Source organism: Schistocerca nitens, chromosome 11, assembly GCF_023898315.1.
Source record: "Schistocerca nitens isolate TAMUIC-IGC-003100 chromosome 11, iqSchNite1.1, whole genome shotgun sequence".
Classification (NCBI taxonomy): domain Eukaryota; kingdom Metazoa; phylum Arthropoda; class Insecta; order Orthoptera; family Acrididae; genus Schistocerca; species Schistocerca nitens.
The window spans coordinates 134,320,424-134,608,781 of record NC_064624.1 but is presented as its reverse complement, the minus strand read 5'-3'; the positions used below and the strand labels follow the sequence as shown (position 1 = coordinate 134,608,781).

The following is a 288,358-nucleotide window of genomic DNA, read 5'->3' as shown; positions in this document are numbered from 1 at the left end:
AACATAATTCACAAGCTAAATATTGCGGTAACTGTGTGATTTGACTGGCTGTTTGTCGGCATAGTATATGCTGCTTCTGAACCTTTTTTACCCTTAGGGTTGGGGTGGATTTTGTAAACAGTAACAATTTGTATTGTCTGAAAAAAGTGCACTACTGAATTAGTTTCTTTGTGTACTGTATCACATACAAAGTGCTCATCTCTGTTTGGAATGTATTCTCATATGCCAATACTGAATGGAAATTGCCAAAGTAGTTGGCTTCTTTGCAAAGTAGCTGGGTAGCCCAGACAAGTATGTCAGTTACACAGCCAAAAACGTGTTTCATTTCTTTGCATACAGATACTGATATTGGAAACTTGGATAAATTCTAGTGTCCGATACCACCCGTCGGCTTTGATCAATGACATCATATGTAAGACAAAGATGATGCAATGGACAATCTATGAATGGAACAGATCATACTCTTAAACAAACGAATGTAGCATGCCATAAAATAATGCATTTAACGTGACTATCATTTACACGCGAATTTCATTTAAACGAGTTGAAGATGACTGAAATAAATAAGAACACAAGAGCAATTACGAGTGCATAAATGATTATTTAGTGGAAGGCAGCAAGATGAAGAAGCCCACGAGATAAGTCGTGTAACAAATTTCATAACACCTCACCAAAACGTTCAATCTAAAATAAACAACAATTATGATCTTAAAATTTGCTATCTGAATGTTCAAGGACTAATAGATAAAGAATTTATTGTAAACAGTTTAGGACTAGATAACAAATTTGATATTTTCTGTCTGAGTGAATATTGGGTTACTGAGAGTGTACTTCCAGTTGTCAAACTTGATAACTATAATGTAGCAAATAGTTAGTGTAGAAAATTGCATATAAGAGGTGGTGTGGCAATATATATTAATCAGTCATTCAGCTGCTCCATTGTTAAGTTAGACCTAGATTATTTATGTGAGGAACAGAACTTTGAAGCCACTGGTATAGTTATGGACAGTTTTAAGTTAGTAATAGTATCCCTTTACAGGTCACCTAAGGGTATCATCAATGTATTTCTAGAAAAATTGGACATGCTGTTAGATGTACTAAGAGGGACCAGATGGTTGCATTATGACATAGTAATCGGTGGAGATCTGAATGCAGATTTTGGCATAACAACACACAAACGTACTGTGACTGAGTTGAAAATCCTTCTAAGACAGTGCAATTTGTACTCAATCAATAACAGGCCCAAAAGAGATAAAGCATGTCTATTTTTGTCAATTTTACAACTACAGAAGAATCGTGATGTTACAGTGTTTCCATTTTCAGACCATGACTCTGTGTCTTTAAACTATACAAGTAGGTTCTGTATTGATAATAGTAATATTCCTAAGCCTGTCCCAAAAGTTATAATCACCAGACCTGTCACAGATGACAAAATTGTTCAGCTCTGTAAGTCCCTTGCTGAGAGAGACTGGTTCAACCAATGTCATGGTGACACAAGTTATAGTCTTAGTGCTGATTTGTCAGGGAAACTATTATTAGAGATATTTTTTAAAACATTTCTGACACTATTTAATGACAACATCCCCATAAAGAAATGCAAATTAACTGACAAAGGCTTTACAAACAGGGCTACAAACAGACAAAATTCATGGTTTACTAAACAATTATCAAATATGAAAAACCTAGTTATGGTGTTGCACAATATATGTAGCAATCGGAAAACAGAACATGCCAGATTAGACTATATAAAATGCAGGAATTAGTATAAAAAAGCCATCATGGAAGCCAAAAAAGCACATAATTTCAATACCATTAATAATTCCACAAATAAGTGCAAAGCTGCATGGAAATTAATAAATGGTGTTGCTAGAGATGTAAGAAGCAAAAAAATTAATGTAAGTCCCCAAAAATTCAATGATTTCTTTATTAAATCTGTTGAAGATGTAGGAAATACTATAATCAGACCTGATATCAGTTCATCATAGTTACTTTCTAAAAATGTTTGCAGAACACCAACAGACACAGGTACGTTTATGTATTCTGATGTCTCACCTAGTCATGTACTAAGCATTGTAAAACGGTTGAAATCTGCAGACAGTGTAGATATATATATGACATATCCTGTAATTTACTAAGGAAAGTAATAGACTATATTGTGTACCCCCTTAACATTCTGTATAAATAAATGCACATCTGATGGATATTTTCCTGAAGAACTCAAAGTGGCTAGGGTAGTTCCAATATATAAAAAGGGAGATATAGACTCACCTTCTAGTTACAGACCAATCTCCATAGTCCCAGCTTTTTCTAAAATACTGGAATGTGTAATTTACCAACAGCTATCTGTTTATTTAGAAAAATTAGGAATAATTAGTGAATCTCAATATGGTTTTAGGAAAAAGTTGTCTACTGTGGATGCTATAGACTTTGTAGTCAAATACTTACTTCAAGTGTTTGAGGATAAGGGCTATGCTCAACTCACATTTTGTGATCCAAGCAAAGCTTTTGACTGTGTAAAGCGTAAGCCACTCCTAGAAAAACTGGAATTCTATGGCATTAGACATAACAGCCTTAAATTAATAAAATCATATCTTCAGAATCGTAAGCAAGTTGTTTGTGTAGGGAAAGAAATGTCGAGTATCGAACAAGTCAAGGTAGGTGTTCCGCAGGGATCTGTCCTGGGCCTCTTTTTGCTCCTGATAATGATAAATGATCTGCCGTCATTTATCAAGTACACCACTGTGATGTATGCAGATGATACAACATTTTTTCATGCTAGTGATGATTTCAATAGCCTTAAAACTTGTGCAGGAAAGACAATTGACCAAGCATCCTATTGGTTCAAGGCAAATGGATTCCTGCTGAATGAAAACAAAACACAGCAGATGGTTTGTAGTCTTAGAGACAAGTTTCTGTCAGATGATCCAAGTTATGTCAAATTATTGGGGGTATACATAGATGATAAATTATCTTGGGGTCAACATGTACAATATACAGGGTTATTACAAATGATTGAAGCGATTTCACAGCTCTACAATAACTTTATTATTTGAGATATTTTCACAATGCTTTGCACACACATACAAAAACCCAAAAAGTTTTTTTTAGGCATTCACAAATGTTCGATATGTGTCCCTTTAGTGATTTGACAGACATCAAGCCGATAACCAAGTTCCTCCCACACTCGGCGCAGCATGTCCCCATCAATGAGTTCGAAAGCATCGTTGATGCGAGTTCTGGCACGTTTCTTGGTAGAGGAGGTTTAAACACTGAATCTTTCACATAACCCCACAGAAAGAAATCGCATGGGGTTAAGTTGGGAGAGCGTGGAGGCCATGACATGAATTGCTGATCATGATCTCCACCACGACCGATCCATCGGTTTTCCAATCTCTTGTTTAAGAAATGCCGAACATCATGATGGAAGTACGGTGGAGCACCATCCTGTTGAAAGATGAAGTCGGCGCTCTCGGTCTCCAGTTGTGGCATGAGCCAATTTTCCAGCATGTCCAGATACACGTGTCCTGTAACGTTTTTTTTCGCAGAAGAAAAAGGGGCCGTAAACTTTAAACTGTGAGATTGCAAAAAACACATTAACTTTTGGTGAATTGCGAATTTGCTGCACGAATGCGTGAGGATTCTCTACCGTCCAGATTCGCACATTGTGTCTGTTCACTTCACCATTAAGAAAAAATGTTGCTTCATCACTGAAAACAAGTTTCGCACTGAACGCATCCTCTTCCATGAGCTGTTGCAACCGCGCCGAAAATTCAAAGCGTTTGACTTTGTTATCGGGTGTCGGGGCTTGTAGCAATTGTAAACGGTAAGGCTTCTGCTTTAGCCTTTTCCATAAGATTTTCCAAACCGTCGGCTGTGGTACCGTTAGCTCCCTGCTTGCTTTATTCGTCGATTTCCGCGGGCTACGCGTGAAACTTGCCCGCACGCGTTCAACTGTTTCTTCGCTCACTGCAGGCCGACCCATTGATTTCCCCTTACAGAGGCATCCAGAAGCTTTAAACTGCGCATACCATCGCCGAATGGAGTTAGCAGTTGGTGGATCTTCGTTGAACTTCGTCCTGAAGTGTCGTTGCACTGATATGACTGACTGATGTGAGTGCATTTCAAGCACGACATACGCTTTCTCGGCTCCTGTCGCCATTTTGTCTCACTGCGCTCTCGAGCGCTCTGGCGGCAGAAACCGGAAGTGCGGCTTCAGCCGAACAAAACTTTATGAGTTTTTCTACGTATCCGTAGTGTGTCGTGACCATATGTCAATGAATGGAGCTACAGTGAATTTATGAAATCGCTTCAATCATTTGTAATGGCCCTGTATTAGTGGTAAGTTGTCAAGAGTTATTTACCTGTTAAGGCGACTTATGGATTGTGTTTCTGAAAGTATAGTAACATATGGAATTATTTTGTGGGGGAACTCTAGCTGTGTACATGACATATTAATACTGCAAAAAAAAGCTATTAGGATAATTACTGGTTCTGCGTATAAGGCACACTGTAAACCATTGATCTGTGAACAGAAAATCATGACTGTTATAAACTTGTAAATATACTATGTTCTAATTTATACGAAGAAGAAATTACTAGAAACAAAAACCAGAGAAAATGTACATAGCGACAATACAAGAAGGAGTAGGTGCCTCTATATTCCTTACCACAGATTATCAAAGTCACTCAACAGCTATGAAATCATGGGGTACAAATTATTTAATAATCTTCCTCAATCTGTTCAAGAATTACCTGAACAATTATTCAAACAAACAATTCATGACGGGCTAGTCCTCCACCCATTCTATGATCTAAGAGAATTTATCAACTGTAATATAATACTATAATGTTAACAACAAACCTGTTGTTTCTTTCAAACTATTAATTGTATTTTAGTATGTATATGACGTTGTCTATTGCTGTAATGGCCGAATGACAATAAAATTATTATTATTATATTCTCTGCACGTACTGTGAAACACTCTAAATAATGAACCGTCAAACAGTTGGAATTGATAACTAGAAGCAACATATGTAGGATGTCATTTCCAGTTACCGATTCTAATATTGTTGTTTGTTGCACAAAAATCATATCAGAAACGTGCTTAAAAAATGATCTTGTTAGTAAATTTAGACTTTCAAAAAATGAAAATCTTTACGCACATTACTGCACACGCAAAGAAATAAAACGCAAAATGACCAAACCTTGCAACCGATAACTATACGACACGAAAATCACACCGACTACAGTAGCTCCAAATAACACCCAGTAAAATTGATACACCAGTAGTGACAGTAAAAATAAGAGAAGTGTAGCAGAAACATCGAAAAGGAAAACATGAAAGTGGCTACATAATAGGAAACTTACCGCATATGAACTTCCAAAGGAGCCAAAGATTGAGGCTGACAAGAACGAAATAGATTGAGGCTGACAAGAACGTAATTAGGACATAAAAAGAAATAATAATGTTAGAAGGTCAAACTGTAACGAAAGAACCAAAATCCAGAAAAACTAATGAAAAAAAGAAACACAAACTTCCATGCACAAATGAGGTACCACCCAAATCAGTTCTTCCCTACCACCCGCCATCTATCACACGAAAAATTTTAAAATAGTAAAAAGAATGAAACCACGAGTCAATAACATAAACTTCCTTCAAAGACACAGCAATACCCCTCGGCCCACCATTGTAACCAGAAAATATTAAAACGACAGAAAAACCTGCCTCCAGAGAAACCAAAAAAGTAACACTGGCACAATGCAGTAACATAAAAAACGTAATGTAAAACAAGAAAAAAGTATCAGACCCACCAACACCTAACTAACAGAACGAGGATTGTACATTTTGCTGACTACTTTCATAAATGCGAGAAATAAACAATAACCTTTAGGAATACTCTTCCTACAACAGTATTCATGTAAATCGCCTTGCAACACAGAAATCCTTCTCTTTCCACACCTGACAACAGATTTTACAGCTGCTAATACCCCTTTCTAGTATTAGTACATGCCCCGTCCTATAATCTTTAAACTGAATATTTTGATTCACGACCAAGTGATCATAACCCCTTGTACGAAGCAAACGCATCCGATATGACTGCAGAACCGTCTATACCATGTTATTCTGTTAAAGATGTCAAGACTTCCTTTGTCCAATTTGGTACAACTCTAAATACATCAGCACAATCTCCTCCAGAAACTACTACTTCAAAAACCCAAAGCCCAACAACCTCGTGCTCCCTTTCGTACTTTCTCTTTCCAAAATGTGACTCATCTACTTCAATTATAACCCCTGACCCTCCCAATGACCCCCTATACTTTATAAATTCCCCGCAACTTCTCTACAAAACTAGAACCAGTCGACTAGTGCCACACGAAACTCCTGCTTTGTGCATGGCAGATTTGCAAGAATAATCATAGCAAAAATAGTAGGTTAGCATGACAACAATTACTTCTAAATTCAGCCTCATTCTTTCGAACCACGTCCCCCTGTGTGGATCTCCATATGTTATTTTTTCTGCACCTCCACATGAATTCGTCGGAAGTTCGTGATGACGCAACCTTCATCAAAACCATATGATTTCCACAGACACTGCACTTGCAAAATCCAACAATGACGCCCAATGATTGCAAAACTTTTATAGTTGATTTACGGTCACTCAGTTTCTGAAGCAGAATTTTCGCAGTAAAAACAACTGACTTATCCATAACGAACAGCGTCAGATTCGAGACCTTATAAATCACAACTACTTTCACTAACAAAAGATGCCGAAAACAAATTGCGAGATGAAAACAAAACAATATACATCGAATTTTTAATATACTCGCGTAACGAGGAAATCCAGAGAAATCATTTAACGCTCATCGACAGCAATCTGCGGCACAAACAAAATAACATCACACATTACGTCATTGGTCAAAGCCGGCGGGTGGTATCGGACGCTAGAATTGACCCAGAAACTTTTTTAATAGAGTGACAACATTGTTTTAGTACTGATTCTTCTGTGCACCCCCACAGAATTTAGTACGTGTTGTTCACTGCTGTTCTCTCAGCAACAGTTTTAGCCACATTTGTGACTATTTTATGCTAGGACTCCGAGAACCTCATTCTTCGCTGGCATAAAACCAGTCAACTTCGTGGCATGAAGTGAGATATAAAACAAAAGTCACAGAGCTTGGTCTCCTCTACAAATGTAGTAGGATATCAAATGTCCAGTTCAGTCTGGTGTCAATCATTCTCTGTTTTATTTATTGTGACTTAAATTATGTTTGATAACTGTTGGCAAGACAGACTGGCAGGCCCAGTACAGACATTAATGGTAACAGTAAACAGTGGGTGCACAGAATGCTCTATCCTCATCCTTTGGCCATATTTGCTTATTCATGGAGGAGATGAGGGAACCGAACACCAGTATGGACAAAGCTCCTAGCTACACTTTTACAGAACAGCATGGAGGAAGGGATGCAGATCAAGACGGTAATGGCCAGGGTACGAGAGGACAGAGTTTCATGGGGCTGCACTTGTCTGCTCTGTTCCCAAAGGAGTTTTCATTATTTTTCCGACATCAGTTTCCTTTTCAAATACTAACCCTTGATACTACTTGTAGCGAATAATTTTGTCATTTTAGATATTGAAATTAGGTGGTTGTGGAAATACCTCTTGAAATTGTGATGAAAACTCATTTATTCATGTTTAATATTAAAATTGTCAGTACTATATAGACTGTCATAAGCTAGAGTTTATAGTTGCAGATTTTTCACTGTACCTCTAACTGATTCTAAACTGCAAAAACATTGAACAACTAAGGTCTTTCTTAGCCTATTCAGTTAAATAATGTACATTACAAACTGCCCACAAGATTTTCTTTTTTAGTACTAGGGGAAGCAGGTTTGTTTCTTAACCATGCAAGTACTGTATGGATATATGTGCGATTCATAAACTGCCAGCTCTTACCAGTATACCATCGATTTTCATCTGTGTACAGGCCTAAAATTGTTAGTGTCCATGTAGCATCCTGTGGTGTATTATGAGAAGCAAAGAAAATGACTGTGGTCTGCATGCTCCATTGTATTGTTCAAGCACCCAATGAATAGGTTTGTGATGTGCTTTCCAGCAAGAGGATGGCCCAGCTCTAATACAAGCTACATTTTTAAATTATAACAACTTCAATAACAAATACTTTTTTATTTCTTGAACACACTGTCTGCCTCTGGAGGCCACAGCAGAGCCTAGCCTCTAACGCTGTGTGCTTGGCAGTGAAATACTCATCAGTACGTGTGTGCCAGTCAATGTGTTAAAACATAACAAAACTTCAGTCTACAGCCAGTTGCAAATGTGTTACATTTTTTAAAGAAATGTAATATATTTTCAGCTTGTAACATTTTGTACAGTGTAGAGGTAAGTGATTAACTTGGGTTGAATGGGAGCATGTCCCATTGCACACAGTGTGTAGTGGAGGCTCAGGAGTGCTTTCTCCTTGTAATAGTGCTAGAGCAGCATTTCTATCATCTCTCAGACCAAAAACCGACCATAGTACTTCCTAAGGGTGAAATGGAACATCTGCAGTGAGAATTCTGTTAGCATGTTCTTGTTTTAAAGGACTTCCATTTTGGTTCTTTCAGATAATGAGATACAAAGCCAAGGCGGCCCACTTACGTAGATTTTTGTTTACTTGATGTTCTAGCTTCAATAGTGAAGGAAAATATGATTTAAAATAATATGAAGTACCACAATCAAAACATTGCAGACATTTTTTAGAATCCTTACCACACTGGTGCCACCATGTTACACAAGAAAACTTTAGTGGCCAATGATGAAACTGAAGTGCTTGTAGTATCTAAAATTTGAAATGTAATGTATCTCATAACATACAAGACAGATCACATGATTTGTTGTAAAAATTGGCATATTGGATGCAAAAGATTGTGAATTACAAAAGTAAAATAGCTAAATTTTAAAACCATTATTTGATAGAATTGTAGCAGCTTTTGCTGGGCTACCAACATTTCTAATAACATTCAGTAGCCTTAAGTTATTCTCCCCAGAAAACTCCATGCTTGAATTACTGTCTGGTGCCCATATGGTGATACCAAGGAAGAGTGGTAAGGTGAGTAAGAGTCTCCAGAAATGCAAAAGGAAAGGGCAAATGACAATGACGAGGGCAATATTAGGTGTAGAAATTCCCCTGTAGTAGGCTCCTTACTAGGTGTACATGCCATTTTTAAAGTTCTAATCCTCTTGTGAAGTAAACAAATCTAAAAGCTGTAAGTTTGTTAGGAGGGTTACATTACTCAGGCACCACAATCAAACTACCTTACCTTCATACCTGTGGATTCTAGTGGGTAAATGCAAAATATCAAGAAAACAGTTCATAATTATTGGTACTACGTTGTTTTACTATCTATAACAAGAAATGCATTGAGTTTCGTTTTCACTCAAAAAAGATAATTACACAATTAAATTTATTCATATGTCCAAATCATCATCCACATCATCCATGTATGCTTACATAAATGTGAAACATATAAAATACATTAATATGTACAATAGTATTAACATTTTAAAAACACCATAACTACTAGCCATTTTGAACAACAGATTGTGTGTAAGCTTAAAGGAACATTGCGTATATAAGAGTATACACTGACGAAGATGACTTGAAAATTGCTATTCCCTCTAATCTCATATCTGACTCATATGATTCATCACCAAACGAAATGATAATTACATAATTGAATTTCTTCATTCCAATAGGGCATAACAAAAATCAGCATGTGTATTCTGACTACACAAAACATTATAGCAAAGCCTAAATGAGCAATGCACATATGTGTTTTGACTTGATTACTGTTTTCTAAATGAAAAACCTTTTCTCAAATATTGTTTCATCACACACATTAAACAACTTACACCCATGTGTACAGAGCTTATTTGTTGTAAGGAAGTCAGTGAGTGGCCAGGATGCAATACAGAAAGACACACACTTGCTGCAAATAAAACATAACTAAAGTTTATTGGTTAACACTTTCAGGGATTGTGCAGTTTATTGTTGCTGGAAAAACAGACTAGATCAGACGAAAATGTTTTACACAACTGAAGAGCCTGATATGTATGGTCATAAATTGTACTATCTGAGTTAAAGAAAACTGTTATTGACCAAGTTGCATTCAGGAATCAAATTAATAACTGGGAAAAGAAATCGAAGGCTGACAGATTTTTTTCAGACCATTTTCAGGTGACAACGAAAAAGTGCATCCATTGCTCTTTGTTACCAGCACAGGTGGCAAAGGGAACTTTTGAAAAAGTATGGTAGGGTATGTTTGCTTGCTGCAACATACAAGACAACGAAGTATGACATTCCATTATTTTTCTTAGTAGTGAAAGCTAATGTATGCTGTTTAGTAGTTGGCATATTCTTCATTCATGTAGAAAACAGTAGATCAGTTAAAGAGGCTCTAGAAATTTTCAAGGTTAATAAACATAAACATGGTCCATAGTAGGCTGTAATGCAATGTTTAATTGTCTGATCAGCTAATTTCGACTAAGCATCGTCAAGCACATTTGAAACAGTTATGTTGCATATAGAGCAAAGTTCAGAATACAATCTTAAAAGGTGTCACTGCAGTGTGCATACTTTTGTGAAATGATGGAATATGGGTAATTTTTACTTCTAATTAAATGATCTCAAAATGACATGAAATACAGATATTACTAATGTACTGCACAATGACAGTCAAAATTTGTTAATCGCACGATCAAACAAACATTGTATTACAGCCTACTATGGACCATGTTTACATTTATTTAGTATCTGAAAGCTGGGATCCCCATAAATACAAAATTTCCAGTTACAGATCTTTCCAAGCATGAGATACAGACAATTGAAGGAACATTTCCAATGTCAAGAGTAAATCTTTGTTTATTTCATGGAAAGCATACATGCTAATGGTGGCTTAGCAAAAATTCAGTTTGTGCTGAAGAATATCTTTTCATTATGCGATTCACAAATTCCTGTGACTTGTTATGTAAGAAATGAGGAATCTCTCTGTTGTAAGATTTGACAGCTGAATTCTTCAGACAATATTTTTTAAACCGGCTAGGGAGGAAATCATTTATTAAAACTTTAACATTACCTGTCAATGTTTTATCTGTTGAATGTCTAAGAAAAAAATGTTTCACTCTTTTATTTACCGATTCAACACCATAAGTAGTAGTTAGATTGGTGAAGAAATTCTCCTTGTCCTCATAGGTCTTCACCCACCTTTCAGATACTGAAAGCCATTGCTTATTAAAATAATCAAGTGCATAAGAAATTCTAGTTAATAATTCATGAGATTGAAGTTTTTGTTTTGCAGTTAAAAATTGTTATTCAGATGGTGAACAATTTCTTCCCACAGTTTCAGAATTTGCTCACTATCTCCTGGTCCGTCGAAATTGTTCTTTTTGCTAAGCCACTGGTGACAGCTTTGCTTTTGATGAAATAAACAAAGATAAACCCTTGGCATTGGATATATTCCATCAATTGCCTGTATCTCAGGCTCAGAGAAATCTGTAACCCATGAAACTGGATTCCAATCTGGGCTCCATGTCTTGAAAATTTCTAGAGCCTTTTCAATTGGTGCTGTGTTTTCTGCTTGAATGAAGAATATCCCAACTACTAAACAGCATGCATTAGCTTTCACTACAAAGAAAAATAAAGGAATGTCATACTTCATTGCCTTGCATGTTGCATCAAGCAAACATATCCTACAGTACTTTTTCAAAAGTTCCCTTTGCCACTTGTGCTGGTAACAAAAGAGGAATGGGTGCACTTTTTCATTGTCATCTGAAAACAGTCTGAAAAAAAGGCTCTCATCCTTAGATTCCTTGTCCTACTCATCAATTTGATTTTTTAATGCTACTTGGTCAATAACAGTTTTCTTTAAATTAAACAGAGCCCGATACATATGGCTATAAATTGTACTATCTGTTGGGTAAAACATTATGTTCATCTGATCTTGTCTGTTTTCCCCAGTGAAACTGTTGGCCACAATTCTTTCCAGTTCTAACTTAACAATCCAAACTGATTATGTCCCCTTTGCAACCACATCCCTGATCTATTTTGAAAGCGAAGGGTGTATGTGTCCAATTGCTTTCACACATTCAATGCCATGATTATGGCAGCTTGCTTGGGAGGCAGCCACATAATACCACAGATAGCTTTTTGGTGTGTGTGTTGACTCCAAGTCTCGTTTCAATTTCTCAATAACCTTTAACCCAATACAAATTTATCAATAAATTACAAATATTTATATACAAGAGCTAGTCGAATGACATACATGTAACTGATCAGGCTTATATATCCACACACATTGTTCAATTGGATACTCCCTTCTTCTTTTTTTTTAACTGTCTGTTGGAGACTTTATTGCATAATCTGCATACCTGACACACTTAACGTCCAGTGTTGCTGGACAGTCTTTCTTTCTCTGGTGTATCCATGATCACTTTTCTCTTCTTTTTTGGGTTAACATGGTCCACCTTTATGAACAAAATTTAATATGTCCTTTCCTGTAACTACTGCTTTTTGGTTGAAAATATATACAGAGTGTTTATAAATGAATATACATTTATAACATTTATTATATTAAATTTACAGTTATAAATGATATGTCAAACGAAAGAGCAACTCAAACAGTTTTACCAAGAACCTTATAAATGTTCAATGTGAGCACCGTTTGTCACACAGCACACACCACGTCTATAGCCGAGTTCTTCCCAAACATTGACAAGTGTGTCTTCAGTGATTGTAGCAACAGCTGCTTCAATCCGGTTTCTTAATTCGGGGAGGTCTGCTGGTAGCTGACGCATGTACACATGATCCTTGATGTAGCCCCAAAGGAAAAAAATCGCATTGCGTTAGGTCAGGTGAACATGGTGGCCATGAAAAGCGAGCCCTGTCATTGGCCCCCTTGCGGCCTTTCCAGTGCTTGGGTACAGAGATGTTCTACCTACCACGTACTTCGCTATGCCAGTGAACATTTATAAGGTTCTTGATAAAGCTGTTTGAGTTGCTCTTTCATTTGACATCTCATCTATAACTGTAAGTTTAATGTAATAAATATTATAAAGCATTGCCACTCCTATATTCATTTATAAACATCCTGTGTAATTGGTACTTAGAGCTTTATTTTACTTATCAGATGATCTGCAACAGGGATCTCCTTTTTACTGTGATAGAATGGGCCAAGAGTACACACTTTTTTTATGAGGCTTTCTACGCAGGAAACAGAGCAAAAAAACTGTATCTGTACGTTCCCTCTTGTATGGCTATGGAAGAAGCCTGTCTCGTCTGGTAAAAGCATAATTTTAATTAAATCTACAATCATGTGATTGCACATACATGAAACTGGGGTAGGCCACTGATGTACATGGAAACTACTATGTAGCAGGCCTATGTAAAATATGAATGATAGCATCTTGAAAAACCAACAGAATTTAGTGCAAAAACCAATTACCTTGTCACAACAGGTCATCTAGCACAATTAAGATCAGTTTATTCATATATGGATGGATATAGTTTACTATTGGATACAAGTAGTTGTCTTTGACCACTGAAGCAATCAGCATGGAAATGATGTCAGTACTTAGTTGCAGTATTTTCACACACTAATGGGTAGATAGTTTTGTAAATTTAGCTGTTTTAACTGTTCAGGAACTATGTACAAAATGACCAACAGATACACAATACAGAGTCACCTGTAGTCAATGAGGTTTAGGATACACTGTAAAGAAGTTTGCCAGAGTAGAGGCAGGAAGACTGACGTTTCATGCGTGGATGCTGTTGTTACAATACTCAATGAAAAAAAGTGTATCAGTATCTACTCTTGAGCTACATTTTAATCCCTGCATGGCTTAAATGTTTCCAAAATCAAATTCTTTCATTTCTTTCATTTCTGTGGCTCACACGGCTACAGCCTGTGGCGGGGCCACGGTTCGACCAACGCTACCTAGAGAGAAGGTCTAAGCGCTCCCTGCGAACAGCATGACGGGTATACTAGAATAGTCATTACAGAAAGAAGGAACAAGTGTCGTATACAGTTATGCTGAGCATAGGAGTACGTGAATGCAGCAGTGTAACTGTTTTAGAACGTTTTTAACGGTATTTATGTGATGCACAGTTGGAATTTGTGATGGTAAAATGCTGTACAGATATTGTGAAACTGGGTGTAAAGATACCCAACGAGACTGAGGTGCAAGTTTAGTCGATTCCAAAGCAAAAGAAATTATTAGGAAAATGGAAACAGGCTATCCCAAGGGAAAATTTAACAATTAGCAAAACAAGGAAGGTAAGTTAAACTGCTGGCCATTAAAATTCCTACACCATGAAGATGACGTGCTACTGACGCGAAATTTAACCGACAGGAAGAAGATGCTGCGATATGCAAATGATTAGCTTTTCAGAGCATTCACACAAGGTTGGCGCTGGTGGCGACACGACATGAGGAAAGTTTCCAACCGATTTCTCATACACGAACAGCAGTTGACCAGCGTTGCCTGGTGAAACGTTGTTGTGATGCCTCGTGTAAGGAGCAGAAATGCTTACCATCATGTTTCCGACTTTCATAAAGGTCGGATTGTAGCCTATCGCAATTGAGGTTTATCGTATCGCGACATTGCTGCTCGCGTTGGTCGAGATCGAATGACTGTTAGCAGAATATGGAATTGGTGGGTTCAGGAGGGTAATACGGAACGCCGTGCTGGATCCCAACAGTCTCGTATCATTAGTAGTCGAGGTGACAGGCATCTTATCCGCATGGCTGTAACAGATCGTGCAGCCACGTCTCTATCCCTGAGTCAACAGATGGGGACATTTGCAAGACAACAACCATCTACACGAACAGTTCGACGATGTTTACAGCAGCACGGACTATCAGCTCGGAGACCGTGGCTGCGGTTACCCTTGACGCTGCTTCACAGACAGGAGCGCCTGCGATGGTGTACTCAGCGAAAAACCTGGGTGCACGAATGGCAAAACGTCATTTTTTCAGATGAATCCAGGTTCTGTTTACATCATCATGATGGTCACATCCGTGTTTGGCGACTTCACGGTGAACGCACATTGGAAGCGTGTATTCGTCATCACCATACTGGCGTATCACCTGGCGTGATGGTATGGGGTGCCACTGGTTACACGTTTCGGTAACCTCTTGTTCACATTGACATTCACTTCATTAGATCCCTGTGAAACCCTACATTTCAGTCATTTTAGCAGGATAATGCACGACTGCACGTTGCAAGTCCTGTATGGGCCTTTCTGGATACAGAAAATGTTCGACTGCTGCCCTGGCCAGCACATTCTCCAGATCTCTCATCCATTGAAAACGTCTGGTCAATGATGGCCGAGCAACTGGCTCGTCACAATACGCTAGTCACTACTCTTGATGAACTGTGGTATTGTGTTATAGCTGCATGTTCAGCTGTACCTGTACACGCCATCCAAGCTCTGTTTGACTCAAAACCCAGACGTATAAGGGCCATTATTACGGCCAGGGGTGGTTCTTCTGGTTACTGATTTCTCAGGATCTATGCACCCAAATTGTATGAAAATGTGATCACATGTCACTTCTAGTATAATATATTTGTCCAATGAATACCTGTTTATCATGTGCATTTCTTCTTGGTGTAGCAAATTTTAATGGTCAGTAGTGTATTTAGAACATTTACGATTATACCGTAGTTATGAAGTAAACAATGTGAGCCATAACCTTAAATTTATGCATCCCCTGGCACTTACTTGTTAATCTTTTGAGAGTATTGCATTATTAGTAGTATTATTGTTATTACCGCTACTAATATACCTTAAATTCTGTAAGGGGAAATTAAAGTTAAACACCGTTCATAAAGGGTATCCACTGCAATTTCGATTTTCCTATGTTGTTGCTGAATCCACAGAAGTTACAGGACACTAAACGCCAATTTCTGTTGTGTTATGATCGTAACACTAATATTTACTTATGGGTTTTTATTTCCTGTTCCATTTTAGTTGTTTGCTTTCCATGAACGTGAAGCCTGATATGGAACAAGAGCAAATCATTATGTGCTTCTGCGTTTTCCACATAATGTGTTTAAAGAGATAGTTTTTTTAAGTATCTCTGCAATATGGTGAGTAGCAACTTTCATTCTCTCGTATTGTTACACCCCATCCTGGATTTTCCGTTGTATGAAGGCATTGTGTTTAGCAGTTTAGATGTTTGGGCCCGTTAGCTTTTTAGCAAGTTTATCATAGCTTCATCAGTTGAAGTTTATCATAGCTTCATCAATTGAAGTTATACATGTATGCATCTCTGTAATTTTAAATAGGCTATTATAGAGACAACTGATATTGGTCCATAGTTACCTTGTATGTCTCTCTCACCATTTTTGTGTATTGAAAGTGTAAAATAGAGCATTGGCTTTCTAATTTCCATAATTATACATTTTAGAACATAGTTGCTGTGCCCATGGTAGTCCTCTGTGCTGGATCTGTTCAGTTTGTTTTCTGAGTTGGGAAGATCAGTAGCAGTAATTTTACTCCAAGTGATTATTTTATTTGTTTTTCTCTGTAATTGCAAAAGGAAGGCCTCCAGATCAGATGTATCTGCACTTCGTGATATAAGGAAACTTTCAGAGCTCACAAAATAGCCATTTAAGTTAATTGGGATAGTAATTTCTTCCTTTCATATGTTTGATTCCCTTTTTACCACATTCCAGGATGCTTTACATTTATTTTTAGAATTTAAAATGTATTTCTCATTAGGTTTGATTTTTGCTGCTTTAATTTCAAATATGTAGCTATAATTCTCTTAAGCTTAAAGAGCTCTTCTTGTTCTTACAACTGTCAGAAGTTATGTTCTTCAGCATGAGTAAAAGATCCTGATTTTACTGAGTTGTGGTGTGTTCCATTTTTTGGTGTGTGGTTTGTGATTATGGTATTGCCAGTGTTGCATCTTTTAGAAGCAAGAGGTCAGTTACTGGTTCAAATGGCTCTGAGCACAATGAGACTTAACATCTGAGGTCATCAGTCCCCTAGAACTTAGAACTACTTAAACCTAACTAACCTAAGGTCATCACACATATCCATGCCCGAGGCAGGATTCGAACGTGCGACCGTAGTGGTCATGCAGTTCCAGACTCAAGCGCCTATAACCGCTTGGCCACACCAGCTGGCCTCAGTTACTGCCTAGTGTATGTTTCATGATTGAAAGGAATATGAAGAAGCATTTGTTAATATCTATCCCATTGGTCAGTATAATGGACTATACAATTAGTTTGAAGTCACTTCTCATTCTTTCAGTGTTCTCTTCTTTGAGAACTCTGCATGTAGTTAAAATCTAGAAATTATCAGTAGACAGGTTTCCATATTGGACCCATATGCCATCATTGTCATATATTCCTAAATTGATGATATCATATGGTGCTTATTTCTACACATTGCTAATTGTCAAGCCATGCTTCAGTCCTGCTTGGTTTTTAATTTAAGCAACACAAATTCATTGAGCTTACCATATTTAACAAATAACATTTTTTTCTCTTCACTTTTTATTTCTATGTTAATATCTTGAGTGATAAAAATTTTGTAATGCTTATATTTCGCAGTCATTAGAATTTAAATGGAGAACCTTCTTGTGAATCAGTAGCTGGCATTTGGTAAATAGTTGCAGTAAGAAGTCTGTGAGAGTGAAATGCCACAGCAGATGCTTCATAAATATAACTTGTGGTCACTAAGTAAGCAAATGGTACAAAAAAGTTTATTTCTCTACTTTTAATCCAGTGTTCAGTCACACGGAGATTGCTGCACGTAATTTCACTCAGCCAGTATCGCAATTAACTAACTATATTATTTAAGGGTTGCACATTTACATGCAACAAAATTAGATCATTTTCGCTACAGCACGGCGTTGGGCCTAGTTTTTTAATTTAATTTTAGTGTGTCTTTTTTCTATGTTCTGATGTTCTTTGTCATTGCCAAGACCGGTATATCTCTGGGTTGGTCAGGCTTATATATTTCTCTGATAAGGTTCTGATTGTTGAGACATGTGGTACTACTTGCTAGGGCAGGCCAATTTATTATTTCCCATGTTAAATATTTTTTGGGTTAGTTTTAATGAATGATCTTGTCTGAGAAGGAGAATGTGGTACTCACAGTGGCAGCAGGCACATTACAGCTTGGAAGAAGCAAGGTAAACCTCGAAATGTGTCAATAAAAACTAATACATACTGATGGCCTCCTTTAGTGTGAGGTAAGGGCTCCACATAATCAATATAGAGTTTGTCCATGGGGCAAGATTCACACTGAGAACTGAGGAACCTCTGTTGAAGAGTGTTATTCGGTTTGGCCACACGACACAACTGACACCGAGGAACCATTTCTCTAACGTCTCGGTCAATAGACTACCAAGTCAGATGCTACTTAATCTTCTGCAAGGTCTTGTAGGTTCCTAAATGCCCGCCAATCAACAAGTTGTGAAAATAATGGAAAATGGGGCGTACTAGTGTGCCTGGTAGACAGATCTTAATCTCCTTGGTACGTCCCACCTTTTTACACAAAATGCCTTTCCTGATAATGTAATCCAAACGCTCCCCTGCCAAAAACCGTTTCTTAACGAGTCCCCAAGTGGGGTCCTGATCCTGATGGTCGGCAATGTCACTATACAAATGAGGAATACTGCCTATCATGACACAATGAAGATTGCCTCCTGCAGCTTCTTGGGCGCCCTCACTATACAAATGAGGAATACTGCCTAACATGACACAATGAAGATTGAGTTCTGCAGCTTCTTGGGCGCCCTCACTAGATGGTTGTTCGGTAAACATACGGCTGAGGATGACTGCGAGCACAGTCTGTGCCTTTAATGTGCTTAACTTCAAACTGAAATGCCGAAATGCGTACTGCCAACCTCGTGATACGGCCGGTTTTACATCGCCTGGCTAGCACCCAGATGTGTTGGTTTGGACAATAAATTTCTTATTAAAATCGGGCACTCCGAGAACTGGAGGATTGGCTATAGACGCTTTAATGTGCTCAAACGTGGCCTCTTGAGCGGGTCCCCACTCAAAACACACCCCTTTTCAGCACAGTTCATTTAAAGGAGCCGCCAACTGAGCAAAATTTAGGACAAAATGCCTAAAATAATTTGCCATCCCTATGAACTTGGCAGGGCAACGGTCTTGCCGCAGTGGATACACTGGTTCCCGTAAGATCACCGAATTTAAGCGCTGTCGGGTGTGGCCGGCACTTGGATGGGTGACCATCCGGGCCGCCATGCGCTGTTGCCGTTTTTCGGGCTGCACTCAGCCTCATGATGCCAATTGAGGAGCTACTCGACCGAATAGTAGCTTCTCCGGTCATAGAAAACCATCGTAATGACTGGGAGAGCGGTGTGCTGACCACACGCCTCTCCTATCCGCATCCTCAACTGAGGATTGTCCCGATGGGCCACTTGTGGCCTGAAGATGGAGTGCTTATGAACTTGGCAATCCCTTCCTTATCAGTGGGCGGTGGATGGACTCTCAACGTCTTAGTCCACTCCTGATCAATGCGAATACACTTGCCTGATACTAGGTGACCTAAGAAGGATACCTGCTGCCTTACTAATGTCACTCTATTGGGTTTAACAGTCAAACTGGCTCCCTGCAACCTAGCAAAAACTTGCTGGATATGTTCCAAATGCTCCTAAAACGAACGACTATAAATTACAAAACGTCCAGGTAATTATAAACACAGGCTAATTTCAAGTCTCCAAGAATATTATCCAACAAACGAGTAATGATCGCTGTGCCTGTAGCCAAACCGAAGGGGACCCTATTAAATTCAAACAGATTCCAATCAGTACAAAATGCTGTAACGTGATTACATTCTTCGCCTAAGCGAATCTGATAATAGGCTTGATTCAGGTCGAGCACAGAAAACCAATTAGCCCCAGCCTGTGGCTGTAGCAAAACCAAAGGAGACCCTATTAAATTCAAACAGATTCCAATCGATACAAAATGCTGTACCGTGATTACATTCTTCGGCTAAGCGAATCTGATAACAGGCTTGATTCAGGTCGAGTACAGAAAACCAATTAGCCCCAGCAAACCAAGTAAAAGAGTTATGAAGAACAGGTAAAGGTACCGATTCGAGTACAACCTTCTTATTTAGGCGACGGTAGTCAACAACAGGCCGAAAGTCCCGCCCCTGATCCTTGGGGACAAGGAATATAGGGAGGCATAAGCGGATGTAGACGGCAGATCTTTCCCCTTAGTATCTTCATCTTAGGCAGTGAGAGACTGTATGGGGACTGCCTGACAGGAATATAGTCAGACAGACTAATATGTTAGTCAAGAACATTAGTGACCCTTAGTCTGTCACAGTGAAGCTCTGGGAACCTCTCCAGCAAGCCCCCTAGTTCAGAGGCCTGCTGGGAAGAAAGATGGGTGAGATCAAACTCGTTAACCTTACCATCAACAGCCATCATTCCCACATCTCGATGCACCTTACCTTTAGTACACTCACAGAACCCAAATTTCTGACCAGAAGAAAACTTAAAGAAGGTGTACCCCAAATAATCCAAGACAAGGCCAGTTTTACGAATAATATCACATCCCAAAATCAAATCGACTGGCAGCTCCTTAACGAAGGCCAAATACAAGGGCCACGAGAAATCCCCAACCGAGATACTCCCTCGGACCCAACGATGCAGAGGCAGCACCTGCCCCTTGGCAACCTGACATCTCTGCGCCGAAGAAGGGACCAGCCTAAGTCTCACAAGATGACGAAATTCAAGAAACCATTCCAAGCTCAACAATGAAAAGGAGCTACCAGAATCCAAAACGGCACAAATAGGTTCGCCACCAACTCAAGAACAAATATAAGGCAATGGGAGTGATGATCGAGCAGCGACACGGGCACACCAGGGTCTAAAGGCTCGACCCCGGTGTCGCTGCACAACCGGGTGTGTTTTATTGACTCCGGGTGTCCGCGGCTGAACACAAGTATGAACTAAATGCCCTGTTTGACCACACCTAAAACAATGCCGTGATTCCCCTTTAACATACACAGCTGATGTTGGTAATCTGGAGTTCCCCTCAGTGACACCCACACACTGAACTTCAACTTCGCAGTGTCTATCGTCTGAGAGTGGCAATCAGATATAGCTACAATGGTGGCACGAAGGTCTTCCCAAGTGGAGGGACGACCAAGAAAAACAAAATGTGACTTACCCACCACTCGCATTCCCCTCAGGACAATTAAACTAACTCCCGTTCTGGCAAGTCGACAAACAAAGGCAAACAGGCCATCTTAACTCTTTCAATGTACTGATGCAACTCCTCCCTATCTTGCTGCATCCGGCAAATATAGTGACACTTGCACTGTTTACGAACTCCCATGGTCAATCTTTCGCTGATCACTAGCTCCCACAACTACTGCAATGAAAACCTTTCTTCCATGGCCCTGGCTGCCAGAGTTCTCAATTCACCTCTAGTTAAAGGATACAATAGAGACAAAATTACCTGATGCAAAATACCAAACGCATCAGAGAGTTGCTCAAAGCGAACAAACAACCATACCAACCTTTCAGTTTGCTCGAGTTGGTTGTAACAACATAGCTCAAAGGCTTTACTGATTCATTTTGCTTTCTGTTTTGTTCAATATCCCATCACTGACTTTCTGTAATTATTGTATGATTAATTCGATACCATATAAAAGTGTACACTCTTTTCTCTGTTAAAAACTTTGATGCCTTTTAGATTGTATGAAATGTTTTATCTTCATTGGTTAAATTCTTTGCCTGAGTTGGAGGGAAACAAAAATTATTATATATAACTGGAAATTTGTTAATCAACATTTTGATAACTTACTAATACGTGCAAATGATATGTTTTACTTAAAATGGTTGTTTACTACTTTGTATTTGCTAATCCTCACTTAGGATTCTCATTTTTTTATATGTAAAAAAGGTGTTGTGGTTCCCCTCTGGAACGGAAACTTGCAGCATGTGCAAAATGTGGCTGGCATCAATGAAAAGGTGGACCCAGCAGTTAGTCGGAGACTAGCGACCGAACCATTGGCAGCTAATGCTTGAGAAGTGCATCTTACTGGTGCCGAGGGAGGCTTCTTGTGGTTGTCCATACAATGCTGAAGCCTCGGGTGGATTGAGGGATTATTATCCTCTGTTACTCGAAATTACCTTAAAATCTGAGGAATTTCCCTAAGAAAAATATGACAGAGCACATCAGTTACATCTGCAAGTCCAGCTACTATCATATACTCGCCATCAATATTGCACAATCACTGCAACGAAGAGGGAGAATTATAATTTGTAAAGTGATGGATCAGCACTTACAGTGTGGTCAAATATAAGGTAACTCATACCTGAATTTATGTACCTACCTTGATTTTTTCCTTATCACAACACTTTTCAGGTTCCTCCCCATTTTAACTTTGATTACTGAGTGTGCTTGTTACGGAAAAATGGAAGTCTCAAAGCATAACAGCTATTTAATTAATGTTGTTTGATATTAAGTGAGAAAGAGTAGTTAAAAGTACTGTGGATTTAGCAAAACTGAGGGAGGTAGTAAATGTAGTTTTGTGAAAGCCTCCCAGTGTTTGAAACAGTTCAATTTAAAATTTTATGGACTTTCAAAATTATTTATTTAATCACTGATTTCAAAAGAAAAGAACTATGATGGTAACTAATAGGCAACTATCCATTTTGAAGTCAGTTTAAAGTAAATGGTCTTAATGATGGGTTTGAAAAGCAATATCTAGTGAATGTATTGACTGTAAAATCCATTAAAAATGCATACAAGGTAAGTCAATTTATTAAGAGCTGTTTATCAAAGTTGACATTCTTTAGATTGTTCTTGAAAGCGTTTTAGTTTGCTTTACAACAGTGGTCAAGATTAAGGGCCCCCCACAATTGAAAATTGCTCAAATGGACAAAGTTACTTGATTATAGAAAGGTCTCACTACTCTTGATATTTATGTTGAGTTCTGTGCACATTGTGTTCTAAAAAGTGTAACATCAGTTTATGAGCACCCACTTAGTCAAGGTAAAGTTACTATGAACAACGTTTTCCATAAATACAGTTACTTCTTTGACTTTAAAGAATAGTGTGAATATTTATGCAAGTGAGATTTTATTAAAATTTGTACTGTGCAGAAAGTATCTGATGAAGTAAGATTTGGCCCATGCCCAATTTCCAGTTTAACAGTGACTTGCATTTGGAGTGTTGATGAAGTTATTCAGTTTTGACAAAGTATTCAATGTTGATGATTGTAACAGTGTCCTATGTGTTTGTGAGAACGTGAATAACTTTCTGCTACTGCTTTTATGCACTATAACATTTTTGTTTTTACTTGTGACTGGGTTCATTGCACTTCCATACCAGAAAAGTATAGGTTGACTCTTTCCAATGAAGTTGCGTATATCTAATTCTTTCAAATGAGATGTTACATATTTCTGTGCCTAATTATGGTGGCGACCGTTTTCTTTATCATTTGAGCAGTTTGGACAGTTAAAACAGTTTCTAAACAGTATCACGGTCAAAACTACAAAATTACTTACAGAGGGTAACATTGTATTGCTTATATATACCATAATTGGTTAACAAAATAGTTTCAGAACATAAACGAGAGGCAGCACGTGTATTATACGCGACTTTTCCCGTGACGGGACCATTTATTTTCCTTTGACATAGTACGTGGTAAACCAAATTTGGCAATTGATAGCACACGCTACGGAAGCAGTTTAATGTTATACGTGACAGGACGTTTGTTCATTTTATCGCTACAGACTGAAAACATGCGGCAACTTTTTTTTTTCCTTTATTGAGTTTCAATTCCCCTCGAAGGGGGCGGGCTGGCAGCAGCTTAGTACGCTGCTCTACAGCCTACAGACTTTTTAAAAACGTAAGAAGAAAGAAACAAGAAAAACAGGCGATAAAACGGTGACTTAAATTGTAAAATGGCAGAAAATTGTGGAAAGGTAAAACATAAAGCAAAGTGGGTTGGTAATGTTAATAAAATACACAGGAATCAGACAAGTAACATAGTAGACACACAATTAAAAAAACATGGCGACAGTCTGGTTTCTGTTCGCAAGAGACAAAAAAAAATCACACTCATCGACAATATGATGGCCGTTCGCAACACTTTCCAAAAGACACACAACACGGAACACTCACTGTACAACACTGCACGAAAATGTAGGCACAAAAATGACACTCCCTAGCCAAGGGCTGATGGGGGGAGGGGAGGGGGGACCTGGATGAGGGGGATGAGAAGTAGGGAGGACAGACGAAACGAAAGCGTGAGAGACACGGATACAGACTGTAAAAATTAAATACTAAGTGTTTTGCAAAAGTAGTGTGCATAAAACGTCCATCCGCATGAACTTGCAATCAATTTGAAAGAACGAATAGTAAAAAGTTAGCTAAGATTAAAACTGAAAGGTATTTAAACTTAATAGTAACTAAAATGGATAATAAACTAGAAATGAATCCAGACAAGTGATAACGCAGTAAACAAAATGCGGCTGACAGTAGTTCACGTAGCGCACCCACAGAGGCCACTAGGCGCGTACTGAATTCCATAGAATTTCACTCAAACGTTAACGTACAGATTCAAGCTATGAATATCATGCGTACTAAACGAGACAAAACAGACAATGTTATGATTATGCAAATCAGTCAAGGCGAAGTAGAATTTAAACATGAAAAAGCAGCAGAACAAAAAAGCGAAAAGGCTCCAGGTATGTGAGATTTGTTCAGAATGCTATCTCCACAAATTTCAGAACAAGGCCGAAATATTAATAATCAACTTGCGGAGCAAAACCAAGAGATTACAGCACAAAGCCAACAAGTGAACATCTCCGGCGGTACTCCGAAAGGATACCGCCCTTCGATTGTGCCATTCCAGCACTAATCGAAGCGCTAGGTTTTCAGGTGCCAGCCAGCCAGCCAGCCCGAGCAGCAGCGGTCCAGCGGAGCAGCAGCGGTCCAGCCGAGCAGCAGCGGTCCAGCCGTACAGCAGCAGCATCAGCGGTCCCGGCCAGCAGCAGCGGTCCAGCCGGCGGCAGCCAGCCAGCCCTCCAGCAGCAGTCATCCAGCCAGCCAGCCAGCCAGCCCTCCAACAGCGGCAGCAGCAGCGGTCCCGGCCCCGTCCGCGGCAGCAGCAGCAGCTGCGGCATTCCTGCCAGCCGTCGCCACCGTCAGCACCAGCAGTGTGGGATTGTGGTCTTCGTCCGTCTTCGTCTTCATCCGTGTTGGTCTTCATCCGTTTTCGTCTTTGTCTGTCCCCAGTTTATTTTCCTTTCCCTTTCGTCCTGTGCATTTTTGTTTATCCCTGTCGTCATGTCAGCCCCCACCACTACCACCACAGCCATAGTTTATACTTCCTCCTCCGCCGCCACCACCATTACATGGTGTGCCCAGTCACACCCCCCTCTTTCCATCCCTCCTCTTCCCACTCTCCCTTCGCCCTCGCTCTTTGTCGCCCCCTCTCCAGCTTCTTCCTCCTGCTCCTCTGATCCTTTCCCCCCACTCCCCCAGGCTGTCACTGCAGCTCCAGCTAGGGTGGTGGCCCATCAGGCCACTGCCCGTGCCCAACTCTCCCCATCGCCTTCACCATCACCGCCACCACCATCGCCATCGCCGTCGCCTTCACTGTCACCATCTCCGGCGCCGACTGCTGCGTCCGCACCAGGACCTGCCCCTTCCCGCCACCTCCCTATAGCTCCTGTCCCTCATGTCACCACCCACCCTTCTGCCGCTGTTAAACGCCCTAGTGGCACCACCACCTCCTCCGCTCTCAAAAAGACCCCGCCCCGTCCTCCTTCCCCCCCCCAGGATGCCATGGATGTCTCCCCACCTGGCCCTGCTCCCTCCGCCTCCTCCTCCTCCTCCTCCTCCTCCCCCCCTGTTTATACAAATACCTCCTCTCCCGTCCCGATCCTTCCCTTCTCGAGGCCCGGAATCTCTCCCTCCTCCTCCGCCAACTCTTCCCTAGTGCCCCCATCTCTCTCCTCACTCCCCGACGGGATTCTGTTCTCATCTCCTCCCCCAGCCCAACCCTCCATGCTGACATCCTCTCCCGCCTCCTCATCACCTGTTTTGGCCCCAACGCCTCCCTCACCCCTGCTCCTTCTCCATCTCATACCCGCCAACCCCCAACCCATGCATCGCCTGCTGACCCTCACTGCCGTGATCACTCGGCTCAGTCCGTCGATCATGGAGGAGGAGGTGTTGGCGGAGCTCAAGGCGCATCCCACGCTGGAGATGTGGCCGGTCCACTGCATTTTCAACTCGGCCGGCCCCACCCACCTTATGCGGGTTTTCTCCGAGGACACCCCTCCGTTGACCGTCTCCTGAAGGAGGGTGCCCTCTTCAACCAGCGCTATAAGGTCGACCCCTCCCGTTCCCCTCCTCAATCCCTGCACTGCCAGAGGTGTCTTCGCTATAACGCACACCCAACAGCCGAGTACCATGAGGTTCCCACCTGCCTGCATTGTAGGCAAGCGCACTTCCTCCGGCAGTGCCCTAACCTTCAATCCCCTCCCTCCTGCAATACCTGCAATCTCCCCCATCCCACCTACTCCCAAAAGTGTAAAGCCCAACCCCCTCCAACCACTCCTGAACTCACCATACCTGTCCCTCCTCAGGACACCTCCACCCCTCCTGGCAATTCCCTTCATCCTCCCACCCCCCCCACCGCTGAGGACATTATCAGGTTCCTCACCATGGTCCTACAAAACGTCCACCCTTTCCAGCGACCTCACACCCTCCAACAGGTCTCCTTCGCCGCCCGTTCCATTTTCCACTTAAAAATGTATGCCACCTACTCCAGCAACCAGGCCCATTTCACCTTCTCCCGTCGTGACACCCTTGTCTAACTCCCTGTCATGGCGCAACAGCACCGTATCCTTTTCAACAACATCCGCTCCCTTCCCACCAACAAGAACCTCTTCCTGCACACCCTTGCCACCCACCGCGTGGATGCCTTCCTCCTCAATGAAAGTTTCCTCCAACCCCACCACACTGTCCACACGTCGCCCTACCTCCTTCACCACTCCAATAATCTCCTCCCGATTGTGCGTGGCGGAGTTGCCATTGGTCACCACCGCCAGATCCCAGTTCGGCTCCAACCTCTCCTTCCCGACCCCACTGAACACCTGATCCTTAGTCTCTTCTTCCCCGGCCTTACCATCACCTGCACCACCATCTATGTCCGCCCTAACGTCCTTATTCCCTTCGACTTCCTCTCCCACATTGACCGTACCTTCTCCTCCTACGTGATCGCGGCCGACCTCAACATCCACAGTCGTTCCGCCACCCAGTTACGGTGGTGGCATTGGTTCCTCTCCTCCCTTCAAGGCGACCTCATCCTCATCCCCCAGCACACCCGTCCCGAATCCAACTCCACTCCCGACGTTATCCTTTCCTCCCCTAACCTCCTTGGCCACATAACGGTGGATGTCCTGGAGCCTATTGGTAGCGACCATCTCCCTGTCCTCCTCACCGTTTCAGACGGTCGTCGCCCCTCGTAATGACCCTCCCCCAAAGTACGTCCATGACTATTCCTGTGCCAACTGGAATGCCTACCGGGATACCCTCTCCACCCAGGTCGATAGCCACCCCTTCACCTACCACCACCCTGACGATGTAACGCATGCCGCCTCCTTTCTCCAGCAGACCTTGTCTGAGGCTGTGGAGGCCCACGTCTCTACTGTCGCCATCCACCCCCACCATCCTACCTTACCCCCACACGCTGTCCTCCTCCTCCATGAATCCCGCCGTCTCTACTGTGCCTTCCTCCACACGCGTGACCCGGACACACTCCGACGCCACCGGCAACTCCAGCGACACATTCGTAATTTGCTCGTGGCTAAGAAACGCCGGAACTGGCGACAGACATTCATCCGTTTAAATGCTACCCTACCTATAAACTCGTCCAAGTTCTGGTCAGACTTCCGTCGCCTTACCGAAACTAAACCCTCCCCCTACTACCCTCTTCTCCATGATGATCATCCCTTCCCTGACACCCTTAGTAAGGCCAATCACTTTGCCTCTTACCTCTCCGATGTCTTTTCTATCCCTGATGATCCCCATTTCGATTACTCCCTCTTCCCGGATGTCCGCGATCGAACTGACACCTCTGTCCCTCCCCTCTCCTGGTTTCCAATGCTTGGACAACATAGCACACACGGATCTCAATGTCCCTATCACTACACAGGATGTCATTGCTACACTCCGCACAAAAGGCAACACCGCTCCTGGTCACGATTGTGTCACCTACTGTCACCTACTGTCACCTTCGTGAAGCCCCTGTCTCTTTCCTCTCCACCCTGGCCAGGCTCTACAATGTAGTCCTGTCCACTGGTTACTACCCTGACCTGTGGAAAACCTCCCGTATCCTGATGTTCCTTAAACCTGGTAAACCGCCGTCTGCCGTCTCCTCCTACTGTCCCATCAGCCTTACCTCGGTCTTCAGCAAGGTCCTGGAATCCATCCTCACCAGACGCATCCACCAGCATCTCCGCCAGCACCACCTCCTTCCCATTACCCAGTGTGGCTTTCGGCCGTCCTTCGCTTCCGACGACCTTCTCCTTCACTTCACTCATCTCCTATCCGAACAGCTTAATTCCCGTCGCTTGCAATCTTCCTCTCCCTGGACCTCAAACGTGCTTATGACCGCTTATGGCATTCCGGTCTCCTCTTCAAGCTCCAAACCTTCGCCCTTCCTATTAACTACGTCCGTCTGATCGGCTCCTTTCTCTCACACCGTCCTTCCTACGTCACCATCCATAACACGGATTCCTACACCTTCTTTCCCTCCGCCGGTGTGCCCCAAGGCTCTGTCCTCTCTCCCCTTCTGTACCTTTTATATACGGAGGACATGCCGCCGCCGTCACCCCCCGTCCACCTCCTCCAGTTTGCCGATGACACTGCCTTCCTTGCCCTTGCCCCCACCCTGCAGCGCTGCCAACACCTTCTCCAATCCCATCTTGACCGATTCACCGCTTGGTGCAACCAGTGGTTGCTCAAGGTCAATCCCTCCAAAGCCCAGGCGATCATTGTAGGCAAAACCATCCCTTCCTTCCGCCTCCTTAATTTCTATCTCACTGTCTATGGCCGTCCTATCGCCCTCACCCCCACCCTTAAGTACCTTGGCGTCACCCTCGACCATCGACTCTCCTGGACCCCCCATCTTCATACAATCCAAGCCAAGGCACGCTCCCGACTCCGTCTCCTCAAGTTCCTTTCCGGCCGTACGTGGGGTCTGGACACCTCCACCATCCTGCACACCTATAAATCTCTCATCTGCCCTATCCTTTGTGACGCCCATCTGGCCTGGATCTCTGCCCCCCCTACCTTTTATAAATCCCTTCAAATCCTTGAACGCCATGCTCTCCGCCTCGCCTATCGCATCCGTCTCCCCTCCCCCACGCGGATCCTGTATGATCTCATTCTGTTCCCCCACCTCCTCTTTTCCTTGAAAGGATACGGATCCTGTACACCTCCCGCAAACTCGATCCTCCTCACCAGCTTGTCTCGCCCATCCTCTCCCGCCCCCGCCCGCTGCCACACCTGTATTCCCACGTCCCACCCGGTCTCCATCTCTCCACCCTCCTTACCCTCGCCCAAGGTGGCTTCCGCCAGCTCTCCCTCCCTGATGATGCCCTCCTCCCCCCCATCTACCCCTCCTACCAACTTTGATCCACCCTCCCTCTTCCTGTGTTTGCTCCTTTGGGCACCCTCCCACTCTTCTCTCCCTCTTCCCTCCCTCCTCCGTTTCTCCCCACTCCTCCCCCGGGCGTCCTCTCCCCTGTCCCTCTCCTCCTCCCCCCCATCTCCTCAGCCATTGGCATCCTTGTTCTCCCCTCTCCCCCCTCTGCCCCACCTCACCCTTCTTCCCCTCTTGGCAGGTCCCCAGACTCACACCCACTAAGTGGACATTCACGCGCCGGAGATCATCGCCATCAGTGTCTCGTGTGTACCATCATGTTTAGTGTTCAGTGTTCACCGCCGCACTCCATCGTTCACCTGTGCCATCGCCATCTTCAGTGTTTGTGCGTCATGTCAACAGTTTCCAGTGTGGATTATTGTCGAGTGTGAACGGCTCCGTGTTTGTCTTTATGTGTCTACTGTTTTATTGCCCACCATTCTGTAACTTTTGTGTATTCCTCCTGTTTTTTCTCATTGTGTATTCTATGGCTGAAGAGCAGCGTAGAATGCTGCTGACAGCCTGCCTGTTGTACAGGTTTTAAAATAACAATAAAGAAAAAAAAAACAAGTGAACGTTCTAAGTAGCGATATTGAAATGCTATTGATACATCCGAGAGCTAGGCGGACTGAAGCTGAAATCATTTGGGAACTTTGGAAGAAATTATCGGGAGATTCGAAACGATATGTCGGAAGTGACCATAGGAGTTTTTCAGCATTTTTGGAAAAAGGTCGATGGCGAAGACCCTTCGCAAGGATATAGCACGTCTCGTCCTGATAATAACAACCGATCGCGAGAAGATAATGACCAGAAGGAACGGACGGAAAATGACAGATTTCACGTAAAAATTCTACAAAGAGATCATGGAAGAGGAAGAAGCAATTTTACGCCGTGCGGCAGAGGATTCATTTTCAAACTAGAGACGAATTGGAAAACTAAAACCGCGTGTGTTAAGGGCCAGATTCACACGGAGGGCTGTTTTAGGCCCAAAGCAAAGATGTCAAATAAGAAATTCGAGTGGGAGGAATGCAAACTATGGGGCACAAAGATTAAGAATGTGGCGGTGGAAGACGTGCGTGGAGTGATACATAGTGATGTGCATCGATCGGAAGCTGGCAGTAGTTAAAGTGGCTGCCGCTTGCATACAGGGTGATACTGTAGAGGGCGCTTGGTGAAGTGGTTAAATGGCCGGCATGAGAACAAGATGGCTGCCATAGAGAGAGAAAGAAGAGGTGGAATCGGACATTTCCGTTGACCAGTTTCAATAATACATGTATGTGAAACTGAGAATGAAGCTGTCATGTAATAAATGTAATCCGATATTAGGATAGTGCGAAAAGACATTACTGAAGGAAAAAAGGGAACAGGAAATTACGATTATTTACTGCCAGTAATGTATACAAGAAATAAGACGTAAATGTAGAGGAAATAGTGATGAGTAGAAACGAAAGGAAAATAGGATTTGCCACGCAAAATACGTGTGCAAAAATAATACAGGAAAGTGATGTAAGCCAGGATAACAATAAATATGACGTTATGAACAGTGCAAATGAAATAATTCTTGAGGAAAATGTTTTTTGTGAGGCAGATACCGTAAAATCAGATAGGAATTTCACACAGTCCTTTACAAATAACAGTGAGGAGGAAAGTGTAACGAAAAAAAAAATGTGTGTGAAATCTTATGGGACTTAACTGCTAAGGCCATCAGTCCCTAAGCTAACACACTACTTAACCTAAATTATCCTAGGGACAAACACACACACTGATGCCCAAGGGAGAACTCGAACCTCCGCCAGGACCAGCCACACAGTCCATGACTGCAACGCCTCAGACCGCTCGGCTAATCCCGCATGGCCAAAGTGTAATGAAGACTATCGGAGTAAATGGCGATTATATGAAGTATGAAATCAAAGCTGATGTTGCTCAAAGTGATACCACAGAAATGCTCGAGTGTTTAAACTATATTCAGTGTGCAGAAAATAATCGGAAAAACAAAGTGGCGAAAACATCTAATGATGGATTGCCCCACTGTCTAAAAATTGCATTCCTGCTCAAATCTAGTGAAAGTAAGAATACATTTGCAGAAAGAGGCTACGAAAGAATTAATGACGTTTTTTCAGAACAAAACCCAGAATGGGAAACTGAAAAAAAATCCAAAGGAACCTATTAATACTATACTATGGTAAGCTTTATTTAATGTTCTGAAATAATTTGAATTACAGAAAGTAGTAGAACCACACGAGAAAAATATAAAAGAACAGGAACTGCTAAAGGTCTCTAGAGACAGATGTCAAGAAACCTAAAAACCCACCTGATATAAAACAAAAATCAGTAGGTAACATCTGTTGGAAAGATATAATTGTTGAACAGGATCTATTGTGGGAAGAACAGGAGGAGAAAGAACCTAAAGTTGTTAAACAAACTGTCATTCCCATAAATGTTTATAACATTGAGTTAAAAGTACTTTTAGATACAGGATCCTAAATCAATGCTATATCAGAATCATTTTTTGAACATATTTCATGTCAGCCATGGGTAGTAATTATGTCTGTGAGTGGAGTAAAGATTATAGGAGCTACTGGCAAATCCAGTAAACCCATTCGAAAACAAGTACTGAATGAATCTCAGTTGTTTAAGATGGCAGCCATTAAAGTTGTACAATTCGTAAGCTCCACTTTTAACGAAAAAAACGCGTATTTAATTGTTCCCCGTGTGAGAAATATAATGCTGTTTATAATAATCTGTGTGTGTTATGCTAAATTTCAATGAAAAACACTGGAAGTCAAGATGAATTAACAGATAAACCACATGTAAATACAAGGAGCTCATATCAACTTGCAAAACGTGCGCCCTTGCTGCGAAACATTGAAGAAATCCGTTGTGAAATAGCTACAAAAGAAAAAATAATCAACACTCTCTGTGACGACATAATTAAGCTGCAAAAGAACTTGATTTATTTGGAATCTTCAAACTGTGCAAATATTTTGCAAGCTTTACCGGTAACAAACAAGAGTTATTCTGAAGATCATTTTAGGCTTAAAAAGTTCAATCGCCCATTTCAAAGTGAAACAGTGTTTCAAGTTACCGATACACCAATAAACATTCGCAGTGACTTAGAGACTATCAAAGGTGCAGAAGATAAGTGTGCAAATGAAACTAAAAACACAAGTGAGTTAACAGAAGTGACAATAATGACAAGAAAGCAAACTTTTAATGTAAATATTCATTCGGATAGTCACGGACGCGAACTCGCGAAAGTTCTACTTTCGGATTATAGTGTTAACTCTTGTAGCTACGTTAAACCTGGAGCACCTATGTGCGAAGTCACAAATAATACACTACTGGCCATTAAAATTGCTACACCACGAAGATGACGTGCTACAGACGCGAAATTGAACCGACAGGAAGAAGATGCTGTGATATGCAAATGATTAGCTTTTTCAGAACATTCACACAAGGTTGGCAAAGGTGGCGACACCTACAACGTGCTGACATGAGGAAAGTTTCCAACCGATTTCCCATACACAAACAGCAGTTGACCGGCGTTGCCTGGTGAAACGTTGTTGTGATGCCTCGTGTAAGGAGCAGAAATGCGTACCATCACGTTTCCGACTTTGATAAAGGTCGGATTGTAGGCTATCGCAATTGCGGTTTATCATATCGCGCCATTGCTGCTCGCGTTGGTTGAGATCCAATGACTGTAAGCAGAATATGGAATCGGTGGGTTCAGGACCCAATGCGGAACGCCGTGCTGGATCCCAACGGCGAGATGACAGGCATCTTATCCGCATGGCTGTAACGGATCGTGCAGCCACGTCTCCAACCCTCAGTCAACAGATGGGGACGTTTGCAAGACAACAACCATCTGCGTGAACAGTTCGACAACGTTTGCAGCAGCACGGGCTAGCGAGTACTGACTTGACCCGGGGTCTAGCCATCTCCCCTCCACACTGTCTGAGCACTGTAGCTAGTGACCAATAAGGAGCCACCAGACGACTACCAATGAAAAAGTGCTGTGCATCAGGCGCGCGCGTGCGAAATTTTGTGTTAGTCACTACTCACTATTGTGTTTGTATCGAGGCCAACGAGCCCGTTGGCCTCGGTTTGTATGTGTATGCGTTTCCTGCGTCAGCGTGTCCTCCGTACTGTATTTTGGAAATGATTTCGTTCGAAGATAGTGTTGTGTACAAGCGAAAGGCTGAAGTATTTGTAAGTACCATATTTAGTATGAATTTTCTGCACTTAATGTTTTTTTAAGCGTTGAAATTCGTTGCTTTCAATGGAAATGTTGTCGGCGAACGAAAGGCAGAGTGAAATAGTTAATACTATTTCTCAAGTGGGTGTATTCTCTGCTTGCTTTTTGAAGCTATTAATCCAGACTGCTCACTTGACAGTTGTTGTTGGCAACTTGGTAATGTTGGCTACTTAAGATTATAGAATTACGGGGATCAAATAAAACATGAAAGATAAGGGTATTGGTAGGGTAAAAATAAAATAAGCACGATCGGGTAAAAATAGCTATTACTAGAGTACATTATGGAAGGAAATAAGATGAAGGTACAGCCAACTTGTTTACCTGATCAGAAATCCTCATTTAATAATCTTGCTGTGGACTCCAGTAATTTAAATGGTGTGATAGTAAGCAGGAGATTTAATAACTGTATGAAACAGCGCGCGCAAATCATAATATAAAACAGCGGTATACCTATTTTGACAGATTTTCATTTCTCGGTACTGGAAAATTACCATTTAATACATGTTTCTGTACGAATTTGGTTTTTATGTTTCTTGTTACCCACATAGACTTTTAATGATCCTTTAAAAGAAGGCTTTTTTCGTAGGCCATTTTTTCTTTATGTTTCACATATATGTGAAACATGTATATGTGTAAGAAGTTTCATAATCAGCTAAAACTTATTAACATTGTGTACTGGAATTATAAAACACATTTGTATACTAAACTGTGAGTTGTTTTTTTCCATTGTTTGGAAAGGTGGAGGAAAAGTGGAGTAAACAGAAGGCAATCATATCTTGAGCAGCTGACTGCGTACTAAGTTCAGATTAATTACAAATAGTGTTTGCTTTTTTTTTAAATTAGTAACTTTTTTGTTTACTCTCTGTATTTCAATTTGGAAATCATTAGACTGTCAGTAGTGTTGAATGCCTAGAAATTACATTAAACTGCAACCTTTAAGAGAAAGACACAGAGTATGCTGTGGTAGTTTAAAATTAATGCCAGGTGTAAATAAAAGCTGTTACTCAACTGTAATTTAAACATACCACTGGTATCTGAGAGTAATACTAAAAAGTTCTGAATACACAAAGATCTGTTCTCAGTAAAGATGAATATACTTGCTTGGCTACATGGGCCTTCCTGTAAGTTCATTCAAGGTAAAACAGTTTGTTGCTGAGTTTGTTCAGGTACTACAGAAAGCATATTTACCAGTGAAAAGAAGTTTTGCCAGTAAGGATTGGTTTTCAGATTTTACCAAACACCCAGCTCTAATCACCCAGAAACTTCACAAATTTTAAATAATCTATAGGAGCACACCAACATGTCCATTTGTCTTTCCCTTAAGATTTGGAATTGGAACTATCAGACTGAAGTGTCTAGAAAAATTTGTTTAGGCCAAAATTATTAGTTTAAATACTGTTTGTAACATTAATGGACATAGTTAATATTTCCTCTGTATAAAAATCTACCCTTTTCCTCATACTGTTTATAACATTAATGGACATAGTTAATATTTCCTCTGTATAAAAATCTACCCTTTTCCTCAAAGCTTATACTACATTAATTTGTTTGATATATATATGTCTAACAGACCATTATATGAATTCTTTTTATCTTGCCTCATACTTTTATTGTCCTGTCACCTGTGTAGGCACTTTCTTCAATTTAGTCACTAGGTCTTTTTTTGTGCCCCCCCCCCCCCCCCAAGTATTTTTTTCTTTTTTCAGTGAAATGTTTGTGTGAATATGAAACATTTTTAACCATATTCTGACGAGTACAAAAGCTTTTCACCCAAAATTTCGAAAGTTTAAATATTATTATGTTTTTACCCCTCCCTACCCAAGGTAAAATGTGTACTTATTGGTGGTTTTTATGAAATTGTGGTCTGGTCTACCATGTGTCTACATACCTGCTGCACTTCTTATATCAAATGTATGTTACTGTAGGGAGGAAAATTCTGACATAATTTAAATGAAGCCAAGTACAGAAGTGATAGTAATACATGCTCTTCTCTCTTAACAGGAAATTCTCCCGCAGTGGAAAACACGTGTGTTGGAGCTGCACAGAAATGATTGTAATGTGCAAGAAATTAAATCTTTAAACATCCTTGTTGATGTTAAATCAAGGGAGGAGTTTGGACAGTGGTTGGCTCAGTTTGAAAACATAACAAAAACAACTTATACAATAAGGTGCGCTGAACCTGCATCAGGAAAGTATGTTGTTTGCAAACAAAGGCTGGTCTGTCACCACAATACTCGCAGTATAAAAGTTCACGGTTCAGTGCAAAGGGCAACAAAAAACACTGACTGTCCATCAAAAATGACAGTGACAATTCACACTGTGCATGATAGATACAGAGGTAAGTCTGTAGAGAAAGCAATGCTCTACAAGGAAATGCCGTGTGAGGTTAACTTGGTGTTGGGTCATAACCACAGTGTTGAGAGTGCTGCTGCTTTAAGATTTAGACAACCATCAAGTGATGTCAAAGAAAAATTAATATCCCTGTTTGAAAGAGGTCATTCACCAGCCACTGCTCTTGAGTCAATAAAGGTTGAAATTCAGCTGAATTGTTCAGATTACCCTTTAGTCCTTGCAGACAGAAGCAGGTGTCCTGATTACAACTTTTGCCACTATTTGTTCAACAAAGTTTTTAAGAAAAATTATGGGCCAACAGACTTGAACAAAGATGGAAAGCAGCTGTTACAACAGAGGTTAGAGGAATACAACAGCGAAGTTGGAGCTGTGTGTGCCAAGATGATTCGGTAAGATGATGATTATATAGTATGGTAAGAGTATATTTACAAATTTGTAGTCTGATGAAAACTTTATGCATATACATTTAGCTACTATTAATATTTGTATAATTGTTTTTCAGCATTTGCTCACCACTGATGCAAAAAGTCCATACTCGTGTAAAAGCTGCTTCCAAACTTGTATTTATGGATTCCACTGGTTCTCTGGATCATGACAGCAGCAGAGTGTTCGTTTTACTTACTCACAGTGAGTGTGGAGGTTTACCACTAGGAGTTCTGATTATGTCTTCAGAAAGCTGCGGAGTTATAGAAATGGGACTAGAGTTGCTGAAAGAGATAGTGGGGGGAAAATATTACGGGGGAAACATCAATGGCCCAAGTGTGTTTCTGACTGACGACAGCCAGTCAGAACAAAATGCAATTAGAAGGTGCTTCCCAAACACAAAAGCTTTGTCGTGTATATTCCACGTCCTGCAGGCAGTGTGGCGCTGGCTTCTCAAAGCAAAAAATGCTATACCACAGCAAAAACAGTGCGAGTTCTTCCAGAATTTCAAAAAAATAATGTTTGCGCAAACAAAAAATGAAGCAGTGGTAAACTATAATGTAACAAGTGCGAACATTGGTGAAAATAATCAAAATTTATTGAAATACTTGGAAGGGTATTGGGATAGGAGAGGACTGTGGACCCTTTCACATCGGCGAGGTATGCTTATAGAAGGGCACAACATAAATAATATAACTGAGGCCTTCACGAGAATTTTAAAGGACAGGATTTTTGAGAGGGTGCGTGCCTTCAATGTGGTTCAGATGGTGGACTTTTTTCTCACAAAGGTGAATTTGTATTTTCAGAGGAGACTTCTTGATGCTGCTAATGGAGCAAGTCCTAAGTCTTTCTGTAGGCCTACAAAGGCTCCTTCACAGGAGATTCTAGCAAAAATCAGACAAGTCAATGAGGATGTTCTGCTCATTCCCAGTGAAGAAAGGGAGAATCATTATTACATTGTTAATATAGCTGTTCTTGTTTGCACTTGTTGCCAAGGCAATACAGGGAAGTTCTGCAAACATATAGACTGGGGCACTACAGGGAGGTGACGGACAGTGACAGTGTACGTAGACCGTATTATTTTATTGCTACAGATGAGGAGCCTCCTGAAGGGTGGCTAGAGCCTCTGTATTGCTCTCAGAATGCAGGGGCTTCAAGTTCTTCGGAACGTTTGGAGCAAACGGACACAGGTTTGCTCTGTAAAAGCCAAGCAGAGATGCCAGAGACACTTCACACGGAGACAGTTCCAGACAATACAAATAATGATTTAATCGATGAGATAAAAGCTCGTCTCATAGATTTTTCAAATAAATCCCCTGAGGAAATGAGGAAAGGCCTTGAAGATATGTGCGAAAAATTGAGAAAGCTTAAAACGCCATCTGCATGTGCATCTTATTTGGCAAATTTTGGTGAAGGTAAGTAAAACATACTTTTACATAAATGTTATGGCAAGTAATTCAATATTGTATGAATTCTAATTTTTGTTACAGGAAAATCTAGAAAAAATCGCGGTAACTATATTCCCGTTCAGTCCACTGCAATAAGCAGAAGAAAAAACAAGTTGGCAGGTCGCAGATGTCATCCGGGGGGAAGACAAAGACCACACTCTAAGCAAAGCGAGGAATTTGTAAAGACAGTAGAAATTTCTGAAATGGTAAGTATTACATTTCTAAAGTCATGTATGGCATTTTGAAATTTATCTAGCAACTTTCCTTTCCCCAAAGGGCATATTAAGGAATAAAGTAATTATTATTTATTTAACATTTTTAAGTTTGAGGGAGCACTGCTGGACATACAGTGCTATTGGCTAACTTGCATAAATTTAATACTGTGTGCTGATGGTGGCGTAAAGACCGAAACAATCCACAAAAGAAATAAGAAATTGCAACTGAAAACTGTCTCCAGACTGACCTCACATCCAGTATTGATAAAGGCTATGGCATGCAAGTTTCTGGCACCATTTTTAAAATAATTCTTATTTTATCTGAAGGTAGCTCTGTTAGTATAATTAAAGAAAATACTTAATTATGATTTGATGTGACTGTCACGTGGAATAATTTGTAGACATTGCTATTGAAAAAACTGAAGTCACTCCACACCTTGAACTTGGTGTGGATAATTCCATTACACAGCAAGCCAGCTGAATGATACACTGCAAATCAGTCATAAAGTGTTTACACATTCTGTTTCATTCGGAAAAAAAATTGATGTATGTACAGGATGTTCCCTTCTGTGCAAGCAGCATTGCATATTTCCATTGGCTTGTGACTTTCTCATGCAAATGTGAATGTTCAAACATAGTTCACAACACGTCTTGTTCCAAAGCAGTGGCATTAGTACATTATGGAATAATTGCTGATGGGTAAAAGTGCTCATATCTTGTGTTAACACAACTTCCTGATTGGCAGTTGCCTCAAGTTCCCCATTAGCTTAAAATCTCAGTCCTGACTATAACACCATCTAGGCAGAAAAATTACATCTGGTATTATCACCCATATTAATATACTCACGTTCATACTGTTTGCTAATCTTGTTTAGATGTTACGTTATTAACATCATGGCATTTCGTTTCTTTGGTCCAGTATGTCTTGCATGTACAGTAAAATTCTCATTACATGACATCTAAATTGTAACAATTAACTAGGACTATATTTTTTGTTATTAGTTATCTAAGTGTTTTTTTAAGGTGTGGCATATACATATTATGACTTTAAGTAGCTAATTACAATATAAAGATGTAAATACACACAAATGTGGAGCCACTTTGAGTTTCATTCCGTCATTGAATATTTCGGTACAGAAATGGATAAGAAAAGCCATGTTACATAAACATTTTTCCCCAACATTAACCCAGTATTAGTGCAAGAAACTTAGTAATCCATAATTTAGAAATAAAGGTTTTCAGTAATGTTAATGTGGATTTTAATTTCTTTTCAGGCTACCTTTCCACCACCAGCTACGTAGTCATCCCAGTCAGCTCCAGACTTTTGAAGGTGCGCGACTGTTTACTGCAGCATAGTGTGTAGGATTTTCTTAATCTGAGATCCAACGTAATGGAACTATTAAGGGAATGATTGTAGTAAGTTTTTTCTTAAAGCTCAGGCCTAGCCTTACTGCTGAAATATATTAAGTTTTTTTGTTGTACCTCGGGTCTGACCCGATTATTCCCGGCAGGGTCAGGGATTTTCTCTGCCTCGTGATGACTGGGTGTTCTGTGATGTCCTTAGGTTAGTTAGGTTTAAGTAGTTCTGAGTTCTAGGGGACTGATGACCATAGATGTTAAGTCCCGTAGTGCTCAGAGCCATTTTCTAACCCGATTATTGAAATAAGTTTTTTGTTATAGCTCAGACCAAACTTACTATTGAAATATAGAAGTTTTTCTTTAAATTGGGATATCCCAACAATGTGGATACTTATTGTGTATGTTGCACAAGTTTTTGGGAAATGTGAATTATCTTTTCTTAAAATGTAAACTACATTTTATATTCTGCATATGACTCTTTTTTTTATTTACATCTGTTCCTTCAGGTTACATGTAGCTTATTTGATTTGTCATATTATGTCTGCTTTCTGAAGTAGTTCTGTCAGCTGATAATGAAAAATGTTTCCTGCATTTTAATATATATTGGCAATAATATACTGTAATATTGGCAGGAACGAACTGTTATTTTATTAATTGGTATTAAAACTTTATTTTGGAAGATTAAGTGAAGACATTTTGCAGTGTTAATATAAGCATTACATTTAAATAGGAATTATGAACAGATTGCCCCGATTTACACCAAGGTTGGCATAAAGGAATTGCTTATGATGATAGCTTCCTCTGGCATGTAGAGTCTGAACAAAAATTTTCCATCTCAAATTAACTAAAAGGGAAGTAAATTATTTTTTTGCTGGCAGAACACACTTTCAGGCAACCATCCTAAACTAAACAAAAAAATGCATTAATGTTGTAAAAAACTTAATTTTTTCATTAAATGCCCAGCCAACTAGTCAGACTGCATGTCTTCATATCACAGTTTGTGACTTCATTCTGAAAATGAAAGGACAATGAATCTCTTTAAACTTTTATTTGAATAGCAGATAGAAAGCTGAACTAGGTAAGTGTACTCGCCATGAATGTTTACGTCCAGCTTTTGGTGACGCAATGTTCTGCTTCTGGTAAGTGAAGACAAAGGGGAAAAGCAAAGGAGTGTGGAAAAATTGTGAAATATGTGAGTAAGTAATAAGACAGAATCAGGGTCCAAAGAGACCTATGCATGTGTGGTAAACAACCTGCAGATGAGGGTTGGCATGAGTAGGTGGATGAAAGCCAGATTCTTGTAATTTAACTGGGTGTTTCAAATCACTGCCTAGTCTACAGAGAGCTATTAACTGGACAGGAGAGAGTAATGATTTGTTTAATTTTGTATATGTATTAATGTCCAACTGCATGCATCGATGACAAAGACTAAGAATATGGATATAGCACTGGGACACATTTACTAAATTCAAGAAACCAATTTAAGAAAGGTATTCACTATAATGATTACAATTTGTACACAACTGCCACAAAACAACACTGACAGTAAAACACGATTTGGGGTTATTCACATTACAGCATTTTAAAAAAATGATACTGTATTGCTATACAGACTGTTGTGTCATTTAAACTAATTGGGATTTCATGTAGTGTACTGTAGTGTTTCTGTCCTAACCCATACCAAGCTCACTTAGACCTAGATGTCTGGTGCTCTTAAAGCCCCACTCAGTGCTGCCTTCAAATTGCCAGCAAGCTTATACATACATCTCTCACTGCCATTTGACTAGTGGAGTTATGTTCAACTTTAGTGGTATTACCATCAACAAAAATGCAGAGAATGCAATCATATGTCCAAATTAATTTGTGATTTGTTGCACATCACTACAATCTATATTGCAAAGTAATCCCTGGAACATATTACTAACGAACTGACAGGCTATTTAGTTCACAAGATAGTCCTTTAGGACTTCAGCATAGTAAAATCTTGTTTTAATTGCTCTTTTCATAAAGATTGCCTATTAAGGACTAAAAACTGAACCATGTAATGTCTAAGTAACTTTGATGTTCTAACACACACACACACACACACACACACACACACACACACACACAGAGAGAGAGAGAGAGAGAGAGAGAGAGAGAGAGAGAGAGAGAAACACACCACACATTTACGGATTGCATGCTGTTTGTGTGATCCGTATCTGAGGAGGAGATCATGCTCATCCACCACTGCCAGATATCAGCTTTCAGCTAAGTGACGCACTGTATTTCCTTTATGTATATACATATACAATCTTCAGTCATTATCTTGTGACATTAAGGTGCACAGGAAACAACAGTATGTATCACGAAAGAAACTGGAATGAGTTACAACAGGGCAGGTATGCCAGCTTGCCCAGGAAAATGCATTAACCATAACTAATATTATATCAGCTTCACTTTTAAGACTTACGCCTTACACCATTAAGTCTCGGTCATTGTCTTCCTAATGAAACTCCTCCACCACACTTGTCAAACAGGGTGCTTCAAGTTGTTGAGATATCTCACTTCAAAAAAACTTAGTAAAACATTTATCATAACCTAAATAGGTGTGTGTCACTCAGGGGACCATATTATACAAAGTCTTTTTCTTCACGAATGTTTCCCACAAACTATCATGCATGGAGGATAAATTCCATTCACTAACGATGGTACTAAGTAATCCCAAATAAAAATCCGAGCCAGCTGACAGAGAAATCAAATAAATGTCTCAAAGATGGTTAAAATTCATCACATAAAGACAAAGTGGCCCTAAACATAAAGAAAACTAACTGTACGAACTTCCATTCAAATAAAAACCATAGTGAGGTTTGACTAATAGTTAACAAAGATCGATTAAAACGTGTGAGAGTAAATTTGTGGGCATTAATGTGTTGCCAGCTGGAACAAGGAGAACATGTGAAAATTTTAGCAGAGCACATGTTACACTACTCTGAGAATTCTCAAAGTGATCTACTTTGTAAACAAACATTCAAACATCAGTTATGTGATAATATTTTAGGATACCAGAGCTTGGAATGTATAGATTGTCTTCAAGGCATACACAAACAGAAAAAAGCACTATTGCCCACAGAAAAATCTTTAACTGTATGGAGTAATACTAGACAAATTTTTCCAGATAGATGTAATTTTTAAATCTGAGACAATATGTGGAACAAGCAACTGAAAGTATATTTCCACATTTTCTGTTGTTCTTAAAATTATATGTAGTATAATACAGTTAAAACAAATATTAGGGCCCATTTTTAGATTCAAAGTTGAGGTAAAAATAGAAAGTGGAAGACAAAAGATGGACAGATGTAAAACCTCCATATCATTTAACAGCAATGGGGTGTAAAAAAAGCTGACACCCAACACCTTAATCTGTACTGCACACTCAGTCTGGCATATTTATTTTTAAATCTGAAAGTTGTTACCATTTGAAAAGTCTTAGCCTATTTTGTTTTGCTAAGATCCAAGGTAACTGGTGTTATCGTAACATGTTTCTTTACACTTAAACTAATTTAGTAAAATTCTTTAATTTGTATAAAAATAACACAAGTAAGACTTTTGGACCCGTATGAATGTAGTTTTATGAGCTTAGCCTGAACTATTACATGAGCACATCATATTTTCTGATTCGACTAAAAAAAATGTATTGAAGGTAAGTACATTCTACGCTTCTTTATAATGATTCCATCACAACACGCGTATAGTAAGCATATTTTACTGTGCCTTAAAAGCCTTTGAGGTCTGGTACTGGCAATTTACCTAATGTATCATGGCTGACTGTGCTACATTCAACTTCTATTGGGGCAAACAGATATATTAACAAACTGGAAGATTACTTCATTTGTTAATGTGTCCATGTTTCATCCTACGTGCATGAAAATGATGTACAGTCCTAGAAACAATTAAAGAGGAAAGAGTCAGTTAAATAGTAACATTTAATACTGTAAAAAGGTCATGAAAGAGCAATACACTAATTAGATGCTGCCATGGAATCATTTTTAGCAAAATTGGGATAAGATGTATTGTATTATATTCTACTCGTTTTTATCCAGGATAATGCCCCAAAAATCCCCATAGGTACTGTTGCATACTTACATATGTTGACCTCTCATACATATGTTGTGTGTGCTTTGGAAAAAAATTTTTTTTGTGTAGGATGGATAGAAGCAGTAAAGAAAGACACCAACAAAATAGGTGTTACAGAAGAAATAATACGTGACAGGAATAACTTTAGGCCACCTATAGAAAACGCAAGCTATGAAGAAGATGCGCCAAAACCTCGACCCAAGAGAGTGTGGACAGATGAGCAGAGACGAGCAGTTGGCGAGAAAATGATGTAGTACTGGGAAGAACGGAAGAAAAAGAAACACCATAAGTCTTAAGTTGTATGCGGCCCATAACTGGCCAAATTCATAATAATAATAAAAAATGTATGAGTAATACACCAAAATACTGGTCAGCAGCTGTGAAACTCTATGTATGGTTTTATTGAGCCTTGGTCAGTCTTTTCTGAAGAGATTACTTTTGCACAGTAAAAAGTTGAGTCATAAGATCAAAACATCTGCAATACAAACGCAACTTCGAAAAATACTTTTTTAAATGGGCACCTAAAAAAAAGAAAGTAAATTTAAGACAACTTTGACCATATTTCATAAATGTCTGACAATAGAATGATGTTCTTACAGATCCAGATGTCTTAGTTTTCTCATAATAAACCAGCTCATAGCTCTGTGCCATAATGACGTGTCACACCACAACACCCTTATGTTGCGAGTGAAGGCGCACAGGTGGGATCAGACGCTTCCATTGACCTCTAGTTTCTTACAGTTTGCGGTTTCCTGTAATTAGGCTGGCATTCCTGATTATGGCACATGTTGTTACATAGTACTGATGAATATGTGGTTGTCCACAGGTATTTCAAATACTCATTTACAGTGCAGTAGCCCAAATTTTAGTTAATAAATTTGTTGTATACCTTTGACCAAATTTGTGGGAATCATTTACACCAATAATGTTCTGTGGCATCCTTTGCACTCTTATAGACTCAAAACTAGTAATCTATGTGTAATTTAAAAAATAAACACGTACCATTTAATTAATATTTCTCTGCGGACACATAAATTTTAAAAATTAATAAAAATACCGCAATAATTTGATTTTATGCGTTAGACATGGCTTGTGAAAGCCAGCAACGACTGTGGAAACAATGGCTTTGTTTATAAATAACTGCTACCACACGATTTTTACTTTTATTTATATTTTTCACGACGCGTTTCGAGAAATAATTCTCATTTTGAAGTGCATTGTTCTGTATACTATGCCATTTTTTCGTGGTGTTTGTGTGGGGTTCTGGTTCTTCTGTTGTCCTTAAATTCTTCTGTGGTCCAATTTTCTGAGCACAATACAGGCATACGTAAAAAAAAATAACAAACGCACATATATGGTTACAAGCGAAAACACCACGAAAAAATGTCACAAGATGGTGAAGAATGCAATTGATAATGGTTATTATTTAGCACAACGATTCGTGCAAAATATAAAGAACAGAAAAAATTGTGACTGGTAGCTTAGTTATTTATAAACAAACTCTTAGCGCAACAAAATTTGTGATTTGTCACGTTTTCTTAAGCTGACAGTTTTATTGTTCTATAGTAGAATGATTATTATATTTCACTGTGTTAATACAAAATCAAGAGTAAATTACATTCAAGGTTTATAGTAACAACCACACCAAAAGCTTTACGTTCTACGCGATAAATCGACAGTTCTCCGATTTTACGGTGGATAATCATCACTAAGGCACAACATATTCGTACTTGTAATCTTAGCACACTATTCATAAAGAAGCACCTACAATTTCCGCGAAGAAATATAACTTTCACAGGAAAAAAAAAAAAAAACAAGTTTTCACAACTAAATATAAATATCCACGCCTTTGTATGTACTTTCCTACTAGGCTACAACAAACATCAGCTGTTCCCATCTTTTTTTTTTTTTTTTTTTTCCTTTATTGTAATTTTAAACACCTATACAGGCGGGCTGTCAGCAGCATAGTACGCTGCTCTTCAGCCTTAAGTGGAACAATAAACATGACAGAGAGGTGATATATACAATACAAAAAACGGCGGGCAAAAAATGGAGATAAAAAAAAACAATAAACAAGAAGCCGTTCACGTTGGACGAAAAAAAACACTAACACTTGGAGACACGGCGCACAAAACACGGAGAACGGCGACGGCACATGTGAACAGTTGAGTTGTAACTGCACGAAACACAAAATGAAGCACACACACTAAACACTGATGGCGATGATCTCCGGCGCGCAAATGTTCACTGAGCGTGTACGAGTCCGGGGACCTGCCAAGAGAGGTGGTGGAGGAGGAGGAAGGGGAAATGGGAGAGGGGAGAGCAGAGATGCCATGGGCAAAGGAGAGAGGGGGAGGGGTAGCCCGGGGGAGAGGGTAGGAGGGAGGGGGGAAAGGAAAGAGAAGGGAAGGGAAAGGGGGGGAGGGAGGGTGCCTAAAGGAAAGGACACAGGAGGTGGGGGGGGGGAGGATCAAAGTTGATAGGAGGGGTAGATGCAGGGGAGGAGGACATCATCAGGGAGGGGGAGCTGGCGGAAGCCACCTTGGGAGAGGGTAAGGAGGGTTGAGAGATGGAGACCGGGTGGGACGTGGGAATACAGGCGCGGCAGCAGGCGGGGGTGGGTGAGTATCGGGGAGACGAGCGGGTGAGGAGGGTCGAGTTTACGGGAGGTGTACAGGATCCGTATCCTTTCAAGGAAAAGGAGGAGGTGGGGGAAGGGGATGAGATCATACAGGATCCGCATGGGGGAGGGGAGACGGATGCGATAGGCGAGGCGGAGAGCATGGCGTTCAAGGATTTGGAGGGATTTATAAAAGGGAGGGGGGGCGGAGATCCAAGCCGGATGGGCATAACAAAGGATAGGGCGGATGAGGGATTTATAGGTGTGGAGGATGGTGGAGGGGTCCAGACCTCACGTACGGCCGGAGAGGAGCTTGAGGAGACTGAGTCGGGAGCGTGCCTTGGCTTGGATTGTCCGGAGGTGGGGAGTCCAGGAGAGGCGACGGTCGAGGGTGACGCCAAGGTACTTAAGGGTGGGAGTGAGGGCGATAGGACGGCCATAGATGGTGATGTAGAAATCAAGGAGGCGGAAGGAAGGGCTGGTTTTGCCTACAATGATCGCCTGGGTTTTGGCTGTTCCCATCCCGGCAATACAGCTTTTATAAGGCGCTATCTGATTGGATACTCGGTATCGCCCACTTCTGAACACTCATTGGTCGCTAGCTTGGTGCTCAGATGGAATGGTAGACCCCGGGTCAAGTCAGGAGTTGCGATACATTAACTGCTGCAGCGTGTTTAGCAGTGTTTACTGAAGGAGTACACTCAGCTCTCCATTGCACTGCTAAGACTAATCAGTGGCTGCAAAAGGAACATGTCGGATATTTTGCAACAAAAAATCTCAACAAATTAAAGCTAAATGAGTCGAAAAGCATTTGCTGCTGGGAGCACAATAGTTTTTTGCCTGCTATTCTTTATTAGTAGCGAAAGCAGATATCGCAGTTCTTGATGCGGTATCGAGTTTGAACACCTGTTTCGTAATTAGCACTAAATCGGTCCTATCCAACTGTTAGTAAGTCCAATATTAGGTCGCAAGTGCAGGGAAAAAGAAGTCGCTAATTTAAAGCTCTATATCAGCTTACCTCTTGTTCCTGTTACTTCGTAGTACGAAAATTCACCCAATGTCTCTTTTGTTATATGAAATGAAGCATTGCGCGGTACCCTAGTAAATAGAATTGACAAACGTGGCTTTATGATTAGGCATGCTTTATATCTTTGTCAGCCCTATCCCACAACATTTTTTCTGCAAATTCTTCATAGCATTAGGAGAATGATTACGAAAGTACAAGAGAATACAATTTGTTTCAAATGTGTTGAGGTAAAACTAGTCGTATGATCAAAAGTAGGCTGTAGGGAACTGTAACAACTGTACTCTTATTAGTATACTACAAATATTTGGCCAGGTTCCATCAGAAATAATGTTGTTGTTGTTGTGGTCTTCAGTCCTGAGACTGGTTTGATGCAGCTCTCCATGCTACTCTATCCTGTGCAAGCTTCTTCATCTCCCAGTACCTACTGCAACCTACATCCGTCTGAATCTGCTTAGTGTATTCATCTCTTGGTCTCCCTCTACGATTTTTACCCTCCACGCTGCCCTCCGAGGCTAAATTTGTGATCCCTTGATGTCTCAAAACATGTCCTACCAACCGATCCCTTCTTCTAGTCAAGTTGTGCCACAAACTTCTCTTCTCCCCAATCCTATTCAATACCTCATTAGTTATGTGATCTACCCACCTTATCTTCAGCATTCTTCTGCAGCACCACATTTTGAAAGCTTCTATTCTCTTCTTGTCCAAACTATTTATTGTCCATGCTTCACTTCCATACATGGCTACACTCCATACAAATACTTTCAGAAAAGGCTTCCTGACATTTAAATCTATACTCGATGTTAACAAATTTCTCTTCTTCAGAAACGCTTTCGTTGCCATTGCCAGTCTACATTTTATATCCTCTCTATTTCGACCATCATCAGTTATTTTACTCCCTAAATAGCAAAACTCCTTTACTACTTTAAGTGTCTCATTTCCTAATCTAATTCCCTCAGCATCACCCAATTTAATTTGACTACATTCCATTATCCTCATTTTGCTTATGTTGATGTTCATCTTATATCCTCCTTTCAAGACGCTATCCATTCCATTCCATTCAACTGCTCTTCCAAGTCCTTTGCTGTCTCTGACAGAATTACAATGTCATCGGCAAACCTCAAAGTTTTTACTTCTTCTCCATGAATTTTAATACCTACTCCGAATTTTTCTTTTGTTTCCTTTACTGCTTGCTCAATACATACAGATTGAATAACATCGGGCAGAGGTTACAACCCTGTCTCACTCCTTTCCCAACCACTGCTTCCCTTTCATGCCCCGTGACTCTTATAACTGCCATCTGGTTTCTGTACAAATTGTAAATAGCCTTTCGCTCCCTGTATTTTTACCCCTGCCACCTTCAGAATTTGAAAGAGAGTATTCCAGTTAACATTGTCAAAAGCTTTCTCTAAGTCTACAAATGCTAGAAATGTAGGTTTGCCTTTTCTTAATCTTTCTTCTAAGATAAGTCTTAAGGTTAGTATTGCCTCACGTGTCCCAACATTTCTACGGAATCCAAACTGATCTTCCCCGAGGTCCACTTCTACCAGTTTTTCCATTCGTCTGTAAAGAATTCGCGTTAGTATTTTGCAGCTGTGACTTATTAAACTGATAGTTCGGAAATTTTCACGTCTGTCAACACCTGCTTTCTTTGGGATTGGAATTATTATATTCTTCTTGAAGTCTGAGGGTACTTTGCCTGTCTCATACATCTTGCTCACCAGATGGTAGAGTTTTGTCAGGACTGGCTCTCCCAAGGCCGTCAGTAGTTCCAATGGAATGTTGTCTCCTCCGGGGGCCTAGTTTCGACTCAGGTCTTTCAGTGGTCTGTCAAACTCTTCACGCAGTATCTTATCTCCCATTTCATCTTCATCTACATCCTCTTCCATTTCCATAATATTGTCCTCAAGTACATCGCCCTTGTATAAACCCTCTATATACTCCTTCCACCTTTCTGCCTTCCCTTCTTTGCTTAGAACTGGGTTTCCATCGGAGCTCTTGATATTCATAGAAGTGGTTCTCTTCTCTCCAAAGGTCTCTTTAATTTTCCTGTAGGCAGTATCTATCTTACCCCTAGTGAGACAAGCCTCTACATCTTACATTTGTCCTCTAGCCATCCCTGCTTAGGCATTTTGCACTTCCTGTCGAACTCATTTTTGAGACGTTTGTATTCCTTTTTGCCTGCTTCATTTACTGCATTTTTATATTTTCTCCTTTCGTCAATTAAATTGAAATATTTCTTCTGTTACCCATGGATTTCTACTAGCCCTCGTCTTTCTACCTACTTGATCCTCTGCTGCCTTCACTACTTCATCCCTCAGAGCTACCCATTCTTCTTCTACTGTATTTCTTTCCCCCATTCCTGTCAATTGTTCCCTTATGCTCTCCCTGAAACTCTCTACAACCTCTGGTTCTTTCAGTTTATCCAGGTCCCATCTCCTTAAATTCCCACCTTTTTGCAGTTTCTTCAGTTTCAATCTGCAGTTCATAACCCACAGATTGTGGTCCGAATCCGCATCTGCCCCTGGAAATGTCTAACAATTTAAAACCTGGTTCCTAAATCTCTGTCTTACCATTATATAATCTATCTGATACCTTCTAGTATCTCCAGGATTCTTCCATGTATACAACCTTCTTTTATGATTCTTGAACCAAGTGTTAGTAAAATTCTACAAGGCTGCTTCCTCTTTATTTCCTTCCTCCCAATCCATATTCACCTACTATGTTTCCTTCTCTCCCTTTTCTTACTGACGAATTCCAGTCACCCATGACTATTAAATTTTCGTCTCCCTTCACTACTTGAATAATTTCTTTTATCTCGTCATACATTTAATCTATTTCTTCATCATCTGCAGAGCTAGTTGGCATATAAACTTGTACTACTGTAGTAGGCATGGACTTTGTGTCTATCTTGGCCACAATAATGCGTTCACTATGCTGTTTGTAGTAGCTAACCCGCACTCCTATTTTTTTATTCATTATTAAACCTACTCCTGCATTACCCCTATTTGATTTTGTATTTATAACCCTGTAATCACCTGACCAAAAGTCTTGTTCCTCCTGCCACCGAACTTCACTAATTCCCACTATATCTAACTTTAACCTATCCATTTCCATTTTTAAATTTTCTAACCTACCTGCCCGATTAAGGGATCTGACATTCGACGCTCCGATCCGAAGAACGCCATTTTTCTTTCTCCTGATAAAGACGTCCTCTTGGGTAGTCCCCGCCCAGAGATCCGAATGGGGGACTATTTTACCTCCGGAATATTTTACCCAAGAGGACGCCATCATCATTTAATCATACAGTAAAGCTGCATGACCTCGGGAAAAATTACGGCTGTAGTTTCCCCTTGCTTTCAGCCGTTCGCAGTACCAGCACAGCAAGGCCGTTTTGGTTAATGTTACAAGGCCAGATCAGTCAATCATCCAGACTGTTGCCCCTGCAACTACTGAAAAGGCTGCTGCCCCTCTTCAGGAACCACACGTTTGTCTGGCCTCTCAACAGATACCCCTATGTTGTCGTTGCACCTACGGTATGGCCATCTGTATCGCTGAGGCACGCAAGCCTCCCCACCAACGGCAAGGTCAATGGTTCATGGGGGGGATCAGAAATAGTAGTCTGCCAGTAACGTCAATATTCACTGAATATAAGGTTGTAGGTTCGGTACGTGCACCGTGCATAATTTTTTTTTACATTATAATGTGTTGAACAAAAACAATTTATTGTCGTGAGCATCCTAAATATACATTTAAACCATACTCTACAGTCAACCAGGTCAAATTTTTTTACCAGTCATAACTTTGTACAATACCACTCACTATTTTTCGTTGTATCTGCTAACAGAGGCAGTTTTGTCTCTAAGATTTCTATTTTGTAATTAGATTACCTTTAAAACGTCCTATTACCTCTTCTGACTTTTCTTTGCTGTTCAGATGGATTGGAAACTAAGTAACAGAAATGTAAAATAAGACAAAAGACCAGAAATGAATGAAATTAACTGAATGGTTAAATCAAGTTCCTGCAACCTTTCCCATTGGGACCAAGATAAACGCAAAAACAATGAAATGTGTAAGAACTCAAGCTGCAGTGTTCAGACACACAAACTGAAATAATGAGCCTGGAGATGCTGCTGATAGTAGCATGAAATCAGCTGAATTAGGTGTAAACAGCAGCCTCACAGGGAACTTATAAACGTCATGTCTGTCACTACCAATAAGGGAACATGGTTCTAGGCTTGTTGATAGAATTCTTCACTAAATTTACATTTATCTTTGAGTATGGCTTTCACATAAATATGTCATTACACTGTATGAAGGTAAATCATACGCTGGAAATGTCACTGTAGCAGATACGTAATGCAAGTATATCTCATTTAAAATAAGTTGCAAATGCAGGATCAAGAAAGGGGAAAAGAAATAGTTTTTGGCTTCAAAGCTAAGGTGGAGTCTTGTACTGTAAAGACAGTGTATTAACAGAAAAGCTGAATCTCGCCCAATACCTGTTAACAGAAAGGGGCGTGGTCCATAATAGCAGTGAACATCTACGCTAAATAAGTGAAAATGTTTGACGGAATGTATTTAATATATGGTATTACTGAAAGTGTTGTTCTACTTTGAAGCCAATGTGTGCACTATTATTTGTAATACGTGTTATCAAAAATATCCTTAACGAATGTGTTATTTTTACATTTACAACCCCTTAGCCTAAAAACTGTTAATAACATCTTTAAATTTCAAAGTAAACCTGCATTACTGAAATAGAACAATTTATTTAGGCTACTTATTAACCACCGATTTACTTTTGGAATGGCTTAAAATTACCCAGAGTATTTTATGTAGGTAAAATAATGTGTTGTCCAAGACTGACATAAACTTAGCCAGAATAGCAGAGCAACTTTATCAGTATAAATATTAAAATATTACAGCAAACAGTCAATTTGTCTATATTTTTACTATAAAAAATGCTCAGTAACTGTAACTACAACATGTGTTGCAACAAGTAACATATTTTGTGGGCAGTATTTTCAAAAAATGGTCTAAAGTGGGGCAAAGTTCCCCCAGTTGACTGCATTTCCATTCACATATTCCCGGTCTTCAACATAAAATGCTAAATTTTGATAATAAATAAAAATAGCTGTTACAATACAAAATATGCACGACATTTACTTGTAATGACATTTACTTTTTACCTTGTTTGGAAACAAGTATTCTTCAGCAGATTTTGCATATGTGCTATTTCATTCTGAACTAGAAAAGAGTATAGAGTACAAGCTAATGTTCTTACTGAGTGAATGTATACTTTTGTCCTCTCTACAATATTATATAAAATATGGGTACATTGTATGTATAAAAAGCTATTAAAATCCAGAGAAAAATATAAACGACATAAATGAAGCACAAGGAAGACACAAAGTTGGTGGCAAAGCACAGATGTCAAATATGTACACAGGTCAGAAGGGTGAAGTTTTTATTTATATATGCCTCAATCTGAAACCTGGAGAGCAACATAGTTTACTTGCAAATAATATATGATATAATAAAAATACTCCATACTCAGCAAGAAACATAGAACAAAAATTTATAAAAATCACTGTGATTTAAACAAAAATGAGACCACTTGAAGAGAAATTGGCAACCAAATGAAGTTTGGATGTCAATTTTTCAAATCATTTACTAAAGAATGATTTTGGAAATCACAGTTTCTGCAGTAACTTTCTCATGGCCTGCTTCTACTGCCTTGTGTCACTACACCCTGGTATCTTTTATTTCCCTCCCTTGGAACCAGATGAATTCTTGTTGCCAGGAAACTGTGAATTATTTTCTCCTGAGCACTGTGGCAGGCTGGGAAAACTACTTTCTCCTTCACTGATGCAGGCACGGCAGTGGCTACATCAGAGAGCAACAATTCACCTGAGAGTAATTTCTTCTTGTTGCTTCTCAAACACATCTCTGCCTTTTGCAACACACTGAAAACCTCACTTGATGGCTCAATAAGTGAGGTATCTGTGAAGGACTTCAGATGTAAAAGCACGTTCAGACAGGTACAGAGATTTTCTTTGCACAGTGTGACCACACAAATAGTATTGAAACTGCTGCTCTTCATCACACACAGTGTTACAAAGTGGCTCACCAACTTCCTCAGCACACACATCCCCATCTTCACTTACAGATTCCCCCAGTAGTTCTGCCTGCAAACTACTGCCTTCATTTCATTATTATCAGTGACAGTATTAAAGAACTGAGAGAGTAATAACCCTCAGTGACGATTTTACTTCTCGTAGTGTTGGTACTGGATTTTTGAAGTGGGGCATTGCTAACAGATTTTCCAAGGTATCTCGTGTATATCTACTTATTAGCAAAAATTTAAATTTCTTCTCATTCAGGAATGTGTTCTGCAATTCCAAAATACCTCCAGCTGTCAAAACTACACCACACTGAACTGGTTTCCAGGCACTGTTCAGGCCAATTTTCAAGTTTTCAAATAATCACAGAGTGTCCTAAAGATGACAGAGAGCCTCACTGTATGTTTGTTCATCAGAACGACTAAGAGCCATAACTGGAGCTCTGGATGTCATGAGGCAAGACCACTTACGAACGTGCTTTACAAACCGTGCTGTGGTTAAAGTATTTTTCTGCAGTTTCTCTGTCTTGACAGCATACTCACTGGCTGCTGCAGTCTGGCTGTTAATTATGGCAGTAGCCGAGCCAACTTTCATTTTCTCGTAATGGTTTGGCCTCAGACTTCCCTCACACAGTTTTGGTGCCAGTTTAAGACTTAAACCACTGTCTACCTCAAGCCACTGCTATACACGATTTATATGTACCTCATTACGAGGCAGATCACGTCCCTCGACAACATTTCGTCAGAGGAAGACCGATTGCCCATTGACTAAGTGAATCCTCGTTTTTCAAAATGTGTGGTGTATCTGTGAGGAAAATTAGTTTCCAATTCTCATCACAAAGACACTGGCAGAAACTAATTTTGAAAACCTTTCGACAACAATTGCAAATTCTCGCCTTAGAGCTCAATTTTGCCCTCCCGTCACTGACGCAATGTAGCGAACATTGTACGAGTGCCTAAGATTCCCTAATAAAGCTTATAATGATGTCTGGCGTGAGAACTTTAAAAAGATGGCCCTGTGTTATGGTAACCAATTGTTTGTTTCCATCTTGAGGTAATACCACCCAGCATAACAACTAATACATTAGAAGCTATAGTTTTTGCAAGGGCGAGATCTGGTGGAGGTGTCGTATCATTATCAATGGTGCAGCCAATGCTCAATCATCTTCGAATGATGGAGTGATACTAACATCATCCATCATCAGAACAGCATGTTTCTCCACTGGTAAAATGAGGTCAAGCTTGTCTTTCAGGGAACTCACAAGCTCCCTCAGCACACCAGGTCTAAATTTTATGCTCTGTAGCGAACATATTGGTGTTCTATCTCAAGGAAATGGTAATTTATTTTCCAGCAGGACTTTGTACCCCATACTACTACAAGGTGGTCTAATTTTTAGCCCTTTCCACTGACCATTTGCTACCTTTACGTGTCCCCTTCGCTCATACTGCAAACTGATCTGCACCGAATAAACAGCGCAGACTCGCAAAGAGGCTGTCTTTTTCTAAAGACACTCTTCTCTCCCTTTTCTGAGAGAGGATGAGTTTTCTCTTGAAAGCTTCAATTCCAGCCTGAAGCTAGGTTCTTCAGGGTGGTCACTTCATCTTCTGTTGTGTCCAAGTTCGCTGCAGGACTGATGTCATTGGGCACATTCGAAGGCTCTCCAACCTCTGGAACACATATTTGCAATATTACAATCTTCAAACATAAAAAGCATTTAATACTGTAATATGTTTTTAGGTAGCCAGTAATTGTTTCTCAGTAGGCTGTGGCACGTAATTTAAAGATTCGTAAGATGCCAAAATCTTACTTTCAAAAGACTGAAGCAAGTCTATGACAGTCTGAGTGGTAATATTCCAAGTATGCTCTTAATACTATGAAATGGTAAAGTAATGTCATATCCTAAAGTGCAATTGTAGATGACCAATTATATTTAATTCTCAACAAACACTACTATAGTGTTTCCAAAAATCTGTAGGCTCTTTGCTAGGCATCACAGGAACCTGACAGCAATAGATTGTAAAAGAGCTTCACTTTACAACACTTCAATAATAACGCAGCACGTGAGAACTGAATACTTAAATTACAAGAGCTGTGAGGCAAGTGTTACTTCCTGATGTGGGTTTTAGTGGAGATTACCTGTAAGTGCAAGTAATTATTATTTAGAATAAAAGATTAAATAATCAGGACCAGACCTAACCACAACATTGGACACCTTAGCACCTGTTGTGCTACATATTACCAATAAAGGCAAAGCTCTGTATACAGAGTCTGAAAAACACAAATGGTATGGGAAACACTACAGGCTTTTAAGGAAACTTTAGCCAGCTGTGGTAACAAATCAAAGCATCAGGTTTCCCATTTGTGTATAACATTTAACTGTAAATTAGAAATACGGTATATACAGTGTCCAATGGCAAGCAGTTGAAACGATATAGCATAAAGGTACGAGAAATTACATTACTTTATATTTCATCAGATACCAATACAAGCGGACTGTGTGTCTGAGACATGTGGTCCTGTTCACTAAATTGCCTTGTGGTGAAGTATTTTGTTCCCTCCATCAACAGACCCTGGACATGTCAGTTTCAAAAATATACAGCTCTTGCAAATGAAATGTTTTAGTCTTCTTCTGTACACAACTCAGGGTTAAAATGAGTGTACAAAATATAACTTCTAAAGAAGGAACTCTAAGCAACACATTTACAACAACTTTAAAAAGGTATATGCTTACTGTACTCAACTGACAAAGTGTTTCGTACGACAATTACTACGATACTAGTAAGCCTACTTTCTGCAAGCATAATGCTGTGAAGGGAAATTCTGTGTGTCCTACTGATCAAAACAACAAATGTGTGCTGTTAGCAGTCACACGAGATTTTCAGAGTGTCATAATTCAGGAGCAAGTGAAAGCATGACGTATGCATATAGCAATTGAAGCTGTGAGCATTATTTTCCAGTTACCTGTATCCTCAGTTCGTTTCTCTAGTAGGCCAACAGGTTTCCTCTCGGCAAGAGCCTTACGATCACCAAAAATGGTTGGCACAGCATTTGGTTTACCACTTGGGAACTTTGATTTCAAGTTACTTTTAAGTACATTACGGGAGTGAACAGTGGTCAATGTGTTACAAATATTTACTATCAAAAACAGTCTCGATCACGATTTATTTATTACAGTGACCGGTTTCGACCACTACTGTGGTCATCTTAAGAGCAATGAGTAAGAACCTCCTTCTGGTGGTAAATCACTACCACCAATCGGTACTCACCGTAATAAATAAATTGTGATCAAGACTGTTTTTGACAGTAAATACTGGATTTCAAGGTTGAGCGCACGGTGCAGCGAGTGTAAACATTGGACGATTGAACAGCGGAGAAACGTTGTGTGGAGTGACAAATCACGGTACACAATGTGGCGATCCGAAGGCAGGGTGTGGGTATTCCGAATGCCTGGTGCACGTCATCTGTCAGCATATGTAGTGTCGACAGCAAAATTCAGAGGCAGCGGTGTTATATGGTGTGGTCGTGTTTTCCATGGAGTGGGCTTCCACCCCTTGTTGTTTTGCGTGGCAGTATCACACGCCTACATTGATGTTTTAAGCACCTTCTTGCTTTCCACTGTTGAAGAGCAATTCGGGGATGGTGATTGCATCTTTCAACACGATTGAGCACCTGTTTGTATTGCATGGCCTGCGACGGAGTGGTTACATGACAATAACATCCCTGTAATGAACTGGCCTGCACAGAGTCCTGACCTGAATCCTAGGGAACATCTTTGGCACGTTTCAGAATGCGGACTTCGTGCCAGGCCTCACCGACCGACATCGATACCCCTCCTCAGTGCAGCACTCCGTGAAGAATGGGCTGCCATTCCCTGAGAAAACTTCCAGCACCTCATTGAACGTATGCAAGCGAGAGTGGAAGCTGTCATCAAGGCTAAGAGTGGGCGCCAGGAACGTTTAAGTCATTTTCAGGCATGTGTCCGGATACTTTTCATCACATAGTGTAGTATTTGTATCTGAGACTGTTGAATATACAAGATGCCGTATTAAAAGAGTTAATTATAAATATACTGTACTGTTACGACTGACGATACAATTCAACTATGCTATTCTTTTTATTTATTTCAATGTTTGTCGAAAGGGTAGGCCTACACTATTAAATGCAAGTAACAGGTACTTTACAGGGGCACGTCAGTATCATGCCAATTATTTTCACAAAATTTACTGAAAATGAGGCACTGTTAATTGATCTTTGAAGTACACATAGCCGTAGCCAACAACATACATTAAAACATCCAAATACTTTACTTTCCATCTTCGACAATTGGACCTACACACTGAATACTAAACGAAAAACCGTGTTTACCTATTACACCTTTCGTGTTGCAAAAAATATGCCTCTATAGCAGTCAGTACATTACAGATTAACTAGAGACGTGTAGCTTTCACTATGGTTTGTCCAAAAAAATGGGCTTGCACACAACGTACCTTTTAAAAACAAATGTGACCGGTTTGAGACGAACCACATGTAATGACACACCAAATCTGATCACTAAGCGAGTCGAAATACAGCAATTCTGTTACACAGCGAATGTTGAACCTTAAGATTATTTGCACTAATGAATGAAAACTGTACTTTCCATACAGAAGCGAGAGTCTCATGTGGGCTGCCAGTTGACTCTGCTGGTTTTCATCGGCCATATTCTCCTTCTTGCTGCATCTCTACCTTCAGAAGGAATTCTGTACAGTTTACCTCCCTTTCTGCCTCAGAACAAAAAGCCAAAAGCACAGCACTGAGGCAGTATTCTACTTAAAACTACGAAACTACACAACACTGCCCATGCCTCACACACAATGCTTGGGCCCACAACGGCTGCTAATGTTACAAGATGTGATTTCAGCCAACTGTGGATGGCGGCGAACGCAGCAGAATACGATGGCTGTACTTCCCTTTATACGAGGCTGTACTGCCCTGGTAAACACGCCACGACTCCAGCGCTGCAAAGTGGAGTGCATCTCGACTTGCACTGCTGCCAACTTTGGACTTGCTAGCAAAACGGCTTCCTCGTGGAAGAACGGGGATGTGTGTTTAAAACCTTCAATCGTGCAATCGGATAGATCAGCAAAGTTTCACAAGTGAGAAGATAGTACGACACTTGTATGTGGAACAGATTCTGTAAGGAATCAACGTTCACCTTTTGCATTATAAACAGCCCACATACGGTACTTGATAGTATATCCTACAGTAGTCTCCAAATAAATTCTTGCCCTTGTGCTATTAGGTGCTAATTATTTTCAACTGTTTGCGCTGGCTGTACGCTACCATCAGAACTTCAATTTCAAAAAGAGCATTACTTACATCTAAATAGGTATTCAACTTCATTAACAATTACTTAACATAATTCCAGTTTATAAGTTACTATGATTAACCTACTGAAACGGCTTTGCCCTCGCATTTTTTGCGAGTTAATTTCATGCATGAACTCTTCAGTTATTTATGTACCATTCAGGTTGTGGATTCTTTGCAGCTTTTGCAATTAGTGTTTTGCAAGGCTTGTATGTAACACATAAATGAGATACTTCATGACCTTAATTCAAGATGGGAGTGTCAATCTGTAAAAATATAATTCATCCAGAAATCCCATCCAACCTTGCTATCTGAATCAGCACTTAGTGTGTCAAAGTGAAAACTTTGTATCTCTCTTCACTTCTGCTGCCACAGTATCTGTATTCCTCAGGTAAGTTTTCATATTTGTATATGTCTCTTTGTGACCTAGTAAGTAAATACAATCTTTAATTGATGGCAGTATGTTTGAGCACTGATTTTAATAATTACCAGCAGCAGGAATGTACAGATTACTCAATTCAATTAAACATCTCAATATCCTAGTTTATTGCTGTCAAGGCTAAATATAATTTACAGAAATGCAATTTTTGCAACTGCTAGTACTACTGCTAAATCTACTGCTGCAGCTACAAGTTATAGAACCACAGACATCAGAACTTTATGTGTGCATTTATTGTGACGTGCAGATACTACGTAACAAATTTTTTTTTCTTCACTACCCACAACACCAAACAGGCTACTATATCTAAATTATGCTGAACGAGGTGGAGCAGTGGATAGCACAATGGAATCGTATTCAGAAAGACAGTGGTTCAAACCCGTGTCCAGCCATCCCATTTTAGATGTTCTGTTATTTCTCTAAATCACTTCAGCGTAATGCCGGGATGGGTCCTATCAAAGTGCAAGGCCTTACTTCCTTTACCATCCTTTGCTAATCTGAGCTTTTGATCCAATCATTATTTTGTACATTTGAGAGAGATGCAACCTCGTGACAAGAAAGTGATGCTGTAGCAGCTTCCACCAATAGTGCTGCAGAAGGAAATGACATGGAGGCTTCTGGGTGAATCAGACTGAATAACGGAAAAACTATGGCCACCACAAACGACATGGAATCAGGAGGAATTGCTACACCAATCCACACCAACAAAATCTAAGGAGACTGAAGATTGCTATTTTTGTGCAGTGCAACTACTTGGACAGATACCCTGAAACAAAATGAGAATGGTAATGTGGGCAGTTTCATAAAATATCTGGCATCAGTTTGTGCAATCAATTAGAAGGCATAGAGCAAGACCACTGTTAAAATGTGTGTGTTACGTGTATGCACACTATTTAAACAAAATTTGATTGCTGTCTTGGAAATAAACTAAACCCTTATTACTTCCTGAGAGAACTGAATGTGAGTGATTTCACATGACCCTCGGCTGTGTTCAAAATGACTGCTGTCAGCTATTGTAATTATGTAGCTCTGCACTATTAACCCCCCCCCCTCGTGAACCTTGGACCTTGCCGTTAATGGGAAGGCTTGCGTGATACAGATGCAGATAACCATACTGTAGGTGCACCCAGAACAGAGGGGTATCTGTTGAGAGGTCAGACAAACGTGTGGTTCCTGAAGAAGAGCAGTAGCCTTTTCAGTAGTTGCAATGGGCAACAGTCTGGGCAATTGACTGAACTGGCCTTGTAACATCACGCAAAATTGTCTTTCTGTGCTTGTATTGCAAACAGCTGAAAGCAAGGGGAAACTACAGCCGTAAGTTTTCCTGGGGACATACAGCTTTGCTGTATGGTTAAATAATGATGACATCCTCTCGGGTAAAACACTACAGAGGTATAATACTTCCTCAATTGGATTTCCGATCAGGAACTGCTCAGGAGAACATCATTATCAGGAGAAACAGAACAGGGGTTTTATGGATTGGAGCGTTGAATGTCAGACCCATTAACTGGGCAGATAGGTTGGAAAATTTAAAAATGGAAATGGATAGGTTAACGTTAGATATAATGGGAATTAGTTAGTTGATTGGCAGGAGAAACTGAACTTCTGGTCAGGTGAATACAGGGTCATAAATACAGAATCAGATAGGGATAATGCAGGGGTAGGTTTATTAATGAATGAAAATTAGGAATGCGGATAAGCTACTAAAAACAGCAGGGTTAATGCTTTTGCACAGTAGTACAGGTTTATATGCGAACTAGCTCTGCACATGATGCACTGAAGAAATGTATGATCAGATAAAAGAAATTATTCACATAGTTAAGGGAGAAAAAAATTTAATACTCATTGGGGACTGGAATTCAGTAGTAGGAAAAGGAGGAGAACGAAAAGTAGTAGGTGAATATGGAGGTTTAAGAATCATGAAAGAAGGTTGTATGTGTGCAAGAGACCTGGAGACACCAAAAGATTTCAGATTGATTATACAGGGCATTACAAAAAGGTACGACCAAACTTTCAGGAAACATTCCTCACACACAAATAAAGAAAAGATGTTATGTGGACATGTGTCCGGAAATGCTAAATTTCCATGTTAGAGCTCATTTTAGTTTTGTCAGTGTGCACTGTAATTCCTCGATTCACCGCCAGTTGGCCCAAACGAAGGAAGGTAATGTTGACTTCGCTGCTTGTGTTGACATGCGACTCATTGCTCTACAGTAATAGCATCGAGCACATCAGTACGTAGCATCAACAGGTTAGTGTTCATCACGAACGTGGTTTTGCAATCAGTGCAATGTTTACAAATGCGGAGTTGCCAGATGCCCATTTGATGTACGGATTAGCACGGGGCAATAGCCGTGGCGCGGTACGTTTGTATCGAGACAGATTTCCAGAACGAAGGTGTCCCGACAGGAAGACGTTCGAAGCAATCGATCGGCGTCTTAGGGAGCACGGAACATTCCGGCCTATGACTCGCGACTGGGGAAGACCTAGAACGACGAGGACACCTGCAATGGACGAGGCAATTCTTCGTGCAGTTGACGATAACCCTAATGTCAGCGTCAGAGAAGTTGCTGCTGCACAAGGTAACGTTGACCACGTCACTGTATGGAGAGTGCTACGGGAGAACCAGTTGTTTCCGTACCGTGTACAGCGTGTGCAGGCACTATCAGCAGCTGATTGGCCTCCACGGGTACACTTCTGCGAATGGTTCATCCGACAATGTGTCAATCCCCATTTCGGTGCAAATGTTCTCTTTACGGGTGAGGCTTCATTCCGACGTGATCAAATTGTAAATTTTCACAATCGACATGTGTGGGCTGACAAGAATCCGCACGCAATTGTGCAATTACGTCATCGACACACATTTTCTGTGAATGTTTGGGCAGGCATTGTCGGTGATGTCTCGAATGGGCCCTACATTCTTCCACCTACGCTCAATGGAGCAGTTATGATTTCATACAGGATACTCTACCTGTGCTGCTAGAACATGTGCCTTTACAAGTACGACACAACATGTGGTTCGTGCACGATGGAGCTCCTGCACATTTCAGTCGAAGTGTTCGTACGCTTCTCGACAACAGATTCGGTGACCGACGGATTGGTAGAGGCGGACCAATTCCGTGGCCTCCTCGCTCTCCTGACCTCAACCCTCTCGACTTTCATTTATGGGGTCATTTGAAAGCTCTCGTCTACGCAACCCCGGTACCAAATGTAGAAACTCTTCGTGCTCGTATTGTGGACGGCTGTGATACAATACGCCATTGTCCAGGGCTGCATCAGCGCATCAGGGATTCCGTGCGATGGAGGGTTGATGCGTGTATCCTCGCTAACGGAGGACATTTTGAACATTTCCTGTAACAAAGTGTTTGAAGTCACGCTGGTACGTTCTGTTGCTGTGTGTTTCCATTCCACGATTAATGTGATTTGAAGAGAAGTAATAAAATGAGCTCTAACATGGAAAGTAAGCGTTTCCGGACACATGGCCACATAACATATTTTCTTTCTTTGTGTGTGAGGAATGTTTCCTGAAAGTTTGGCCGTACCTTTTTGTAACACCCTGTATGATGGTAAGACAGATTTGGGAAACAGGTTTTAAGTTCTATGACATATTCCAGGGGCAGATGTGGACTCTGTACACAATTTACTGGTTATGGACTATATATTAAAAATGAAGAAATTACAAAATGGTAGGAATTTCAGGAGTTGGGACCTGGATAATCTGAAAAAAATCAGAGGTTGTAGAGTGTTTCAGAGAGAGCATTAGAGGACAATAAAAGGGGAATGGAATACAGTAGAAGGAGAATGGGTAGCTTTGAGAGATGAAATAGTGAAGGCAGGAGAGGATCAAGTAGGTAAAAAAGGACGAGGGCTAGTAGAAATCCTTGGGTAACAGAAGAAATATTGAATTTAATTGATGAAAGGAGAAAATATAAAAACGCAGTAAATGAAGCAGGCAAAAGGGAATACAAAAGTCTCAAAAATGAGATAGACAGGAAGTGCAAAATGGCTAAGCAGGGATGGCTAGAGGACAAATGTAAGGATGTAGAGGCTTATCTCACTAGGGGCCAGATAGATACTGCCTACAGGAAAATTAGAGACCTTTGGTGAAAGGAGAACCACTTGTATGAATATCAAGATCTCAGATGGAAACCCAGTTCTAAGCAAAGAAGGGAAAACAGAAAGGTGGAAGGAGTATATAGAGGGTCTATACAAGGGTGATGTAGTCGGGGGCATTATTATGGAAATGGAAGAGGACGTAGATGAAGATGAGGTAGGAGATATGACACTGTGTGAAGAATTGGTGAGAGCACTGAAACACCTAAGTAGAAACAAGGCACCGCAAGTAGACAACATTCCGTTAGAGCTACTGATACCCTTGGGAGAGCCAGCCCTGACAAAACTCTGCCATCTGGTGAGCAAGATGTATGAGACAGGCTAAGTATCCTCAGACTTCAAGAAGAATATAATAATTCCGTATCCACAGAAAGCAGGTGCTGACAGGTATGTGAACCACCAAACTATCGTTTTAATAAGTCACCATTGCAAAACAGACAAATGAAGAAACTGGTAGAAGATGGCCTCAGGAAAGTCAGTTTGGGTTCTGTTCAAATGTAGGAACACGCGAGCCAATTCTGACCCTACTACTTATCTTAGAAGCTAGGTTAAGGAACGGTAAACCTACATTTACAACATTTGTAGGCACAGAGGGCTTTTGACAATGTTGACTGGAACAAGCTCTTTCAAATTCTCATGATAAATACAGGGAGCGAAAGGCTATTTACAATTTGTACAGAAACCAGATGGCAGTTATAGGAGTCGAGGGGCATGAAAGGGCAGCAGTGATTGAAAAGGGAGTGAGACAGGGCTGTAGCTTTGTGGCACAACTTGGCTAGAAGAAGAGGCAAGTCGGTAGGAACATTCTGAGGGATCGACAATCACCTACTTAGTACTGGAGGGAAGCGAGGAGGGTAAAAATTGTAGATTGAGACCAAGAGATGAATTCAGAAGGATGTCGGTCGCAGCAGTTACTCTGAGATGAAAAGGTTTGCACAGGATAGAGTAGCACAGAGAGTTGCATCGAACCAGTCTTTGGACTGAAGATCACAACAACAACACCTCTGTACTACCAAATCACAACATATGTGGCCCGCCAGAAGACTGTGTGACATGGCGCACATTTATGGGTACAACTATCAGGTTATAATCTCTTGTATTAGTGCACGGTGAAGTGCTGTATGCCACACGTGTCCAGAAACGCTGCATTATTTGTAGATCTGAGTAACTCTACGGGAACCAGATTTTAGGAATGCACAAGTGAAATAAAACACAGCTGTGTGCGTTGTGTGTACATGCACCACTGCTCTGGCTTTCAGTGCAGATTTTGAAAGGCAGTTCAGTTAATTTGTTAGTTGCCGCTTGACTCTTAGAGGGATGTGTAGCTGGTTCACATTTCACAGCCACGTTCTTATTACAGCTCCACAGAAGAAGGTCTGAATTGATTAGTGATTACTGTAGAGCTCAAAACGAATCTCCTACATTTAGTAAAGTGTATGATACATGAGCAACATCATTACACAGTGTTACTGTATGAAATTCAGCTGTCATCTCTGTAGCCACCGACAACGAACTGTTGTTACTGTTAACGAGGCTGCCGTTGCTATTGGCAAGTATAACAGCAAATAAATGAGAATGCTATATGTACAAAAATAATGACTAGTAAGCACTATTATATTCTATATCTACATACATACTCTGCAATCCACCATACGGTGCGTGGCGGAGGCTACCTCGTACCACAACTACCATCTTCTCTCCCTGTTCCACTCCCAAACAGAACGAGGGAAAAATGACTGCCTATATGCCTCTGTACGAGCCCTAATCTCTCTTATCTTAACTCTGTGGTCTTTCCGTGAAATATAAGTTGGCGGCAGTAAAATTGTACTGCAGTCAGCCTCAAATGCTGGTTCTCTAAATTCCCTCAGTAGCGATTCACGAAAAGAACGCCTGCTTTCCTCTAGAGACTCCCACCCGAGTTCCTGAAGCATTTCCGTAACACTCGCGTGTCAATCCAACCTACCAGTAACAAATCTAGCAGCCCGCCTCTGAATTGCTTCTATGTCCTCCCCCAATCCGACCTGATAGGGATCCCAAACGCTCGAGCAGTACTCGAGAATAGGTCGTATTAGTGTTTTATAAGCGGTCTGTTTTACAGATGAACCACATCTTCCCAAAATTCTACCAATGAACCGAAGACGACTATCCGCCTTCCCCACAACTGCCATTACTTGCTTGTCCCACTTCATATCGCTCTGCAATGTTCCACCCAAATATTTAATCGACGTAACTGTGTCAAGCGCTACACCACTAATGGAGTATTCAAACATTACGGGATTCTTTTTCCTATTCGTCTGCATTAATTTACATTTATCTATATTTAGAGTTAGCTGCAATTCTTTACACCAATCACAAATCCTGTCCAAGTCATCTTGTATCCTCCTACAGTCACTCAACGACGACACCTTCCCGTACACCACAGCATGATCAGCAAACAGCCGCACATTGCTATCCACCCTATCCTAAAGATCATTTATGTAGTCAGAAAACAACAGCGGACCTACCACACTTCCCTGGGGCACTCCAGATGATACCCTCACCTCCGATGAACACTCACCATCGAGGACAATGTACTGGGTTCTATTACTTAAGAAATCTTCGAGCCACTCTCATATTTGGGGACCAATCCCATATGCTCGTACCTTAGTTAGGAGTCTGCAGTGGGGCACAGAGTCAAACGGTTTCCAGAAGTCAAGGAATAAGGCATCCGTCTGATTTCCTTCATCCACGGTTCGCAACGTATTGTGTGAAACAACGGAGAGTTGCCTTTCGCAGGAGCGATGCTTTCTAAAGCCATGCTGATGCATGGACAGCAACTTCTCTGTCTCAAGGAAATCCATTATATTCGAACCGAGAATATGTTCGAGAATCCTGCAACAAACTGATGTTAAGGATATTGGTCTGTAATTTTGAGGATGCATCCTTCTTGCCTTTTTATATACAGACGTCACCTGCACTTTTTCCAGTTGGGCAAGAGATTCGCGATAAATGCAAGCTAAGTAAGAAGCCAATGCATTAGAGTTCTCTTGGGATCCCATCAGGACCTGGCAATTTATTTATTTTCAACCGATTCAGCTGCTTCACAACCCCAGGCATGTCTATCACTACGTCCTCCATACGGGAATTTGTACGAGACTCAAACGGCGGTATGTTTGTACGATCCTCTTGCGTGAAAGATTTCTCAAATGCTAAATTTAAAATTTCAGCTTTCGTTCTGCTGTCACCGTTGCCAGGCCAGACTGATGAGTGAGTGACTGGATGGAAGCCTTCGACCCGCTTACCGATTTTACGTAAGACCAGAATTTCCTTGGGTTTTCAGCAAGATCTTTTGCTAAGGTACAACGGTGGTAGTGGTTGTATGCTTTGCGCATCGCTCTTTTTACAGCAACACGAATCTCTACTAACTTTTGCCTGTCCTCATTCTCCCGATCTTTCTTGTACCGCGAGTGCAACTGTCTTTGCTTCCTGAGCATTCTCCCAATTGCACTGTTAAACCAAGGTGGGTCTTTTCCGCCCGTAACCCACTTTTTCCGCACATACTTGTCCAATGTGTGATTTACAATGTGTTTAAAATTTGCCCATAATTCTTCCACGTCCATCGTACTGGAAGTAAATGAAGTCGATTCATTTACTAAGTGGGATGCTAACAACTGCTTATCCGCACTTTCTAGTAAGAACACTCTCCTAGCCTTCTTGACCGACTTTTTAACTTTCGTAACCATAGTCGTAATGACAACATCAGGATCATTAACCCCTGTCTCAACACTGACACCATCGATGATGTCTGGTCTGTTCGTGGCTACCAGATCTAAAATATTTCCATTACGCATTGGCTGTCGATTTAGCTGCTCAAGACAGTTTTCGGATAATGTGTTCCAAAGTAATTCACACCACAGCTTGTCTGTACCACCTGTAATGAATCTATAGACATCCGAGTCTATACTAGATAGGTTGAAGTCACCTCCGACTAATATAGCACGATCCACGTACTTCTGCGATACAGAGTGTAGACTCCCTCTGAATGATTCTAGAACTGTCACGGTGGAACCTCGTGGCTGGTAATAACACCCAACAATTAACTTTATTTCTCCTTGCTCTGTTAGACGTGTCCAGATAACTTCACAATCACACTCTACTTTGACCTCAGTAGACACAATATTTTTGTCAACTGGAATGAAGACACCACCTCCTACGCTGTCTAATCTGTCTTTCCGATACACATTCCGACCCTCACTAAATATTTCAGAACTTCCTATCTCAGGGTTCAGCCAGGTCTCAGTCCCAAGAATAATTTGCGCGCCACACGCTTCCTGGAGGGCAGTAAATTCGGGAACTTTATTCCGAACACTCTGAAAATTTACTGCTAATATCTTGATAGCTGGAGTGTATTTAAAGTGAGCGCGTCCCGATTTCCCTGCCCGCACATCGACTGGTGAGTGTTCATCGGGACACCTCGCACTGATGCCTATCCTAAAAAAAAAACACCTGTGCACGCCGCAATTACTCTGCTACCCGAGTAGCCGCTTCCTTTGTGTAGAGCACCCCTGACCTATCTAGGGGTGTCCTACAATTCCCCAACCAATAGGGCAAGTGGGAACACGTAGGAGGGTTTTCGCAGTTGGGAGTTAAATGATCATTGTAGATGATGAATCTGTGGTAATGACAGTCTCTGACTAGGTATGAGGAAGGCTCTACTTTGTGTTCTGGTAAGAGACGAGCACCGCAGTCCGAAGGTGGCGATCTACGGTTGAGGGGTCATCAGAAAAGATGCGAATGAGGAATATAGGGCCAGAATTGTGACAATTCAGTGGGCTTTTTGGATCTGCGTGTCAGGATTTGGACTCGGCTTCCACACAACTGCCCCCACTGTGATCTCGGGGTCCACCACCGTCAATCGCAAAAATGAGTCAGCAGGAGGTGGGGCGTCGGGGTCAGCTCGGTCACAGTGGACAGTTTTTGAGGAGGGAGGCATGTGGACCTAAGGTGACGGCTGGTAGACATTGCAGGAGGCGGGTCTGGGAATCAGAATCGGTGGATTTTACTATTACCGAGTCTTTGCAGGGTATGAGTTGTGATATGTTGTCTGGGACTATCTTTGTTTTTTTTGTTTTTGAGGAAAAGTGTTTCAGCACTGGGGAATCCGAAATCAGAGTGTGAGAGCATTAAGGAATGTGATGTAGGAGACGTGTGGGCTGGGATGGGATGTTACCGCATAGGTTCGGGTGTGGGGGGGGGGGGGGGGCGGGCAAATGTCGGAGGGTGTCACAGATAGGTGGGGTACCTCTCTTAGGTGGGTTACTGGCATCGTTTGAGGCTACGGTGTCAGAGGATATTGACTGTGCAGTGGGACAAGATTTTGAATGCCTTTTCTTACTTTCCTACCTTTAGCACGTGGGTTCAGGCCAATGCAGACGGAGCCAGTTCGGTAACAACTGTGGCACAGCTTGTAAGTGTCGGTCTGTTGTTGCTGGAGTAGGTGGGGGATGCCAAAAAGCTGCTTCCGAACCCAGACGTAGTCATGACGATGCTGGAAGTGGAGCAGCTGGCTGCTGCAACTGTGAGATACGTGGCACGGTCAGCAGTGTTGGCAGCACTGGCAGTGGAGCTGTGGTCCGTGCTGGACTGATGTCATCTGCAAATGAGCAATCGGTTACGTGTCGGGATGGTGTGTGCCGGTGTGTGGGAATATGTGAGCAGTCGGTTACGTGTCGGGACGGTGTGTGCCGGTGTGTGGGAATATGTGAGCAGTAGGTTACGTGTCGGGACGGTGTGTGGGAATATGTGAGCAGTCGGTTACGTGCCGGGACGGTGTGTGCCTGTGTGTGGGAATATGTGAGCAGTCGGTTACGTGCCGGGACGGTGTGTGCCTGTGTGTGGGAATATGTGAGCAGTCGGTTACGTGTCGGGACGGTGTGTGCCTGTGTGTGGGAAAATGTGAGCAGTCGGTTACGTGTCGGGACGGTGTCTGCCTGTGTGTGGGAATATGTGAGCAGTCGGTTACGTGTCGGGACGGTGTGTGCCTGTGTGTGGGAATATGTGAGCAGTCGGTTAAGTGTCGGGACGGTGTGTGCCTGTGAGAGGGAATATGTGAGCAGTCGATTACGTATCAGGACGGTGTGTGACTGTGTGTGGGAATATGTGGGCAGTCGGTTACGTGTCGGGACGGTGTGTGCCTGTGTGTGGGAATATGTGAGCAGTCGGTTACGTGCCGGGACGGTGTGGGCCTGTGTGTGGGAATATGTGAGCAGTCGGTTACGTGTCGGGACGGTGTGTGCCTGAGTGTGGGAATATGTGAGCAGTCGGTTACGTGTCGGGACGGTGTGTGCCTGTGTGTGGGAATATGTGAGCAGTCGGTTACGTGTCGGGACGGTGTGTGCCTGTGTGTTGGAATATGTGAGCAGTCGGTTAAGTGTCGGGACGGTGTGTGCCTGTGAGTGGGAATATGTGAGCAGTTAGTTACGTGTCAGGACGGTGTGTACCTGTGTGTGGGAATATGTGAGCAGTCGGTTACGTGTCGGGACGGTGTGTGCCTGTATGTGGGAATATTTGAGTAGTGGGTTACGTGTCGGGACGGTGTGTGCCTGTGTGTGGGAATATGTGAGCAGTCGGTTACGTTTCAGGACGGTGTGTGCCAGTGTGTTGGAATATATGAGCAGTTGGTTACGTGTCGGGATGGTGTGTGCCTGTCTGTGGGAATACGTGAGCAGTCGGTTACGTGTCGGGACGTTGTGTGCCCGTGTGTGGCAGTATGTGAGCAGTCGGTTGTGGGAGTATGTGAGCAGTCGGTTACGTGTCGGGACGGTGTGTGCCTGTGTGTGGGAATATGTGAGCAGTCAGTTACGTGTCGGGACGGTGTGTGCCTGTGTGTGGGAATATGTGAGCAGTCGGTTACGTGTCGGGATGGTGTGTGCTAGTGGTTGGGAATATGTGAGCAGTCGGTTACATGTCGGGACGGTGTGTGCCTGTGTATGGGAATATGTGAGCAGTCGGTTACGTGTCGGGAGGGTGTGTGCCTGTGTGTGGGAATATGTGAGTAGTCGGTTTCGTGTCGGGACAGTGTGTGCCTGTGTGTGGGAATATGTGAGCAGTCGGTTACGTGTCGGGACGGTGTGTGCCAGTGTGTGGGAATATGTGAGCAGTCGGTTACGTGTCGGGACGGTGTGTGCCGGTGTGTGGGAATATGTGAGCAGTTGGTTACGTGTCGGGATGGTGTGTGCCGGTTTGTGGGAATATGTGAGCAGTCGATTACGTGTCGGGACGGTGTGTGCCTGTGTGTGGGAATATGTGAGCACTCGGTTACGTGCCGGGACGGTGTGGGCCTGTGTGTGGGAATATGTGAGCAGTCGGTTACGTGTCGGGACGGTGTGTGCCTGAGTGTGGGAATATGTGAGCAGTCGGTTACGTGTCGGGACGGTGTGTGCCTGTGTGTGGGAATATGTGAGCAGTCGGTTACGTGTCAGGACGGTGTGTGCCTGTGTGTTGGAATATGTGAGCAGTCGGTTAAGTGTCGGGACGGTGTGTGCCTGTGAGTGGGAATATGTGAGCAGTCGGTTACATGCCGGGACGGTGTGTGCCTGTGTGTTGGAATATGTGAGCAGTCGGTTACGTGTCGGGATGGTGTGTGCCTGTGTGTGGGAATATGTGAGCAGTTAGTTACGTGTCGGGACGGTGTGTACCTGTGTGTGGGAATATGTGAGCAGTGGGTTACGTGTCAGGACGGTGTGTGCCTGTGTGTGGGAATATGTGAGCAGTCGGTTACGTTTCGGGACGGTGTGTGCCAGTGTGTTGGAATATATGAGCAGTTGGTTACGTGTCGGGATGGTGTGTGCCTGTCTGTGGGAATACGTGAGCCGTCGGTTACGTGTCGGGACGGTGTGTGCCCGTGTGTGGGAGTATGTGAGCAGTCGGTTGTGGGAGTATGTGAGCAGTCGGTTACGTGTCGGGACGGTGTGTGCCTGTGAGAGGGAATATGTGAGCAGTCGATTACGTATCAGGACGGTGTGTGACTGTGTGTGGGAATATGTGGGCAGTCGGTTACGTGTCGGGAGGGTGTGTGCCTATGTGTGGGAATATGTGAGTAGTCGGTTACGTGTCGGGGCAGTGCGTGCCTGTGTGTGGGAATATGTGAGCAGTCGGTTACGTGTCGGGACGGTGTGTGCCAGTGTGTGGGAATATGTGAGCTGTCGGTTATGTGTCGGGACGGTGTGTGCCTGTGTGTGGGAATATGTGAGCAGTCCGTTACGTGCCAGGACAGTGTGTGCCTGTGTGTGGGAATATGTGAGCAGTCGGTTACGTGTCGGGACGGTGTGTGCCTGTGTGTGGGAATATGTGAGCAGTCAGTTACATGTCGGGATGGTGTGTGCCCTTGTGTGGGAATATGTGAGCAGTCGGTTACGTGTCGGGACGGTGTGTGCCGGTGTGTGGGAATATTTGAGCAGTTGGTTACGTGTCGGGATGGTGTGTGCCGGTTTGTGGGAATATGTGAGCAGTCGGTTACGTGTCGGGACGGTGTGTGCCGGTGTGTGGGAATATGTGAGCAGTCGGTTATGTGTCGGGACAGTGTGTGCCGGTGTGTGGGAATATGTGAGCAGTCGGTTACATGTCGGGACGGTGTGTGCATGTGTGTGGGAATATGTGAGCAGTCGGTTACGTGTTGGGATGTTGTGTGCCGGTGTGTGGGAATATGTGAGCAGTCGGTTACGTGTCAGGATGGTGTGTGCCGGTGTGTTGGAATATGTGAGCAGTCGGTTACGTGTCGGGACGGTGTGTGCCGGTGTGTGGGAATATGTGACCAGTCGGTTACGTGTCGGGACGGTGTGTGCCTGTGTGTGGGAATATGTGAGCAGTCGGTTACGTGTCGGGACAGTGTGTGCCTGTGTGTGGGAATATGTGAGCAGTCGGTTACGTGTCGGGACGGTGTGTGCCTGTGTGTGGGAATATGTGAGCAGTCAGTTACATGTCGGGACGGTGTGTGCCTGTGTGTGGGAATATGTGAGCAGTCGGTTACGTGTCGGGACGGTGTGTGCCTGTGTGTGGGAATATGTGAGCAGTCGGTTATGTGTCGAGACGGTGTGTGCCTGTGTGTGGGAATATGTGAATAGTCGGTTACGTGTCGGGATAGTGTGTGCCAGTGTGTGGGAATACGTGAGCAGTCAGTGACGTGTCGGGATGGTGTGTGCCTGTGTGTGGGAATATGTGAGCAGTCGGGTACGTGTCGGGACCTTATGTGCCTGTGTGTGGGAATATGTGAGCAGTCGGTTACGTGTCGGGACGGTGTGTGGGAATATGTGAGCAGTCAGTTACGTGTCGGGATGGTGTGTGGGAATATGTGGGCAGTCGGTTACGTGCCGGGACGGTGTGTGCCTGTGTGTGGGAATATGTGAGCAGTCGGTTACGTGTCGGGACGGTGTGTGCCTGTGTGTGGGAATATGTGAGCAGTCGGTTACCTGTCGGGACGGTGTGTGCCTGTGTGTGGGAATATGTGAGCAGTCGGTTACGTGTCAGGATGGTGTGTGCCAGTGTGTGGGAATATGTGAGCTGTCGGTTACGAGTCGGGACGGTGTGTGCCTGTGTGTGGGAATATGTGAGCAGTCGGTTACGTGTCGGGACCTTGTGTGCCTGTGTTTGGGAATATGTGAGCAGTCGGTAACGTGTCGGGACGGTGTGTGGGAATATGTGAGCAGTCGGTTACGTGTCGGGACGGTTTGTGCCGGTGTGTGGGAATATGTGAGCAGTCGGTTACGTGTCGGGACGGTGTGTGCCTCTGTGTGGGAATATGTGAGCAGTCTGTTACGTGTCGGGACGGTGTGTGCCTGTGTGTGGGAATATGTGAGCAGTCAGTTACGTGTCGGGACGGTGTGTGCCTGTGTGTGGGAATATGTGAGCAGTCAGTTACATGTCGGGACGCCGTGTGCCTGTGTGTGGGAATATGTGAGCAGTCAGTTACGTGTCGGGACGGTGTGTGCCTGTGTGTGGGAATATGTGAGCAGACGGTTACGTGTCGGGACGGTGTGTGCCTGTGTGTGGGAATATGTGAGCAGTCGGTTACGTGTCGGGACGGTGTGTGCCAGTGTGTGGGAATATGGGAGCAGTCGGTTACGTGTCGGGACGGTGTGTGCCAGTGTGTGGGAATATGTGAGCAGTCGGTTACGTGTCGGGACGGTGTGTGCCTGTGTGTGGGAATATGTGAGCAGTCGGTTACGTGTCGGGACCTTGTGTGCCTGTGTGTGGGAATATGTGAGGAGTCGGTTACATGTCGGGACAGTGTGTGCCGGTGTGTGGGAATATGTGAGCAGTCAGTTATGTGTCGGGACGGTGTGTGGGAGTATGTGAGCAGTCGGTTACGTGCCGGGACAGTGTGTGCCTGTGTGTGGGAATATGTGAGCAGTCGGTTACGTGTCGGGATGGTGTGTGCCGGTGTGTGGGAATATGTGAGCAGTCGGTTACGTATCGGGACAGTGTGTGTCGGTGTGTGGGAATATGTGAGCAGTCGGTTACGTGTCGGGACGGTGTGTGCCGGTGTGTGGGAATATGTGAGCAGTCGGTTACGTGTCGGGACGGTGTGTGCCTGTGAGTGGGAATATGTGAGCAGTCGGTTACGTGCCGGGACGGTGTGTGCCTGTGTGTTGGAATATGTGAGCAGTCGGTTACGTGTCGGGATGGTGTGTGCCTGTGTGTGGGAATATGTGAGCAGTTACTTACGTGTCGGGACGGTGTGTACCTGTGTGTGGGAATATGTGAGCAGTGGGTTACGTGTCAGGACGGTGTGTGCCTGTGTGTGGGAATATGTGAGCAGTCGGTTACGTTTCGGGACGGTGTGTGCCAGTGTGTTGGAATATATGAGCAGTTGGTTACGTGTTGGGATGGTGTGTGCCTGTCTGTGGGAATACGTGAGCAGTCGGTTACGTGTCGGGACGGTGTGTGCCCGTGTGTGGGAGTATGTGAGCAGTCGGTTGTGGGAGTATGTGAGCAGTCGGTTACGTGTCGGGACGGTGTGTGCCTGTGTGTGGGAAGATGTGAGCAGTCGGTTACGTGTCGGGACGGTGTGTGCCTGTGTGTGGGAATATGTGAGCAGTCGGTTATGTGTCGGGATGGTGTGCGCTAGTGGTTGGGAATATGTGAGCAGTCGGTTACATGTCGGGACGGTGTGTGCCTGTGTGTGGGAATATGTGAGCAGTCGGATACGTGTCGGGAGGGTGTGTGCCTGTGTGTGGGAATATGTGAGTAGTCGGTTACGTGTCGGGGCGGTGTGTGCCTGTGTGTGGGAATATGTGAGCATTCGGTTACGTGTCGGGACGGTGTGTGCCAGTGTGTGGGAATATGTGAGCTGTCGGTTATGTGTCGGGACGGTGTGTGCCTGTGTGTGGGAATATGTGAGCAGTCCGTTACGTGCCGGGACAGTGTGTGCCTGTGTGTGGGAATATGTGAGCAGTCGGTTACGTGTCGGGACGGTGTGTGCCTGTGTGTGGGAATATGTGAGCAGTCAGTTACATGTCGGGATGGTGTGTGCCCTTGTGTGGGAATATGTGAGCAGTCGGTTACGTGTCGGGACGGTGTGTGCCGGTGTGTGGGAATATTTGAGCAGTTGGTTACGTGTCGGGATGGTGTGTGCCGGTTTGTGGGAATATGTGAGCAGTCGGTTACGTGTCGGGACGGTGTGTGCCGGTGTGTGGGAATATGTGAGCAGTCGGTTATGTGTCGGGACAGTGTGTGCCGGTGTGTGGGAATATGTGAGCAGTCGGTTACATGTCGGGACGGTGTGTGCATGTGTGTGGGAATATGTGAGCAGTCGGTTACGTGTTGGGATGTTGTGTGCCGGTGTGTGGGAATATGTGAGCAGTCGGTTACGTGTCGGGATGGTGTGTGCCGGTGTGTTGGAATATGTGAGCAGTCGGTTACGTGTCGGGACGGTGTGTGCCGGTGTGTGGGAATATGTGACCAGTCGGTTACGTGTCGGGACGGTGTGTGCCTGTGTGTGGGAATATGTGAGCAGTCGGTTACGTGTCGGGACAGTGTGTGCCTGTGTGTGGGAATATGTGAGCAGTCGGTTACGTGTCGGGACGGTGTGTGCCTGTGTGTGGGAATATGTGAGCAGTCAGTTACATGTCGGGACGGTGTGTGCCTGTGTGTGGGAATATGTGAGCAGTCGGTTACGTGTCGGGACGGTGTGTGCCTGTGTGTGGGAATATGTGAGCAGTCGGTTATGTGTCGAGACGGTGTGTGCCTGTGTGTGGGAATATGTGAATAGTCGGTTACGTGTCGGGACGGTGTGTGCCAGTGTGTGGGAATACGTGAGCAGTCAGTGACGTGTCGGGATGGTGTGTGCCTGTGTGTGGGAATATGTGAGCAGTCGGGTACGTGTCGGGTCCTTGTGTGCCTGTGTGTGGGAATATGTGAGCAGTCGGTTACGTGTCGGGACGGTGTGTGGGAATATGTGAGCAGTCAGTTACGTGTCGGGATGGTGTGTGGGAATATGTGAGCAGTCGGTTACGTGTCGGGACGGTGTGTGCCTGTGTGTGGGAATATGTGAGCAGTCGGTTACGTGTCGGGACGGTGTGTGCCTGTGTGTGGGAATATGTGAGCAGTCGGTTACGTGTCGGGACGGTGTGTGCCTGTGTGTGGGAATATGTGAGCAGTCGGTTACGTGTCGGGATGGTGTGTGCCAGTGTGTGGGAATATGTGAGCTGTCGGTTACGAGTCGGGACGGTGTGTGCCTGTGTGTGGGAATATGTGAGCAGTCGGTTACGTGTCGGGACCTTGTGTGCCTGTGTTTGGGAATATGTGAGCAGTCGGTAACGTGTCGGGACGGTGTGTGGGAATATGTGAGCAGTCGGTTACGTGTCGGGACGGTGTGTGCCGGTGTGTGGGAATATGTGAGCAGTCGGTTACGTGTCGGGACGGTGTGTGCCTGTGTGTGGGAATATGTGAGCAGTCTGTTACGTGTCGGGACGGTGTGTGCCTGTGTGTGGGAATATGTGAGCAGTCAGTTACGTGTCGGGACGGTGTGTGCCTGTGTGTGGGAATATGTGAGCAGTCAGTTACATGTCGGGACGGCGTGTGCCTGTGTGTGGGAATATGTGAGCAGCCAGTTACGTGTCGGGACGGTGTGTGCCTGTGTGTGGGAATATGTGAGCAGACGGTTACGTGTCGGGACGGTGTGTGCCTGTGTGTGGGAATATGTGAGCAGTCGGTTACGTGTCGGGACGGTGTGTGCCAGTGTGTGGGAATATGGGAGCAGTCGGTTACGTGTCGGGACGGTGTGTGCCAGTGTGTGGGAATATGTGAGCAGTCGGTTACGTGTCGGGACGGTGTGTGCCTGTGTGTGGGAATATGTGAGCAGTCGGTTACGTGTCGGGACCTTGTGTGCCTGTGTGTGGGAATATGTGAGCAGTCGGTTACATGTCGGGACAGTGTGTGCCGGTGTGTGGGAATATGTGAGCAGTCAGTTATGTGTCGGGACGGTGTGTGGGAGTATGTGAGCAGTCGGTTACGTGCCGGGACAGTGTGTGCCTGTGTGTGGGAATATGTGAGCAGTCGGTTACGTGTCGGGATGGTGTGTGCCGGTGTGTGGGAATATGTGAGCAGTCGGTTACGTATCGGGACAGTGTGTGCCGGTGTGTGGGAATATGTGAGCAGTCGGTTACGTGTCGGGACGGTGTGTGCCGGTGTGTGGGAATATGTGAGCAGTCGGTTACGTGTCGGGACGGTGTGTGCCTGTGTGTGGGAATATGTGAGCAGTCGGTTACGTGTCGGGATGTTGTGGGCCGGTGTGTGGGAATATGTGAGCAGTCGGTTACGTGTCGGGATGGTGTGTGCCGGTGTATGGGAATATGTGAGCAGTCAATTACGTGTCAGGACGTTGTGTGGGAATATGTGAGCAATCGGTTACATGTCGTGACGGTGTGTGCCTGTGTGTGGGAATATGTGAGCAGTCGGTTACGTGTCGGGATGGTGTGTGCCGGTGTGTGGGAATATGTGAGGTGTCGGTTACGTGTCGGGACAGTGTGTGCCTGTGTGTGGGGTTATGTGAGCAGTCGGTTACGTGTCGGGACGGTGCGTGCCAGTGTGTGGGAATATGTGAGCAGTCGGTTACGTGTCGGGAGGGTGTGTGCCGGTGTGTGGGAATATGTGAGCAGTCGGTTACGTATCGGGACGGTGTGTGCCAGTGTGTGGGACTATGTGAGCAGTCGGTTACGTGTCGGGACGGTGTGTGCCGGTGTGTGGGAATACGTGAGCAGTCGGTTACGTGTCGGGACGGTGTGTGCCTGTGTGTGGGAATATGTGAGCAGTCGGTTACGTGTCGGGACGGTGTGTTCCTGTGTGTGGGAATATGTGAGCAGTCGGTTACGTGTCGGGACGGTGTGTGCGTGTGTGTGGGAATATGTGAGCAGTCGGTTATATGTCAGGATGGTGTGTGCCTGTGTGTGGGAATATGTGAGCACTCGGTTACGTGTCGGGACCTTGTGTGCCTGTGTGTGGGAATATGTGAGCAGTCGGTTACGTGTCGGGACGGTGTGTGCCTGTGTGTGGGAATATGTAAGCAGTCGGTTAAGTGTCGGGACGGTGTGTGCCTGTGTGTGGGAATATGTGAGCAGTCGGTTATGTGTCGGGACGGTGTGTGCCGGTGTGTGGGAATATGTGAGCAGTCGGTTACGTGTCGGGACGGTGTGTGCCTGTGCGTGGGAATATGTGGGAAGACGGATGGAGTCATCCGAGTACTACGATAGGAGGGAAGATCCGTTCACTGCCGAAACGTCTTTTGGAATAAACGACAATAACAACCGCCACCTATGTCAATCGAGTTCCGTGGCAGTATTGCAATGGCCTCCTGCCTTGTTACTGACTTTGTGACTTCAGCAGCCTTCAGTCTGAGATGAGAATACTGCAGTTCTGTGACACACACGTATATGATTTTAACACTACCTTGCACGTGCTTTGCACTAACGTATGTTACAAAGGTAATCCTCACTGACTTTTCTTCTTTTGAGTCCAACTTAAAAAAGTCTGTACCACTGTAGTACTCAAGTCTGCTTTCTGTCACTGGAAATCATTCATAGTGAAATCAAATTCCACTATTTGACAGGGGAAAACAGTTTATAGACATTTTACCATCATTTGCGTGAAATGTGGTGCCCTCACCCTACCTGTTTTGGTAAGGGTGAGAGGAAAGTTAGCTCATGTGCGGCGTAAAACCCAAGAGTTTCAAACAATAGTTTAGAAGTGGAAACTTTTTCTTGCACTGGTGTCAATAGTTGCATGCCCTGTGCTCACCAAGACGATACATAACTTTGTTTATTACCTATATGTGTGACTCGAGGTGGTTGACAATTTTATTATTCATTAATTGAGTAAAACCTGCCAGTCAAGAGATTTATCTTTTTATAAAGCCAAGACAACTCTGGATTTTGAACTGTGGCCTCCAAATTTGCTGCAAACAGTTGGAATCCTTAAGGATGTGTTTGTGATTCAGATATATTAGCATGTGATATCTGTAGTTATAGGTACAATGACATATTTGTGGTAAATATAAGTAGCGATTTCAAAACATTTCATCTATCATCATCCACTTCATTGTATACATGACTGATGAGTTGTCATGTGTGGAGACACGGAAAGAACGAGTTTACAATTTGTAGCTACAAATATTTATAACAATATAAACATTTCAGTGAATCATTTGTAAGTTACAGTCATAACAAACAAAATTTCTTCCCAGGCAGTCAAAGAAACAAATTTTTGCCTCTCGATATATTTGTACAGATAAGTGAGGTCTTTATACTAGTTGTAAGCATCCTACGGTTGAGCATGTGCAGATTTGAATAGCATGCAGAGAATCTAACTTAAATAATAGTTAAACGAGCATTGTGTGTTTTGTTAATTAAAATATCACTCAGTGCTGTAGGCACCTCATATAACCATCATGTCTTCTGAATTCTTTCAAGTTAAGTGAGTACAAAATATATTTCCAATCTCTGAGATGGAAAGTTTTTGGGTGTATTATTTCTGGACTATTGGACCTCAGAGTACAGCTTGAATATACAGAAGAGTACAAATGGGCGAGGAAGCAGACCGACGGGATGGACATAATTACAGCTATACTGGGAATGTGTTACAGATGGGCAGGGCATGTACCCAAGGGAATCAACGGTTGATTTATCAAGGAAGGTTATCTCGCATTCGAAGACACACGGTCAAAATATGGATATGAGGACTTCCCGTGGGACTCGTATTCAAAAACAAATACCTCTTCATGGGTTATCCAGCCTACACATCTGATCTTCAGCTTTCTTCTGTAGCACCACATTTAAACAACTACCTTTCTCCTCCTGTCTACGGTATTTGTTGTCCACAGTTAACTTCCATACCTAGTAAAACTCCACAAAAATTCTTTAAAAAAATACTTTCCACTACTCATATTTACAATTACGTGATGTAAACATCTCAGTTTTTTCACTGCCGCACTGCAGTTTTCATGCTCTCTAGTTTGGGCATTGCTGCCAAAATAGCAAAATTCGTCCAGTCCTAGAAGTGTGCCATTTCCCACTCTTAATCCCTTGCGCATTATCTGCCGTAATTTGACTACAACCCTTTACCTTGTTTTACATTTTCCTGTGGTTTCTGTTTACTTGCATTCGGAGTCCTACAAGACATGCTGAGTGATTCAGTTAAGCCCTTCACCCCAATACTTCTGAAGACACTTCAAGTAACTATATTAATTCAACTGAAGCAATGTGTTTACTGTTACCAGTCACTGTTTAATTTATTTCCTCGCCATGTTTCAAAGATTTAAACCTCCATTACCAGGTGGGTTATTTGTATTAATATGATGTTTGTATTATGTTATGATTTTTGGCTAACCTGAGGCACTGCCTGTTGGGAAACAAATCACTATTTGGAACACGGCTCTGTGGAGATCTCCGACTAAAACGTGGACGTAAATCTAAATGTACAAATAAAACAGTTACAATAGAATACCTCTGGTCTTCACAGGCTAGTTTGTGCATCATATACAGCACAATAAACTGACACACTTTCTAAACAAAGACGATATTTGGAAAGTGGTAGATACAAACAACATACAGCAGAAACACTACTTCAAAATACTAAGAACATATAGTGAAACAGACCATTATGTCTGAGTAAGTCTTAAAGTATTGTGCATATCTGTGGTTGAGCACATGAATAGATATAAAGTATTTAAAATTGAACATGACTTCTTTGAAGTTTACATAATTCAAACGTTGTATTCATTTGTGTGTTCAGGTGACCTGTTGAAAACATGAAATGTGATAATTATATTGCTAGAAATGATATAATTATACATAAATAACAATTCAGTTTGGGACTCAGAGATAGAGGATGAAAGGAGTGACAGAAGAAGAGCGAAATATTGGTCACCCCAGAGCTATGGGTTTGCTAGGCTTCCACCTGTAGCATGTTATAGCCAACTATATTGACAATGATCCAAACTGTGCTGTCATTTTAAGTAGATCTAATGAGTACTGGGAGTACGCTAGTCAAATGTTCATTTAGAAAATATTAATGAAACACAAATTACGAAATTCGTAGTAAATATGAAGTGGGGCAAAAACGTAGTGTATGTGATACGAGAGAGAGAGAGAGAGATTGGACATGTGCATTGCAAATCTAATGGTGCAGGCTGCTGTTAAGACCAGAGATGACAAACGCTTTGGTATATGTTGTCAATTAGGATGGACTCAGTCTGCTTTGTTTGATATTTGTACATCTGCGGTGGTTCAAGGATGCACTATTTTCTGCCCAATCGCGTTGCATGTGACATGTTTATGCCTTTACGTATCACGACATTGGCAGTCTGATACCAAATACTACCCACAAATTGTACTGTTTAGGTGGTCTTATTTTACGTTTGTTTTGTGTGCTGCGATTCTTTTGCAACTATTTGTGTTTTTCAGGGATTCTGCTATTCTGGTGTTTATTTCAATCTCTTGTTTACATTTATCTTCAGAGTGTTGCAGTTGGGTTGCTGTTCCTCTTGACAACATACCAGAATGCTGCCATTCTGGGGCTGTGGGATGACAAGAGGAGTTGTGGATGGCGGAATGCTGTTGTAGACTTCCAATACATTTCAATTTTATGTCTACTACTTGTTATTCTAATGGTCAGGTCTAGTAAGTTTACAATGGTGCCTACTTTGTCCTCAACTGTGAACTTAATACCTTTATGTGGGGTGCTGAACAATTAGATAACTCATTGCTAGTTAATTGTGATGTATATGGCACAGAAAGGAGACTCTTGGTGTCCCCCTGCATTAGAAGCACAAAAACACCCTTAACAGACGTAATAAATGAGTTCTCATCAGGTTGTCTCCCCGATTGCCTGACGTAAGCAAAAGTCCTTCCCGTGCATAAAAAAGGTGATACAGAAAACATAGGTGACAACAGACCAGTTTTATTGCTGTCTTACTTTTCAAGAAAATGATAGAAATTATTATGAAAAACAGACTTATGGGTTATTTTCATAAGTGGTAACTTGGGTGCAAAGAACAATTTGGCTTGAGGTCTGGAGAGTGAACACTAGAAGCTATAGCAAAATTTACAAAAGTGATAGCTAGCTCTAGGTAAAGGAGAACAAGTAACAGATATTTTCCTAGACCTCAGTGAAGCATTTGACACGATTGATCATGAAATACTTCAAGGTAAAATTGAAACACTAGTGATTAATGAATGATTTGGTCTTACCTAGCAGACAGAGTACAGAGATATCCCAGATCTCAAGTGGCCCTAATTATATGGTGAAACACCTTTCAGATCACCAATATGTCAACAAGAGAGTGTGTCAGGCCAAACACTGTTTCTCATTTCCATCATGACTTCCCACTGTTGGTCACACTAGGATAAACTGTGTTACTTGCTGCTGATAGCATTATAGTAATTACAGATAGGACACCAGAAATATTAGAAGTAAAAAATGAAAAGGACTTGAGTCGTTGTGTAACTGGTCAGATAACAATAAACTTCTACACAAATACAAAAGATAATATAACAAAACTTAAAGAATGTGGTGAAACCATAGACTGTGCACATAATTCTTAGGTATCCATGTCGATCAACTATTAAAATGGTGTTAACACATCAGCATACTTGGACAAAGAATTAGCACAGCATGCAAAGCCTTATGAATATTAACCACAGTGTGTAATGGCTCACGCCTAAAAGTTTAGTGTTAAAAATTCGTTTATTCGTTTTCCGTGAAGCAGCCGTGTTGCCAGCACAGTGAGTTGAGAATTTGAGATGCTCTCCGCTCTGCGGCGCTGCATTTGCGGTGTGTTTACCAGGGCAGCATGCCGGTGTGCCATCTATCGGCGACGATCAGCAACAGTGCACTCGGGAGCATCACTCGTATTTCTTCGCCTCATTTCCAATTTAGAACTTTGACAGGAAACTCTTAGAGGTAATAAACAATTGCTTGGTGTGTTCTAATGTTTAGTTATAGCTTTTTTACTAATACAACTGCTGTACGTGCCCCTGTCTGTACAAGGTTTGTGGCGAGAATTTCTTACACCCAGGTACAAGTTTGGTAGTGTATTCTACATATTCGGTCAACTCCAGTAATGTCTGTACACCCTACAACAATGTTCTAATTCGAATTTTTGAACGGCGTGGTTTATGAAACCGCGTCAAACTATGTAGCTGAAACTTAGCACTCAGAACGGTGTGGTTTATGAAACCGCGTCAAACGATGTAGCCGAAACTTCGCACACAGCAGTCAGTAGCACAATGCAGATGTGTTTGTGAATGCGCGAAACATCTAGCTTATTGGATTTGAATGTGCAGCTATGCGCAATTCCTGCAGCTCCCTGTTTTAGTACAGCAGCTGACAGTGCGCATCTCCACATTGCTGTGAGACCAACTTTCAGCTCCTGACCAGTTCTCGCAGTTAACGTTGACCGGCATATCTCGATACTAAAAGTCATAAGCAGTAATCGTAGTGCCTCCTAACTTACTTTCTCGTACAAATCGGAGGCTCAGTATATTCGATTAGTGATGGAAACACTGCCGAGTAGGCCAGGTTATTTTCACTCTCCTATTTATTTCGTTCGCCACGCATTTTTTTTTTTTCCTTTATTGATTTTCAATTCCTCCCGAAGGGGGTGGGCTGGCAGCAGCTTAGTACGCTGCTCTACAGCCTGTTGTTGTTGTTGTTGTGGGGGACGTGAGGTGTATACAGAAGGCGAGGCGCAGTGCACGACGCTCAAGGATCTGGAGGGACTTATAGAATTCAACATATAAACGTGCCACGTAGATGCTGTATGCCTACTTTCCACAAATTTCCGCCGTTTTACAATTTAAGTCACCATTTTATCACCTGTTTTTCTTGTTTCTTTTCTTCTTACGTTTTTAACGTCTGTAGGCTGCAGAGCAGCGTACGGTGGTGAAGTGGGGGGGGGGGGGGGGGGAATCGAAATGCAGTAAAGGAAAAAAGAAGACTTTATGCCTGCTTGTAGAGGCAATTATACTGCTCGGGAAAGAGTCAGTACATTCCATTTCCCTCGTGATGAAGATGCATGGAGAGAATGGATAAGAGCAGTTCACCGTGATAATTTCATCCCTTCAGATCACTCTGTGGTAAGTAGCAGCTTTAGTAAATAAACCTATGAAATGGTTCTGTTTAGTCTGAGTGTTAATTGTGATTTGTAAACATAACCTGTATACATAGGCCAAACTTTTCTCATATTAACATAACGTAATCCATTATTTTTAACAGATTTGTGAGCTGCATTTCCAGGCACACGAAATAGAAAGAAGTACATCGTCATATGATGCTAAGACTGGAAGATTAATTACACGCCTCTTGATCGTCCACGTTTAAGGAAAGGTTAGTTAGTTGGTCGTTTACGGACTTTGAGTTAGGTTATATAATTATTGGATGAATCTCTTACACTCTTGGTTTATATGGTAAGGTACTGAGAATATTTGTTTATAGGTGCAATACCAGCACTATTGCCAGAATGTCCTGATTATTTAACTACACCACAAGAAGGAAAATATCATTCTTTTCGTTGAAGGTATTATGTGATAAAATTAATAGTAGCCATTCCAATGAGTGGACCTGTGTCAAAAAGTTGAGTAGTGTGTATTTTCTTTTAATTAGTGAAATGCCATTTTTGAGAGTTCTGTGGTATGTTACAATTAACGCAAATCTCACTTTCACTGTCAATGTCAATGATTAACAGCTTGGTCAAATAGGGAACATAAAGTTTCTAGTAACCGTAAGTACCAAAACACAGTTAGCTAATATTCTTAATATTGTCGAGTTAAAATTTAGCAACAGAGAAGATCAGGAACCTAATGAGAGTATTGTTTTCATAACCACTATTTTGAATAATTTATCTGAAAACTTGCCAGATAAACATGAAATTATAAACTTTATGGAAGAACAGATTCCATTGCTAAAATGCAAGAAGAAAATGGCAAGATATTCGTGGGATATTTTAGTTTTGTGGTCATTAGTTCATTCTATTTCTCCTCAGTGTTACAAGTTTTTAAGAAGCAGTGGTTTAATAACTATGTCTAACCCTGCTACTCTGACTAGAATATGTGGTGGATTTGCTAGTAATACTGCTCTTGAACAAGTTCCTACACATTTTCTGGGATATATAACTAGGACAGTGAGATTTTTAACTGAAGAAGACCGGGCAGTCTCCTCTCGGTGCATGAAATCCATTTAAAGTCACAAAGGTGGAAACATAGTTGGCCAGGCCTACAATAGTAGTGAATTTGCATCTGCAGCCTACGTATTCGTGGTGCGTGGTTTGGATACACAGTACACCGATGTAGCTCATATTCTGCCGGTCAAAGTCTTGCACGCCCCTGCTCTTTTCACCTTCCTTAAAGATATTGTATCGAAGTTAGAAAGCATGGAGTTTGAAGTTGTTGGTATTGTATCTCATAATAATACCATCAATAAGAAAGCTGTATCTTACTCCAGTGACCAACCCGAACTTGAAATTAAGTACCGACACCCTTCTCCAGGTGCTGGAAGGAGGCCATTTTATTTTCTAATCGATAGTGTGCGCCCATCAAAATGCATAAGAAACAACTGGCTGAATCAGAAAGAAGCGATTATAGAGCTTCCGGATTTTAATTATGAGCTGGGTGATGGTTTTGCGTCTTTCAACAGCTTGAAATCTCTTCATTTGCTGGAAAAGGCAAATTTATTGACATTTGCAAACAAGCTATGTCTTAAATCACTGTATCCCTGAACCATAGAAAGGCAGAATGTAAAACTTGCTCTCCATATTTTTGACCATACAACAGCTATTGCTCTCAGAGAATTAGGCTCTAAACACAATATTGAATACTGCAACTTTCATTGAGATCATTTGCAAGTGGTGGATGCAGTTAATGTAAAAACATTATTAAAAGGTCAAAGGTTATTAAATAGGATTCAACAGCCAATAACCAGGAATTCTAAGCACATACTGGAGTTCCTACATCAGTTTGCAAATTGGTTAATAAAGGAAAATTCTCAGGTTTTAATTGGTCTTAGCAGACAAACACATTTAGCTCTTGGGCATACCATTCTCACATTGGTGGATCTGCCTAGGTACTGGCTCAATGAGAAAAAGAGGCAATACATTCTAACAGGCAAGGTTCAAACTGATGACCTGGAAAGCAGGTTTGGTAAATTTTATCAGATGAGTGGTGGTAATTACCATGTGTCAATTAGACAGATTTTTGAGACAGAAAGAAACTGAGGGTATGAAGCTATGTATCATTAATATTAAAGTCCCAAAAATGGGTGGTGTTGTAATTGCCGAGGATGACATTTTTTCTACTGAGACAGACATACATGACCTTCCAGGAGTGACATATAATGAAGAGTTAAATGTAGTTGTGGAAGATGTTGATATACAGGAATTGGATGAGTATGTGTGGCCTGTACTCCACTACATAAGTGGTTACTGCTCATATGCAGTCATTAAGAAACTTAAATGTGATTATTTATTTTATTTATTTGCCTGTAGACAACTGTTGTGTTGTGTAGGCATCGTCAGATGGTTATACAAATGATTATACATAAGGTCAGTAGTTACATAGTTATACAGATTGTGGTACTAAAGATTACACAAAAGTTAACATATGGTATATGATTATACAAAAGGTCAGTGTGGTTGTATGACATAAATTACAGTTCCTTTGATCACAATCACATTTATAATAATAGAGAATCATATTTTTTCATCATGTAGGAATTCACTTATGCTATAGAATGCTTTCTCTTTCAACCATGTCTCTACTACCATGTTAAATCTATTCTCATGCAATTCCGTCATTCCATGTGATGTATTTTTGTAAAATGTTTTGCCAGCATGTAAAAAATTATTTTGGATTTAACTCAAACGTGTCCAAGGAATGTCTAATAAGTTCCTAAGTCTGGTTTCATATGAGCGCACGTCTGACCTGCTTTCCTACATGTGGGAATTCTCTTTGGCATGCATAAGTGCTTTAAGTATGTATAGACTGGGAACTGAAAGAATTTTGTGCTCAATGAAGCACTGTCCGCAAGAAGTTAAATTGCTCACACCAAAAATACATCTAATGGCTTTCTTCTGCCAGAGGAAAACATCTTTTGCCCCAGCAGAGTTTCCCCAAAGAATTATTGCATAATGCAGATGAGTATGAAAATAGGCATGGTATACCATAAGTATGCACTCCTTACTGACACAATGCTTCAGTTTCCTAAGGAGATATAGAAATCTTTCCAACCTACTGCACAGCTTTTCTGTGTGAGTATTCCAGCACAATTTGGTATCAAGACAAATGCCTAGCAATTTTACTGAATGTCTGATTTCATTAGGTACATCATTAATATCTCTATTTAACGACAGTCTATTTTCATGGAACAAGTGAGCTGCCATTTCCTTCATAGATTTGTTCATTTGTTTGACAACATCCGCATCATTATGTGACATGATAAAAGGTGTGTCATCAGCATACATTACAGATTTATATGGTAATGTGTTGGGCAAGTCATTCACATACACAATGAATAAGAAAGGTCCCACTCCAGACCCTTGTGGGACTCCATATTTTACCTTGAGAAGGTCAGATTTGTTGTTTGAATTTATATAGATCATTTGGTTTGTGTTTGTCAAATATGATTTCAGCAGTAATAGTTCTGTTTCAGTTATTCCATATTTTTCTAGTTTCTTAATTAAAATACTATGTGAGGCAGTGTCAAATGCCTTGGTTAAATCAAATAAAATGACAATTAAATGGACACCCTAGCTGCAACATGTCCCCAATGAAGTACATCAACACCTGTTTGCAGCTAGTGTGTCCATTTAAATATCATTTCATTTCTAGCAAAGCTGCATGGTCATCCACGGTAACTGTTCTTTCGGGATCAGATACTACCGTCATATATAGTTAAATCAAATAAAGTTGTATAGGTATGTTCCCTTTTCTCAAAACCTTGTAATATTGATAAGACAACTTCCTGAACTGCTTTTATTGTTGATAGCCCAGTTCGGAATCCATACTGAGCCTTATTGAGACGGTTGTGACACTCAAAAAAATCGTTTAATTGGACTTTCAATAATTTTAGATAATATAGGTACTATTGCTATAGGTCTGTAATTTTGGTGTGAATTTCTGTCTCCCTTTTTGTATATGGGCAATACAATTGTCAGTTTAAGGCAGTCTGGAAATGTTCCCTCAGTAAACATCCTATTGATTAAGTAAGACAGTGGAATGCATATAGTGTCATATTTTCTTTATGGTAAAATTAGAAAAACCATGGATGTCCTCAGTTGTGGAGTTGTTTAGTGATCTGACTACATCCAGCATATCCTTAAGATAAATGGTTCTCCATTCAAATTTTGGCAAGTTGCCTGTCAACTCTGTTTCCTGCAATTTGGGAAGTCTGTCCTCACTATCATCTAAATTACTTTCATCTGTCATAGCTAATTCTCCAGAATTTATGAAACTATTATTTAGTTCAACTGCACTTAGAGGAACAGGTAAATTTTCTGCAATTAGCCCTGTTTCTGCTTTAACTATTTTCCATGCTGCTTTATATTTGCTGCTGGAATGATAAATATAGTTATCATTAGCTTTTTTCTTTGCAGAAATGATTTCTTGTCTGTACAGCTTTTTTGAATTGGCATATCAATTGCCACATCATATTCCCCAATCTGTAATGTGCTATTGCAACTCGTCAAGACACTTCAGTAGTACAACAAATGTGGCTGTAATCACTAGATGCTGCAGTAAAACAGTTCTCCTCTAACAAACTTCTGTCTAAACCTGACAAGAACCAGCATTTTCTGTCAGAACTATCTAAAGATATAGGAAATTGAACAGCTAAACTTTTAGGAGTCCATATTGACTCCAAGTTGACCTGGGAAGAACACATTAGTCACATCTGCAAAAAATTGTCAAAGGTATCACATCTATAATGGAAACTGAGAGATTTATGTACTATAGAATATTTAAGATTCACCTATTTTGCACTGCTCCAGTCCCACACTTCTCATGGACTGCTGGTGCGGGGCCACTCTACACATTAAGCCATCTATTGACGATACAAAGAAAATCTTGGTACTAAATGCTTTTCATTTCTTGACTGTGAAAATGATATAAGCTTACTGAATTTATAATTCGATGAAATGTAAACACTTCAGATGGCTGGCTGGCAGATATCTGGTGCAACTGAAGTAATTGTCTTTTCTTCCTCATTTTCCCGAAATTTTTGACAAGAATAGGATATGAATCTAAGGTCCAGTCAGCATAGTAAGTGAATAGAGTAAACAGTATATGCTTTTATAGATATCAAATTTTTACTACTCAAAGATACACAGACAGTCCTTTGCAAATGTCAGATCAACAGTGAACAGTGCGAACCTCAACCCCACCTGTTATATATGTTTTCAAACAGTTGTTTGATAGTATTGCTCTATTTAGATATTACAATTAAAAATGATCAAAAGTCAATTTTCCCTCTTATTATTTTCAGACATTCAGTTTTGGGTAACAGCAAAACAGAGCAATGTGCTACAATGGAGTTTTAGTATATGCTAATTACAAGACAATGTAACAGTTTCAGATGCTTGTACTATTTTATCGATTTTTATGTGTTTGATGTGTTACTGTTTCATAATCATTTAGATATTATATCATCTAGAATGAAAGATTACTGTTCCTAACATTATAATTGTTTTGTAAATTGGAATCTTGCCACAAATGAGCAGAGAGTTGTGGTATCAATCTGCGTGATCCCTTTCTAATGTTTTCCCTTCCACATCAACACTTTCAAATATTATTGTGTGTCACCGGTCTATTCACGAAATGGAGAACTGGTAATGAGAATAAATATAAAGGTAAAAAATAAGGTTTCCTGAGCATAAGCGAATACAGAGGATACATAGTAAACTGTACTGCCTACATAGTTAGCTGGTAATCAGCATCTTACTGCCACATGTATTCTGTGAATAAAAATATATTTTATACATCCAGGACTTGTAATTTTGGACTACATGATTTCTCACTCACACAGTTTCTTTTCTCGCACTGTAGAAGCTAATTGTCTCCTCTATCATATCATATGTCATTTATTGTTAATCCTTGAAAAATTGCACACAAACTGGATGACTCTTTCTGTCAACCAGAGCACTTGCGTAAAATAACATGCGTATGTGATTAACGACACAGTGTGAAACATCGGGTAGACAACACACAACGAAACACGTAAAGATTAACCGAAAATTTAGAACCAGCTACAATAATGTATGGGAAAAGTAAAATTTCATATCTTCTGACCCAGTAATTTATGTGTTTCTTTGTACACAGTTCCATAGTCTTTAACTAATCCTGGTCGCGCCAGTGTCCTATATGTGGTCTCCTTTACAGATGAACCATACTTTCTTACTGATTAAAAGAAAGCATTTAAATTACAAATATTTACACACAATTCAGCAAAAAAAATTATATAACGGTATCAGGTGCCATGCATCCTGCATTTTCGGTGTTACAACCGGAGTGCCTAATAAGGAAATCACCGCGTTAACAATTAACGCAACTGCTGACAGTGGATGAAGTACACTGATCAGCAGATTACTGCAGACTGAGATGGTCCCTCCTTTGGAACAAAAAGGTAGACACACCTGGAGCTGAGAACAAGGCTTGTCGTATGTGGGTGCAAAGTTATTTTGAGCTAGATGTAACATAGTGATGTGTAGAGTAGCATGATGTCTATGTTCGTGCCCCATTTAGTGCACTTTTTGTTACAAAAACGAACTGCAAGGTAAATTCAGAAAGCACATACAGGATAAAAGACATGTACCTCATTTGTGCATAACATATATTGTACGTAACTACAAAAAATGCAGTGGGCGAATGGTATACTGCCTTTTAACCACATACAATAAATAATTCTACTTTGTTTCATGATAAATAGTTGAGAATGTCTAACTGGTATTATTACATGAGTTTAATATGTCACTTTTTGTTTACATTTTATGCTTAATATAAGAATTTGAGTATTACATTATTTTGCTGTTTTGTCATTTTTTACTGTTACCGCTATAAATGCATAGACAAATCCATGAAAAAGTACAGAATCACGACTCACGCCCCATCCTCACAGCTTTACTTCTGCCAGTACCTCGTCTCCTACCTTCCAAAGCTGTGAGGACGGGCCGTGAGTCGTGCTTGGGTGGCTCAGTTGGTAGAGCACTTGCCCGCGAGAGGCAAAGGTCCCGAGTTCGAGTCTCGATCCGGCACGCAGTTTTAATCTGCCAGGAAGTTTCATATCAGCGCACACTCCGCTACAGAGTGAAAATCTCATTCTAGAAACATTCCCCGGGCTGTGGCTATGCCATGTCTCCGCAATATCACTTCTTTCAGGAGTGCTAGTTCTGCAAGGTTCGCAGGAGAGCTTCTGTTAACTTTGGAAGGTAGGAGACGAGGTACTGGCAGATGTAAAGCTGTGAGGATGGGAGACCTTGTTTTCGCCCGAACAAACTAGCCCAGTTCTGAGGCAGCGTGTTGAGCTGACATCTGTTGGCAACACCGAGCAACACTACATTGCTCAAGCGCTGCGTATTTTACTTCGCATTGGCAAGTTTAGCACGAAAACGTTGGAAGTAAGACACATCTTTGCAGGTATATCAATTTCTTATTTACAGTTTGCTAACAAAATAGGAATAAGTGCCAACGTCTTTTCATTATTTGTGAAGGATATACTTCATACACACAGTTTCTTGGTAAGGCGTTCTTTAGATATGATAACTTGGAATGATGTGTATCACCATCTATGGCCGTCCTATCGCCCTCACTCCCACCCTTAAGTACATTGGCGTCACCCTCGACCGTCGCCTCTCCTGGACTCCCCACCTCCGGACAATCCAAGCCAAGGCACGCTCCCGACTCAGTCTCCTCAAGCTCCTCTCCGGCCGTACGTGGGGTCTGGACCCCTCCACCATCCTCCACACCTATAAATCCCTCATCCGCCCTATCCTTTGTTATGCCCATCCGGCTAGGATCTCCGCCCCCCCTCCCTTTTATAAATCCCTCCAAATCCTTGAACGCCATGCTCTCCGCCTCGCCTATCGCATCCGTCTCCCCTCCCCCACGCGGATCCTGTATGATCTCATCCCCTTCCCCCACCTCCTCCTTTTCCTTGAAAGGATATGGATCCTGTACACCTCCCGTAAACTCGACCCTCCTCACCCGCTCGTCTCCCCGATCCTCACCCACCCCCGCCCGCTGCCGCGCCTGTATTCCCACGTCCCACCCGGTCTCCATCTCTCAACCCTCCTTACCCTCTCCCAAGGTGGCTTCCGCCAGCTCCCCCTCCCTGATGATGCCCTCCTCCCCTCCATCTACCCCTCCTATCAACTTTGATCCTCTCCCCCCCACCTCCTGTGTCCTTTCCTTCAGGCACCCTCCCTCCCCCCTTTCCCTTCCCTTTCCTTTCCCCCCTCCCTCCTACCCTCTCCCCCGGGCTTCCCCTCCCCCTCTCTCCTTTGCCCATGGCATCTCTGCTCTCCCCTCTCCCATTTCCCCTTCCTCCTCCTCCTCCTCCTCTCTTGGCAGGTCCCCGGACTCGTACACGCTCAGTGAACATTCGCGCGCCGGAGATCATCGCCATCAGTGTCTAGTGTGTGTGCTTCGTTTTGTGTTTCGTGCAGTTACAACTCAACTGTTCACATGTGCCATCACCGTTCTCCGTGTTTTGTGCGCCGTGTCTACAAGTGTTAGCGTTTTTATCGTCCAACGTGAACGGCTTCTTGTTTATTGTTTTTTGTATCTCCATTTTTTGTATTCTCTGTATCACCTCTGTCATGTCATTGTTCCACTTAAGGCTGAAGAGCAGCGTACTATGCTGCTGACAGCCGGCCTGTATAGGTGATTAAAATTACAATAAAGAAAAAAAAAAAGATGTGTATTATCATTTGGGTAAGAGATGGAATCAATTTTTGAGTGGCTCGGAGAAGTATTCTCCGAGCACATGCTCTAAATGCAATAGTATCGGCGGCGTAAGGGTTCGTGTTTTAACAGCACAGCGCGCAGTTGGAATTGATACGTCACCGGAATTGCTGTGCCCATAATTTTCCATTCGTTAGCCGTACTTGCGACTACAGCCTGGAACTTCCTCGGTCGATAAATGATCTATCATCTATGTGCTTGGCTACACACACACACATACATACACGAAACTCAAAACGGTTAACATTTCTTAACTTCGCCTTTCGAAGCAGCAGGAAAATCCGTTATGGAAAACCTATATCGAGTTTACAGTAAAGCAGCCCATTTTCCCGTTTACATTTCTTCTCTGCCCAACCCGCAACTTTATCGATTTGTTCGCTGCATATTAGCTGAGTTTTTGTATCGAATTTCAAGCATACTTTCCAACTTACTGTTATAGGGTCTTACTTCGAGTGTCTCCAGGTTTATGTGCTTCACGTAAAAACTCTTCCCACGTTTCGTATTACCCAGTGGAAGTCCAGGCAAGCAGAAGACGGCAAGAGATGTAATGGCGATGCTAACCCAGCCAGCTGCACGTAGTGTAGAGTCGTGACGCGAGAGGGCAGCAGAGTAGCCGGACCCGCGTAGTACGGACTACCACTGACAGATGGCAGGTGCGAACTGCAGTGCATAAATCTATGTAAAGGGAAATTATGGCCAACTTGCCAGTGAGCGACATTTTCGAACGACTGCGCCGATGGTGATACATTAAGCGAGTACTGACTTGACCCGGGGTCTAGCCATCTCCCCTCCACACCGTCTGAGCACTGTAGCTAGCGACCAATAAGGAGCCACCAGACGACTACCAATGAAAAAGTGCTGTGCATCAGGCGCGCGCGTGCGAAATTTTGTGTTAGTCACTACTCACTATTGTGTTTGTATCGAGGCCAACGAGCCCGTTGCCCTCGGTTTGTATGTGTATGCGTTTCCTGCGTCAGCGTGTCCTCCGTACTGTATTTTGGAAATGATTTCGTTCGAAGATAGTGTTGTGTACAAGCGAAAGGCTGAAGTATTTGTAAGTACCATATTTAGTATGAATTTCTTGAACTTAATGTTTTTTTAAGCGTTGAAATTCATTGCTTTCAATGATAATGCTGTCGGCGAACGAAAGGCAGAGTGAAATAGTTAATACTATTTCTCAAGTGGGTGTATTCTCTGCTTGCTTTTTGAAGCTATTAAACCAGACTGCTCACTTGACAGTTGTTATTGGCAACTTGGTAATGTTGGCTACTTAAGATTATAGAATTACGGGGATCAAATAAAACATGAAAGATAAGGGTATTGGTAGGGTAAAAATAAAATAAGCACGATCGGGTAAAAATAGCTATTACTAGAGTACATTATGGAAGGAAATAAGATGAAGGTACAGCCAACTTGTTTACCTGATCAGAAATCCTCATTTAAAAATCTTGCTGTGGACTCCAGTAATTTAAATGGTGTGATAGTAAGCAGGAGATTTAATAACTGTATGAAACAGCGCACGCAAATCGTAATATAAAACAGCGGTATACCTATTTTGACAGATTTTCATTTCTCGGTACTGGAAAATTACCATTTAATACATGTTTCTGTACGAATTTGGTTTTTATGTTTCTTGTTACCCACATAGACTTTTAATGATCCTTTAAAAGAAGGCTTTTTTCGTAGGCCATTTTTTCTTTATGTTTCACGTATATGTGAAACATGTATATGTGTAAGAAGTTTCATAATCAGCTAAAACTTATTAACATTGTGTACTGGAATTATAAAACACATTTGTATACTAAACTGTGAGTTGTTTTTTTTTCCATTGTTTGGAAAGGTGGAGGAAAAGTGGAGTAAACAGAAGGCAATCATATCTTGAGCAGCTGACTGCATCCTAAGTTCAGATTAATTACAAATAGTGTTTGCTTTTTTTTTAATTAGTAACTTTTTTGTTTACTCTCTGTATTTCAATTTGGAAATCATTAGACTATCAGTAGTGTTGAATGCCTAGAAATTACATTAACCTGCAACCTTCAAGAGAAAGACACAGCGTATGCTGTGGTAGTTTAAAATTAATGCCAGGTGTAAATAAAAGCTGTTACTCAACTGTAATTTAAACATACCACTGGTATCTGAGAGTAATACTAAAAAGTTCTGAATACACAAAGATCTGTTCTCAGTAAAGATGAATATACTTGCTTGGCTACATGGGCCTTCCTGTAACTTCATTCAAGGTAAAACAGTTTGTTGCTGAGTTTGTTCAGGTACTACAGAAAGCATATTTACCAGTGAAAAGAAGTTTTCCCAGTAAGGATTGATTTCAGATTTTACCAAACACCCAGCTCTAATCACCCAGAAACTTCAGAAATTTTAAATAATCTATAGGAGCACACCAACATGTCCATTTGTCTTTCCCTTAAAAACATTTCCCTTAAGATTTGGAATTGGAACTATCAGACTGAAGTGTCTAGAAAAATTTGTTTAGGTCAAAACTATTAGTTTAAATACTGTTTGTAACATTAATGGACATAGTTAATATTTCCTATGTATAAAAATCTACCCTTTTCCTCAAAGCTTATACTACATTAATTTGTTTGACATAGATATGTCTAATAGACCATTATATGAATTCTTTTTATCTTGCCTCATACTTTTATTGTCCTGTCACCTGTGTAGGCACTTTCTTCAATTTAGTCACTAGGTCTTTTTTTGTGCCCCCAAGTATTTTTTCTTTTTTCAGTGAAATGTTTGTGTGAATATGAAACATTTTTAACCATATTCTGACGAGTACAAAAGCTTTTCACCCAAAATTTCGAAAGTTTAAATATTATTTTGTTTTTACCACTCCCTACCCAAGGTAAAATGTGTACTTGTTGGTGGTTTTTATGAAATTGTGGTCTGGTCTACCATGTGTCTACATACCTGCTGCACTTCTTATATCAAATGTATGTTACTGTAGGGAGGAAAATTCTGACATAATTTAAATGAAGCCAAGTACAGAAGTATTAGTAATACATGCTCTTCTCTCTTAACAGGAAATTCTCCCGCAGTGGAAAACACGTGTGTTGGAGCTGCACAGAAATGATTGTAATGTGCAAGAAATTAAATCTTTAAACATCCTTGTTGATGTTAAATCAAGGGAGGAGTTTGGACAGTGGTTGGCACAGTTTGAAAACATAACAAAAACAACTTATACAATAAGGTGCACTGAACCTGCATCAGGAAAGTATGTTGTTTGCAAACAAAGGTGTTAGAACTTCCAGTTTAATAAGTATATTCAGAAACGACACAACAACACATATATGTCACAGAGTAAGTTGACATGTGAACACGTTAGCGTTCAGATAAGCACTGAGTCTCAGTCTAGCGGCCGCTGCTCGGCTGGCCGCTTAGGTGGCGCCGCTGCTGCATGGCTGGCAGGCAGATAGCGCCGCACGTAGAGGACGTGCGTAATTGCGCGGCGGCACTTTAAATGATCGGCGAGTCACAACAAAAGGCTGGTCTGTCACCACAATACTTGCAGTATAAAAGTTCACGGTTCAGTGCAAAGGGCAACAAAAAACACTGACTGTGCATCAAAAATGACAGTGACAATTCATGCCGTGCATGATAGATACAGAGGTAAGTCTGTAGAGAAAGCAATGCTCTACAAGGAAATGCCGTGTGAGGTTAACTTGGTGTTGGGTCATAACCACAGTGTTGAGAGTGCTGCTGCTTTAAGATTTAGACAACCACCAAGTGATGTCAAAGAAAAATTAATATCCCTGTTTGAAAGAGGTCATTCACCAGCCACTGCTCCTGAGTCAATAAAGGTTGAAATTCAGCTGAATTGTTCAGATTACCCTTTAGTCCTTGCAGACAGAAGCAGGTGTCCTGATTACAACTTTTGCCACTATTTGTTCAACAAAGTTTTTAAGAAAAATTATGGGCCAACAGACTTGAACAAAGATGGAAAGCAGCTGTTACAACAGAGGTTAGAGGAATACAACAGCGAAGTTGGAGCTGTGTGTGCCAAGATGATTCAGTAAGATGATGATTATATAGTATGGTAAGAGTATATTTACAAATTTGTAGTCTGATGAAAACTTTATGCATATACATTTAGCTACTATTAATATTTGTATAATTGTTTTTCAGCATTTGCTCACCACTGATGCAAAAAGTCCATACTCGTGTAAAAGCTGCTTCCAAACTTGTATTTATGGATTCCACTGGTTCTCTGGATCATGACAGCAGCAGAGTGTTCGTTTTACTTACTCACAGTGAGTGTGGAGGTTTACCACTAGGAGTTCCGATTATGTCTTCAGAAAGCTGCGGAGTTATAGAAATGGGACTAGAGTTGCTGAAAGAGATAGTGGGGGAAAATATTACGGGGGAAACATCAATGGCCCAAGTGTGTTTCTGACTGACGACAGCCATTCAGAACAAAATGCAATTAGAAGGTGCTTCCTAAACACAAAAGCTTTGTTGTGTATATTCCACGTCCTGCAGGCAGTGTGGCGCTGGCTTCTCAAAGCAAAAAATGCTATACCACAGCAAAAACAGTGCGAGTTCTTCCAGAATTTCAAAAAAATAATGTTTGCGCAAACAAAAAAACAAAGGAAGCAGTGGTAAATTATAATGTAACAAGAGCGAACATCGGTGAAAATAATCAAAATTTATTGAAATACTTGGAAGGGTTTTGGGATAGGAGAGGACTGTGGACCCTTTCACGTCGGCGAGGTATGCTTGTAGAAGGGCACAACACAAATAATATAACTGGGGCCTTCACGAGAATTTTAAAGGACAGGATTTTTGAGAGGGTGCGTACCTTCAATGTGGTTCAGATGGTGGACTTTTTTCTCACAAAGGTGAATTTGTATTTTCAGAGGAGACTTCTTGATGCTGCTAATGGAGCAAGTCCTTAGTCTTTCTGTAGGCCTACAAAGGCTCCTTCACAGGAGATTCTAGCAAAAATCAGACAAGTCAATGAGGATGTTCTGCTCGTTCCCAGTGAAGAAAGGGAGAATCATTATTACATTGTTAATATGGCTGTTCTTGTTTGCACTTGTTGCCAAGGCAATACAGGGAAGATCTGCAAACATATAGACTGGGGAGCTACAGGGAGGTGACGGATAGTGACAGTGTACGTAGACTGTATTATTTTATTGCTACAGATGAGGAGCCTCCTCAAGGGTGGCTAGAGCCTCTGTATTGCTCTCAGAATGCAGGGGCTTCAAGTTCTTCGGAACGTTTGGAGCAAACGGACACAGGTTTGCTCTGTGAAAGCCAAGGAGAGATGCCAGAGACACTTCACACGGAGACAGTTCCAGACAATAGAAATAATGATTTAATCGACGAGATAAAAGCTCGTCTCATAGATTTTTCAAATAAATCCCCTGAGGAAATGAGGAAAGGCCTTGAAGTCATGTGCGAAAAATTGAGAAAGCTTGCATCTTATTTGGCAAATTTTGGTGAAGGTAAGTAAAACATACTTTTATATAAATGTTATGGCAAGTAATTCAATATTGTATGAATTCTAATTTTTGTTACAGGAAAATCTAGAAAAAATCGCGGTAACTATATTCCCGTTCAGTCCACTGCAATAAGCAGAAGAAAAAACAAGTTGGCAGGTCGCAGATGTCATCCGGGGGGAAGACAAAGACCACACTCTAAGCAAAGCGAGGAATTTGTAAAGACAGTAGAAATTTCTGAAATGGTAAGTATTACATTTCTAAAGTCATGTATGGCATTTTGAAATTTATCTAGCAACTTTCCTTTCCCCAAAGGGCATATTAAGGAATAAAGTAATTATTATTTAACATTTTTAAGTTTGAGGGAGCACTGCTGGACATACAGTGCTATTGGCTAACTTGCATAAATTTAATACTGTGTGCTGATGGTGGCGTAAAGACCGAAACAATCCACAAAAGAAATAAGAAATTGCAACTGAAAACTGCCTCCAGACTGACCTCACATCCAGTATTGATAAAGGCTATGGCATGCAAGTTTCTGGCACCATCTTTAAAGTAATTCTTATTTTATCTGAAGGTAGCTCTGTTAGTATAATTAAAGGAAAAGAAAATACTTAATTATGATTTGATGTGACTGTCACGTGGAATAATTTGTAGACATTGCTATTGAAAAAACTGAAGTCACTCCACACCTTGAACTTGGTGTGGATAATTCCATTACACAGCAAGCCAGCTGAATGATACACTGCAAATCAGTCATAAAGTGTTTACACATTCTGTTTCATTCGGAAAAAAAATTGATGTGTGTACAGGATGTTCCCTTCTGTGCAAGCAGCATTGCATATTTCCATTGGCTTGTGACTTTCTCATGCAAATGTGAATGTTCCAACATAGTTCACAACACGTCTTGTTCCAAAGCAGTGGCATTAGTACATTATGGAATAATTGCTGATGGGTAAAAGTGCTCATATCTTGTGTTAACACAACTTCCTGATTGGCAGTTGCCTCAAGTTCCCCATTAGCTTAAAATCTCAGTCCTGACTATAACACCATCTAGGCAGAAAAATTACATCTGGTATTATCACCCATATTAATATACTCACGTTCATACTGTTTGCTAATCCTGTTTAGATGTTAGGTTATTAACATCATGGCATTTCGTTTCTTTGGTCCAGTATGTCTTGCATGTACAGTAAAATTCTCATTACATGACATCTAAATTGTAACAATTAACTAGGCCTATATTTTTTATTATTAGTTATCTAAGTGTTTTTTTAAGGTGTGGCATATACATATTATGGCTTTAAGTAGCTAATTACAATATAAAGATGTAAATACGCACAAATGTGGAGCCACTTTGAGTTTCATTCCGTCATTGAATATTTCGGTACAGAAATGGATAAGAAAAGCCATGTTACATAAACATTTTTCCCCAACATTAACCCAGTATTAGTGCAACAAACTTAGTAATCCATAATTTAGAAATAAAGGTTTTCAGTAATGTTAATGTGGATTTTAATTTCTTTTCAGGCTACCTTTCCACCACCAGCTACGCAGTCATCCCAGTCAGCTTCAGACTTTTGAAGGTGCGCGACTGTTTACTGCAGCATAGTGTGTAGGATTTTCTTAATCTGAGATCCAACGTAATGGAACTATTAAGGGAATGATTGTAGTAAGTTTTTTCTTAAAGCTCAGGCCTAGCCTGACTGCTGAAATATATTAAGTTTTTTTGTTGTACCTCGGGTCTGACCCGATTATTCCCGGCGGGGTCAGGGATTTTCTCTGCCTCGTGATGACTGGGTGTTGTGTGATGTCCTTAGGTTAGTTAGGTTTAAGTAGTTCTGAGTTCTAGGGGACTGGTGACCATAGATGTTAAGTCCCGTAGTGCGCTGAGCCATTTTCTAACCTGATTATTGAAATAAGTTTTTTGTTACAGCTCAGACCAAACTTACTATTGAAATATAGAAGTTCTTCTTTAAATTGGGATATCCCAACAATGTGGATACTTATTGTGTATGTTGCACAAGTTTCTGGGAAATGTGAATTATCTTTTCTTAAAACGTAAACTACATTTTATATTCTGCATATGACTCTTTTTTTTATTTACATCTGTTCCTTCAGGTTACATGTAGCTTATTTAATTTGTCATATTATGTCTGCTTTCTGAAGTAGTTCTGTCAGCTGATAATGAAAAATGTTTCCTGCATTTTAATATATATTGGCAATAATATACTGTAATATTGGCAGGAACGAACTGTTATTTTATTAATTGGTATTAAAACTTTATTTTGGAAGATTAAGTGAAGACATTTTGCAGTGTTAATATAAGCATTACATTTAAATAGGAATTATGAACAGATTGCCCCGATTTACACCAAGGTTGGCATAAAGGAATTGCTTATGATGATAGCTTCCTCTGGCATGTAGAGTCTGAACAAAAATTTTCCATCTCAAATTAACTAAAAGGGAAGTAAATTATTTTTTTGCTGGCAGAACACACTTTCAGGCAACCATCCTAAACTAAACAAAAAAATGCATTAATGTTGTAAAAAACTTAATTTTTTCATTAAATGCCAAGCCAACTAGTCAGACCGCATGTCTTCATATCACAGTTTGTGACTTCATTCTGAAAATGAAAGGACAATGAATCTCTTTAAACTTTTATTTGAATAGCAGATAGAAAGCTGAACTAGGTAAGTGTACTCGCCATTAATGTTTATGTTCAGCTTTTGGTGACGCAATGTTCTGCTTCTGGTAAGTGAAGACAAAGGGGAAAAGCAAAGGAGTGTGCAAAAATTGTGAAATATGTGAGTAAGTAATAAGACAGAATCAGGGTCCAAAGAGACCTATGCTTGTGTGGTAAACAACCTGCAGAAGAGGGTTGGCATGAGTAGGTGGATGAAAGCCAGATTCTTGTAATTTAACTGTGTGTTTCAAATCACTGCCTAGTCTACAGAGAGCTATTAACTGGACAGGAGAGAGTAATGATTTGTTTAATTTTGTATATGTATTAATGTCCAACTGCATGCATCAATGACAAAGACTAAGAATATAGATATAGCACTGGCACACATTTACTAAATTCAAGAAACCAATTTAAGAAAGGTATTCACTATAATGATTACAATTTGTACACAACTGCCACAAAACAAACACTGACAGTAAAACACAATTTGGGGTTATTCACATTACAGCATTTTAAAAAAATGATACTGTATTGCTATACAGACTGTTGTGTCATTTAAACTAATTGGGATTTCATGTAATGTACTGTAGTGTTTCTGTCCTAACCCATACCAAGCTCACTTAGACCTAGATGTCTGGTGCTCTTAAAACCCCACTCAGTGCTGCCTTCAAATTGCCAGCAAGCTTATACATACAGCTCTCACTGCCATTTGACTAGTGGAGTTATGTTCAACTTTAGTGGTATTACCATCAACAAAAATGCAAAATTAAAAATGTTGAGAATGCAATCATATGTCCAAATTAATTTGTCATTTGTTGCACATCACTACAATCTATATTGCAAAGTAATCCCTGGAACATATTACTAACGAACTGACAGGCTATTTAGTTCACAAGATAGTCCTTTAGGACTTCAGCATAGTAAAATTTTGTTTTAATTGCTCTTTTCATAAAGATTGCCTATTAAGGACTAAAAACTGAACCATGTAATGTCTAAGTAACTTTGATTTTCTAATTTTGCAATTACACACACACACACACACACACACACACACACACACACACACACACACACACACACACACACACAGAGAGAGAGAGAGAGAGAGAGAGAGAGAGAGAGAGAGAGAGAGAGAGACGCACACCACACATTTACGGATTGCATGCTGTTTGTGTGATCCATATCTGAGGAGGAGATCATGCTTATCCACCACTGCCAGATATCAGCTTTCAGGTAAGTGACGCACTGTATTTCCTTTATGTATATACATATACAATCTTGAGTCATTATCTTGTGACATTAAGGTGCACAGGAAACAACAGTATGTATCAGGAAAGAAACTGGAATGAGTTACAACAGGGCAGGTATACCAGCTTGCCCAGGAAAATGCATCTCGGTCATTGTCTTCCTAATGAAACTCCTCCACCACACTTGTCAAACAGGGTGCTTCAAGTTGTTGATATATCTCACTTCAAAAAAACTTAGTAAAACATTTATCATAACCTAAATAGGTGTGTGTCACTCAGGGGACCATATTATACAAAGTCTTTTTCTTCATGAATGTTTCCCACAAACTATCATGCATGGAGGATAAATTCCATTCACTAACGATGGTACTAAGTAATCCCAAATAAAAATCCAAGCCAGCTGACAGAAAAATCAAATAAATGTTTCAAAGATGGTTAAAATTCATCACATAAAGACAAAGTGGCCCTAAACATAAATAAAACTAACTGTATGAACTTCCATTCAAATAAAAACCATAGTGAGGTTTGACTAATAGTTAACAAAGATCGATTAAAACATGTGAGAGTAAATTTGTGGGCATTAATGTGTTGCCAGCTGGAACAAGGAGAACGTGTGAACATTTTAGCAGAGCACATGTTACACTACTCTGAGAATTCTCAAAGTGATCTACTTTGTAAACAAACATTCAAACATCAGTTATGTGATAATATTTTAGGATACCAGAGCTTGGAATGTATAGATTGTCTTCAAGGCATACACAAACAGAAAAAAGCACTATTGCCCACAGAAAAATCTTTAACTGTATGGAGTAATACTAGACAAATTTTTCCAGATAGATGTAATTTTTAAATCTGAGACAATATGTGGAACAAGCAACTGAAAGTATATTTCCACATTTTCTGTTGTTCTTAAAATTATATGTAGTATAATACAGTTAAAACAAATATTAGGGCCCATTTTTAGATTCAAAGTTGAGGTAAAAATAGAAAGTGGAAGACAAAAGATGGACAGATGTAAAACCTCCATATCATTTAACAGCAATGGGGGTAAAAAAAAAGCTGACACCCCACACCTTAATCTGTACTGCACACTCAGTCTGGCATATTTATTTTTAAATCTGAAAGTTGTTACCATTTGAAAAGTCTTAGCCTATTTTGTTTTGCTAAGATCCAAGGTAACTGGTGTTATCGTAACACGTTTCTTTACACTTAAACTAATTTAGTAAAATTCTTTAATTTGTATAAAAATAACACAAGTAAGACTTTTGGACCCGTATGAATGTAGTTTTATGAGCTTAGCCTGAACTATTACATGAGCACATGTTATTTTCTGATTCGACTAAAAAAAATGTATTGAAGGTAAGTACATTCTACGCTTCTTTATAATGATTCCATCACAACACGCCTATAGTAAGCATATTTTACTGTGCCTTAAAAGCCTTTGAGGTCTGGTACTGGCAATTTACCTAATGTATCATGGCTGACTGTGCTATATTCAACTTCTATTGGGGCAAACAGATATATTAACAAACTGGAAGATTAATACATTTGTTAATGTGTCCATGTTTCATCCTACGTGCATGAAAATGATGTACAGTCCTAGAAACAATTAAAGAGGAAAGAGTCAGTTAAATAGTAACATTTAATACTGTGAAAAGGTCATGAAAGAGCAATACACTAATTAGATGCTGCCATGGAATCATTTTTAGCAAAATTGGGATAAGATGTATTGTATTATATTCTACTCGTTTTTATCCAGGATAATGCCCCAAAAATCCCCATAGGTACTGTTGCATACTTACATATGTTGACCTCTCATACATATGTTGTGTGTGCTTTGGAAAAAAATTTTTTTTGTGTAGGATGGATAGAAGCAGTAAAGAAAGACGCCAACAAAATAGGTGTTACAGAAGAAATAATACATGACAGGAATAACTTTAGGCCACTTATAGAAAATGCAAACTATGAAGAAGATGCGCCAAAACCTCGACCCAAGAGAGAGTGGACAGATGAGCAGAGACAAGCAGTTGGCGAGAAAATGAAGTACTGGGAAGAATGGAAGAAAAAGAAACACCATAAGTCTTAAGTTGTATGCGGCCCATAACTGGCCAAATTCATAATAATAAAAAAAAATAAAAATGTATGAGTAATACACCAAAATACTGGTCAGCAGCTATGAAACTCTATGTATGGTTTTATTGAGCCTTGGTCAGTCTTTTCTGAAGAGATTACTTTTGCACAGTAAAAAGTTGAGTCATAAGATCAAAACATCTGCAATAGAAACGCAACTTCGAAAAATACTTTTTTAAATGGGCACCTAAAAAAAAGAAAGTAAATTTAAGAAAACTTTGACCATATTTCATAAATGTCTGACAATAGAATGATGTTCTTATAGATACAGATGTCTTAGTTTTCTCATAATAAACCAGCTCATAGCTCTGTGCCATAATGACGTGTCACATCACAACACCCTTATGTTGCGAGTGAAGGCGCACAGGTGGGATCGGACGCTTCCATTGACCTCTAGTTTCTTACAGTTTTCGGTTTTCTGTAATTAGGCTGGCATTCCTGATTATGGCACATGTTGTTACATAGTACTGATGAATATGTGGTTGTCCACAGGTATTTCAAATACTCATTTACAGTGCAGTAGCCCAAATGTTAGTTAATAAATTTGTTGTATACCTTTGACCAAATTTGTGGGAATCATTTACACCAATAATGTTCTGTGGCATCCTTTGCACTCTTACAGACTCAAAACTAGTAATCTATGTGTAATTTTAAAAATAAACACGTACCATTTAATTAATATTTCTCTGCGGACACATAAATTTTAAAAATTAATAAAAATACCGCAATAATTTGATTTTATGCGTTAGACATGGCTTGTGAAAGCCAGCAACGACTGTGGAAACAATGGCTTTGTTTATAAATAACTGCTACCACACGATTTTTACTTCTATTTATATTTTTCACGACGCGTTTCGAGAAATAATTCTCATTTTGAAGTGCATTGTTCTGTATACTATGCCATTTTTTCGTGGTGTTTGTGTGGGGTTCTGGTTCTTCTGTTGTCCTTAAATTCTTCTGTGGTCCAATTTTCTGAGCACAATACAGGCATACGTAAAAAAAAATAACAAACGCGCATATATGGTTACAAGCGAAAACACCACGAAAAAATGGCACAAGATGGTGAAGAATGCAATTGATAATGGTTATTATTTAGCACAACGATTCGTGCAAAATATAAAGAACAGAAAAAATTGTGACTGGTAGCTTAGTTATTTATAAACAAACTCTTAGCGCAACAAAATTTGTGATTTGTCACGTTTTCTTAAGCTGACAGTTTTATTGTTCTATAGTAGAATGATTATTATATTTCACTGTGTTAATACAAAATCAAGAGTAAATTACATTCAAGGTTTATAGTAACAACCACACCAAAAGCTTTACGTTCTACGCAATAAATCGACAGTTCTCCGATTTTACGGCGGATAATCATCACTAAGGCACAACATATTCGCACTTGTTGTAATCTTAGCACACTATTCATAAAGAAGCACCTACAATTTCCGCGAAGAAATATAACTTTCACAGAAAAAAAAACAAGTTTTCACAACTAAATATACATATCCACGCCTTTCTATGTACTTTCCTACTAGGCTACAACAAACATCAGCTGTTCCCAGCCCGGCAATACAGCTTTTATAAGGCGCTATCTGATTGGATACTTGGTTTCGCCCACTTCTGAACACTCATTGGTTGCTAGCTTGGTGCTCAGACGGAATGGAGGGGGTATGGCTAGACGCCGGGTCAAGTCAGGAGTTGCGCACGGGCTATCGGTTCAGAGACCGTGGCTGCGGTTACCCTAGACGCTGCATCACAGACAGGAGCGCCTGGAACGGTGTACTCGACGGCGAACCTGGGTGCACGAATGGCAAAACGTCATTTTTGCGGATGAATCCAGGTTCTGTTTTACAGCATCATAATGGTTGCATCTGTGTTTGTCGACATTGCGGTGAACGCACATTAGAAGAGTGTATTTTTCATTGCCATACTGGCGTATCACCCGGCGTGATGGTATGGGGTGCCATCGGTTACACGTCTCGGTCACCTCTTGTTCACATTGATGTCACTTTGAACTGTGGACGTTACATTTCAGACGTGTTACGACCCGTGACCCTACCCTTCATTCGATCCCTGTGAAACCCTACATTTCAGCAGGATAATGCACGACCGCATGTTTCAGGTCCTGTGTGGGCCTTTCTGGATACAGAAATTGTTCGACTGCTGCCCTGGCTAGCACATTCTCCAGATCTCTCACCAACTGAAAACGTCTGGTCAGTGGTGGCCGAGCAACTGGCTCACCACAATACGCCAGTCACTACTCTTGATGAACTGTGGTATCGTGTTGAAGCTGCATGGGCAGCTGTACCTGTACACGCCATCCAAGCTCTGTTTGACTCAATGCTCAGGCGTATCAAGGCCGTTATTATGGCCAGAGGTGGTTGTTCTGGGTACTGATTTCTCAGGATCTATGCACCCAAATTGCGTGAAAATGTAATCACATGTCAGTTCTAGTATAATATATTTGTCCAATGAATACCTGTTTATCATCTGCATTTTTCCTTGGTGTAGCAATTTTAATGGCCAGTAGTGTATAAATGCTGGTTTTTCATGAAATGCAAATGAGTTTACAGTAATAATGGGAGGTGCCAATGATGTCTACAAGAATGAATTATCTCGTGCTGTTCTAAACCTAAAGTTAGTGTTGGAATCTAATACAAAAAACAAGCACATCATCATTGGAATACCTCACAGACACGACCTAATAAATGGATCGTGTGTTAATACAGAAATCAATTAAGCCAACACACAGTTTTAGAAGCTCTGTACAATGCATCAAAACACCCAGTTCTTGCCTCTGAACTATCTGGAAAGAAAATGCTTTACCAGACATGGTCTGCACCTTAACGGTAAGGGCAAGAAACTTTTCAGATATAAAATTATGGAACTGTTGGTTGCAGCTCACAGAAGTAATATTAATAATGTGCTGATAGCAGGAGAACCACGCTTAGCTTGCCAGCCACAAACAATACCTCATCAAACCTTACCAACTGTAGCAGCAGAACCGACACTATCTACTGATAAAACACAGATGTTACCAACACTAACAGCAACGTTACCTTCTCTAGAAACAACAGCAATTACAGAAGACGCATTATTGTCACCCCAACAAACATCACAACTACTATTATCAGAGTCAGTTGTTATGCCAGCATCACCAATGACAGAAGCATCAGCCTCCACAACTTCGGTAGAAGAAGAAACTACAGCAATAGCAGCAGCAATAGACGACTCCTGTGGCACACCATCAACATGTCAACAGGCCACAACCACAGTCTCCAAGTCCCATCTCCAGCATCACCTGAAGGAACAGAAAAAGAAGAGATAAACAATGAGTCACTTTTTTCAAAGCTTCTACCGTCCACTGAAATGCCTGCTTCCACATATCCAAGAAAAAGCCATAGAAGTAGAAGACCTGCTGTTCACAAAGACTATTTTTTATGGTATTAGTGTTTCATCAAGAAACAGAGGAAAGCAGAAGTCAAATCGTAAGTAATGTGTGTACAAGCAGGCCCCTTAACAGGGAACAAGTCAGTAAATCAAGTTTCAATCCTGATGTATTGAGAGTTTCTAATTTAACACCCATAAACTGCAACTTTAAATCTGTACCATATTGAGAGATAAATTCTGTATATTCCACCAATATATCATGAGTCTTAGAAGAAAATTGGAGCTTTTGGGTCTCATTTTAAATGAAAACCAACATCATATATTCTGCTTTATGGAACACCATATAAGGTCTGCCATGCTGATGCCCCATCTGGAAGATTATGTTTTAGCTGATAGTTACTGTAGATCAAACAGAGAGAAAGGTGGGTCTGTAATTTATATCAAAGAGGGTATACATCATAAATAACTTGACTTAAGTATGTATTGTGAAGAGTTTAATTTTGAAGCATGTGGATCTGAAATTTTTGCTGATAGTAGGTCTATTATAGTGGTAACAATTTATAGGGCTCCTGCAGGGAAAATCTGTATTTTCTTAAAACAGTTTGAATCAGTTTTGGTAAAAATATACTCTAAGGCTAAGCAGTTAGTCATTATGGGTAACTTTAATGTAAATGTCCTTACAGGCAACACAAGTAGAAAAGAACTGGAACATTTATTGGAAACCTTTAATTTAACTCTAATAGTTCAATTTCCTAACTGAGTGACAGATATCAGCATAAGCCTTATTGACAACATCTTTATTGATAAGTTTAGTAGTAGTCTTAGAACTGTATGTCAAATTCTTAATGATCTGTCAGACCATGATGGGCAGTTGCTAACTCTTAATGACTTATGTTCTGGCATTAAAAAATATAAAGCAGTTTTTAGGTCCTTCAGAAAAATCAATGTGGACACTAGAAAATTTCAATCAGCTCTTGCAGTAAACTGACTGGAGCCCAATACGCAAAGAAAGAAATGTTAATATTAAGTTCAACCTATTCACAGATGAATTCATGTCCCTCTTTGAAGCAGTATTTCACAAGAAAACTATTAAAATTAACCCCCAGAATTGCAAAATCAAACCCTGGATTGCAAAAAGGATAAAAATTTCATGTAGTACAAAAAAATGGTCACAAAGGAGTTCTGAAGATGCTGCAATAAGAGAACACTACAGATTATGTTGTAAAATCCTATAAAACAATTATAAAGTGCTCCAAAACCTTACATATTAAAAGCGAAATAGACAACTCTAACAACAAAATAAAAACCATCTGGGATATCATCAAAAGGGAGCTGGGGAAAAAAGTGGAGTGTGTATACAGCATAGAAACAAGACAGTGTGGTAATTTAATTATAGAAACGAATGCAGTTCCAATAGTCTTAAATGAGCGCTTTCTAACAGCCTCTGAGAAAACTGGCTGTAGGGGTTCAGTCAACAAGGCTATAGACCTTCTGAAAGGATCTGGTCTGTGCAAAATTAATCAAATTCTCATAGCCCCAGTTACAGTCAGTGAAGTGAAAAGGATAATCACTATAATGCCAACCAAAATGTCATCTGGCTTTGATAATATCTTCACTAAGGTACTTAAACATTGTCATAATGCCATTTGTGTAATACTGTGCCATATATTTGATGAATCCCTTTGAGATGGTATTGTCCCGGGTAGAATGAAGTATGCCGATGTGAAACCACTGTTCAAGAAGGGGGAAAAAGCGATGTGTCTAACTACCGCCCTATATCCCTTTTAACATGCTTCTCCAAAGTTCTCGTGAAACTGATGCATACAGAATTGTAGAACACCTGAATTTCCACAAGGCTCTTATTCAATGCCAATTCGGTTTCCAAAGAGGCCTGTCAACTGATGATGCCATATTCTCCTTTACTAATAATGTTCTAGGATCACTGAACAATAAATTGGCTTCAGTTTGTATTTTTTGCGACTTAACCAAAGCCTTTGACTGTGTGAGCCATGAAATCCTCCTTTCAAAAGCAGCCTATTATGGTTTAACTTACACAGTGGGAATGTGGCTCAGATCATATCTGACTGACAGAAAGCAGAGGGTATTGCTTACATCTACATCTACATACATCCATACTCCGCAAGCCACCTGACGGTGTGTGGCGGAGGGTACCTTGAGTACCTCTATCGGTTCTCCCTTCTATTCCAGTCGTATTGTTCGTGGAAAGAAGGATTGTTGGTATGCCTCTGTGTGGGCTCTAATCTCTCTGATTTTATCCTCATGGTCTCTTTGCGAGACATACGTAGGAGGGAGCAATATACTACTTGACTCCTCGGTGAAGGTATATTCTCGAAACTTCAACAAAAGCCCGTACCGAGCTACTGAGCGTCTTTCCTGTAGAGTCTTCCACTGGAGTTTATCTATCATCTCCATAATGCTTTCGCGATTACTAAATGATCCTGTAACGAAGCGCGCTGCTCTCCGTTGGATCTTCTCTATCTCTTCTACCAACACTATCTGGTACGGATCCCACACTACTGAGCAGTATTCAAGCAGTGGGCGAACAAGCGTACTGTAACCTACTTCCTTTGTTTTCGGGTTGCATTTCCTTAGGATTCTTCCAATGAATCTCAGTCTGGCATCTGCTCTACCGACAATCAACTTTATATGATCATTCCATTTTAAATCACTCCTAATGCGTACTTCCAGATAATTTATGGAATTAACTGCTTCCAGTTGCTGACCTGCTATATTGTAGCTAAATGATAAGGGATCTTTCTTTCTATGTATTCGCAGCACATTACACTTGTCTACATTGAGATTCAATTGCCATTCTCTGCACCATGCGTCAATTCGCTGCAGATCCTCCTCCATTTCAGTACAATTTTCCACTGTTACAACCTCCCGATATACCACAGCATCATCCGCAAAAAGCCTCAGCGAACTTCATATGTCATCCACAAGGTCATTTATGTATAATGTGAATAGCAACGGTCCTACGACACTCCCCTGCAACACACCTGAAATCACTCTTACTTCGGAAGATTTCTCTCCATTGAGAATGACATGCTGCGTTCTGTTATCTAGGAACTCTTCAATCCAATCACACAATTGGTCTGATAGTCCATATGCTCTTACTTTGTTCATTAAACGACTGTGGGGAACTGTATCGAACGCCTTGCAGAAGTCAGGAAACATGGCATCTACCTGTGAACACCTGTGTCTATGGCCCTCTGAGTCTCGTGGACGAATAGCGCGAGCTGGGTTTCACACGATCGTCTTTTTCGAAACCCATGCTGATTCCTACAGAGTAGATTTCTAGTCTCCAGAAAAGTCATTATATTCGAACATAATACGTGTTCCAAAATTCTACAACTGATAGACGTTAGAGATATAGGTCTATAGTTCTGCACATCTGTTCGACGTCCCTTCTTGAAAACGGGGATGACCTGTGCCCTTTTCCAATCCTTCGGAACGCTACGCTCTTCTAGAGGCCTACAGTACACCGCTGCAAGAAGGAGGGCAAGTTCCTTCGCGTACTCTGTGTAAAATCGATCTGAAATCTCATCAGGTCCAGTGGCCTTTCCTCTTTTGAGCGATTTTAATTGTTTCTCTATCCCTCTGTCGTCTATTTCGATATCTACCATTTTGTCATCTGTGCGACAATCTAGAGAAGGAACTACAGTGCAGTCTTCCTCTGTGAAACAGCTTTGGAAAAAGACATTTAGTATTTCGGCCTTCAGTCTGTCATCCTCTGTTTCAGTACAAATTTGGTCACAGAGTGTCTGGACATTTCGTTTTGATCCACCTACCGCTTTGACATAAGACCAAAATTTCTTAGGATTTTCTGCCAAGTCAGTACATAGAACTTCACTTTCGAATTCATTGAACGCCTCTCGCATAGCCCTCCTCACACTAAATTTCGCTTCGCGTAATTTTTGTTTGTCTGCAAGGCTTTGGCTACGTTTATGTTTGCTGTGAAGTTCCCCTTGGTTCCACAGCAGTTTTCTAGCTCGGTTGTTGTACCACGGTGGCTGTTTTCCATCTCTTACGATCTTGCTTGGTACATACTCATCTAACACATATTGTACGATGGTTTTGAGCTTTGTCCCCTGATCCTCAACACTATCTGTACTTGAGACAAAACTTTTGTGTTGAGCCGTCAGGTACTCTGAAATCTGCTTTTTGTCACTTTTGCTAAACAGAAAAATCTTCCTACCTTATTTAATATTTCTATTTATGCCTGAAATCATAGATGCAGTAACCGCTTTATGATCTCTGATTCCCTGTTCCGTGTCGACTGTTTCAAATAGTTCGGGTCTGTTTGTCACCAGAAGGTCTAATACGTTATCGCCACGGGTCGGTTCTCTGTTTAACTGCTCAAGGTAGTTTTCAGGTAAAGCACTTTAAAAAATTTCACTCGATTCTTTGTCCCTGCCACCCGTTATGAACGTTTGAGCCTCCCAGTCTATATCCGGCAAATTAAAATCTCCACCCAGAACTAGAACATGGTTGAGAAATCTACTCGAAATATTTTCCAAATTATCCTTCAAGTGCTCAGCCACAACAGCTGCTGAGCCAGGGGGCCTATAGAGACATCCAATTACCATGTCTGAGCCTGCATTAACCGTGACCTTCACCCAAATTATTTCACATTTCGGATCTCCGTCAATTTCATTCGATACCATTGCACTTCTTATTGCTATAAACACGCCTCCCCCTTCACTGTCCAGCCTGTCTCTGCAGTATACATTCCAATCTGAGCTTAATAATGAAGATGGCTCAATTGCTTCATCTGCCTGGGGAACAGTTAGTGTAGGCATGCTGCAAGGGTCAGTGCTTGGCCCTTTACTCTTTCTTATTTTTATTAATGACCTTCCTCGCTGTTCTAAGCCTACCATCAAATTTACTCTTTTAGCAGATTATACTTTCCTTGTAATTGAAAAAAAACACCTGAAAATAATTCTGCATGATCTGACAACTTGGTGTTCCATGACCTCCATAAGTGGTTCAGATGCAATGGCCTAACTTTTTATCTAAAAAAAAAACCAGTTCATACACTTCCTTTTGTCTATCAAAGTTCAGGATGACGTAAGTCTAAGCTGTAATGATCAAGATATACATCAAGTTTATTCAACAAAATTTTTAGGCCTCCACATTGACAATAAATTGGTCTTGCCATATTTTGGACTTCATAAAAAGACTTAGTTCAGCACCTTATGCTCTACTACTATAGCAACAACTGCTAATAGTGATGCTGTTAAGGCAAGCTTATTTTGACTATTTCCATTCTTTGTTGTCCTATGGCTTAATATTCTGGGGTAACCGACCAATGGCAAATAAAGTATTTGTGACTCAGAAAAGAACAATTCGAATAAGTGGAGTTAACAGAAATCATTCATGCAGAAATCTTTTTAAAGCACACATAATATTAACAATGACCTCACAATATATCCTATCCCTTATGTGTTTTTCAGCTAAGAACCTACACATGTACAAAACCAATACTTCTTATCATGACTGTGACACAAGAACAAAACATGACTTTTGTGTTGACAGAAAAAACTTCGAGTCTGATGCAAAAGGGAGTATACTACTCAAGCATAAAGGTGTTTAATGCACTCCTGCCTGACATAAGAAATCTTACCAGTGAAATGCCAAAATTTAAGGGTAGATTGAAGGAATATCTTCTGGAAAAAATGTTTCAATCTCTTAATCAATTCTTTAATGTAACATTGTAACTTAGATGTAATACTTTACCTGTAATATTTGATATTGCCACTTTGTAACTTAATACATCTTACACCAGTATGGGAATTCGGGTTCAGGCAATTGGCACTGTCAAATTCCTGCTAATGTATAGTTGTAATATGGAAAATTGTAATTTATTATTTTATCGTTTTATACCTCTGTTTTACCATAGAAAATGCTTAAGCCTGTAACTATTTACATACTTTGTTTCTTATACACAATTTGCAATTTACATTTGTTAACATATTCGAGTAGGCTACTGTGTTAATTTATATTGTTACTCGTTCCGTATCCATGCAATTCTTTTGTATACCGGATCTTCAGAACACGAATAAATAAATGATCAAAGACGAAGATTTTATCATGACTTTTTAGTGGTCCCTGAATTAAGTGCTGAGATGATTTTGGATATTGATTGGCTGGACAAGGAAAAAGTGGTTTTTAGATTGTGGCAATGGAATGTTTAAAATTAATAGGGAGCCTAAAGCAATAGAAATCAAATTAGAAGAAGATGACAATGTGTGTGGGGTTAATGTAGAATCTATATTGCTAGAAATAGAATCTGAAAATGATGGTTTATCTCAACTGTATGAAATCTGCCACGTGAAAAATTTAGTAATTAATGAAACGAAAACTGACAGGTTCAGGGAAATTGTTGACACTATCCAAGAACTTACATGTGAACAAAAAGGGGATTTATTTACTGTTTTGAATAATAATAGGGAAGTGTTTTCTGATAAACCAGGTGTGGTAAAGAACTTTGAATACCATATAGATGCCATTGAACATGAACCATTCTTTGTAAGACCCTATCCAGTGCCAATAGCTAAGAAAGAAGCAGTTACAAGCTGAAATTGATAAAATGTTGGAAACAACAGTGAGTACAATAGTCTGCTTATTATAGTAAACAATAAAGACAGAGGCATAAGAGTTTTCATTGATGCACGAACACTGAACAGAATCGTCAGGATAGAAGTGATTATATGTAGTGACCTCAATATGGACTTTCCCACCCACAACAGAAACAGGGAGACATTGATTAACATTACAAAAACTTATAATCTGCATGGCCTTGTAAAAGAGCCCACTAGAATAACGCCCACACCCAAGACAGCTCTAGATCAAATTTTTGCAAATAGAAATAAACTTAACCCAACTCTAGAAGTATACACTGCAGGATTCAGCGAGCGACCACCGAGCTGTCATTCTAAAGGTCGATGTTAACAAAGATACCTCAAACATAGTTCCACTTAAAACTTTACGAAGGTTTTTCACTCAATATAACTTGAACAAGCTAAACGCCCTCAAAGTAAAAAAAAAGTGGATAGAGATTGACACAGCCAATGATGTGAACATGAAATTCAACGTATTTCTTGACAAAATGATCCACCACTTTGAAGAGGTTTTTCCACAAAAACCAGTAAGAATAAACAATAATAAGAGAAACAAGACTTGGATGACACCAGCTATAAAAATCTCTAGCAAACATACAAGAATACTCCACATGCTATGCAAACATAGTAGTGACTCCACCAACTAACAGAATAATATAAAAACTACACATGTATCCTAAGAAGAGTGATAAGACAAGCAAAAAGAATGCAAAATGATGAGTACATTGACAAATCCAGCAATAAAATTAAGGCAATGTGGAATATCATTAAAAGGGAAAGAGGGGAAATGAAAGCTACACACACGAACATAGAAATTAAACTCAACAATGAATCTATATCTAATCCCGAAGTTGTGGTGAAGTCTATCAACAATTTCTTTACGAGCATAGCCGAAAAACTGGTCAAAAATAATCCTAACACAAACTACCAACCAGCAAAGCAAAAATATCACACATGTACAGAGTCCATTTTCATTGCCAAAGTCCCTGAAAATGATGTTGCAAAAGCCCTCAGAGAGTTAAAAAATTTATGTTCAGCTGGAATTGATGGTATTACAGCAGCTGTAATCAAAAATTGTGTACAAACAATTGCTCAACCATTAACTCACCTCTGTGACTGTTCTTTCGAGGCAGGTACTTTCAGTGAAGCTCTGAAACTTTCTAAAGTAATTCCTGTCTTCAAAAAAGGTGATAATAAAGATATGAATACCTACAGGCCTATATCAGTCTCATCCTGCTTTTCTAAATTTTTGAAAAAATAATGTACAAAAAACTGATAGACTCCATTGCAAAAAAAAAAATTACTAAGTTTAGCTCAGCATCGGTTCAGAAGCAACAAGTCTACTGAAATTGCAGTATATGATTACATAAATACTCTATTAGATCTGTTAGATCAAAAATAACCCACAACAGGCATATTTCTGGATCTGTCAAAGGCTTTTGACACTGTTGACCACAAAATATAGCTGGAAAAAATAGAACACTATGGCATCAGAGGAACTGCAACAGTTGGATTGCTTCATTCCTAACCAATCGGATGCAGAGAATGAGCATGAACTACACTAATAGACAAACCAACTCAATAACTGAAATTCTATCAAGTAATAAAACTGTAAAGCAATGGGTGCCACAGGGCTCAGTATTGGGACCTCTACTTTTGCTCCTGTATATTAATGACTAGAGCCTGAAAGTAGATGCACACAAAACAATAATATTTACTGATGACACAACTGTACTCCTCAAAGGGGAAAATACAGAGGATGTGCAAAAAGCTGTGAACTTGGCCTTTGAACAACTCAGCAACTGGGCTAAAATCAACTAAAATTAACTATCAACACCAAAAAGACATCATCCACAAACTTTCACACAACACAAAATGCAAATTCCTCTCAGCCACTTGTCACTGTAAATAACCACTCAATAGATACTGACACTGTATTCAAATTCCTGGGTCTGTGGGTTCAAGATAACCTGAAATGGAATACACATACAGGAAAGGTAAATGCCAGAATTTGTACTGGCTGTTATGCATTGAGTGTACTGAAATCATGTGCTAGCCTGAAAACATTAACCAGTGCGTTCTACACTTACATACAAGCCTACCTAAAATATGGTATGGTACTCTGGGGAAATTCTCCAATTGCTCTGAGCACTTTCAAAATCCAGAAGAGAGCAATGAGGATTATTACTGGGAGCAAACCCGGAGACTCCTGCAAACCCATCTTCAGAAAGTTGGAAATCCCTCCACTGTCTTGCCTATACATTCTCGAGACTCTAAAATTTTTCAGAAACCACATAGTGCCAACTGACTCCAGAGTCGTACAAAATAATGAAATACATAAATACAACACGAGGAAAAACTCAAATCTGCATGTTTTATGTACAAACACTCAACTGTGTAAAAAGGGAGCTTTCCACATGGGCCTCCAACTGTTGAACAATCTTTCCACTTGTATTAAGTCCATCGAAGACAACATAAAATTTAGCAAAGCCATGAAGTCACATTTGTTGTCACTGTTTTTACTCTGTAAATGAATATTTAGAACAGTAACCTTGCTATTTGTGTTAAATTGAAAACATTGAGCAATTGGAGTGAAGTAAACTTAACCAATATTTGCAATGTAATACATTAGGATACTACATGTTAATATATGTTAACAATGTTAACTAATACTTTCCGACATCTACCACACACTGTATACCATCAGATCACATGGAATAAATAAATAAATAAAAAGTAGACAGGCCAGAGAATTTGGATGATCTATTACAAAAATTCGATAATGGAAAGTACTTAACAAGTCTCGACCTCAGTGCGGAATATTGGCAAATCCCATTAAATAAAAATTCCAGGAAATATACTGCATTCTTCTTTGCAGGAAAATGTTATCAACATAAAGTTGTATCTTTTGGTTTAAATACTTCTATTTCAGTTTTTATTAGGGCATGAGATTCTGTCTCAGGAAAAGGACATTCTTCCACATTAACTGTTTATGTAGATGACTTGTTGATTGCCACTGATAGTTGGGAGGAACATCGTGAACTATTGAATAAAACCCTCATTGCTCTTCAAGCAGGGGGAAAGACTCTGAAATTGAAGAAGTGTGAATTTGTAAAACAAGAAATTAAGTTTCTAGGACACATAACTACATCTGGGATTGGCAAGGACCCAGAAAAGCTTAATGGAATTGAAAAGTACCCTCCACCTACGAACAGGAAACAGTTGAAGGCATTTCTTGGTCTTTCTGGGTTTGATCGCAAATTTGGAAAGGGGCAAGCTTCCAACAGCCCACATTTGAACAGTTTGTTGAAGAAATGTATTTGGACACCTGAATGTCAAAGAGATTTCGAGAACTTAAAAACTGAAGAGGGAAAATATTTTTTATCACCCTATTTTAAGTGATCCATTCCTCATGATCAGAGACAGGAGTGCATACAGTATTGGTATTGAAATATTTCAAGAAAACACAGAATCTGGGGGAGCAGAACATGGGACTACAGCTTTTGCTAGTAGGACTCTGACCAGATTTGAGAAAAATTACAATGTTTCAGAAAAAGAAGCTTTAGCCATTATTTGGGGATTAGAGAAATTAAGGAATTATTTATGGAGGCACAGAACTATTATCCATACAGACCATAGAGTCTTAACCTTTTTGACAGACTGTCACTTGTTCACCGGAAGATTGAGTCGATGGGCCCTGTACCTACAACAGTTTCATTATGAAATGTTGTACATTGAAGGCAGTGACAAGCATGTGGCTGATGCTTTATCTCGATTGCCAGAGATATGGACAACTTACTGACAGGATGTAATGAAGATAGCAAGTTTCATATGAGGTATATCAAGGAAGTTCCACATAGGAAAAGAATAGAACAGATTTGTAAGGGTATGACGTTTTATCAGAATGATGATGAAGTCTGGAAGTCAGTAAAAACTAATTTTAGTAACTCCAACTTCCCAAAAATTACTAAATGTTATAAGATCTGCAAAGGAATTTTGTACAGGAGAAAGAATATAAGTATTGAGGAATGGAAAGTGTGTTGGCCTATGCAATTTCAGACTGAACTTATTATTTCCATCTTGCCTTAGGGCACTGTGGTCCTAAAAAGTGTATTGAAAAATTGACTGATGTAATTATGATTAATGTATGTGCTGCCAAGAAAAGTCAGGAAACTGGTCTAACATTGTGGTATCTTTAGAAGTTTTCTCTAAATTTATTAAGCTATATCCTGTCAGAAAAGCCACTGCTGAAGCAGTCTTTAATAAAATGACTGAGTATTTTAACACCCTTGGTAAACCTAAAGCTGTCTTATCCGATAATGGACCACAGTTTACTTCTAAAATCTGGAAGGAAGGTGTGAGACAATATGGTATACAAGTTAAATATATTTCAGCCTACCACCCTGCAAATAACCCTGTCGAAGGTATATACGTGAATTAGGAAGGTTGGGTAGAACGTATTGCCACCATAATCATATGGTTTGGGGCAGATTTGTGACTGACTTTCAAAAAACCATGAACACCCTCTACCATGAAACCACAGGTCCTTCCCCTGAAGAAATTCTGTTGAACCATAAAAGCAAAAGTATTACTGATGACATCTTGCAATTCCCACCTGTTGTAGGAATTAACTTGCATGAGAAAAAAGAACTGGTTAGGAAAAGAATGAAAAAGAAAGCGGCCACTAGATCTTAAAGGCATGATATGAACCTCAAAATAACTAAATTTAAAATTGACTACTATGTGCTAGCGAAAAACCATGAAAATTCTAGTGAGATTAATAATGAAATTTCTGCATTTAAATACCTTTACAATGGGCCATTTGAAGTGCAAGGAACTCCACATGACAACACATATTTTCTTGTGTGCCCTCGATCAAGAAAACCTTTGGAAATTAGGAATATTGTTGGCCTAAAGATGTATGCCCACAGAAACCAATAATGAATGAAATGTTTAAGCCTCAGAGGGCATTGCACTCTATGCAATGTTAGGTGTATGATGAGCACCAGGTAGTCGAGTTGTTGTCAACACTGCTTCCATTTCTTTTCGTGTTGACAACCTTCACCTTCTGTCAGTCAGGACTCTTTACTATTCTCTTTGCTTCTTCTCTGTTGTTGTTGTTGTTGTGGTCTTCAGTCCTGAGACTGGTTTGATGCAGCTCTCCATGCTACTCTATCCTGTGCAAGCTTCTTCATCTCCCAGTACCTACTGCAACCTACATCCTTCTGAATCTGCTTAGTGTATGCATCTCTTGGTCTCCCCCTACGATTTTTACCCTCCACGCTGCCCTCCAATACTAAATTGGTGATCCCTTGATGCCTCAGAACATGTCCTACCAACCGATCCCTTCTTCTGGTCAAGTTGTGCCACAAACTCCTCTTCTCCCCAATCCTATTCAGTACCTCCTCATTAGTTATGTGATCTACCCATCTAATCTTCAGCATTCTTCTGTAGCACCACATTTCGAAAGCTTCTATTCTCTTCTTGTCCAAACTATTTATCGTCCATGTTTCACTTCCATACATGGCTACACTCCATACAAATACTTTCAGAAAAGACTTCCTGACACTTAAATCTATACTCGATGTTAACAAATTTCTCTTCTTCAGAAACGCTTTCCTTGCCATTGCCAGTCTACATTTTATATCCTCTCTTCTTCGACCATCATCAGTTATTTTGCTCCCCAAATAGCAAAACTCCTTTACTACTTTAAGTGTCTCATTTCCTAATCTAATACCCTCAACATCACCCGACTTAATTCGACTACATTCCATTATCCTTGTTTTGCTTTTGTTGATGTTCATCTTATATCCTCCCTTCAAGACACCATCCATTCCATTCAACTGCTCTTCCAAGTCCTTTGCTGTCTCTGACAGAATTACAATGTCATCGGCGAACCTCAACGTTTTTATTTCTTCTCCATGGATTTTAATACCTACTCCGAATTTTTCTTTTGTTTCCTTAACTGCTTGCTCAATATACAGATTGAATAACATCGGGGAGAGGCTACAACCCTGTCTTACTCCCTTCCCAACCACTGCTCCCCTTTCATATCCCTCGACTCTTATAACTGCCATCTGGTTTCTGTACAAATTGTAAATAGCCTTTCGCTCCCTGTATTTTACCCCTGCCACCTTTAGAATTTGAAAGAGAGTATTCCAGTCAACATTGTCAAAAGCTTTCTCTAAGTCTACAAATGCTAGAAACGTAGGTTTGCCTTTCCTTAATCTTTCTTCTAAGATAAGTCGTAAGGTCAGTATTGCCTCACGTGTTCCAGTATTTCTACGGAATCCAAACTGATCTTCCCCGAGGTCGGCTTCTACTAGTTTTTCCATTCGTCTGTAAAGAATTCGTGTTAGTATTTTGCAGCTGTGGCTTATTAAACTGATTGTTCGGTAATTCTCACATCTGTCAACACCTGCTTTCTTTGGGTTTGGAATTATTATATTCTTCTTGAAGTCTGAGGGTATTTCGCCTGTTTCATACATCTTGCTCACCAGATGGTAGAGTTTTGTCAGGACTGGCTCTCCCAAGGCCGTCAGTAGTTCCAATGGAATGTTGTCTACTCCGGGGGCCTTGTTTCGACTCAGGTCTTTCAGTGCTCTGTCAAACTCTTCACGTAGTATCGTATCTCCCATTTCATCTTCATCTACATCCTCTTCCATTTCCATAATATTGTCCTCAAGTACATCGCCCTTGTACAGACCCTCTATATACTCCTTCCACCTTTCTGCTTTCCCTTCTTTGGTTAGAACTGGGTTTCCATCTGAGCTCTTGATGTTCATACAAGTGGTTCTCTTATCTCCAAAGGTCTCTTTAATTTTCCTATAGGCAGTATCTATCTTACCCCTAGTGAGATAAGCCTCTACATCCTTACATTTGTCCTCTAGCCATCCCTGCTTAGCCATTTTGCACTTCCTGTCGATCTCATTTTTGAGACGTTTGTAATCCTTTTTGCCTGCTTCATTTACTGCATTTTTATATTTTCTCCTTTCATCAATTAAATTCAATATTTCTTCTGTTACCCAAGGATTTCTACTAGCCCTCGTCTTTTTACCTACTTGATCCTCTGCTGCCTTCACTACTTCATCCCTCAAAGCTACCCATTCTTCTTCTACTGTATTTCTTTCCCCCATTCCTGTCAATTGTTCCCTTATGCTCTCCCTGAAACTCTGTACAACCTCTGGTTCTTTCAGTTTATCCAGGTCCCATCTCCTTAAATTCCCACCTTTTTGCAGTTTCTTCAGTTTTAATCTACAGGTCATAACCAATAGATTGTGGTCAGAGTCCACATCTGCCCCTGGAAATGTCTTACAATTTAAAACCTGGTTCCTAAATCTCTGTCTTACCATTATATAATCAATCTGATACCTTTTAGTATCTCCAGGGTTCTTCCATGTATACAACCTTCTATCATGATTCTTAAACCAAGTGTTAGCTATGATTAAATTGTGCTCTGTGCAAAATTCTACCAGGCGGCTTCCTCTTTCATTTCTTAGCCCCAATCCATATTCACCTACTACGTTTCCTTCTCTCCCTTTTCCTACACTCGAATTCCAGTCACCCATGACTATTAAATTTTCGTCTCCCTTCACAATCTGAATAATTTCTTTTATTTCATCATACATTTCTTCAATTTCTTCGTCATCTGCGGAGCTAGTTGGCATATAAACTTGTACTACTGTAGTAGGTGTGGGCTTCGTATCTATCTTGGCCACAATTATGCGTTCACTAAGCTGTTTGTAGTAGCTTACCCGCGTTCCTATTTTCCTATTCATTATTAAACCTACTCCTGCATTACCCCTATTTGACTTTGTGTTTATAACCCTGTAGTCACCTGACCAGAAGTCTTGTTCCTCCTGCCACCGAACTTCACTAATTCCCACTATATCTAACTTTAACCTATCCATTTCCCTTTTCAAATTTTCTAACCTACCTGCCCGATTAAGGGACCTGACATTCCACGCTCCGATCCGTAGAACGCCAGTTTTCTTTCTCCTGATAACGACATCCTCTTGAGTAGTCCCCGCCCGGAGATCCGAATGGGGGACTATTTTACCTCCGGAATATTTTACCCAAGAGGACGCCATCATCATTTAATCATACAGTAAGGCTGCATGCCCTCGGGAAAAATTACGGCCGTAGTTTCCCCTTGCTTTCAGCCGTTCGCAGTACCAGCACAGCAAGGCCGTTTTGGTTATTGTTACAAGGCCAGATCAGTCAATCATCCAGACTGTTGCCCTTGGAACTACTGAAAAGGCTGCTGCCCCTCTTCAGGAACCACACGTTTGTCTGGCCTCTCAACAGATACCCCTCCGTTGTGGTTGTACCTACGGTACGGCTATCTGTATCGATGAGGCACGCAAGCCTCCCCACCAACGGCAAGGTCCATGGTTCATGGGGGGGCTTCTTCTCTATCAGGACGAATTACTTAGTGTAGAAGTGATATTACTTAGTGTAGAAGTGATATTAAATATTGTGAATTACTAGTGGGTACACTAGAAAATGACTGAGCCAGTTGTAAGTAAAGTGGGTGCTGTAATGAAAAGTATAAACATGCAATAGAAATAACTGAATGACTTAAATGGTTTCAATCATAAAGATGCAACGGAGGAAATAAAGGTAAAATTTGAAATGAATGATCTGATATGACTAATATCTAAAAATGGTTGGGTAAAAATGACTTTAAGTAAATATGAAAATTGGCTATGTCTAAGAAAGGAGAAGGGTGTCTGCTATATGTGTTAGTAATAAGATATTCTTCTTTTCTAAACCATAGGAGTTGTCATAAAATCATTTACAATAAGCTATTGACATGAAAAATGAATAGAAAATTTTATCTTGACTTACTCTTGAATATGACACGTAATTTAAATAACATAGTATGTATGTAGTACTCTATGTTGTCTTGTTGAAAAGAATGTTTTTTTCATCTTTGTTACCAGTGTCTAAAATCTTTGTATAAGTTTCAGATACTGAATAAAGAAGTTATGATTACACTGATTGTCTAATCTGTACTAGATATGATGGAAAGTCAACTGCAGTGGTAAAAGTACTGCAGTTTGGAATGAAAAAGAATACCCAAAACTTGTACTGTTGGGTAACAAACCAATCTAACGAAATCCCAAGTAGATCTGAGGCATAGAACTACCCAAACTGCTATGTGCGCAGTAGCCAAAGGACTTGCCAATGTGGGGCAAGGAGTTGATAAATGATCACGAACTTCCAAACCTTGATGATGGGCCAGTGTCTCAATTTAAATAGGTGTTCTTTTAGTGCCAAACCAATAATGGGCAGAATGTGAATTTGTAGTGATTCTTTTGAAATATTTTTTGTATATAGTTTTATGTGGTTAATTGTTTGCAACATGGACTGCCAAATGCTACTGCAGGCAGCAAGAATAAGATTTATGATAAATGTTTGTTTGCTTATGTGATTGACAAAAAAATTGGATTGCTATTAGTGAAATGTCCAGTGGGATACTTTTGTTTTAAATGGTTATTTTTGATTGTATATGTGTATAAGTGTAGATACAAGACTTTTAAGTATTTCAATATCCTCTGAATAGTATAAAATGTTGTGCGCTTTTGCTAATGTATGTTACTGTATATGCATATTTAACTTGTTTCTAGAATGTTATACCTGTTTTACTAATATGCAGATTATTTTGTATACTATTTGTCTCTATTGTTATTGAGATAAAATGTGGTTGAGATGAAAATGTTTAAAGGTGTCCTGTTTAATGACGGATTTTTTTGGTTCTTAAAGTAATATGAGGATAAATTACTCTATTTAGTAATAAAAATGACTGTAGATATTTTATTTTCAAAATGTTTTGGAAGAAATCCATGAAATTTCTGAGTGTATATACTGTATGTCTGCAATATGTGTATTTTTTTCTCCCAACTGAAGTTGCATAGTATATATATACGAGGGCCGTTCAGAAAGTAACTTCCGGTTGATTTAAAAAAATACACCAAGTTAAATAAAAATATTTTAATATATACATCCTACAACTACATCTTTGCACTAATTTTCTACATAGTCTCCATAGCGATTGAGGCACTTATCGTATCTCTTCACAAGCTTTGAAATTCCTTCTGCATAAAAATCACCCGCTTGTGCCTGGAGCCAGCCTGTGACCGCATCTTTGAGCTCTTCGTCGTCATCAAACCGCTGTGACCCGAGCCATTTCTTCAAATGCATGAAGAGGTGATAATCACTTGGCGCCAGGTCTGGGCTGTAAGGTGGATGGTTGATAACGTCCCACTTGAAGGACTCAAGAAGGGCCGTTGTTTTGCGAGCAGAGTGAGGATGGGCGTTATCGTGCAAAAAAATGATACCGGAAGTCAGCATACCACGGCGTTTGTTCTGTATAGCCCGTCGTAACTTTTTTATTGTTTCACAGTACACGTCTTGATTAATGGTCGTACCACATTCCATGAATTCAACCAACAACACCCCTTTGGCATCCCATAACACCGTTGCCATCAGTTTTCTGGCAGAAAAATCTTGCGAGGCTTTTCTTGGTTTGGTAGGCGAATTTGAATGTGCCCACATCTTTGATTGTTCTTTTGTCTTAGGGTTCACGTACTTAATCCAGGTTTCGTCACCGGTCACGATTCTGTTTAATAATGGTTCTCCTTCGTCCTCATAATGTGACAGAAAGTCTAATGCAGAGGCCATTCTTTGAGTTTTGTGGTGGTCGGTAAGAATTTTGGGCACCCATCGTGCACAGAACTTACGGTAACCCAATCTTGCTGTCTCTATCGCGTACAAGAGAGTCTTAGAAATCTGTGGAAAACCAGTAGACAACTCCGACATTGAGAAACGTCGATTTTCACGAACTTTTGCATCAACTGTCTGAACGAGTTCGTCAGTCACCAATGATGGTCTACCACTCCTCTCTTCATCATGAACGTTTTCTCGTCCACTTTTAAATAAACGTACCCATTCACGGACAACTCCTTCACTCATAACTCTTGGTCCGTACACGGCACAAAGCTCACGATGAATAGCTGCTGCAGAATATCCTTTGGCTGTAAAAAACCTTATGACAGCACGCACTTCACATTTGGCGGGGTTTTCTATTGCAGCACACATTTCAAACTGCCACAAAAACTAAACTAGTGCAGGTACGACGTTCACTCGACCACAGCTTGATGCCGACTGACCTGTTGAGTGCGTGAACGCACAGATGGCGTCGCTACTCCCCCCACAACCCGCACTGTGACCAATCGGAGGTTACTTTCTGAACCGCCCTCGTATATATATATATATATATATATATATATATATATATATATATATATATATATATATATATATATAATTTTTTTTTGTTGCCGACACCACTTAGGTGTTATGGTTGTTTCCTTGAAGCATCCCTAACGGGAAACCTCAACGAAACATGAGACATGTGTAACACCATAGCTCAAATGCTTTACTGATTCATTTTGCTTTCTGTTTTGTTCAACATTCCATCGTTGAGTTTCTGTAATTATTGTATGATTAATTCGGTACTGTACAAAAAAGTATGCTCTTTTCTCAGTTAAGAACTTTGATGTCTTTTAGACTATATGAAATGTTTTATCTTCATACTTTGCCTCACTTGGAGAGAAACAAAAATTATTACATATAACTGGAAATTTGTTAATCAACATTTTGATAACTTACTAATATGTACAAATGATATGTTTTATTTAAAATAGTTGTTTACTACTCTGCTGATCCTCACTTAGGGTTCTTAGTTTTTTATATGTAAAAAAGGTCTTGTGGTTCCCCTCTGGAATGGAACCTTGCAGCGTGCGTGAAATGTGGCTAGCATGAATGAAAACGTGGATATAGGAATTTGTCAGAGACTAGTGACTGAACCATTGGCAGCTAATGATTGAGATTTTTATCTTACTGGTGCCAAGGGAGGCTTTTTGTGCTTGTTCATACAATGCTAAAGCGTCGGTTGGATTGAGGGATTAATTATTATGCTCAGTTACTGGAAATTATCTTAAAATCTGAGGAGCGTCCCTAAGACAAAAATGACAGAGCACATCAGTTACAAGTGCAAGTCCATCTACTATCAATACTCGCCACCAATATTACGCTATCACTGCAACGGAGAGTGAGAATTATAGATTTGTAAAGTGATGGAACAGCACTTTCTGTGTGCTCAAATATAAGGTAACTCATACCTGAATTTATGTACCTACCTTGAATTTATCCTTATCACAACACTTTTCAGGTCCTCTCCATTTTGACTATGATTACTGAGTGTCCTTGTTGTGGAAAAATGAATCTCAAAGCATAACACCTATTTAATTATGTTGTTTGATACTAAGTGAGAAAAAGTAGTTAAAAGTAATGTGGATTTAGCAAAATTGAGGGAAGTAGTAAGTGTAGCCTCGTGAAAGCCTCTCAGTGTTTGAAACAGTCCAATTTAAAATTTTGTTGACTTTCAAAATTATTTATTTGATCACTGATTTCAAAAGTAAAGAACTATGATGGTAACTAATAGAGAACAATCCATTTTGAAGTCAGTTTAAAGTAAATGGTCTTAATGATTGGTTTGAAAAGCAATACCTAGTGACATATTAACAGTAAAATCTATTAAAAATGCGTACAAGGTAAGTCAATTATTAAGAACTATTTATCTCAGTTGGCATTCTTTACGTTGTTCCTGAAAGCATGTTAGTTTGCTTTACAACAGTGGACAAGATTAAGCCCCCCTCCCCCCCCCCACTCCCCCTCCGCAATTGAAAGTTGCTCAAATGCACAAAGTTACTTGATTATAGAAAGTTCTAACTACTCTTGATATTTATGTTGAGTTCTGTGCACATTGTGTTCTAAAAAGTGTAACATCAGTTTATGAGCACCCACTTACTGAAGTTAAAGTTACTATGAATAACGTTTTCCATGAATACATTACTTCTTTGACTTTAAAGAATAGTGTGAATATTTATGCAAGTGAGATTTTATTGAAATTTGTACTGTGCAGAAAGTATCTGATGAAGTAAGACTAGGCCCATGCCCAATCTCCAGTTTAACAGTGACTTGCATTTGGAGTGTTGATGAAGTTATTCAACTTTGACAAAGTATTCAATGTTGATGATTTTAACAGTGTCCTATGTGTTTGTGAGAACGTGAATATCTTTCTGCTACTGCTTTTACACACTATAACATTTTGGTTTTGCTTGTGACTGGGTTCATTGCACTTCCGTACCAGAAAAGTATAGGTTGTCTCTTTCCAATAAAGTTGTGTATATCTTATCTTTGAAAAGAGATGTTACATATTTCTGTGCCTAATTATGATCGCGACCGTTTTCCTTATCATTTGAGCAGTTTGGACAGTTAAAACAGTTTCTAAACAGTATCTGTTGCTAGTTTTGTATTTACGTAATTCTAAATTTCATATTCGATAGGCAACCTCCTTTAGGCATTTCATGGTCAAAACTGCAAAATTCCTTACAGATGGTAACATTGTATTGCTTCTATATACCATAATTGGTTAACAAAATAGTTTCAGAACATAAACGAGAGGCAGCATGAGTGTTATACTCAGCTTTTTTCGTGACAGAACTTTTTTGTTCTGTTGGGTCATGGTATGTGGTAAACCAAATTTAGTAACTGATAGCGCTACATAAGCTGTTTAATGTTATACCTTCTATAGCTAATTCTGTGATGTCTCGAAACATATGCACAAGGGGATTAGACAATTTAGCAAACGCCCCAACTAACCCCTCGGAGGACACAAGGGCGTCATTCCCAGGCTCGCTACTGCAACGCAAATCCTGCTCCCCCGTCCTCTTCCCATCAAGCCCTAAACATGTGACCTTAAACTGCAATACATTAACCAAAGACTCCAATTCAGCAGTAGATTCTTTATCACGATCCCCTAACCTTAATAGCCTTTAAGTCAGATATCCTATTAATTAAATGTATCAATTCTGCCTACACACTGTCTAACTGACTGCCACTAGGTTGAGTGCCCTCTAAAAAGCCGATGTTCTCAAGACACCTAACAGCTTTAAACAAAAACTCAATGGCTGCCTTTGTCCCACTCACAACATCCGGCATGACGTCAACTGGCTGAAGAATGGTAGGACGCAAGTGGGCTGCTAAGTCTGGAACACTACCCTCAATAGGCTGGCGTCTTGTCGCCAGCTCATAAGTGTGACCGCCATTACAGAGTTGACCACCTAAAACAGAACACAATAGAAAGGCATAAATCATACAACACTAACAGAGTTTAACAAATCAAACCAACAGTAACTGAAATGGCGATATTACAATCATAACCACGCTCTGCTACCAGTCGTGACATGGTAGTCAAGGGAAGGCAGGATTCAGTTACGATTGTGGATGGGGCTGTAATCAGTTACTACTGGTTAAAAAAAAAATGGTTCAAATGGCTCTGAGCACTATGGGACTTAACATCTGAGGTCACCAGTCCTCTAGACTTAGAAATACTTAAACCTAACTAACCTAAGGACAGCACACACATCCACACATGAGGCAGGATTCGAACCTGCAACCACAGCAGCAGCGCGGTTCCAGACTGCAGTGCCTAGAACCGCTCGACCAAAAAATTGGTTCCCTTTTACAATTACACCCATTTATTTTAAAATATTAATTCCAGTCTCAGCAATAAATAAAAATCACACACGTTATTAATGAAGGAATAAACTACTGTGTAAATAATAGTGCTTTCAGTGTGTTACAATTTAGCAGATCATCATGAAATACAGATACAGCAAATAATGTTTTAAAAACAAGCCAATTTTATCCCAAATTAGAACCTTAAGTCAAGTAACCACAGTCATGGCTGAAGGCCTTACACGCCAAGAATGGCAATTATACAAAAAAAATTAATAGTAAATTAAAAGAATATCTTCTGGAACACTCTTTTTACTCTCTTGGTGAGTTGTTTGACATAAACACTTCTATATTGTAAGTCAGATATGGCACATTGACTTATAATACTTCCTGTTACCACTTTGTAACTGAATATGACGACCTATGTCAGAATAACAATTTACTTCACGTCTAGGACAGTTATAACTTAATATGTAATAATTGTAATTTATTATTGAATTGTACTATACCTCCTGTTTTACTTAAAGAACTGGCTAAGCTTGTAATTGTTAACATATTTTGTTCCCTTATACATACCGCAATTTTATCTATTAGCATCTATAAGTAGGCTACTGTCCTCACGTATAATTTTATTGTGGCTCATTCCACATCCATACAATTATCTTGTATACTGGATCTACAGAACATGAATCTGCTAAGTGGTTGGGGAGCCGACATAAGCGTCCAATCCCACCCGACGGCTTTGGCCCGTGACGTAAGGCAGTTGTTGTGTGTGACATCATGACGGCACGGAGTTTGGTTTGTGATTGTGGCATGTTTGTAGATGTAGTGTTGTGGTTCGTTGTGCCCTCTGGTGGTGTGTTTAGGGGTTTCGTTTTGTGTGGTGTAATGGATTTAGTTTGGTCTTTCCGTGATTGGGTAGCATATTGTGTGTGTGTACTTCCAAAGTCTTCAATGACTCACTTGAAGATGCCTTTTCGAAATATCATGCAGTGAATTAATTGACGACTGGCTGCAAGCCCGAAATTTGTTTGAACATTCAGTTCGCTGGGAAAACTTTAAAATTTTCATATCGTAGTAGTTGTCTTCTTAGTTAGGAGTGGGTCTGTGGAATCTGTTTCTGGACCTGTTTAAGATACTCTGGTTCTACTGTTAACATACGTAACACAGATGGTTGTGAATTGTCTTTGCTTGAGTGTTTATATTTTCTAATTTTTTATGTGTCTGTGTGATCTCATGTTAGTTTATGCTTGTGTGGCAGCTACATTATTGTTACCTTCCTTCCGACTGACTGTCACAGGTTTTGTTTTAATCACTGGTTTATTTGCATTCTGCTCACATGCTTCCGAGCTGTCTATTACAGGTACTTGAATGTGTTGACTGTTTGTAGACCCTCCACAAACAAAGCGCACTACCTTTATGTGAGGTCCACAGTTTGTTGAGTCGTATTCTGGTTTTAATTTCTATGTCTCTGCTGTGGGTACGTTAGGACTTTGTGTTTTATTACTATTTGAGATTTCTTAGTGTGAGTGCAAAGTGTATGTGTGTCGTCCAGGTGTACAGCTGTTGCTGATGCTGAGGATCGAAAAGGAGTTGTCACATTTTTAATTAGGGATATGATGCAGTTTAAAAACTTTGATATCGATCTCAGGACGACAGCCTGCCAAGCAGTGGCCACTGTAAGTTATTCTCCTACTAGAGCACTTACTATTGTCACCATATAGAAACCTCCTCAGTGTTAATTACGAAACTTTGTCTTGGAACAGATTCTTGGCCAGCTTCAAACGTCATTTCTCCTTTGTGCAGATTTCAATGCACAGTGCTCTGTATGGGTTTGGGAAACGGACGTTGTAGTTGGCACGTATTTGCTTACACTTCTGGGAAATCTCATTTTAGTACACCTTAGTGATGTTTCTCCTACCATGCTACATAACCCATACAGACGACCATCGACCGTTCATTTGACATTTTGCTCCACTGGCTTTAAGCATGTAACGGAGTGTACAGTCGAAAAAGTCTCTCTTGACTTGGATCATCTCCCTCTGTAAACTTCGATACACCCACAAATAAATCATGTTAATGTTACAATCCAAACAGCAGCTGCCATATCGAGGTGAAGCAATAGTCCCTGTCTGGTGGACACCAAAGTGCTCTAGAACTATAGCACAATGAAGACCTGTGTTTGGTCCTTTTGGAAACAACGAATTATGGAAAACTTCATTGTGTATTAGGAAATACCTGTGAGAGCTCGACAACAATTAAAAGACATTACGAGGAACAGCTGGAAAACATTTCATTAATCTTTAACTAAAATTTTAATCTTGCTGATGTATGGAAAATTGGTTTTTTAAATACAAGAACTCGACTACCTGTAATGAACTGAACACCGTGAGCTTCTGTAGTCAAGCAGACGTTTCACCCATCAGAAAACAGGGATCACAGTCATCATCTACTAGGACGATTTTCGTATCAAGAACTCAAGTATTAAAATGCCGTTATACTCCTTGGTTGGCAAGGACATTATTCACTATCAAGTGATAGAAAATATCCCAGACGTAGCACTCTGTAAACAATTGCACAGGTTTAACCAAATTTGGATGAACGACACAAAACAGAAGACTGGATATATTGAAACCACATAAAGATGAAGAGCAGGCCACGTCATATCCACCTATTTCACTTTCTTCCTGCATCCACAGAACTGTAGAGCACCTGATCAAAAATCGCTTGGAAAAGCGGTTGGTATCAAATCAAATCCTGCCATCGAGTCAGTATGGGTTTCGAAAATGCAAAGGAGTAATCGATAATTTAAATATTTTAATCTCTGACATCTATGACGCAGCCACATGGAAAGAAACTATCACAGCCATCTTTGTTGAAGTCGTTGGTGCCTATGATAATGTACATGTGCGTGTGTTGCTACGGAAGTTGGAATCCGCTGGAATCAGTTTCTTCTCTATGAATGGTGCTAATACTGGAAGCAATGGCAAATTAAAATTCACTGCACTGAAGTCCTTCCAAATTTTCCAGTATGACTATCATGGCTCTTCTCAGTTCATTCATGTAACATATTTCGCTTGTTCAAGCACCAGAAGAGGAGCTTTCGCCCATCTAATGCCTCATGTAAAAGTGGGCAAACTATACTCAAATTTATACTGATGGCTCAACATGGATATGGAACATTATGTGGGGTACACATTTTTCTGCCAAAAAAACTGCTAAACAAATGAAGTTCCAGCGACCATGAGAAGCTTTCCTTTTTCTCGCTGAAACATTCACTGTTCTGCAGAAAAGAAAATAGCTACATTTCAATTTTTTTTATTTATTTATTTAGCCATCCATGGACATTTTAAAATGTATGGATGTTGTCAGTTGCGTACTTTCATATATTTATACAGTTTGTTGTTGCAGGTAGTAAAACATTGTGATATATAAGTTATTTACAATCATTTTTACTTCTTGTCAAAATATTGCGAAACAAAAGCTATTTACAATCATTTTGTACTAAGGAATTGACGTATAGTGTAAAAGCAAGTTTCCTGCAAAAACAATTTAAGATTTTTCCTAAAGTGGTACATGTTATCTGCTTCTTTTATTTTCTGCAGCAATTTATTATACAGTTTCACACCTTCATACAAGAAGCTATTTTGAGTCATATGTTTATTCTTCCTGTCTAGGTGAAGACAGTGACTTGTTCTTGTACTATAGTTATGAAAACTGCTATTTGTGCTATAATTTTCTATATTTTTCTTGATGTACACTATGGTTTGGAATATAAATTCACAAGGAATAGTTAGAATTTGTAACATTTCGAAAAGTTCTCTGCAGTGGGCCCACTTACTGCTTTTTGTTATAATTCTTACTGCTCGCTTTTGCACTTTAAATACTGTTTGTAAATTCTGAGCACTGTTTCCCCAGAAACAATACCATAAATGATTACTGAATGAACATAACTAAAGTATACAGTTCTCAAACATTCACTACTGCAAGCGGATACAAGGACTCTAAGTGCATAACATGTTGTGGATATCTTTTTCGAGAGTTTCATCGCAAGTTCTTTCCACTTCATTTGGCTGTCAATGTGCAACCCTAAGAATTTTGTTGTATGTACATCATCTATGGAGATGTTATCTAGTTTTAAATTTAAGGGACTCTGTTTTCGGTTCATTCTAAACAATATTGTATTTGTTTTCTTTACGTTGAGAGTTACTTTGTTTTCCTGAGACCATTTGTGAACATCCCTCAGCACTTCAGTAGAATTTTCCATCATTTGTGCTGGTGTCTTACTGGTGATTACTATGTTGCTCCAAAGCAGTAATAAGTACTGTCTTGCATAGTATATTAAACTCTATCAGTGGTCAGAATTGGAACAAACGGACCTTTCAGTTTGCCCTACACCCAGGAGATCACTACTATCAAGCAAAAAAGACTGGTCACGTTACAGAAATCATTTCGATCAAATGACATTTTGACATCATCCATAATGACAAAACAGACCAAATAGCACAACATGTGGTTAGCAGTGGAAGACCTATGAACATCAGACTTTGAAAAACAGACCTCCTTTTACAGATCAAACGACAAGCGATTGTTTCTTGGCCAGTGGAATGGACTGATAGTCGTCAAATACAGAGTAAAAGGTACACAGGTATACAGCCAAACACAACGAGATGGCCATAGCTAGTGAAGTCCAAACAGTCAAGGATATTAATATCATCTACTGTGTAGATGGATGCACCTCAATCACTAATCATTCCCTGTCCACCTACATTAGATTGACGTATTGGGGACACCTTATTGTCAACGTGGTGGCATCACAATTTGTGATATCAGTAACACTGTGAGATCAGCAGAGACTACGTTGTACAGGAACTCTTGAGACTGCCACCTACTCTGTACTACCAGAGTTCTTGGAGATCAGTCCAGGAGTATATACGATGCCTTAGCCAAGTTTATGGCTCAAGAAGATATACAAAACGAGAAGTAATGAACTGGAACAGAATTACCGACTTCCAAACAAACAAATGGTTTACTGTTTTTTTTTATCCATTACTCTCAATGAATGAGTGTTACCATTATATTCTCAAATCGTATTTACGTATGTCTCCTCTCCACAGTCCATCTGACCAAGACTGCACTGCTCTAATTGTCTTTTTATTTAAATTATGGTGTCTAAATAGAGTCGCGCTGGAGAATAAAAATAAAAAAAAATAAGAAAAAGAGTAAGCACTGGTCAGAGAATATGCTTCAAAATTTCTGTTAATATGAAACAAAGAACTTGCACAAAGAATTTTCTTTTGCTCTGAGAATAAGATTCGGAGAATCTTCTCTGTTTTAATCATACGACCCCATAACACGAAAAAATACTACTGTCTATACCTACATCTAAATCTGCATGATTACTCTGCAATTCACAGTTAAGTGCGCAGCAGAGGGTTCATCGAACTACCTTCAAGTTATTTATCTACGGTTACACTCTCTAGCAGTGCGGGGGTAAACCGAGCACTTAAAATCTTTCTGTGCGAACTCTGATTTCTCTTATTTTATCGTGATGATCGTATCTCGCTATGTAGGTGGGAGCCAATAGAATATTTTCGCATTCGGAAGTGAAACTTCACGAGAAGATTCTGCCGCAACAAAAAACTCCTTTGTTTTAATGACTTTCACCCAGATTTACGCATTTTGTCCGTTGCACTCTTTCCTCTACTTCTTTGAACATTTACGATGTCCTCCGTCCCATCTGATGTGGATTCCACACCGCACAATAGTACTCCAGAAGAGGGCTGACTAGCGTGGTGTACACACTATCTTTAGTCTACCTGTTGCATTTTCTCAGTTTTCTACGAATAAATCCCAGTCTTTGGTTTGCTTTCCCTACAACATTATCTGTATAATCGTTCCAATTGAAGTTATTCGTAATTGCAATCCCTAAGTCTTTAGTTAAATTTACAGCCTTTAGATTTGTGATTTATTGTGTAACCGAAATTTAGTGGAGTTCTTTTAGTACTTATGTGGATAACTTCACACTTTTAATTCCTTAGGATCAGTTGCCACTTTTTGCGTCATACAGATGTCTTGTCTAAATTATATAATTTATTACCACCGTAAATAGAGGCCACATACTGCACGGGGTGTAATGTAAATTAAGATAGGCTATTGTAAGTTAACATCATATCAGAACGCTTCTGTTACGTTTCAAAGTATTTCACGTAAAGCGACGCTGCGGAAGATTTCATGAAGGACGAAGTGATACCTTGAGCTGGATCCCTAAAATTAACTAAAATTTATGATAGTTATAGTGGATGTAAATACTGTAAGTTTGACAAATTTTAAGTCAGTAAATTCTTAAGTATTATTGTAAGTGTGACAAAATTTCAAAAAAAGGAAATTGTAACCTTGACATGTCTCCTGTATCTCAGACATAAGATCTGAAACTGTGTAAGTTATGAAATGAATAAAACACATTTCACTGACGGAAAGCGCGTGAGCAGTAGATAGGGCGCCCGTTCTGACAGAGCAACAACATTGTATGCAAGGTTGTGAAGCATCCTTGATAGTAGATTCTTTCACAGTGAACTACTTTGAGAACAGTGTTTTCAGTTTTGTATTTTAAGAATTAAAATTTTCTTGTTGTTCTGTGGAATTAACTGTTCTATATATACATATAAAAAGAAAAAACACAGTTGCAATACGTGAATTAATGCCTCTAGGTAAGAAATAAGCTACTGAAATTTATAACCATGTATTTTGAAACAGCATTAATGCAGAATTTATATTATAGTTTGTTTGCTCTTGAGAAGCAATAAATGCCTCCGTGTTATGTTAACTATACTAATACAGTGCTTATTAGTGTAATGTTTTTTACTGGGCATACTTCAAAGAAATTTTATTCCGTGCCTGAAAAGTAGTGGTTGCGTCACCACTGGCGACTTCTGTAATATACTGAGATTGCGTTTGATTGCCAAATGTTTCAGGTTGTGTTTGTCCAGAGAGAGAAAGTCAAAGTTAGTGTTCAATACTTCGTTATTGACCAGAAGAAATGCACAGTGAATGTCGCACATTTACTACGTATATTAGTATCGTTATGGTGAGTTGCCTAGCCCATGGGCTGTGATGTCTGTTAACGAGGAACAGTAAGTGTGTTTGCTGTGATCTGATGTAGAGCTCCCTCCGTCTGAAGCATGAGCCATTGGTTCGTGTTACTAAATTTTTCAGATTAAAGCTTCCCACGGCAGTTATATAATTTCGTGAATTGTTACGTTTGGATGAAAGGAAAAGCCGAATTCTGTTGCATTTGCTGTGGCCATTTAGTGTGCTTCGAGCATTCACCAATTCGTACCGCTCCACAGATCGCAAAATCGTGTATTGACAGAAGAACATAGTAATAGGCATGTTTCAGTGTACTTCCGTAAAAACGTTTAGCAACAGGGTTTTTGGAGATGTGTAACAAACGAAATAGGTTCAGTGAGAGCTGCTAGTACGTGTATTTTCTCTAAGTGCATTATTCAAAATCAGAGAATAGAAGATTCGTCATTAGTGGTACGCACGACAGAGGAAACGTAAGTCAGTTTGTGAGGGAACATGTGTTAAATGTTGGTGTTAATCAAACATCAGTTGTTTCTCAGTACAGTATGTGAACAGCTGTGTGTGTGGTTCTTTTTCCCTGTAGTGAGTTCATAAGGGTTGCAGCACTGCAGTAGTGGGTATAAAACCATGAAAATGCGTATGAAGAAAGTTTCAAACAAACCGTGTGTTAAAAATGCATATTAAATTTTCTGATGGAAAATGTGGTTCACAGTACGAATTCCATTCTGTCCTTACTATTATTAATAAGAATACGGTTATAAACCTTATGGGTTGCGGTATAGGCCCAAAATAAATTAGGTTGAATATTTATCTAGCAAGATTTCAAGAGCCATCTTATCTTTTTCTCCTTCATAAGTAGTATTGTAATAAATGGTTTTATTTGGATTTGGTGAATTTACTTTAGTATCTCAGTTGTTTTCGTTGATCATAATTCTGAAGCTTTTATTTTTAAAAAAATCCTTTTACTTTGTTTTGTGATGTTATAACCAGAAAGGTGTGAATCAGTTTTTCCTTTGAACATTTTGTGTCTTACCAATTGTTTTATTTACTGTGTAGTTGTCCATTTCCTGTGGCCAATAGAGGGTTTTAAATTTGAGTGTTCTTATGAGAGTCCTCGTTTTTCAGATATACAAAACTGTAGTCCTGGACAATTTGAAAACCATTTCAGTCAAAGAAGAAAAAACAGAGGAGATGTGTGTTGAGCCAGGCACCATGGTGAGTGACTTCCTTGTGTTTCTCACTGCTGTTCATTAATTTCTGTGTGCAGGATGGTGTGTTAGTAAGCATAATTCATGTTATGTTGCTGGAAGCATGATAAATTCAGTATAATAATAATAATAATACGGTTATCTGTTGATTTAATTATGTAAAATGAATAAATTGCACAATAATCCTGAATCAACAATGTTTTATTGCATACACGACTGGTTTCACAACAGTCAAATTTCTATCATGTAGTGTAAAAAAACAGAATAATTTAACCATCTGACGTGATCTGAACCCCAATGTTTTCATGGGACAAAAATTGTCAAAAGACTAAAAGAAGGATGAGGGAACATAAATTCCATAAAATCTTTCTTTTGGGGGAGCAATTTTTATGGACTTTCTCCCCCTTTTGCTCTTTTGAACTATAGTTCTTCGACAACATTGGGGTGAAGATGATCTCTGATGGTTAATTGATTTTACTTTTTACACCAGATGATGGAACTTTTAACTGTTCCGAACCCACTGTGTGAGCAATAATGTGGCTGCCCCATAGGAACTCTGTGTGTTGATATTAAACGTGACATTTCATAACACTACATTAAAGTACGATTTGTGTAGAACCTCACATTGGAGAGGTGGAGAGGAGAGTCTATTAAATGTCTATAAACTAATAATGCACCACTCAATGGAATTCATGGTATGTTAGCATAGAAAGGGTTTATTCTGATTTGTTATGCTTCTTTTAAATGTAAACTCTTAATGTGCAGTAGAAGAATGGTCACCCTGTGGTGAACATCAGTAATGTAAAGAAGTTTATAAATTGAATCAGCACAGTTAGTGCATTATTACATTACATGGAAATTGTGATTTAGTTGTTGTTGTTGTTAGGTGTTCCCTTCTAAATGAAAATAATTAATTTGGAATTGAGTTTGAAAAGATCACTTGTCTGAGAAGTTAGTTTCATTGCAGTCTACATCAAAAGCTGTCTTTGAATACATAAAAAAGGCTCTGGCACAAGCAACAGCTGTAAAGTTCAGTATCTGATAAATATCATTAGGAGTTAATTATGCAGTCCAATGGGTGCAAAATGAAGGTTTTTGTTGTCAGCAAAAGTGTGACAGTCATGAGATCACACATGGATTATTGTAACTACGAATGAAAATCAATAGTGAGACGTGCAGTCATATCTAACAATTTTTAATGTGATTCTATAAAAGGCTGACAGTTCGCAAAAAGTAATAACTAGGTGGTAATGGAATTCCTTTATTTTCATATTGTGTTTTTGGTGTAACCCCTTTGCCAGATGACCTACTAAATTAACAACTCGTTTTTATACTGCAAATGTCAAAGTGAAATGATAATTAAATGGACACACTAGCTGCAAACAGGCATTGGTGTACTTCATTGTGGACATGTTGAAAATGTGTGCCCCGACTGGGACTCGAACCCGGGATCTCCTGCTTATATGGCAGACGCTCTATCCATCTGAGCCACCGTGGGCAGACGCACTATCCTCTGTGCCCACGGTGGCTCAGATGGATAGAGCGTCTGCCATGTAAGCAGGAGATCCCGGGTTCGAGTCCCGGTCGGGGCACACATTTTCAACATGTCCACAATGAAGTACACCAACGCCTGTTTGCAGCTAGGGTGTCCATTTAATTATCATTTCATTTCTAGCAAAGCTGCATGGTCATCCACGGTAACTGTTCTTTCGGGAACAGATACTACCATCATATATATAGTTAAAATATGGGTTCCCGGCCATTGACCTTCTTGTGTGAACGCACACGCTATGCCCAAACTCGTACGGGACTTGGTAGATTAATCTGCCACGAGTAATGAGTATGATGGGCAAACATCTATTAGGCGCACTACGAAAGTAGTGGTATGGACATGTTGGGAATGTGGATCTCACGGGGAGCGTGCAAGGGATAAGTCCCTGCAGACGCACTATCCTCTGTGCCCATGGTGGCTCAGATGGATAGTGTTTGCCATGTAAGCAGGAGATCCCGGGTTCGAGTCCCGGTCGGGGCACACATTTTCAATATGTCCCCAATGAAGTACACCAACCCTGTTTGTAGCTAGGGTGTCCATTTAATTATCATTTCATTTCTAACAAAGCTGCATGGTCATCCACGGTAACTGTTCTTTTGGGAACAGATACTACAGTCATATATATATATAGTTAAATGTCAAAGTGTATAGAGATGTATTAATATGAGTGTAAAGGTGTGAAAACCAAATTTCATATTTTTATCGCTTAAATACATACTACAATACACTATAATTACAGTGCTATGATAAAGAAGTCTTTAGACATATAATACCATGAAGTTACTTCATTCACGTAAAGAAGGAAATGCTGTGATGGCGCATACACATCTAGCAGAAGAATGAATACAGTGGCCCTCATCACTACATAACTAACCTCACTTATGCTAGATGGCATATGAGTGGTGGCTCTGCAGCCTGCCAATATGGGATAGTAAGCCATTACTTCATACCAAGATGTTTCACAATAAGAACAGAAATTTTTACTCTGTGTGCATCACAAAATGGTAGATCATACATTTGTAACTGTGCAAAATACAGAAGACAAATTAAGCTAGTAACTAATCAAAAGTGCTGAAAATCATAGTCGGTTCAGATATATTTCATGCCAACTTAAACGCAGAATAAAACATATGAACCATGGACCTTGCTGTTGGTGGGGAGGCTTGCATACCTCAGAGATACAGATGTCTGTACCATAGGTGCAACCACAACGGAGGGGTATCTGTTGAGAGGCCAGACAAATGTGTGGTTCCTGAAGAGGGGCAGCAGCATTTTCAGTAGTTGCAGGGGGCAACAGTCTGGATGATTGACTGATCTGACCTTGTAACACTAACCAAAACGGCCTTGCTGTGCTGGTACTGCGAACAGCTGAAAGCAAGGGGAAACTACAGCCTTAATTTTTTAGAGGGCATGCAGCTTTACTGTATGGTTAAATGATGATGGCATCCTCTTGGGTAAAATATTCTGGAGGTAAAATAGTCCCCCATTCGGATCTCAAGGCGGGGACTACTCAGGACGACGTCGTTATCAGGAGAAAGAAAACTGGCATTCTACGGATTGGAGTGTGGAATTTCAGATCCCTTAATCGAGCAGGTAGGTTAGAAAATTTAAAAAGGGAAATGGACAGGTTAAAGTTAGATCTAGTGGGAATTAGTGAAGTTCGGTGCCAGGAGGAACAAAACTTTTGGTCAGGTGAATACAGGGTTATAAATACAAAATCAAATAGGGGTAATGCAGGAGTAGGTTTAATAATGAATAAAACTACTGCACACAACATATTGAACGCATCATTGTGGTCTTACTGCCGATTCCCGTTTTGGCACTGTTTGTGCATCCGCACAGAAGAGGGTCAAATGTCCAAAAGAAAGGTGAAATATGGCTCAGTGGCCGTTTGACCATCTTCTTCCGTGTGGATGCACAAACAGTGCCGGCAGTAACGCCACGATTAATGAGTATAATGGGCAGGAGCACTATGAATATAGTGCGGTACAATAAGTTGAGAATGTGGGTCTCACGGGAGACGTGCCAGAGATAAGTCGCTGCAGTCGCACTATCCTCTGTGTCTTCGGTGGCTCAGATGTAGAGCATCTACCATGTAAGCAGGAGATCTTGGGTTCGAGTCCCGGTCGGGGCACATATTTTCATCTGTCCCTGTTGATATATATCAACGCCTGTATGCAGCTAAGTGTATTTATTTCATTGTAATTTCATTCTAACGAGCTGCATGGTCACCGATGGTATCTGTTCTTTTGGAAGTCATGTCTGAAAGAACAAATACTATCTTCTTATATATCAAAAGATTTAACTTGGGCATAAAAAAGCACTTATTTTGTAACTTGTTTTGTTTGACTCTGTGTGCATCACAAAATGGTAGATCATACATTTGTAACTGTGCAAAATACAGAAGACAAATTAAGCTAGTAACTAATCAAAAGTGCTGAAAATCATAGTCGGTTACCATTCACTGTTTCATTGATTAGTTAGCACTGGGTTAGTACAACAATGAGAATAAAATGTTGATCATTCTTCAGTACTTACTACCTCAAAACACTTCAACTTAGATGCAGTCTTTTCCTAGTTCCTGTAACTGGACCCTTAATTTCTTCATGATTTCTTCTAATTTCTTCCCCATTTCTTCCCCATCTCCCATTACTACAAATCTGGTATGTGCTGTTTTGTGAGGTAAACATAGTGAAATAAAACAACCTACAACCACCGTGTATCAGTCCTGTAACTGGCAAAACGTATACTATGAAAGGTAGAGCCATCTGTGAAATGACACGTCATATACTAGCTGTTACGTGCACACTACTTGGCTTTTTATATTGGCATGACTACCACCAGGTTATCAGGATGAATGGGCATAGACAGAGGATGTATACTGGCAAACACAATAGCCTGTTATAGAGCATGCGCTACAACATGACAGTCATGACTTTGGTGCCTGTTTCACCACACATACCATCTGGATTCTTCCCCCAGAAACCAGTCTCTCTGAAATCCACTGGTGGGAACTGGCACTACAACATGTCCCAGCTCTTGCCACCCACCTGGCCCTTATTTAGCTTAATTTCTTCCATCTCTGCATTTCTTCACAGTAACTATTCCTTTCTTCACTACATTTTAGTTTTCTATATCTTTCACTTTCTGACGTGTATATTTTTTTCTGCCCACCTCTCTATCACACACAGTGCTCTTGTTAACTTGTGTATGATGTTTTAGCAGTAATCTCTGTCTTCCATACTGCCCTATTTTCCACTTTTTAGCTCTCAGGTTTTCAAACCTTGTCCAGTGCATTTCCCAACAATCAGTCTTACCTTCTCATCCCATCTGGTAATTCGCCCCTGATATGGAGTTCCAGGTGACTCCTCTGAACTCTACCCCTTTTCCTACTAGTCCTTTTCCTACATACCAAGTGAGGTGGCACAGCATACTCACATTCGGGAGGAAGACGGTTCAAACCTACATCCGGGCATCCTGATTAGATTTTCCTTGATTTCCCCAAATAACTTCAGGCAAATTCTGGGATAGTTCTTTTAAAAGGGCATGGCCGACTTCCTTCCCCATCCTTCCGTAATCCGATGGAACTGATGACCTCGCTGTTTGGCCTCCTCCCCCAAATCAACGAACCCACCAATCCTTTTCCTTCGTTCCCCTTCCTTCCCCTTAAATTCTTCTGCCAGGAGGAGCCAATGGCTCTGAAAGCTTGCATACATAATACCTTCTATATCTGTGTTCGCCTCCCGCTGTTTGGTGAGTAGATTTTGTATCAATCCAGTTATGCTGCAAGTTACTTTGTAACTACAATTTTATGCTAAGGTTAAATACACTTCTGACCATTAAAATTGCTACACCAATAAGAAATGCAGATGATAAACGGGTATTCATTGGACAAATATATTATACTAGAACTGACATGTGAGTACATTTTCACGCAATTTGGGTGCATCGATCCTGAGAAATCAGCACCCAGAACAACCACCTCTGGCAGTAATAAGGGCCTTTATACACCTGGGCATTGAGTCAAACAGAGCTTGGATGGCGTATACAGGTACAGCTGCTCATGCAGCTTCAATACGATACCACAGTTCATCAAGAGTAGTTACTGGCATATTGTGATGAGCGAGTTGCTCAGCCACCATTGACCAGACGTTTTCAGTTGGCAAGAGATCTGGAGAATGTGCTGGCCAGGGCGACAGTCGAACATTTTCTGTATCGAGAAAGGCCCCTACAGGATCTGAAACATGCGCTCGTGCATTATCCAGCTGAAATGTAGGGTTTCACGGGGATAGAATGAAGGCTAGAGCCATGGGTCGTAACACATCTGAAATGTAATGTCCACTGTTCAAAGTGCTGTCAATGCGAACAAGAGGTGAGCCATATGTGTAACCAATGGCACGCCATACCATCACGCCAGGTGATATGCCAGTATGGCGATGACAAATACACACTTCAAATGTGCGATCACCGTGATGTCGCCAAACACGGATGCAACCGTCATGATGCTGTAAACAGAACCTGGATTCATCCTAGAACATGATGTTTTGCTATTTGTGCACCCAGGTTCGTTGTTGAGTACACCATCTCAGGCGCTACTGTCTGTGACACAGCATCAAGGGTAATCGCAACCAGGGTCTCTGAGCTGATAGTCCATGCTGCTGCAAACGTCATCAAACTGTTCGTGCAGATGGTTGTTGTCTTGCAAATGTCCCCATCTGTTGACTCGGGGATCGAGACGTGGCTGCATGATCCGTAACAGCCATGCGGATAAGATGCCTGTCATCTCGACTGCTAGTGATACGAGGCCGTTGGGATCCAGCACAGCATACCATGTTACCCTTCTGAACCCACCGATTCCATATTCTGCTAACAGTCATTCGATGTTGACCAATGTGAGCAGCAATGCCGCAATATGATAAACCGCAATCGCGATAGGCTACAATTCAACCTTTATCAAAGTCGGAAATGTGATGGTACACATTTCTCCTCCTTACACGAGGCACCACAACAACGTTTCACCAGGCAACGCCGGTGAACTCCTGTTTGTGTATGAGAAATCAGTTGGAAATTTTCCTCCTGTCAACACGTTGTAGGTGTCGCCACCGGTGCCAACCTTGTGTGAATGCTCTGAAAAGCTAATCATTTGCATATCACAGCATCTTCGTGTCAGTTAAATTTCACATCTGTAGCACATCATCTTCGTGGTGTAGCAATTTCAATGACCAGTAGTGTATTTTTGCTTTACTATTTTTATTGTTTACTACTTGCCTTCAATATGTTTAATTTCCCTGTATGTTTGCATGAAATAGACATTAATTTAAATGTGTAAATATTTGTTATTATTGTAAAATAAATCATGGTAAAAAGTTATGATTTACCTTCCTGTATTGGCAGTTTGCAGCACCGTCACTCCCAATCCATCTAGTACAAGGAAGGTTACTCATGTAGTGTTCCCCATTATATTCATTTGTCTGCTAGCTGTCTGTATGTCCCCTCAGCATTGCTTTATTTGAATGCAGTAACTTCATGGTCTTATAAGCTGGAAGGACTTGTCACAGTATTGTAATGTTGGTTTTCAAAACCTTCGTGTCTGTATTAATGCATTTCTATACATTTTTGCATTATGTTGTTAATATAGCAGGCCATCTGATGATGTTCTATACCTGAATTGCATAATGAATAATTTTTAGAAATATATTATAAACTATCGATTGACAAGTTTGTTCATAACCAATTCCTAAATTCACTTCACATTTTTGTAAATAATATTACAGAAAATTGAAGCCCTTCTACTTGTGAATTGTGAAGCCTCATTTGCATATGACTTGAAATTTGACAAAATGCAGCCATTTGGAGTGTTGTCAGCTGTTGGCCTGCAAACTAACTCATGGGCCCAAGAGTGAAACTGTTGCAATGGTGTTATTCCTGTACTTGAATTTTAATAGATATAAATGTGCTTCATTATAGACTTTAAAAAATGAAGTATCAGTGTTGGATTACTTTTGCCAGTAATTTCACAAACGTAATCCACACTCAGCTATGTGGAAAAATTTAGGAAAGTAAGTAAATATAACAAATATTGATAGGGTGGCTAAATCATAATGACGATTGTTGTGACAGACTGATCTGTCCCATAGCCCAAAGTATATATTAGGTTGTAAAGTGACTCCTTGGTTGTAAGTTGGCAAAGTCATTGAATATTAATTATTCTTTGTTGTTACATACTGATGTACAGCATAGCTGGATGTATAGGTTACTTTGAGAAGAGACAGTTTGATTGTGAGTTGGCAAATCTAACAGATGGTATGTCATGAGAATAATGATAGTTTATTCTTATTTTGGCATTTATTTTATGCCAATTTAGTTTTTGGCATGAGGTTCTTATTCCCCATTTTCATATCGTTATGAGTTAATCCAGATTACCGGGTTCAACATTTGCTTGAAAATACCTTTTAAAATATGATTATAACACTGATAGCTTAAAATAAGTTTTTTTAAATTAATTGAAAATTGTGAAGTTCTAGAATCAAAGGTAACGAGTTCTGTTAAACACTGCTTAACCTTGGAGCTGAACCTTAGAAAATGCTGAGAGACCATGAGATATTTTCTTTCACTTCATGTGCTACTTCAATTACAGGGCTTTCCATTCCTCTCCTTGAAAATTAAACCATAATAGCCTGTCACAATTTTCATTAAAAATGTTTGAAATTATTTTCATGCTCCTGCTCCAGATTTTATGCTGGCAAATCAATTGTTCGTGTATTAATATTCTCACACAGTTAACTGCATGGTGTATTAAATGTTAATAACAACCACCACAACCATGTTTCAAGTACATTTGTTACACCAAAATACGTTTCATTGTAAATGTACATCTCCAGTCAGAAGGAAAATGAGGGGAACGAAATTGTGTAGTCACAAATTTTTGCACATTACTAGGAATGAGTGTCCTGAAAACTATACTGAAAATCCTGTCCAGTGATGGGTGTGCATTGGAGTGGAGGGGAGGGGTTGTTTAAAGATTACTTTTTTATAATTTGTGGGATAACTTGAACAGTGCAGCTTGCAGCAAAAATATTTACCAATACAAATTTAAAATTTGCTACCAAAAAAGGTTTTATTCGTTTTTCTCCAGGACTAATAGTTTGTGTTGCAGGGGATAGAAAAATTGCAACATTATGAAAATTATTGTTCTAAAGATGTAAAATTCATGTTTACCTTGAAATGAAAGGAGTTAAAAACAAATGTTAAATATGTGTACCACATCTACGAACAGTAATCATATTTATGGATAAATTGTGTTCCATGTGTGTTACAATGTGGAGGTGGGAAGAATGTGTGGTAGAAGTGCAAGGGAAGCAAGGTTGCTGCTTTGTGTTCATGCACTTTCCTTCTTCATCAGTATGTAAGCTGAAAGTTGAGCAAGTGATTACCCACTTTAACCCGTTACATCACAAGAAGCAAGTACAGGGGATTTCACAATGTTATATGGGACTTATGAAACACTTGTGATGCTTCGTACAGACATACTTGGGTGATGTTGATGCTACATGGAAAATTGGATTCATGTTACTGTTTAATATTAATTCAAGTAACACATTTGGACAGGATCGTCACAGCTGAAGCGCTCCCAAAATCTGAACAGGTGCAGAGGCTTTTTGTGTCCCCACAACAGAATGAGATCAGCTAAGTGTTACAGAATTTAAGTTATTTTAACATAATGATGTTTTAAGGAACATCTTGTTCTCATTTGTTGAATACATAAGCCGTTCACAGATTGTGAGGCGGAGGTCTTCCCGGTCTCGACTCATAAACCGTGAGGCGAACTTGGCAGCAACACGATGCATCCCAAAATGCTATGTCAGTGTTTCGCAACATGATCCTACCGAAATGTTACATTCTTCTGCAATCTCTTGGACAGTTAGTCTTGATTGGCACACAGTTTTGTTGAAGTTCTTGATACGAGCGTCGTCAGCAGGCTTCGAAGGGTGTCGTGAATGAGGGTGACCTGTAACTTCTGTCCGGCGAGTTTTAAACTGTGTGAACTACTTGTAACATCGAGTATGGCTTAAGCACGCGTCACCGTGCATTTTCTGCATCATTTGATGTGTATCTGTAAAGGTTTTGAGTGTCACGCAAAATTTAAAGCAGACACGTGGCTCCTCTTAACTCTGCCACCTCGAAATTTGCAAAGTATGTGACACAACATTCTACTCAATACAGCACTGAACAGTAACTAGCAGACATATATCAACGACCCTTCTGGCAGTTACGCATTAAACACAGCGTGTGCAGAGATGCCAACCACATTTCGCTCCAGCACATTATTGGCGAGAAATTACGAATGTTCCGCAGTATTCCGAACGGACCTCCTATTTCGTAATAATATAAAGTCTGTAGGACACTACTAAAGAATAAGGCAGCATTTCAAGGTGCAGCTTTAAGGCTACCTACTTCCTCTTTGAAAACATCACATGATATCAACATTCTCAAACGTTGACAGCTATATGAAATGTGTCTGAGAAAATATTAAGTTCTTCCTTATACTTGAAATTATTATATAAATTACTGAAAAAAATATATTTCCATCTTTTAGGGTGGGTGTACCTCAGAATCTTTAAAAGAGCTGGACCTAGTTTGAGATCTTTCAGTTACTCTGCATTGGTGGAACAACAGATAAACCACTTTATGTGCGGCATGACAGATTCCACTTACATTGCACTCAGTATGTTTCAGAAGTGACTGTAATGGCAGAGATGAAGGCTGAGAGAGGGAGTTTTGTGAGCGACCTGCGCATGCTGCTGGAAGCTTAAAATGTGCAGACGTGACTCTGGTGCCCAGGGGCTCGGAGCAGTCAGCACAGTCACATCTTGGCAGGGAGGAGCCCCGTCTTCGACGCCATGTTGTGTTTCTTGCATGTCACTTCACAACATAGCTGCGAATACGGGGCTTCTTGCTGGCATGTCGCAGATTGAGATGCAGGAAGCATGCAGCAGAGGTAACTGACATAAGAGAAACTCCCTTACAGCAGTTGTGAAACAATCCCTAACCATACCGTAGCCTGCATTATAGTCCAGCAACACTGTGGACTGAACTGTCCAAAATAACCGCAAGTGTGTTACATTGGGATATGGAGTATCTTGCGTGGATTATTTTGCCATCTCTTGACCCTGAATATTTATAAAAGAACCAACTCGTGATAATAAAAAAACTACACATCTTTCATTAATTGCAGCTAAAGGATAATTTGAAACGTAATACAAAAAACTAAATATCATAATGTCAATCAGATTCATTTAGGACTACTGTATTTACTCGAATCTAAGCCGCACTTTTTTCCATTTTTTGTAATCCAAAAAACCGCCTGCGGCTTAGAATCGAGTGCAAAGCAAGCGGAAGTTCTGAAAAATGTTGGTAGGTGCCGCCACAACTAACTTCTGCCGTCGAATATATGTAGCACGACACAGGCATGCTTTGTAGGCACAAAGATAAATACTGGCGCCAAAACCTCTGCGTCAGTAAATAAATTTTAAAAGGAGGTCGAAGACGAGCTTTTTTCTCCGCCCCAAGTTTCGACCACTGCATTTTCGTACATTATCCAACGAAGTAAATACAAATTCCGTACTGTTCATCTTCGAATGTAGCAGAATTTCAGTGTACTACGAAAATCCGTCTGGCGAGACTGTTTGGGATGTTTGTCAATATGGCCAACTTTACGTTCTGAATTTTTTCCTACCCCTGAGAAGAGATGGTTGCTAATAGGAACCTGATGAAATGTGAATCACATCCAGTATTCTCTTCACCATAAGAATAATACGAATATAAACATTTTGCCATGTATTCTTTCGTGTCTGCTTCTGTCTCATTTAAATCCTGTCTGCCTAATAAACTACGAAACTTGAGTGAGGCAACAGCAAACGCGGAAGAATGTACGTATCGTGTCATGTTTATATTTGTATTATTCTTATGCCTAATAGTGATACAGTCAGAAATGAAGCACAGCAACTGACTAGATTTTAAAATCTAAGATGACTGATTTCTGTGCAGAATTTGATGTACTAAAGAAGCGGCCGCAAAGATTTTCAAATGGAGAAACATTTTCGCCTAACTCTCGTTCAGAACATGTTCTATCATACGCAGTCTATTATTTGGTTCTTGTTGATCATTATCAAAGAAAGCAGCAGTGTAAGTAACAACAAATAGTAGTCTCTTGCTATTGTTTCGCTAATGAGACAATTCCTCTCTTTTTTTTATTGTAAGCAGTGTTAGCGCGCACAAAATTCTTTTTCATATTTCCCTTTGTGATATCATACACCGAAGAGCCAAAGAAATTGAGACACCTGCTTAATATCTTTTAGGGCCCTCGAGAGCATGTAAATGCGCTGCAGCGTGACATGGCGTGGACTACACTAACATCTGTAGTAGTGCTCAACAGAACTGACACCACGAATGTTGCATGGCTGTCCATAAATCCATAAGAGTGTAAGGGGTGGAGATCTCTTCTGAACAGCACATTGCAAGGCATCCCAGATATGCTCAATAATGTTCATCTCGGAGAAGTTTGATGGCCAGCAGAAGTGTTTAAACTCGGAAGAGTGTTCCTGGAGCCACTCTAGCAATTCTGTTTGTGTGGGGTGTCACATTTTCCTGATGGAACTGCTCAAGTCTATCGGAATGCACAGTAGACACAAATGGCTGCAGGTAATCAGACAGGATGCTTACTTACATGTCACCTGTCAGAATTGTATTTAGACGCACAGGGGGTTCCACATCACTAAAACTGCACATGCCCCACACCATTAGAGAGCCTCCATCAGCTTGAATAGTCCCCTGCTGACATGCAGGGTCCATGGATTCATGAGGTTGTTTCCATACCCATACAAGTACATCTGCTTGGTATGATTTGAAACCAGACTCCTCCAACTGGGCAATGTGTTTCCAGTCATAAAGTCTAATGTCAGTGTTGTTGAGCCCAGGCGAACATGTAGCTTTGTTGAGGGCCCGGCATTGAAATCTGCAACAATTTGTGGAAGGGTTGCACTTCAGTCACCTCGAATGATTCTCTTCAGTTGTCTTTGGTCCCATTCTTGCAGGATGTTATTCCAGCCACAGAGATAACAGAGATTTGATGTTTACCGAATCCCTGATATTCACAATATACGCATGAAATGGTCATATGGGAAAATCCCCGATTCATCTCGGAGACGCTGTCCCATCGGTCATCACCCGACTATAACACCATGTTCAAACTCACTTGAATCTTGATAACCTGCCATTGTAGCAGCAGTAACAGATCTAACAACTGCACCAGACACTCGTTGCCTTAAATAGGCGTTGCTGATTGTAGCGTCGTAATCTACTTGTTTACATATCTCTATATTTGAATACACATGCCTATTCAAGTTTCTTTGGTGCTTCAGTGTACACCTAGCAACAGCCAAATCCAAAAGCGTCAATGGAGAGCTTACTAGGAGTGTAGTTCTCCTGCTCGTTAACAAACAAAATTACTCAGATACTGTAATATGTTAATTCGTCTTTAAGTTTAATTGATGTTGGTCAACTTAATGTGAGCAAAGTAAAGTTGCCCGGTCATTACAAGAGCGAAGCTGTGTGCAGGTGTAGACATACCTGCAGTTGCAGGGAGTGAGAAATGTTTTTTGTGCTGACAACTCATAGGCATGTATGCCTCATACAGATCAGCTGCTATTGTATAAATTTGAAATGGAAGTAACATGACTTCGCCATTGTGCATTACAGAGGCTGTCCCCTTCGAATGTGATACATACTTGTAGCAAGGAATATGAAATTAAATTGACACTATTCTGATACATTCTGTTTTTTTTTTTCCCTCCCCTAAATCTTTATTATCTCTATATGCAATATTGTGTTTTTTGCAAGCATCATTTACAGGATTTATTCCTGGACCACAACAATTATGACCATAGGGATGCATTTCGAATGATAATTTATTAATGAAAGTATTAACTAATACTTTTCCATATTATTCTTTTTCTAAAATGTATGTGACAAGTTACTCAAAAATGTAATCAAATATGGAATTCCTTTTGGATTGTTAGTAATAAAAACACTAAATCTATTTTTAACATTTGTGTTATTCCCGCAAATAACTGCTGACCTATCAATTAAATCTCTATCATTCATCCAAACATATTCAGATGGTTTTACTGTATATTTTTTAATGAAATCTTCACCTAGTTTTTCATTTTCTTATGAAGAGTTTGTATTTGATTGTAATCATCTTAAATTAGGGAAGTGGTCATGAACACTTTATTGTATCAGCTCACTATATTTAAAAGCTTTACTTAATTTCATTTTATTTGTATTCCTTTCAGAATATAATGCTCTTCAATGGTACAAAATATCTGCATAATATGATAAATGAAGACATTCAAACCTTTTACCCATATCCTGTATGGCAAAGTGTTCTTTAATTAACGGATTCATTAATGGTATAGTAGAAGTAAAATGATATTCAAGATAACGAGTTTGTTTGCGTAGTCATCCTGCACAGCCAGCACAGAAATATTTGTTTTGTAAATAACAAACGCCTACTCTAGCTGCATTGTATTTTCTCTCTCCCAGGTGCATTTCACAGCATGTGACTACATGGCACAAAGCGCAGATACCAACTAAAAATGCGAAGAACTGTAACTAATCATTTCTGTACATAAAAAGAGAAGAGAACTGTTTTATAATATACAAATGATGCATACCAAAACAAAACTGTATGATTATAGATTCCACTGATGATAAAGTGTAAAAGGTGAAATGCATCTGGAAGAAATAAAATGCAGTGCAGCAAGAAGAGTCTTTTTATTTATGAAGCAGACATTCATGAAGTTTAATAACAATTTGTAATAGTGCCTCATATTCGAAAAGGCATTTAAATATGAGTACAATTACTGTTATTAATCAGTCACCTGCTAACACAAATAACGTGACATTTCATGGGATGTCAGTGTCACAACTTAGGGATCACTAAGGGTGGCAGCAATCTGAAACAGAGAACAGTTGACATGAAGTGTTTCGAACGGTGCTGACTCGGGGGCCGCGGCCGACTTACCATGCTCTTACTGTAACTAGTATGTTAAAAACTAAACTAAACTAAACTCCACCCGAACAGGACTGTGAAGGCCCAGCGGTAATGCCCGGCCGCCGTGTCGTCCTCAGCCCATATGCATCACTGAGAGTGGATATGGAGGGTCGTGTGGTCAACACACCTCTCTCCCGCCCGTGCGTCAGTTTACGTAACTAGTCTGTTTGCGATTCGTAACATATTAATTTATGTTACCAATTAATAATAAAGCAAGTACATATGCAGCCTGAGGTGCCCGTTCAGAATGTCGGTATTGGGTCTTGAGTAAAAGAGTTTGATGACCGCTGTTCTAGATGGAGACCAAGGACTGAATACAGTGAGGGAGTACGAATAGATGTGTGTTGCAGTTATTGGGCGGAGACGGCAATGCACACAGAAGCTAGGCTAATATGGAGAGCTATATCGATCCAGTCTTTCGTCTTAAATCAACACAATAAATGCTATATTCATAATGGCGAAGTGTGTTGTTGCACATTCTCTTCCTGATCCGAACAGACAGTGTAGACGGTTACACAGTATCCAGTTTTCTTGTCAGCATAATTTTAAATGCGATACAAAATTTCTGTTGAGCATAATGAATGTGGTGTGTGGCACTGTACACAACCATCCAGTAACACACGGCACCTACAGTTCATTGACGAAGAATAGTGTGTCATTTTTTGTGGCAACTTGGATTACAGGAGAGATTGACTGGATGCCCTGTGATACCCCTGGATACTCGGATAATGAAGTCTTTCGGGCAGGGGATATGGCTTCTCAGATGACTCCTCCGTCTGGAAGTGGCTTGGGAAGATCTGTTTGAATACATCAAGCCTTCTTTTTAAGACTTTTAGCAAACAAAAAACCTATCATAACTTTTTAGGTAGCTGTTACGTAGAATTAACTACTTTCATTGCTACAATTATTACTACATCTGGATATACATTAGTGTGAACTGAATACAAGACAAGTGAAAACTGTGATAGCAATGGCAATTTACTTATGAACGTGCAGGAACAATCGTACTACCATTTATTTTCAATTTGTATGTGTCGTACACTCGAACTGGAGACACGTACATGCACAGTGAAAGGTTGTCTAGTGCATGCCATACACTGGCTCACTTAGTTGAAATCACACTAAATAGAAGAAATCTGCAAATACGCTTCTCAGGTTTGCCGCCAGATCGTTTTGTGTAACTCGCCCAATATTTCATTGCTGGAACTGCTTGACATCATCAAGTGGTGGTAGCTGGTGCTGTCACTGATGCAAGGCACGACTGATCAGTAACACAAGAGGTAGGTGTGTAAAAGGGTTACTATTAGAAAGAGTATCTAGTATTGTGAAAAGCGTCAAAGGAAATTCAAGTGAGCATTCCTCACCTGGTACTTTATTGATGTTGCTGTGCTGGTGTATTGTGATGTTGGTAGAACCTCTGGGCCATGGGTTTGACTCCAGAAGCCTCAGATTTCACAAACTCAAATTCACATCTGCATATATGGTGGTGGGTATTAAGTCCTGCTATCACTATTATCGGTCTTCTGACTGGTTAAGATGTGCCCTGTCAAGAATTTCTACACGGTGCCAAGCTTTTCATCTCACAGTGGCACCTGCAAATTAGGTCCTCAATTATTTGTTGGATGTATTCAAATCTCTGTCTTCATGTAAACTTTTTACACTGTACAGCTCCATGTCAACACATGTCCTATTATCTGATCCCTTCTTCTTGTTAGTGTTTTCCATGTATTCCTTAACCTCTCCAATTCTGCAGAGAACCACCTCATTCCTTACTTCATCAGTCCAACGAATTTTCAACATTCTTCTGATCTCAAGTTATTCAATTCTCTGCTGTTACAGCTTTCCCACAGTCAGTCTGTCGAAACGTACATTCTCAGAAACTTTTTCCTCAAATTAAGAGCTATATTTGATACTAGTGTAGACTTCTCTTGGGCATGAATGCCTTTTTAGCCAGTGCTAGTTTGCTTCTTATGTCCTGCTTGCTCTGTCTGTCAAGGGTTATTTTGCTGCCTAAGTAGCAGAGTTCTGTAACTTCATCTACTTCGTGATCACTAATTCTGATAAGTTTCTTGCTGTTCTCATTTCTGCTTCTTCTCATTACTTTCATCTTCCTTCGATTTACTCTCAGTACCTATTCTGTTAAACATTAGATATTCATTCTATTCAACAGATCCTGTAATTCTTCACTTTCACTCAGGATAGCAGTGTCATCAGCAAATCATGTCACTGATATCCTTTCACTGCAAAATTCAATCCCATGCTTGAACCTTCTTTATTTCCCTCACTGCTTCTTCGCTGTATAGACTGACCACTAGGGGCGAAAGACGACATTCCTGACTTACACCATTTTTAATCGAGCAATTCATTCTTTGGCTTCCTGTCTTATTTTTCCTCCTTGGTTCTTGTACATATTGTACATTACTCGTCTTTTCCTGAAGCTATTTTTCTCAGACTTTCGAACATCTTACATCATTTTACATTGTAGAGTGCTTTTTCCAGGTTGAAAAATCCTATGAACTTACCTTGACTTTCTTCAGTCTTGCTTCTATTATCAACTGCAATGTGAGAACTGCCTCTCTGAGTCCTTTACTTCTCATAAAGTCAAACTAATCGTCATCGAAAAGGTCCTCAATTTTCAGTTCCATTCTGCATATTATTCTTCTTAGTAACTTGGATGCATGAGCTGTTAAGGTGACTGTGATAATTCTTGCACTTGTTGATTCTTGCTGTCTTTGAAACTGTGTGGGTAATGTATTTCCGAAGGTCTCGTAGTATATTGCCAGTCTCATACATTCAATGTGAACAGTCGTTTTGTTGTCGTGTCCCACAATGATTTCAGAAAATTTGATAGAATGTTATCTATTCCTTCTGCCTTATTTGATCTTAAGTCATCCAAAGATCTTCTAAAATCTGATTCTAATACAGAATTCTTTATCTCTTCACTGTCAACTCCTTTTTTTTTGTTCTTCTTCTTCTATCACGTCATCAGACAAGTTCTTCCCCTCACAGAGGGCTTCAGTGCATTCTTTCCACCTATTCGCTCTCTCGTCTGGATTAAACTGTGAAATTACCATTGTACTCTTAACGTTACTTACCTGCTTTTAAACTGTGAAATTACCATTGTACTCTTAACGTTACTTACCTGCTTTTAATTTCACCAAACATTCTTTTGACTTTCTTTATTCCGAGTCAGTCCGTCCGACAATCATCCATTTCTCGATTTCTTCACATTTTTCAGGCAGCCATTTCGCCTAGCCTTTCCTCCAATTTCCTGTTTATTTCATTCTATTTCTGTATTCCTGAGTTTCCCTGTATATTTTTGTACTTCCTTCTTTCATTGATCTTCTGTTACTGATGTTTTCTTCACAGTTAGCGTCTTTATATCTGTTTTTCCTTCCAACTTCTGTGATTGCCCACTCCTCTTCAACTGAACTGCCCACTGAGCTATTCTTTATTGCAGTATCTACTGCCTTAGAGAATTTCAAGAGTATTTCTTCATTCTTTAGTATTTCCATATCCGACTACTTTGCTTATTGTTTTTTCTGCGTAGTCTCGTAAACTTCATCCTGCAGAACGATTGTGACTTCTTATGCCGTAAGTCTTAATCTGCTGTTGCTGATGATTTTTATTCAACCTATAAACAGTGGTGAGGTTCAAATGCAGGACCCAGGACTTTTTGATTACTAGACAAAGACTCTACTCCTAGGCATACACTAAGAAACAATTAACATAAGGACTGACTGTTCAGAATGTAGGTAGAAGGGACCGAGAGAAACGTCTCCCCCTGCATCGTCACAGTCACATAGCCATAGTCTGTTCATTTCCATGGACAATCATAGTGATAAGGGAAATACTGATAATAGTGAGTGCACACTTCCATTTTATGGGTAGTAAATAACAATGTCAAAGTTTTGAAAGATTGTCACTGTTATATTTAAGTCATTTGGACGATGCTACTAGGTCATATATTTCTTGGAAGTTAAGTTTAAAATTGATGTGCTAAGGACTGATTTAATAAGTCTTAATATCATATCATTTGTGACATGTTAAATGTGAAGGTAACACTACTTACATATGGGGGGAAGGGGAATCATTAGAAACAAAGAATCCCCCCACCAGACCAAAATGTTGAGTCATGCCTGAAGTTCCAAAGTACTCTCTTCAGCTATATTGTGTCCTATTTTGATTAGTGAATGTCAACAAACTGTGGCCTATCTCTGTTAGTTGAGAAATGTTACATTCGTTGTGTTAGTAATATGCCCTCCTTATAAGTAACGTAAAATTGATTTCTTTCCTATTATTTATATGCTCTCCACAGATGTTGTCATAAGAGTCAATACTTCTCTAAACCACACACTGAAGAAAGTGGTGTTTCCAGCATGATCCACCAATCCGATATACACTGAGGACCACAATTAACACTGACAGGTACTGTGTGACTCTGAAAAAACTCAAACGGGCAATTCAGAACCGGAGAAGAGGAATGTTGAGCAATGGCGTACACGTTCTCCAAGACAACGCTTGCTCACGCATTGCTCAGCAAATCGTTGCTCTCCTGCAGCAGTTTCAGTGGAACATAATCACCCACCCTATAGTCCTGACTTGGCGCCCAGTGACAATCACCTGTTCCCTAGGTTAAAAGAACATTTGGCCGGAAAGCGATTTAGCTCTGATGATGTGAAAGAAGAGGTTGATAACTTTCTGAACAGCATGGCGGCGAGCTGGTATGACATGGGCATACAAAAACTGCTACAGTGTCTACAAAACTGCATTGACAGAAATGGTGATTACGTCGAAAAATCGCTAAATGTTCAAGCTGTAAACTGGTGAAACCATTGTAGAAATAAACAAGTCTATGTACTTAAAAAAAATAGGAGACCTTACTTTTGGTATTACCCTTGTATGTTGGCCTACCTGTGCAAACGGAAGGCTCATCTGTTCTGCAACCTATTTACAATTAAGTTAATGATTGAACTGTCAAAAACGAAATCTCATTTACTGTATCTGTGAGTGATATGCAATGCAAGGCAGTATCTTATAACATTTCATAATAATGTTTCTGCAGCATGCAACTCGTGATGTGCAATGCAAGTAAGCACACACATTCATGAATGTAAAGAATGAAGAAAAGAGGAACTGAATTTAACGACTGATGAATGGGAAAGATTCCAGGTATAACTATGCTTCATTAAGTCACAACAATACACCCTTTCATAAAGTCCTCACAACTACATATGTTACCACACTCACTGGTACGACACATTTACATAATAAAATGCGTAAAACGACTGGCTATGCAGGAACTGGAGAATGTACATAATTCAAATGACGCAATGGATATCTAATTGTACAAAAATTGTCTTAGAGCTGAACTGGAAAAGTAATTAACATAATCGTTGACCGCACCGCCATCGAAAAAAAGGAAAAATCTACAAAGTAATGGTGCCAAATGACTCCACAAATATTTAAGAGTTTAGTTTTAGGCCTCTTTCCGTTGGCAGGTTCTTAACCCATTAAGTCCCAAATCAATTTTTTTTTAAATTGAATTTTTTATTCCTTAATTATATTGTACATAGTGTATGAACCACAATAAGTACAAAAATAGCCAAAGAATATTCATACATGCTGATATGCCTGTCCTCAAAATAGAACACTGGGATCCAACAGTATCGTACACTATACTATACTAAACTGTACTCAAGTCTTAACTATTTATTTCTTGTGAAATGGTACAAAACACTTAACACACACAGTGTTACACAGCATTTAACATATGTTTTTGGCTTCCCGTTGCATTTAGCTCTTACACATCTTCTTAGCATTCTTATTTTGTCAATCATATGACCAATTCCATCAAACCTGATGTCTGGTATCACTCTCAACTGACTTTATGGGTATTCCATTGGACGTCCAATATTCGGTCTTCCAGTGTCCAATTTCAGGTATGTAACTGTAACAGCACGTCTGAAATCCAGTAAATCCTGTGCATTTTCCCCATGTACTAGTCGGTAGCAGAGTCAGGCATTTACAAGGGCCATTTACAGCAAACGTGTAATAGGACCCAGTACCATTTTTTTCCCTCTAATTGCCGTCGCATATTTTCCAACTAACCAGTCATGGTGGTCAACACCTCCCATGTACACGTTATAAGACTTCATAACGGCGGGTTATTGCAGTTGTGTCTTCTTACCTGCTTGTCTACTGTACTGCATAGCTGCTCCCAAAGGTATCTTCTGGATCCTTTCCAGAGTATAAATCAGATTTGAAACAGTAGCCACTTGCTCCACAGAGAGATCACAACTTATAGCCAAATCTAATAGGCTTGCCTCGGATAAACGGTCCATCTGGAACTGTATTATTTCCTAAAGGGTAACATATTCATAAATATACTTACATAATACACTGTAAATTTCAAAGTAACTTAATATCAAAAGGGGTCGTTACTTACCTCAGCAACAAAATCTGGTAAAATTACCACGTTCTGAAAAGAAAATACATCAACAGTAGCAGAGTTTCATATTCGAACGTGCAGCAATACAAATAACTGAAATGATTACACCAAGTCCCAGTGTCCTATTTCGAGTACACCAAATTTTATAACAATGGAAAACAATGAATATAGCACCAATTGAGCTAACAGTGCAAGTGGTTTAAAAGACATTGTTGACTATAAATAATCGCAAAAATATCTTTGCCACATATTTAAAATATTACTAAATTGTCGATAAAGTAAATACCTGTAATAACGAAAAGTGTGCCTTTGTATTCAATAATCAATTAATGGTAGGATTTATTGCTTTTAATTTCCTGTAAGCATACATTTGTATAAAAAGCATCAACAAATGAGTAGAACAGTAATAGTAGCAAAATAATAATTTGTGTATTTATAAATAAGTATGTGCTGTCCTCAAAATAGGACACTGGTACTTAATGGGTTAAAATACGTTGTGTGCGTGTCTTGTTTTCACCTCTGCAGCTGAATGTAGCCCAGTCAACTGGTGGTTGCCCCATAATGGAACTGCGGAAGATCTTTTCTCAGCGGTTCTATAATTGTGTTTTGGGCTGCTAAATCCAAATTTCCTGTGTGCTGCATTGTAGGATATCGGCTTCGCCACGAAAGATCCAGTGTGTGTCAAAATTTTCACACTTCTCAGATTTTCGTTCATTTCGCCAAGACTATGCGTTTCTCGAAGTTGAAAACTTCACACAAAACTATAGTAGTGAAACTCTTTTACAGAACGCACCAATCAGGTGAGATTTTTCAGACGACGAGCGGTGACGGCGCTAGAGCGTGCTGTAAAACGGCGGCTGCCGAATATTCGGAATGCTACTTCAACACCCTTCATCTGTTGTTCTCTGCTATTACGGCACACTGGAACAGCATGGTACGCTTCAGCAGAGGGAAAACAGCCCAGAACTCCATCTGCGTTCTTCGCATCACCGAATACAACAGCATTAACTGCATATACCTGGTGACGAAAAGAACGTCATATATTTTGAAATGTGTTCGTATTTATTTAAACTCGTAGTTTTAAGTGCATGTGGTATCTGAGAAATTGTTGACATTTATTTTGATATCGAAGTACGTAAATCTCAAAACAGTGCAGCAAAACTATGAAAAAATTAAATTTTGAACGGAAGTATGTGAAGGACACGCTACACGATGCGAAATCCAGGCTAGCCAGTACATGAAACAATTCGCCTGCAAAAGAGCAATCCGTTTTCAATGTAATTTATATTCACTACTTTCTACTAAACGACTCAGATTAAAATGTTAGCCCAAAATACTGTCAATCTTTATCTTTAGACTTGCAACCAATCATTGTACCACAACTGTTTTTGTATTTATAGTGCAAATGAACATAAAATTGAATGCATCTGAGTTTGTCAAAACTGCTTGAAAATTCACAAGATAACACCTTTCTGAAATAATTTACCGATTTGAAACCTCTGAAATGATATATTTTCACAGATTCATTCTGGTGTATGACGGAGGATGCTTTGAGTACCACAGCTGTTTCAGCCTTTTCCTGTTCCAGTCGCGAAAGTGTTCGTCTCATCAAAATGTTTGAAATCAACTGGAAAACTTCACACCCACAAGAGTAAAGTTTTCATATATATTAGCTCAAAGTATCAGTTCCTATTACGACTAGCAGAAGTGCCGAGTGCATCTTTTAAATACTGATTATGAAATTGCATTGTCCTCCTTTTCCAAAAATCTGCCTCACAACTGTAGCGGACGAGGTCCTTTCGCACACTAGGCTTACTGTAACTCGGCAACCAGTCGAGAACTGAGCTGAAACTCTGCCGTTTGTATTGACATGCGTCCCAGGTATCAATGATTTCGGAACGGAGGACTCTGGAATATTTAGTAAGTAAAAGGCAGTCTCAGGTTAGTCCTCACCGATTATGCGAAAAAATGTCTTTGGACTACTCGTCGATTAAGAGCTGTGTCTGGTTTTTCGTCCTTTGGCAACAGACTGACGTTTGGCAGTAATTGCTTCCAGAATCCACGCAACTCGTGGCGCGTTTGTCACGCATGCAGCACACTATAGTCTAGAGAACTTGACCTTCAATTGTTCTTGCTATGTCCACATGATATCAGTTAACAGCAGGAGCGTCTATGGAAAGATGTCAGAACTAATCTCGCTTATAAGCGGTAACAATGCCCACACAGTATTAGGGACAGAAAGCTGAGTGAAACCCAAAGTCAGCAGCAACGAGATTCTAAATTCCGATCGCAGAATATGTTGTAAAGAGAGGTCGATCGTTGGTGTTTAAAGCTGTGAAAAGTAAGATCACATTAGAGAGATTAGTGCAGATCCCGAATGTAAAATAATTTGTGTCAAGACAAGCGTTAAAGGTGGATCAAACAATGTAATGGGATGCTTCTATCGACACCCCACCCCTGCTTCATCAGCAACAGTGGCGGAATAGTTTGAGGGGAACCTGGTTAATATTTTGCGTGAATTTCCTGGGCATGTTGGTGGGAACTTGATCCTGCCATCTACAGGGTGCTACAAACAGGTACGGCCAAACTTTCAGGAAACATTTCCTCACACACAAAGAAAGAAAATATGTTATGTGGACATGTGTCCGGAAACGCTTACTTTCCATTTTAGAGCTCATTTTATTACTTCTCTTCAAATCACATTAATCGTGGAATGGAAACACACAGCAACAGAACGTACCAGCGTGACTTCAAACACTTTGTTACAGGAAATGTTCAAAATGTCCTCCGTTAGCGAGGATACGTGCATCCATCCTCCATCGCATGGAATCACTGATGCGCTGAAGCAGCCCTGGAGAATGGCGTATTGTATCACAGCCGTCTACAATACGAGCACGAAGAGTCTCTACATTTGGTACCGTGGTTGCGTAGACAAGAGCTTTCAAATGCCCCCATAAATGAAAGTCAAGAGGGTTGAGGTCAGGAGAGCGTGGAGGCTACGGAATTGGTCCGCCTCTACCAATCCGTCGGTCACCGAATCTGTTGTTGAGAAGCGTACGAACACTTCGACTGAAATGTGCAGGAGCTCCATCGTGCATGAACCACATGTTGTGTCGTACTTGTACAGGCACGTGTTCTAGCAGCACAGGTAGAGTATCCCGTATGAAATCATTATAACGTGCTCCATTTAGCGTAGGTGGAAGAACATGGGGCCCAATCGAGACATCACCAACAATGCCTGCCCAAACGTTCACAGAAAATCTGTGTTGATGACGTGATTGCACAATTGCGTGCGGATTCTCGTCAGCCCACACATGTTGATTGTGAAAATTTGCAATTTGATCACATTAGAATGAAGCCTCATCCGTAAAGAGAACATTTGCACTGAAATGAGGATTGACTCATTGTTGGACGAACCATTCACAAAAGTGTACCTGTGGAGGCCAATCAGCTGCTGATAGTGCCTGCACACGCTGTAAATGGTACGGAAACAACTGGTTCTCCCGTAGCACTCTCCATACACTGACGTGGTCAACGTTACCTTGTACAGCAGCAACTTCTCTGACGCTGACATTAGGGTTATCGTCAACTGCACGAAGAATTGCCTCGTCCATTGCAGGTGTCCTCGTCGTTATAGGTCTTCCCCAGTCGCGAGTCATAGGCTGGAATGTTCCGGGCTCCCTAAGACGCCGATCAATTGCTTCGAACGTCTTCCTGTCGGGACACCTTCGTTCTGGAAATCTGTCTCGATTCAAATGTACCGCGCCACGGCTATTGCCCCATGCTAATCCATACATCAAATGGGCATCTGCCAACTCCGCATTCGTAAACATTGCACTGACTGCAAAACCACGTTCGTGATTAACACTAACCTGTTGATCTACGTACTGATGTGCTTGATGCTAGTACTGTAGAGCAATGAGTTGCATGTCAACACAAGCTCCGAAGTCAACATTACCTTCCTTGAATTGGGCCAACTGGCGGTGAATCGAGGAAGTACAGTACATACTGACGAAACTAAAATGAGCTGTAACATGGAAATTAAGCGTTTCCGGACGCATGTCCACATAACATCTTTTCTTTATTTGTGTGTGAGGAATGTTTCCTGAAAGTTTGGCCGTACCTTTTTGTAACACCCTGTATACAAGGAGACTCAGGTGGCTAAAACTGGTGGTACGGTCAGAAAATCATGATAAATTTATCCAAGTGCTTGACCCAGAAACTACCTTGAGCCGTTAATTTGAGAACCGACTCGTGAAGATAACACGTTAGGCCTTCCGGTAACAAATAGACCCGAACTTTCCGAATCTGTTAGGGTAGAACAGGGAATCGAGAATGGTAAGGCTGTTACAGCATCACTGAGTACGACCGTAAACAGGAATACAAAGAAAGGTAGGAAGATCGTTCTGCTTAGCAAACGCGACGAGAAACAGGTTTCAGATTACCTGAGCGGCCGGCACAAAAATTTCCTCTCCAGCGCTAACTACGTGGGTATCAGTGGAATAAGTTGAAGAGCATTGTACTGTACACTTTAGACAGGTGTGCACCGAGCAAATGCGTTTCAGGCCTGCTTTCACAGCCAGAACTTTACAGCACCGATTTTCATATAATCAGCGCACGTCAGAACATGAGAAAACAGTAAAGAAATTTCCGAGATCCGAATGTGATCGATAAAATTGAAACCAAATAAACATTTCTGTCTGGGAGCAGCAGCATACGTGTAACATGTTGCGTTACTTTCTGCGTAACGAAATCCGGTGTAAACATTCGGTTTTGTGGCTTACGCAAGAACGTTTTACAGCAGTTTTATCCACGTACAAATTGCAACAGGGGGCGACATTCAAGCTTCACATTTCCCGTCGTCTAACTGCCCGTGCAAACGGCCAGTGCAGTATAAAATTTGCAACAGTGTTTAGCGATTTGAGCTCCAGTTCTAATCAACAATTCAAAATTCAGCTGTGATCGCAGACACCAGTGTCCAGTTGCCAGTGAATGTCACGATATTACAAAGATATTTTCTCCCGCTCTACCAGTAATTTCGCAGTTGCATCTCAGCACGTCACATCTATCTAGTGGCAGTCCGCGGTGTACTAACGCTAAACATTATTTCGATAACAACCTCTGTTACAATTAGTGCACTGAATTATTTCATACAACGTATCACGTTTGATGTAATTTCTGGAGAGAATTCCTAGAACGATACGTATAGATACAGTATCATTGGCGAAAGGCAGTACTTTGCATTCTGGTGCGTACAGCATTCAGCACTTTCAATGTTCGAGGCCAATGTAGAGGTCCATTCCTCCACTTTTTTCTGATAAACATTTTCGCGTTGCTGTACAACCAGGCCCAATTTTTCTGCTGTTCCGTGTTCAACCATAGCTGGAAATCCTTGTCAGGACTACACAAGGCACAAGTAATGTGTTCGATGTAATTTTCCTAACATCTTATACATCTCCACGCGATATACCTTACCGGATACGATTTTGTCCAATTCTAATAAAACCAGTACGACTATCCTCCTACCCCCATGAAGCATGGAGCTTGCCATTGGTGGGGAGGCTTGCGTGCCTCAGCGATACAGATGGCCGTACCATAGGTGCAACCACAATGGAGGGGTATCTGTTGAGAGGCCAGACAAAAGTGTGGTTCCTGAAGAGGGGTAGCAGCCTTTTCAGTAATTGAAGGGGCAACAGTCTGGATGATTGACTGATCTGGCCTTGCAACACTAACCAAAACGGCCTTGCTGTGCTGGTACTGTCAACGGCTGAAAGCAAGGGGAAACTACAGCCGTAATTTTTCCCGAGGGCATGCAGCTTTACTGTATGGTTAAATGATGATGGCGTCTTCATGGGTAAAATATTCCGGAGGTAAAATAGTCCCCCATTCGGATCTCTGGGCGGGGACTACTCAGGAGGACGTCATTATCAGGAGAACAAAAACTGGCATTCTACAGATCGGAGCGTGGAACGTCAGATCCCTTAATCGTGCAGGTAGGTTAGAAAATTTAAAAAAGAAATGGATAGGTAGAAGTTAGATATAGTGGCAATCAGTGAAGTTCGGTGGTGGGAGGAACAAGACTTCTGGTCAGGTGATTACAGGGTTATAAATACAAAATCAAATAGGGGTAATGCAGGAGTAGGTTTAATAATGACTAAAAAAATAGGAGTGCAGGTAAGCTACTACCAACAGCATAGTGAACGCATTGTTGTGGCCAAGATAGACATGAAGCCCACGCCTACTACAGTAGTACAAGTTTATATGCCAACTAGCTCTGCAGATGATGAAGAAATTGATGAAATGTATGATGAGATAAAAGAAATTCAGGTAGTGAAGGGAGACTAACATTTAATATTCATGGAAGACTGGAATTCGAGAGTAGGAAAAGGGAGAGAAGGAAACATAGTGGGTGAATATGGGTTGGGGGAGAGAAATGAAAGAAGAAGCCGTCTGGTAGAATTTTGCACATAGCATAACTTAATCATAGCTAACACTTGGCTCAAGAATCATAAAAGAAGGTTGTATACATGGAAGAATCCTGGAGATACTAGAAGGTATCAGATAGATTATATAATAGTAAGACAGAGATTTAGGAGCCAGGTATTAAATTGTAAGACATTTCCAGGGGCAGATGTGGACTCTGACCACAATCTATTGGTTATGAACTGTAGATTAAAACTGAAGAAACTGCAAAAAGGTGGGAATTTAAGGAGATGGGACCTGGATAAACTGAAAGAACCAGAAGTTGTACAGAGTTTCAGGGAGAGCATAAGGGAACAATTAACAGGAATGGAGGGGAGAAATACAGTAGAAGAAGAATGGGTAGCTCTGAGGGATGAAGTAGTGAAGGCAGCAGAGGATCAAGTAGGTAAAAAGACGAGGGCTAGAAGAAATCCTTGGGTAACAGAAGAAATATTGAATTTAATTGATGAAAGGAGAAAATATAAAAACGCAGTAATTGAAGCAGGTAAAAAGGAATACAAACGTCTCAAAAATGAGATCAACAGGAAGTGCAAAATGGCTAAGCAGGGATGGCTAGAGGACAAAAGTAAGGATGAAGAAGCTTATCTCACTAGGGGTAAGATAGATACAGCCTACAGGAAAATTAAAGAGACCTCTGGAGAAAAGAGAGCCACTTGTATGAATATCAAGAGCTCAGATGGAAACCCAGTTCTAAGCAAAGAAGGGAAAGCAGAAAGGTGGAAGGAGTATATAGAGGGTTTATACAAGGGCAATGTACTTGAGGACAATATTATGGAAATGGAAGAGGATGTAGATGAAGATGAAATGGGAGATACGATACTGCGTGAAGAGTTTGTCAGAGCACTGAAAGACCTGAGTCTAAACAAGGCCCCGGGAGTAGACAACATCCCATTGGAACTACCGACGGCCTTGGGAGAACCAGTCCTGACAAAACTATACAATCTGGTGAGCAAGATGTATGAGACAGGTGAAATACCCTCAGACTTCAAGAAGAATATTATAATTCCAATCCCAAAAATAGCCGGTGTTGAGAGATGTGAAAATTACCGAACTATCAGTTTAATAAGTCACAGCTGCAAAATACTAACGCGAATTCTTTACAGACGAATGGAAAAACTGGTAGAAGCCGACCTCGGCGAGGATCAGTTTGGATTCCGGAGAAATGTTGGAACACGTGAGGTAATACTGACCCTATGACTTATCTTAGAATATAGATTAAGGAAAGGCAAACCTACATTTCTAGCATTTGTAGACTTAGAGAAAGCTTTTGACAATGTTGACTGGAATACTCTCTTTCAAATTTGAAGGTGGCAGGGGTAAAATAAAGGGATCGAAAGGCTATTTACAATTTGTACAGAAACCAGATGGCAGTTATAAGAGTCGGGGGGCATGAAAGGGAAGCAATGGTTGGGAAGGGAGTGAGACAGGGTTGTAGCCTGTCCCCGATGTTATTCAATCTGTATATTGAGCAAGCAGCAAAGGAAACAAAAGAAAAATTCGGAGTAGGTATTAAAATCGATGGAGAAGAAATAAAAACGTTGAGGTTCGCCGATGACATTGTAATTCTGTCAGAGACAGGAAAGGACTTGGAAGAGCAGTTGAACGGAATGGACAGTGTCTTGAAAGAAGGATATAAGATGAACATCTACAAATGCAAAATGAGGATAATGGAATGTAGTCGAATTAAGTCGGGTGATGCTGAGGGAATTAGATTAGGAAATGAGACACTTAAAGTAGTAAAGGAGTTTTGCTATTTGGGGAGTAAAATAACTCATGATGGTCGAAGTAGAGAGGATATAAAATGTAGACTGTCAATGGCAAGGAAAGCGTTTCTGAAGAAGAGAAATTTGTCAACATCGAATATAGATTTAAGTGTCAGGAAGTCATTTCTGAAAGTATTTGTATGGAAGTGGAACATGGACGATAAATAGTTTGGACAAGAAGAGAATAGAAGCTTTCGAAATGTGGTGCTACAGAAGAATGCTGAAAATTAGATGGGTAGATCACATAACTAATGAGGAGGTACTGAATAGAATTGGAGAGAAGAGAAACTTGTGACACAACTTGACTAGAAGAAGGGATCGGTTGCTAGGGCATATACTGAGGCATAAAGAGACCACTAGTTTAATATTGGAGGGCAGTGTGGAGGGTAAAAATCGTAGAGGGAGACTAAGGGATGAATACACTAAGCAGATTCAGAAGGATGTAGGTTGCAGTAAGTACTGGGAGATGAAGAACCTTGCACAGGATAGAGTAGCATGGAGAGCTGCATCAAACCAGTCTCAATTCAATTCAATTTATTAGCGTCCTTGTAGTACATCATCGAAATGACATAGGACTTGTCAATAAACATTACAATTTAAAATACATATACATGAAAATTTGTAATTGAATTTGCTTGTCACTTAGACATTACAATTTTAATAGAACTTTTAGAACATTAACATAAAAATATACAAGTAGGATAACAACGTACAAAAAAAAAGTTAGTGATTCTCACATCAAAGATTATTTACATTCTTACATTAACGCTGTTTCACACTTTCATAGAAACAGCAAGTATTTAAATGTGAGCAATTACACATATTTATTATGTCAGGGAAATATTAACTGCACTTTTATTGTCAATGATTCATAAACTCTTCAATACTGTAAAAACTATTGCTCAATAACATGTTTTTTAATTCTCTTTTAAATATGTACAGTTTTGGTATTATTTTTAGTTCTTTGGGGAGAGCACTGTAGAGGATTTTGGGTTGGTATAGTACACTTTTGTGATACATAGCTGTTTTATGAATTTCTCTGTGGAAATCATTCCTATTCCTTGTTTCGTAGTTGTGAAATTCTCTGTTTAATGTAGAAAATTCCTCGTGTTCTTCTAAGAAACATATGCTTTCATATGTGTATAAAGATGGTAGTGTCATGATTTTTAATTCTTTGAAAGCTTGCCTACAAGAGTCTCTATATCCTATACCTTTTATTATTCTGACTGCCTTCTTTTGTAGTCTAAATGAGTGTTTTGTTAGACTGATGTTCCCCCAAAACTGTACGCCGTATCTTAATAAACTGTGCATGAATGAGAAATAAACACATAACACTGTTTTAATATTACATGAGCTTTTAAGCATTCTAAGTATATAACATGTTTGACTTAATTTTTTGTTCAATGATACTACATGCTTTTCCCATCTTAAGTTTTCATCAAACCATACTCCCAAGAATTTAGTGTATGATGCTTGTTCAATCTTACACTTACCCAGTTCTACTGTAAGGTTAGTTTTTATTTTATTTGTAATATGTCTGAAGTTGATCCACGTTGTTTTTTTGGCATTCACAATGAGTCTGTTTTCATTAAACCATCTGTCTGCTTCGTCTGTTGCTAATGTGACTTTTTCCTGTAAGTCAGCTTCACTATTTGCTTTAACAAACAAACTTGTATCATCAGCAAACAGTACTGCCTCTGCTTCAGATAGTTGACTTGGTAGGTCATTGATAAATATTAAAAACAGTAATGGCCCTAATACAGATCCCTGAGGTACTCCATACGAAACTCTCTCGAATCTTGATGAATATGTCCTATCTGCCTGGCTTATCTCCACCTTCTGATACCTGTCTGACAGATATGATTCAAACCATTTGTGGGCAACTCCACATATCCCATAGGCATATAACTTCCTAAGCAGTAACTTATGGTCGATGACATCAAAGGCCTTTGATAAGTCTAAAAACAATCCACAATTTAATTCCTTTCTGTTTATGGAATTTAGAACAAGTTGCAAAAAATTGAAGATAGCTGTTTCAGTTGATTTATTTTTACGGAAACCGTTTTGCACAGTAACCAATATTCTATTCTTAATAAGAAATTTGTATAGTCTCTGATACATTATCCTTTCTATTATTTTTGAGAAACCTGACAACATTGATAAAGACCTAAAGTTACTAACATCATATTTATCACCATTCTTGTAAAGTGGCTTTATAGTAGACATTTTAAGTTTTGATGGAAACACCCCTGTCTTAAAAGATTCATTTGTAATTTCAGTGAGATGCGAGGCTATGTTTCTTGCACTTTGCTTAATGACTTTGTCAGGAATCCCATCACACCCACATGACATTTTATTTTTTAACTTATTTACAGCATTTAGTACCTCTGAATCAGTTACTGGATAAAGGAACATTGTCATGTCATTCATGGGGATTTTTACCTTGCTATTGGAATTGCATTTAGTTTTAATTAAATTTATGGCTATATTTGTGAAATGTTCATTAAATATGTTGGCAATCTGAAGTGGGTCCTTAACAGTTTTACCCCCACTTTTAATGACAAAGCTCTTATCTTTTCTTATGTGTCTACCTATATTTTTATTTATTACCTCCCAAGTTGACTTCATTTTGTTGTTACCTTTCTCAATATAGGTATCATTATCAAGCTTCTTAGCTGCAATTATTACTTTCTTGTACAGGCTTCTATAACATTTCACATGTGTTTTCAGTACTACATTCTTCCTGGCTGATTTATTTAACTTTCTGAGAGTATCTGATGACTTTCTAATCCCCTGTGTAACCCATGTTTTGGTTTTATGTTTAGTTTTGACTCTTTTTTTTAGGAAAGGCAACATCGAAGCAGTGTTTGTAGCTTTCAAGGAATGATTCAAACTTTCTGTTGACATCACCACTTGATTCACTACCCCAGTTGTTATTTTCCAGAATGTAATTAAAAATTCTTATGCTGTCATCATTTATAAATCTCCTTTCTCTGTAATTGTTATTGATAACAGGGTCTTTGTAAGATGTGACATTTAAACTCAATTTGATACCCTTGTGATCCGAGAAACCAGTGTCAATTACTTCAGTGTTATAGTCACACTTGTCCTTGTTTATAAATACTTGATCTATTATAGTTTTAGACATATTTCCGCATCTGGTAACTTCATTTACAGTTGCCATCATATTATGACACAAAAACAGATTGCACAGTTGCTGTTGTTTACTACAATCATTCTTAAAGTTAACATTAAAATCACCAAGAACAATTACATTATGTTTAAGTTCATTCAGCAGTCCCTCAAGGTTTTCCATAAAAATGACATAGTTGCCCAGTGGTGATCGGTACAAACACACAATAGTAATTTTTAATTTGGTTAGCTCACATATACTGTATTCAAAATCTTTTTCTATGCATTTTAGTTTACATTTCATTTCTTTTGATTCTACCCCTGTCCTAACATAAATACATGTCCCACCCCCTTTATGGTTGATTCTACAAAATTTGCTAATCATTTCAAAATTTGGAATAATTATGCTAGACGCTTGCATTTCTTTTACCCAGTGCTCACTTATGCATAGTATGTTAATGTCTTTTAGATAGGCAGTTAATAGAACTTCTATTTCAGCTAATTTACTTTCTAGTCCTTGCACATTTTGGTATACAACTGTTAAAGTTTCATGTAGTGGATTTGCTGCACTATTTACCTTTGTACTTTCTTGTTGCTGACACTGTAAAGATTCTGCCTTTTCTTCTTCTTCAAATTGCGAAGGTCCCATAAAAAATAGTCACTACGCACAGCAGCTCTTCTTATCCTGAGGCTCTTCCTTTGAGATGTCTGCAGAGCAGCTGATGAGTTTCTGGATCTAATTGAATGGTTCTTGGCTGTTGGTGTGGTTGCAGTCCTAGTTACAAGTGAGCATGAAGCATTAAGTGTGTCGAATGTGCTGACAGCTTCATCCTTGGAGGTTTCAGGTGCACATGAGTTTGTACTAGGTTTGTAGGCTTTCTCATCTGAAGAAATTGTTTCCTCTTCAACTCTGCTGGATGTTCCTGACATTTCTGCTGGTACCCCATATTCTACCAATCCTTCAGATACTGGTACCGGTGTGTTAGGTATCTCTCTCATCTTAGACGTTTCCTTGCAAATTTCTATTTGCTCAGTTACTGCTATGGTGAGGATACCAGGCAGTTTGTGTTGATCATTGAAATTATTTATTGTTTTCATAATTTGAGCACAGACATACAGTTGTCCTGCTCTATTTAGGAGACCTCCACTGTTTATGAAATGTTGTTTTCTGAAATCTAGCTGGACAAATGTTGAATTTGGGTATCACTTTGTTATTTTGTGAAGCAGTCTGTTAGTTTTTTTTTATTTCTTCGTTAACACGAGATTTCTTAAAAAAATCGTATGGAATGCTGGTTACCATCACATCTACGTTTTTGAGCTTTTCGAGCGTCTCTCTTAGCGCTCGTCTTGCTGATAATACATCATTGCAGCGGACGTCTACTCCGCCCCCTAGGATTAGAACACAATCATTTTTCTTTATCTTGATACTCAGATTTTCGCAGTTGTTGACGATCTCTTTCAGTGGAGCACCAGGTTTTATTACGCTAGTAACACTGCATCCTGAGTTATATAGGGTTTCTGCCAGTCTTTTTCCGAGACTGTCGGCAAGTATATGTACAGTAAAAGCATTATTTGTTGTGCTCAAGTCTTCCGAAGTTTTGCAGTCTATTATACGATCTTCTTTCTTTTCACAGTCTCTATGTATCATATTATTAACAGATTTTAACGTTTTAAGCACATTATGGGCTGAGTTGTTAAGTTTTCGCTCGAGGTTTCTGTTAACAGTTGCTTGTATGTTAGGTGTAACGAACTTTTCGGAGGCTTGTTTACTTTCAGTTCTCACGACACTTACTGCTTCCACTCTTTCTCCAAGATTTTATTTCGTCACATATTTCCCGAGCATTGTATCTGTTTTGTACAGCGATCTTTTTAGTTGCTTTTAGTTCGTATTTTTTAAAATTTACACTCGTTTTTGGAAGAATAGATGTGCTGCAGATTTCGGAGATTGTGTTAAGTGATGATACTCCATTCAATTCACATTCACGAAGCTTTGCTTTTAGGACTTTTATTGTTTTTTTAGCACTTTGCAATTCATGCAACACACTTTGTAACACATTAATTTCACGTCCGGTAGCGTAAGCGACTAACATGGCGTTAAATCCGTTACAACTTCCCTGATCACATTCACATGAAAACACAGTTTTTGCATTAATGAATCTCACACACGCAGAATGTATCCATACTTGTGATTCTAAGCAAAGTCTGAAACCATTTTGCACATTTGAATTACAGATTGCACACATGATTACTTTAGAATTACTGTTTTCTTGAGAGAAACTATCACACAATGCTGTTACTGACGCCATCTTCAGGACTGAAGACAACAACAACGTCTATCCTAATTTACTAACTCTTGAGAAAAACATTATATTTTGAATACAAATTCATGGAAACTAAACTGATGGAGGAGCAGGAAACTTCAGTGGTATTAATGACAGTAGGTGTACCGGGGAAAGGTGTCGATGTCTGCGACGCTACTTTCCCATGTTGACAAATAAACAATTGGACGTGTACATCTGTCGCCTTGCAACGCTAAGACAATGCCAGTTGTGTCAGCTGGAGTTAAAATTGTTGCACGTTCTTATCTGTGCGACCTTTCTTTTGACACAGCCGCAAAGCATGAGTGGCGTCTCTTGCTTTTCCGTCAGTGTGAGTAAGATAGAGATACTGCAGTTAATATTTACAATTACTGTTAACTGGGTTAAAATTCGCACTCTTATGTGGTTCTAGCATTTCAAGGACATACTTTTACTTCTCATACAGCTTTAATGAACATTTAAAACAGGTAAACGGCGTATTTATAACTGATCATTTTGAACACATTCGCTTACAGGCGCTTAACGTACATTATTTTATCACTGTAGTTTCTGCTTCGGGAATCGAATTGCGAAACCCAGGTTGCCCAAATGTTTGCGCTGTAGTTGCGTCTTCCTCCGAGAAGTAGTGCTGTGATACTTCACACATTATGGCCATGAATCAAAATAGTACAATAGTTGCCTAGATGATGAAAGACAATAAATTTATCTGTAGTATCTGCTCCTACCAAAAGTCGTGTCCCCACTCCTTCGTTTTTAAGTTGTCCATACTAGAAACATGTACTGCACATTGGCATGAATAATGTGTACCAAAAGTCGTGTCCCCACTCCTTCGTTTTTAAGTTGTCCATACTAGAAACATGTACTGCACATTGGCATGAATAATGTGTACCTGACGCTACAAAACCAAACCCCCACCTAGGGCTAACACATGATAGAAGTACCATTTATGTTTTCAGTAATGAAGTAAATTTTTATAAGAAAGCCAGTGCTTCGATATAAACATCGAAACTTGCAGCTAATCTCTAACACATGGAGCTTATGGACGAACTGATCCGGATGCAGTAATTTAAAGTGTATGCCGGATTAATGTCAGACTGATATAAACGTTTTCAAACTTAGACTTGAGTGGTGGTCCCGATGGAGTAGCTTTGGACCCAGGCTGGGATTTCCTCTGGCAGGGGTGAGCGCTCAGCGACAAAGGGTGTATTGAGGTAGGTACCAGCGCAAGGTCTGCTGGAAGCTCGCCTTCCGTGGAGTTGGTGACTCTGGACACTGGAGAGAATTTGAGGCTTACAAAAGGCGGACGTTCGTAAATGCGTATGTGATCTTTAATTATTCAGGAAAAGGTGGTAGAACAAAACAAAGCATTTCAAATAATCACAGCAGTGCGATGTGTCTGTCAAAACGTCAACCAGAACTGTATCAATAAAAACACAGAAGTTAGAGACTACAGCAAAACCAATAACATTTCAAATATTAAACGATTTAGTCCAGCACCATGAACCAGCTTCTGGATAACAGCTATCAATGCAACAAGCAAAATCACAGTACATGTTTCTTTCCCGCATGGTAAGTTTATGTGTTTTATTATGCAAATGTGTCGAATCATTAGACTATTTTCACATTCCCTCAGCAAAATAAAGGTGTATGAAGTTGTTATCTATGTTTATTATTTCATTTAATCAAATGTAATTTTTGTTGTTTCATTACAAGAGATTGTACGCTTATATGAACACTGAAGGGAAGAACATCGCGACATCCAAAATTTAGTAGTGTAGAGTAACGAAATTTCAGGAAAACATTTGTCTAGGTAAAATAAAGCGATTAACATTGCAAAGTCACGGATTAATGTAAATGCAAGATAAGCCATTTCAAAAGTGAATTGCTGATACATTAATAACCGCCAGAATGTCCAATACAAGGATGCAAACGTGCATGCACTGTGTTGTTGAGGTGCTGGATGTCCCCAGAAGAAACATTACAACAACATGAAAGTGTTAGTTAAAAAAAAAAAGATTGGATTGTATGTGAACATTAACCGTTCAGACGAAATTTAATTTTCTCTCATCGGTATTATTATTATTATCATCATCATATAAAATTCTGTGCGTCATTTTCGAGTGCAAAGAATAAAAAAGATGCCCTCTGACAATAATGGACCACATAGATGGAAAAGGAACCACCTTTTGTCATCTTTTATCCGGTATCTCTCTCTCTCTCTCTGTGTCATCTCTCTCGTCTTTGATAAGTTAGTCGGACATCTTGGTGAGTGCTGTTGAATGTAAGCATCATTGTACTTGTAATCAGATAATATATTAGTTTCATGCAATTATTCACTTTTAATTGTAAGAGGTGAGCCCTATCTAATGTCCACTTCCTTTGAATATCAGTAATTCAAGTTCTTTTCAGCGCAAAAATTGCAGCCACAGCCGCCATTACGTGACAGTTTTAATTTATGAAATTAGCAGAAGTGAATTATTCACCCACTTCAGTTATAATACACATTTTTTGCATAGATGCCAGCCGCTGCAATGGAAGACATAGATTTAAGATTTTTATTTTCAGTTTAACAGCCGAGATCCAGAGCCACGAATCAGACTAGAATGCATCACGAAAGAAAATGGTAAGAAATTATTCTCACGTGCGTATGTGGGCAAACGCAAATAATAATCAGAGATCTCAGGTTGAGCAGAAACATTTAGCCGAGGCAAGAACCTAAAAAAGTTTATTTCATTTTTCAACTTATATGTAACATGTTACAATATCAGTGGGTCTTACAATCATTAACGTGATTAATCATTTTGCTAAGGATTAACTTTCATTGAACAAACAGTCTTCCAGAAAGCAATTTCATTCAAATCAAAGAAAAAATCAAAATTAAATTAATAACCAAATTGGCAATTAATTTTGAGAAAAGCCCCCCCACTTAATAACAACATTCATATAAAAGGAAAGAGAGAAATATTTTGTTGTTGTTGTTGTTGTGGTCTTCAGTCCAGAGACTGGTTTGATGCAGCTCTCCATGCTACTCTATCCTGTGCAAGCTTCTTCATCTCCCAGTACCTACTGCAACCTACATCCTTCCGAATCTGTTTACTGTATTCATCTCTTGGTCTCCCTCTACGATTTTTACCCTCCACGCTGCCCTCCAGTACTAAATTGGTGATCCCTTGACGCCTCAAACATGTCCTACCAACCGATCCCTTCTTCTAGTCAAGTTGTGCCACAAAATCCTCTTCTCCCCACTTCTATTCAATACCTCCTCATTAGTTATGTGATCTACCCATCTAATCATCAGCATTCTTCTGTAGCACCACATTTCGAAAGCTTCTATTCTCTTCTTGTCTAAACTATTTGTCGTCCACGTTTCACTTCCATACATGGCTACACTCCATACAAACACTTTCAGAAACGACTTCCTAACACTTAAATCAATACTCGATGTTAACAAATTTCTCTTCGTCAGAAACGCTTTCCTTGCCATTGCCAGTCTACATTTTATATCCTCTCTACTTCGGCCATCATCAGTTATTTTGCTCCCCAAATAGCAAATGTCCTTTACTACTTTAAGTGTCTCATTTCCTAATCTAATTCCCTCAGCATCACCCGACGTAATTCGACTACACTCCATTATCCTCGTTTTGCTTTTGTTGATGTTCATCTTATATCCTCCTTTCAAGACACTGTCCATTCCGTTCAATTGCTCTTCCAAGTCCTTTGCTGTCTCTGACAGAATTACAATGTCAATATTGTATATTATCATAAATCATAGGAGAAGTTCCACGCCTGTTGCACTTGTTTTGGTGAATCCAACGACAGAAAGTACTGTTTGTGGATTACGCTGGACCTGTCGTCCATTGATGTCGCCCCTATGCTCGACTGTGGGCCATGACAACACTCTGTAGAGCATGTTTGGTTACAACAGCGGTATGTGGGCGACCGTTATCCTGTGTGCGAACACCCTTTGAAATGCTGTTCATGAATGGCAGCGCAACAGGTCGAACCACCAGACCTGCTTCGATGCTAAATTACACCCCAGGCCATAGTTCCAGGGTGTCTAGCATGCAGACAGGTTGGTTGCAGGCCCTCAACGTGCCTCCTTCTGACCAACACATGGCCATCTCTGGCACCCAGGTAGAACCCGCTGTCATTAGAAAACACAACAGACCCCCAGCCTGCCCTGCAATGAACTCTCTCCTGACACCACTGAAGTCGCAAATAGCGATGGTTTAGGGTCAGTGGAATGCACATTAAAAGGCCTCTGGATCGAGCTGTCCTTGAAGTAATCAAAATATATCAGTTCAAAAAATGGTTCAAATTGCTCTGAGCACTATGGGACTTAACATCTGTGGTCATCAGTCCCCTAGAACTTAGAACTACTTAAATCTAACTAACCTAAGGACATCACACACATCCATGCCCGAGGCAGGATTCGAACCTGCGACCGTAGCGGTCACACGGTTCCAGACTGAAGCGCCTAGAACCGCACGGCCACACTGGCCGACGCTCATGTCTAGTTGGTAGGATTTTGGTACTAAAATGGTGGTCAATTTTGTGCATTTTATGACAACGTAAGAAAGCTGTGCCACGTCTCTTGAGGAGTTCTTGGGGGACGGGCATGTTGTGTGAATCCAATGAAACAATGTGGTGAACAGCACCAAATTTAATGTTTTATCCAGGAACTGTTGTATGTAACGAAATAATAAGCAACCAGTTGCGTAAAAGAAATTTGATTTCTGGCCTGTCTTCAGGATGTTATTATACCTGTGGCATTGTGTGCGAATCCTGCCTTGGGCATGGATGTGTGTGATGTCCTTAGGTTAGTTAGGTTTAAGTAGTTCTAAGTTTTAGGGGACTGATGACCTCAGAAGTTAAGTCCCATAGTGCTCAGAACCATTTGAACCATTGTTTGCGAGTGTCATCAATAAGGTGTATACAATATGCAACTGGTTTCTTATTGTTCCATTATAGCACCGAATTTCTCAACGCAGCAAAAGCCAGTACACAGCGTGGTTAATCGACCAGGGTCATGTACCAGGCCTTTCACAGCAAAAGGATGTGAATTATCTCAGCTTTCTGATGCAGTTGAGCTTGCGATTTGCGTGTCTGGGCGTTACAGGTCTGACAATAGCGAATATCTTACAACACCAAATTTAATGTTATCGCCTTTCAGGGGCGAGCTGTTATCTGCACACCAAGCATTTTACATGAGTAAGTGGTGCAGCACCAGGCCCGCTGGCGGTGTGGGGTACACCACCCGTCACACTGCACAGCTTTTCTCCACACACAAACCATCGCTATTTTCGTTCGAAATGGGGTGATATTAGGTCCAAGGGTGGCAATCTGCTGATGTGTAGAATGCGTCAAAGAGAATACGTGTGCAGCTGATGATGAGATAACGTCGCCAACTGCGCTGAACACGAAAAAAATATAAAAGTAAATTAGATACAACAGGTAGATTATTCGATATCTGGAAGAATGGTAATAGGAATGTTGCTACAGTTGTAATGCATCACACTTTTCTTCCACTTTCTGGAAACAAATTCCATAATGGGAATAGTTGCAGAAGATGCAGACTCGTTCAGAAGAAACTTTTCAGTGGACATCAGACAATGTAATGTAGACTTGAATATCACTCCCTTTCACTTTGGACAGAGAAGTGTCCAGTAGTCAATAGGTTCTGTTTGCAATACCCTCCCACTAGGGCCAGCTGTAGGGCTGGACATTTCGGACTTTTGCTGGGGTGGCAAATTTGAGGGGCAGCATTTTGGGTGTGCATGGAAAACGTGTTTAAAGCTGAACCAAGTTCTATAACAGACTTTTACTTTGTGATGACCATTGGTTTGGCTAGTCGTCAAAACGTGGTCGCTTCACAGTGCTGTCCGAACTACGGAGTTGGGTCTGCTTCGAGGAGTCTCATAGGAAGATTCTCTCTGGGGGTGTGGCAAAATCTTTCGTTGTCACCGGGCCGGAAAGTCCATTTACTACCTGAGCTGGGAACCGGTGTTGTAGTTAAGCTTTTGTATTCCCGCACACCACCTGCCTCCTTAACCGCGCCCCCCCCCTCCCCCACCAATAAGCTTATCCTTTCAAGCTTTGACACACTGCTCACGATGCTGATTGGCTGAAAGTTAAATTCATGACGTCATATACAGTAGCCAATCAGAAGCGTAGCACTGCGACCAGCAGACCCAAGTAAATAACAGCCGCCGTCTTAATTTCAAGGTGTCTGAAGTTGTTGACATATTCGGTGTTTGTCGTATTTAAGCCTGCGTTCTAAGTTTTAGGGAACTGATGACCTCAGAAGTTAAGTCCCATAGTTCTCAGAACCATTTGAACCATTGTTTGCGAGTGTCATCAATAAGGTGTATACAATACGCAAAGTACAGTTTCAATTATCCACCGTGTTAAAGATCTCTCCAAAAAGCGCCATTTTTAATATAGTTTTTCATTTGTGTATGAAAAAGCTAGTATTATTGAGTGATTACTGAAAGATAAATTGTAGTTGCACATTCTACAAATGATGAAAGTAATGCAGTGCTGGTGTTCAATTCACGTTCTTGTACTGGCATCTTTAGTGATCTCTTAAACAAAACACTTGCCAAGTGGTTTTCTGAAAGGAAGTAACAAGGTTGCTAGGAACAGTATAATTCCAGACTGACTGTGTCCCTTAGTAAAAAAATCGAATATATTCCAGTGTCTTATAGTGTATTTGCCCGAAACATAACTCCAATATCTGTAATTGATTAACTTTAATGCTAAAGATTTCACACTACTTCACATGTTGATCTACCAGGCCATATTACGAATACTCGCTTGTATTGATAGACAACTTATGCTCATATGAAAATCGCGCAACAAATGGAACAATACTATTGTTTTATGTGACAGTTTGTCATATAATTTCCAAACACAGACTGTATATGGTAGGTTACTGCGTTATTAATAGATGAACAGCAGGTGCATGTAACATAAGCAAATACCATGTTTGATAAAACAACAAGAATAACCAGAATGAGATTTTCACTCTGCAGCGGAGTGTGTGCTGATATGAAACTTCCTGACAGATAAAACTGTGTGCTGAACCGAGACTGAAACTCGGGACAGAAGAGCTTCTGTGAAATTTGGAAGGTAGGAGACGAGGTACTGGCAGAAATGAAGCTGTGAGGGCGGGTCGCGAGTCGTGCTTGGGTAGCTCAGATGGTAGAGCACTTGCCCGCGAAAGGCACTTGCCCGCGAAAGGCAAAGGTCCCGAGTTCGAGTCTCGGTCCGGCACACAGTTTTAATCTGTCAGGAAGTTTCAAACAAGAATAACGTTTATGTTTATTTCTCTGTAGATCATCTTACATGATGCCAGGTGTGACAGCTTGAAACAAGCAAGAAAAGCAGAGTTTTACGTTACACGAGTGATAAGAATCGTACAAATTTTTGGATACACATTATCAACATTATTTTTCTAGGTTTATCGTCACACTCAAATACTTAAATATAGCTACTCGTCTCTTGTAGGTCTGTGCTTCCACATTTTAGGCTGATATTTTCAGTGTGGATATTACTGCTGGCTTGGAACTGCATGTACATTGTGTGTGTACCATTTATGAACAAACTGTTACTACTGAATACTGGTTTGCACTTCCTATGTTCAGAGCAAAATTTTTCCTCCAGCCCATTTTAAGTGTTATCACTAGCTACAACAGATGTATCATTGGGATTACAGAAGCGTCAGATTCCACCCCTTTGCCTTGACCCGTGACGTCACCACTATGGCGGAAACGACCATTCTCAACGTCTCCAATTTGGCGCCTATGAGGTCATTACATAAACACGGAAATACATAAAAAATAAACAAAACCAACTTCCTCCAAAAATATAATCAAACTAACGGGACCAGCGTGGGAAATTGGGGGTTTTTGGGTGGGGGCAAACTAAATATAAACACACACCACAATCCCAAACCACACAAAACGACGACATAAAAACACCACAAAATCCCAAATGCCGCACACTCACAATATTGACAGGCATCGGTCACTTCCCTTCACTTACATAGCTCAACTGGAATTGTCGATAGCACAAGATAAAAACCAACAACTCCAAAAATTATAATCACACCGCAACTATCGATACCACAAACCCAACACCTAAAACAAAGAAAATTGGAATCGGACACTTGTCTTGACCAACATAGGTTAACAGCAGCTTACGATACCAAAACACACACAGCTACGATGACAAAATGGAATCAGAAACTTCCCATGACCTATATAGCTCAAATACAACTGACGATACAAAAAAAAAAAAACTGAAATAGAGTACTTCCCCTAAGAGACATATATCAACCACAAGTTCCGATTCCAAAACATCAACACCAAGACATGCAGTAAATAACACTGACCCAACAACACATAAAAACTTCACCAAACATCTTAACACGTGAACAATAGATCAAAAAAACGACTACTTACCATAAAAACGTTCCGGCACTACACACTAGTTCAGGCACGCCAGTCTCACATGGCCACAGCAAAATTTTTATATTCTGCTTGCTTACGCCGCATTTCACTATCTCCACCACAAACCCAAAAAGTTGCAGAAACTTAATAATGGATAACATGTCCCCCATTTTAGCCCGCATATGCATACTATTAAACCTAGAAGTCATATCCATACCTAACAAAAGAAGCCACAAATTTAATTAAATGACTTACTGCATGATAAACGGCAAACGACACCGCAATAACATAAAAACAACAGAAACTTAATTCTTAACTCACAGGAACTGATTTCTGTTCTTCTATAACAGTCACAACCGATAAAAGCACACTTCTAGTACCGACGCCCAAATGAACCCGATACACCACATTACACGGGACCATACACACACCACCAACTGCAACAAGACAACATCTACAATCACAACACACTCATAAACTAAACTCTGCACCATCATGATGTCACACACCACAACACCCTTACGTCACAGGTCATACGGATGTTTCAGATCTTGCCCATTGAATGACTCGTGTGATGCATTTCTTTCTCATTATATTTTTGCTTTTCTTACAGCATACAACATTTACGCAGTAGCTTAGTGATGAATAGAAAGTTTCCCAATGTTTGTCCATGGATTTTCTACAACCGTTATTGCTGTTGTGCTATATTCTGGATTGTACTAAACTGGTAAATCAGAAGTGTATAAAGAAGTGTGTGCCAGAGCTAAGTATAAGTTTAAGCGGGCAATCAATGAAGCGAAGATATTACGTGATATAGTAAACACTGAAGAATAAAAAAAAATGCAAGGAAGCCAGAAGTGTAATTAACCCTATTGTCTAGTAAGAAATTTTGTATCCAATCCATTGAAGAATTGTTGTTGCTGCTGCTGTTGTTGTTGTTGTTATTGTGTTTGTCTTCAGTCCAGGGATTGGTTTGTGCAAGCTTCTTCATCTCTGAGTAACTATGGCAACCTACATCCTTCTGAATCTACTCAGTGTATTCCCCCCAACATTTTTTACCCACTGTGCTTCCCTCCAATAGTAAATTGATTATCCCTTGATATCTCAGAACATATCCTACCAAATGATCCCTTCTTCTAGTCAAGTCGTGCCACAAATGCCTCTTCTCCCCAATTCTGGTCAGTACCTCCTCATTAATTACGTGATCTACTCATCTAATCTTCAGGATTCTTTGGTAGCACCACTTTTTGAAACTTTGTATTCTCATCTTGACTAAACTATTTATCATCCATGTTTCACTTACATACATGACAACACTCCATACAAATAATTTCAGGAAAGACTTCCTGACACCTTTCCTTAACTTAAATCTATACTCAGTGTTAACCAGTTTCTCTTCTTCAGAAACGCTTTCTTTGCCACAGACTGTCTACATTTTATATCCTCTCTACTTTGGCCATCATCAGTTATTTTGCTCCCCAAATAGCAAAACTCTTCTACTACTTGAAGTGTCTCATTTCCTAATCTAATTCCTTCAGCATCACCTGATTTACTTCGACTACGTGCCATTATCCTCGTTTTGCTTTTGTAGATGTTCATCTTATATGCTCCGTTCAAGACACTGTCCATTCTGTTCAATTGCTCTTCCAACTCCTTTGCTGTCTCTGATAGAATTACAATGTCATTGGCAAACCTCAAAGTTTTTATTTCTTCTCTATGGATTTTAATTCCTACTCCAAATTTTTCTTTGGTTTCCTTCACTGCTTGTTCAATATACAGATTGAATAACATAGACGATAGGCTGCAACCCTGTCTCGCTCCCTGCCGTACCACAGCTTGCTTCCCTTTCATGCCCCTCAACTTTTGTAACTGCCATCTGGTTTCTGTACAAATTGTAAATAGCCATTTACTCCCTGTATTTGACCCCTGCCACCTTCAGAATTTGAAAAAGAATATTCTAGTCAAAAGCTTTCTCTACATCTACAAATGCTAAAAACATAGGATTGTCTTTCCTCAATCTAACTTCTGAGATAATTCATAGGTCAGTATTGCCTCATGTGTTCCTACATTTCTGTCTTCCCCCAAGGCTGGTTCTACCAGTTTTTCCATTCATCTGTAAAGAATTCATGTTAGTAATATTCAGCCATGACTTATTAAACTGATAGTTAAGTAATTGTTGTACATGACAACACCTGCTTTCTTTGGGATTGGAATTACTACATTCTTCTTGAAATCTGAGTGTATTTCGCCTGTCTCATACATCTTGCTCATTACATGGTAGTTTTGTCCTGGCTGGCTCTTCCTAGGCTATCAGTAGTTCTAGTGGAATGTTGCCCACTTCTGGGGCCTTTCAGTGCTCTGTCAAATTCTTCATGCAGTATCATATCTCCCATTTCATTTTCATCTCCTCCCTCTTCCATTTCCATAATGTTTCCCACAAGTACGTCACACTTTTATAGATGCTCTATATGCTACTTCCACCTTTCTGCTTTTGCTTGGAACTGGTTTTCTGTCTGAGCACTTGATATTCATACAGGTCGTTCTCTTTTATCCAAAGGTCTCTCTAATTTCCCTGGAGGCAGTATCTATCTTACCCCTAGTGATATACCCCTCTACATTCTTACATTTGTCCTCTAGCCATGCCTGCTTAGCCATTTTGCACTTCCTGTCGATCTCATTTTTGAGACGTTTGTATTCCTTTTTGCCTGCTTCATTTACTGCATATTTATATTTTCTCTTTTCATCAGTTAAATTCAATATCTCTTCTGTTACCCATGGATTTCTACTAACCCTCGTCTTTTTACTTACTTGATCCTCTGCTGCCTTCACTCTCTCCTCTGTCAAACTATCCATTCTTTTTCTGATATATTTCTTTCCCCCGTTCTTGCCAATTGTTCCCTAATATTTTCTCAGAAACTCTCTGCAACCTCTGGTTCTTTCAGTTTATCCAGGTCCCATCTCCTCAAATTCCCTCATTTTTGCAGTTTCTTCATTTTAATCTACAGTTCATAACCAACAAATTGTGGTCAGATTCCACATTTGTCCCTGCAAATGTCTTACCATTATATAACATATCTGAAATCTTCTAGTGTCTCTAGGCCTCTTCCACATATACAACCTTCTGTCATGATTCTAAAACCAAGTGTTAGCTATGATTAAGTTATGCTCTGCGCGAAATTCTACCAGGTGGCTTCCTCTCTCATTCCTTACCCCCATTTCATGTTTACCTACTACTTTTCTTTCTCTTTCTTTTCCTACTATCAAATTCCAGTCCCCCAAGACTATAAAATTTTCCGCTCCATTCACTATCTGAATAATTTTTTTTACATCATACATTTCTTCAATCTCTTCGTAATCTGCGGAGCTAGTTGGCATATAGTCTTGTACTAGAGTGGTACGCCTGGGCTTCATGTCTACCTTGGCTACAATAATGCATTCACTATGCTATTCGTAGTAGCTTACCCATGCTCCTATTTTCTTATTCATTATTAAACCTACTCCTGCATTACCCCTATTTCATTTTGTATTTATAATTCTGTATTCACCTGACCAGAAGTCTTCTTCCTCCTGCCACTGAATTTCACTAATTCCCACTATATCTAGCTTTAACCTAACCATTTCCCTTTTTAAATTTTCTAACCTACCTGCCTGATTAAGGGATCTGACATTCCAAGCTCTGGCCCATAGAACGCCAGTTTTCTTGAAGAAATTAGTAGTTAATAAACGAACCTCCCAAAACTGCACTTAGTATCAGCGACAACTGCTTTAAAAAGCCTTTCCCAAGCACTTTTACAGGAGTGTGTCCAGGTACTAACCTGAACATAGGGAAAAATTTCAAACCTTCAGCTAGTGTTGATTACTATGATTTGTCATGTAATTTGTTCAAAGGTGTTATTGACTGTATAATTTATCCTTTAACTTATTGTTAAATAAATCTCTAGATGAAAGTAAGTTCCTTGAGAAAGAAAAAAATTTTAGAGTTGTGCCCATATATAAAAAAGATGAAAAGAACTGCCCCCCAACTATAAGCCCATATCCGTAACTCATTTCTTTCTAAAATTTTTGAAACAATAATGTATAAAAAAGTTAGTGTTATTTGGGCAAAGATGAAAAGAACTGCCCCCCAACTATAAGCCCATATCCGTAACTCATTTCTTTCTAAAATTTTTGAAACAATAATGTATAAAAAAGTTAGTGTTATTTGGGCAAATCAAATATAATCAGTGATAAACAATTTGGATTCAGGAAAGGTAAATCCACAACTGACTCAATGGATTCCCAAGTCAAATTTGTCCTAGTTGTGTTCAAGGCTAGGGTCTATGCTCTGGCTATGTTTTGTTACCTGAGCAGACCGTTTGATTGTGTAGAGCATAATACTTTGTTGAATAAGCTACTCTATTACGGTTTTGATGGCAATGGTATAAATATGTTTAAATCTTTCCTAGAGAACTGCCAACAAGTTGTGTGCATTGGTAGAGAGAAGTCAAATTTGGTTTATATTAGGTCTAGAGTGCCATAAGGGTCAGTGCTTGGAACTTTATTGTTTCTGCTGATGATTAATGATCTCCTCCCAGGGGACACCGCCTTATCATAGGCACCTCCAGTGCTGGGTGGGAGGGTCTGTGTGCTCTGATGAGGTCGAGAGCTGTACCAGTGGTCGTGTAGCTACTGGCGGGGGTCACCCAAGCCGGAGTGGCCTTGACTGAGGAGCTAGACGAAGTGTGTCCCACATCATAGGGTAGAGGTGACTCTATAGGCTAGATCATCAACCCCTCTGGGGAAGCTAACCCCAAAATGAAAGCCCGGTCGTCCAGGTTGGGGGTTAAGTGCAGGGTTGACACCTCTGCCTTGTAAAATATCTATTATTGTGCATAATTCAACAAGGAATGCCAGACTGCCCCTACATAGACAGATTATGCTAGGAAACAGGAATAATGATTTATCGACCCTTATATTTGGAACATGGAATGTGCGCACGCTGTTGCAGACAGGAGTGATGAATATTTGCAGAAGAGGTGCTAAGGTATGGAATGGGAGATGTTGCACTGCAGGAAATCAGGTGGAAAGGAAGAAGAGAGATTTATAAGCAGGAATTCTTGATGTACTTTTCAGGAAAAGATGAAAGACTAGGGGAGTATAGAGTTGGGTTTATAGTCTCCAAGGATATGCGTAAATCAGTTATCACCTTTACGCCATATAATGAAAGATATGTACTCTGCGTATGAAAGGCAAATTTCAGAGTGTGACTTTTGTTAATGTATATGCACCAATGGAAGAATCAGATGAAGATACTGTAGACATCTTCTGTGGTCAACTACAGGAGGTGCGTGACAGAATACCCAGATATGATCCCAAAACAATTCTTGGCAATTATAATGGAAAACTGGGAAAAGAAGAGGCATTCAGAAGTGTGTTTGGTAAGGAAAGTCTGCATGATGAAACTAATAATAGGGTATGAGGCTTGCCCAGTTTGCTTCTGCAAACAAGTTGAATGCAGTAAGTACCTGTTTTTCAAGGAAAAATATCTACAAAGGGACATGGAAAATACCAGAAACAAATGAAGCAAACCAAATAGACCATATATTGATATCGAAGAGGTGGGCATCCATATGGAAAATGTGGCACTTTCCAAGGAGCTAATTCTGATTCTGACCATTACCTACTAGGAGCCAAATTGAGACAGAAACTTTCCATAGCTGCCAAAGGAAGTAGTACCAGACTAAAGACCTGCTGTTCAAATTACCTTGCTGAATGTAACCTATCAGATCTTCTTTAGTATTATCTACAACAGGTTAGCACCATATGCAAAAAGAGATTTTTGGGGAGTGTCAGTATGGATTTTGGCCTAATAGACCAACAACACACCAAAAATTTGCGTTGAGGTAAATACATGAAAAGACAATGAGTATAACATTGAGCCTCATAACCTCTATGTAGACTTCAAGCAGGCCTTTGATAGTCTAAGTAGAGCACAAATGCTAAATAATTTGCTGCTGCTTGATATACCATTCAAGTTTGTCTCACTTATTCAAGCAACATTTGTGGGTTCCAAGGCTGCAGTGCAAGTGGTTGGAGAACTGAGCAATTGGTTTAGCGTTAGTAAAGGTTTCAGACAAGGTGACACTCTCTACAATGCTTTTCAATCTGACTCTCGAAGCAGCAATGCATAAGCTTCAGATATCTGGTTACATAGTAACAAATTCAATTCAGATATGTACATATGCCAATGATGTAACAATTATTAGTAGAAAAAAGGTATCACTAGAGAGGATAATATGTGGGATGAAAGAAGCCACAGGACCTAGAGGTCTTTGTATAAATGAAACGACAGCTACGTACATGAATTTCACCACGAAGGAAAAGAATAACTTGGATAGATTATCAGCAGACAGTTGCAATTTTGAACATGTGCAGAACTTTGACTATTTGTGCTCTAATACTAACAGCACAAATTCCATGTTAACTGAAACGTTGTTGTTGTGGTCTTAAGTCCAGAGACTGGTTTGATGCAGCTCTCCATGCTACTCTATCCTGTGCAAGCTGCTTCATCTCCCAGTACCGACTGCAACCTACATCCTTCTGAATCTGTTTACTGTTGTATTCATCTCTTGCTCTCCCACTACGATTTTTACCCTCCATGCTGCCCTCCAATATTAAATCGGTGGTCCCTTGATGCCCCAGAATATGCCCTACAATCCTATCCCTTCTTCTAGTCAAGTTGTGCCACAAATTTCTCTTCTCTCCAATTCTATTCAATACCTCCTCATTAATTATGTGATCTACCCATCTAATCTTCAGCATTCTTCTGTAGCACCACATTTCAAAAGCTTCTATTCTCTTCTTGTCTAAACTATTTATTGTCCACGTTTCACCTTCATACATGGCTACACTCCATACAAATACTTTCAGAAACGACTTCCTGACATTTAAATCTATACTCGATATTAACAAATTTCTCTTCTCCAGAAACGCTTTCCTTTCCATAGTAAGTCTACATTTCATATCCTCTCTACTTCGACTATCACCAGTTAGTTTGCTCCACAAATAGCAAAACTCATTTACTACGTTAAGCATCTCATTTCCTAATCTAATTCCCGCAGCATCGCCCGATTTAATTCGACTACATTCCATTATCCTCGTTTTGCTTTTGTTGATGTTCATCTTATATCCTCCTTTCAAGACACTGTCAATTCCGTTCAACTGCTCTTCCAGGTCCTTTGCTGTCTCTGACAGAATTACAATGTCATCGGTGAACCTCAAAGTTTAAAACTGCAAATCCCAAGTGGTAATAGATGCTCCTATGTCTAAGAAATTGTTGGCCCTTAGGTTACTAAATAGGCAGCTGAAGCTGCAACTATATAAAGGCATGATCAGGCCAGCTGTAACCTATGGATGCGAAACATGGATGCTAACGAGTGTTGATGAGCAACAGCTCAGGATTTTTGAACATAGATTGCTATGTAAGATCTGTGGGGCAATTCAGGTTAATAATGTTTTCTGGAAATCTATAATGAGTACTGAACTGGACCACCTCATACAAGGAGCTGACATCATAAGAATTATAAAAAGTACAAGAACAGCCTGGCTTGGGCAAGTCCTCAGGATGCATACTGGATGAAGAACAAAAAAGATTTTTCAATGGAGGCCAGCCGGATGAAGACAGAAAAGAATGCCACGAAAACAATGGATAGATGATGTGGGAGAAGATATAAAATCTACAAGTCCGAGGACAGCGGAGAACGGCGCTGGAGAGGGCAGAATGGAAGAAACATGTTGATGAGGTTAAAACCTACACAGGGTTGTAATGCCATGAGAAGAAGAGGATGATTAATGATCTACCTTTATTCATAATGACACACTTTTCTAAATAAAAGCACAGATCTAGGCACGCTGAAAACATTGACCAAAAATACCCTTGCTCAATCTTCATTACGGTTCAGAGCGAATGGTTTCTTGCTAAAAGTAAAACCCAGGAACTTTACATTAGCTTGACAGAGATCCCTAACCATCATGAACTAGAAACTGTTGAAATTTTAGGTGTTACTACTGATAACAAATTTACCTGGGAACCACACATCAGAAATATATCAGGTAGACTTTCAAGAGTTATTTATTTAATTAGTAATTTAAAAAGATATGTTCCAGATAACTTTGTAAGATCAGCATATTTTGCTTTCTTGCAAAGCATTTTATCATGTGGAATTTTATTATTGGGTAGTAATTGTCACATAAATTATATTTTACTATTGCAGAAGAAAGTATTGAGAATTATTACTGATTCCAGTAAATCAGAACACTGTAAACCTCTGTTTGTTAAATTGTGTAACAGTAGTAAACCTATTCTCAGGGATACATTTAATTATAAGGTTTATTAGAAACAATATTTCAAAATTTGTATTGAGAAGTGATATTCTTTGCTGTAATACTAGAAACAGAATATGTGTAGACAGGACACATCATAATGTAAATCACAGAACTCCTACCTTGTGCTTGGACTAAGGATGTATAACAGACTAAGCAAAGATTTTAAAGAATTGCCTGTAAATGTTTTTAAAGCCAAATTGTTTAAGCTACTAGTAAACAGTCCTTTTTACACTGTTGTTGAATTTTTTAAAGAGGAAATTACTGCTTGGTAACGTGTGGTTTCTACTTTTACCCATTTCATGCAAACTAAGGTACATTGGGAAGTGAATGCTCTTTGACTTTGTCTATTGCTTTAACAAGCTGAATGACAATAAAATTTTATTATTATTACTCCATTTTTCTGAACTAAATGTAACATCTTTAGTTTTTTTTGTGTCTTACATCCTTAAATGTAAATGCATTGTGTTTTGATTTGTCCATTATTTCTATCAACAGCTTGCAATGGTCTGAAATTAATATTTAATACCTGAACTTTTTGTGTAGACTGATGACATGATCTACCAGTGTTGCTAATGGTGGAACAGTGGCATCCCGTATAGTAGTTCCCCACCCCCCTCAATTTAGATTTAGGTTGTGAAGTTCTGATTAGATCATATAAGTCTCTTGAATGATAACTGCCTGCTAGTGTTTTTCTATTATCACCTTCTACTATTATGTAAGTGAATTCTCTGGTATCCTTTTCTAGTAGTGCATGCAGTTAGTAGAGAAAATGTCTTACCTGACAACTTGGAGATCAGTACTGCCCTAGTATTAAGCCTAGTATTAGCTGCTGCTGCTTCAAGACAATTTCTGTCTGTTTCTGTCTGTTCACAAAGTGGTAACCTTTACCTTTTTGTTTAAATATATAGCAACTCTGCCTCTGTTATGCCCCTGTCCACTGGAACATGCAAGTTTCTTGTATCCAAAAATGTGCCTGGAATATTTACATTGTTTTGTGTATTATAAAAGCTATGTCACGGTTTGTCTTGATCCTTGACATCAATGCCACCTGGCGCCAAGTTAAAACAATACAATCCTCAAGTCTGCTGTCTTCTGTCTGACATGAAGTTCCCAGATAATATCTTCTGTTCCAAATGTTGTCTAATGGTAATTGCATACGAGACGGTACATTTTTCTTGTATTGCGAACTTATATGAGCCTGTCTAAGCATATTGTACATACTTGTACCCAGTATGTATTTCCATTCTTGATGTTACTTCGGCCTCATAATTATTATCTGTTAGCTTTTGTAATTCATCTTTTGTGTAAATTTGCCGCAATTATCTGATGACGACTAAAAACCTGTCATACATAAAGTTTTTAGCAATCAAGACATTTCCATGGAATTTCTACATGCAAAGGCTGAATAGTCGCATATCTTACAAATGGAAGACTTCAGCTGTCAAATGGAAGAACTTTATATGTCTTGATTACATTTTCTTCCAGTCCATGTTAACACATAATCTCTGGTGTTTCAGAATCAATTAGTACTTCTATTGCTCTCAATTTCCTAGCAGCATAGTGTCCATTTTGATGTAAAATTCTTACATTTGAAGCATATCATGTTGAGAAATATGTGTAGCTAAAAACATTAAGAAAGAAAGTGACCAGTGTAGCAAATGCAAATTCACCTTTCACTCTGAAAAATGCTCTAAAACTGCAAAAACAGGAATGAGGTGTTCTCATCAGTGAAGTGTGTACAAAAAACAGGTGAAACACAACTTTACTGTGAGTGCAGTTACTGCAGCTCAGACGCATTATTGTTTATAAAAAAAGTCACTGACAACTTGTAGTAAAGAATACCCAGTGAAAACAAGTGTACAGTTAACATCCAGTAATATAGAAATACCTTTATGCAGTAATGATGAAATTATTCTCCACATTACTGTAGAGTCTCTTAAAGGCCATCTTCAAATAACTGCTGTACTGACTAGAAAGAATCATTACAGCATCTTCTGTACCAATAAAAATTGGGTGAAACACTCCAAAATAGTTTACAGTTTTCCTCTTTGCTACCTACTGGTTGGTAAATTCTGCCAACCAAGCATTGCACAGTATTAATGTACATAAAAAATCTTATTCTCAAAAATGAATCTCAAAAGGTGCTGAAGACAAGGAAAGGTATATAAATCTAAAAATATAACTGCTAGATGTAAAGCACATGAGACTGTAAACTCTAAAAATACACTCCTGGAAATGGAAAAAAGAACACATTGACACCGGTGTGTCAGACCCACCATACTTGCTCCGGACACTGCGAGAGGGCTGTACAAGCAATGATCACACGCACGGCACAGCGGACACACCAGGAACCGCGGTGTTGGCCGTCAAATGGCGCTAGCTGCGCAGCATTTGTGCACCGCCGCCGTCAGTGTCAGCCAGTTTGCCGTGGCATACGGAGCTCCATCGCAGTCTTTAACACTGGTAGCATGCCGCGACAGCGTGGACGTGAACCGTATGTGCAGTTGACGGACTTTGAGCGAGGGCGTATAGTGGGCATGCGGGAGGCCGGGTGGACGTATCGCCGAATTGCTCAACACGTGGGGCGTGAGGTCTCCACAGTACATCGATGTTGTCGCCAGTGGTCGGCGGAAGGTGCACGTGCCCGTCGACCTGGGACCGGACCGCAGCGACGCACGGATGCACGCCAAGACCGTAGGATCCTACGCAGTGCCGTAGGGGACCGCACCGCCACTTCCCAGCAAATTAGGGACACTGTTGCTCCTGGGGTATCGGCGAGGACCATTCGCAACCGTCTCCATGAAGCTGGGCTACGGTCCCGCACACCGTTAGGCCGTCTTCCGCTCACGCCCCAACATCGTGCAGCCCGCCTCCAGTGGTGTCGTGACAGGCGTGAATGGAGGGACGAATGGAGACGTGTCGTCTTCAGTGATGAGAGTCGCTTCTGCCTTGGTGCCAATGATGGTCGTATGCGTGTTTGGCGCCATGCAGGTGAGCGCCACAATCAGGACTGCATACGACCGAGACACAAAGGGCCAACACCCGGCATCATGGTGTGGGGAGCGATCTCCTACACTGGCCGTACACCACTGGTGATCGTCGAGGGGACACTGAATAGCGCACGGTACATCCAAACCGTCATCGAACCCATCATTCTACCATTCCTAGACCGGCAAGGGAACTTGCTGTTCCAACAGGACAATGCACGTCCGCATGTATCCCGTGCCACCCAACGTGCTCTAGAAGGTGTAAGTCAACTACCCTGGCCAGCAAGATCTCCGGATCTGTCCCCCATTGAGCATGTTTGGGACTGGATGAAGCGTCGTCTCACGCGGTCTGCACGTCCAGCACGAACGCTGGTCCAACTGAGGCGCCAGGTGGAAATGGCATGGCAAGCCGTTCCACAGGACTACATCCAGCATCTCTACGATCATCTCCATGAGAGAATAGCAGCCTGCATTGCTGCGAAAGGTGGATATACACTGTACTAGTGCCGACATTGTGCATGCTCTGTTACCTGTGTCTATGTGCCTGTGGTTCTGTCAGTGTGATCATGTGATGTATCTGACCCCAGGAATGTGTCAATAAAGTTTCCCCTTCCTGGGACAATGAATTCACGGTGTTCTTATTTCAATTTCCAGGAGTGTAATTCTAAAGCAGCTTGGAATGACACTGAAAAGGAAATGAGTAATTGTAGCAAATAAAATAGTGTCCTCAATATTCTGTAAATCATACTAACTTCACCACCCTGCTCAGTAATTTGCACCTTGGTTGATGTAGAACCTTGTTTCCTCAGACTGAACAATTTGTGAAATTCTTTGCCACTAATTTCCTCGGTCAATAATTACTGTAGGAATGCAAGTACAAAATTTTTCAGGAAGTTGCCACAGTCAGAGCCATTAAATAAATGTAAGGGAACATCAGATATTTAGCTTAAGTGCACTGAATTTTATTCTGTTGAACTCTTAGTAATGAACCAAATTGAAATGTGATTCAGAAATTAAAAATATCTTCTAATTGTTATGCACACATTTTTATTTTGCAATATATTGTTACAACAGACTTTGGTCCATCAAGTGATAAGGGGCTTCAAATTCATGCCACACACACTGCTCTGCAGACATCTAAATTTTCTCCACTAGTAACACAGCAATTAATTTTAATGTAATCAAGTAGTATTTCAAATAAAGGATTTAACTGCACATGCAAATAAAAGGATAAAGGTACAATTGAAAGACAACATTGCAAAAAAGATTTTATTTTCTATATTAATAACTGACCTTATGACTTGTTGTTGTCGTTGTGGTCTTCAGTCCTGAGACTGGTTTGATGCAGCTCTCCATGCTACTCTATCCTGTGCAAGCTTCTTCATCTCCCAGTACCTACTGCAACCTACATCCTTCTGAATCTGCTTAGTGTATTCATCTCTTGGTCTCCCCCTACGATTTTTACCCTCCACGCTGCCCTCAAATACTAAATTGGTGATCCCTTGATGCCTCAGAACATTTCCTACCAACCGATCCCTTCTTCTAGTCAAGTTGTGCCACAAACTTCTCTTCTCCGCAATCCTATTCAATACTTCCTCATTAGTTATGTGATCTACCCATCTAATTTTCAGCATTCTTCTGTAGCACCACATTTCGAAAGCTTCTATTCTCTTCTTGTCCAAACTATTTACCGTCCATGTTTCACTTCCATACATGGCTACACTCCATACAAATACTTTCAGAAATGACTTCCTGACACTTAAATCTATACTCGATGTTAACAAATTTCTCTTCTTCAGAAACGCTTTCCTACCCATTGGCAGTCTACATTTTATATCCTCTCCACTGCCACCATCATCAGTTATTTTGCTCCCCAAATAGCAAAACTCCTTTACTACTTTAAGTGTCTCATTTCCTAATCAAATACCCTCAACATCACCCGACTTAATTCGACTACATTCCATTATCCTCGTTTTGCTTTTGTTGATGTTCATTTATATCCTCCCATCAAGACACCATCCATTCCGTTCAACTGCTCTTCCAAGTCCTTTGCTGTCTCTGACAGAATTACAATGTCATCGGCGAACCTCAAAGTTTTTATTTCTTCTCCATGGATTTTAATACCTACTCCAAATTTTTCTATTGTTTCCTTTACTGCTTGCTCAACATACAGATTGAATAACATCGGGGAGAGGCTACAACCCTGTCTTACTCCCTTCCCAACCGCTGCTTCCCTTTCATGTCCCTCGACTCTTATAACTGCCATCTGGTTTCTGTACAAATTGTAAATAGCCTTTTGCTCCCTGTATTTTACCCCTGCCACCTTTAGAATTTGAAAGAGAGTATTCCAGTCAACATTGTCAAAAGCTTTCTCTTAGTCTACAAATGCTAGAAATGTAGGTTTCCCTTTCCTTAATCTTTCTTCTAAGATAAGTCGTAAGGTCAGTATTGCCTCACGTGTTCCAGTATTTCTACAGAGTCCAAACTGATCTTCCCCGAGGCCGGCTTCTACTAGTTTTTCCATTCGTCTGTAAGGAATTCGTGTTAGTATTTTGCAGCTGTGGCTTATTAAACTGATTGTCCGGTAATTTTCACATCTGTCAACACCTGCTTTCTTTGGGATTGGAATTATTATATTCTTCTTGAAGTCTGAGGGTATTTCACCTGTTCCATACATCTTGCTCACCAGATGGTAGAGTTTTGTCAGGACTGGCTCTCCCAAGGCCGTCAGTAGTTCCAATGGAATGTTGTCTACTCCGGGGCCTTGTTTCGACTCGGGTCTTTCAGTGTTCTGTCAAACTCTTCACGCAGTATCGTATTTCCCATTTCATCTTCATCTACATCCTCTTCCATTTCCATAATATTGTCCTCAAGTACATCGCCTGTGTATAGACCCTCTATATACTCCTTCCACCTTTCTGCTTTCCCTTCTTTGCTTAGAACTGGGTTTCCATCTGAGCTCTTGATATTCATACAAGTGGTTCTCTTATCTCCAAAGGTTTCTTTAATTTTCCTGTAGGCAGTATCTATCTCACCGTTAGTGAGAAAAGCCTCTACATCCTTACATTTGTCCTCTAGCCATCCCTGCATAGCCATTTTGAACTTCCTGTCGAACTCATTTTTGAGACATTTGTATTCCTTTTTGCCTGCTTCATTTACTGCATTTTTATATTTTCTCCTTTCATCAATTAAATTCAATATTTCTTCTGTTACCCAAGGATTTCTACTAGCCCTCGTCTTTTTACCTATTTGATCCTCTGCTGCCTTCACTACTTCATCCCTCAGAGCTACCCATTCCTCTTCTACTGTATTTCTTTCCCCCATTCCTGTCAATTGTTCCCTTATGCTCTCCCTGAAACTCTGTACAACCTCTGGTTCTTTCAGTTTATCCAGGTCCCATCTCCTTAAATTCCCACCTTTTTGCAGTTTCTTCAGTTTTAATCTACAGTTCATAACCAATAGATTGTGGTCAGAGTCCACATCTGCCCTGGAAATGTCTTACAATTTAAAACCTGGTTTCTAAATCTCTGTCTTACCATTATATAATCTATCTGATACCTTTTAGTATCTCCAGGGTTCTTCCATGTATACAACCTTCTATCATGATTCTTAAACCAAGTGTTAGCTATGATTAAGATGTGCTCTGTGCAAAATTCTACCAGGCGGCTTCCTCTTTCATTTCTTAGCCCCAATCCATATTCACCTACTACGTTTCCTTCTCTCCCTTTTCCTACACTCGAATTCCAGTCACCCATGACTATTAAATTTTCGTCTCCCTTCACTATCTGAATAATTCCTATTATCTCGTCACACATTTCTTAAATTTCTTCATCATCTACAGAGCTAGTAGGCATATAAACTTGTACTACTGTAGTAGGCATGGGCTTCGTGTCTATCTTGGCCACAATAATGCGTTCATTCACTATGCTGTTGGTAGTAGCTTACCCACATTCCTATTTTTTTTATTCATTATTAAACCTACTCCTGCATTACCCCTATTTGACTTTGTGTTGATAACCCTGTAGTCACCTGACCAGAAGTCTTGTTCCTCTTGCCACCGAACTGCACCAATTCCCACTATATCTAACTTTAACCTATCCATTTCCCTTTTTAAATTTTCTAACCTACCTGCCTGATTAAGGGATCTGACATTCCACGCTCAAATCCGTAGAACGCCAGTTTTCTTTCTCCTGATAACGACATCCTCTTGTTTAGTCCCCGCCCGGAGATCCGAATGGGGGACTATTTTACCTCTGGAATATTTTACCCAAGAGGACGCCATCATCATTTAATCATACAGTAAAGCTGCATGCCCTCAGGAAAAATTACGGCCGTAGTTTCCCCTTGCTTTCAGCCGTTCGCAGTACCAGCACAGCAAGGCCGTTTTGGTTATTGTTACAAGGCCAGATCTGTCAATCATCCAGACTGTTGCCCTTGCAACTACTGAAAAGGCTGCTACCCCTCTTATGACTTATCTTAGAAGAAAGATTAAGCAAAGGCGGACCTACGTTTCTAGCATTTGTAGACTTAGAGAAAGCTTTTGACAATGTTGACTAGAATACTCTCTTTCAAATTCTAAAGGTGGCAGGGGTAAAATATAGGGAGCGAAAGGCTGTTTACAATTTGTACAGAAACCAGATGGCAGTTATAAGAGTCGAGGGGTATGAAAGGGAAGCAGTGGTTGGGGAGGGAGTGAGACAGGGTTGTAGCCTCTCCCCGATGTTATTCAATCTGTATATTGAGCAAGCAGTAAAGGAAACAAAAGAAAAATTTGGAGTAGGTATTAAAATCCATGGAGAAGAAATAAAAACCTTGAGGTTCGCCGATGACATTGTAATTCTGTCAGAGACAGCAAAGGACTTGGAAGAGCAGTTGAATGGAATGGACAGTGTCTTGAGAGGAGTATATAAGATGAACATCAACAAAAGCAAAACGAGGATAATGGAATGTAGTCGAATAAAGTCGGGTGATGCTGAGGGAATTAGATTGGGAAATGAGACGCTTAAAGTAGTAAAGGAGTTTTGCTATTTGGGGAGCAAAATAACTGATGATGCAAAATTGTTAAGGCTTTCGTGGCCACTTGTTGACAAACTGCCTATCGGCTTCTGTCTCGGGTTCTTCGGCCGACGTTCATCTAATGATTTTTCTGACGTTTCGCCAGCACGAGTGGCTGGCATTGTCAAAGCTTCACCCTCCATTGCCGGTGGTGAACTGGAGGCGAGCTCGCGGCCGCAGACTATATGTACCTGGCGCGCCAATGTCCGAGGGCTTCTCCGCGGTCATTTCCGGTGCGGTTCTCCTCTTGCTACCTGCGACGGTCGTTCGCTGCAGTACGGGAAGCCAGGATCCGTTTACCTTAAGGCTTTCCTCTTTCTTGTTGAAACTGTTCGTGTGTTTTTGGATTTCTACAGCTTCTCTGAACAAGCGCGTGTGATAGTGCTTCTCTGATGATGGTCGAAGTAGAGAGGATATAAAATGTAGACTGGCAATGGCAAGGAAAACGTTTCTGAAGAAGAGAAATTTGTTAACATTGAGTATAGATTTAAGTGTGAGGAAGTCGTTTCTGAAAGTATTTGTATGGAGTGTAGCCATGTATGGAAGTGAAACATGGACGATAAATAGTTTGGACAAGAAGATAATAGAAGCTTTCGAAATGTGGTGCTACAGAAGAATGCTGAAGATTAGATGGGTAGATCACATAACTAATGAGGAGGTATTGAATAGAACTGGGGAGAAGAGGAGTTTGTGGCACAACTTGACTAGAAGAAGGGACCGGTTGGTAGGACATGTTCTGAGGCATCAAGGTATCACCAATTTAGCATTGGAGGGCAGCGTAGAGGGTAAAAATCGTAGAGGGAGACCAAGAGATGAATACACTAAGCAGATTCAGAAGGATGTAGGTTGCAGTAAGTACTGGGAGATGAAGAAGCTTGCACAGGATAGAGTAGCATGGAGAGCTGCATCAAACCAGTCTCAGGACTGAAGACCACAACAACAACATCGCTTGGGTTGCCACATCACCAACATGGGTACCAAGCACAACGCGTTACTCTTTGTTATACATGGAGAGTTTCCCCGGTAGGCCTACAAGCCATGGACTGTACAGAAGCCCATACACATCTAAAACTTAGTGCTGACAGTAAGAAATAAATTCATGCAATATAACAGTTTCTAAGTACTTATAAACTTGATAGTTTAACAAATGGCTTAACAGAATATTCAGCGTACCCTTCCAACAGTACTGAAGATGCCATTAACACAATGGGGATGGAAGTATAAACTGAGACCAGATTACAGCACCAGTTGCAATGTGATATATCTCTGTTTCAGCTACCGAGGCTATTTTCAAATGGTTAAGAGGTCTACAAGTACAAGTCAGAGCATTGTAACTGGTGTTTTTGTCTAGTCTCAAATCCATTATTGCAGTTGCAGATGCCCTGATCCACCATGTTTAACATGCTGACAAGAAAAATAAATGTGTTGCCTTTAGTCTATCCAGATGTATTCTTAAATAGATTACTATGACACATGCAATAACTCAGGGCAATACATAAGTATTTCAGAACTTACTTCCACACTTGCATTACTGTAATGCATTACACCTGCTCTCACACACCCAAGTACATGGCATTACAATCACCATTATTGTGGTCAATATGGATCACAACATCTGGTCTTTTACAACTGCATTCGTGCTTCCATCACAAATTGTATTCATATGAACTGACAATCAATATATTCACACCTTTTGCTCCAGATCACATATCCATAACAATATTAATTTCTTAACAGTAAAAAACAATGTTCCTTCACTGCAAAAAAGTAAAAACTAACTTCTTCTTCTCTTACTGTTCAACCCTGAGGTTGGTTTGCAGCAATGCGCCATTCCGCTCTTCTGTCTGCCTTCCTCTTCTTTTCCACATATGTCTTACATCCAATGTCATTCATGATCTGTTGCTTGTATGATATCCTTGGTCGCTCCCGCCGATTCCTTCCCTCAATAGCTCCTTCTGCTATTGTACCAATGATGTTGTGTCGTAGGATGTGCCCTACAAGTTTGTCTCTTCTTGTTTGGATGTGCCTCCACAGAGATCTGGTTTCCTGTACTCCTCTAAGCACCTCTTCATTTGTTACTTTGTTTCTCCAGCTGATCTTCATCATCCTTCTATAGCACCACATCTCCAGGACCTCTAGCCATCTTCTCTCTTCTCTTCCAATCGTCCAAGTTTCACAACCGTATAGGGCCACACTCCAAACAAAACCTTTCGTGATATGTTTCTTTATTTTCACACTGATGTTGTTCCTGGTGAGTAAGTTCCTTCTCTGATTAAATGAAATTTTGTCCTTTTGTATTCTAGTCGCAATTTCCTTCCGGCTTCTACAATATCTTGTGATTTTGCTTCCCAGGTAAGTAAATTCCTCTATCACTTCCAGCTCCTCTCTTCCAATTCTCATTCTCAGAGGTTCATATTCTGCTCCTGTACTTCATGCCATCACTTTAGCCTTATTGTTGTTTATTCTCATTCCATACTGATTGAATATAATTTTTTCCTTTGTTCTGAGGACTTTCTCGAGATTTTCTTTTGTCTCCGTGACATCTCCATAACGTAGCATGTCTATCTTCTGCCCATTAATTTTCATCCCCACCTCAGTAGTTTCTCGACCTTGGTCTACAGCTTCCTGGATGTAAGCATTGAATATAAGAGGAGAGAGAACACATCCTTGCCTTACCCCTTTTCTAATATTTGCTTCTTGTTCATGGTGACAGTTCCTAATCACTACCACCTCATTCTTATAGAAACTATCACACGGATGTCTTTGTACTTTATTCCACTTTTCCTCAGCACTCTGAACATCTCTTGCCACATAATGTTATCAAATGCCTTTTCCATATCTGTTGTTGTTGTGGTCTCCAGTCCTGAGACTGGTTTGATGCAGCTCTCCATGCTATTCTATCCTGTGCAAGCTTCTTCATCTCCCAGTACTTACTGCAACCTACATCCTTCTGAATCTGCTTAGTGTATTCATCTCTTGGTCTCCCTCTAGGATTTTTACCCACCACACTGCCCTCCAATGCTAAATTTGTGATCCCCTGATGCCTCAGGACATGTCCTACCAACCGATCCCTTCTTCCAGTCAAGTTGTGCCACAAACTCCACTTCTCCCCAATTCTATTCAATACCTCCTCATTAGTTATGTGATCTACCCATCTAATCTTCAGCATTCTTCTGTAGGACATTTCAAAAGCTTCTATTCTCTTCTTGTCCAAACTATTTATCGTCCATTTTTCACTTCCATACATGGCTACACGCCATACAAATACTTTCAGAAACGACTTCCTGACATTTAAATCTATACTCGATTTTAACAAATTTCTCTTCTTCAGAAACGCTTTCCTTGCCATTTCTAGTCTACATTTTATATCCTCTCTACTTCGACCATCATCAGTTATTTTGCTCCCCAAATAGCAAAACTCCTTTACTACTTTAAGCGTCTCATTTCCTAATCTAATTCCCTCAGCATCACCCGACTTAATTCGACTACATTCCATTATCCTCGTTTTGCTTTTGTTGATGTTCATCTTATATCCTCCTTTCAAGACACTGTCCATTCCATTCAACTGCTCTTCCACCTCCTTTGCTGTCTCTGACAGAATTACAATGTCATCGGCGAACCTCAAAGTTTTTATTTCTTCTCCATGGATTTTAAAGCCTACTCCAAACTTTTCTTTTGTTTCCTTTACTGCTTGCTCAATATACAGATTGAATAGCATCGGGGAGAGGCTACAACCCTGTCCCACTCCCTTCCCAACCACTGCTTCCCTTTTGTGCCCCTTGACTATTATAACTGCCATCTGGTTTCTGTACAAATTGTAAATAGCCTTTCGCTCCCTGTATTTTACCCCTACCACCTTTAGAATTTGAAAGAGAGTATTCCAGTCAACATTGTCAAAAGCTTTCTCTAAGTCTACAAATGCTAGAAACGTAGGTTTGCCTTTCCTTGATCTTTCTTCTAAGATAAGTCGTAGGGTCAGTATTGCCTCACGTGTTCCAACATTTCTACGGAATTCAAACTGATCTTCCCATATTTCGGCTTCTACCAGTTTTTCCATTCGTCTGTAAAGAATTCGCATTAGCATTTTGCAGCTGTGACTTATTAAACTGATAGTTCGGTAATTTTCACATCTGTCAACACCTGCTTTCTTTGGGATTGGAATTATTATATTCTTCTTGAAGTCTGAGGGTATTTCGCCTGTCTCATACATCTTGCTCACCAGATGGTAGAGTTTTGTCAGGACTGGCTCTCCCAAGGCCGTCAGTAGTTCTAATGGAATGTTGTCTACTCCCGGGGCCTTGTTTCGACTCAGGTCTTTCAGTGCTCTGTCAAACTCTTCACGCAGTATCGTATCTCCCATTTCATCTTCATCTACATCCTCTTCCTTTCCTATATTATTGTCCTCAAGTACAGCGCCCTTGTATAGACCCTCTATATACTCCTTCCACCTTTCTGCTTTCCCTTCTTTGCTTAGAACTGGGTTTCCATCTGAGCTCTTGATATTCATACAAGTGGCTCTCTTTTCTCCAAAGGTCTTTTTAATTTTCCTGTAGGCTGTATCTATCTTGCGCCTAGTGAGCCATCCCTGCTTAGCCATTCTCCACTTCCTGTCGATCTCATTTTTCAGACGTTTGTATTCCTTTTTGCCTGCTTCATTTACTGCGTTTTAATATTTCCTCCTTTCATCAATTAAATTCAATATTTCTTCTGTTACCCAAGGATTTCTACTAGCCCTCGTCTTTTTACCTGCTTGATCCTCTGCTGCCTTCACTACTTCATCCCTCAGAGCTACCCATTCTTCTTCTACTGTATTTCTTTCCCCCATTCCTGTCAATTGTTCCCTTATGCTCTCCCTGAAACTCTGTACAACCTCTGGTTCTTTCAGTTTATCCAGGTCCCATCTCCTTAAATTCCCACCTTTTTGCAGTTTCTTCAGTTTTAATCTACAGTTCATGACCAATAGATTGTGGTCAGAGTCCACATCTGCCCCTGGAAATGTCTTACAATTTAAAACCTGGTTCCTAAATCTCTCTCTTACCATTATATAATCTGTCTGATACCTCTTAGTATCTCCCGGATTCTTCCACACATACAACCTTCTTTTATGATTCTTGAACCAAGTATTAGCTATGATTAAGTTATGCTCTGTGCAAAATTCTACCAGGCGGCTTCCTCTTTCATTTCTTAACCCCAATCCATATTCACCTACTATGTTTCCTTCTCTCCCTTTTCCTACTCTCGAATTCCAGTCACCCATGACTATTAAATTTTCGGCTCCCTTCACTACCTGAATAATTTCTTTTATCTCATCATACATTTTATCAATTTCTTCATCCTCTGCAGAGCTAGTTGGCATATAAACTTGTACTACTGTAGTAGGCATGGGCTTCGTACAGTGGCAAAATAAGGCAATAAAGTGAACTACATATAACTAAAAGCAAGCCTGACAATCGATTCTGAAACTTTCACGCAATATTTTAATCACAAGTTTGACTCATGTACTTGAGGATCACTGAAAGGCCAGAAAAATTTTACAATTAAGGTAATACTCACCAGCGACGGCTTCTCAATCAGAACTACTGATCTGCAGAAAGGCAATGGTTGGTTGGTTCGTTGGTTGGTTTAAAGGTGGGAGAAGGGACCAAACTACGAGGTCTTCGGTCCCTTGTTCCTAATAAAACAATGCCACAAGTGTGAGAATAAAACGGACAAAACACATAACACAAAATGGAAAGAAAGGAAAAGCCACAAGAACGTAGGAAAGGCAACGAACAATAAAAGGAACAAAAGAAGACAAGAAAACAACAGAGACGCTAGGGACAGAAGAGATGGTTCAAATCGCTCTGAGCACTATGGGACTTAACTTCTTTGATCATCAGTCCCCTAGAACTTAGAACTACTTAAATCTAACTAACCTAAGAACATCACACACATCCATGTCCGAGGCAGGATTCGAACCTGTAATCGTAGCGGTTGGCGGTTCCAGACTGTAGCGCCTAGAAACAGAAGAGAGTAAGACATGAAAGCAGATTACAGTGGCTGGCCAACTACGAGAATAATAAAGGGAAAGCCAGCCACTCTGCAACACATTAAAACCTCCACCCTAAAAGCACTAGGGTGGAGGACACAGAACATATGCCCTAAAACCTACATAGAAGTATAAAATTCACTCTCACGGATAAAACGTAAACCTTAAACTGCAGTGGAGGCATTGTCGCCCAACACAGAAGGCAGGGTGCTGGGAAAGTTCAAAGTCAGCCTCAGACTTCCACTTCAGAAAGTCTAAAATCAAAGCATCGACGAAAAACAATTACATTCACAATCAATAAATGCAAAGTAAACGGCAGGAGTCAAAAACACAAACTTCACTGTTAGATACCCTCACGAGTTACTGACACCATACAGTTACTGGTGTCATTTTAATCATTTAAATTTGTGTGTACTGGACTTATTTGCAACAATTTAACCTATATTTAATGTAGCATACAGTAAGTTTACAGTTTATGCAAAATGCGTCTTTTCAGGCTTTCAAATAAGCACATGTTCAATTGACCAACAAAAACAAGATCTAATAGCCACGGGTCAGGCAAGTATGTAATAATCAACAATGGACGACATTAATTTAGGTGGGCAGTGTACACTTAACTTACCATCCTTCGCTTGGAATTCACTAATTTCTTTTACCATCTCAACCATGTGCTCCTGCTCCAGTTCGATCAGAAATCGGTAGCTAAGGTAGAATATTCAAAATTTCTAGATGTGTGCTTTGATGAGGGGTTGAACTGAAAAAAAAAAAGAACACTGAGGATCTGCTGAAACGTTTGAGTTCAGCTCCTTATGCTATTAGGGTCATTGCAAATTTTGGCGATATACATCTCAATGAATTAGCTTACCATCCCTGTTTTCTTTCTCTGCTTTCGTATGGCATCATATTCTGGGTAACTCATCATTGAGTAAAAGAGTGCTCATTGCACAAAAGCGTGTAATCAGGATAACTGCTGGAGCTCATTCAAGATCATCCTGCAGACATTTGTTTAAAGAGCTAGAGATCTTCACTGTAACCTCACAAAATATGTATATATATATATATATATATATATATATATATATATATATATATATATATATATATATATATTTATGAAATTTGTTATTAACAATCCGAACGAATTCAAAAGTACTAGTAGCGTACATGGCTACAACACTAGGAGAAAGGATGATCTTCACTACTCAAGGTTACATCTAACTTTGGCTCAGAAGGGGGTAAATTATGCTGCCATAAAAGTCTTTGGTCACTTACCTACTAGAATCAAAAGTCTGACAGATAGCCATATAGCATTTAAAAGGAAATTAAAGGAATTTCTTAATACCAAGTCCTTCTACTCATTAGATGAATTTTTGGATATAGTAAGTGGGTAATTTCCCCAACCCCATAAAAAAAATTAAAAATATTAAGTGTGATGTAATAGTTTGTGTAATGTAATATCTTCTATAGACACCTTTTATTAACCTGAAACGGTCCACATCATTACGAAGTGTCGTATTCATGATCTATGGAACAAGTGCTAATCTAATCTAATCTAATCTTGTAGTCGCAACTTTGCCAAAAAATTACATTTAAACCTGCAGCCACTTTTTGAGCACTTTATCGTAGCTTCTTCAGCTGGCTGTATTTTATACCCATTTCTCAAATGATGCTTTCTCGCTGAATATTCTCTATCACATACATAACATGCAATGTAACCAGCCATTTCAACGGAGTAACTCAGTCTCACAAGATGCTGAGATATTCGGTCGCATCAAGTGTGAATACGAGAATGAGTGTAGCAGAGATGCTGCATTCGTTCAGATCTCACCTATGCTTCTGATTGGCTTCTGTGTATGACGTCATGAATTTAACTTCAGCCAATCAGCATTGTGACCAGCGGGTCGTGAGACGCAATTCATTCACAGTAGTGTCACCTCCAGCTGAAATGAACAGATGAAGACGAGCCCGCATCGGCCTGGAGTTATTTCTTTCAACGTCCACCGTGTCGGTCGGGACACCAAGTCTACATGTGTATAAGTAACATAACTCCTAAACAAAAGATACTGGATCTGTAAAATTATTTCGAAAACGTATTTCTTTTGTGAACAGGCATACGTTGAAAGGGCAAATGTCCGTTACGGCAAACCTCAGGAAATAAGCAAAAAACTGATTCTCTTTTTTATTGCATGTGACTGGTTCTCTTGTTTGATCCCAAGTTGCTAACTCTCATAAAATTTTCTAGTGAAATTAGCCTACGTGGATTTAAGTTCATTGTATAAATCACTATTGACTTGCGCCACATCTAAGTATTTGGTACTGCTGGAATCTACCTGTTACCTGCATGTGTGCTCCAAAATTCAGCTCATTTGTGGTAGGTACTTACCAACATTAGGCCACGGCGAACTTGACATAGGTAATTACGTAATGGCTGTGGTCGGCACACTCCCTCTCCCAACCGAATTTTCCCAAGCTTTTTACATAATATCTTATTCTCTAGGAACAGATAGACTGTATTATTTGATTTCAAAAAACTTTGGGATGTGTTGTTTTAAAATATTTGAAGGGGAAGTACGGTTTATAAAAAATACTGTTTCATTCGTTCTATCAGACGGAATCGATACGAAAATTGATGTAAATTTTGTTTCAGTTTTCAGGCGTAATGTATCCCTTGTAGGAATGTCGTGATAAAACATAGAGATGTTTTCTTAACATATGTAATCATTTAACGAGTATCTTCCCTTTGTAGGTATTTAACTCGAAGGCCCTACCCCCATGAACCATGGATCTTGCCGTTGGTGGGATGGCTTGCGCACCTCAGCGATACAGATGGCCGTACCGTAGGTGCAACCACAATGGAGCGGTATCTGTTGAGAGGACAGACAAATGTGTGGTTCCTGAAGAGGGGCAGCAGCCTTTTCAGTAGTTGCAGGGGCAACAGTATGGATGATTGACTGATCTGGCCTAGCAACACTAACCAAAATGGCCTTGCTGTGCTGGTACTGCGAACGGCTGAAAACAAGGGGAAACTACAGCCGTAATTTTTCCCGAGGGCATGCAGCTTTACTGTATGGTTAAATGATGATGACATCCTCTTGGGTAAAGTACTCCAGAGGTAAAATACTCCCCCATTCGGATCTCCAGGCGGGGACTACTCAAGAGGATGTTGTTATCAGGAGAAAGAAAATTGGCGTTCTACGGATCGGAGTTTGGAATGTCAGATCCCGTAATCGGGCTGGTAGGTTAGAAAATTTAAAAAGGGAAATGGATAGGTTAAAAATAGATATTGTGGGAATTAGTGAAGTTTGGTGGCAGGAGGAACAAGACTCTTGGTCAGGTGAATACAGGGTTATAAATACAAAATCAAATAGGGGTAATGCAGGAGTAGGTTTAATAATGAATAAAAAAAATAGGAATGTGGGTAAGCTACTACCAACAGCATAGTGAATGAACGCATTATTGTGGCCAAGATAGACACGAAGCCCATGCCTACTACAGTAGTACAAGTTTATATGCCTACTAGCTCTGTAGATGATGAAGAAATTTAAGAAATGTGTGACGAGATAATAGGAATTATTCAGGTAGTGAAGGGGGACGAAAATTTAATAGTCATGGGTGACTGGAATTCGAGTGTAGGAAAAGGGAGAGAAGGAAACGTAGTAGGTGAATATGGATTGGGGCTAAGAAATGAAAGAGGAAGCCGCCTGGTAGAATTTTGCACAGAGCACATCTTAATCATAGCTAACACTTGGTTTAAGAATCATGATAGAAGGTTGTATACATGGAAGAACCCTGGAGATACTAAAAGGTATCAGATAGATTATATAATGGTACGACAGAGATTTAGGAACCAGATTTTAAATTGTAAGACATTTCCAGGGGCAGATGTGGACTCTGACCACAATGTATTGGTTATGAACTGTAGATTAAAACTGAAGAAACTGCAAAAAGGTGGGAATTTAAGGAGATGGGACCTGGATAAACTGAAAGAACCAGAGGTTGTACAGAGTTTCAGGGAGAGCATAAAGGAACAATTGACAGGAATCGGGGAAAGAAATACAGTAGAAGAAGAATGGGTAGCTCTGAGGGATGAAGTAGTGAAGGCAGCAGCAGAGGATCAAGTAGGTAAAAAGACAAGGGCTAGTAGAAATCCATGGGTAACAGAAGAAATATTGAATTTAATTGATGAAAGGAGAAAATATAAAAACACAGTAAATGAAGCCGCAAAACGGAATACAAACGTCTCAAAAATGAGATCAACACGAAGTGCAAAATGGCTAAGCAGGGATAGCTAAATGTAAGGATGTAGAGGCTTATCTCACTAGGGGTAAGATAGATACTGCCTACAGGAAAATTAAAGAGACCTTTGGAGACAAGAGAGCCACTTGTATGAATATCAAGAGCTCAGATGGAAACCCAGTTCTAAGCAAAGAAGGGAAAGCAGAAAGGTGGAAGGAGTATATAGAGGGTCTATACAAGGGCGATGTACTTGAGGACAATATTATGGAAATGGAAGAGGATGTAGATGAAGATAAAATGGGAGATGCAATACTGCGTGAAGAGTTTGACAGAGCACTGAAAGACCTGAGTCGAAACAAGGCCCCGGGAGTAGACAACATTCCATTAGAACTACTGACGGCCTCGGGAGAGCCAGTCCTGACAAAACTCTACCATCTGGTTAGCAAGATGTATGAGACAGGCGAAATACCCTCAGACTTCAAGAAGAATATAATAATTCCAATCCCAAAGATGCCAGGTGTTGACAGATGTGAAAATTACCGAACTATCAGTTTAATAAGTCACAGCTGCAAAATACTAACGTGAATTCTTTACAGACGAATGGAAACACTGGTAGAAGCCGACCTCAGCGAAGATCAGTTTGGATTCCGCAGAAATGTTGGAACACGTGAGGCAATACAGACCCTACGACTTATCTTAGAGAATAGATTAAGGAAAGGCAAAGCTACATTTCTAGCATTTGTAGACTAAGAGAAAGCTTTTGACAATGTTGATTGGAATACTCTTTTTCAAATTCTAAAGGTGGCAGGGGTAAAATACAGGGAGCGAAACGCTATTTACCATTTGTATAGAAATCAGATGCCAGTTATAAGAGTAGAGGGGCATGAAAGGGAAGCAGCGGTTGGGAAGGGAGTGAGACAGGGTTGTAGCCTGTCCCCAATGTTATTGAATCTGTATATTGAGCAAGCAGTAAAGGAAACAAAAGAAAAATTCGGAGTAGGTATTAAAGTCAATGGAGAAGAAATAAAAACGTTGAGGTTCGCCGATGACATTGTAATTCTGTCAGAGACAGCAAAGGACTTGGAAGAGCAGTTGAATGGAATGGACAGTGTCTTGAAAGGAGAATATAAGATGAACATCAACAAAAGCAAAACGAGGATAATGGAATGTAGTCGAATTAAGTCGGGTGATGCTGAGGGAATTAGATTAGGAAATGAGACACTTGAAGTAGTAAAGGAGTTTTGCTATTTGGGGAGCAAAATAAGTGATGATGGTTGAAGTAGAGAGGATATAAAATGTAGACTGCCAATGGGTAGGAAAGCGTTTCTGAAGAAGAGAAATTTGTTAACATCGAGTATTGATTTAAGTGTCAGGAAGTCGTTTCTGAAAGTATTTGTATGGAGTGTAGCCATGTATGGAAGTCAAACATGGACGATAAATAGTTTAGACAAGAAGCGAATAGAAGTTTTCGAAAGTGGTGCTACAGAAGAATGCTGAGGATTAGATGGGTAGATCACATAACTAATGAGGAGGTATTTAATAGAATTGGGGAGAAGAGGAGTTTGTGGCAGAACTTGACTAGAAGAAGGGACCGGTTGGTAGGACATATTCTGAGGCATCAAGGGATCACAAATTTAACATTGGAGGGCAGCATGGAGGGTAAAACTCGTAAAGGGAGACCAAGAGATGAATGCACTAAGCAGATTCAGAAGGATGTAGGGTGCAGTAAGTACTGGGAGATAAAGCAGCTTGAACAGGATAGATTAGCATGGAGAGCTGCATCAAACCAGTCACAGGGCTGAAGACAACAACTACAACAACTGGAAGGCTACGCCACAGGAAAAACACATCAATTAACTTGTTGGGCATTATATCCGGATCGAACATCTGATCAAATATTCTATGCATAAATTTGCGAAGAAACTACGCGATCACGATTATCAAGCATTGACACCTGCCATTGTTGTGACATAAACGATACTGGCTCTCTGTAATAGTTCAGTTCGCAGTACAGATCCCTAACACTTAAATGAGTCATTTAGCTAATCTGAATGTGATAAATTCTTTATCTGTCCTTACATTAGGAATCGAAAGCCAGAAAGATGTTTGCAACATCAAAGTGGGGAAAAATGTTAAATCCTTTCGCTAAAATATTCGGTGTCTGTTATGCTAAGAGCGATGTAGACTACTGCTCTTCAAACTTTTTGCCGTGTTTCGCAGAAGCTAGGAAAAATTTTTAGACGGCTGGCTAAGACAGGCGAAAGCGAATGCAGGTAGCACTTTACCTACTGCATCCAGTGGTATAACTTTTTCGTGGAATATTTTAGATGTCATCATTACTTTTCTCCTGATTTCTTTCCATACATACTACTGTCATACCGTTTATTTTATTTTATTTTATTTTTAGGGCTGCATAAATCGGAACGATTTAAGTCTTCGTTCTACAACTGTTGTGACTTTTGGTCGTACCAACTGCCAAAGAAAGATGCGGAATGAACATCGTGCCGTGCCGTGATCGATCTGTGTCAAAGCCCTCATACTCACTTTCGTGCCACTAAAACAAAATTTGGTCGTAGGACTCCAGAATCGATGTACGTAGTAGCGGCAAAAAAAGAGATACACAATATTAGGAAATAATGTTGGTGTGGTGACAGACACCAACAGAAAAGTTCTTGGTGGACTGGAACGAAATTTTCGTGGACTGGAACCGGTCCGCAGATCAGTTTGAAGAATGTTGGTCTAGTCTAGTGTAACTATGTCTTGAGTAACTATGATATTATGCTGTACTCGTTTATTCTAGTGATACGTCACTTTCTGTCTTGCACATAATGTAATTTTGTAACTTATATCCATTTCATTTGTTCTTTGGGGCCCGCAGTGCAAAATAGTCTTTTAATGACATGATTATTTATGAATAATAGCCAGCTACACTACTATGTAAGTTCTTTATATTTTATTTCATTCACAATGAGCCTATTTCGGCAAATTGCCATCCTCAGGTGCTCTGCAAATACATAGATAAGGGATGGTCTGGTCGTAATATAATAGTTTTGTAATTATGATCCAAAAATTTACAATGAAACATTAGGTGTTTCACCTTACACGCTACATTGTTGCTGTCATAGCCTGCGTGTTTCGGAATTATTACTTTCTCCCAGAGTACAGTGGAGATGTATATCGGATGTTACTTGTTTTCCATATATGCTACTTTTCTGCCGACATCGCATTTGCATTTCAAAACACACACAGTCTCAAACACAAAATTCACAAAAGCAGTTCGAAAATTCCCATACACAACAATCGCGGCGTTTATAAAATTTCGTGTAACACATGTCACAAATTATACATAGGGCAAACAGGTAGAAACTTCAAAAAATGGTTCAAATGGCTCTGAGCACTATGAGACTTAACATCTGTGGTCATCAGTCCCCTAGAACTTAGAACTACTTAAACCTAACTAACCTAAGGACATCACACACATCCATGCCCGAGGCAGGATTCGAACCTGCGACCGTAGCAGTCGCGCGGTTCCGGACTGCGCGCCTAGAACCGCTAGACCACCGCGGCCGGCGGTAGAAACTTCAAAACTAGATGTAAAGAAAAGTGAAAACAACCCATCCACATTTTTTCAGCATTTACAAGCAGAGAAACACTATGTAAAACCCATAAACGAAGCACTATAAATCAACCATATTACGCAAAAGGGAACATTGATGAACATCCTTGAGGAAATAGAGATATATTTACATGCATACAGCAACCCAACAACTTTACTGGTAATTTCCAAGAATGATTGCCTATCGAAGTCGCGGGGTCCAACGATACATATCGAACGTCCGATCGTAAATCGATCATGCGACTCTGGCGGGCGTTATGAGCATGTTTACGTTGGCCACTACAGTAACGACAAAAGAACAACATTACAAAAATACTAGTAATTGCAAAGGAGACGACTTATCTTAGTCGTCGTCGGTGTTGTTGTCATGTGAAAGTCCATTACGGTGGTGTGGATGGATAATTTGAAAGAGACGAACCATGTATTCTTCCTGATACTTGTTCGTTTTTCGCACTGTCCGCAATGAAATTGACCGGTATTTCAGCATCGAAACTGTTCTTACGAAGTTTTACGTATTTCGCACCACCTCAGTCTACACAGTCCATTCTTTCCTCGTCCGGTAGTACTCCATATTTACTACAAAAAGCCGAATAATTTTGTACGTTGCATAAATATGGAATTAGATTCTTCCATGTGAGAGAATCTGCCGAAGAAACGCCAAGAACACCAGACATCCCACTCACTAACGACGTAAATTGTATGGGTTTCCCTAGCAACTCACAAATAATTCGCGGAGGCACGTAATTTAGAGCAAGTAAGGGAACGACGGAAAACAGATAAAAATGACGATCACAACGCCCGCCAACGTGGTAGCATGATCGATTTACGATCGTACGTTCGATATGCATCGTTTGGACCCCGCGACATCGATAGGCAATCATTCTTGAAAATTACCAATTTACTGAACGAACAAACCGACCTAAAGCACAAAAAGTATATTCACATTATAAATCGGGAAAACGGGTAAAACAATAATATCAGTGATTCTAAACAACACATATTTATAGTAACAGCGATAACAACATGACAGAACACCAACATAAATCATAGACAACAACAATTATTACGAAAAAATTAAAAACGTAAAATAAAAAATGTCATATAAAATTAAAACTAACTTTAGGCAGAAACATAATTAGAAACAAACCTATATGAAAAATAATAATAAACAACTGAATTTCACACAACACTTGTTTATAATGGTAACTATGCAAACATGTAACATCGCTGGCCCACTGTCATCCAGGCTGTCAGAAAAGTAGAATACATGGAAACAAGTAACATCCGATACACATCTCCATACTACACCTGGACAAAGTAATAATTCCAAAACACACAGGACATGACAGCAACGACGTTACGTGTAAGGTAAAACATCTAATGATATATTACAAAACCACTGTATTAACCTTCGCTTATCTGTGTATTTACAGAGCACCTGACGATGGCAATTTGTCGAAATGGGCTCATCGTGAATGAGATAAAATATAAACAGCTTACGTTATTATTCATAAATAATTACATCCATTTAAAAACATGATTTTTATATTATTTAAAAGACTTAAATTTTCGTTTAATAAATAAAATATTTACATTAGGTAATTACAAGGGGGCAGGTGCGGATGGGAAAGGCCACCACCCTGGCTTTCAATTTTGAGAGGGCCGTGATTCGGAATAGTCATTTGGTGGGAAATGAATACAACAATAACAACAGCAGTAGTAATAATAATATTAATAATAATTGACAAAGTCTAGAAATTTGTAAATCAGAAATATAAATATTTTATTATAATGTGTGGACACATCCAACATCTCCAGCCGCCCGTCCCCTTGGATGTGCACTTTCCGTCCGGGGCGGCGTTAATGCTACAGTGGGCCCTGAATAGCAGTGAAGTACAATGTCTGACTTGCCTTAAAAGAGTAAAGATTTGTCCGCCACTTCTATGAAATAATAGAAGACGAAGGAAATTATGCTGACAGTAATAAATTAAATGCTCTCTAACGTCGATCAGTTGTAGAATTTTGGAACAGGTATTATGTTCGAGTATAATGACTTTCTGGAGACTAGAAATCTACTCTGTAGGAATCAGCATGGGTTTCGAAAAACACGATCGTGTGGAACCAGCTCGCGCTATTCGTCCACGAGACTCAGAGGGCCATAGACACACACGGGTTCCCAGGTAGATGCCGTGTTTCTTGACTTCCGCAAGGCGTTCGATACAGTTCCCCACAGTCGTTTAATGAACAAAGTAAGAGCATATGGACTATCAGACCAATTGTGTGATTGGATTGAAGACTTCCTAGATAACAGAACGCAACATGTCATTCTCAATGGAGAGACGTCTTCCGAAGTAAGAGTGATTTCAGGATTTCAGGAGTGTCGTAGGACCGTTGCTATTCACAATATACATAAATGACCTTGTGGATGACATCGGAAGTTCACTGAGGCTTTTGCGGATGATGCTGTGGTATATAGAGAGGTTGTGACAATGGAAAATTGTACTGAAACGCAGGAGGATCTGCAGCGAATCGACGCATGGTGCAGGGAATGGCAATTGAATCTCAATGTAGACAAGTGTAATGTGCTGCGAATACATAGAAAGATCTCTTATCATTTAGCTACAATATAGCAGGTCAGCAACTGGAAGCAGTTAATTCCATAAATTATCTGGGAGTACGCTCCAGGAGTGATTTAAAGTGGAATGATCATATAAAGTTGATCGTCAGTAAAGCAGATGCCAGACTGAAATTCACTGGAAGAATCCTAAGGAAATGCAATCCGAAAACAAAGGAAGTAGGTTACAGTACGCTTGTTCGCCACTGCTTGAATACTGCTCAGCAGTGTGGGATCCGTACCAGATAGGGTTGATAGAAGAAGTAGAGAAGATCCAACGGAGATCAGCGCGCTTCGTTACAGGATCATTTAGTAATCGCGAAAGCGTTACGGAGATCACAGATAAGCTCCAGTGGAAGACTCTGCAAGAGAGACGCTCAGTAGCTCGGTACGGGCTTTTGTTGAAGTTTCGAGAACGTACCTTCACCGAGGAGTCAAGCAGTCTATTGCTCCCTCCTACGTATATCTTGCGAAGAGACCATGAGGATAAAATCAGAGAGATTAGAGCCCACACAGAGACATACCGACAATCCTTCTTTCCACGAACAATACGAGACTGGAATAGAAGGGACAATCGATAGAGGTACTCAAGGTACCCTCCGCCACACACCGTCAGGTGGCTTGCGGAGTATGGATGTAGATGTAGATGTAGTTCATTCATAGTGTTCAATAAAAACAAAAAATAGCTGATCTACCACCTGTGTCTACATAATATGCCTTTATCTGCTTGTTCCCCTTGAATCCGGGCAAAATAAAACGAAAAGAGAGTTCTTCAGCCTTGGGTTTCATCCTTTAGTTCTGAGTATTCGTAATGTCCAAATAGTGGTTTGATCTGCAATTACCATGTGATATCTGAGCAGAATTTCAAAAAATTGGAATCAGTAGGGGAATACCGCCGATTTCTTTGTATTACTGAACTACTCATCACTTTTCGACAAACGCAACGCACGGTGGACGTAATAATTTTTTTTTATTCGCCTGTTTAATGTAATATTTCACTCTATGTATCTTGAAACAGAGAGATAAAATTTTTCAGTCTTTGTTCGATACCTACGTTTGTTACAGGAAGTAAAGAATATAAAACCTAAAATCGGTTATTTCAGAAACCGGTTATTTTGAGCGGTTGTAACAGTCAGGCTAAACTGGAATGGAAGACAACCGCTACAACCGAAAACCGGTTGTATCGGCCATATCGGCTCGGCCATGCCTACGATAAATTGGAGTTCCAGCATTACAGAAAAAAAGATTGAGAGCTGCCAAAATTATTAGAACGAACGACAGTGTGAAATGAATGCAACAATAACAGCATCAATAACAGCATCAATAGTAATGATAATAACCTCTAACGGTTTCCAATATATATTTTTTTTGAAACGAGAGCAATACTTCATTGACACCCTGCGTACATACATAACGGTCTATATGTTTGCAACAGAATCTCGTGCTGCAGCTAGAAGCCCCCGTACTTGTTGCTGTATACATCACAAAGTCCACACGCACAGCACTCGGTTGTTGCACGAAGGTTCCGTAAAACCCGTGTCTCTCGGCAAAGATCGAGCACTCTCTCCCATGTTCGTATGAGCAGTCAGTCGTGTAACATTATATGATTGCCTTATCATTTTAAATCATTCACTAATCGAGCAGTCGCTCGGCAACAGCTACAGTTAGCAAATAATGTTGCGAGAATGTAAAAGGTGAACGACCTGTGACGTAACTTGTTTATTGTCGAAGCGCTGTCAGAGATGCCGTGAGTTATTGACTTTGAAAACCGTGGCGCGAAAAACGGACAGAAGAAGAACACTTTTACACATTCCTTTGATGTACGAGATATTCTCGATGAATAGTTACTCAGTTACTCATTTTTTTCTTCTCTTGTCTCTTGTAACTTGTGTCGGACGCGCATGCCTTGCCGCCGTATTATTATTGTTAAAATTAATATTATTTTAGTGTAAAGTAAAAGAGCAATACTGAAAGTGCAATACTGCATAGCAGTAGATTTATTGTGCGACGTGTATGTGAAAACGTCAAACGAATTATTTTCATTACGAGAAGAGAAGTGCCAGTGAAAACGGCATCCATGTCAAATCCTTCATTGCAGTGTAAGTTCATCTATTAATTGCCATAAATTCAGAGTTAAATGGAACTGGTGTATGGACTATTTATTTAGTATAGAATCTATGTCTCACTCCTTCATGAAGTTATTTAATTTTCTTTATGTTTCTGTCAAATAGAGAGTTCAAAGTGATGAAAAATATTATTTAAAGGCAGGAAAACGTTTTATTAACTTTGTAATTACACCCTGGATACGAAAAAACCACATTTACTGAAAGAAAACAAAGAAGTTACATACAAGCCAAGAATAAAGATATTGACAGCAGAGTCATGGAGCAGCACATAAATACAAACGTCAAGGAATTTTTTTCTTTTCTTTTAACACTTCCTCGAAAAGAAAAAACCATGAAATTATTGCTTTGTCTCTTGCATACCAATTTCTGAACATAGAAAATTAAATCGAACTCGTTCAAGGGGTTTCGTCAAAATATCTGCCAACTGGTTGTGTCCATCAAAAAAAGTTCCAAGAAAATCTCACCGTTCAGATATCTTTCATGAACATAGAAATGTCGGACCTCTATATGTTTAGAACGTCGATGATATTCAGGATTTTTTGCCAACTTCAATGCACTAGCATTGTCAATGTAAGGAACTAGATGCTGCCCCGACATTTCCTCTAATTCTGATAGCAGACGACGTAAACAAACTAACTCTTTCGCCCCTTCACTAGCTGCAATTATTTCCGCCTCGGTTGTGGATGTGGCCACTACTTTCTGCAACTGACTTGTCCATGACACTGCACCACCTGAGTACTTTGCAAGAATTCCAGTTGTTGAGCGCCTTGTCCGGTTATCACCTGCGAAATCTGCATCAGCGTAAATCTTTATCTCTTCTTTTTTATTATATACAATTCCAAAATTTAAGGTCCCTTTCAAATACCGGAAAATGCGCTTTACTCTATTCCAGGCTTCAGTTGTTGGTTTCTCCATAGCTCGAGCAGCTTTATTGACTGCAAAAGTGATGTCTGGACGAGTTACTGTTGAAAGGTATATGAGACAACCAATTGCTTCACGGTAGGGTACAGATGACGAAACTTCTTCGTTTTGATTATTGTCCTCACGTCCAATAGGAGTTGAGATTGTATTGCATTGTGTCATTCGAAATCTTTGCAGAATTTCTTCTGTGTATTTCTCTTGACTTATCATTATTGCTCCATCTTCATATTGCTTTATTTTTATGCCAGGAAAATTGTCAAGACTGCCAGTTGTTATTTCGAATTCATGTTGTAAAACATCCATGAAAACAGCAATTTCTTTCTTGTTACTGCCGACGATCAGGCCATCATCAACGTAGATTGCCACATAAAGGCTATTTCCATTTTGTCTACGTTAAAATAGGCATGGGTCTGCATCACTGTTTGAAAAACCAGCTTTCTTCATGAACTCAACAAAACGTTTGTTCCAGCAACGTGGAGCTTGCTTCAACCCATAAAGACTTTTTTTTAAGTAACATACTCGGCCTGTACCATCTTCGAAACCTTCTGGTTGTTCCATATATACTTCATCTTCAAGTATTCCATTCAAAAAAGCGGTCTTTACATCGAATTGTTCTAGCAGCATTTTCTTTGAAGCAGCTACAGCCAACAGTTCGTATGGTGTCATAACGTGCCACAGGGCTAAAGGCGTCGTCATAATCAATTCCTGCTTTCTGAATACAGCCTTTTGCAACCAATCTGGCTTTAAAGCGAGTACCTCCATTGACTGCGACCTTTCGCCGTAGAACCCAGCAGTTTTGCAATACTTTGGCATTCTTCGGACGGTCAACCAGCACCCAGGTATTGTTTTTCTTTAGTGATTGAAGTTCTTCACTAATAGCTTGCATCCATTCTTCCTTCTCGTTTGACTGCAATATTTCTGAAAAACAGTTTGGATCTTTGTATTCATGTGCATCAACTTTTGTTGCCATACAAAATTCACCACTTTCCATCCAGGTTGGTTTTCTTCGTTGTCTTTTATTCTTCCGTTTCTCTTCATTAGAAGATTCAGCAGCTTCTACTTTTAGAAATTCTGTTCATTCTTTATTTTCATCAGATTCACTCGACTCTTGACTTTCTCTAGAATCGAGAGTGCCAATTTTTTCTTGAGTTTGGCTTCCTCCAGAAGTGTACAGCCTAGGAGATTTACATTGCTTATCTTTAGATGAATTCGGATCATTAAATTCTTCCTGAGGGACTTCAAATTCAACATGATCACTATATTCAACATGAGCGCTATGTAAATCACAAACAATTTCTGGCTTAAATTTCACATCGTGACTTAACACCACTTTTCTTTTAGATGGAATCCAAACTCTAAACCCATCTTTGTCATTAACATATCCAACAAGTCGTCCAAAAACTGTCTTATCATCAAACTTGGAACGGAATTGTTTGTTAATGTGAACATAGCAGCCTGTGGCAAAATTTCTGAGATGATCAAGTCGTCCTACTGGTCGATTAAACCGTAGTCCATAAGGGGTTTTATTTTCAACTGAAGATTTTCCAGTACGATTTATTAGGTAGACTGCTGTGTTACATGCCTCTGCCCACAACCCTTTAGGTAATTTACTCGGATTTAGCATTGACCGGGCAGCTTCAACAATGGTCCTATTTTCCCGTTCAGCCACACCATTTTGTTCAGGAGTGTAAGGAGGAGGAATCAGAAGCTCTATTCCCCTGTCTGCAAGCAGTTCACTGACATTCTCATTGTTAAATTCTTTGCCAACATCACATCTAAATTGTTTGACAACATGTCCATTAGTTTGTGCTTCATTTAAAAACTGCTTAAGCACAGTAAACACTTCACTTTTGTGTCTTAAAAAGAAAATTCGACGAAATTTACTAAAATCGTCTTTGAAACATACATAATAATGCTTGCCTCCAAAAGTTTTCGTGCTCATTGTTCCATTGACATCCGCGTGGATTAATTCCCCAGTACTGGTAGCGTGTATTGTTCGTGTTTTGAATGGCAGCCTATGCATCTTTCCAACCGCACAGCCGTCACAAAATTCACTCTTGGCAGCTTCCACATTAACGTTCATTCCTTTTAAAATATTATTCACATGTTGTTTATTTAGATGACCAAACCTTTCATGGTACACTTGCAATGCTTCGGATGAAGTCATCAAGTTCACACGATTCATTTTTGCATTTCTAACAACACGCATGTTCAACACATAAAGTCCATTTTTCACATAACCTGTCATAACAATATTGCCACTGACTTGTTTTCGAACACAGACATTGTTGTTGTTGTTGTTGTTGTTGTTGTCGTGGTCTTCAGTCCTGAGACTGGTTTGATGCAGCTCTCCATGCAGTAAAGCTGCATGTCCTCGGGAAAAATTACGGCTGTAGTTTCCCCTTGCTTTCAGCCGTTCGCAGTACCAGCACAGCAAGGCCGTTTTGGTTAATGTTACAAGGCCAGATCAGTCAATCATCCAGACTGTTGCCCCTGCAACTACTGAAAAGGCTGCTGCCCCTCATCAGGAACCACATGTTTGTCTGGCCTCTCAACAGAAACCCGTCCGTTGTGGTTGCACCTACGGTACGGCTATCTGTATCGCTGAGGCACGCAAGCCTCCCCACCAACGGCAAGGTCCATGGTTCATGGGGGAAGACACAGATATTATTATAACTAAAATTAGTACTGTAGCCTCTGCAGGCAATGGCTCTCACAGAGAACAGATTAGCACTTGCATCAGGGACGTACAAAACATTGTCCATTCTAGCATTGTACCATTTATTGTTTCGTCGAATTTGGATGTAAACTGTTCCTTGACCGCACGCACACATTTTGACATTTTGTTTTCCCAATGAAATTACTTGAGGAACATCAAATTCACAATACGAAACAAAATACTGTTTGTTGGGAGTGATGTGATTTGTAACGCCACTGTCGCAATACCATTTATTTGGGTCGCTGTGATTACTGGTAAACACACCCATAGCGTATAAAGTAAATGCAGCGTGTTCACTTTCTCGCTTCTTCTCTTTTCTTTTATTGCTGTCACGAATGTTCTGTGGACACTCTGCTGCCCAGTGACCAAATTGTTTGCATCTATTACACGGAAACTTCTGTTTTGGTTGTGACTTCGTCATCTTTACTTGCTGATTACTTGTTTGCCGTTTTCTTGTTTTAGAAACGACAAAAGCTGCACTTCCATTTATGTCTTGTTCACGCAGTTCAGTAGTACAGAGCTTTTCAATCAATAAATTCAAGCTTTGCTTTTCTGTCGGTATCGTATCCCAGAGATCCTTAAAATTGTCGTAGTCTTTTCCCAGTGTAGACAAAATTCGACTATTTAGGATTCTTTCAGATAGCGTATTTTCTTCATGTTTTGTTAATTCATCGTTCAGGTCCAGAAATAACTTTTGCAATTTGGCCACATGTGCACTAATATCTTCCGTTTCATCACGTTTAACACGGAAAAATGTTTCAATCAACATATTCAAACGCTGAGTACTGCTACGTTCAAATCGGGCGCGTAATTTGTCCCAGATTTCTTTAGAATTCTTGCACGTTAAGACGAGTTCTGCAACAGGTTTACTTAGTGCACTTGCTATAAGACTTGCTGCCTTTGCGTCGTCCTTGTGCCATTCCACATACGCTTCTTTTTGTGAACTTGTCGCATCTTGCGGCAACTCTACACGTTCACGCGTACCGTTAATAATATCTTCTAGTCCATATGAACGCAGCACCATAGAAATATGCCATTTCCATTTGGCCCAGTCGTCAGGTCCTTCAACCTTATCAATGCTGACCTTATAATCGCCGCTAGCAGTCGTGTTTCTTTAAAGACATAGGCTCATTTCAAATACTGTTTTAATTAAACTATGTTGTTTGCCGTTACACGTGTACTGGGCCCATAACCTGATGAAAAATATTATTTTAAAGGCAAGAAAACATTTTATTAGCTTCGTAATTACACCCTGGATACGAAAAAAACCACATTTACTGAAAAGAAAACACAGAAATTACACACAAGCCAAGAATAAAGATATTGACAGCAGAGTCATGGAGCAGCACATAAATATAGACGTCAACGAATTCTTTTCTTTTCTTTCAACAAGCTACACTATGTGATCAAAAGTATCTGGACACCTGGCTGAAAATGACTTACAAGTTCTTGGCGCCCTCCATCTGTAATTCTGGAATCCAATATGGTGTTGGCCCACCCTTAATCTTGATGACAGCTTCCACTCTCGCAGGCGTTTGTTCAATCATGTTCTGGAAGGTTTCGTGGGGAATGGCAGCCCATTCTTCACGGAGTGCTGCACTGAGGAGAGGTATCGCTGTTGGTCGGTGAGGCCTGGCATGAAGTCGGCGTTCCAAAACACCCCAAACGAGTTCTATGGGATTCAGCTAAGGCCTTTGTGCAGGCCAGTCCATAACAGGAATGTTACTGTCGTGTAACCACTCCGCCACACGTCGTGCATTATGAACAAGTGCTTGATAGTGTTGAAAGATGCGTGTTGAAAGATGCGATTGCCATCCCCGAATTGTGCTTCAGCAGTGGGAAGCCAGAAGGTACTTACAACATCAGTGTAGACCTGTACTGTGATTGTGACACGCAAAACAACAAGGGGTGCAAGCCCCTCCATGAAAAACACGACCAAACCGTAACACCACTGCCTCCAAATTTTACTGTTGGCATATAAGAATATACAGCCTACAGTTGCAGGTTAACTTTATCTTTTACCTAGGTTTCAGCGTTAGTAATAACATCTTCTTCAGAACGTATAATATTATTTAAATGTTTGCCTAAAACAAGCTATGTCCTAAGTCAACTTTATAAAACTTGATGCATTCACTTCTATTACACAAGCTGTAGCAAATTCACTTTAAGCCCACTCTATGGGCCTCGTCGTGTGACTCGAGCAGCTCATTGCTTGTTGAAATGGGTGGAGTTGTTTATGTATCTTGAAATTGGTGGTGGTGAAAGTTTTGATGAATTTTCTGGATTTCCTTGTTATTCTTCAGTAATTGTTGGAGTATTATTGGTAGATATCATGTACCGTCGTTGTTAAGGATACATTTCTGATATTAGTCATGTGAACATGGTTTGGTTTGTTGTACTGAGAACTTCGGTTTAGATAGAGTAAGTGAAAGTGTTGCATCTAGGGCTTTGCTTGAGCTTTGTGGCTGAAGTGAATTTTGCAACACCATGTTTTAGAGTGATTGGTTCCTGGTATTGAGGGCTTTGTTGGAGCTGTGTAGCTCCAGTGAAAATTGTGTTGAGTTTTTGAGTTCTGTATGGGTTACTGGTATTGAGGTCTTCATTTGAGATATATAGGTCATGTGAAATTTACGACACCAATAGTTTTAATTTTTGTAATTTTTTTGTTAAGTTTTGAGGATTTCATGTGCTTGATTTTTGGGTGAATATTTGTTTTCCAGTGATGTAATTATAGCCAGTGAGTGGAAGAAATCACAATTGTTTTGAAATTGTGAGTGTTTATTTATGTCATGCCACATTAGTAAATGTATTTATTGTGAAGGTGCTGTGAGAATGCTTAATGCCTTGAAGATGCACCCACAAAATGACAGTTGTTAAACACTAGTGTCTATCTCCAGCTTCTTACTTACAACTTGATGCAATATGTGATCAGATTAACTGGATATGTGCTTCAGCATTTGACAACTTAATATTTGTTCAGATGTAGACTATTTTATTCATGGGTACTTCATTGGATGTTGATTTGTACCTCATTGGTGACAGAGTGGTTCACTCTACGTACAAAATTCATGTTACTAATCAGTGCGTTCTTAATACTTTTCTAATTTGACATGTAGTGATGATATTTTATTTATGTTTGATCTTTTCTATACTGCCACATTCTATCAAAAAGTATTTGATAATTCATTCAGTATACCTTTGATTCATTTTCAGAAACACATCACAAATCCAGTACCACACCTGAGCTACAGGATTGTACAACCAAATGTTCTCTGCCACCATGCTGTATTTTTTGGGATGGTTACTAAGGTAAGGATAGGCCATGGCATGTACCAGAGATCATCATTTTATATTTTACCATCTGTGCCAAGTTAATGTTTCTATTAATATATTAATGTTATGGCACTGTCAATAGTAGTATCACAGATACACATTAATAAAATGAAACAGTTTACATTCCACTGTGAAAACCCACTGTCATATGATGTTTATAGAAGTGGATGACACTTGTATCTCTTGTGTTGCAGTTACTGTTGCAGTTACTGTTGCAATGAATGTGATTTTTTTACTATGACATGTTAAAACCAATTGCAGTAAAATAAATTTGTGTATTACAAAAGGAGTTATGTCTTTTACATATGTTGTGTTGTCCCATTTTATTTGTGTGTTGTTCACAATCCCTGCTCCCATCCCCACCCAGAGAAAGTAATTACAGAATCATTGCATAATGTTACATCATGTGTGTGTATGTCTTTGAAGGGGGGGGGGGGGAGTGCACACACTTTTGAGAAGAGTTTATTGGTCCATCCAGTAATGATTATAGGTCCAAGGATAATATTTTTTGAATGAGTTGCTTAAATTTCTTCAGAAGCAAAGCTGTGAAAAATATGAAATTAAAATATTTTGTGATTGGCTCTGCATGGAATGTTGAATGTTTTGTGATAATATATTCAATTACTCAACATTTATTCACTTACTGTGAACTGTTAGACATCAGCAGTATTAGGTACAAATGTAATACCTATTAGAGACATGAAAATTTCTGCCTGACTGCGACTTGAACCTACATTTCTCTCTTGTAAGGAAATATTCCATGAAGTTCTGCATTTGCAGTCAGATGTTACTGAAGCAGCCTTTTGACTGCATAACTTCCAGCAGTGTGAATGGGATGAAGAAATACTGAATATTCATCTGTCCTAGAAACCTCAGCAAAGATTCACTGTGTGTATGTTTAGGATAAGGTATAATGAGCCAATTGTAACACACTCATCCAGTGATACACAGCTTCTTATTTGTCATGTGTTCTGTTCTTTTCCTTTGATTCTTTCCACACGTCGCCTCTCCTCTGCTTGTAACTTCAGGTTGATCAGTTTGTGAGACTACATAATGGGCTCTGAAAATGAACACTAAGTTCTTCTGGATATGTTGTTTGGTTTGTCATTTTGGATGTGACATGATCTTGAAGAAATAGAATAAGCAGAAGTAGCAACCGTTATGACCAGTGCTTGATTCGTAAAGTAGTAGTAGTAGTAGTAGTACCAGTACTGTGACCTACATGGACTGTTTTTTTTTATTCATGTCTTAAAACATTATTTTAACGGTTTTGTATCAGAGGTATCAGTATGGTATACCATCCCAAATCAAGCACTGGTTATAACAACAAAAGCAATTGTCTGGTATAAAATAGTCACACTGACTGTATCTGGATTGTTTTGTCATCTCACAGCAATAAAAAAGGGAGATTGTTTGACAATATTATAAAAAGGATAGGTGCTACTCGTTATATAGTGGAGATGCTGATTCACAGTTAGGCACAACAAAAAGATTGTCAAACAAAGCTTTCAGCCAAACAGGCATTCATTGCAATTAGACAACATATATTCATTATCTCTGCTATGTGGTGAATAGCAACTACCCTTTTCATAACATTGTCATTATTACATAATGGATATTCCATTGTGTGAAGATTAGTGTTTAATGTACCATTGACCACAGTAGTAAGGACAGACTATTAGGTTTCTTACAACAGACAGAGCTTATCTCTTACCATGTGGTCTCCATCAAGGTGGACACAATCTTCCTCAAAGGTGTTTGCATCAGATCTGTGGCTGAGTAGCTGCAAACTGAATGTTGCCTCAAACTAAATTAGTGATAAGTAAAGAAAATAAACATAGAGGAAATTTGTTCAGTGCATAAACTTGAAACATATTAAATTGACAGATTCTTTGACCAAAAGTTGGCTTACACTACACACAGTGTTTTCACAGTGGACGTTTATGGAATTCATGACAGTTTCTGTTCATCAGAATGTTTGAGAATTATTCTCAATGTATATATAAAAAAGATTTTAGTGGCAGCTGAAGTATAGTAAGTTTGATTTCTTGGCTACTATTCATTTCCATTTATCTGCTTTCCTTTCCTGATTTTCTTCAGCATCCATACATGGCACAGCTGTTTCTGCCAGAACGGTGGATTTTCATTTCCTTACAACGCAAATTAGGGTGGAAAATATACTGCTTAAGTCAAACAAGGTAAAAAACTATGGAAATTCCATATAACTGCAAAAGAATGAAATAATGCATAACTGGAGCTTCAGTAGCTATGCAAGGCTATTTGTTTGTATGGATGCTGAGAAGCTGGAAGACTGCGGCGAAGGGAAGGAAGGCTTGCAGAGAATCAACTATTGGTGGAGTGTCTTGCACTGTGAATAACTGTCAAGACAGATCTCCATGTTGATGCACCACTTTCTAGTGAGCAACAGTTTGTCATTGAAGAGATCATTCCAATTTTTTATCAGCTGAAGCCTTGGCACAAGAACTGCTTTCCATACAACAATGACTGGTGCTTGTGCACATTTTTGTGTTTGTGCAAAAGTAAAGTCAGTTATGTTGTATTTGTTTCTTCAGTGACAGTACATCTATAGGTAATACGTTTCCAGTAACATTACAGTGAGAGTGTTACAGAAGATGAAATGGGTTGTTGCTAAGACTGTGAATTTGTTTGTTTATCAGGTGCATAGTACAATGATGTAAATTCTTTATCAGAGGCCATCAACTGATTTGGACATAAACCTACAAGAATGAAGTCACTTCTTTTGTCTTGGATGAATACAGTTTCAAATAATGTAACATATCATACAGCTATGTTACTTACCTGGTTTATGCTTCAGGAGCAAAGGTTGTGAGAATTTCAGGTCTTCTGATGCAATAAATCCATCATTTTAGGATGATCTGGGAAATAATTTACTTACTTCTGCAAACATGCTTGGGAAAAATAACTTCTTAATAGAGACTCTGCTTCTGTGTATTTAGCAAGATAATATTAATGACAAAATTTCTGTGATTGAAATGGAAATGTGTAGTTGGGGGCACTGACTTGATTGTGTAACTTAAGCCATAGCTATTGTAAAAGTAAATGATGTAGTTGAGAGATGGTTATGACAGTTCACTTCATGGTGTGAGGCTGGTGAGTGCCATGTCTAGACTTTTGCGAGGTTTTTTTTTTTTTTTTTTTTTTGCGAGGTTGGGGGGGGGGGGGTGTCTAGTGTGAAATTTTACACTGTCACCTCATATTTGTAACTGATTAGGCTGATGACCAAACAAAAAGATAGCGCCACTGTAGTTTATTTGTTGCAGTAAACATGATGCAGCCACAGGGTTTCAATGTCTGCCGGATAGCTCTCTTGGTATGCAGTGTTGTGCTGGGAGACCTCAGCAACATCTTTCGATACGCATCTGGCTGCTGGTGTTAGGCACTTTTCCGGATCACTGAACCCCATTCACAAGAGTTGCAATAAGATATTGACGGCAATGATACAATTAACGTTGAAATGCACACTGCCCGAGAAAGCAGAAAAGTTGCTGAACATATCAATAATGTTTTGTGTTCAGTAGCTGCAGAAGACTGTTATCATCAAGAATGCTATGCTAAATTGGTGTCAAATCCCTCCTCTGTTTGAAATGGGTGCCACACTCTTGGTACCAAGTTTGATGCCACTTTGCAGGAAGTATGCGATTTTCTAGATTCTTCAGGGAGATCCCAATTTTAACTTTAGGATTCATTGCAGAAAGTCAATGAATGACTACCAGACTGAGATACAATTACTATAAAAATGCTTACAATACAAACTGACTGAACATTACAGTTATGGAGTCATTCCACAAATATTCAATGATCCATCTCCAAACCCCCAGTCTGGTTAAGGTTCATTGATGATATATCTTCGCGATTTGAACTCAGGGCCAAGGCAAGCTATCCACATTCCTTCAGAACCTCAACACCGTTTCTCCTATCTGCTTCACCTGGTGCTCCTCTACACAATGTGCCACCTTCCGGGAAGTTGACCTCCACCTCTCTGATGGCTCCATCCACACCTCAGTCAACATCAAACTCACTAGCCACCAACAGTAACTGCATTTTGACAGCTGCCATCCCTTCCACACAAAAAAATACCCCACATACAGCTTAGCTACCTGTGGACGACATATCTGCTCTGAGGAGAACTCTCTTGCTCTGTATGCTGAAGGGCTCACAAAGGCCTTCTTAGACAGCAACATTCCCCCAGTCTAGTCCACAAAAAATTTCCAATGTCATATCCTCACACACCCGCAATCATCCCACCATCCCCAAGAATCAGCTAAAAGGAGGGCCCCCTCATCATCCAATATCACTCTGGATTGGAACAAGTGAACCATATTGTCACCAGGGCTTTATCTCTCTTCCTGCCCTGAAAGAGGGACATCCTACCCAAGATCCTTTTCACCCCTCCTAAACTGGTGTTTCAATGCCCACCCAACCTACACAACAGCCTGGTGTATCTCTATGCCACTCCAACTCTCATCTGCTTATTACCAAGATCATATACATGTGGCAGACCAAAGTACAAGATCTGCCTAATCCACAAACCAAACACCTATTCTAGTCATGTCACTGGCTTATCCTACCCCATCAGAGGCTGGGCCATCTGTGAAAGCAGCCATCATATACCAGCTCTGATGCAATCACTGCACAGCTTTCTATATTGTATGACTATCAACCAGCTGTCTACCAGGATGAATGGCCACCCCCAGACTATGGCCAAAAGGAAAGTAGACCGTACTTGTGGCACAAGGTGCAGCTGAACATAAAATGATTGATTTTAATGGCTGGTTCACAACCCAGATTATATAGATCCTCCCCTCCACCACTGGCTCTTCTGAACCACACAGACCAGAGTTATCCTTACAACACATTCTCTGTTTCTGAAATTATCCTGGACTCAACCTACAGTAACCTGCTGTCCTCACATCCTCAACCCAATCATTTCTGTCCCCTCCATCCTGTCACCCCTCCCAAGTTAAATTGCTTTCAGCATGTGACCCTTCCCACTGGCCACTACAATTGTGCCAGCTCATATACCTGCCACCCCTCCCTCCCTCATTCCTAGCTGGCAAACTGGCCATCTCCGTCCAAGCTACTAGCTACCCATTACCAGCTCATCTGCCTGCCCACCCACCTCCTTTCTCTCTACCCACCCTGCTTGACACTACCGCACCACAATCAGCCCACCTGGCACAATGGAGAGAGAGAGTGAGTTTGTTTTTGTAAGTTTAGCTTGTCAAAGGATAAATCTTAAAGCTAGCAAGTTTTCTTTCTTTTGTTTGTGCCTATCAACAACTCAACACTTCTGTTTTTCAGTGAGTGGTCTCCTGTAATCCTAACGTGTTTATCTGGGTTGAAACATGCATATGAACTTCTTTGAGCAGAATTTCACTAGAAATATTTTTTGTCATAATAGATGTCTTTGAAAGATGAACTGTTTTTCATAAAAACAGAAAAATAAAGATAAAAACATTGAATTGAGGGGTGGTGGAGGTAGACTCTCACCCACTAGGGGAGGGAACTTTTCTATTTCTCACTACTACATCCAGTATGACTATTTTCCTAAAGTTTCAAAAGCTTATAAATTATTTCCCCTATTTTTCTTAATTTGCCTGGGGTATAAGAAAGGCGGCAAGCTACAGGTTGTCCATTGATTATTCTTAACTGTTAAAAAAAATAATGTTATTTCAAAGATATAACACAGATAAATAACTATCAACTATATTCCCTGAGTAACACAAATTTAGAACCATTGGTATGGCATGTCATTAACAACATGGCTTAACACTGTGTCTTACTTTTATTGATATTAGCAAACACAAATCGCTCCATTGCTATCCAGGGCCCCCCCGCACCCCTCCCTCCCCCCCCCCCCAAAATTCAATGTAAGGACGTTATCATCCTTACCCCCACCCCCACCCTAAGTCTCCTCCATCAGTGGGAGAAGCAAGCTTTTTGAGAGCATGCTAATTACCCTTTCCAGCCACAGGTTTTAACAACTTTTATTTTTATTACATTGATATCTCTTTTCTTGCAAAAAGTGGGTAATTTCTCTTGTTAAATCTTACCATTTTAAGTTATATCTTTAGATTGCTGTTACAAATTTTACACCCAAATAATACATATAGCTAAAGAAAAGACAACAATGAATTTATATGTGGTACATGAATAGCTAAAGGAAATATTATAAGAAAATGGCAAATAAATAATGTTACACCTTGGGATTTTTTCCTCGGGTTTCAGCCTTAGCTGGGACTAATCTTTTCATTTCCAGTATTGTGGCCAAAATGGTCTGCCATGGTGTCTGACAGATGATTCAGTCTTCAGTGTCTTTTATCTTCTTCGAAGTTGCTAATATTATGATCCAGTTCTTCCTGCTGTGCCAGCTACCCATTTTAGAGCATTACTTCATCAGTTATCACTGTTTCGTCAGTCTTCGCTGTTCAAGTTGATCTGACTCTATCCTCTCAGGTGGCCCCTGTCATTCATGTTGTGCAGTTGGCCAACATCACCTTTTTGTCTTTCATATCAGAGTGATCATTGTGGATGTCCCCTGGAGTGTCAGTGGCCTGCGTGTTGTTGAGAGGGATCTTTAATTTGGGAGGCTGTTGTCACACCCATTTGCGCGCTGACCTGCATCAGTCACGATTCTGCTTGTGCTCGCCAGTGGTGGGCTGATCAGTAGGTGGCAAGCCTCCTTCGGTAGGGGTGAGGCAGCTTCCAACTCAGCAGATCATATGCTCCTCATAATGAAGTTGTATAGGATTTCCAATGAAGTACATCAACGAATGTGATGATTCTCATTCTAAATATGTCGAATACATGTTTACCTATAGTAACATCATTAATGAACTGTAAATATGTAATTTAAAAGAGGTGTCTTATTTTATCTATAATTTGACAAAGCTTTATAAAATCAACAAAATTCTGTTCCCACACCAAACTTGGGAAGTAACATCGTTCACAGAAGTTACCCCATCCACTTCAACTACTGAGTATTGTCTCAACGCTGTCAGACTATGCCCATCAAACTCACTAGCTACCAACAGTAACTGCATTTCGACAGCTGCCATCCCTTCCACACAAAAAAAATACCCCACATACAGCTTAGCTACCTGTGGACGACATATCTGCTCTGAGGAGAACTCTCTTGCTCTGTATGCTGAAGGGCTCACAAAGGCCTTCTTAGACAGCAACATTCCCCCAGTCTAGTCCACAAAAAATTTCCAATGCCATATCCTCACACACCCGCAATCATCCCACCATCCTCAAGAATCAGCTAAAAGGAGGGCCCCCTCATCACCCAATATCACTCTGGATTGGAACAAGTGAACCATATTGTCACCAGGGCTTTATCTCTCTTCCTGCCCTGAAAGAGGGACATCCTACCCAAGATCCTTTTCACCCCTCCTAAACTGGTGTTTCAATGCCCACCCAACCTACACAACATCCTGGTGTATCTCTATGCCACTCCAACTCTCATCTGCTTATTACCAAGATCATATACATGTGGCAGACCAAAGTACAAGATCTGCCTAATCCACAAACCAAACACCTATTCTAGTCATGTCACTGGCTTATCCTACCCCATCAGAGGCTGGGCCATCTGTGAAAGCAGCCATCATATACCAGCTCTGATGCAATCACTGCACAGCTTTCTATATTGTATGACTATCAACCAGCTGTCTACCAGGATGAATGGCCACCCCCAGACTATGGCCAAAAGGAAAGTAGACCGTACTTGTGGCACAAGGTGCAGCTGAACATAAAATGATTGATTTTAATGGCTGGTTCACAACCCAGATTATATAGATCCTCCCCTCCACCACTGGCTCTTCTGAACCACACAGACCAGAGTTATCCTTGCAACACATTCTCTGTTTCTGAAATTACCCTGGACTCAACCTACAGTAACCTGCTGTCCTCACATCCTCAACCCAACAATTTCTGTCCCCTCCATCCTGTCGCCCCTCCCAAGTTAAATTGCTTTCAGCATGTGACCCTTCCCACTGGCCACTACAATTGTGCCAGCTCATATACCTGCCACCCCTCCCTCCCTCATTCCTAGCTGGCAAACTGGCCATCTCCGTCCAAGCTACTAGCTACCCATTACCAGCTCATCTCCCTGCCCTCCCACCTCCTTTCCCTCTACCCACCCTGCTTGACACTACCGCACCACAATCAGCCCACCTGGCACAATGGAGAGAGAGAGTGAGTTTGTTTTTGTTAGTTTAGTTTGTCAAAGGATAAATCTTAAAGCTAGCAAGTTTTCTTTCTTTTGTTTGTGCCTATCAACAACTCAACACTTCTGTTTTTCAGTGAGTGGTCTCCTGTAATCCTAACGTGTTTATCTGGGTTAAAACATACATATGAACTTCTTTGAGCAGAATTTCACTAGAAATATTTTTTGTCATAATAGATGTCTTTGAAAGATGAACTGTTTTTCATAAAAACAGAAAAATAAAGATAAAAACATTGAATTGAGGGGTGGTGGAGGTAGACTCTCACCCACTAGGGGAGGGAACTTTTCTATTTCTCACTACTACATCCAGTATGACTATTTTCCTAAAGTTTCAAAAGCTTATAAATTATTTCCCCTATTTTTCTTAATTTGCCTGGGGTATAAGAAAGGCGGCAAGCTACAGGTTGTCCATTGATTATTCTTAACTGTTAAAAAAAAATAATGTTATTTCAAAGATATAACACAGATAAATAACTATCAACTATATTCCCTGAGTAACACAAATTTAGAACCATTGGTATGGCATGTCATTAACAACATGGCTTAACACTGTGTCTTACTTTTATTGATATTAGCAAACACAAATCGCTCCATTGCTATCCAGGGCCCCCCCGCACCCCTCCCTCCCCCCCCCCCCCCCAAAATTCAATGTAAGGACGTTATCATCCTTACCCCCACCCCCACCCTAAGTCTCCTCCATCAGGGGGAGAAGCAAGCTTTTTGAGAGCATGCTAATTACCCTTTCCAGCCACAGGTTTTAACAACTTTTATTTTTATTTCATTGATATCTCTTTTCTTGCAAAAAGTGGGTAATTTCTCTTGTTAAATCTAACCATTTTAAGTTATATCTTTAGATTTCTGTTACAAATTTTACACCCAAATAATACATATAGCTAAAGAAAAGACAACAATGAATTTATATGTGATACATGAATAGCTAAAGAAAATATTATAAGAAAATGGCAAGTAAATAATGTTACACCTTGGGATTTTTTCCTCGGGTTTCAGCCTTAGCTGGGACTAATCTTTTCATTTCCAGTATTGTGGCCAAAATGGTCTGCCATGGTGTCTGACAGATGATTCAGTCTTCAGTGTCTTTTATCTTCTTCGAAGTTGCTAATATTATGATCCAGTTCTTCCTGCTGTGCCAGCTACCCATTTTAGAGCATTACTTCATCAGTTATCACTGTTTCGTCAGTCTTCGCTGTTCAAGTTGATCTGACTCTATCCTCTCAGGTGGCCCCTGTCATTCATGTTGTGCAGTTGGCCAACATCACCTTTTTGCCTTTCATATCAGAGTGATCATTGTGGATGTCCCCTGGAGTGTCGGTGGCCTGCGTGTTGTTGAGAGGGATCTTTAATTTGGGAGGCTGTTGTCACACCCATTTGCGCGCTGACCTGCATCAGTCACGATTCTGCTTGTGCTCGCCAGTGGTGGGCTGATCAGTAGGTGGCAAGCCTCCTTCGGTAGGGGTGAGGCAGCTTCCAACTCAGCAGATTGTATGCTCCTCATAATGAAATTGTATAGGATTTCCAATGAAGTACATCAACGAATGTGATGATTCTCATTCTAAATATGTCGAATACATGTTTACCTATAGTAACGTCATTAATGAACTGTAAATATGTAATTTAAAAGAGGTGTCTTATTTTATCTATAATTTGACAAAGCTTTATAAAATCAACAAAAGACTGTTCCCACACCAAACTTGGGAAGTAACATCGTTCACAGAAGTTACCCCATCCACTTCAACTACTGAGTATTGTCTCAACGCTGTCAGACTATGCCCAAATACTGATGCTGCATGCTTCAGGAATGCGCATAAAATACAGCAGAAGACATTGTTAAGTGCTTTATGGATGGCTACAGATTATTGGCTTATTTAAGATACATGGGATGGAAGAGTATGTTAAGGCAGTGCTCAGAAAATTACTGTATTCAACCATGGGATGGTAAGTAAAATATATAAGATTTGTAAAATGAATAGCTTACGATGTGCGCATTTAAGGTAGTTTTATTTTTCCTATCAGCAAGTGAAGAACAGCTCTCAGTACATTTATTGAGTTTCACCCTTTGTGGCCATTATTCTGATGCAGCTTTAAAGTCTTATTTTGGTATGTGTATAAAGATTTTTCTTTGTATATTAACACCTCATTTTCTGAAGAATTTGCTTCTATTCTACATTAAAGTCATAAACATGCTAATCAATGATGGTTAATGTAGTGTCTATTTTTATTAGCTAATAACAGTACTCGCTGTAATTTGTACAGTATTGATAGCATATCTACACACTGTAATGTGATCGTTACAATTGCATTTTTACAGATTTATTATTCAGTTGTGGCATAGGAAATGCACCGAGATTAAAGAGGAGCAAAATGTGGCATTATAATTGTATTAAACATTACAGTATTGATTGAGATTTTACTACACTGGCATTCATTGTCTAATATTCCAGGTTCAACTTGGTTTGCAGGGACCACGGGCATAAGGTATATTGCTTTAGTAACACCACTGACAAAGTACTGCCAAAGAATGTGAATTTTGCCTTGAGGGAGTATTCTGTACAGCTTACTTCCTGTGTTGAAATACATATCAAATACTCTTTATTTGTGGGAAAGCAATTTCTAAATAGTCAGTTTTTTAATCAGTGAGTTTGTAACACTTAAATAAAAAATCTCACAAACATACAAGTCTGCTAGGAGTGATAATACTACATAGAAAACATAAATATTTGCAGCCCATAATGATTAAAAATGATTTTGTATGTAATGTTTTCTGTGTGAACACACTGAAGTCTGTGAGTTATGTAATACACCAAGGAACGTGTGGAAGACAGTTGCACCCTAGTTTCCTTTGGTCAGAACACAATAAAAAATGAAACCAATATTTTTCTCGGCCAGTGACCTTGCTGCAGTGGTAACACCAGTTCCCATCAGATCACCAGTGTTAAGAGCTGTTGGGCTCAGCTAGCACTTGGATGGGTCACAATCCAGGTCTGCTGAATGCTTTTGGCAAATGAGGTGCACTCAGCCCTTGTGAGGCCTATTGAGAAGCTGCTTGACTGTGATGTAGTGACACTAGTCACAAAAGCCGACAACGGCTGGGAGAGTTGTGTGCTGACCACATGCCCCTCTATATACACACCCAGTGATGATGCCTAAGGGCTGAGGATGACACAGCAGCCAGTCAGTACTGTTGGGCCTTCAAGGGCTGTTTGGATGGTCTTTTTTTTTTAACCTGCTGGAACCATGTTATAGATGGGTCTACATCCACTGACTATTATATCAAATGTCTGTTGATAGTAAATATTGGAACTGAGAATAGTTAATTGAAAATAATGATATAAATGTATATTTGATACCCTTTAGAAGCAATCCTGACAATTTGTACTGATGCAAAAATCCGTGAGTATATCACACTTAAAAGCATTGGCTGTAACTGTAATTAACTTATTCAGGACACTTGGATACATTTTTTTATAAGGTACAGCTTCCATTACATTATGTTATAAGGCACAACTTCCATCCATTTGAACCTGTTTCCAGTAGTCAACCCTAGGTCCACCTTTGTAATTTTTATCTCACCCACTTCCCTTCAGCACCAAATTGACTTGATGATACCTTGATACCTCAGGATGTGTCCTAACAGTCAGTCCCATTTTTTAGTTGTGCCATTAATTTCTCTTCTTACCAAATTTATTCAGTACCACCTATTTAGTTATCCAGTATACCCATATAATCTTTACCATCCTTCTGTAACATTACATTTCAGATGCTTTATTCTTATGCAAATTAATTTTCAGGTTGTGTAAACACCTACTTTATCACCCTAAATGAACACTGACATAACAAGATTGAATAGGCATTTTGTTGTGATGACTGATCTGTAGTGTAACCAGAGGATTAGGTTAGGGTGACTAGGTGACAGTTCGGTTACTTTTGGCCAAGCTGAATATGAAAGCAGAGTGTTAAGAGTAAAGTATTGTCCTATACCTGTATGGGTGGGTACAGTGGAAGTGGTGGGGGTTTCGTTGTGTGTGAGCACTATCTGGTAGGGGGGATTCAGTTCAATGAATGAGGCCTACTCAAAAACAGGACTCCTAAGCTACAGTTAGCGAGTCTGCAAAAGATCATACCGACAGCTCATCCCAGTATGACTAATAATATTACTGACTGAAGTGGATAATAAGAAAATCACCCCATTAACAATTAATGCAACTGCTGATAGTGTACTAAGCACACTGCTCAGAGATTACTGCATACTAAGATGGTCACTCCTTCGTAACAAAAAGGTAGACACACCTGGTGCTGTGTGGCTGCCAAGCTATTTGGAGCTCGATGTAACATATTGATCTGTAGAGCAGCATGATGTCTATGTTCATGCTATATTTAGTACACTTTTTGTTATAAAAATGAACTGGAAGGTAAATTCAGAAAGCACATACAGGATAACAAACAAGTATCTCGTGAGTGCACGACATGCATTGCATGTAATCTACAAAAAATGCAGTGGGGGAATGTCATACTATCTTTTAACCACATTGAATAAATAGTTCTAGTTTATTTCATGATAAATAGTTGATAAGATGTAACTGGTATCATGACATGATTTCAATATGTCACGGTTTGTTTATATTCCATGCAATGACTAAAAATTTAAATATTACATTATTTGGTCATGTTTTCATATTTACTATAACTGCTACAAATGCATAGACAAATCGATGAAAAAGGAAACAATTACATTTCTTTCATGGGACAGTATTACAAATGTTCAATTATATTAGTAGGACATTGCAGAAAACAAATACACAGAATTTGGATGAAAACAAAGAAGTCATTGCATGAGAGTCTGCCAGAACAAGAAAGGAACAGTGTTTTTTTTAATGGGTGGTTCTGAGCAAATTACTTTGCTGGGAGCATCTGAATTCAATGCAATCATGGAGCTAGTATGGCTATACATGCAACATTAATACATCAAGTGTTAGACATTAAAATCTTATAACAATCATAAATATAATTTATGTTTATATTGGTCAGTTAAAAGGTTATATCGAGGTTTGAGATCCATTCTAGCGCCGATGGGGATGCCTCCAGGAAGTCGGACCAGTTCCCTGCATATGCTCGCAAGGAGCATTCACCATGGATGTGTTGGATCGTCTGTCTAGGGGCACCGCAGTCGCATTCTGGTGACATCGCTCTTCCCCATTTGTGTAGTGAATCTGCACACCTGCCATGTCCAGTACGTATTCGATTTAATGCGGACCATGTTTTCCGTGTTAGTTCCATTCCAGAGATGTTGCAGTTATAGCTCTCAAACCAGGTCTGTAGTTGGTCATTTGTCTTTTGTTCCAATCTAGTCTCCATTGTTTCATGTGGTCATAGTTATTATTTTGAAGCTGCTCAGCTGTGCGTATGGGTGGCTTTCTTGATTTCAATCGAGTGTGTCGCAGTTGTGAGAATTCTTCTTTAATTGGTAGTTTTGGTTTTGTCTCAATCTTTCTGAATTCGTGCAGTGGGGCCGCTTTTCTACGCAGGTCCGGGGGCAGGATATTACATAGCACCGGTAACCAGTTCGTGGGCGTTGATTTAACAGTTCCATAAATCAACCTCATTGTGTTATTTAATTGCCTGTCAATAAGTTTGGTGTGACAGCTATTAATTCAGACTGGAGCGCAGTACTTAGCCACAGAGAACACTAAGGCGATAGATGAGGTGTGTAATGTTTTTGCGTTAGCTCCCCAAGTAGTACCGCTAAGTTTTTGGATGATGTTATTCCGTGTTCCAATTTTTGCAGTGGTGTTCTCCAGATGTTTTTGGTAAGAAAGAGTGCGATCCAATGTTATACCTAAGTACTTTGGAAACTTATTATGTTTGAGGTTGGTGTTTCCGAGGTTTATGTTAATAATTTCATTTGCCATTTTGTTATTAAGATGGAATGTAGATACTTCAGTTTTGTTAGGGTTTGGCTTGAGCCTCCATTTCTTGAAATAATTGTATAGTATTTCAACGTCATTATTAAGGACTTCCTCTGTATTGAAGAGATACTTGTCTCTGGTAGCCAGTGCTATGTCATCCGCATAGCAAAATTTTCTTGACTTTGTGTTTGGGAGATCTGCTATATAGAGGTTAAACAGAAGAGGGGCAAATACAGAGCCTTGCGGAAGCCCATTGTTAATAAGTTTTGTTTTGCTTGTCTTTCTGTTTAGGGTGACCTGGAAGGTTCTGTTACTCAGCATATTATGTATTAAGGATGTTACAATCTGGCAAGGAATCACTCTCAAGAGTTTGTAAATTATTCCATCTCTCCAAACAGTATCATATGCAGATGTTAAGTCTAGAAATACAGCACTTGTTTTCAATTTCTGTTGAAATCCAGCCTCTATGTAGGATGTTAATGCCAGAACTTGGTCACAGCAACTACGGCCAGGTCTGAAGCCTGCCTGTTCTATAGGTAAGTTCTCCATAATAATGCCGCTAATTCGATTATGGACAAGTCATTCGAGAAGTTTGTATGTACAGCTAAGAAGTGCTATTGTTCTGTAGCTTAGCGGTTGGTCTGCTGGTTTCCCTGGTTTCAGCAAAGCTATTATTCTTGCCTTTTTGAATTCTCTAGGGAGATGGTTTGTAGTCAAAATGTTCGAAAAGAAATTTACCAGCCATTTGACTACATTCTTTCCAGCGTAGATTAGAAATTCTGGATGTGTGTTGTCAAAATCTGGGGCTTTGCCCGGTTTCATATCCTTGAGGGCAGTAATGACATCATCCTCAGTGAATGGTCTGGAAAGCTCTGATATATTTAGAGTATTCTTTTTTAGTGTTCTGAGTTCGCGCTTAATCATCCTGGTATGTGGTTTGTCTCTCGGAGCTCTTGACATTTCGACAATGTTATTTGAATTTTCTCTGGTGTTATGGTTGGATTTTTCTGGGCTGGTCTCGTTGTACCTCTGAGTTTACATAACAAACTCCATGCCTTCCTACTTGGTTGAGTGAAATTCATTCTTTCAGTTCCTTCAGTCCATCGTTGTCTCCTTGCGGAATCTAGATTGTGGAGGAGGTCATCAGCTATTTCTTGGTCACCACTACTAGTAAAATACTCATATAGCTCATGGCATTTTGCATCCCATCCTGGGATGTATTCTTTTCGAAACCCCCTAGGGATGTGTTTTTTAGCTGTGGTAATTATAGCTTTCTTGAAACGATTGTAGCATTTAGGTAGTGACGGTATAAACCGGATGCATTTATCAAGGTCCGCTGAATACTTCTCCCAGTCAGCTTTTTGGAAATTCCATCTAGGTCGAGGGAAGGACCGTATCAGGGGTATAGTGACACCGATGTCTAAAATAACAGGCCTATGCTGGCTGTGTGGGAAATCTGTGGCAACCCTTCTATGTATAGGCACTGGTTTTCCCTCATTATCGGTAGTTACAAAGCAGAAGTCCGGATTGTAGTCCCTGCGCCAGGTGGCCGAGTGGAATGTGCCCCTCTCCTTGGCATCGAATATAAGATGTAGATTGTTCTCGTCGGCCCATTCCACCAGCACTTCTCCATGTTCATTATTTTGGGTGTATCGCCACATTTCATGGTGGCTATTAAAATCACTGGCATATATCGTTGGGTGTTCATGTGCGGGTAGTACAATACTTGGCCAGATTTGGTTTGGTGGTTTGTAGACAAATAAGTCTTATGTTGTCTACTTTTATATCAACAACATGGGTGTTGTTTTCTGTGCTTGTGGACAGCAGGTGTGCATGTTCAATATCGGATCGGGCATATGTGGCGGTGCCATAGGCGTGATGATATGTTGCGCCTATTTGTTGGAAGCCTTGAATATGTTCTCTTCTTTGTAAGTCTTCCTGCGAGTCGGTATGTGTTTCCTGAAGGAGTACCACATCGATGCTATTGTCCAATAGAAACTTTGAAAGATATTCAGATTTGGATCGACTAATTCCCTCAATATTTAGCTGGCAGATCCGGACTGATGGGCCCAATCTTCTAGTCGGATGGTTCCCAAAGGAATCGTTCGTTTGGTCACTTCGTTGCATGTTTGAATTACCAGGAGATCCCAAAGGATAGTCTGGTAGCCAAGTTTGTAGACTATTTAGCCGCGATATAATCACGTTGCCCGGGGTGCACCACGTGGAGGCTAGTCTACTACTTTAACCAATGAGTGGGAAGCATAAAATTGTCTTTGTTTCTTGTGTTATATGAGTGACTGAAACAGTTTTTCTCGAATAACTCTAAATTGCTATGCAGAAAGATGATAATATCAAAGATGTATAAGGAGGGAACTGTTAATAACTGTTGTATTTCAAATAGTGGGCGACATGATGTCCTTGGATGGACGGTACACATGTTCCTTATTCTTTTCTGTAGCTTTAGTATGCGCAATATATTGCTTGAATTTCCCCAAAAAATAATACCATACCTTACAACTGATTGAAAGTAGCCGTGGTATGCAATTTTCCTTGTATTCATGTCTGTTGCACCAGCTAATATTTGCATAGCAAATGCAAAGCTACATAATTTGTTTAACAGGTAGTCAAAATGTTTATTCCAATTTAAATATTTATCTTTGAAATACCTAAAAATACCTAAAAAGTTCCGCTCCAAATCTGGTGAAACAGTGTACAAAGTACCGTTGCAGAATTGTTTTGATGCCTTGTATCCAGGCACAAACACGATAGGCCGCGAAACGTGTGAACTAAACATTCACAAGAAAAGTGCATAAACACAATTTCTGAGTGCAATGAAACACAAGACTGTTACACAACTGTACAGACTGATGTAAACACAGTAGGCCTAGCGGAAGAAACGTGTGAAGTGAACAAATTCAAAATTGATAAATGCATTATCGGAAGAACGAAAACGAAAAAGTGTTATAAACGTACAAAAGTAACAGTTTACTCTGATAACCATGGACGAAATCTTGCAGAAATATTGCGTGCTGAACACAATGTGATAGCGTGTGGATATGTTAAACCAGGGGCTCATATACAGGAAGTAGCTAAAAACATTGAGAAAGACAGATTACAAAACAAAAATCGGCGCATTGTACTGATTGCGGGCGCAAACGATGTGTATAGGAATGAACTGGCAACTGCAGTCCGCAACCTAAAGAAAACTCTTCATGCTACCGAAAAGGACACAGTGATAGTAACAGGAATACCTCATAGGCATGATCTCATACCTAATTCTTGCGTAAATTTAGAAATTAAAAAAGCAAACAGGCAATTCCAGAAAATCTGTAAAGCCTACTCAAATGCCTATTTTCTCAGTGTGAATTTTCTTCAGAGATGCAGCTACACAAATCATGGAATGCACCTAAACAGAAGAGGCAAAAGACTGCTCAGTGAAAAAATCAGTGAAACTTTAGACAAACTCAACATGCAAGACGACTTTTTAACTGAAACTGTTATGCCACTGGACTTTCATGCAGAAAGCAATGGTGACCAAAACACACATTCAAAGGAGGTTACAGCAGAATTAGCCGCCATCCCAGACTATCCCAATACCAAAAACGATGAAAACTCAACACTAGTAGAAGAAAGAGTAACATCAACAAAAATAGAGGCAGAAACACCAGCACAACTGCCACCAGTGTCACTAAAAGCAGCAGTACCAGAAACAGCAGACACAGCACCGTCAGCAGCAGCACAATCAACAGAAGCAGTACAGTCAACAGGAGCAGCAGCAGTTCCAACATCAGCAGTGGCAGAAAAGTACACAACCTCACATGGAGCAACAAGCAGACGGAAGAGAGTGCCTCCCTCCCATCTGCAAGATTTTTTAGTCACAAGCATGATGAAAAAGAAACCTCCAAGATAAGTAATATTAAATCTCTAACAGTGCTTCACCAAAACATTCAGAGTATAAAAAGCAAAGTGCAACAGCTAGAAGTTGAGTTACAATCCTTAGACAGTCCAGTTATCTGCATCACAGAGCACTGGTGCAAAGTCAATGAAATTCAATACATAAATTTGCCCTCATATGTACTAGCTTGTTCTTATTGCAGAAACTCAATGAAAGGTGGAGGATCATGTATTTTTGTTAAGAGTGGTATTTCATTTAAAGTCAGGAATGATATTATCCTACTAAGTGTAGACAAGCATTTTGAAGTGTCAGCAGTAGAGATACCAGCTGTAGATATGCCCAAAAAACTAATTGTACTATGTGTATACCGTTCTCCCAGTGGTGATTTAGAAACATTCTTTTCAAAACTTACGCAAAGCCTAGAACAAGTGTCATCCCTGAAAAGTAATATACTCTTGTGTGGTGACTTAAACATTAACACAGCTAAGGCAGATGAAACCAGTAACACTTTTCTGAATATTCTGAATAGTTTTGGCATGTCCTCTTTAGTTAATTGTGCAACAAGAATAACCAAACACTCAACATCTACCATTGACCATGTAGCTACAAATATAGGTGGGGAAAACTGTGTCATAACTGTCAAAAATCTTGGACTATCAGATCATTTATGCCAAATCATAAAAGTAAAAGCTTCTGTAGAAAAACCAGTAAACCTCCACATGTTTAAAAGAGTCTACTCAGACGCAGCAATACAAAAATTTTGCTTACAATTAAGACATGAAAGATGGGAAGAAGTATATTCAGAAAATAATGTGAATCAGAAATTCTCCAAATTCATGTCGGAGTTTAAGATAATATTCGAAGAAGCCTTCCCCAAAGCACTAAGTTCTACTGGAACATCCACCAAAAATAAGTGGATTACCACAGGAATTAGAAAATCTGCCCAAACTTTTAAATACCTAAACGCTATAAAAAACAACAACAGTGATCCAGATTTTCTTCATTACTACAGAAACTACAAAAAAAATCTATAGGAAGGTGCTCAATGTTGCAAAAAAAAAGGCCAATGATAGACTAATAAATCTAGCTAAAAATAAAAGTAAAGCTACATGGACTATAGTGAAACAAGAGACAGGAACAGCAACACATAGGCAAATAAACACCAAAATCAGGAACAAAGAAAACCTAACAAGTACCCCAAAAGAACTAGTAAACTTTGTTAATTCTTACTTTAGTAGTATAGCTACAAAGTTACAGGAAAATTTTTCAAAATCTCATAATCCACGAACACGGGAATATACATCAAATTCAATGGTATTGCTACCCACTACTGAGGAAGAAGTATGTAATGTGGTAAGGAAATTAAAGAGCAAAAATTCAGCAGGTTTAGATGAAATTCCAATGTCTGTGCTGAAAAAATGCATAAATAGTATCAAAGCCCCCCTAACCAATATCATAAATGAATCTTTCAAAGCCGGTTGTTTCCCTGATTATCTGAAACATGCAAAAATTTTACCTTTACACAAAAAAGATGATGTAGAAAACATTGAGAACTACAGGCCAATTGCCCTACTGTCATCATTTTCCAAAATAATAGAGTCCATAATGAAGAACAGACTTATGAGCTATCTAAACAAATACAACCTTCTTTCAAATGACCAATTTGGTTTCAGACCAGGCAGAGATACAGAAATGGCAATAGCACATTTCACTAAAGTGGTTCTAGAAGCACTGGATGAAGGCAACTATGTATCTGGCATATTCCTTGACCTGTCAAAGGCCTTTGATACAGTTGACCACCAGAATCTATTACTTAAGTTAGAAGCACTAGGAGTAAGAGGGGTAATCAACAAATGGTTCCATTCATACCTAAAAAATAGAGTACAGTGGGTAGAGATCTCGCATGTCTCCAGTAGATCAAAGTTCATAGAAAAACACCTGTCAGATCCACAACATATTAATATTGGGGTCCCTCAGGGAAGTGTGCTGGGTCCGGTGTTGTTCTTGATTTATATAAATGACTTTCCACAATATATCCGACATGGAGAGAAGATATTGTTTGCCGATGACAGCAATATTATAATCACCAGTGAGACATCAGCACAAATGTTGGAAAATTGTAATGAATCACTGAAAGATGTCTACAAATGGTCTACAGAGAATAAAGTGACCTTAAATATTAAGAAAACAAATAGCATACGCTTTAGAATAAACAGAAAAAACAGTCCCCTAAAGTTAAAGCTACATAACACCTCTGTAGACGAAGTGCCCACCACAAAATTCCTAGGGTTGCATATTGACAGCCAGCTTAGGTGGAGTGAACATGTCAAAAAACTCACAAAAAAGATATCTACAACGTGTTACGCACTTAGAGTTCTCTCCTCAGTATGCAGCGATGAATGTCTAAGAACTGTATATTTTAGCTATGTACATTCAGTCATAAGCTATGGGATAATTTTCTGGGGAAATAATGTACTCAACTTACAAACAGTTTTTAAAGTGCAGAAGAGAGCAGTGAGAATTATAACTAAAAGCAGTAAGTGGGCTCACTGCAGAGAACTATTCAAAATACTTGGTATTCTAACTGTTCCCTGTTTATTTATGTTCCACACTATAGTATATATAAAGAAAAATATAGTGAATTATAGTACAAACAGCATTTTACACAGCTATAGCACAAGAACAAGCCACTGCCTTCATCTAGATAGGAGAAACAAGCATAAGACCCAAAAAAGTTTCTTGTATCAGGGTGTAAAATTGTATAACAAGCTGCCACAGGAAATCAAAGAAATTAACAGCATGTACTGTTTCAGAAAAACTCTTAGACTGTATTTTCAGGAACACTGTTTTTACACAGTAAGTGAATATCTAAATGTTTGAATGTAATTTAAGTGACATAATGACATTGTATTGTATATTCTGTAAATGTATAACAAGCTGCACAGGACATCAAAGAAATTAACAACATGTACTGTTACAGAAAACCCTTAAACTATACTTTCAGGAACACTGTTTCTAAACAATAAGTGAATATTTAATTGTTTGAATGTAATTTAAGTGATAAATATCATTGTATTCGTATACTCTGTAAATGCATATAAAAGTGTCAATGTGTCTGCAAAAATCACTGTATCCAAACTGACAACATCCATACATTGCAAAATGTCTACGGATGGCTAATCAAATAAATAAATAAATAAATAAATAAATAAATAAATCTAGGTTTAACCCTAAAAACTTTACAGAATCTACTTCTTCTATATCCTGATTTTTATGAGTTATTTTAATTTCTTGGGGCTTTGACTGTTTTGTTCTGAACTGGACCATGTGGGTTTTGGGGATGTTCAATCTTAATCCATTCAGTTGGAACCATGTTTCTACTTTGTTCATTGTGTTTATTATGTAGAGAGGGATGTTTTCTGGCTCCTGGTTTTCAATTAATACAGATGTTTCATCTGCAAATAAAATCGATGGAGCATTTATATTGTTCGGTAAATCATTAACATAGAACAAGAACAAAATAGGTCCTAGAATCGAGCCTTGAGGGACACCTTGGGCTACTGTTTTCCATTTTGAATAGTAATTTGCTGCATTTGATGAGACAATCACTCTTTGTTTCCTATTTGATATGTATGAAGTAAGCCAATTTAGAACATTACCTTTGATCCCATACTTGTCAAGCTTATAGATAAGCAGTGCATGATTTACAGAGTCAAAGGCTTTTGTGAGATCATAAAAGATTCCTGCAACTTTATTATGGTTGTCTAATGATGTGCTGATCTTGTCAATAAACTTGTTAATTGAATCAGTAGTACTTTTGCCACGCTGGAAACCAAATTGGTTTTCTGTAATAATATCATATTTCTCGATAAAATTTCGAATCTGCATAGCAGCAGCACTTTCAAAGATTTTTGAAAGGGCTGGAAGGAGGGAGATGTGACAATAATTCCCCATATCCTCTCTTGACCCTTTTTTGAGCAACAGTTTTACTTCTGCATACTTCAGCACCTCTGGGAAGCTTCCTTGTTCAAAGGATTGGTTTATTATTTTAGATAGTGGGTATCCTATTATTTTACACACAAATTTAAGGACTTTTGCTGGTATTCTATCCCAACCTGCAGAATTTTTGTTTTTTAGTTTTAATATAATTTTTTTCTACACCTATTGTTGAAACTGTTTTGAATTTTGTGAGGCATTCAGAATTATGATTTAGTCCAAAGGGACATACATTGTTCCCATAATGTGCAACATTAACCTCTGGTTTCACTACATTAATGAAGAACTCATTGAAGCATTCTGAAATTTGAGCCGGATTTACAACGATCTCATCTTCAAGCTTAATTTTACTAATTCCATGTCTAGAGGCTTTAATACCTAATTCGTGCTTTACAACTGACCACACTGCCTTTGATTTACTCTCATGTTTTAAGATTAATTTATTATTTGTCATTTTCTTTGCTGCTTTGACAACTTTCTTAAATGTACTTTTGTATCGTTTAACATATTCAATAAATTCAATTTTTTTATTATGTCTTAGTTCCTTATGTAGCTGCCTTTTCTTAGCACTGGAGATTTTTATACCTTTAGTGATCCATTTTAATTTTGTCATTTTATTAAAATAAGTTTTTTGTGGAAACATTTCATTGAAAACACTTAGAAAATACCTTAGAAATGCTTCAAAATTTGCCATGCATGAAATATTTTTATCAAAGTGCCATTCTGTCTCCTTGAGCTTATCGTGGAATAGAGTCAAAGTTTCTTGGTTGAAGATCCTTTTTACATAAGCTTTTTTAGATGAGACTTCTCTACCTGCTCTCGGTAGCTCAATGAATAATGCTGAAAGATCAGAAATTCCTAGATCTAGACAAAATTTATATCCATCTTCAAATACGTAATTCGTTAAAATATTGTCAATGCATGTGGCTGACTGAGCATTTTCTCTTGTAGATTCAGAAAAATTTAATTTGAAGCCATATTTTTTTTATTAAGTCTGTAAATTTTGATACCTCACATGTTTCATTCAACACATTGATATTGAAATCAGCAGCAACCACAATTTTTTTCCTTTTTTCTTTACTGAGATATTCTAACAAACTCTGAAATTTACGTAGGAAATGCTCAGTTGTCACCTTCCCTGGGATTCTATAAATTGATATTATAACAACATTTAAGTCCTTAACTCAACACAGAAACTTTAAAAATACACTCTTCATTAAAACAATTGAAGTCACATCTTACATGGTAATCTAAATCAGAATGAATGAGTATGCATGAACCTCCTCATGACTTATTTATCCTACAAAAGCTGGTAGCTACCTTGAAGTTTTCAATTTTATTTAAGATTTTTATGATAACACTACTAAGCCAGTGTTCATTTAAACAAATTACTTTAACACTTAGAAATTCAGATAAAAATCTTGTAGCTCATCTAACTTAGAGCTTCTGTCACATGAGTATTCCGCACTTAAACCATTTATATTACAATGCATTATATAGTTATTACTAAGATCATCAATTTTATTTTTTAAAGACCTAATATTTAATAATGAGCCATCCTCACAAAAGGGTAGGTCTGGATTCTTCTGTAGCAGCCCATCACTTTGATCACTTGGCTTGTATATTTCTTTGTCACTTAGATGTTGTGTACTTACATCTATAATTAGATTCTTGATGGCACTGGATCTGGATGGTGCTGAAGTGATTTCCCTGGTGCCAGCCATAAAAAATCACTGTTCCTCTCTGGAGCTTTCCTTGTTCTGGAAGACACACGTACAGCAGCTTGTTTGTCTTCCAGTATTTTTGGAGCTTGCAAAATTTGTGCTTCATTTCTTTTTGGCTTGAACCATTTCGTAATTTGAGTTTGTTTCCCAGCTTGAATGTTAATTTCTGGCCTATTGGTTTTAAACCATTTCGTGATTTGACACTGTTTGATGGCTATATTGTTCGCTGCATGAAAAGAACGCTTTGTTACTTGCGATCGATTTCCACTTGTCCTGGGTACTTCATTGCACCGCGAAATACGAGTAAAAATTTTTTCTGTAAGTACCTCCTTTCCTAATGCATTCAAATGAAGACCGTGAACTGTATGGAGCCTTCTCTCCAAACTGTTTATGTCAATAACGTCTGTATTTACAAAGTGAGAACATATTTCTCTGAAACTCTTGTTTGCGGCATGAATTTCACTGTTTACACACGACCACCTCGGTAAATTGTGACGATGCGGGATATTTAGAATGAGTACATTCGTGTGAGATAAAGTATTAAGACATTTTCTCAATTCTGTTCTAGCCTTGAATGACTCATTTCTATATACATCATTTGATCCTCCCAGCAATACAACAAAGTCATCCTTACACAAACTACTTACTTCACGTAATTTTGTAAGGTTTTTCAGCTCACTTAATGGAGCCCCAGGCTTCACGAAACCGTTTGCCCTGTAATTGTATTTTTCCGTTAGCACTGCGGCAATTCCACGGCCGTGGCTATCGCCTAACACGCATATTTTTCCGTATTTTACAATGTTAGCAGTCGGAAATTCACCGTGTAATGGTTTGTTCACTTTTTGTGGTTCATTTCGTAACTTTTCGACTTCGGCTGGCGTGTTCATTGAATCTTCAGTAGTGAGTGCTCCCACAAGGTCGTTATACATTCTAGTTTGACAGTTTTTATGCATTAAAGTTTCACTGTTTATACACATTGAAGTTTCACTGCTGCTGGGCTACTGTATAAAGAAAGTTACAGATTTCTCTTAAAAGAACATGTACAATGAAAAATTAACTATATCAATGGCATTAGCAGAACTCAGTTAAAGTGATAGATAATGAATTTTACTGAAACATCACCTAAATAGGAATTTTGGTGCTTTATGTAAATGTGGTACATCTACTACCAGCAAAATATAAAAATGAAGTAAGAAAGTAGTCTAATGAGTAGACTTAAGGCAAATGGAGTTACTCCAACTTGCTTAGTTTCAAGTTCCTCATCTGTACAATAGAAGTATGTATTCTGCTGTTCCCACCTTAAAAAAAAGGAGTGTACAGTTCTCAAATCCAAATAGGTGCATGTCAATCAGAGTTTATGAAGCTACTGTTGATTGCTTTAGCACTGCAGATAATCTAACTGGATTACGAAAACCTACCAAATTTGGGATATCTTTAACCCAGCACACAGCTGTAAGTTTCTGAGGGGAACACGGTGTTAAAAAAAAAAAAATACTGTAAAATAATAAGAGAGCACTTGTGTACATAGTACACAGATCTACAAAAGCAAACTTAAGAGAGTGGCATACAAGGGCAGTCAAATTAATATGAAGAAGGTGGAAAAAAGTAAGTAAACTATACATTAATACTGAGGCACTTGCCACAGTTAACACATTTATTCCACTGTAATTGCCTTACAATGGTCAAAGCCTTTGCGGAAAAATGTTGCCAGGCATGCACCTCTTTATCTGAAGCAAACGGACAGCCATGAATCTCATTCTTCAGCACTTTAAAAATATGGAAATCACATGGGGAGAGATGGGGACTTTATGGAGAATATGTGTTTCACAGTGAAACCTCTACAACATACTCTACACAGCCTTGGCAGGCATTTTATTGGCATGTTGCTTAAACTATGCTGCAGAGTTTTGTCTGGGAAGCCTTCACACAACCTCCATAGTGTCCCAATCTCTCCTCATGTGATTTCCATATTTTTGGAGCCCTATAGAAACATTCTTCATTTGGTTCACACCAAGAGGTGCACACATGAGTACAATAATGGTTTCGTAGAACACTGCAAACATTTTTCCATGAAGTGATTGACCATCTTGTCTCACAGGGGCATAAATGTATTCACAGCTATGGTGATTACTTTTGAAATACTAAACAGTTATCAGTGTAGCAAAATATATTACAACAAAAAAGACAAATGTGACAGGGTTCAGATCCTATGCAGAGCCAATCACAGAATGTTTTGATTTCGTTCATCACTTACAAATTATTTTTTTAATTTTGCTATGTTGACTCAATGATAAATCTATAATGGCAGATCCATGATTAAGTTGGGATTTCTTAATTAACACATACTAAGATAGATTTTCCCATGTGAGCAGTGCAAACCTTCCCTGCCCCCCCCCCCCCCCTTCCCACCACCACACAAAATTCATAAGACCAGTTTTGTTTATCTGTTTCTTTGGGTGGCAGTGGCAGTGTGTGTAAACACAACTCAAACACACATACCTGACCACAGAGTTTGGCTGCCAAGGCCAGAATGTTAGCAGCAGTGCAAGATGCTCAGTCTTGCCTTGGCAGCCAGAGACTGTGGCCACGTCTGTGCATGTTGCGTATGTGTGTTGTGTTGTGTTGTGTGCTATCTAAATCTAGTGAAGACCTGTTTAGCCAAAAGCTGTGTTTGACAGTCTTTTTGTTGTGCCTATCTGCGAATCAGTGACTCCACTATATGGTGGGTAGCAACTATCCTTTTCATAATACTGTCAAACATAAATCTTCCTATTCATTGCTGTGAGAAGACAAAGAAATCCAGGTACAGTTACTAGCATCACTATTTTAAACCAAACAACTGCTTTTATTGTTATAACCAGGGCTCGATTTGTGATGGTATGCCATACCGATACCTCTGGTAAGTCACAGTACTGGTACCTCTTCTTTTTTTATAAATCAAGCACTGGTCATAACTGTTACTACTTCTACTTGTTTTATTTCTTCCAGATCATGTCACATCCAAAAGGTCAAACCAAACTGAACATACCTAGAAGAAACTGTTGTAATTAAGTGTTCATTTTCATAGTCCATTATGTACTCTCACAGACTGATCAGTCTGAAGTTACAAGCAGAGGAGAGGTGACGCGTGGAAAGAATCAAGGAAAAAGAACTGAACACATGCCAAATAAGAAGCTGTGTATCACTGGCCGAATGTGTTACAATTGGCTCATTATACCTTATTCTAAACATATACACAGTGAATCTTTGATGAGGCAAAAATGTTCACATGTCACTAATATACCTAAAACAGCTGATGTCTAACAGTTCACAGTAAGCGAATAAATTCTGAATAATTGAATAAATTATAACAAAAAATTCCACATTCCATGCAGAACCAGTCACAAAATATTTTGATTTCATACTTTTCACAGTTTTACTTTTGAAGAAATGTAAGCAACTAAGCCACAAAATATTATTCATTGACCTATAATCATTACCGGATGGACCATTGAACTCTTCTCAAAAGTGTGTGCTCCCCCCCCCCTTTCCAAAAAAACACACACACACACACAAAAGAAAAAATGGGGCAATACAATATATGTAAAAGACATAACTCCTTTTGCAATAAACAGATTTATTTTACTGCAGTTGTTTCTAACATTTCATACTAAAACACACAAGAGATACAAGTGTCATCCACACCAATAAACATTTTATGACAGTGGGTTTTCACAATCTATCATACTACTACAGACAGTGACATAACATTAATATAATTTTGGCGCAAATGGTAAAACAAAAATAATGATCTTGGGTACTGGCTGTTGCCTATCCCTAGTAGTCACTCTGTTGTGGTACTGGATTTGCGATGTGCTTCTGAAAATAAATCAAAGATATATTGAAAGAATTATTGAATATTTTTTGATAGAACCTGGCAGTAATGGAAAAAAAACAAACAGAAGTAGAATAACATCACTAGATGTCAAATTAGAATAGCATCACTACATGCCAAATTAGAAAAGAATTAAGTATGTACTGATCAGTAACATGAATTTTGTGTGTAGAATACACCACTCTGTCGCCAATGAGGTGCAAATCAATCTCAAATGAAGTACCTAAGAGTAAAAACTCCTACATTTGAGCACATATTATGTTGTTAAATTGTGGAACATATAATCACCTAATCTGATCATGTATTGCATTCAGCAGCATAAGCCAGTTTCTGAACAGGCTTGAAAGTATCATGTACTATTACAAATCCAAAGGTAAGGAAATTATATTGTGTGGTGATTTTAACATAAATTTCGCTAACATTTTGTGTACAGTGAGTGATGTCATAAACCTCTTAGCAACTTTCAATGTCCAAAACATTGTAAATGATCCAACCAGAATAATACATAATTCAAGCAGCTGTATAGATGCAATATTCCTGGACTGTGAATCTCTTCCATTTACTAATGTCCTTAATTGGGCCAATGGACTCTCTGACCATCAGGGTATATTGTTATTGCTTAATTTAGGGCAAACTAAAAGACAAGTCGTCATCTACCTTCATCTTAAGAAGCTACATCAAAGACCCTAGCAATATTAGAACGTTTAAAAATCTACTTCAGTCTCAATCATGGGACATCGTTTACAAGCAAGATAATGTAGATAAGAAAACTTCAGTATTTCTTGACATACTGGGTCATCATTTCAATATGCCCTTTCCATTAAAACAAATCAAAGTACAACATTCAGCCAGAAAAACTGATAACAGGTGGATCACAAAGGGTATAAAAATATCATGTAAGACTAAGAGATCACTCTATGAGAAGAGCATTAAAACAGATGATACAAATTTCCACAGTTATTTCAAATATTACAAGAAGATACTTCATAAAGTAATATCTGAAGCAAAACGACTAGCAAATAAAGCATACATAAATGAGTCTAATAACAAATGTAAAGCAATGTCGGATGTTGTCAGAAAAACTTTACGAACTGACATCAAACAAAAAACACCGGAATATCTTCAGCACAATGCCCAAAAAATAATGGACATCAAACATATCCGTGATACATTTAATAAACACTTTTCAGGAATAGCTAACAGCCTATCATTTGGTCACTCTTCACCAACAAATTCCTATCCTCCAAAATGTATAAGATCTGACAAATCAATTTTTCTAATACCTGCAACGTTGAAAGAGGTTCTGCTAACTATTAGGAATATGAAAAGTTCCCTCTCATCTGGCCTTGATGGTCTAACTGCCTATGTAATAAAACAAGTTGCCAATGAAATAATACAACCACTCTACAACATAATCAACTGCTCAATGAATACTGGCATTTTCCCTCAAACTCTCAAAACCTCCAAGATAGTTCTGTTACACAAGAAAGGGGACAAACATGAAGTCAACAACTACTGACCCATATCCTTTCTCCCAACTGTGTCCAAAATAATTGAAAAAATTGTATATACCTGTATAATGTCCTTTCTTGTAAACAACTCCCTACTAACAGTACAGCAGTTTGGCATTCATAAAAATAAATCAATCAATGAGGCTCTCTTTTCATTTACTGATGAGATAATAGAAGCATCTAATGAAAAACATTATGCTTCTGGACTTTTTATTGATCTGACAAAAGCATTTGATCCATTCAACCACACACTAGTACTCCGCAAACGGGATGCATATGGTATAAGAGGAGTCTGTAATGGCTGGTTCCAGTCATATCTATCAAACAGAGGGCAGCTGGTAGCAATAGCAACAAATGACAGAAGAACAGCCCATTCAGATATAATACCAGTCACATCAGGAGTCCCACAGGGTTCTACATCTATGTCTACATCTACATACATACTCTGCAATCCACCATACGGTGTGTGGCTGAGGGTACCTTGTACCACAACTAGCATCTTCTCTCCCTGTTCCACTCCTAAACAGAACGAGGGAAAAATGACTGCCTATATGCCTCTGTATGAGCCCTAATCTCTTGTGGTCTTTCCGCGAAGTGTAAGTTGGCGGCAGTAAAATTGTACTGCAGTCAGTCTCAAATGCTGGTTCTCTAAATTTCCTCAGTAGCGATTCACGAAAAGAACGCCTCCTTTCCTGTAGAGATTCCCACCCGAGTTCCTGAAACATTTCCGTAACACTCGCGTGATGATCAAACCTACCAGTAACAAATCCAGCAGCCCGCCTCTGAATTGCTTCTATGTCCTCCCTCAAATCGACCTGATAGAGATCCCAAACACTCGAGCAGTACTCAAGAATAGGTCGTATTAGTGTTTTATAAGTGGTTTACTTTACAGATGAACCACATCTTCTCAAAATTCTACGAATGAACCGAAGACGACTATCCGCCTTACCCACAACTGCCATTACATGCTTGTCCCACTTCATATTGCTCTGAAGTGTTACACCCAAATATTTAATCGATGTGACTGTGTCAAGCACTACACTACTAATGGAGTATTCAAACATTACAGGATTCTGTTTCCTACTCATCTGCATTAATTTACATTTATCTATATTTAGAGTTAGTTGCCATTCTTTACACCAATCACAAATCCTTTCCAAGTCATCTTGTATCCTCCTACAGTCACTCAACAACGCCACCTTCCCATTCAACCTTAGGTCCCCTCCTCTTCCTTATCTTCATTAATGACCTCCCAGAACACCTACCCTAAACAGTACCTGCATTTTTCGCCAATGATACAAACCTCCTCTCTTGCAACATTTCTCCACACCAGGTGAGAGCTGACCTAGTTGACGGCAGTGAAAGGCTTCTATACTGGCTCTATGGGAACAAACTCCTACCTAATATGAAAAAAAAAAGACTCATATGGTCTTCTGCCCATCAAACAACCATACAACACATATGGAACCACTAATTATGGACAAGAAAGGTATTGAACAAGTGAGTGAGACTAAATTCTTAGGTCTCTGGATAGATAACACACTGCAGTGGAATATCCACAGAGAGAAACTACTGTGTAAATTGAGTAGCCTCTGCTATGCCTTCAGAATTCTTAGACAAAGCTGTGATGTAACCACCATTAAAACTGTATACTTTGCACTAGTGAACTCAGTCCTCTCATATGGCATGTCATTCTGGGGGGCAATAAATAGGAAAATATTTGTTATGCAAAAGAGAATTGTCAAGGTCATATTAAGATTGCCACTGCACACACCTACCAAACCAATCTTTAAAGAACTCGGAATATTACCTGTACCATGTATATACATCCTAGAGACTGTTTCATTTGTCAGTAAGAATCTTCATCTCTTCAAAACAAATAATGACATTCATGATCATGACACCTGTGGCATAAGCATCATTCATCTAGATAATCAGAGACTCAGTGAATGCCATGATGGTGTGAGACACATAGGCAGCATACTTTATAATAAATTACCTTGCTCAGTCAAGAATAATAAAAACTCTTTCAGGAAGAAAGTTAACAGTATATTGCTTCAGGATTGTTTTTATTCTGTTGCTGAATTTATGGAGACCAATTTATGTCACGTGTTGCTTTAATTTAGTCTAATATCTCAATCTTGAATGACTGTAATGTAGATATGTATTTTATGTATTCTGTCATATAGTCAATGTAAGAAAAAGTATTATGCTTCAACAAGTCATTGCTGTATCTTGTATCTCATGTCATGGACATGATTTCGTGGATAAATAAAAATGACAAAAAAATGACATTGCAGCTGGGCAGGGGTAGATAGTGATGCTACGGATTTACTGACAATTATTATGTAGGTGTGTGTTCAAGCCATTAAGCATTCTAATAGCACCTTCACATTATATACATTTACTAATGTATTTTGACATAGATAAACCATCATAGTTCCAAATGAATAGAAATTTCTTCTACTCATTCATCATATTCTATACATCCCACCAAGAAGGTGAACAAGAATAGAAATTTCTTCTACTCTGCCACCAAGAAGATGAACCTACAGGGAGCAAGTGAAGGTAAAGATTAACAAAAGACAACCAAACACTGCTTAAGCTGTGCACTATATTAACAAGAAACTATTACAATACTGAAACTTCCTGGCAGATTAAAACTGTGTGCCCGACCGAGACTCGAACTCGGGACCTTTGCCTTTCACGGGCAAGTGCTCTACCAACTGAGCTACCGAAGCACGACTCACGCCCTGTACTCACAGCTTTACTTCCGCCAGTACCTTGTCTCCTACCTTCCAAACTTTACAGAAGCTCTCCTGCGAACCTTGCAGAACTAGCACTCCTGGAAGAAAGGATATTGCGGAGACATGGCTTAGCCACAGCCTGGGAGTTCTTTCTAGAATGAAATTTTCACTCTACAGCGGAGTGTGAGCTTCTGTAAAGTTTGGAAGGTAGGAGACGAGGTACTGGCGGAAGTAAAGCTGTGAGTACCGGGCGTGAGTCGTGCTTCGGTAGCTCAGTTGGTAGAGCACTTGCCCGCGAAAGGCAAAGGTCCTGAGTTCGAGTCTCAGTCGGGCACACAGTTTTAATCTGCCAGGAAGTGTCATATCAGCGCTCACTCTGCTGCAGAGTGAAAATCTCATTCTGGAAACATCCCCCAGGCTGTGGCTAAGCCATGTCTCCGCAATATCCTTTCTTTCAGGAGTGCTAGTTCTGCAGGTTCGCAGGAGAGCTTCTGTAAAGTTTGGAAGGTAGGAGACGAGGTACTGGCGGAAGTAAAGCTGTGAGTACAGGGCGTGAGTCACGCTTCGGTAGCTCAGTTGGTAGAGCACTTGCCCGCGAAAGGCAAAGGTCCGGAGTTCGAGTCTCGGTCAGGCACACAGTTTTAATCTACCAGGAAGTTTCATATCAGCGCACACTCCGCTGCAGAGTGAAAATCTCATTCTATTGCAATACTGCTTAATGCTAGTTCTGTTTATGCCAGTTAAATGTGTTCTAGTGAATTAGAAATAAAGCTGCTGCTACTTCAGTTATATCAGGTAGCTGCAGGATGTCTTACAAGAAATTTAATATTTACTTCATTAATCAAGTCTTTTTCCAAAGAAAACAGTAACCTAGATATGTAATTACATAGGACAAATCCTTGCACTAAGATAATCAGTAGGAGTCACTAATGAGATATGTTTTAAATTTTCATTTGAATTTGCTGAGATAACTAATTACTTGTTGTATGTTAGATGGGAGCTTCTCAAATATCTTCATACCATAGTACACAACTTTGTTAAATCCTAGTTAAGGATGCAAAGTTTACACAAAAGTTATATTTCTGTCTTGTATTGATAGTGCAGATCAAATTTCAGCTTGAACTGATTTTTTCACAACCACACTATACCTTGTTTAAAATAATTCTGTGATCGTGGCAAAAAAAAGTTTTTATTGCTCAGAAGAGAGCTTTACGTATCATGAGTGGTGTGCAACCAAAGCACTCATGCAGGAATCTGTTAGGAAACTACAGCTATTTACAATGATATCTCAGTACATATACTCCCTTGTATGTTTCATTAATAAAAACCTCTCCCTCTTCAAAACCAATAGTGAATATCATGGTCACAACACAAGGTCAAAAGAGGACCTTCATGGTAACCAGTCTAACAGAATAGAGTAAATTATACAGGCATCAAAATTTACAATGCTCTACCCAGTGTCATCAAAAGTCTTGCTCCTGAAACACCAAAGTTCAAGAGCAAACTGAAGGAATACCTAATACAAAACTCATTATATTCATTTAGTGAATCTTTTAGTGCATAGTAGCAAGTTATTATCATACAAGTTAGCTAGCCATGCAATGTAAGGATAAATGTAAACTATTTGTTGCTGAAATGTAACATTGTTGCTCAAATACTTTGATATTGTTTATCTGAATGTGTACACATAAGTGTTAATTCTGATGTATGTAATATGTTTTTATTTCTTCTAGTGTCCCATGTTGTTATGAAGAGTCGTGTCATGAATGAACCATATTCTGTGCTGCTGTATTGTTAATATTGTAAAAACACTGACCCGTTTCATATCCTTGCAACTCCATTGCTATCAGGATGAACAGAACTCGCAATAAAATAAAATGAAATAGACTTGGGTGTGGAGTGAAGGGGCAGGCCAATGTGGAGAGAAACAATTTGCTGAAAAGAAAATTTACACGGTGGAAATATTATGGGAACAGGAACAGGAAATTTTTTTTGTTAGTGAGTGATGGATGGGTGGGGAGGCAGTGGCGACCATTGTGTTAGAGCACAAGTCTATGTGAGCACATTAACTTTTAATATCTTGGTAATTATTTTTAGTGTTGTTGTACAAAATGAAGATGTGGTAATCTGAAATGCACAGTGCTAAATCTACTGTGCTCTGCTTGACTGCTACTCAAAAAAAAAAAAAATAAATGGTTCATATGGCTCTCAGCACTATGGGACTTAACATCTGAGGTCTTCAGTCCCCTAGACTTATAACTACTAAAACCTAACTAACCTAAGGACATCAATTACATCAATGCCTGAGGCAGGATTGCTGTTCTGGACTGAATCGTCTAGATCCGCTCGTCCACAGCGGCCGGCATACTGCTACTCCTCTATAACAATCTGTCGCAAGTACACCTTCAGTTGTGCACGTTTTAAGAAGCTTTTGTGCATGCCAAACTGCTGGCATGACGTAATTGCCTTAAATATATACCTATTTGGTATACAATGTGCAGATTTCATGGCTTGCACAGCTTGCAGTTACCACTCCACTACAAGTTTATGTCAATGTCACACTGCATACTGCAGCAGAGCTTTGCCCCTTTTGCTTGGCTCAGATCCCTTGAGGCAGTAGAACACTCCTCACATATGCCAATTCACTCACTATATAGTAAAATTAGATTGGACATTAGTATATGTTTTCATGACAGAGAAGCATATTTTGTGGGATTCTGAATGAGATGCAAAACATTAAGGTTTGGATTTTATCATTCAGTAATACATTTGAGGTGCTGAGAACCACAAAGCACACCATTGTAGATTGTGAACCTGAAGCATTTATTCATGCTTCTGCCATTTGTTGGTCTTAATGTGGGGTCAGGTTTATCTACGAGGTAGTTCCAAATTTTATACATGAACATTTACGAAAAGCTGTCTTACTGATTGTTCTGATATTCACTAAAATTTGGCTTAGAAGACTGTGTGCTTTTGGCCCTTATGGTTCTCAGTGCTCACTTGTATTCTAGTCAGGTGACCATGATGGTAGACAGTACTACTTGACTTTAATCATTTAAACAACTGGCTGTTTGTATTTGGAGTTGGTTGCAGAAATCGGCTTTTGTGTGCAGTGTCAACATGAGTTCTGTTGATTCTGTTTTAGGTGTTAACAGAGAAGAAAATTACCAGGAGAAGTTAAGCACAAGGAAACTATGGCCTTCCAGACCAGATCTGTTGACTGAGAAAGTGATGAAATCAAATAAGCGTGGCTACAAGCAAACATTTAGCGAAAAATTGTATAATAAACGTAAGTTATAGTGTGCCAGCAATGTAAGAATGTTTGATTTTCGGCCCAGAAATTAATTCTTAAACTAAGACATGTGTTAGGGATCCTGTACATTAGTACAAAAAAATTAAAAAGCATGAAAACTCCCATTAATACAAAAATGCGAAACGGATTGTATCAAAATGTAAACGTTTTTTCATTCTTGTCCTATCCGTACTCAGTTACGTGTAAAACAACAAAATTCCATGAAGCAAATCTTTCATTTTTCAGACAAGCTATGTGTTATTATTATTACTGTTATAATTATCATTATTGGCAGTGGCTCTAGTTTTATAAAAAAATGTTGATTAGCTATTATACTGTGATGATATTGATTTTTCAATTTCATATTCATCTGAATCTAAAAATTTGTGAACACCCAGAATGTATACTCATGAGCCACCACTGGTGGGTAGGCCAAAAGTGACAGTTATTTAGCTCACTTGGAGATCAACTGGCAGCTGCATAGGCCAGAGAAATGGGTGGTAGGTGGATGAATCACAGGTTGAGAATGATGTTCACCCAAGTGTGTAATATCATATTAAAATAAATAGAAATACATGCTAGTGCATGCTAAACTGATTTATATGCCTAAACTATATTGATACTCATTTTGAGTCCCTGCTGTCCATCACATGCATACAAGGCTTATTAGTTTGAGCATCATTGAGTGCAAAGAAAGAGTTTTGTTTCAACGATGCTGTATACTTAAAGCACATCAATTTAATGAGATGTATTCACAGTGCAGTTCATTTGTACTTACATATTCTTTGTGCTACATGTGCTTAGCACAGATGTAGGGTACTGCAGATGCCATCTATACAAGCAAAGCACGCTTCATCTCATATTCCTTCCCTCTGCCCATTTTCTTGTGGTGGCTCGGATGCTTAAACTGATGTGTCCTTTTTAAAGAGCACATTGTTTGAGAATGAAAAGTGCAATGTTTTGTGAAGATTAAGAGATAAAAGAAATGTGTATCTCCAGAAAAGGTGAAAATGTGCTTTACCAGCAACATTATTTACTGCAAAAGCGGTAACTATTTATTTACATCAATTTTTAACATAGCGAAAGAAGATAAGTGGACTACAACTACTGGTATGTAATTATGTAATATTAAATCTCTAGCAGAAAAAAATTAGGTGCCAATTCACTTATGTTTCGTAACACCTTTAGGTGACTGGAAGCATAGCAGTGGACTCTTACAGCTTGCTTATAAGTTTCACAATCCCTTTCACCTTGCATAAGCTGTGGATCCCTGCATTGCTACCAAAATCTATATCTTTCAGAGTTATGAACTTCTCAAACATCTATTCTTCTCAGTCTAGAACGCAGCCAGCAGACATGTTTACATAATTGTGCATAATTAAAAATGAGTCTCATGACCATCACTGAGTGAGTCAAGTGTAGGACCATTTCCTAAGGCTCGAATTTTGACATCAATCAGTGTGTATAACTATATTTAACATTTCAATATACAAGAGGATAATGACATCCTCCATCAAAAAATTTTTGAGTAAGTAAGAGATTCGCCCTAACAATACGTTTGGTTATACCACACAACCATCCTGATGCTGAACAGCTTTGTTTTTTTTATTTTTTCTTTATTGCAATTTCATTCCCCTGCCCCTCATGGGTAGGGGAGGGCTGGCAGCGGCACAATCTGCAGCTCTTCAACCGAGTGGCATACAAATAATGAAAGAGCAAAATGATACATAAAAAAATGAAGGAAAAAGGGGGATATAAAAACACAGTAAATGGAAACAATGGAGGTTAAAATATACACTAACACAGTGGCGTTCATTGGGGGGTAGTTAAAAAGTGACAAACAGTTAAAATAACACAGTCAGCAATTTGTGAGGCACTTAAAATACAGTGAAATCACACACACACACAAGTTAAATGTCGGCCACAGTATAAAAACACACAGAGCGAGAGACACTTAAAATAGCACTGCAAACAACAGAGCACACATGAAGAATAAAAACCGTTGGTAGGGACTTGCCAAGGAATGGTAGGCCTGAGAGGAGGGAAAAAAAAGGGAAGAGGAAGATCAGTGGGCCGGGGGGCCGGAGGGAGTGCGAGAAAAGGAAAGAAAAGGTGTGGTGGGGGGCGCACCAAGAGGCAGGAGACGTGCGGGGTGGCACATGAAAAAGGCAGGCAGGGCAGGAAAGAGCACAGAGACACAGAAGGGGTGCATGGGACAGGGGGGGCATAGGAGGGAGGAAAACCACTCAGGGAAAGGGAAGAGGAGGGCAGAGGGAGCCCTGAGGAGGAGGAGGAGGGGGAAGATGGGGCTACTGTTGGTAGGAGGAATAGATGCCAGGGCGAAGCCCATCATTTTGGAGGGGTAGGCGCTGGATGTTGCGTTGGTAAAGGAGGTGGAGTGTGTGGAGATGGAGAGAGGGCAGGACACTACGGTAAAGGCGTGGCAACAGGATGGGGGTGGAAAGGAAGAGGGACACCAGGGTGTGGTGGGGGACTGACAATGTACAGGGTGTGGACGTGTTCAAGGAAAAGAAGAGGGTGGAGGAAGGGGATGAAATCATAGAGGAAGTGTGTGGGTGATGGAAGGCGAATATGGAAGGTGGGAGGGGGGGAGTGCGTGGTGTTCTAGGATTTGGAGGGCTTTATATAATCTGGGAAGGGTGGAAATCCAAGTGATGGTGGCATAAAAAAGGATGAGGCATATCAAGGATTTGTAGGTGTGAAGGATGATGGAAGAATTCAGTCCTCATGTTCGGCAAGACAGGAGTTTCAGGAGGCGGAGTCTATTGTGGGCTTTGTGTTGGCTTGTAAAGAGATAAGGAGACCAGGGGAGTTGATGGTCAAGGGTGAGGTTAAGTTATTTCAGAGTAGGAGTGAGATAGATAGGATGACCATAAATGGTGAGGTAAAAATCGTGGAGCTGGAAAGAGCTGGTCGTATGACATATGACAATTGCCTGGGTCTTGGAAGTGAAGCGAAGGAGCCACTGGTTGCACCAGGCGGTGAAATGTTAGAGGTGGGTTTGGAGGGTACATTGGGACCATATAAGAGTAGGATAAAGGGCTAAGAAGGAGGTGTCATCAGTAAATTGGAGGAGATGAACAGGCGGTAGAAGTTTTGGCATACAAGCAGTACACAGGAGAGGGGAGAGGATGGAGCCATGGAGCACACTGGCAGTGGGATAGAAACTACAGAAGTTGGAATATTGGATAGGGAATTAGGAGGGAAGACGGGAGGGGAAGGAAGTAACAAGATGGACAAAACTGATGGGGAGAGCATAGGTCTGGAGTTTAAAGAGAAGCCTGGAATGCCAGACAGGGAAATAAAGATAGCAGAGCAACGGGAGATAAGTTGGAGGGACAGGAGATTGGTAAGGTTAAGGAGCGGTCTTTGATTGACAGGGAGGGATGGAAGCCACACTGGTTAAGGGAAAGAACATGGTGCTGGTTATGGTGGTGATGGACTCATAGACCTTATTGAACAAGGAGGTGAAGCAGGTGGGACGATAGTAAGAGCTGTCAGAGGGGGGGTCTGTTGGGTTTAGGGAACAGCAGGACATGGGAAATCTTCCACAGTTTAGGATAAAAACTGGTGGAGAGAAGGACATTGAACCGGGTAGCAAGGGCAGCCTGGAGGAGGCAGTAGGTGACACCGTCATGACCAGGAGTGGTGGTATGTTTGGAATGCAGGACGAGTTTTTTATGGTGTGTGATAATGGAAGTGTTTATGTTGGAAGGGGGTAACTGATCCAAGTACTAGAAACGGGGGTGAGTGGTGGGACAGTTGCATCAGTGTGTTCATGGATGGTGGAGAAGGGGCAGTAATCAAAATGGGGATCATCAGGAATGGATTAGACTTCAGAGAGGTGGGAAGCAAAGTTGTTAGCCTTACTGAGGTTGTCAGGGAAGGGATGGTTACCATAAAGGAGGGGGTAATGCTTGGCACGAGTGTTACCAGTAAGGTGGTGGAAAGCAGACCAGTACTTGAAGAAGTTGACAGGGAGGGTGGACTTGAGGTGTGTATATATGTGGTACCAATCCTGCATTTTTTTGCTATGTGTAGGTTGCGGATGTGTTGTAATTTCAGGTTATGGAGGAGTGTATCCCAGTCACGGGAGGAGAGGAATGAGCAGTAGAGCCTGTAGGACTCGCGGAGCAGGTTGGCCTGTGGAGGAAGCATAGGGCAGTCATGGTGGATGAGTTTGGTAGGGAAGTGAGCCTCCACAGTGTCAGTGATGGTCTTCTGGAGGAAGGAAGAAGCATGGGTGATGTCAGCAGGATGGTGAAAGGTAAGGGGATGCCTTTCGACCTGTGAAGCAATGGATTCCTGGTAGTCATCCTAGTCAGCATGGCAGAGTAATCATGGACGGACTTCTTAGGGGCAGTAGGGTGGGGGGCAGAATGGGGGCGATGTGCAGAGGAGATGGTGAGAAGGATGGAGAAGTGGTCACCACCAATGGGATCGAGGGTGCCTGCAATGATGCGACCAAGCAGGTAGGGCTTATTTAGGATGACATCCATGGTGGAGTTACTTTCAGGATGGGTGTGCTGTAGGAGAAGAACAAGGTCACCATAGAGGGTGGAAAGGTACTTATATCACTGCCAGAGGTAGCTGTGGAGGTAGAGGTTGGCAGCAGTCACAGAAATGGAGAAGGTATGGTCAACAAGGGAAATGAAGTCATAGGGGGAGAGGTGCTGTGGGCTGGATATGTATAGTGGCACAGGTGATGGTGAGGGAGGCAAAAAAGATGCTGAAGAGAAGATGTTTGGTTGGGTCATTGAGTAGGGGTTGTGGCCAGACAGGGAGATGCTCGAGGTGGTCAATAGCAGCCCTGCCTCATGTGAAGGGAAGGGAGTTGTTGGTGTGGTGAAGGAGATATGGACAGGTAGGGGCAACATAGTGAGGTTGGAGGAAGGATTCATTAAGGATGCAGGAGTTGACCTGGTTCTGGGACAGGGTATTCATGAAGAGGCGTTTGTTGGCAAGGAGGGAGGGAATGTTTAGGTAGAGGAGACAGTTCTATTGATCCACCAGAAGCTGGGATGGGGAAAGGAAGTGGCAGGGGAGGAGATTTCATTGATAGTGGAAGAGGATTGGGTACTTTGCAGCCCCTGTAATTGACCCCTTTTCATACAATACTAGGGTTTTTTAATTCATAATGGAGGTCCATCTTCCTCCTGGTATTGTGAGTATAGTATGATCTTCCTCCTGGTCTTGTGAGTACGGTACGAATCATTGGTTTTGTGTAGTTGCTCATTTTTTCCAATTAAACATAACAGGGAATAGACATATTGGCATGCAGTTGTCAGTTTAACAACCACTTTTTGGCATCAGTGGCCCAAACTGGAAAAACATCTTTTTTTAATGAAGCCATGTTATCCCATCAAAAATCCATTAATAAAAAAACCAAGAAGATTAAAATGTCTCCTGTCACAGTACATGAAATTGAGAACATAACTAGAGACATGAAAAGCAAGAAGTCTGTTGGCATTGATGGTATCTCTTCTTCAAGATTGCTGGAGGAATGCTATAAACCAATAACAAATATACTGTGACATATATTCAATGAATCCATCCAGCACAGGATTGTTCCCAATAGACTAAAGAGTGCAATTGTCAATCCTCTCTTTAGAAAAGCTGATAAAACTGACATCACTAACTATTGGCCTATCTCCCTTTTAGCAACCTTATCTAAATTTCTTGAGAAATTGGTTCACAAAGGACTTATTAGCCACCTCATTCATTATGAGGTATTAAACATCAGCCACTTTGTGTCTCAAAAGAAGAAGCTATATTCTCCTTCACTCATCTAATTTTAGAGTCTTTTGATAATAAACTATCTCCTTTTGGTATCTTCTGTGACCTTGCTAAGGTCTTTGACAGTGTTACCCATGAAATCCTCTTAGCAAAAGCTGAATATCCTTAAAAAATTAGTTTGGATTTCAAACGGGTACTTCAACTGAACACGCCATTCTCTCAATTGTCAACCAACTCCTTGAATCCATAAACAATAAAATGTCACCAGTTGGAATCTTCTGTGATCCATCTAAAACATTAGACTGTGTAGATCACAAAATACTTCACACAAAGGCTGGCATTATGGATTAAATGGAAGAGTAAGGATGTGGCCTGAGTCATATCTACACAACACAAAGCAGAAAGTATTATTGAACAGTTCTGCAATGGCACCTACCTGCTCTGACTGGGGCACAATGAAATGTGGAGTGCCATAGGTCTTGGTACTGGGTCTCTTACTCTTCCTCATCTTTATCAATGATCTGCCATACTGTCTGACACAAAAAGCACACTTCACACTGTTTGCTGATGCCACAACCATTATGATTGACAAAACACCCATTGGAGTCTTGAGACCACTGTGACCTCTGTATTCAAAGAAGGTCTGGATCGGTCAACTTCAAATGGAATGTCACTCAGTGTGAACAAGACTCAACTCATTCAGTTTCAAACATCAAATAACAGACAGGAAAATATAGAAATAAAATGACAAAGAAGTATTGAGAGTTGAGTCTTCAAAATTCCTGGCACTACACGTAAACAACAATCTAAGCTGGTCAGTTCGCATCAACGACCTATGTGAAAGACTCAATTCAGCAGCATTTTCCATTCACTTAATGTCATCTGTTTGTGACTTGGAAACAATTAAAGCTGCATACCTAGGAAATTTCCATTCACTTATGGCATATGGTGTCATATTTTGGGGTAACCAGTCATGACCAAAACAAGTCTTTATTGCTCAGGAAAGAGTCATCAGACTTTTGGCTACAGTGCACCTGAGATGCTGTTGCAGAAACGTATTCAAACAGCTTGGGATCCTCACCATGCCATCTCAGTAAATTTTTTAAAATTAATATGCTTTGTGAACAATAACCATACAATTTACAAAACAAATTTGAATATAATGATCATGACGCAAGAAGTAAAAATGATTTTCACAAAGATTTAAAAAAACTTCAGCATGGTACAGAGAGATGTACATTATTCAAGCATGAAAGTATACAGTAAACTTCCATTTCAAGTTGATTTGATTTATTGATACATTTTCATCTACAGTTGCACAATGTGCAAGAGATATTTGGATTTTTATGTCTGTTATTTTCCTGTCTGTTATTTGCTGTTTGAAACTGAATGAGTTGAGTCTTGTTCACACTGAGTGACATTCCATTTGAAGTTAACCGATCCAGACCTTCTTTGAATACAGAGGTCGCAGTGGTCTCAAGACTCCAATGGGTGTTTTGTCAATCATAATGGTTGTGGCATCAGCAAACAGCGTGAAGTGTGCTTTTTGTGTCAGACAGTATGGCAGATCATTGATAAAGATGAGGAAGAGTAAGAGACCCAGCACCAAGACCTATGACACTCCACATTTCATTGTGCCCCAGTCAGAGCAGGTAGGTGCCATTGCAGAATTGTTCAATAATACTTTCTGCTTTGTGTTGTGTAGATATGACTCAGGCCACATCCTTACTCTTCCATTTAATCCACAATGCCAGCCTTTGTGTGAAGTATTTTGTGATCTACACAGTCTAATGTTTTAGATGGATCACAGAAGATTCCAACTGGTGACATTTTATTGTTTATGGATTCAAGGAGTTGGTTGACAATTGAGAGAATGGCGTGTTCAGTTGAAGTACCCGTTTGAAATCCAAACTAATTTTTTAAGGATATTCAGCTTTTGCTAAGAGGATTTCATGGGTAACACTGTCAAAGGCCTTAGCAAGGTCACAGAAGATACCAAAAGGAGATAGTTTATTATCAAAAGACTCTAAAATTAGATGAGTGAAGGAGAATATAGCTTCTTCTTTTGAGACACAAAGTGGCTGATGTTTAATACCTCATAATGAATGAGGTGGCTAATAAGTCCTTTGTGAACCAATTTCTCAAGAAATTTAGATAAAGTTGCTAAAAGGGAGATAGGCCAATAGTTAGTGATGTCAGTTTTATCAGCTTTTCTAAAGAGAGGATTGACAATTGCATTCTTTAGTCTATTGGGAACAATCCTGTGCTGGATGAATTCATTGAATATATGTCACAGTATATTTGTTATTGGTTTATAGCATTCCTCCAGCAATCTTGAAGAAGAGATACCATCAATGCCAACAGACTTCTTGCTTTTCATGTCTCTAGTTATGTTCTCAATTTCATGTACTGTGACAGGAGACATTTTAATCTTCTTGGTTTTTTTATTAATAGCTTTTTGATGGGATAACATGGCTTCATTAAAAAAAGATGTTTTTCCAGTTTGGGCCACTGATGCCAAAAAGTGGTTGTTAAAAATATTGGTAATTATTTCTACATTTTCATGAATGGTATCATTTTTTTGTAATTTCTATGGTGTTTTTTGCAGCAGGTAATTTACCTGTTTCCCTTTTTATTATGTTCCAATGGTTTTAATTTCATTAGTAGGGACATCAATTTCTGATTTTATAGAAATACTGTTTGCCCTTCTTAGAACATTTTTAAGGACAGAGCAGTGTAGTTTGTAATATTTTTTCTTTTCTAAACTGAATTTAAGTGAGGTATGCATATTCCTTCCCCTTCTGCAGGAAGTTTCGATGCCATAATTAACCAGTTTTTATTAGAGTGGGTTTCATGTTTGTATTTGGCAGTCCTTTTAAGAATGGCCACTTCAGATAGGCAGGTAACTTCATTTAAAAAAGCAGTATACGTGACATTCACATTCTCAAATTGTTCAAAACTGATCGAAACGCATCTCTTGTAGGGAATTACAGAAGGTATTCATAGACTGCGTGTTAATTACCCAGAAAGATTTACTGCAGGCATTGTTCATACATAATGGGCTTACAGCTTCAATTGAAAGTAGCTGATCATCATGGTCTGAGATCCCATTTAATACACATTTTACAGTTGTGTTTAGATTTCTGCTTCTATCTAAGAAGATCCAATTCATGGAATTAGCTGTGACTCTAGTGGCAAAATCAACCAGTGCTGTCAAACTAAAAGAGTTCATCAAAAGTGATGTCATTTCAACTCATGTTGTCAGTAAGAAAGTCAATATTAAAATCACCTACACATTAATATCTTATGTTTTTGCAGAAAAAGGAGTTAACAGAGATTCTAACTATAAATGAACTTATTTAAAAATACTAACTTATAAGTGAAGAAGCATTTGACTGATAAGAATTTTTCACACAATCCTTTCTTTAGTATGTATATCCCTCAAACAACTCTATGTATATCAGTCTGTAAGTCCATCTACCATCACACATTGAAATTAGGTAGCTAGTATCAAATCTATAAAACAGAGCAGATTGCTTGTTTTTTCCATGAAACATGGCAACTCCATTTTATTACAGTGTTGGGTAGTATCCAATAGCTACAAACCAACATTTACATTACTGTGGTCAGGAATCTTGTAGGTGTGCCCTATCTACCACTGATCTTGTTATAACAAGTTTTATAGTCTGAATATAAAGAAGAGTTCCTGAGACAGGACTATGGCATGTGGATAGAGGGAGGTAGGACCTGTACCCAAATAGGTGAAGAAAGAAAGGAAAAGGAAGAACTAGGAGTGTAAGGACTGAAGAAGAATGAAGACAGACCCCAAAGACTGGTACCCTTGTAAATCTCAGAATTTTACAAACTTCAAAAATATAAGAAATTTTATCTTTTCTGCTGACCCAGTAATAGGCCTTATTTAATATTCCATATTATCCAGCCATTTAGTACAAGACTCCAATAGATCAGAGGCCATAGTAAGTTTATGGACATCAATTAATTGGTCCGTGACAACAGATATTCACAATATCGACTGCAACAGTGGGAAGAAGAAAAAGAACTGTCAAATCAAACAGTCATGCAGTATAAGAGCATGTTGGATAAGAAATGCAATAACAGTACTGTGCAGCAGCACTGGAATGATAATGCCTCATACGCGAGCGCAAATCCTACCAAATACTGCACCCACTGTGGTAGATCTGAAAAGCCTCTCCTTGCGCTACTTGAGACACTGGGTGATAACTCTCTGGCATTATCACATCGGAAAAAAAGCTAATAGGATCCTGGCAGGGTCACCATATGTGAGGGTTCATTTATGTTTAAAGTTACCTCACTGAGCCCTTCAGCTTGGAGTAGTCTGTGAACCCCAACTTGTTAAATATTCTTCTTATTTGTAGAATAACTTAATTTTTACTATAAACCAGGGCTTGGCAACTCCAGTTTTTGAAGGCTTTTATTGCGCCTTTAAATACAGCACATATTAGATGATAAGTATCTTGTTACAGGAGACTTTCTAGGTAACAAATAACAAGCATTTTCTTCATTACATACATATGTACATTACTGATGTAAATGTCTGGTTATTGTTATTCATGGACAGTGCGGCTGGTGCAGAGGACTCTTTTCCACCATTGACTACTTTGCCTGTCAAAACTCCAAGTACACCTTCGACCCTCTCATAACGGCATGGAGACCAGGCAGAATACCTCGTGCAAATAATAAAAAACACAAAACAGGACTTCTCCCCTAATAAATCTCCATACACGATAATTAAAACTTTATATTCTGAACGATTATCCTGGATAACAGAAATGCATCTAACTCTATTAATAATGCTAGTACATTTCTCTTCAAAATTAGTATGAGATTTCACTTCACCTCAATGAAATTATTTATTTCCAAAGTTTTGTGTATAAAGTATCAGGATAACCATGGCCATAGTCTTCTTAATTTTGAGTACTGACTGTAGGAGCATAAGGCTGTAGTGTTTAGACCATAAGGTCATGAGTGTGTCTGACAAGCTTTAGATGAGCTTTGCGATAAGGTTGACAACATATTTACAACAGTTAAGCAATGAATTTATAGAGATACATGAGGAGCAACATGTTGTAGAAGGCACCTTGACCAGGATGCTAAGGGTTTACGAGAAAGTTGCATTCAGAAGAGGGCTGAAGAAAGAGCAAAGAACTTACAATGTTGTACACAATAGCTGTAAAGGAGAGTACAGTGTGCAGAAATATCAGACATCAAAATGATTGCAATAATTTTTATGTGGTGGAATGTTATTTGAAATCTTGTGATCAGCCTAGATGAAAATATGTTATGCAATAGTATTAATATTATAGAAAGAATTATTCCACATGGGAAAAATATATTAAAAAAGATGCTGTGACTTACCGAACGGGAAAGCGCAGGTAGATAGACACAATAAAAAACACAAACACACACAGATTATGTTAAAGTAAAACTGAGAGTAAAGGAATGAAAGGAGTTCCCCAGTAATTATGCACTAAAAAATTATGGGCAACTCAGTTTTAGAAAGTGAGCAGCCAAATTGCAAGAATTTTTAACAGCCTGTCAAACAAGCATAAAGGTATGTGGTTCATGCCAAAATGTAAGAGCTTCACCCGATCTCCAAGAACTTTGAAGAATACCTAGAAATAAATAAAATTAAGTAAATTTACATGTATGAATACTCTGCATCAGGCAATACGAGAAAAATAATAATGGAGTGTTTAATGCACTGCCAGAAAAAAAAATTATTACACCCCTTTACAGGTTTCCAATTCACTCAAGACTTAGTGTAGCACCTTTGCAAATGGAGTACATGAGATGATTACAGATCAACAGCAGAAACTGTTCTGAGGTATCACACTGAAGCACCCACATTAGTACATGGTGTAGCCTCCATCCAGTCAATCATACAGATGGGATATGTTATGCCATGCCTGCTCAACCTGTTCACGAAGTTCTGTAAAAGTTGTTGGTCGATGAGCTGCATAAGTCACTTCTTCTCCCATTGTACACCACACGTCGTCACTCGGAGACATGTCAGGAGGTTGGCTAGGGCAGTTGCTGCACATCTTGCAGAGCGCATGGAGTTTCACAGGCAGTGTGTGGGCAAGCATTATCCTGTTGGAACAACGCATCAGCTTCCTGTTGCAAGACTGACAAAAGAATGGGTCTAACAACATTCTGCACATTCCAAATGATGGTTAGCATCCCCTGCAGAAACACCAAAGGTAAACACACCAAACCATAGGTCCTGGGGTGGAGCCAGTGTGCGTGTGATGAATACATTCTACAAGTCAGCACTCACCAGGTCTATGTCATATGCGCACACAATATCACTTGTGTGCATGCAGAATCTTCTTTCACCACTGAAGACCACACTGTGCCATCCATCTTCCAAGTGATCCTTTGATGACACCAGCCGAGGCATGTACGTTGATGCTGTGGAGTGAGTGGAAGACAGGCTAGGGTTGTATGTGCCGCTACTCCCACTGATAATGACAGGTTCGGAAGCATTCGTGTTGACATGTCTGGGCTCACAAGCTCTCTTATCTGAGATGTGGTAGCCGCACAATTTGCCAGTGGTGCCCTTACACTGTGCTGCATCAACACGCAGAAGCTAGATCTACAGGAGTGAGAATGTTCCTGTGGCCACTGACTTTTGTGTGTGTGTGTAGAGCATTGTGTGAAAATTTGGAGTAAATAAGTCAATAACTTTTCAAGAGTTTTGGTAACAATGTTAAACAATGGCTTGGCTTCATATAGTAGTACTAATAGATCTGAACAACTATCTCTTTGTTGAACTAATAACCCAATCCATATTTGCCACCTAAGGTTTCCAAAGGGACAGTTTATTTGTGACAGCAAATTCTCCACTATTGTTTTCTTGCACGTTTGTTATCAGTTCAAGAGGGATCCATGATTTTGTTATCAAAATCATAATCCAAATATGTTACTTGAGTCATTGTAAGGCCACAGAGCATATTAGCTGCAGATATCAAATGTCTAACATTAATTGAACCTTTTTGTCATTGAAATTTTTTTTGAATAATAATGTATGAAATTATGTGAATGAATTTTTTTAGGTGGAATATCAGAATAGGTTTCTTTAAAGTTCCTTGATCTCTCAGCAATGGTTATTGTTCTCTTTCAAAGGAAATTTAATGCAGTTTTCTTATTTTGCATGTCGTTTTTCCACAGCTTGATGCAAATATTACCATTAGGGATCTTTAAATGTCTGCTAGTAGTCAAAGTACTGAACTTCATTATTATAAAAGATATTTACAAGTAGACATCTAATACATTAATTGAAAGAAATCACTCAGTTAGTTCAGATAATCATAATTAATATCAACTGTAATCAAATTTACGAAGGGAGTGTTGTACCTCTGACCTTATTAAAGAAACAACATGATTGTTTTGGACAAAACATACTGTCCATTTTCTTGTATGTCATTTGTTTTCCAGTTGTAACACTATCCTTTTTACCTGGGATAATACGCCTTTGGTAGCTGTGCATCCGTCAAATCTGGCTGAAAGTGATTATCAAAAGTAGGCTATTTCAAATGATGGTATCTGCAACAGGTTTACAGCCCAAAACACTAACTGCACTTCATTATCAAACAACCTGATATATGTGGCAATGTCTAGTCTCATTCACTTTAATTTAAGCACTGATAAAGGGTAAGCCATGTACTACACTTGAGTATGTCCTGTAACAATGATGATTGTTCTGGTGTAGTAACCTAACATAGAGGTGCCCCAAAAGTTTTCATGTACAAGTAAATCATTAACACAGTTACTTATTACACTGTCCTTCCAAGTAGGTAGTCATATGAAAAGGACAGAAAGTATAATTTGGAAATAACACTGTTTACAGTCTGGTCCTATTGCTACAGTTAGCAGAAGGCATTATTGGAAGATTAACACATTTCTTACTACAAGTCCACAATCGGGCACTAAAAACAGTCACTGAATAAACTCTTGGACACAAGATTTAGATAACTCATTATTCATTTTTGACCTGTATCACGTACTAAATCATTGGTGGTACATCATTTAATAATTTTGGGCACAGACCTTCCTTACATCATACTGCCTACAGACTGATCGAAAAGGCTTCTGAAATATTCCTGTTATAATTTAGCAATAATTAAAACCACTTTCAGTAATTATTGTCCAATATCTTTTTACAAAGTACAATTAAAGGTCTCTATTTCTCAATAACAGAATAGTGTAATAAGGTTTGTTTCACTAAGGACTTTTAGATAAAACAATAATTGCTATTACATTCTGCTGTCTTATTAGCCAAAATATGATATTCTACTTCAGTGACAATGTTATTACAAAATATCTTAATTACTCAAACTAAGTGAAGGCAAAAGTGACTACCATATTTCCAGCATTAGCTTCACTTCTCTACATAACCTTTTTACTCCTTTTATTTGAAATTTAGCAGTTGGGTATATAGGGAAGGTAGGAGACAATGTACTGGCAGAAGTAAAGCTGTGGGGACGGGGAGTGAGTCATGCTTGGGTAGCTCAGATGGTAGAACACTTGCCTGCGAAACGCAAAGGTCCCAAGTTCGAGTCTCGGTCTCACACACATTTTTAATCTTCCAGGAAGTTTCAGTTGGGTATATGTTTACTTGTAAACAGTAATAATGAGGTTTTTAGTCACTGATATTTATAATAATTAACTAGTTGAAAGTGCTCGACAATAAAGTGAAGCTGGCTACGCCCTGAGCTAATATTTAAAATTTTTGGTATTGTGTATATCCCATGTAAGCGAAAATCTTGAAGACATCTGCAAAAAAAAAGCTGGAGGTGGGTGGAGAGGGGAGGTGGGGGAGGGAGAATAATGTAGCAGGTCGAAAGAATCAACTTGTATCATTACACAGTAGAGACTTCAATGGCAATTGAAATAAACTGGGTTCAAGATCAGACACAGGGGAAAAGGAAATGAATAGAAATGGAGGACGAAAATTATACAGTGACGGGGAAAGAGGTGGGAGTAAGAGATGGTGGAGAGAGATAGGAGAGAAGAGGAGGTAGACTAAGAGAGGGGAAGGGGGAGGAAGAGGAGGTGGACAAGGAGAGAGGTAGGGGGAGGAAGAGAAGATGAACAAAGACAAGTGGGAAGAGAACAGGGGCAAAAAAGGAGTTTAAAATGTACATCCAATTCTCAACCATATTTACTAGTTGCAAAGCACTGCCAGGTTCACTAGTCTTTAATAACAAAAAAGAGATTCTGAACTGTCATCCATTTCAAAAAAGTGTCTTGTGGAACTGTGATGACACCAGTTTAAGAACAGCCCACAAAATCCTGGTACCAGAAGGTTGGAGGAACTGATGAGAGAGATTATGGAGTGACTGCTGTTGGCAGCAACATCTCACATTAATTTGTTTTTCCCAGGGCAAATATCAAGCCTCCAAAGCTAGGTGGGGCACCTACAGCATTACCTGGAATAGCGAATTTCTTAGGTAGTCTATTGCACCAATTTGTCCCACAGGTTTTCTAGTCCTTTGTTCTTCATCTAATGCCAAGTGTATAAAGGCTAACTTTTGTAGCTCACGGACAACCATGAAACTCGGTTTGAGGATACCAATCATTAGCTTGGAAAAAGCAAATGGTGTAAGAATAATGTCATTCCCTCCACACTCCAGCTGCAAAGTGCAGCCTTGTAACAGAAGTGTACCATACCCTGGAGACCACACTCTGTGGAAAATGAGTACTATAATGTTGTGTGTTATTTTGCCATTTAAAACTTTTGACGTTTGGTTGCAAATAACTTCATGTTAACTGCAGGTAATGCTGAAGAGCCCACAAAGAGTGAATTAATTACAGCCAGTACAGATCTATTTAAAAAAATCAGTTTTCCCACTCTCCATACATGAATGTAATAGGAAAAACCCCTAATAAGTAGCACAATGGGATGTACCCTCTGCCATGCACTTCACAATGTTTTGCAGAGTATAGATGTAGATGTGGCACTGTTTACTAATGATTCCTATACTAGAACCGTGACGTAATCAAAAACCAAATTTAAGGATTTCACACTGCAGGTTTTATGCCACCAGGTGGGAATATCAAACAATGGAAACTCCAGGTATGGATGTCAACAACATAGGAAAAGGTAGATTGTTATTTACTGTAAGGATAACACACTAAGTTGCAGACAGGCACAGTTAAATGGCACTTACACAGCCTCTCGTACACACGACTGCCGACTCCGGCAGTTCAAGCCAGAATTTCTTTCATTATCTGCTATCAAAGGATCTATGATGGAGGTATTGGAGAAAGCAAACGAGTCTTTTGTCTCACAATCCCACCATATGTACTGACAGATCAACTGATGTAATTACATATAAATCTGGCAATTTGTCTAGGTGTGGCACAATAGAATATGCCTGCTGGTGTCAGGTCACATGGAAAAACACATGTGTCAGATTTAAGGGCTTCTGTGGAGTTCCACATTCTAACTTGTCACAACCTGCTTATGTTTACTGCAGTGTCTTTGGTGTGCCTATTGACAATGCCTCTGTGGTATGAAATTTTCTCGCAGACTGTCATTTGGACCCTTTTGAAGCCTACCATTGATTTTGTCTAGAGCATGAGATTATGCATCTACTCAGTCTGGGACTGCCTTTGCTCACCATATGACAGACAGTTGTGATTTTAGTGGACAAAGTGTTGACATATGAGTGCACTGAGTGTGTGCTTCATTTCTGAGTGCTTTCCAGTTCAACCTACAAACATTGTTATTCAACACCGTGTCAGTTATTTGACCAACTTTCACTGAACTGTATAGACCCCGAGTTACTCACCTCCACAAGTATTTGTTTTGTGTATTTCTAGAAGAGTCAGAACTATTACTTTCTGTGTTTTAATCATAGATATGTTACCCTTAATAAGCCTGTGTTGTTGGAGAAGCTGATTTTACACCACCTTCTGCTACAAAAAAAAATGTTTCTCTAGCTAGTCATACTGAAATTAGTTTTATCAGTCCATTGACTACATTGATAGCATAAGATGATGTACAAATTTTCCCAAAAGCAGATGTGAGAAAGGAAACACGAAAGTGTAGGCTCAGAGGGAAGTGGACAATGCTAGCAGAAACACTTGGGAAAGCAACATCAAAAGCTGGAGAAGTGAAAATCACAAAGTCGTTTTTATATGATGTTGATAGTCTGAGATGGAAACTGAGGTTTTATTTGATAAAATGGCTAAAGTGTTACTTGCCTAATGCAAAATGCGATGCCAGTTCAGTTCAGGTTAGTTTTTCTGCATACTTCATGATTAATAAATTGGTACAATTCATCCTCCTGTCGAATGTGTCAGTAGTTCACAAATAAGACAGCCATTCTCTGTGAAAACGTGGCTACATGCTGGCCATTTACATAACTAGATTTTATTTTACTCTTGACCTAAAACACAAGTTTATAAATGCAACCTAACCAGGTAAGCACTACAAACAAGGGACGATCAATGAGTTTCCATTCGAGGGCATTGCTTCAGTGTATAAGCAACATAGTGTGACTCCAATGCAGCAATATAACCCCCAACATATGGGTAAGGGACTAGTGTGACACTTGTGTCTTTTCAACGTATATACAGTAAATGCGGAAATGTGAAGTATGGTGATGTTGTTACCACATGTGCCCAAACAGAACCAATGTGCTGATATTCTTTGATTAACTGTTGAAGGACAAACACAAATAGACATCCATCAGAGAATTACAAATGTACATGGGGCAGCTGTAGAATGGTATGCAATGTTCTGTGATGGTCACAATTTGGCACGAGACTACAGTCGATGTGCAAAGTTATGCCAACAGGTGTGGGAGACACTCGAGCATCCACCATTCCATCCTGATCCCTCCCCATGTGATTATCGTGCCTTGGGTCCTTAAAGAAGGCCTCGAAGGCTTGACAATTCCTGTCATATGAGGACATTAGCAGGCCATTACAGGCTACTTCACGCAGCACAACATAGTGTTTTATCAAATGGGTATCTTCAACCTAGTGTTTTAGTGGGTTGATTGCCTCAATTATCATAGTGGTTTTTCCTGAGTGGCAAACCAATTTTGGATGGTACAGACTTCAAAAAGAAACTTTCGACTGCTCCTGATATTATACACTCAGAAATTCATCTATGGACTTAAAGGAGTTGTGAGGAGAAGAAACTGGAGATGGACGAATATACTTATGGCTGCATACTTTGTACCTTTCTGTGCAAGAGAAAGATCCAGAGTAAGAAAAGCAGTGTGAAGTTTTAGTCTTTCATTTCAGTGCAGATGCTTATGATCAAGGGGATTATATTCTCATAAATTTATCACATAAGAAAAAATTTATGTAGAACCAACCACACCTATGATGAAATTTGGTCAGTAGTTGCTTTATTCAGCATATTTCATTCTCTGTTAATATAGGGTGCCGAGGAAGTTGTTTCCTCAGATGGCTAGAAAGCAATTTGAGCAAATTGTATTAATGGAGTTAATTTGAAAATACTTAACTTTGCATATTGACAAAGGTGTGTTGCAAGCAAATGGCGACATGCAAATAAGCAGTGCCCCAGCAAATATCCCTGCTGTGTTTCGTATCATGTAACAGGCACCTACAATTCTGGCGACGAATTTCATCTCCGTATTCACTGGAGTCTCATACACGAGATATCCCCAAAGGAAATAAATGACGTGATTCAGGGCAGGTGACCTTGCAGTCCATGGAATAAGACGTCCCCCTCCTCTCTAGCAACCAAGCAATACTGCACTGATCTGGTTGCGGACATCCACATTGAAGGGAGACAGTGCTCAGACATGTCGTATCCACATCCTCTCACTAACAACTGAGGGTACGTTCTCCAACAACTCAGGTAGAACTCTTTGCGCAAACCTCAAGTACAAGTGGCCATTCAGATGGCCACATAGAAGATATGGCCCCATGAGATAGTTGCGTACAATGCTGGCCCAGATATTCACAGCAGGACATACTTGATGGTGCGACCCTACTACAGCGTGAGAGTTTTCCTCATCCCACACATGGCTATTCCTGCTGTTTGAAGTACCATCACTATCAAATGAAGCCTCATCAGTAAACAGAACAATTTTGAGGAAATCTGGTCAATCAATCCACTGCCCCCGGTAGCTGAGTGGTCAGTGCAACAGACTGTCAATCCTAAGGGCCCGGGTTCGATTCCTGGCTGGGTCAGAGATTTTCTCTGCTCAGGGACTAGGTGTTGTGCTGTCCTAATCATCATAATTTCATCCCCATTGACGCGCAAGTTGCCGAAGTGGCGTCAAATCGAAAGACTTGAACCGGGCAAGCGGTCTACCCGACAGGAGGCCCTCGTCACATGCCATAATTATTAATCCACTGTTGGACAAACCACTGACACAATGCAATCCTTAGTGCAAAGTCAGTCACAAGTAGTGCATGGACTCACTGCGGGTGATATGGGTGTAATTGTTATTCATGGAGTATTCACCACACACTAATGTGTGCTGTGTCTGTTTCACATGCAATACAATGAGTACTTGTAGTGGGGTCTGCTGCAACATGTTCCAGCACCTCTTATTCAAAATCCAACATGCAAGTGGTCATGATGTTGCCATGTCCCTCATTTCTTCTGTCCAATGAACCAGAATCCCACATTTGTCAATCTAGAGAAATAACCACTCATCATGATGGAGGATGCCTGTTAGGAAATTGGACCCTGTACAGCCTTTCAACAGCATGACCATTGAAATTTACTTCCCCATACACATGTCAGTGAGTTCTGTGAAACTGTTCCAGTGCTGCTCCATCATATTGTACTACAAGTCTCTGAACAGCACTGAAAAATGAATGGCTCTATCACCGATTCATAGCCTGTTCTGTCACGGCACAATGCATATACGATACAGCAAGGCCACCTTCCAGACAGATAAAGTAAACAAAACCAGCATCATGACTTCCTGGTAATCAGGCTGGTCCTCCTTGTTTCCTTGCAAGAAATAAGGAAAGTAAATGTAAGTAAACAGTACAGGACATGTAAACCTGTATGAACATTAGTTGTAAATAAGCTGGAAAATAGGAACGCTAGACAAAGTGGTACACAAGTGTACCTCCGTATCTCCTTAAGCTGGTTTCTCCAACCCCAGGTTCCCAAGCTAAAATTGTTTAGTGGAGCATTCTCTATGCCCTGTTACATTTATGCACACTCTTACAGAAACACCTGGCACATATGATCAGAGCACAATTACATCACGTATTGTCTAAGAAAAGTACTGGTAACAACTGTCTTTAAGCAGTGATAATACTCACTGTGTGTGTCATCATGATGACTATCTACGTGGTGTCACAGACGTAAGAATATTTACCTTTAATAATGCCATTGCAATCAAGTACACATTATGCATCTGACAGCAGATAAACAGCAGCAATACAGTAAAGCTACAGAGACACCAGCTCTTGCCAAAGTAGTAGCTTTCTTACTAATATATTCAATTGCCTTTATATGGTATATGTATGAATAGCATTAAGCAACATACTGGTGGTTTATTGTTAGTACAGTATGGGGTGGGTGGAAAGTAACTCCTTGTTTTTAATATTTTTCCCTCCTAAAATACTGTAGGCATAAACTCAATTTGTTGCACTCATGTAGTTATTGTAGACCATTAATTTTTAATTCAGTGTGCACTCCAGTATTTTCTAGGCAGTTTCTGAAATCAACAGGTAAATTAGCACTGATCATCCTCAATAATTTGGTGGGAATACCATTTATGACCTCACCGATCTTATTCTCATGCTCGCCAAGAGTTTGCTGTTTGCTGCAATACACATCTTCCTTAGCCTACTCCCATAAGAAGTAGCCACATGGGGTGAGGTCTGGACTTCTTGCTGCACATTCTGTGGGATCTCGGCGACCTAATCAGCATCTTGTGAAGTGCTTGTAGAGTGATTGTAGGTGTAACGAGGAGGAGCTCCATCTTGGGTAAACAGCAGTTCATGTGACTTGTTGCACTCAGAAATGGTAGGCGTTAGAAAATGTTCTAACATTTGCAGGTATCTGTCAGTGTCTCAATTGACAGGATCCAATGACACTGGAAGAAGTTAATCTACACCACATTGTCACTTTTTGCTTTCCTTGCATTTTTTCAGTAGTGCCTTTGGGATCACCTTTTGTCCAGTAATCGCTATAATGAGGATAAACAACCCCCCTCCCTTGCATGAATCATGGCTTCAGCACTCCACAGGTGTTGATGATGTTCATGCGATGCCAGTTGCTGTCAGATCATCTAGAAAGAACAAACCACCTTCATCATTGCCAGTTTTTTGCATAACATTGTTGAAAACTGTTGTCTGTTCTGTATTAATTGTGGAACATATACACAAGGTTGCTGTTGCAATGAAACAGCATCATAACTCATTTCTCATAGTAAATCACTGGTAATCCCTTCAGTTTGAATTGGTCTACTCAATACAGAGTATGATGAATCTTTTCCAGGTATCATTATTATGTGGTCTTCCACCTTGTAGTTTAAATCAATCTATGTGGTAGTAAGATTTAAATGTGTACATTATATCCTCTCCCATGTCGGTTTTGTAATTTTCCCACATCTGATGTGGATCTGAAAGCCCAGAGTTTGCCATTAATATTGCAAAAAGCTGCCTTATTTTGGTCACTGATCTGTGCCGTACGGCCTCCTCCAGTGTTGGAGCAAAATGGTTATCACTTCCTACCAACTCTTAGGCCTCACCTGTCTGAATATTAATAATTCCTGACCCTTGCATTTTTTAAGATCTTTGAAACAGTTTAGGCCTCACACATGGTGCAGCATCATTTTCAAGCAAAAGCATTCCATGTTGCTGACATGCACCGTATAGACTCAGCCTAAAACACAGCCAGATTTAACACCAGGTCAATTGTGAACATTGATTCCTTGAATGTGACATTTCCATTCTGTCCTTGATACAATCCAGGTATTATATCTAGTCACCTCAACATATAAAAGGGTTTTTGTGAAATCGTTGCTTGGACAATGATCAAAAAATGCAAACAGTGGTGCTTTTTGCGGGCTTAATATTCTCTAACAAAAATTATTTATTAAAATACACTCTTTCACCATTCTCTAAATGAACATTGATGTGTGCTATGGTGGGGTGTCTCCAAATTGCAGAAAACCTAAAAGATGCCACACAGCTTCGTTGCTACTGAAATAACAGCTGGACTGATACCTGTGCACTTGATTTACCAGATTTGTGAGATCTTTGTTTCTGAAGTTGAAAATAGCTTATTTACTGCCTCTGTTAATGTATTTCAAAATACATTTTATGGCATGCAGTGAACTGCAAGCCTCCAAATTGGTACGCACTTTAAACATTATTGACAAAATTGGGTAATAGAGGACAACCCACCTATTATCGACATTAACATAACCGCCTTTTCGAAGCTTTACCACTGATGTCTGACTGTCGTGTTCTGGTGCTCTACATCAGTACAGAGGATATCTGTTTGCATTGTGTATGGTCTGCTTGTGAGGCCTACATTGGAACTTTTTTGTGCAATATACATGTTTGATGCAAGGAGATTGAGAATTGTTAAATCCATGTAAGCCACGGATCACGCTTTTACAATAATATTGTGCAGCGTCTTGTCAGTACTTGAATTGGGTATTTTTGCACTTTGACAAGGTCTCAACCTATATTTTAACCAAAGTAAAATATGTACATGCTGTAAGCTACACTTTTGTCACCCAGTAGAATACATAAAACATAGCATTGTTCCATATATTTTTCCCTTCGTTATAACTGACATTAGATTCTTATATTTTGAGCCTAAAAATTCTTGCTACTATATTATGTCTATCAACAGCCGCATTTCCTGGTAATAACTCATCAACTACTTCCTTCCATGCTGGATTACATGTTGTCTTCAGTATACTTATGCAGGTATTGTGGATATTAACACATGAATAGGATAGGGTTATCATCTTGCCCATATTATTAGGATTTATATCTGCATCATTTGCAACACTATCTTTCAGATGAATATAATTCCCTTCTGTCAATTAAGCTTTATTAAATCATATTTATCACAGCCATTCACTTTCCACCTTATCACACATTTCTAAGCAATATTGATTAGCAAGTTGCTTGCATTGTGATATCATATTAAAATCATTTTGTTGTATAATCATATGATGTCCATAACAGTCAATACACGACACTTTTTTGTTTTGGAAGGATAAGCATGTTGTAGGCTCAAATTGTGGTAATTGGAAATGACGACTTTCTTGCCCCTTACTAAAAATTACCAGATACTGGAATGCATCATAATATATTTGTGCATGAGACACCTTGGTTATTCTGCCATCATGAACATACCAAATGATTCTGTGACTTTAGAACTGTTCGACTATACCCAAGGCTGCTACTTCATTTATTAATGCTGCAATATATCACCCTCATATTCCTTACTTGGATATTACTAAACCTATAGTCTGCTTCATTGGTTTCATCGTCCCTGAATAAATCTGTAGGAACTTGCGGTGATGATTGTCTGGTGAAAGCAAATAGACAATTCTATGGTAAATTTGACCTTGAATTATAAAAGTTTGTGAAAAACCTGGCATTTTGATTTCTGCATCCCCACCAAATGAAGTTATCTGAAAGCACACATTATATTTTCTAATAATATTTTTAAAAAAAATAACCTTTATTCATTGTATTTCCACAGAAGTAGAGTTTTTAGGGATTCTTTTGGCTCACCTAGATATGGAAGAGAGATTTTGCCACCAGAGCAACACAAACCAAGCCTTTCTTCCATTTAAATGCGTTATAATGGCATTCTCCCTAGGATTACAGTCAATTAATGGATCATAATTTAATGTAGCCTCACTGATTTCCTTCCATGTTCTAAATGTAAAGGCATAACTTCTGTGTCTGTCCCACAGCCTTTAAATGATGCTGTCATTGTGAACATTCAAGGGTCTCAAAAGCTATAAGAGACGCATGATGCTCAGCATCAAAACAGCAATTGGCTTCTGTCTATTCCACCATCTGTAGGTCTAAAGACAGCATTATGTTCTGCCTACAAGGTCGGGCAGATCTGACATTGCTACAAGGTTTGTTGCATTCTGGTGGCTTCAATAACTTGACCTCTCTTTGATCTATGTGCTAAATCAGACTTACATTTTCAAGGCATATCATAATAATTTTAAATATAGTTCTCAAGTGTGCCATCAGATTTTATTGTTGTGTCTCCACAAAAAATCTCCAGCTATGCAAAGTGGTGCAGCAACTCAATACCATAAGTCATGCACTCAGTAGCACTGGATTCGTACTGTCATGCAATAATGTATTAACAGGAAAGCCCGTATTACACAAAGACTTATACCTGCACCACAGCACACCAAACACATGTGTTTGGAAGTGCATACCAGTTTACGTTGTCCAATTACATGACACGTGTGGGATAGAACTACACAAATCCAAACATGTGCATTAGACGTCAATAACACGAAAAACTCAAAAGTGCACTTTCCAATTTCTTGTAAAACCTTTCCTTCAAATTATTTTTCATTAGGTATTTGTGTTTATTTTTGTTATTATTGGCTATTAAGTAACTGTTCTTCCCTTATATAATGTAAAATGGAGTGAATAGAAACAATGGGGGTGAATACAGACCAAACTTCATATACATAATTACTCTGAAAACTGTAAGTTTGTATTTGACATTATTTTTAATTACTATTGGTTTTGGGTCAGCAACACTTTAAACCAACAAGGAAATTATGTTTTATTTGTTTGTCAGCACTGTACATTGACATTTATCCTAGTGTCTTTCTCGAAAGTTTTCAAGATGTTTTCCTACCTACTTTGAACTTCTCTGGAAAGTAAATATGAATTATATGTGTGATAGTTAATGGCATTGTAAATACTACTTATAACATCTGTATAAAACAGTAAAGGTTGGGTTCTGTTTTACATTAAACGAATCGGCTCTTGAGAATTATCATATTTTTTTACATTTGGTTTTTATAGTTTGTGCAGTTAATAGAAACATAACAATTTTGGTGTTTCTATTCACCTGATTATAGCAAGATTAAAAAGAAATCTAGTATGCCATGCTAATGCTGTATAAAAAGCTATTATCCATTCTCTACTTATGTTATATGAATAACTAAAATATTCTTCTTGTTTCAGAGCTGCTGTTCAGTGTTGGAGGCGGTTACAAGAAATACTGTCCTGATCATATAAAAAATGCCCTCTCTAACATCGAATCTGGTGTTAGCCTGCAGAAAGTAGCTGAAAAATATGTGATTCATTATAGTGAATTACACAGACACCTAAAAGGTAGCCTCAATTTTAAACTTCAGGCTGGAAAAACTGTTCCGTCTTTCGAAGAATTGAAGCTGTCTGTAGATAGATTGAAAATATGCAGCAAATGGGGCTATCCTAACGACTCTGCAGTTTTACAACTTCTACTAGAGGACTTTCTGGACAAAGAGGGGTACAGGTGGAAAGGTTTAAGCGTAATCTCCCAGTCATGATTTTGTGGAATCATTTATGAGACAATACAAAGATCAACTGACAGAGCAAATGTGCCAAAACATAAAACACTCCAGAGCCAGTGTCCATCTACATCTACATGGGTATGCTGCTAATAACATTTAGGTGCCTGACAAAGAGTGACACCAGAAACTGCCAACAGTTACTTTGATGAACTGTCAAACAAAATAGAGAATTTGCCGCTGTCCAATATAATGAATTATGATGAGATGGACCTTACAGGCAGTTGAGGAAAATGAAATGTAATCACATGTAGGGGAACTAAATATCCTGAAAGGGTCATGGACTCCAGGAAGGTATTGACCCTCATGATGTTACCAGTTGCTGCAGACTGCACAATACCATCCCCTTACGTTGTGTATAATGCTTTGCATTTATATCAAGGCCGGACTAAAGGTAGGCCAAAAGATGCAAGATACAATCAGATGAAGTCTGGCTGGTTAACTGTGTTCTGTTTCGCAGATTAGGTCCTTACAGTTGCTGTCCCATGTCTGATAAAGCTGGAAGTGAAGAAACTTCTCACTGGGGACAATTTATTGTTGTGCCTGTCTAAGAATCAGTTGAGATGTGTCAAGATGACAACGTAAGATTTATATTTCTTCCAGCAAATTCAGCACACCTGACACAGCTACTTGGCATGGCATTTTTTCAGACTCTTAAAATTACTTGACCCAAAATATTAGAGGCATGATGAGATAAGGCAACAGTTCCTAATGATGAATTTCCTCTGCTTTTGACTGCATACTTCTCGATACCTGCATAACATATGAAATACAAACAGATTTTGATTGTTTACATGAGGAGTGCTCCTTTGAAAGTAGTTGTGTTGAACTAGAAGACATGAACAAAATGGTCACTTCAATTTACAGAATTCTGGGAAGTACAGTAACTAAAACTTTCTTGTCCGAACTCCAGTGTCTTCTTGATAATCTTAAGAAAGTAAGGAGGAAAAATATCATAATAGCAGCTGATTGTAATAAGTCAAGGCAGTGGCTCAAAACAGTTTGTTGACATAATTCAGAACTCTGGTTTTAAACTAATTTTTTTGAATTCACTAGAGAAATGCCAATTCTGCTACTTGTATAGACAACATCTTAACAAATTATGTGTTCGACAGTGAAATCAAGTCCTGTTTATATTTAAGAATTTCTGATCATTCTGCATTGTTCATTCCACAGCCAGGAAAATAATAAACCAGATCTCATGAAAAGAGTTTAGTCAAAATAACTTGAACCTATTCCATGACAAGATAGATGCAGTTAAAATGGCCCATAAATAATAGTGTGTCAAGTATTGAGAACTTTGATAATTTTCTAAGAAGTTGTCTAGAAGTATTTAATGAATCATTCCCACCTAGGATCTGGCACCAAAAAGTTAAAGTAAACTAAAAAGAATTACTGCAGACTCAAAGGTATCTAGTGCTCAAAAACGAGAACTACAGAAAGAAATGAAACACAATAAAAACCCTGAATTTTTTAACTATGTGACACATTATAAAGCTGCCAAAAGAATGTCAAATAATAAGTTGAGTTTAGAAAATATGAATAAGACTAAAGCAGTATGGTCTGTTATTAAATCATAATTAGGTAAAACAGTTAACCACCAGGAAATTTAAAAATTGAACGAAACAATGATATTATTACAAACCCCGCTCAGATAGCTCAGTCTTTTAATAAGTTTCTCATAAATGTAACAAAATCTGATGTAAATGTGACTACTTATCAAAACAGTGTGAATTTTTTGTGCTGGACCACAATAGTGACCCCCTCATGACATTTCCCAACACCAACCCTTAAAGCTTCCCTGATATGCCACGGTGGTGAGTGAGCTGACACCTTACCGTGGGTAATGTTAGGCGTTCTGTCCACGTACATAGAGGACCTCGGCGCATCCCTGGCAGAAGTACTGTACGGAGAACCCCTCACACTCCTAGCAGAGCTAGTTGAGCCTTCAGTCCCTCCAGATCAAATCTGCGACTCGAAAATTGTCAGGCACGTCAAGGAGCTAATCGCTAACATTCGCACGCTAATTAACGGCACACCTCAAAAGGCATCTGTCTGCCGCCTCAAACCGGCATGGTCTCTGGGAGAACTGCCCGATACCCCACCCAGTCAGCCCCGACTCCCTGCTACATCTGCCTCGCACGAGGCATCTACCAACCGTCCACGGATGAGTGAGCCCATTCCCGCACTCGTGACGTTACCCACTCCCAGTTGTGCGACAGTGCTACAGGTGAGTGTGACATTCCCATACAGAGTGATGCGTGTGATGACTTCCCCTCCTTTAGGCAGCCTCCTGTCTCTCTCCTGCTAGGATTCGGTTACGTATCAGGGGCGAGCCTCGGATCATTTGATGTCGCCAACAACGACTCTTGTGGAGATTCTGTCAACCCGTATACGGAAGTGCTACCGAATGTCAAACAAATTTTATTTGCAGGTCTAAAGTGTTTTTTGTTATGCGGTCGGATAGCGTGTGTATCTTCTACGAACGAGCCAGCTCCCCCGATGACAACTTAACCCACATTCATCTTCTCCAGTCTGTCCCCTTGCCTGTCGGTACTGACCCATCAATGGTAAAGGTACTACGCACTGCAACAGGTATTCAGGTCTGCTACCCTGGCTCCTCACAACCCACTGTCCCCTCCCCGGATCCCTGAACTGCTGTACGAGGATTCACCCGGTCAGGCAGGACCATCTGCCCCCCTCACTCGCTCGAAGACTTCCGTTACTAATGTAATGTAAGGTATGGTTTCGATTTAAACACCCTCTCCTTTCCCCCTGGGTGTTTCCTTCACCTGTATGCCCCAATATTTATGTTTTGTGCTCCACACTCTTGGGGGGGGCTAATGTGGCGATTATCGACCAAGTCACGTATAATATCGTTGTTTTCGGCAAGCTCTTTGCAGTAGTCTGTGGCCACGTGTGAAATAGTAAATGTATATAACTGTGTATGTGTGCTTCCAAGTAATAACATAGTGCTTGTTACATGTGATACAGTGTGCATCATTGGATTCGGCAATCCTACAACACTAAACCCATACAGTTATCTTACATGTCTGTTTGGTTCAATAGTCCTATTATGTTTTTTTCTTTAATTGTATTTCAATGTCCCATCTGGGTTGGGCTGGCAGCAGCATATGCACTGCTCTTCAGCCGAAAGACATTAATTATACAAAGGAAGACATTTGAAAGAACAGAAAGGAGAAAATATGGTGTACACGTACATAAAAAATGAGGAAACAGTACGGAGAACAGACAAAAATTGGGCAACTGTAAAAGGCTGATAAATACTGTAAAAAATGAGTGCACACAAAACAAAACCACGCACTGGATCATAAAAGTGTGGACAGACGGCGTAGCACATAACAATCACTGACAATAACAATATTACAATTAAAGTCACAACTCTTGATGCACAGTAGAGCAGCACCCAACACAACACTGGCACAGTACACTGTTGACAAGGATGAAACAGAGGGGATCTCCCAGGGGCATACAGACAAGGGATCAGGGCAGAAGGGAGGGCAGTGGGAGAGGAGGAGGAGGGAAGAAGGGAGGGAGTGGAGGAGCCGGGGAGGGGGGGGGGGGGGAGTTCTGAAGAGGGCCTGGGAGGGACGGACGTGGGACGGAAACTAGTCCTATGTGAACACAAAATACACTTTATAACTACACTTAATCAAGAATAGGGTCCCAGGAAGCATCAGGCATTCTGTCCTTCTGCTCTACATTTTACTTTACAGTGACTTGCTCAATATACTCTAAAATATGAGTTTATTGAGTGTGACAATTAGGGTTACCAGAAGTCTGGAAATTCCCAGACATGCCCTACATTTTAAGCGTTTGTCTGGCTTCTGGGGGGAATTTTGGAAATGTCTCTAATGTCCTACATTTGCAGAAACAAACAGTGATCGTTAGATATGAACTGGCAGCTGTGGAAATAGAAACGAATAATTGGTTATTAGGCACAACTGCAAGTCGCTATGGCAACACAGTTACAGTGATGCAGCAAACACATTCCATAGTAACAAAGAATGTTCAATGTGGCTACACAGCATTTGAACTCTGGCTTAAATTGGACTTCGGTGTCTGCGTGCTTTGCAGATGTAACGGTGTGGTGAATGACGAGAAATCAAGACAACAAATCATAATACAGATGTGAAGAGCCAATGACTTGATTTTCTCTCTCTTCCATTTGCAGTTTGGTTATCAAAGATTAAGATTGTGGAAAGTCAAAAGTTAATTCACAGTGCTTTTTGACAAGCCAAAATGCGGAAATCAAAATTCAAATTCAGTGACGCATTGTCGTTAAAGTATAAGTGTTTCAAGGCAGAAAGAAGTGAATATGAAGCACAATGCCTTATTTGTCCTCCAGGAACATATGTTTCTGTTGCACACAAAGGTAAGGTTATCAAATAGTTTTATTGTTTTTATCTTTCATCTGACTTTGATAGGCATATTGCTATGACGATTATTTAAAGAGTTTTAATTTATATTTATTTATTTGTTTTGACCCTCTGAATTGTACATAGTACAGAAATGATGCACATCATGATGTAGAACAGGTCATTTGATACATATTAGGCATTTATAAGAAGAGGTACATGTCTATGAATCTATAAAATGATTACATATTTATGTCACATGTGTAATGTACTTAGGTCTTATATTTATTCTGTACCAGAATTTAGCATTTATACCAATAAAATTTACATTCAGTTATGTTACATATGGTTAGTAGTTTGGGATCCATTATCTGATGTTTTTGTTGAGCAGTTCCTTATAGCAGGTTGTTTTTGAGGAAATCCTGTATGCTGTAGAGGCAGTGTTTAATTAGGAGTGACTGTCATTTTATTTTAAAATCATTCTTTCTGCTGTTTGAATAATATTATTCTAACTACTTCTTTTTCAGAGTTTAAACAGCCCCACTGCTTCTGCACTCTGGCCCCAAAAGATAATTCTGTAGCTTAATATAGAGTGGAAAAGAGCATAATACATTGATGTGAGGGTGCTGGTATTAACAATTTTCGTTATTTGTCTAATCATGAAACATACTTTACTCAGTTTGGTGCAGGT

General features: G+C 39.8%; 3 protein-coding genes and 3 non-coding genes across 8 annotated transcripts; 4 read left to right on the top strand and 2 right to left on the bottom strand.

The window, feature by feature from the left end:
- The first annotated feature begins 37,837 nt into the window (after positions 1–37,837).
- Positions 37,838–100,534, top strand: LOC126213160 (uncharacterized). The gene is made up of 5 exons (XM_049940784.1): positions 37,838–37,947; positions 98,292–98,498; positions 98,574–98,737; positions 100,023–100,164; positions 100,429–100,534. Exons 2-4 carry the CDS (start codon positions 98,318–98,320, stop codon positions 100,074–100,076), a joined length of 399 nt encoding a protein of 132 aa, XP_049796741.1. The 5' UTR covers positions 37,838–37,947; positions 98,292–98,317; the 3' UTR covers positions 100,077–100,164; positions 100,429–100,534.
- On the top strand, positions 37,969–39,921 carry LOC126213161 (uncharacterized). Its single transcript, XM_049940785.1, has 3 exons — positions 37,969–38,172; positions 38,248–38,411; positions 39,695–39,921. The coding sequence occupies exons 1-3, from the start codon at positions 37,974–37,976 to the stop codon at positions 39,719–39,721; spliced, it is 390 nt and encodes a 129-aa protein (XP_049796742.1). The 5' UTR covers positions 37,969–37,973; the 3' UTR covers positions 39,722–39,921.
- A 35,563-nt stretch (positions 100,535–136,097) lies between the features above and the next one.
- On the top strand, positions 136,098–258,034 carry LOC126213158 (uncharacterized). Of its 3 annotated transcripts, XM_049940781.1 has the most exons (4): positions 136,098–136,262; positions 137,387–137,476; positions 222,615–222,710; positions 257,817–258,034. In XM_049940781.1, the coding sequence occupies exons 1-4, from the start codon at positions 136,215–136,217 to the stop codon at positions 257,850–257,852; spliced, it is 270 nt and encodes an 89-aa protein (XP_049796738.1). In that variant the 5' UTR covers positions 136,098–136,214; the 3' UTR covers positions 257,853–258,034. The 3 variants fall into 3 exon arrangements, with proteins under 3 accessions (XP_049796738.1, XP_049796740.1, XP_049796739.1); XM_049940783.1 differs by lacking the exons at positions 222,615–222,710; positions 257,817–258,034 and adding an exon at positions 151,375–151,815; XM_049940782.1 differs by lacking the exons at positions 222,615–222,710; positions 257,817–258,034 and adding an exon at positions 144,796–144,943.
- On the bottom strand, positions 138,894–138,968 carry Trnai-uau (transfer RNA isoleucine (anticodon UAU)). Its single transcript has one exon. It is a non-coding gene; the product is annotated as a tRNA-Ile (tRNA).
- On the top strand, positions 138,987–139,061 carry Trnat-ugu (transfer RNA threonine (anticodon UGU)). The gene has a single exon. It is a non-coding gene; the product is annotated as a tRNA-Thr (tRNA).
- On the bottom strand, positions 254,592–254,666 carry Trnas-uga (transfer RNA serine (anticodon UGA)). The gene has a single exon. It is a non-coding gene; the product is annotated as a tRNA-Ser (tRNA).
- Positions 258,035–288,358: the final 30,324 nt, after the last annotated feature.

What these genes read in the sequence shown, in the direction of transcription:
- LOC126213161 (XM_049940785.1), top strand. Translation starts at nt 37,974, where the DNA reads ATGCCAGAGACACTTCACACGGAGACAGTTCCAGACAATACAAATAAT. An exon ending in TTTGGCAAATTTTGGTGAAG is followed by an intron (nt 38,173 to 38,247) that starts GTAAGTAAAACA and finishes TTTTTGTTACAG; the next exon opens with GAAAATCTAGAAAAAATCGC. An exon ending in CAGTAGAAATTTCTGAAATG is followed by an intron (nt 38,412 to 39,694) that starts GTAAGTATTACA and finishes ATTTCTTTTCAG; the next exon opens with GCTACCTTTCCACCACCAGC.
- LOC126213160 (XM_049940784.1), top strand. Translation starts at nt 98,318, where the DNA reads ATGCCAGAGACACTTCACACGGAGACAGTTCCAGACAATAGAAATAAT. An exon ending in TTTGGCAAATTTTGGTGAAG is followed by an intron (nt 98,499 to 98,573) that starts GTAAGTAAAACA and finishes TTTTTGTTACAG; the next exon opens with GAAAATCTAGAAAAAATCGC. An exon ending in CAGTAGAAATTTCTGAAATG is followed by an intron (nt 98,738 to 100,022) that starts GTAAGTATTACA and finishes ATTTCTTTTCAG; the next exon opens with GCTACCTTTCCACCACCAGC.
- LOC126213158 (XM_049940781.1), top strand. Translation starts at nt 136,215, where the DNA reads ATGCACAGTGAATGTCGCACATTTACTACGTATATTAGTATCGTTATG. An exon ending in CGTATATTAGTATCGTTATG is followed by an intron (nt 136,263 to 137,386) that starts GTGAGTTGCCTA and finishes CTCGTTTTTCAG; the next exon opens with ATATACAAAACTGTAGTCCT. An exon ending in TTTTTGGGATGGTTACTAAG is followed by an intron (nt 222,711 to 257,816) that starts GTAAGGATAGGC and finishes ATTCTGTTTTAG; the next exon opens with GTGTTAACAGAGAAGAAAAT.